The sequence below is a fragment of the Caloenas nicobarica genome, chromosome 4 (genome assembly GCF_036013445.1).
Source record: "Caloenas nicobarica isolate bCalNic1 chromosome 4, bCalNic1.hap1, whole genome shotgun sequence".
In the NCBI taxonomy this organism is placed as follows: Eukaryota; Metazoa; Chordata; class Aves; order Columbiformes; family Columbidae; genus Caloenas; species Caloenas nicobarica.
Window position 1 is genome coordinate 4,629,440 of NC_088248.1, and position 286,764 is coordinate 4,916,203.

At 41.0% G+C, this 286,764-nt stretch overlaps 6 protein-coding genes and 1 long non-coding RNA gene across 17 annotated transcripts; 2 read left to right on the forward strand and 5 right to left on the reverse strand.

The window, feature by feature from the left end:
- The first annotated feature begins 6,172 nt into the window (after nucleotides 1-6,172).
- RAP1GDS1 (Rap1 GTPase-GDP dissociation stimulator 1) lies at nucleotides 6,173-101,362 on the forward strand. 9 transcript variants are annotated; one of them, XM_065633473.1, is made up of 15 exons: nucleotides 6,173-6,382; nucleotides 38,784-38,894; nucleotides 55,975-56,097; nucleotides 60,172-60,297; nucleotides 75,754-75,900; nucleotides 84,025-84,153; nucleotides 86,584-86,709; nucleotides 89,344-89,487; nucleotides 89,758-89,889; nucleotides 90,296-90,430; nucleotides 91,997-92,122; nucleotides 93,081-93,220; nucleotides 95,972-96,098; nucleotides 97,422-97,550; nucleotides 100,707-101,362. In XM_065633473.1, exons 1-15 carry the CDS (start codon nucleotides 6,379-6,381, stop codon nucleotides 100,832-100,834), a joined length of 1,827 nt encoding a protein of 608 aa, XP_065489545.1. In that variant the 5' UTR covers nucleotides 6,173-6,378; the 3' UTR covers nucleotides 100,835-101,362. The 9 variants fall into 9 exon arrangements, with proteins under 9 accessions (XP_065489545.1, XP_065489546.1, XP_065489548.1 ...); XM_065633474.1 differs by having other exon boundaries at nucleotides 38,787-38,894; XM_065633476.1 differs by lacking the exon at nucleotides 91,997-92,122.
- A 3,129-nt stretch (nucleotides 101,363-104,491) lies between these two features.
- On the reverse strand, nucleotides 104,492-183,633 carry TSPAN5 (tetraspanin 5). Of its 2 annotated transcripts, XR_010606176.1 has the most exons (9): nucleotides 183,220-183,633; nucleotides 127,575-127,625; nucleotides 116,787-116,933; nucleotides 114,870-115,040; nucleotides 113,260-113,385; nucleotides 110,379-110,426; nucleotides 110,130-110,246; nucleotides 109,396-109,588; nucleotides 104,492-109,281 (listed from the first exon to the last, which is right to left on the reverse strand). XR_010606176.1 is itself a non-coding variant. In XM_065634655.1 (8 exons), the coding sequence occupies exons 1-8, from the start codon at nucleotides 183,298-183,300 to the stop codon at nucleotides 109,523-109,525; spliced, it is 807 nt and encodes a 268-aa protein (XP_065490727.1). In that variant the 5' UTR covers nucleotides 183,301-183,633; the 3' UTR covers nucleotides 104,492-109,522. The 2 variants fall into 2 exon arrangements, 1 of the variants encoding a protein (XP_065490727.1); XM_065634655.1 differs by having other exon boundaries at nucleotides 104,492-109,588.
- Nucleotides 183,634-207,253: 23,620 nt separating this feature from the next.
- EIF4E (eukaryotic translation initiation factor 4E) lies at nucleotides 207,254-231,297 on the reverse strand. The gene is made up of 7 exons (XM_065634081.1): nucleotides 231,231-231,297; nucleotides 222,122-222,228; nucleotides 220,556-220,651; nucleotides 218,465-218,528; nucleotides 216,460-216,573; nucleotides 213,815-213,954; nucleotides 207,254-212,345 (listed from the first exon to the last, which is right to left on the reverse strand). The coding sequence occupies exons 1-7, from the start codon at nucleotides 231,246-231,248 to the stop codon at nucleotides 212,231-212,233; spliced, it is 654 nt and encodes a 217-aa protein (XP_065490153.1). The 5' UTR covers nucleotides 231,249-231,297; the 3' UTR covers nucleotides 207,254-212,230.
- Nucleotides 231,298-237,431: 6,134 nt separating this feature from the next.
- Nucleotides 237,432-238,193, reverse strand: LOC135988705 (uncharacterized). Its single transcript, XR_010606182.1, has 2 exons — nucleotides 238,101-238,193; nucleotides 237,432-237,979 (listed from the first exon to the last, which is right to left on the reverse strand). It is a non-coding gene; the product is annotated as an uncharacterized LOC135988705 (long non-coding RNA).
- A 135-nt stretch (nucleotides 238,194-238,328) lies between these two features.
- Nucleotides 238,329-265,091, forward strand: METAP1 (methionyl aminopeptidase 1). The gene is made up of 11 exons (XM_065634820.1): nucleotides 238,329-238,488; nucleotides 247,797-247,848; nucleotides 249,828-249,940; nucleotides 251,146-251,206; nucleotides 252,368-252,459; nucleotides 253,121-253,204; nucleotides 254,708-254,846; nucleotides 256,360-256,491; nucleotides 257,820-257,963; nucleotides 261,942-262,007; nucleotides 262,174-265,091. Exons 1-11 carry the CDS (start codon nucleotides 238,375-238,377, stop codon nucleotides 262,332-262,334), a joined length of 1,158 nt encoding a protein of 385 aa, XP_065490892.1. The 5' UTR covers nucleotides 238,329-238,374; the 3' UTR covers nucleotides 262,335-265,091.
- A 1,075-nt stretch (nucleotides 265,092-266,166) lies between these two features.
- On the reverse strand, nucleotides 266,167-275,547 carry LOC135988123 (alcohol dehydrogenase class-3). Its single transcript, XM_065633803.1, has 9 exons — nucleotides 275,507-275,547; nucleotides 272,812-272,913; nucleotides 272,026-272,167; nucleotides 271,812-271,899; nucleotides 270,791-271,010; nucleotides 269,980-270,240; nucleotides 269,082-269,217; nucleotides 268,164-268,302; nucleotides 266,167-266,466 (listed from the first exon to the last, which is right to left on the reverse strand). The coding sequence occupies exons 1-9, from the start codon at nucleotides 275,516-275,518 to the stop codon at nucleotides 266,442-266,444; spliced, it is 1,125 nt and encodes a 374-aa protein (XP_065489875.1). The 5' UTR covers nucleotides 275,519-275,547; the 3' UTR covers nucleotides 266,167-266,441.
- A 4,753-nt stretch (nucleotides 275,548-280,300) lies between these two features.
- On the reverse strand, nucleotides 280,301-285,036 carry LOC135987917 (alcohol dehydrogenase 1-like). Of its 2 annotated transcripts, XM_065633259.1 has the most exons (9): nucleotides 284,877-285,036; nucleotides 284,042-284,143; nucleotides 283,707-283,848; nucleotides 283,278-283,365; nucleotides 282,943-283,162; nucleotides 282,566-282,826; nucleotides 282,119-282,254; nucleotides 281,463-281,601; nucleotides 280,877-280,991 (listed from the first exon to the last, which is right to left on the reverse strand). In XM_065633259.1, the coding sequence occupies exons 1-9, from the start codon at nucleotides 284,892-284,894 to the stop codon at nucleotides 280,967-280,969; spliced, it is 1,131 nt and encodes a 376-aa protein (XP_065489331.1). In that variant the 5' UTR covers nucleotides 284,895-285,036; the 3' UTR covers nucleotides 280,877-280,966. The 2 variants fall into 2 exon arrangements, with proteins under 2 accessions (XP_065489330.1, XP_065489331.1); XM_065633258.1 differs by lacking the exons at nucleotides 281,463-281,601; nucleotides 282,119-282,254 and having other exon boundaries at nucleotides 280,301-280,991.
- Nucleotides 285,037-286,764: the final 1,728 nt, after the last annotated feature.

Sequence of the window (286,764 nt, forward strand, 5' to 3'; positions counted from 1 at the left end):
GACACATACATATTAAATCTATGTGAAGATATAGATATGTACACATTTAGTGAAAGTTCTGTTTCTGAAATTCAGTGAAACCTGAAGGCAGTTTCACAGTTATGGAACTGCAAACCACACTAGAAGACTTTTGCTACCTTAAGACATAGCCCGAATTCCTGCACTAAAGCAGCAAAAATTGAATAAGCTACAGAGTTCATATTTCATCTGCCTGAACTAAAGACAGTCTTTAAAATGACACAGTCCAGACAGCTGGATATTCCCTTCTCCAGCTTCACATAACACTCGCATGTTGTGAGCAATAATGCGGCAAGACGCTGCCTCAGAGCTGCGAATTCCTCTGTAGATGGTCATCTAGATAACACGTTATTCATTTGTTAACTTCAGTCAGAACCAGTTCACTTGTCAAGAGTGGCAAAATTATTTCCTGACATGGATGAAGCAAATGGAGTCAAAATAGAGAAAGAGAAAGAGTTCTGGGGAAGCACAAGCTCACTGGATCGCAAGGTTAAAAAAGGGCAGAAAGACTGAAACAAGAAAGGCTGGCATACACACCTCTGTAAGATCTTATTTAAATCTTGAGAGCTTACTGATGTTACTAAAGCACTGCAGCATTGAACATGGCACTGAGGGATATACTATGTGCTAAGGAAACACAGAGTTTTTCTTGGATTTTTCCTCTTTGATTCTGTCAGAATACATACAACAGATGGATTCTTATCCATCTTATCTTGCTGAAAGGCTATCCTCATGGACATATAATCACAAACCAAAGTAACATGCCTATACCACATAGGAAATATAAAAGGTGGGATTTAAAACCAGATCTTTGTTGTAACTGTCCCCTAAAATGTCCTTTTCCTTGCATTGTAATGTTCTGGTTTATGCATCACTAACAGCCGAGTCCGGTGGCCTTACTTAGCTACAGCTTCGCTCTCACAATTATTTTTGCTTAGGTAGAATCCAAATTATCTCTACTAGTTCCATCAAGTCGGAAACTGTTTTTACAAATTAGAAGCTACTTATGAGGTTTAGTTTTATTTGCACCAAAGTAGAGAAATTGATGGAAGCAAAGAAATAAGTAGGACATAGTTGTACCACTAGAAGAGTAACATTATTTAAAAGGTAATACGTTATATTTTAGTATAAAATACTTCATGACACTTAAATAAAACACACTGTAGCAAACTCTGCCATAGATGCAGGTACTTCACTGGGTTAAGTCCAAAACTACGTGACTTGCACAATTAAGATATATTAAAGGTATACAATTGATAATAAAGAGCACTGCATAATTGCTTTGTACAGCTAAAAACTCCAAAATGAACCTTTACCCAGGAGCATAAATGTGTATTAGCACTTGCTCAGAAATAGTGGTATGAATCTATGAAAAGGGGTTTTTTTCCCCACTATATTTCACATTCCTTTAACTTAAGCAAGAAAATGACTAAAATCAGGTGATGATAGACAGTCAGTATTAGGAAGAATATACTTACAGAACAGCTGGAGATATCTGCAGACAAAATCCCTTTTTGGTGAATCTTTCAACCTCTTTTATTTTATGGCATCTAAACCAGCTGAGGAAAGTTAACTTCTCACTTGCCTTTAAGGGATATAAGCCAGAAAGTTAGTTCATCCTTTTCTACTTTTTTCTCCCAGCCCTGTCAGCTCTCTTGAATCGCTTCCTTAAGCATAATGCCAACAGGGGCCATCAGGTCACCTCTGTATCCCAGGCCAATAAATTTAACCTAGATGTTCCATAGATTAGTCTGATTTTACTCACCTGAACCCTAATGGAATTTAATGAAACGGCAAACCACCTCCCATAGTGAAGGGAGAGACAAATGTAGCCAAGGCTCTACCAATGTCACCTGGAAGCAAAGACTTTCCTAAGCCCAGATCTTGTGACTAGGTCATCCAAGTAGATCTTATACACACAAAATAATCCTGGAACAATTTTCCCCTCCAATTAATCTCCTCTCTCTTCTTGAGGGCTGTAGGAAAGCCATAATAAATAAAAAACCTAGCAAGCAAACAAAAAAAATAGTACAACAGCCCCATTACATCTGAAGGGAATAAGGCAGAAATTTCCTTCCTGACTATGCACAAAACCTCTGTCAGCTCTAAAATGTAAGACTAGGCTATAGCTACTGTCTTCATGTGTTATGACCGTATCAAGCATCATATACCATTTTCCCTCTCCCCGATACCCAGAAAGTAGGACATACTGATCATTCATAAAGTCCCATATTTCCAGGCCAGGAAAGGCTCCCGCAATCTTTTAGCATAACACACAATGCATATGCACTCACGCATAGCGCACACAGATTTTTCCTTCGGCCAGATTAAAATTTTCCTTTTTGAAAGCCTGAGATTGAGAGATACAAAAAAGCCACGAGTTTCTCACATTTCGCTTTCCCACATCAGCCATTCTGGTATTTAAATTGCTCTCACAGTCAGAAAGTTGTACCTTATGTCAAGGTTGGAGTTTTCTGATTTCAGCTTCCAGCACTTACCAGAAAGGCTTTATCATGAACACTTACACACTGGTTATGAGAACATGAATGAGTTATCATGGGACAAGGTCAGATGTTCACTTCTGTATTAATAACTGCTCTTATCCCATGGAAAATGTGAGGCAGCTTACTCTCCGGGAGAAGAACATCAAGTAATTCCTGGCAACACTCTTTCTCCATGCACACTTTGTTGCTTCCCATCCACATATCACAGGAAGTTCTCAAGAAGTAGCTTGTCCCGTTTTCCATGTGCAAGTTCACAGACAGCCCTGCACCATCTACACCTCTAGTTTTACAAGAAATTAAGTTTCTGAAGATGTCAGGACTCAAAATGGTGTCTCTGCCTCTAAGAGGAAGCAAGGGGTAAAGCCCTACCCACACTTGTGCTTTCTCTGCTTACAGAACAAGCTGTGCTAGCCAGTGCCCATCAGATGATCCAAATTCTACTAAACCCCAGTACCATATCATATAATATTTCCCTCTGCGTTCAGGCATCCCAACATCCTCTTGTTCCTCATGTAGGTTTCTAACATCAGTACAGAGGCAATGAAAAATATATTCCTTACATGTGCCTTTGTGCCAAATTAAATTATGTCATATCATATGTACAGGAAGACTCTCGAGGAGTTGCAATGTCAGGGGTGAGGAGACGTGCTGAGAATTTGAAATTGATGCAAGATATGAAAAAGAAAATTCATGAGGTAGTAGGCACTGGGAAGTCCATTTTCTTGCTGGACAAGAGACACAGCATTTGGGAGCATAGAGATGGTGCTTGTTAATAACTCCATAATTTCTGTGGTCTATAACTGAATTTTCACAGCTGCACTCCAAGTGCAGAAACAAGCAGTGATCTCGTAAGCTGTTCTAAAGGATATTTTAATGAAAGAATCTTTCATTCTCTTCCCTGCTGCTGAAATTAAACATCCCCTGAAATCCACGGAATGTTCTTGCCCAGGTTTCTCCCCAATGTCTCCTGCAAACCTCACTGGTAACTTAATATATTGCTTCTAGTTCCCAGTTTTCTTCAAAAATACTTGTTCTTTAATTAATTTTTTCTTTGATGAATACATCAAGAACATCATCGTTTCATTGTTTTTAAATGAGAAATTCTCACAGGCATCACCACACCACACTTCACAGGTGCTAATCACTTCAAAAAAATCCAGCATGCTGATTTTGTGTATTACCCTCTCTAGATACGGTATCTGAAGCCTGATGGCTCTTCCATACAGACTCTTGGAGATGGAAATTCCTCTCATGAAGACTCCTCGCCCTTTTGCACTAAGTAGCCATACATACAGGATCTTGCATTTAACTACAAGAATGACAGAGCTTTATTTGGAGTTTTTTTACAACAGCCCCTTTGTTCTGTTGTAAACTTGTACATAATGGATGGATTGACAAAAATCAAGTTCTCACTCCTCTCTCCTACAACTAGTAAGTACTCTGTCAAAAAATCAGAAAGTTTCCCTAGTTTTGCACAGGTCTTTTGGATCCACTAAAAACAATTACAATCAAAGACATTCGGCTGTGCCAGGCCTCTTTCTGGCAATTTTTTTTGAAAACAGAACTCTTTAGAAGACATTGTCCTCAAAATCCTTTCTTGGAGCAAGCAATAGTCTCACCTTTCTGGGTCCGGCGAAGATATATGTGTGCATTTCAATTAGGACATGCAAGTAAACTTGTGAAACCCATGCATTTTAGAGATTGCTCTGCCTCATCTCAAGCATTCAAGTGGGAAATAATATGGAATAATACGTGGAATATCTCCCCCACGATCCCTCAGAGACAGATCAGCAAGAATAGAATTTCACTGCCTTTTTCCCCAGACAAGTAGAAGAAACATTTGGGACACAGTTATAAAGCCAAAGCAAAATTTATTGCTGAGCAAAAGAAATAAAGAGGCAAAACCATAGAACAAAGATTAATTTCAAGCAAGAGCTGAAGATACATGAAAGCAGAAAAATACAACTTTTCACCACTTAGACTCATTTAAGAATCTCTGTATTTTACTAGGTACTGAATTAGACAAACCCTGCAGTTAAAAACCAACATATTCTGGCTTGAATTTTCTGCAGCCACGGTCCAATGAAAACAGTAACAAAATGTTTTAGGTGTCTAGCCATTGTAAAAACATACTAATTTTCAATATCAGCTGATCATAAAATTACATGTTTTTAGTGTCCAGTCCTGCATACCGAGACAGTGGTTAACCCCGCTGAAGTCAACTGCAAAACTGTGCTGATGTCCTAAGGAAAGAGCTGGTGAATCACAGGGCTAAACCCAAAGTAAATGGACAATCCCCAACATGTTCAGCCTGTACCCCGCAGAAGGACTGATGAATTATTGTTTGCTTGTCACATCACACTGCCCTTTTACAGACATGAAAGCTCCCGGGACCTCTTCCAGAGTGGAAACCCCTGGCAGCTGCTGACCGCTGGTGAAAAGGACTTACTGGCCTCACTTGTGGAGCCACCGTGGCGACTGCCTCATCCACAGCTTCTTTTTGCTTCACTCATCTGAGCTGTCCCTGGTTTATACATTTCTACAGAGCAAGCAAGACCCTGTATCATAGGCTTTGGTCCTACTCTGTTTAACCATACTTTAAGATTTACTAAGGTAAATCTGTATATATATAAGTGTGGAAAGACTTGGAAAAGGTGAAAACGCTACAGGAGCTACTCAATGTCAGCTCACCCCCAAATGGTACCCAGTGGAAGCTGTAATGAGAGGACGGGAAAGGCAAACATTCCTCATTGTTCCTTGCGTTATACATGCAACATGCATATATATAAATATATGTATATTTTCATACATAAAGCGCCTGTCACCATATCAATAAACATTCTTTGGAGCCACTCTGAGTATCCCATGACAGAAATGAAAAGGGAACACTGAACATAAATTCATTTTCATGTTAAAAATGCCTTCCGCACATAACTACCTTGTGCAGAAGCCTTTCAGGTTTGCGTTGAAAACTCGTAATGTCGGTTCAGCAAAATACACAGCGATTGGACTTCACCTGGTGGTTTCCTCTACCGATTCTTTTCCTCACACGGCCCACTTAAAACCTGCCTTCCCATCCACCTTTCTTACAAAACGCTCCTCCCTGAGCCCATACTTGTGAGGGTGAATTTAAACGCCGCGCTCCCCGTTTGTAACCCACCCCAGCTCCTCGCGGTGCGGCCGGTTTGCGGCGGGGCTGCGGGGAGGCGGGCTCGGCGGGGCCCGAGGGGCGGCTGGCCGGGCGCGGCCCTGCCGGCGCGGCACCCACCGCGCTTTGCAGCCGCGCTCCGCTCCACCAGCCGCAGCCGCTTAGGGATGGGCAGCACCACCGCGGGAAAACCCCTCCGCCCCTTCTCCCCGGAGGACCTGGGCAGGTGCGGGCTGCGGCACAACCGAGCAGCCGCCTCAGCCGCCCGCGGGCTGCGGGAGTGTGCGAGCGGTGCCCCCCGCAGCCGCTACTAACGGTGCGAGCGGTGCCCCCCGCTCCCCCCGGGCAGCCGCACCCCGGCCCCGCTAACAAAGCAGGCGTGCGGCGGGGGGCACGGTGCCCGCGGGGACCCGCCCCTCAGCGCTCCCCTTCCCAGCCGGGGGCGTTGCTGCCCGCGCCGCTCCGCCTCCTTCTCCCTCCGTCCCTCCGTGGCTGCCCGCCCTTCCCCGGCGGCGGCAGCGGCGGCAGGGTGCCGCCGGGCGGGCGGGGTGTCGCCCAGGCGGCCTTGCCCGGATGTGCTGCCCTGACTCATAGCCGCCCCGCACGCAGGCTCCGCTCCGCGCCCGCCCGCCCCGCTCCGCGCACACGCCTCCCGCGCCAGCAGCAGCAGCAGCAGGGGAAGGAGGAGGCCGAGGCTGCGGCGGCACCATGGGTAAGTCGCCCCAGCTCCGCGCCGTGCAGCCCCTGCCGCCGCCCCTCTGCCCCCGGCGGGCGGGTAGAGGCGACTGGTGCGAGTTCCTCATCGGCCGCCTCCTTCCCCTCCGTGCCGTAGCCTGGCAGGAGGGTTGGGGCTCCGCCGATTCCCCCTCCCCCGGCGCTGCCGGGGCCGCCGCTGGGCCCCTGCGGCGCAAAGTTTCCGCGGCTCCTGCGCTGGTACTGGGCGGCCCCTCCCGCCGGCTCTGCCCGGCCCGCCCGGCTGCTCAGCCCCGCACGGCACTCGCGGTCCTGAGGCTGAATTCAAGTGGGTTAAGAGGAAAGCTAAATTTCCCCGAGTGCGAAGGGGGGGTTCAAGAGCAAGGAGTTATATAAAGCACCCCCAGGACGCTTTCCCAGTTACGGTTTGCATAACGGAGACGGTTGGGGTAATGCGTTTAGGAGATTATTTTACAATCTCAGTTCATTGTTTGTGGAAGACACACGGATCCCCGTGTTTCTCTGGCTTTTAGAAAGAGCATTACTCATGCCTACAAATGCAGCCATATTACCTCTGCCTTTCTTATCTTAAGATTGTGAATTAAGTAGTTTCACGTTGATCACCACTTGCACAGAGCTTCCAACAGATGCCATGTGAATCTAGGAAGTACAGCATCTGATTTTTCTTTACGGAGTGCTCAGTCCACCTTGTCCTCTTGCACAAGCTACAGCGTTCCCAGTATTAAACTGCCACCATAAGGCGGATTTTGCAGAAATCTGTCCGTAACGTGGATCCCAGGGACGGGTTAGGAGTCCCATGTTGAGCTGCCAAAGACCCAGCCAGCCTGTCAAAGGCGATGGTGCGATCAAGGCTGCAGATCCCGAGGGCAAAGAGCCGTGGTTCACAGCCGGGTAAAGGAGGTGGCGGTTCCTGAGTTCGGCTCAGGGGTTTGACATCAGCACTTCCTGTGGCCTTAGGTAAATCAGTAGTTTCTTTGCAGATCACATGTATCTTTCACTTTTAACTAGAAGTTTCCATGGAAAGAAGCAATTGCAGTGCCTCAGTTTTTCTGGTTGTGAAACGAGTATATATACTTATTTAACTCCTTTAATGCAATGGAGAACCGTTGGGGAATGGTTCAAATTAGAAGCTACCAGGGTCAGGTATGAGGAATAACTGTAATATTTTTTCAGAATGAGGTGGAACTGTAACAATGTAGTGATGGTCTCTCTTTTCATGTGGCTTGAAAGAACAAGACACCAGGATTTAGTTTGCCGATGTTTCCCGTCTCCATTCTCAAAGTAGGACTATTAATGTCATCATCCTGGTCAAAGTCTAGTTGTAGCTAACTCTGTTTTGGCTTCCAAAAATAAAAACTTCAGGGCATCAGCTAAAACCTGTTCAGAAAAGCTGGTGCAGAATGAGCACAGCGCTCCTTTTTAGATGACACTACGCTTCAGTTTGTAAACAGCTTGAGAATCTGCTACAGCTTGCTGCAGAAGTAAGAGTAGTTATAATTATTTTCAGGAAGACTGAAATACTTTTCCTGTAGAATCTATCAGCGCCCTTCCATAGTTGCCCGGAGAGATTGCATCTTCACATATCAGGGCCTCATTCCACTGTCTTTAAAATGAAGGCAAACCCGTAAGTAGCCCCTGCAGCAGATCTTACTGCGAGTGGCAAAGACTGAAATCTGTTTCACCTCAGCTGGCAACTAACAAGGACTTTCCATGTTTAAGCTCATATCATCAATGCACTGGCTTCCCTCATTCGGCGTATAGTATTTTTTTTGGTAACACATAGCATAAAAGCTGAAAATCCTTAGATTTAAATCAAGGATGAATTTATTCTTCCCATAGCCTTTATATCTTTCTGTAAATCATGTTGAACAAACAGGCATTTGTAGCAGAGTGCAGTAATGTCTTAAGGTTAAATATATGGTCTATTCTGTATTTATGAAGGTTGGTATGGTATTAGCTGGTTTGTATGCTAATGATATAAAATGGAAGCCCAAGCAGGTATATTCTAACTCCAGTCAAAAGACTTCTGTTATTAAAAATACTTGTTATGTATATATGGTTCTGCATTATCTTTACTGTATAGAAAAATCTCTGCTGCCACTCTGGTTCCAAATGTGTGCTCCTCTCTCTGAAGACATTATCATGGCAGTTGTTTCCTCCTAAAGGATAGTGATTTTCCCCTCACTAATATCAGTTCTTTCCAAAGCTATCATTTTTATTGCTTGCATGTATAATTTTTAAAGTTGTGTCTAATTACAGTTTAAACAATATTCAACTCTTGGCTTTGAGTGGAAAGTTGCCTTAAGTACTCCTGGCATTAGAGCACTTTGAATACTTGAGCTGACATGTGCACCACCAGTACTTCTGTTTTTATAGGAGCAATTACAGGTTTTTACTTTCCAGTTACTGCTGCAGTTTCACAATGAATGGCCTGTTTCCCCAGTCAATTCTTGTTTTTAACCTCAAAAAATAACAACTGGTATACCCATGCAAACACACTGTGTCAAAATCTATTTTAGAGCATTGGCCTGGGGAGGTTATTGTAAGCAGATGGCAGTTATTCCACAGATGTAGATCAATAACGTTAAAATCAGGAACTCGGTTACATGTTGACCACTCGACAATAATCCATTGGCCCCAAAAGATGGAGCAATACCATGTATGACAGTTTGTATGCAGAATACAAATACAGATAACTTTTTTTTTTTTTAATGCCATGCATCAGTTTGTTTGAAGTGTTGATGTTATGGTCTGTAATAGTGAAAGCTCATAAAAATATTCTTCTATTTTAAGACTCCTGGTTTTGTTGGCAGGAAATAGGAGGCAGCCTCTGCTCTGGTGAAGCTTAATACATACTTAGGTGCTTAGTCGGGCAACTAACTGCAAAAGCAACATGCCAAAGTCTTTTTACAATACCTACCAGTAATAGCACAATGACAAGAAATACAAGGTGCACAGGCTATAATATAGACGGATTTATTTAAGTACTGTCCATTTAGCTACACTGTTGTCAAAACAAAGATACATATTGCTCCTCTCCTCCCAATAGACTCAATTTTCTCTCCCAGTTTCCATGAAGAATTACTGTGTGCAACTATGTAGCAAGTTTTGCGGTCAGTTGTCAAACTCCAAATCTTAAAACAACCGCAGATGAGGGTCTCACAAGTCACTGCCTGTCTTCAGGACATTGGTTCACAAAATCAAGAAGGCAGGAGGGTGTGAAGCCTCAGGCATGGCTGTGTGCAATATTGCTTTTGGGGAAAATAGGGATAAACTTGCCTGCTTTTTATTAAAAAATGTAATCAGTAGCCTCAGACATGAGAGGAATGAAAGCTAATGAAAAAAAGTCTTCCATCTTGAGAGCTATTTTACTAGTTTTCCCACAAGAGATGCAAGGCAGCCTAATAAACTGCTTGGAAAAGAGATACATCAATTGCACAAAAAGATAATTTTTAATTAAAGTTTTTGCTAAAGCAATGAGACTTCTCACAACACCAGCGCATTGATTCCAGCCAGCCAAAGCACATCAATTTAAGCCAGTATAAAATGTTGTATTAGCATTTCCTAAAAAAGAGACTGATTTTGGCAGAAGTCTTGTCCTTAAAACACAGAAGAAAACTGCTTTTACATGGCATCTCTTTTGCTTCGGTGATGTTACTCCAAGTGTGCTCCTAAAGCAGGCAGAGAGATGTTTGTTCTGACCGACCTTCCTTAATGAACAACTGTTCCTGTGTTCAGGCCAATATTTGCGATCTTTTTGTTATTATGTGAGACTGAAACCAACCAATTTTGTCTTTAGCTTTGGGTTAAAGGCTTCATTGACAAGTGTGTTTCCTGAGAACACAATATTCCGAGGTAGTTTCAGAAGTCTGTGAGGAACATCTGGCTTTCTGTAGCATCAAAATAAAAGTGGAAAGAGAAAAGGCAAAAGAACAGCTGAAACCTGAAGGGAAACAAAGCTGTCATGATGGAAATGAGAAAGCTACCAAGACAAGAGACAAGAGTAGAAGGGAACAAAAATCTCTTAAGGGAAATGCATGAAGGGAGAGAAATACTAGAAGCAGAGGAAAGATGGGGGTGATAAATGCATGAATGGAACAACGGAGGACAGAAATAGGAGAGGAAAATTAGAAGCTCTACACTGTTCCCTCCCCCCCCCCAAGGAAAAAAAAAACGTAAATAGTTGGGGTATAAATGCAAATAAAATCAGATAATTTTTACTTTTTTTTTTTAAGTACCGTTTAGCTGCTGCTGACAGTCTGTGACAAGATGCATGCTAATTTTCTATCTTATTCAAATAAAGCTGATTTATTTCTGGAAGTTCTGAGAATTTACTTATTTATAAATATGAAAAAAAAAATGAACATGAACTAGCATTTGCTCAATAAAGGGGAAGACAATGTCATCACTGTTTGACAGGAGAGAACGCTGTGGAGATTCATCTTTGGCATCTGTCAAGGAGGTTGGTTGTTATCCCTTCTTAACTCTGTCACAGGATGCAGTTTACGTCCTAGGATGACAAAGGGACATTAAACAGTGACCCAGTTACTTACATAAGACAAAAATCCCTTTCCACTGTTGACTAGTCCACCTGGGTCTGTTCACATGCTGTGTGTTCAAGAAAACGAGCATCCCTGCTGTCTCGATGCTGTTGCAGGCATTACATTTAAGATTCTGGTTTGTTTCCAGATTAAAATAGATTAGGAATTACATCTAAATTTCTGGAAATTAGGAGTCTTAAAATGTTGATGTGTGTTCTCTAGCTAATGGAGAAACTTTTTTAATGACAGTTTCGATTTTAATTAGACAAGGAGCTTTTCCTAGTAAGGGATTTTATAAGTAGCAGCTTTCACTGCAAGGATGGTCTCCCATGGCCTCTTTTTGTTAAATACTGTCTAGCAAAATGTTGCTGTTTACAAATTTTAGTATAATGGCAACAAACAAAATTTGTTTTGGTAGAATAAAATGATTGTTAAAAGCCACGAACTACTGAATGTTGAAGTTCCTTTTAGTGAAAAAAAAAAAATAGCTGACGTATATTAGAATTTATGTGCACTCCAGATATGCCTAATAGAATTTGTAACTCTGTGAAACAAATGGCTGTGGTTCAAGGAGCCTCAAAGCTGCGCACAGCCTGGTGACACTTGTTCAGCTTGAGAGTCGCTCAGTCCTAGTTTAGGGAGCTTTTTGCAGCTGTGCAGAAACCCTGGTGATCTCCTACCATTCTGAAGCTGTCGTTCAAGTAGATTACAAAGTCAGCAGACGCTCAGAAGAATTTGTCAAGTCTATAAAGCAGATAACTGCTGTGCATTTAACTCCAAGTAGAGTCTAGACTTTAGTGCAGGGTGCTTTGGGACCTGCAAATAAATACAGTATTAACTGTACAAGTGTGTGCTGGCAAGGCACGTGTCTTAGAAATATCCCTGACTTGAAGCACCTTCAGATACACGTTCACAAATTCTGATACGAAATGTCAGGGAATAAATATGTGAATGGCTGGAGTAGTTGGAGTTCAAAATATGCATAAATTGAGACAACGCAGATGCCTGTACAAAGCCTTGATGGTCTGTAGGTCTCTCTGGCAGCTGGGAACTCCTGTTGGGAGCATATTTAGAAATGCTTCCTGTCTTTGACGTTGGACATGACAGTCCAGTGACTTAAATTAATGGGACTATTTTAGCATTTCTAGCTTTAAATGCAACCTTACACGTACATGTCACTTTACAGGGCCAGTAGTGTACCTGTTCCCTTCTCTAGCCTTGCTAAGTTCATTCCCATATCCATGCTTGATGGAGAAATCCCATCGTGCTTGCAGTTGACAGCACCCAGTACCCTGAAGGAATAACTTGGGTTCAGTACTGCCAAATAGCAGGTTATGATACATGAAGGCTTTGGAACAATTTCCTTAAATCAAAATGCTGTTTTATCTTGACAGCAGGAACAAAGCATGGGAAGAGAGAAGGATTTTAAAACCAAAGCAGGATTGTACACATCTTTCTTATCTAAATCTTCCCCGTCCACAGAATGTTTAACTTGCCTCTCTAGGGCCCCTGGAGGAACTGACTGAAGTCAGTCTTCCTAGTCCAGTGTACTTAGTAATAGCATCTTTGTATCTATGGCCCCTTCCTCAAGCAATCTCCTGATGTGCACACTGGAAGTCACTGGATTGCTGGTCCTGTTAGGACCCTGTTGTACAAATACGTGAGACATCCCTCCTGAACTACAGTGAGCGGTCCACAGGGAGTGAACGTGACTATCAAGAGAAGTCGCAGCAGCAATGGACAGTTATGAAGTATTTCTACACTTACCTTTCTCTCTTTCTTTTTTTCTCTCTTCCCTGAGTAACTAGTAGCCATTATTTTTCCTCCTTCTCCTGTGCTTATGTGTTGAACTGAATTTTAGGATCAGAGTCTTGTTCTATTGGGGGGGGTGGAAAAAGCCCAACCACAACAGAATACTGCTCTGTAAACACATTAATTGTAATACTCTCTGATATGATTACGTGAATTTAGAAATCCATTAATAGGCTTGATACAAGTACGTTTTTTCTCATCCTGCAAAACCCTCTTGGACAGTCCACTTTCTTACCTGGTTCTCCACGAAGATCAGGGAGTATATACAGATGTGCTGTCTCCTGCCATATGGAATTAGGGAAAAAAGAGGGAAATGTTGGTGATTGAGGGAAAGAGGTGGAACATGTACGTAAAGGATTGCTGACAGGAACCAAGCCCATTCAGAGTGGGTTTGGTTTGTTATACCCATCACAATAAATGTTCCATCACCCATTTACAGCAAGATAGTGCTTCAGCCCAATCAAAGATAATAATGAATACGTTTATGTGCAGCAGTGCCCAAAATACAGTGTGCACTTTCCAGGCAAAAACCACATTTCTCTATCTGATGTAATATTGTACTTATTTTCTTTAAGTCTTTTCTATTTTACCTAAGAATCCTGTCTTATTCTTTGCACTCTCTTCCACAGCCATGCTACTCCTTCAGGCTTCTCTATTCCATCGTCTGGTTTTCTATAATATTTTCCTTGTCTCTACCTCCTCCAGTTATCTGTTCTTTTCTGTCTTTCCTCCCATTTCCCACTCTCTCTTCTCCTGTGGTTCTATCTTTATTAATTAAATACCTGACAGCTTCTTCCATCATTTACCCATACCACTATCTTTGTTAGGGAAAGAACTGGAAAACTAGTGCTCCACTTCGTAATTTCAGGAGCTGAAGTGATTTTTTTTCTTCTCTTCAGTTAAATATCAGTAATTTACAACCAGTTTAAAATCATGCATCTGTTTTGCCTAGTGTACTTGTACAATAAGTGAGAATATATGAAAAAAATGTATCTCGTAGGAAAGAGATTGCACATAATTGGGCCCTATTCATTTAAGTGCTATTTATACAGCATCCTTGTACCCACACAAAGCCCACACTGAGAACCGCTGAAGTTGTTGGGATTCTGCTTTTCTAACTCAGCTGTAGTAGAGCTTAAACTGTCCTGTTGTGGTGAAACCATGTAAAATGGCATGCATTGCCCCAGCCTTTCAAGACACAGTAATATTTGTTCTCCAGTCTAGACAGTTGTGGGAAAAATGGCAGACATTGGACCAATTTTGACCATCAGAACCACTGTTAAAATGGCTTTTATACAAGGTATGATGCTATACTAACACATAGCATCTGAAGGAACTTGCCAAATGAAGAAAGAGCTGTATCCTATGATAAAGAAAATGATTTGGTGAACTTCATTTTTCTTAAAAATTGATGAATTATATAGTTTATGTAATTTGTTATCTCAAAGAAGAAATGAGTTTAACATGGAGGTAATCATATTAGAACATCCTCCTGTAAAAGGAATAGTAAGCACGGTGTCATAAGCTATTAATATACATACAGTGACCTTTGTTCTATCTTGTAGCAACATAAGGAAAAAGAAAGCTATGTTTTCAGAAACTCACTTTGTAGTCATTAGGTGATGGCATTCAATGCTTTCTGATATTCCCAGAAAATGTTAGGAATCCCTCTTTGCAGGACTGCCACATGTTGGGCTTCTGATGACACATAAATGAGGCCGCATCTGGAATATTGCATCCAGTTCTCCCCAGTTTAAGAAGGACAAGGAATTACTGGAGGGAGTCCAGCAGAGAGACACAGAGATGCTGAGGGATCTGGAGCATCTTTCTTACAAGGAGACACTAAGAGTGCTGGGGCTGTTCAGCTGGAGAAGAGAAGCCGAGAAGGGGATCTCATCAATGTTTGTAAATATCTCCATTCCTGTGCGATCTGCTCTGGTGAACCTGCTCTAGCAGGTGGGTTGGACTGGATGATCTCCAGAGGTCCCTTCCAACCCCAACCAGTCTGTGATTCTGTGGACGCTTAATACTTCGCAGGCAAGAATGGTGGAGAGAAACAAAAAGCAACTGAGTACACTTCTTCAGAATGCATCTTCATCCCAGAGATGATCTGAAGTGCTCGTTTATCTTTATGAAGGCCATAACTTCTCCCTTTATGAGGAGGGTGAAGGCATCACAGTTCTTTTTTTGGCTGTTGAGAACAAGGTAGAATTTAAGACTCTGGAAGAGACTGGAAGAGTTCTCCTGTGAACATAAAATTTGAGTTCAGTGCATGTACCCAGTCCAAAACAGATGGCTGGAGAGAGAAATGCCCTAGATAATACAGCACTTAATGTTAGCAAGGAGTTGCCTGTTTTACTTTTTCTTGTTTTCTTTAAATTGATATTAAATAGGCTTTCTGATAAAAAGCCACAGCTGTGGACTACTGGATTGTGTTGACCCTACTTAGCTCTTCCAATTCTGAATAATTTTCTGTACTTCAGTGATCACAACAGCAAGGTGTCACTTGGAAGGCAGCATACTTAGCAACTATTCAAATTAAACTGCTTGCTTTTCTAAAATCAGAAATGGTCATCAACAAAACAGCATTTTTGGCTGTACATAAAGAACTCGCTGGGTTTTTTGAAAGCTGGCTAATAGGTACATTTTACAAAATGACTTAATGTTTGGCAGGTTTTTTGAAACATGGGCTTTTCTGTCTGACCCTTTTTGTGTCTTAAAAAGTGAATAGATGAGCCTCTTAATTTTTTTCCCATTACCAGAAATTTAGTTCTTGCAATCAGAAATATGCACAGGAGCCTGCCTGTGGATTAAGATTAGACTCTGTTTGGGCAGAGATGTAACTCTGAGATCAAGGACTGTATGTCAAACTTGAAAATTCAGGAGTTCTTACAAACTCCTGATTATTTTCCTTCTTTCTTCTCTCCAGATTCATGTACTTCTTGCAAAAGTAGCTGTTGTAACAAAACAGGCCTCTTCTGATTTTGTTCACAATTTGTAATTTATATATATATACACATATATAGATTTTTAACAATTTTTGTTTTACCCCTTAATTGTTGGCCTCTCAAAGAACAATCAGAATAGGTTTTTGATGGCTGCCATGGTTATCGTATTTATATAACAGTAGAAGATTCTGTATTTCTTGGGCTTTGATCAAGTAGCCTGTGTTGGACTTTGGTGTTATTTTCTAACATTTTCAGAGGCTCAGTGCAAGTTTAAAAGCCAAATCCTGTGTGTTTACGTGAGCTTACTATTCCGCTCTGTATTTGTGGGGTGATTTTGTCCCCAGAATTCAGCATATCACTTGAATCTTTTCATTCTAGAGGTTTCTGCTGCCTCATCTAATGCACTCTAGGGGTAATGAAAGCCATCAGACAAGAAAGTCTGGTTGCTTTGACACGAAAGATCTGCATGCTCAACACAGAGCTTATAAAGAGGCATTAATTTAATGAAAGCAAAACTTTTTATTCGGTGTTGAGACACGACTTCTTTAAATTGAGTACAGCAAATTCAATCGAATGACAGGTTAAAGTGTACGTTGTCGTTTTAAATGACTCTGTATTGCAATGCTTTAAGTGACCTGGTTGCATAGCATTTAGAAAAGGTAATCTGTTGAAACCAGCTTTGCTGCAGAAGCCTCTGTAGTCAGATTATGACCTCAGTTCCCCATTGCCCTGTATTATGCATAAAGTGACTGCAAATTTGATTTAAGATGGTAATTGGGCCCAAATTGTTGCTTTTATATTCTGCCTGGGCATAAATGACCATAGAATAATGGGTAATAAAGTGATGGGTAATAAAATGATGCCTTCGTATTTGAGATGACTTGAAGAAGTCTCGTTTTGAAATACTCATCATGGTTTAGTAGAATAAATGGTTTGAAGATCTGCATATGGTTTTGAGGCTGTGGTGACTCACAGCTGTGGGACCCAGGAAAAGCTGCAGATGTTTAGTGCACTGGACAATTTGTGGCACAAGGGAATTAGGAGTTGTATTCTCAAAAGACTAGTCAGTTCAGTGTATCATGATGTTGGACACAGATGAGGAAATCGAGACTTTTCATGCATCACAGAGAAAAGGTAGATGGGCTGGCCATGGGTTACAAACAGTTACTGATAAAGTAAGAGCACTGAGCTCTAGCATTAAAAAAAAATCCTCTTCAGAGGGATCTATAAACATTAATTCATCTAAATAGCCTTCTAAGTGAGAGAGTTAAGATAATATTATGTTTAACTACACAAAAAGTGAAGCAGGGAAATAAAACCAAACTCAGTTTTAGGCCTCTCCCCCAAATCAGTTCCTTTAAAAAAGTGAAAACGACAATAAGCCAGTAGATGGTAAAAGGGCGACTTCTTCTCTACTCCCATCCCCATGCAGGATTTAAAGTAAATGTACTATAGTAGGCTGCTATTGACCCAGATACAGATATAGGAAATAAGTGAAAACTAGATTTTTACCTTGAACTCTGAAACAGACAGCCTAACAAATGAAAGGCACACTGTGCAAAATAAATATTGGTTTCATCTATGTGAAAACATTTGCTCTTAAACTGTGGTTTTCTGGTGTGACACTGCCTCATTAAAAAAGAGACCGAGTTGCAAAATGTGTCACAATGACGGCTAGAATTAAAAAAAAACCATATTCAAAGGCCTGTGTTCAAATGGCAACTCTTCATTCACCTCAAAATGTAAAGTTTCTGAGTATTTTGATAATAATTTCATTATATACATACAACCTCCTAACAATTAATATGCTGGGAAGTTCCTATCCACTTGTTTTAATTAGGAGTGTGGAGAGTTAATACACTTTTGTAGTTCTACTACCCCGTTTCCCTGAAAATAAGACAGGATCTTATACCATTTTTGCTGCAAAAGATGCTTACTTTTTTACATGTATAGCTGCCTGGACACGATTTAAATCGACTTTTTAAATGAACTGTAACTAGGGCTTATGTTTGTAGTAGGGCTTATATTCCCAGTATCCTGAAAAATCATGGTAGGTCTTATTCTCGGGGAAACAGGGTAGTAAAGAGTTCACAAAATCGCCTCTGTGGTACTTAATGTTCCATTTGTGTCATGTACACTGTCATCTCAAAAAATTTGAGATTTTTTTTAACCAGAAGTCACATTTTTAGTATTTTTTTAAATTTTCAGCGGTAGAGATGATTAATAGCCTTTCCTCAGTATTAAAATACTTCTACAGAAAGCAAGCGTCATTCAAGCTCTTTTTGTTTGCCGTTATAACTGAAGACCACGATGAAAGGGAGTCCATTTTATCTGTTCTTCATGTTCTACTCAGATCCTTTTGGAATAATATGAAGGAATTACCAAATCAAGATAACTTTGTATGATACTCAACAAGTTGCTTTTTCCCAATAACAAGACTTAGCCTAGATGGTATTTTACAGTCACGTATGTGGGAATTCAAGCAATAGCAAAAATACGTATACTATTGGGTAAACACAAGACAAGGATCTCACAATAAAAATTAACAGTAAGGTAATAATTTTATACATACAAATAAGTTCTCTCTTACCTGTGTCTGAGGATTTTTCTTCTTGAGCCCCAACCTGCGACGTTTCGTAGAACAAAAGGGTGTTCCTTACCTGTTTGGAAAGAAAAGGAAAAGATCTGTTATGTAAGAGTTAGATAGCTGGATTAGTCAGATCAGGATTTTTCCAATCTGCGCTCTGTTGACTTTTAGTAGGACCAAGCAGTTACATTTCTATCACACAGAAAGACTTGGACGTACCTGTAATAAACATGTCCTACTTGGAGGCACTGTAATAAGCCCTGTGGTAGAAACAGTGAAGGTGTTTTGAGCTGAAATCATGGAAGAAACACAGAATTGTCGTTGGAAAGGATTTTGAAGTAGGACTGTTGCCAGCACTAGAGTCGGGTCAACTATGACTTTGCATAGCTACTACTTGAAGTCTCCGTAGTGTTTGTAACATCCCTTCAGGTCGCTGCAGGGCCCCCATAGCCTCCTCTTTGCCAGACTAAAGGAGCCTCCCCTGCCTTTACATGTCATGTGTTGTGGGTACATGCCCATTTTGGTAGCCTTGTCCACTTTGGTTTTTCAGTATCCTTTTTGACCTGGGACACCCAGAACCAGGCAAAGAATGGTGGGACACACAAATCCTTGCCAGGCATCAAGCAGAGCCTTGATCTGCTGGCCATAATCCTAATGTAGACAATATACAGTTTGCTTTATTTACCTTGAGAGCACGCTGCTGCCTTATGTTTGACTTGGCATCCACTGTAGCCCCCAGGTCTTTTCAGCAGTTTGTTCCCAGCCTGCATTGATGCTTGGGGCAATTCTCATCGTGCCTAGCTGCCTGTTTCAATGGGACACGAGAAAGCAGAGACACTTCTTTTATCTTGTGCTTATAGCCGAAACATTAGCAATTCTCCTGATAAATATTGCTTTAAGGATCAATTGCTGGCTGTATTAATTAATATTACCTCAATAACATTCCATATGAGGTTTTTTGTCTGTTAATAAAATGGAGATGAAGGATATTAAACCTGATAATGCTTTTTTATATTTTTATTCTTATATCCGTCTTCTGGAAGTAAAGGGAATGTGGCCAGCAATAAAGCTGCGCTGATCTATGCCTGCTGATACAACAGCATCCTGGTCTTTCTCATTTCATTAAAACTTCAGCACATCAACAGTAGTTAAAACTGGCAGCAGCTTTTGGCTTGTGCGTAATCCACACATTTACTCTATGAAATGTGTCTATAAGCTTTCCCCCCATAGCGTGTGACAACTTCTGAACTATTCTCCACTTCCCCGTCCACTTTCAAGGGATCAATTATAATGGAGAAAATAAAGTTTCAGAAAAGCATAACTGAAAAACTGAACAGGAGGGATTCTTTCCTCAGCTGTGGTCCCTTTGTGGCGAGCATCTGTGGGAGTTATATATGCTGACTGAGAGGAATTTCCTTGGCACAAACGCTATAAACATACAATACAGCGAGCACTGTGCTTTTCCTTAATGTTGGTGCAAGATTCCTAGTGGAGGATGGGCTAGGGCACATTGTTGGAGTTTTGCAGACTATGGACAGACTGTTGCAAAGATTCTTAGTGTCTCTTGACTGTCAAGCAAGTCCATAAATAACTCCTCAGGGCACTCAGTTGTGCTAAAGGCTGCAGCGTCCTTGTTACACGCAGGAGCTGATTGAGAAATCACCTCTGAGAAAATCATGGTGGGCTTTGCGTTCTGTTCTCTGTGTCTCTGCCTTCTGACGTATCACTGCATCTTTCAGCCCTGATGACAAACGGACTGGCAGGCGATCAGTAGCTCAGTCCTCTCCGAGTCTGTCCGTGTTGGGTAGTTTACTGCCATTAAAGTCCAGTATAACGGCACAACTGCAGTTAACAGTGATAGAGTTCTCTGAGACAATGACTGACTGTGGCATAAAATAAATAACATTAATATCCTGAAATACTGACTGCAGAAGTTTCTCTGTAGACACATGTTTGGGAAAGACTGCATTACACGTATGCTCTGGATTTTAGGTGCTGGTTCCCAGTGTTGCATTCAGAAATCTGAGCCAGGAGTTTGGGCTCTCAAACAGTGCCTGGAGAGTTCAGAGGAGGATAACTAGTGAGCTCAGCAGGAAACCACCCATCGTTAATATGCATACCATTTTCTGATCAGCACAATTTCTGCCTTGAGCCCGGGGCCTGCACCTTTTCTATGAAAGTCTCAACCTTCATTCCTCCTTCTTTTCCAATGTGAATGGAGGGAGAGGCACAAGTGGGTTACTACATTCACCTGTTTTTTAAAAGACGGAAGTGTTTAGTGCCAGCACTTCTTCCCATGACTGTTCATTTGTTGTATGCAATCACTGCTTAATATAAAATATATCTCAATAGAAGAGGTAGAAGGTGTTTCAGTCCTCACGCGAAAAATACAAAGATCTGATTTGAGTATGTTCCTGGGAAATTGTGTTTAAATCCTTTCAGGCAGAGGATAGCATTTAGTTTATTTTCATGTTTAGGCTAAAGTGCCAACACTTTGACTTTTTTTGTCATCTGCTTTCTGTTGGACACTTGTGCTTTTCTCCAAGTCTTCCTATGTTGCCTGTGTGTACTGGGCACCTTTGAAGAGAGGCTAAAAAGAGCCACTGCCTCAGAGATCCCAATAAGGCTAATACATGAATTTGGTTATTAAGCTGCCTGAGAGGACTAGGAGAGTTCTGGATTTGGGCTTGAGCTGAATGCAAGTGGAATTTTCAAAGGAAAAAAGGTGAAATTTCTCCAGAACTTGGTGACAGGTGAGTGGGAGGTAGGCTTCCTAGAGTTAACGCCATGTATAAACCTGACTTTTTTTTTCTCTTGTGATTTAAGGGGTCAGTCAAGAGCTGCTTGATCATCAGAGGGATAAATGTATTTGGGAGTACAGTGGACATTCTTGATTTGGGGGCCATAACATTTGCAGCTGTATCCAGTTGTCACAGAACGTCGCATCCCTTGTGAAACCATCCCAAGGACTTGTTTGTCTTTCCCAATCTGCTATTAGCTCTGCCCTTCATTCTTGAGACCTGCAGATTGTATGCAGAGCCTGACTCCTTGCAGATTCTGTCAATATGACTCTTTACTTAGTCTGAGAGATGGTTATTAAGCAGTGAAAGCACCGCTTTCCTCCACTTTGCAACACACTCAGGTCCTGCCTGTGGGGGAAACAAATGACTTGCAATTTAGTGTCACAAGTGGCATTTTGCAAATGTTTTTTGTCTTTTAAACGTATGTCTTATTGAAAAAAAAAACCTCTTGGTTGCCTTTTTATTGAGCTTGCTACAAATACTTGTGCTTTGGAGCATTTCACTTGTTTTGGGGAGGTTGTCCAAACACAGCTGATTGGAGAATGGGGCATTAATTGACATTTAAGACATATAAAGTAACCTTTTCTTTTGAAGAATTTTTTTTCCCTGGATTTGCACTGTCAGACTTTCTCTCTCCAAAACCATATTTTCAGTGGATGCATATTGCATCTTCTCACTCATTCAAGTGTTATCGTAGTGGTTTGAAGTAATACTTGAGGCCGATAACATTTGAATTCTGATTTACTCAGCTGTACGTACATACTGTAATGTGCTGTCTCAGAACACCAGCAGCATGTTTACTGCATTGTCGCTTTTGTATAATTTTTACTTAATAAAGCTCTTAAATGCTGTGCAGAGGTTAACGATCACTTATAACTGCAGCAGTCATGCAGAATGCTAGTGGTAGTTTTGTGGAAATCTTTCTCTAAAATAGGGTTATATTAAGCATTTTGTGCACCATTTTAGCTTTGCCGTCTGATTATGCAGTTTTATGTCAGTCTTACATGAAAACTCAGTCGAATCCTTTTCCTCTAGAGAGCATCTGAGCTGATCCGATCACTGCAGTGTTTTTATTGATGCTCTACATCTTATGCATTCCTAAGTGAGACCAAGTAACTGCATTAATAGGTAAATATTTATCACTAGAGGGATTAACCACAGATGTCTACTGATCTTAGTAACACCAGGTTTAAGGCAGTACATGATACCTCTAAAAACAAACTCTAGAGTACATTTTGGCCCTGAAAGCCTATAGACGAATGATGCTGACAACCCAGTCTTCAATTTAGAATATGCTCCAAGGCATGAGGAGACTGTCATACTCCTATCAGCACTTCTGTGGTTAAAGGAAATTTTTGAATTACAGGTTTTAACGATTGTGTTTTCAGGAGGAAAGGCACATTCTTATGTGATAGTCTTTCCCTCCCTTCCTTAGGACAAAAATGTTTTGCTGACAGTAACTTTAGTAGGATAATACAGGCAAACAAGTACTTGCCACCACATGCATTTTTACTTGTAAGACATTTGTAAATAAAGGGGTTTAAATTCGCAACTGATCTAACAGACTTTCACTGAAAACCAAAAAATAGTACAAATGGCAGGTCACTTCTATTATGAACTTGTTTGCACATACTCCTCACCTTCAAACAGTATATTTTCAGGGCTGAAAGCTTTCCTGCATAGTTTGCAATTATCATATAGCTTGTAATTAAAAGTAGTGATTTTTTTTTTGTCATTTTGGGGAAAATTCTAGACGATTTACAAGCAAATTCTAAAAGAACAGCACAGACCACTGTTGAGAATTAAAATCTAAGGAATACGTGCCTTTTGGGACATCATTGTGAAGTCCGTCAGTCTGACAAGATGCAGAAGCTGCAACTCCCAGCCTTCTGCTGGGACAGAGAATTGGGTTAAACCACAGTTTGCATGGAAAGAACTGTGGGGACAAGCATAGTACAGCAGCTGGTTTAGGATATTTATCTTCTTGTCAAGAAGGAAGATGAAACTTGCATGTGTGTTATTGTATAACAATGTTTTATGGCTTTTTCATTAGGAACAGCTAAGCTAATTTCATTTATAACTTTTTAAAATCTGTTTTTAATGCTAAGGGAACTGTATCAGCACAGGACACCATGGGAGCAGCTGCCATGGAGAAACTAAAGTCCGTAGCTGGCCCAGGAGAAAATGGGTTGCCAGAGTGCTCTGATCAACCTTGAGCTTAGAACGAGCTGCTTGTGGATCCAGAAAACAATTTCTTAGCTTGGAAAAGGACTGGGGAATTCAAGTCTCTGTATTTTAAGAGTTTTTAAAGGGCTTACCATTCAGAAAGATGCTCGAGGTCCAGATTTCCTTCTAGAATGGGATGCATTTGCAGGCAGCTACGGCAGTTTATATCCCATAATCACATGCAAACAGACAGTAGCAAAACAAAGAAATGTTATTAAAGTATAAAAATATAAGATTTCAGACCAGGAGTACAAAAGAAGATTACATAAATTGTTAATTTTCAATGACAACTTCATTTAACATGCTGATACCTTTGAAAATGTAGCACTACATAATAACAGAACACGTATAGAAACATTGTTGTGTTCTGTTTCTAGGTCTTCTATAGCCTTTTCTTAAAGCTTCGCAGCTTTTGCTAGATTAATCTCTATTTTTCCACCGCTCAGGCCTGTTTTATTTTCTGTAGTAGATCGCTCTTTGGATCCTAATCATGTATGTTATGGCTTTGAAGACTGGAGTAGCTGGTTTTAATTAAGTCCATAACCAAGAGCTGAAAGAGACTGTCAAAGCGAAGATCTTTCTATTCAAATCCTTTCCAAAACTCCATTTAGTTGAATTGCCCACAAATTATTTAAAACAACAATCAATATATTCTATATTTTTACAGTTTTATTCCCTTTAGTATGTTACTACATGTCAGGACCTCCAAGCTTTTATGCACATGTGGAAGACTACGTACAAAAGTACTCCAGTAAGAATGAAAAAGTTACTCACAAAGAAGCAGTGACAGAATCAGGCCCTTATCCATCGTCTGAGTGCTTATCCTGCAGACATTTAAGATATAAATTAATCCCATTGATTTGCAGGTTTTATACTCGATTCAGCTGAAAGGTGTTGAGGGATAGGACCAAGGAAGGAGTGTTATTAAACCACTTCTTAGAACTGAAGTAGCATTTTTGTCTCACTGTCTAATTCTCGCAACCCAGACAATTGATCGTCTAGCTGGGAGCATTCGGTGGAGCATTCGGTATTGTTTTACCTGCGGCTTTTAACTCAATATCGCGCAGAAGTGGATCACCTAGATTAGCTCTGCCAGCCTTGCGATGTTTGGAATCCTCTGTGATGATGTGGCTATGACTATGACTCTTTTAGTATCTGCTTTGCATTGAAGGCTATAGACCGGGCCATGCAATGTAGTGCTCTATGGTTATGATGTATACAACCTTGCCAGATAGATGCCCGAGTTCACACAAAAAATGAAGTCATTAAGGACATCAGAGATCACCTAATACAGCCTCCTGTGCCAAGCTGGGCTGACTTGGAAGCTAGATCAGGTCGCTCAGAATGTTTTTTTTTCTAATTGGAGGAGGGGGTTTTTTTTGGCAAACCAATTTGGGTTTTCCAAGGCAAATTTGAATATAAATTACAGTGTAGAATTTATTTTTATCTATTAAATGCACATATTTTAGCACAGTAACTAGAGAATAAATCTATAACTGATTTTGGCACTAAAAGGTATATACTTAATATATACTGAGCGTAGTACCCATCTGTTGCTGAAATCTCATTGCTCAGAGTGGTTCTTGAGATTTGTTTCCCCTGTGAAGATTTTTGTCACTAAACATTTCTTTAATGTGTCTACTGTGACTTTAACTCCCTATACCTACTCCCATTGCCTTGTCTCTGAGCTCATTCTTACTATCTTTGCAGTTTTAGAACAATTAGGCACTAGGTTTTCACTTTGTATTTGCCTAATAAGGAACTCGGAGCAGCAGTAGACTGAACAACCCTAAATGTTAGAAAAAATGTATAAACCCAAGCAACAACCCAAAGCAAAACCTCAGCACTTGACTTTCAAGGTTAGTTCCAAGTTTACATGCAAGTAAACTTGTTAGAACCCAGCCATCTGTGTACTATTAGGTGCATATTTGACAACAACCACAAAAAAGGTAAATAAAAAAGCTGTCGAATGACTCTTGAACATTCAAATGGCTCAAAGAATCTTTGTGTGGTAATGTTGGCACAGCTCCTATGTGACCAGATGGAATTTTATTAACACTCAACAGGACAAGGGCTGAGATTTTGTTTCTTAACTTACTATATTTGAAACACTTGTAGAGAATGTGTCAGAAAGCTTGATATTTTTTCCTACTACACAAAATTACACATATACCTTCCTTTAACGCAAAGATGTCGACTGCTTCAGAGCTTGGCATTTCTGTAAGGTGGGTAAGAAAAGAGAGATGAGATGTGTGGTAATTCAAATATCACAACTTCTAGTGAATTTTAAGAAGGTGTTTATATATACACAATTAGTGGTCATATTAAAAACAGAATTTAGAAACAGTCTTTTTAATAAACAGACAAAGCTGGTATTTTTATAAGAGAGAACAGAAAATATCTAAGTATTAAAATAACCTTGATTTCTGACAACAACCACCCCTGGCAGTAGTGATGTCAGATTTCCATTTAAGGACTCTGGCAAACATAAAAACCATGTGAATTTATGTGAATCCTTTTCTGGCATCGTCATGGGTTTATTGTCAGTAAGACATATCTGAAAGCTGAAAATCCCCATTGTCTCTGGTAAATTGCAGGACGACCTTCAAACCAGACAGTAAGTAGCAAAGAAACACAGTCTGTAACACACCGTGGACTCAGTGTTTGCCCTCTGACTTTTAAGTCCTTCCTTTCCGTATTCAAGGTTTTCAGGGAACTCCTGATAGCTGGAAGTGTGCTGTGTTACTCATTCGTATTTCATAACACCCGACTTAGCTGAGGCTTCACCAAGAACACTGGTGTGACATACAGTTGGAGTTAGCGGTACTAATTTTAAGCCTGGGTATCTTATTCAGGCAAAATTCTGGTGAAAGATGAGCCTGAGGGCTTTGTACAGAATCACATCCCATCTTTATTCCGTAATTCAAACTGATAGTGTAAGTATAGTTTTGACAGATATTGTACTGTGGACTTATATTGTATAATTTATATGTACTTGGGTAGTGTAGGCCAAGGACCAGATCCAGACCTTGTTGAAGTCAATGAGAGTTTTTCTCAGCTTCTTCCTCAGTACTGTTGCCCGTCCTGGAACTTTGTATCTTCAGCCTTGTATTTTCTGATTTTAGTTAATTCATTTATTTATTTTATTTTTACTAAAGCCCCAGCTCTGTTTATACCTTTCCTGTAGGAGAAGATGATAGGTCCTGTATTGTTACGAGAGGAAAAAGTAATTTTAACTTGTTCGTTGAGAAAGCCAACAGTAGATTCACCTTGTTATATAGATTAGGAATGTCTGCTTCAAATCTAAATCATTGTCCTGCATTACAGAATCCTGTAAATGTCCATTCGGACTAACTTCTGTTATTACATACGTGTTATTTTGTTGCTTAACAAGCCATATTTTGTGGAGACTTGGAAAAAGTATAGAGAATTGGGAGCCCTATTAAATTACACAAGAAAAAAAAGTCAGTGGTTAATATTGTAATATCTATCTATTAAATCTGTATTTGTTCTAATATAGTAAGGGAAATAATTTAAAGGAAAATTCAAAAACGTTTTAGGAAGGTATTTTCCTCTCACTTGTTTGTATAAGGTCTAGATTAGCATTTGCTATCTGTAGTCAGTTGAATCGCATTAGGATCAAGACTTTCAAAGTACGTATGATCTATACAGTAGCATAGGCAAAGATCATCCCACAGAAAAGCTCAAGCTGAAAGAGCTAACAGTTTTAAATGTGCTGTTTCTGGACTGTACTATTTCTGTAGATTAATTTTCTTCTGTTTTTTTTTCCATCACCTCTTCTCTGTTCTTGCTATCTTGACTTGACAAAGTGTCTCCTGCTCGCTAGATTAAAATGCCTCAGGCAGAAAGCATCCGGAGGGGCAGAAGAGGAAGGGGAAGATAGAAAACAGAAGAACATAATAAAATAGCAAACACAAATGAAAAAGAGAGCCAGTGAAGAGATGCAAGCCCTGCTAGTTGTATGTGTGTGTAAATGTGTGCGTATACCCATAGCTTTGCTTTTCTATAGGGAACGATAGCATTGATTATTGTTAAGGTTACCCCTTTATTTACAAGATCCTGTTTTGGTCATTTACTGGCTCTTCATTCTATGCCAAGTGTTTACTTCAGGCTGTCCATTTTCATTTGCGTGGTGGGGGTTTTGTTTTAGCATTAGCAAGAAACAGGTTTGGACTATCGTCTGAACTATCAGTAGTCATTTAAGAGACTATTTTGGTCCTGCTGTTTTTCCTCACAAAACTGTTTTCATTCTGTGCATAGGATGGGCGGTGATCCAGGATAATCTGGTGACAGAGACCTTCTCTTTTGCCTCAAGGACCCTGCCTCTGATTTTGCAGTACTTGGAAGCCATGCCAGAAATTAAGGAGGAGTGGGCATGTGTAGAGAAGAATTGCTCTGACAGTTAATAGTTGAATGTTCCCACAAAGACCTGGATCCTCCTCTCCCCACTGACACACAGTTTCTATAGGAAAATATGGTAGGCAGTGTTTTATTAATAAACCAAATATATTCCTGGTAATCTCTTATCATATCTCATGCTTTCTTGATACCTACCCATGGTGTGTTGCAGTTTGCTTTATAGAAGTGCTGAGGATAATTCATATCTGCATCTGAAGACTCCAAAGGAATCTAGAATCTCTGGAACCTGAAAATCAGGAGCTATCTCATGCTGGAACCCCCAAACTCCCATACAAATACTTCTGACCTTAAATTTTCCAAGTTTCAGTTCTCCCATTCACTCACGTAGTATATTGGCTCCATCTTACCTTATAAATACCCTGTGAAAACAAGCACATTCATATCTTTGAAACACTGTGACATAAAGTAATGATACTAACTTTATAATTGCCAATGAGAAAGGAAGTAATCCTTCAGAACACAATTTTTTAATAGTATCTGGTAAATAAGACTAGAACCACATGCCAAGAAGGAGGATAAGGAAAGACATTAAGTAGCTGTTCTTTGACAGAACGTTTGTCCTGAAAGAGATAAGGGTCCCTTGGAAAAAACAATATTCATCATGTGTATATCTTGGCATGCACTGTACTGTATGGCAAATATTTTATACAGTCAAATATGTGTGGGTTGATTGAATTCTGGAACTTTCTATGCTTTTAATACCTGACTATGCAACCTAATATCGCTCCAACAATTTTTGGTTTGCAGTAGTGTATGTATATTCTATGTGTGTGTGTTTATACATACCTATCTCTAAGATAATGGAATTATGGAGACCTTATGACATGGAATACATGCAACTTTTGCACAGATACATATTTTATTTGCTTGGGGAATACATAAGTAATAGTATTTGTTTAAATCTAACTAACTTAGGGAAACCACGACAAGTATGTGCATAACTGTGGAAAAAAAATGGAACTTGAAAAAGCTGAATGATGAGCAAAATATTCAAAAAAATCATTGAGATTGTCTTAAAAAGTCATTATTTTGTAAAGGATAAGCCTTTGGGTTGTTTCTGTTTACTCTTGTAATAGCTAGTTTATATTTTCGAGTTTGTTTGTATATTGAGAAATGCAACCTGATATTGTCAGGTATTTGAGACTCACTGCGAGTCGTGCCTTTGGAGAAATACCAGCTAGCACGTGATAATATCGTGACAGTTGACAACCTGGGAATTGCATAATTTTAACTGTGACTGGGAGCTGGTGTGGGAGGCCACCAAACCAAACACTTAATTCCCATAGTTTGGGCTAAATTCATATACACCACGATGCACAGGTGTTTGTCTCCTGCATTAGCTATATTCTTAGGATATAAAAAACGTGAGCCTTAACAGGACTCACTATTTGAAGGCTTAGATTGTGATACACATTTTATAATTTTCTTTTGGTTTTGCATCTATCTATACCTAAGCTGTTATGGCTGATGATGGTGTGATCTCCTCACCAGGGAGATGAGTTGGTACTTTTTTCATGTGAATACAGTAGGAACGTTAGAAATATTGCTATTTCTGTACTACATTACCTGCACAGATTTCCTTGGAAGAGATTTAGACACTACACATAACCTAAGGATGCAGAAAAGAACTACACAAACTCCCAAGATGCTAAAGTTAGGCTTTTGACTATCTTGCAGCTTTTTTTTCTGTGTTATTGCTGACAGTAACTGAAATATCAAAGGACATTTCTGGTTTGTAAGGACACAGGGCAGATGCCCTGCCCTGCATTAGCTTTTTTTCCCCAGATGGGAAAATTGCTACAATAAACTTTGATTTTCCTCTGTATTCAAAATTCTGCTGCTACTTTCCAGAAATGCAAGTACGCTGAGTGGTAATCTGGAGAGATAAATCAGTTTAGAAAGCTTTTTAAAGACAATGTTTAAAAGTAAGGGAAAAGGGTAAAATCTATCCAGTAGGATGAATCTGAAGAAATCAACTGATGTGCATGGATTTCTGCAATTAATATACTCATAAAAAGAGCCATATGAACATGTAAGAATTAAACCAGAGGACACAGAGGAAAATTATGTGTTACTTAGGGTAGAGACAATAAGACATTTTTATTGCATTCAGCACCCAAACGATTTTTTTCTGAAATGTGACTGATCTTGATACAGCACATCACTTAGGATAAAATAGGCCTCTTACCTTCTTTATTATCAATTTTATAATGGAGCGTTGAATAAAGCCGGTGAGTGGATTGATTTGGATTGCAGGCGATGTCGTGTTTTTCTTGCTTACTAAGGATCCAGTGAGAATTTAAAAGGCTTTTGTCTATCGGAAGTCCCAATTAATATTTTCTGTTGTGCTCTGCATGTCTCCTGGGTTTTCGTAATGTGGCTCAGTGAATATCAGGTACCTGAAGAAAAGAAACTAGATGAAAATAAAATGTGTAGTTATCTGTCAGTTAAATGTAAACCTTTACAAATTGGTAGCCATCTTGCATGTGATTTTATCTACTACTCTAGTAATACAATACCATAAAAGGTCTTGCCATAAACTGAGAACTACATGTCGTCATCTTTAGTTGAAATAATTATAATAATACTTCTATCATTAGCTGATTTTTAGGTGAAATTCATCCAATGCAGATTCTCTTTATCAAACAATGTATTTCTTTTCTATTTCTGAAAAAGATCTATTTCATCCTTCTTTTAGGACCTGTTTTAAGCAAGACCTTTTAGGGCTTTTTGTAAATCAGTAAAAGTTGTTACGTCGATTTCACTGAATTTTGTTCAGTTCCCTTGAACCTTAAGATAATTCCAGATCTCCAGTGTTTACTTATGAAATATAAAGATACCTAAATCTGTACCACATTTTCCTAGAGAAGAGACAAAAATCTTTCAAGATTCTGCAAAATCTTCTGAAATGTCATTCTTTTAGTCCGGCCTTTGCAACTCAGGATTTAAGTAATAGAGAAAGGATCATTAGCATGCAGAAACCAATTACAACAGCTACAGATTAACATACCTTGCAATAGTGGAAATATGTTTGTATTAATATGTATTGTTTGCCTGTGACTACAGTAAAAATGATACACAAAATTATTTTCAAAGGTTTCCAGTTTCCTCCAAGGTAAAAAACAAAATCAAACCGGACACAAACAAACCAACCACCAGATTGAGACAGAAAACAAGGAAAAATAATTTTAGCTAATATCTGTTTATCTTTAAGGTTGATCTTCTTAATTCTACTTATGGACATGTTGTTGAGGGAGTTTAGAATTAGTAAAAACCAAAGAAATAAAGCCCCCCCTCCCCCAATAACCACCACCACCAAACCCAAAAAAACTCCATACCATTTTTTCTGCTTAAAATTAACCAGAATTCTACAGCAAAATGAAAATTTGGCATTGGCAAGAGATTTCAAGCGAACTGAATGCTGGCTGGTGCTGCTTTATTTAGGTTTCTATCCTGATTTTAAATACAAACTGACTAAATAGTTGTTAGCATGTATAGACTGATCTGATAATTACCAAAAATAATTAGGTAGCTTACAGCTCAGGTGGCAATGAGTCACAGTGCATCAGTATTTTCAGGTAACAAAAATGAAGCAACATGAGAGATCGAGGTGTCAGAAGAACAGATGCTGAAGCAAATGGGTAAGTGAAAGAGTAACAAGTGTCTAAGAGCAGATGGTATATATCTAAGATTCAAAAAGTGTTTAAGAATGAAGCAGCTGAACAGTGGACAAAAATAGGCACTTTCATTAAAATTAGTTACTATGCTAGAAAAGTAGAGCAAATGTACCTAAGTTAAAACCAGGTTGCAGCAGAAGCCCTGAAGTTAATGATCTAGAAAGTATTTCTGTAGAACTAGTAAAATCAGCTGGGGAAAAAAAAACCCAAAAGTTAACCCACCTCAATGAACATGGCAAGACAGAAAAAAACAAGCAGGATTTCTGTTAAAAACAAACAAACCAAACCGATGTCTGGATTCATGGATTTAAGTGATAATGTGGTTTGGGGCCAGGATCAGCCTCAGGACCTGTTCAGCACCAAAGGTGCAGCTGATAACACAGGAATTACTTCACTGGCTGTGGAGAAACCACAGAACCCCAAATCTTTTCCAGCTTGCTGGGCAGGGACAGGAGCTGGGCCAGTGCAGGGTGGTGTTCTCCCAGCTTCCAGTTATCTGACATTTAGGAACTTCCTAATCCAGAAATTTTATGCATATCGTGGTATTACTAGCCATGCATGGACTTTAGTCTCCTCATATTTTTTTTCTAATTGAATAAATTAAATAAATCTGTTTATAGTTTCAGCTTCTTAACAGTTTCAGAGTTTAATTCCATGTGGTGTATATATAATATACATATATAACACATGGTTCTCCCTAAGTTTGTTGCTTGATAATTTCATTTCGATATTCTAGTTGCTGTGTTAGGAGAAACAGTAAATATTAGCTTTCTTTTCATTACTTTAGTCCTATTCATGATGCCAAACACCTAGATCATTTTTTACCCTCCATCGTCTTTTTTTCAGAATAGAGTCCTTGCCTATTTAATTTCTTGAGGAACAGTTGTTCCTTACCTTTGCTCAGCCTTATCTGTGCCTTTTTTAGTCCTGCAGCATGAGGTTCCTAGGGTTGTATGCAACATTAACAATGTGGGTGCATAGTAATAATCTAAGTAACAAATTAGTTTTCTATTTCGCGTCCATTTCCCAACAGAGCCGTTGATCTTTGGGTTGTCACAGACCATTTGGCCTGGTCTGTCCCGACTAGGTCTCCTAGTTGTGCATCCTCAGGCCGTTCAGGTGACCTCCTGTCAGTCAGCTTTCAGAGAGGCGTTTCTCTGTCCCTGGAGAACCTTCTCTGACATTGCCGACTGAACACCACCTGCAGAACAGAGTCTGTAATTCTCGGGTGGCCTAAGTTTCCACAGCTTCCAGGCACAAGAGGGCCTGGTAAGGAAAAAGGGCAATTACTTTGATAGTCGGCACCTCTGTCTCACAAAGCCGTTGCGTAGCAGAGGAGCAAGATGGAGCACAGGCTCACGTAGCCAGGCCGTTTCTAATCCAGTCTGTGAGTACGTCAGCTGTGCTTCACATCAGGGCTGTCCCGGCTGTGTAAAATACCACATTTGCAGGGATCCGCTCTCAGCCAGGCCCATCTGTTTGCCACGCCTGAGAAAAGCAAAATGCTGTAGGAATCCCTTGAGTCACACTGGACTTTCCCTGCTGTTAGAGGAGCACTGTAACGCCTGTTGTTTTTAGGAGACAATAGCCAGCCACGTTTCTCCTGGCGTTACCTATCAAAAATGAATTATTTACCGCTGGCCTCTGACAGTATATATCTACCACCTGATCAGATGCTAAGTTTCAAAATTTCCTGGCTGGGCTAAGAACAGAGTGTTGTTTTTAGTGGCAGGTTTGGGTGGTTTGACAGAAACACTTGAGGGCAGCTGCTGCAAAGAAAAGAGGGAAGGGAGTATATTTTGGCAATGGCCTAAGCATGAGGATGAAGTTCTTCTGTCCTCAATAAATTGTGTATATTTTGTATATTTTTCATGTCTAGTTAGCTAAACTGTTGTATGGGACTAGGTATTTTCTGACAAGGTACCCAAGGAGAAACATCTTAGCTTTTCCTTATGTAGATTCAAGATCCCGTGCATTCCTACCAGCCTATTCGATGTCCTGGAAACTAATGGGCTCTGATAATTTTGGGCCAATGTTCTCTACTTTCTTTGGGAAAGGGGCATCTGCGGACATTAAAGACCAAAGGCATGCTACGGATCTCACCAGTTGCTGGGCTTCCTGCTGCAAAAAAAGTAATTCAGGCCAAATATGCCTGCGGTTCAGGCAGCCAGCTTCAGGAGCAACAAACCACCACCACCCCTGCATCCCCATCACCTGGGCGAGGTTGGGGCAATGACTCACAAGGAGGGGGTTATAAACCACAAGGCTCCTCGGGCACCACTGAATATGGTTGTGCCTTAGAGCAGGAGCTCAGATGGTATTGGAAGGAAAGTGAAGAGCATGGAGTAAGGATGGCTTGGGAGCAGGAGGCTGGCCTAAGCGGATTATGTGTCTGAACTTTGTGTCACTTCCAAGGTTCTCAAATAATATAATCTCAGAACACACTATTAGTCAAAGACAACTGTGGTGGGTCAGCGGTGGATTTTCCATATACGTTAGTTCGTACTGAAATTCCAGGAAGTTAAAGCCCATACAAGAAAATTAAGTAATTTCTGAAGTCTAGTCCATGTAGATGTACACACTTAAATTTTTAAGGCATTTATACCATTATAACACAAGGAGACTCATAAAATGGCATAATCCCTTCTGCTCAGTTTGGTGTTTTACTGTTTCCTGAGATGCAGCAACATAGACGCAAAAGGCTCTAAGGCGAATACAACCACCATTCCTGTAACACCAGAACTGCTTGAACTGCTCAGCCTGTTTCAGTACATCCCATTTCAATATCTATCAATTTTGAATTCCTTATCTGTTAAGTTGCATGTATAATGTAATAGTCCCTGTAATAACAACAGTATACCAGGTGTCAATCAAAGATATGGGAAACGTTAATATGTTCAAAGTATTGTTTTTTAAAGAAAAATATCTATACTGGAAAAAAAATCACAAAATATATAAGAATAAATTATATATAAGAATAAACTTTCCAGACAAAAGCTATCCATCTAAATATTCAGCTAAAACATTCCAAATATTTTTTTTAAAGGTCAGTCTTAGAAGATGGCTTTTTTGTGTACTTTGACTTTTTCTGGGGTTTGAAGATGCTGTGAACTCAAGGCGAAATTAGCAAGTTGATTCTTGTCCACAGAAACTACATCCCTAGATACACTTTTGGGTACCGTGTAAAACTTTTTGCAGCCTAACCAGCATTCCTGTGGCCCTGACCCTAAACAAGGTTGATCAACTACCAAGTTCTAGTGAGATGAAAGAACAGTTCTGTATAAAAAAAGAATTAGTGATTGAAAATAGGAATGAGTCACAGAAAAGCTCTCAGAAAAAAAAGGGTACGGTGAAATGAAATTGAGTGTTTAAGCATTCACTTATGCTAGTTTTTGACTATTTTTCTCTGTAAAAATGCCACATAAGAGATAGCAGAAGTTTGCAAGAGATAGTAGCAATGCTGTGCCACCACAAGCAACACAGGCTGCTGTAGTATTTAAATCACCACATTTTGATGAGTGTTTGTGCAGGAGCAGTTATCAGGAGAAACCAAAATACAACAGTAGGTGGAATGGGCGAGACAGGTCTGACAATTCCTGATTTATCAGTTTGTATCATTAGGATATACGAGATTGAGTTCTGTGGGATTCACGGCTTTTTGTCCTGATAAGAGAACTAATTCTTCTGAAAGCAATCCGGTAAGCCAGGTCTAAGTATGATCGACTCTCTGTGCTTGGGGTTGTCAACAAAATAGTTCATACTTCTGTTAAACCTGTGATTTGATGCCTCACAAACTCATGACCTGATACCAGATTGCCGAGCAACTGTGCCTTAGGGAACATTACTAGCCTTATTTTTACCTTTACCATCCTGATCTTGCCCTCTTTGATCTTCCCAGCTCTTGTGAACTTCCACATGACCTTGCATATTGACAAAATCTACTTATTCACATTTTCTTGACACTCGACATTCCTTGTATTGTTTTTATCCAGTGCGTTTTTATCTCTGAGGATCTGATCAGCCTATGCAGTAACACGCCTACTGGAGACAGCTTCTATAGAAAGAGAGGAAGAGACAGAAAGATAAGCAGGAGATGATCACAAGAAAACAACGGGGGCTTTGTACATGGAAGGCAAGCATCTGCAGCTTCTTCCCTAAATGACAGTTCAGGGCAGCTGTGAAACTGCAGAAGTCAGGACGCCTCGTGTGATTTTATAGTGAAAGGCTGCTGGAACACTACAGCCCTTCCTCTCTGCATATCCCTCTCTGTGTCATCTCAAACTGTAGTGTTTTGTTCTTTTCAGAACAGCAAAAGAAAGCAAACAACAACAAACCAACAAACCCTCTGAATCTGTTTAAGATGTATTTGCATACGTCCAAGATCCTCAGGTTTCAGAAGTAAATGTATCTTTCAAGGTATTGACACTGTTTAGAACAGAGACCGACTTTGACAGAAAGAATCAAAGTGGGCAAATAAAGTCTTTCCTGAAGGATTTTTTTGCCTCTGCGGCCTGTTGTTTCCACAGTATTCCTACGTATGTTTTCTTCATTTGCACAGAAGGAGTAACTCTCAAGCTGCAATAATTTTAGAGTTGTAGGCTTGTTAGAAAATCAAGGATTATTGTAATTATTTTAGAAACACACTTTATGCATATGGTTTCTAATTTAATTTCTTTTATTATTTTTAAATTTCTTACAGTATCCAATCACATCTGGTGAAATGGCAAATTGGGACATATTGCAACATAATTTCATAAGACATTTTAAAAGTATCATGTCACACCATTAGTTGTGTGTCTAGAATTGAAGTTAAATGCCCAGGTGGGTCAGTGGCCTGGGCACATGCTCAGTACCATGAAAAATTGAGTTGTTTGTCCTAGGGAATGAAATATTTGGATAGTTACATTTTAAAAATTTCCACAAAATGTATCATTCTGTATATTGTATGTCACTGTATCGTATTTAAATAGTGGCCTTTCCCCAGAAAAATTTAACATGGCATTGAGCAGAAAGGGGAGGTAGGAAAAAAGACTAGGGGGACCTTGCTAAGTCTATTGCAGGTTCTGATGTCGCATGGAGTAGAAGAAATTACAAGTATTTGAGGTAAAGCACTCATCTCTTTGCACAGTAAAGTGAAATAATAATAATAAGTGGGAACTTGTGATTTATTTGGCACATGCAAGGCAGAAGAGGCTATAAGAGAGAAATAGAGTCTGGATGTGCTCTCAGCCTCCCTCCATAGCCTGCAAAATGTGATACGAAGGCGGATTTTTTACCTATGCATTTTCTTCTTCCCCAGATTTTGGGAACCCCTGTTTTATATATAGATTTAGTCCTCGCACTATAAATCGTTGCCACAGCTTCAAAGCTAAGTGTGTGAGTATACAGGGAGAATGAGATGCCTGTAGAATGGAAGAGAATTAGTGCTATATTAGCAGAAAAACAAAGAGAGTAATATGAGCAGGAGGTGGGTGAGGAAAGTATAAGAGGAGGTGAGACGTGGAATGTTAAATTATAGTACTGGGGCTGGTCATTGGGTACCCTGCACTTGTGTCTTTTGACAAATACCAGTTGTATTTCCTAGAAGAATTTATTTAAGCAATGAGACTTTGCAGTGCATGTCCAGCTCTACCGTTCATTAAGTGTCATTTAATATACGTGCTGCAGTAAGCCCGCTAGACAGTAGCATCAGTCAGTACAAGCGAATATGATAAATCTGTTTTTTTTTTTTCTCAGTAGCTTTTTCCAGGTGGTGTCAGTTTAGCATAGAGAGATGCTAGGGAGGTAGGTTTGAGATCTCAAGGAGCACAACCAAGTCCAGCTGCCCCAAAAGCTTTTTGAGAGCTGCCGGCACGCTGCTGGCTCTGCCTTGAGGAGTAATGAGATTCCTGGCTATGCTGTAGATAAGAACATGTTCCTTACTAAACAGACAAATTAACTGCCCGATAAACTATTTCATGATCAATTTCATACTTAAATACTGAGCACTTCAGAAATCAAGCATCTTCTCCTTATCTGTATGGGATAGCGGGCTACAAAAGCATATGCTACAAAAAGTGGAGGTGGGACAAAAGCCACAGCTTTGGTTGGGTAGCAGAGCAGCTCCAAGAGGACTGAGATTCCACCCTCTTCACAGGCTGCCTGCTGTGTCCCTACAGGGTGGCCAGTGCCTCCAAGACAAATAAAGGGCAATTCTTGCCATCCCTCCTGTCCTTCGCACCATCCCATATGTGGGCAAGTGGAAAGGAGGCAAAGCACAGCAGCTGCAAGGTCGCTATGGAGGGGGTTCCTGCATCGGTGTGAAGCTCTGAGGCTCAGAGGTTACCATTGATGCACTGCAAAGGAACCGTACGTACGGTTCTCTCGGGCTTGGGTCAAGGCTTTTTGATTAGTCACCGGGGAACAAGAGACAGCTAGACACCATTTAACAGTATTTGTTTTGAGTAACACTTTCTGCTTACTGACAGAGTTGGCATGGAAACTAAATCAGCACTTGTTTTTTAAGAGGATGGTCCATTCAGAGTGAGGTTAGTCAGCAGCACGCAACCCAAAGAGACTCGGGCTGCAGCTGCCAACACTTATACCTTGCTCGTGAACAGACAGAACACTCAAAATGTTAACAGTCATATTTACCCCAACTTTTATGGGAAGAAATGTGCATCTGTTGAGAGTTATGTGATTTGGGTGTTGGGGTTTTTTTTTAAATTTTCATTTTAGAGAGCGAAGAGTGATTTGATTATCTGAAATCTACATCAGAACTTTCGTATTTCTAGAAGACACCTTATGGTTTTTATGGATCAGTTGAATTTCAAGAGTTAACACAGTTCATATAAACAATGGCGCTTGTAACTTTGTGGTGGAAAATGGCATAATACTTAAAAGGCTGTAATCTTAGCACTAGGGATCTGTGAATGTACAGCCAAGACGGAAGCCTACACAGCATGCAGAAAATGACATTTTCAATTATTTTCCCTTTATTGATGAAAAAATTCAAGATGTACTTATTTCCATCGCATTTTTTCCCACAAACAAGGATAGAAGCAAAGAAATGGCTGCTGGTTTTCTGCACCAACTAGGCTGAGAAAACATTGATGGCTAAATTGCTGTTCAGTGACATTTCATAAGGTGCCTGCTAGCATCCTGTTCTCAGATGCAGAATGATAAATATCTATTTAAATTTGACGAGTTTAATTTCATCTCTAACCTATGACTCCTGTTTTTTTGTATCCTCAGAATACAGACCATACATGCCTGTTTCGTTGATACAGGATCTTGTTTATTTTACAGTAACTATTTACGTTCAAGGCTATAATGCTGTTAGCAACTTGATGAGGACACTGATTTCTCTTTTCTTTGTGTTTACCAAGCAGATAATCTAAGTGATGCCCTGAAAAAGCTGAAGATAACAACCACTGACAGCACAGCAGATAGCTTGGAGGGCTGCTTGGACTGTCTGCTTCAAGCCCTGGCACAAAACAGTAAGTTGTACGGACCTTTCAAATTTTAAATCGTATAATGAGAGCAGCGGATTGAAATGGGCATAGTAAAATGTGACAGGACTGACTCAAGCAGTAGACTGCTGGATCGGCTGTTCTGGGTTTCATTTTTTTTAACCCATATATCTGTAACAGTCAGGTAGCATTGAAGAAAGTGACAGCAAATTCCTGAATATTCTAGACCTTTTTCCAATATGATGAAGTAGCACAATTACTTTTCCACTTGATCACTAAAGAAACAAAGAACATGGATGGACAAACAAGCCTGATAAGATGGGGAGAGGGATATTGGAGCAGCTTCCTAATTCTTGTTAAAAGAGCATAGTTTCCTATTTGTTATGTATATTTCCTCAAACTTCTGATCTCATATTTCTTATTTCCAGTAGTTTCAGTTAGCAGAAATAGACTGGATATCCAAAGATGCTCCAAATTTGAGATGTGGTATGATAACAAAAATGACTTAAGAATAGAATAAGATGTCTTTTTCACCTAAAACTGTAGAATGTGTGTCCCCACTCTCAGTGGCAGAAAGGTATGGGAAATGAACATGACAGCTTATAAGACTTTTCCAAGTTTAACTTTCTTAGCGCTTCAGATGGTGGTAGAAGAAAAATCTGCGTACAAATTCAGGTCGAAAAACTTGTCAGGATAGATACAAGCCATGATTAGAAATTCCTCATCTAAAAAAGAAAAAGAACTTAGTTCTTTGTAAATATCAATACACTCAAAAGTACATACTATTAATAAGTCCTGTTTCTTTCCTATGATGGCATTCTATAAATCACAGCCTTTTGGCTTAGTTGGTGTGAAAAACTCCATGATTTTTTCAGAGTAGAATATAAGCACCATCCATATCAAATTAAATATGGATTAAAACAGTCTCTGCATTTCATGGTAGTGGGGTTTTAATTCTGATTATTTTGCAAGGAGATGTCAGCAAGGAAATAAAAAAATATTTGGGGTGCAGATCAACCCATTTTTTCAAGATGTGGAATCATTTTTCTTATGGGTTTATTTATAAGGTATATCTAATACTTTAATCCAACTTTCAATTGGATTTGGTATTTCCAGTACTTTTAAGTGTAAAACTTAATCGTAAGTACTAAAAAGGGGATGGTATGAAAAATGACAAAGTACTTAGTGTAAATAAGAGAGTTGACCATTGTGCCTATGAAGGTCACATAGCTATTTCACAAAACAAGTTTGGCAGATGCAAAATAATTTTGACTAACATAGAGCAAACTTAGCAATGATTACTTGCAACCAGATTACTTTCTTCCATTTCAGTCTGGGCTTTGCTCTTCCTTCCAAAATATTTTCTCTTCTAGTCTCACGGCTGCCAGATCAGACAAGCAGATTATTAGGATTTTGACTTTTCTCTTTTGGGTAGTTTTTAAAAAATATCTGTAATCCCTCCACCATTTACCATGTTCTTTGTGTGTAAGTCAGTAACACGAATATAAACCTGCTGAGCTGCCATGGGATATATGTCTTGACATATTTTCAGTTGCCCAAGATTGAGGCCAACTAAGATGACTCACTGAAAATGAGATGGGTTAGAAAGGGCAGTTTCTCTAACAGCTTGCTGCTGGTTTAGGAGCTTGTATATCAATTCCCTTTCAAGTGAATTAGACACTTGGATACCTAAGTCTAGTTCTCAAGATAGTCTGATGATTTGGAAAAAAACATCCCTATAGAAGATAGGTTTCTGTTTTGAAATAAATTTGTGAGAACTGCATTTAAAAGACTTAAGAGATTATGAGGTAAATTGCATGTTAATTGATTCAATAAAAGTTACAGATTCACCTTTCTAAACACTGCAGACTCTGAGTTGTTATTGGGCTACCAATATATTGTGACTGTCCTTCCTTTGACCAAAAAACCAATGAATGTCTGTTCTCATCCATCCACTTAACATCTTAATATAGATTTTATTGATTGACTGACTGACTTTTAGTTACAGTGTGTATCATCACATATTTATGATATCATATAGGTATGGGATACACACTGTACCTCTGTGTGTGTATAAATTATTAGATAACAATAATTAGAAATCAGATTGCTTATATAAAACATGTTAATTGTAACACAGAACTAATGTAAATATGATTTCCCAAATAATTATTCTGCTCTCCTTTAGCATACTCCCATGTGTATGATTATATTAATGAAGTATACGTTCTGATTATAGTTCAGTAATTCATCATATTAGAGCAACACTAGAAAAATGAGCCATGCAAGGAATAGAGTTTGTTAAGATAATTTTGTAGCACTGTGATTTCATTGGGAATTCATGGTGGTATTGCAAGTCACAGAACTTAAAAGTTTTATTCCCTCATTAAGCCTTGAAGAGAAAAATATTTTATCTTTTCTAAAATTTAGTATATTACTAATACACTAATGCAACCCAATCCCATCTCCTGTCAGCCAAAAATAGCAGTTAATCCCAGTGTTAATACAACATTGAGATTTTTAACAAAGGAAAGAATCATTTCCACAACTTCAATTAGGACGTATTGCATGTACATATTAATGTTTCAGAGAGCATTACAGTGCTCTTAATTGCTAGCTGCATGCATGCAGCGTAGGGTTGTGGTTGCTGCGGAAACATAAGTTAAATTCCTTAGTCTCTAACAGTATAGTGGTAATTATAGTTCCATTTACTTTGCATACAATCTTTTAACTTTTCCTTATGTTAAAACATTGCAAACTACTTTCTTCTGATATTATCTACCATATAGAAAGGGATGGCAAAATTATGATGAATATTGTAGCTTTTAATTTCTTTTTATGTAATCTGCTGCTTTTTCTTTTGTTTTTCACACTCCTCCTGACAACTGATGTTTTGATAATCCCAGACAGGCTGTAGTGCCCTGGAATGTGCCACCTCCTGTCTGGCTTTATGAGCTATTCTGCCATTTGTCACAGCAATCAAATCAAGGTGGCTGCGCACACACATGCTGTACTACACTGAGTGAATGTGATAACTGCTGGTAAATATTTGGCAAACCAAATTCAGATGGTTTTAGCTGGTATTTGTCTAGGGAGATAGTTGTATAGCAGTTTGCATCTGAGACCCGGGTCTGAAAATCCTGCACAGCTGATTTCTTTAGGAGACATTTTTTGGGGAGACAAATATTCCTATTTAGGCAGATATTTCAGTTCTTATCTGTCACCAGCACTTCTGGCTGAGGCTAGTCCTGTATGGACTAACTTGAGGCACTAGTGAAAACTGAGGACTTTTGGACGAAAGAAGCACCAATGACAGAAGGAGGTAAGCATGCGTTAGAAATGCTTTAGAATAGTAAGAACATACCGCGTTTTGTGTGGACTTCCTTCAGCGTTCCCAATGAAGTCAACTGCCGTAGTACAGGGCTCGCAGTAATGAAGACGAGCGGTACTATTAGTCTGGATTCCCAGCTAACGTAAGTCGGTGCAGTTCCTTTCACCGCTGTGGATCTACCGCATTCACGTAAGCCGAGATTCCGTCCATGTTATTTCTGAAAGGAAAACACAAATGCTTGACCTCTCTCCACCTGCCAGTGTTCACCATCTCTAGGTTGCCTAAACTTTTCCAGTATTTTTAAAGGAAGGCTGTGGTGCGTGATCCATAAGCAATGTTAGCAAAGAAATAGAGTCAGCCATGAGCTGAATGAAATACCAACTTCTGCTGAATCAGGAGGTGAAATTCATATATGGCGTGCATTTTGTTTTAAAAAACATATCTTAAACCAAATGACTCTATTGTCTGCTCCGGATAATTTGGATTCTTTCTATTTAGATATCGTTTGATGTGTTACTGTCAAGAAAGAATTTTGCTGATCTGGAAGCAGACTGTTTACAGTAATATGAAGCACAGAATGATCACAACAATCAGAAAAGGCAAAAAACAAGGAGTTACTTTGTCAGAGGATATGATTCTGAGGTTCTGCAGCTTTTTTTTTTTTATTCAGCTTCAAAAAAAACCCAAACTACTCTGAGATTAACTGTGCCTTGCAAAATGAAATTTAATTTTGTGTTTAATATGTCAGAATTCCTTTGAGACTTTTTGCAAACAGTGGTCATTTTCTCCCACCCGCCTCACCCACTCCCCCCGCCCCCAAACAGGCTAAAGTAAAGAACAGCTTAACTTGTAGCTGCCTTATAACAATGCGTGTAAAGAAGAAAAGGATTGAATTCTGCAGAAAAACGCACAGGAGGAGGTTGGGGGAAGGAGAGCTCTGGCAGGTGAATCTGGATGCGTTTTTCTCAGAGCAGCGCAGTTGTGTCACCTCGCTGTGCTCACTGCAGGATGAGCCATTTCCCTCCCGTGGGGCTTCAGGCTGCCTCTGACCAGCACACAGATCATAGAATCACAGAATCATTTCAATTGGAAGAGACCCTCAGGATCATCAAGTCCAACCATAACCCAACCCAACCCCGGCACTAAACCATGTCCCTGAGAACCTCGTCTAAACGCCTTTTAAACCCCTCCGGGGATGGTGACTCCACCACTGCCCTGGGCAGCCTGTTCCAATGCCCGACAACCCTTTCCAAGAAGAATTTTTTCCTCATATCCAATCTGAACCTCCCCTGGCGCAACTTGAGGCCATTTCTTCTTGTCCCATCACTTGGTGCTTGGGAGAAGAGCCCAAGCCCCTCCGTGCTCCCACCTCCTTTCAGGCAGTTGCAGACTTGTCTGCAACCCACAGCCATCTAGCTCGAGGTCTTAGCTTTAGTTGTGAAAGCTGCATATTTGCCCTGGTATTTTTGCTAAGTTTCTGTAATATTTAGCAACTTCAGAATTCAAGGGTTTTTAGTGAGGTTTTTTTCTATGACAAATTATAGAGGAACATTCTCTGAAATCTCATTCTTGCCCTGCATGCAAGCGGTACTGAAAGTTACCGAAAGATGAAAGGGAGACATATTTGTGAAAAAGAAAATAATCGTTGGTTTCAGGAGTTTTGTTCTAAAAGCACAACGTTACATATTTTACTATCACAATTCAAAGAACATAGTAGTTAGAACTTAACTAGTTATATGTAGAAAAACATCTGAGACACAATGGATACAACTTCATCCATTTATGATTTTATCGGCTCAGGTATTTTCAATTTAAGCCTTAATCAATGGTAGGCTAAACTAAAAGAGAAAAATATGATAGCTTAATATATGCTTTGCAGCTTGGTTATCTATTAAAAAGAACAACAAAATTGTCAAAAGAATGAGTAAGGCACTTAGGCACTGGAGAAGAGTATTTTGAAATATCGTACACTTAAGTTTCTGGAAAGAACTTTATTTTTTATCTCATACCCAAAGAAAAATTGTGGGTATGTACCATTGGATTTTGGGAACAATAGGTTAATTGTATTGTATAGGGAAATACAACAGAAAACAATATTGGCCATCATTTTATATCAACATATACAGATTTATACCTTTTAAGAGCCACCTCGTAAATATTGTGCCTATCAAAAAAGTGCAGCTATCCTCAGATCTTCAAATAGAGGACCAAGAGAAAGAACTGCCAGAGAAAAAGAAACCAATAGGGAAACAGAGGTTTTCTTCTAAACCACAGACCTCCTGCAACGTAATTATTGCAGGGAAAAAAATAAAAAAAGTTATTGCTAGTCCAGACATGCTGCATTTCAGATCCGAGAGGTTATAGCAGACGTAAATAACCCAGTTTTGACAGACGAGAAACCTGAAGATCTACTGAGAACATTATTTTTGGCTCTGATATTGTAAGAGGCTGAAAATGCCCACTAATCCCAGCCCTCAGCACCTGGCTCTGAAAAATTTCTGACACGTAATTGAGGCGCAAAGGCCAGCATATGCATTTGAAGCATTTTTTTTTTACATATGCTTTTTGGGAGGCTAAGATTATGAGTTTACAAGTTCGCGTGTACATATGATTAAGCAAAATCACACCAATGAAGATAAGCATAAGAGAGGGCAGGGCTCCAATTTTGAAAGGGATTTACAAATTTTGGAAAGCTCTTACGGTTCAAAGAAGGTTTAGAATAACGCACTTTACCTTGAAGATGTGGTTGACTAAGATGCCCTGTTTTCTATTTGTTGAGCTACACTGATACCTGGTAACTCAAAGAACCAACAAGTGACACTTGAAAATTTTAAACTAATGTTTGAAACAGGAAATTTCAGCATTATTCTAAGGCTTCTTTGGCATGTCATTTTTCTTCCCCTAATGAATGCAGTTGCTTTACGATATTTCGTTTTGCCTCAAAATATAGTTCGGCTGTGTACCGTAGCCATGTTTTCTTTTGTTTTGAATATACTCACTGAGTTGTATTAGAGAAAATACCTCGATGTTTCCAAGCTCCTGGGCAGCTGCTTAGCAAGCCTTGGCCATCATCTCCTGCTGCTTCGGCTCTGTGGTGTTGAGATCGTGAGCTCAGTCCTCCTACCTAAAGCTTCTGTTCAGGTTTTCTCCTGAAAGTCACCAGTGGGTTTTCTGAAACGCGTTGGTTCCCGTTTGATGGATGTGTGAGCATCTGGAAGGCTTAGGAGAATGTTGCATTTCTGCAGAGACTGCAGATTTCTCACATTCCTTCATCAGTGGTGAAACTTCCCATCCGATGCCCTGAATCTTCTCTAGGCACTTGCTTTCAAAGGCGTCTAGTTCCCTGTCTTTAACGTTCTGGTGGATTTCCAGTTCTCACAACCGTATGTTAACACAGAGGTTATATTTGAATTGGAATTCTTCATTTTATTCTGTTCTTTATAGCTGTGGCTTCCATATGTTCTTGAATTTAGGTAGTACTCACGCTCTTCCTATACTTGATGTTCCTTTTTCTGATCTTCACTGGCCACAGAAGATGGAAAACCTCCTCTACTGGAGCAGAAAAATAATGGAGAATTTAGAGATAATATTTTGTTATTGTTAAATTCAGGGCTCAACTGGAAAACAAAATCTGCTTCTCTGACATTTTTAAATGTATTATTGTCTCTATTAACACCTTTTATTTATTAAAAGAAGGAGAGCTTTACCTGTTTTTATCTGTTTCCTTTTTGGACATTTTTGACAGTTCATTGTGCATACTTGCATTTATTCATTGCAGAGTCAGGGAGTGGCTGTCTGCCTAACTTTTAGCACATGAGAGCGCCATCTGTTTTCAGTGAAATCTTGTAACTCTTTAGTACGCACAGGATTAAGCAACAGTCATTTCACCTTTTGTTTCTGTGATGTTTTCACACGTATGAAAGTAAAAGATGTGCTACCCTCCCACCCCAAACACAGGAAAAATTAAGTTGTAGAACCTTTTGTCCTAGCAGAGTTATTCTAAGGTATAAACATCACCTGAAATCACTTTCATTTTTTTCCCATTGGCTGGGCATTTTAAGTTTACTTCTTTCCCTTTCTGAAGCACGGAGAAAAAACTCCGCGTTTCACACCTTGCTCAAGCAACCTGTCCTAAAACATCAGCAAACTGACCTTTCTCTGTTTTGAAGAGACTGTGTGAGCAGAATAAGAGTAAAATGAGGTGACAATCATTTCACGTGAATTGTGACCAAATAACGATGCTTTCATGCCTGTGAATGCTTGCACAGTGTAGCAGCTTAAAACAAAATAGTAACTGTCTATAGGCCCTGTTCTGGCCCTGACATGTAGGATTAGCTTTTGGCTACTGTTATTTCATATAAATAAAAAGGAACACTCAGATCCCCACGTTACTAACAAGTAAGCTCTAACAACACAAGCCAGTGTGCAAGCACATCAAGGTAGCACAGCACAAACAGGTGAGTAGGCAATGGTACCAATTGGGTTAGCGGCCTATTAACTCATAACTAGTAGAATTAAGTGCAATGACAAATAGCATTTTCCTGCTCTCTTGTTCCACTTCGCTCTTTAGCATCATCCTTTCTTTTTGGCAGCAGCCTCTCTTCCAGGTGGATTTTTGATCCTCCCCAGGTCTGCCCTCCAATGATCTCTCACATAAATGTCACCCACCTGTGATCTGGGAAGGGGGAGGCCAACCACGGATGTATCCTCAGACACATCTGCATGGTAGTCCTGATATGGAAGTGTCCCAGCCTGAACATGTAAACAAGCAACAGATACTTATGTTGTATATCCATGGAAAGGAAATATGCAGATGAAAGCTAGATCTTCCTCCTCCAAAAAGACAAAACCAAAACAGTATTATTGCTAATTGTCTACTGAAATCTATAGTTATCTGCTGAGATTAAAAAAATTCTTTAATAAGATGGTGGCCAAAGCCCATGACAAAGATTTTACTACTTTATTATTCCTGGTTTGCCTTGGAAACTACAAAAAATATTAAGAGTAGCACTGAGCTACTCATAGTACAACTTGTTTTCTTTGCATACTGAAGACATGAACCGGTGTCTGTTTAGCAGCTGCTAAATCTTTATCCAGCTTCTTTGGACTTCACTGGTGCAGGCATTTATTTAATGTCTACTCAAGCCAAGGGAGGGAGAAGGAATAGAAATTTAAAAGAAGAAATGAAATGAAGTGGATGAGTAACAAGGAACAAAGTAGTGTATAAGATTTTTTTAGAGGAAGGAGAGAAATGGGAGAAGGGAGGAACAGATTCAAAGATAAAATTTTTGAAAGGAAACAATAAGCTAAATGCAGGTACCTAAGTGGTGAGGGATACCATATCTTTGTAATTGCCACTGCCTTCCATAACAGCTGCTTACGCTCAGAATCTCTCTTGACTTTGCTCAGCATGTTACTGCAGCATGTTTAGAGCACAGGGTAAACTTAGTAAAAGGAATATAAAGAAAGGTCCCGATTCCACCAACGTTTATGTGTATTCTTACCTTTAAGGACATAGATTCTTAAGTTCTGGTAGTCCCGGTGAGGTCAAGAGGTGCCTTTGTATGTATAAAGCTATACACATGGCAAAGCATTTGTGTGTTCAGAGCCGAAGTATGAACAGCCTCTTTTAGCAATTCCTTTGTTTTGGGTCACCATCAGTCTTGATTCTTGTATGACAGTAGGTGTCAAGGACAGTGTTTTTCCTTCAAAGGTGTATTTCCAGTTTATTTCTTAGTATACTGTCTTTGCTGAGTGTCGTATAGACCCGTTTTCTTGATGGGGAGTATAAAGCTAAAAAATTAAAGGAAAAAGCGTGACAAGCATTTGGCTTTTGCCATCGAATGATGTTTTACAACATCTATATTAGTAGAAATTAATATGACATTTAACATAATTGGGAGTATTTTGCATGACCAAAAACCATTTTGATTGGCTTGTACGCCTACAATCAAGTCTTACGTTCACATAAATGCTGATAATGGATTACAGAGGAAAAAAAATTTGACAGGAGCATTTTCATATAGAGAGATAGTTTTGCTGAGAAAATGAAGACGGTACATAAAACCCTGAGGAAGGTTTTATATTCAGCTTCCAGGGAAGGCTTAGGCCTGTTCTTGCACCTGTGAGGATGGAAACCAGCTTAGTACAGATGCAGTTTCTTCTGGCTAAAACGTTCCTTTGCTACAATACCTTACACCACATCCCTCAGAAAGTGACGTCACCAACAAAACAGGCTTTTATGATTTTTGTAGCTTTTGGCAGTATAGCTACATCAGCAGTAAGGGTTTGCTGGGAGGAAGCAGTCAAGCCCAAATCCCACATCTTAGACCAGTGTACTCATACAAGGAAGAATTTCTAGTCTGCCTCTGATGCAAATAATCTATTGGAGCCAAATTGCATTGGGCCAGCTCAGACAATTAAGATCATTGCAGTCCATTAAGTTTACCTGAGAATATTTCTAGTCTAATGCCTTTCTGAAAGTTGAGGATCCTGATGAATATTTTGAAACAGGGAATTTTGGCTCAAATACTGTTATAAAGCATTCCTTCTTTTTGCTGGAGAAGGATGTTTGTTGCATCTTAGCTGATGAAATTGTTGCCTTTTCATAGCACTGAATACACATAATCCAGGAATGCTTCATCTTAAGTGCTGTATGTAATATATTATTACAGTTTACCTATATAATTGGAACATGCTAAATCAAGGTGACTGCTTTTTATTGCACTGTCTCCCAGTAAACTGGCATATCCTAATGATACTGAATGGTAATCGCTTCTGCTTAGTGGGATTATATTTTACATAAATTCCTCTTAATAGTGATGTATTTAGTTAGTGCCAGATAGTGAAATGATGTTTATCCAAGTGTTAAATTCCAAGTATTATTCATTGAACACACAATGTGCCAAATAAATATTAAATATTATATATTTTTTCTTCATAGAAGACATCAGTTAATAGCAGTTCCAGATAATAGAATTGACACATTTTTTATATTACATTTTTGAAATGCAATACAGAAGCAAATGAAAAGGCCTGCAATATAGAAGCAATGGAAAAGGCCTGCTTAAAAAAAAATAAATAAAAAAATTGTTTATTTGTTTTGTTTGTGGTTTGTTTTGGTTTTGTTATTTGTTGTTTGTTTGGTGGTGGTCTGGTTTTGTTGTATGATCACATAATTGGCAATTTCAGCTCTGAAATTTCATTCTTGGTTTTGTCCCAGTCCTGTATGACTTACAAACATGATCTTCTTTAGATTAGCTTTTCCTTAATCTGTTTTGGCAACAAAACTTTTTAAAAACATCAGTAGCTAAAAAATTCCATTTTATGTAGACGTAGTCTTCCGATAAGCACTGGGCAGAATTTTATAGCAGGCATTTTAGCTTGCTTGAGAGCACTTTTAAGAGCTTGCTTAAAAAGAATATGAAGCATTTCCTGCATATATAATGCACAGCTTTCAAATCTGATTTGATTTTTAAACTAAATCAGATTTGGAAAAAGGATTTTACAGTATGGGCCTAGTATTTCTGTTACAGAGATTGAAAAACGAAAGCAGGGAGATTCTTAAGGCTTTACTCAGGGTCCTGTAATATGTCCGGTTAGTATAAGTAACAGAGGAGGCAGATTAAAATGTCCACCCAGGCTGAATAGAAAACATGACGATACCAGAGGGTGACACCTGTACTAAGATGCCAGACAATGAATGTGGCAGCTGAGGCGCTAATATCAAACTCTTTCAGCAACTGTGCTACCAAAGTTCCCTCCTGCGGGGGTGAGTCAGAAAAGGGGAGCCAGGGAACAGCTCAGATAAATCCAAACTCTGTGTCGGGGCTCTGAACGTCCATCCAGTTCAGGAGCTCAGGGGTTCTGAGTTACCCAACTTTAACATTCTGCCTCGTGCTGTGACATATCCGTGGAAGTATTGCTCTACATATTTCTTCATTGAAGGCAAAGCCGGCATGTATTTTTATTAAATTGCTTCATTGGTACCTTCAAGCGGCTATTCAAGGGGCGGGCCCTACCCTGAAACTCACTTTTATTCTTTGGGTATGGCTTTTGGAGAATTTAATTGGCGGGAATCATGCAGCTAGTTGGCTGGTGAATCTGTCTCTCCATCTGTCCTTCCTTCCTTGTTAGAGCTGAGATTTTAATTACAAACATCTGTGCACTATCTCTGTTTCTTCATGAAAAATAGGAATTGAAGTTGCCCTGTTGCTGCTGGCAGGGACAGAACAGAGCGAACCCTGTGATGGAAACATTTGCACAGCGAAGGGAGAATCTCCCCTCCCTGCCTCCCAGGGCTCCAGTTTGAAGGATAACTGAGCAGGCAGATTGTAGTTGTGGGGCTTTCCCCATGTGAGGAGGAGCATGCCAAAAGGAAGTTCTATTTCTACATTTATTTCTATATAAAAATTATCATTAGAGGATTTTTTTTTTCTGTAAAAGCAATTCTTTGATAATGGGAATGGTCTTTTTGGCTAAGTTATGTTAAGCAAAAGCCTCCTTATCAGTGCTGCATTCTTTGTTGCATGGCAGCACATCATTCGTTTCATCGAGGTTCTTTACAACCCACTTTTTGTGCTTTTGTAGTCAGGCTAAAATCTCCATTTTGTGGTTTGGAAAATAGAGTAGGAGGCTGTGGAGAGTGAGACAGTGGTTCTTGAGGGAGGCCCTATATGGAGAGAGCATCAATACTTGCTCTTCGTCACATGAACGTTTTTTTACTGTCGTGGCTCGGAGGATGTGTCAGTTAGAAAGATATCCCTTGCTCCCTTCATTCGCCTCCCTTCTGCCTTCTGAAAGAGCAGATGGAACGTTCCTTTCATGAGGTACGTGGCTCATCATTATTTATTCATGTGTTCATCTTTCTCTTTCTGATGAGAGTACATGTAAGAGGGACATTATAAAGCCAAGGCAATTTTCTGCAGTAGTTTCAGGAGGTTTATAAAACATCTTTGCAGGTAGAAATACACACATTTTTCAGAAGAGTACATTGCAAACACAGTTGGCTCAGTAAAGGGGACGCTCACGGAATAGCTCATTTACAATTCTGTGACGTGCCTCATTTCTCATGTAAAGCTCCACAGCATGGAAATTATTGCAGTGCTGGCCTTCACTACTGTTAGGTTACATCTAATAGTGTAACTTAAAGGAATGGTGAACCTATAGTTTTCTTCTGCTAGCAAGGGCAAAGCAGCAGTACCTCTGACAGGTACGCCTTTCCCTTCCCCCTCCCTGCCTTTTCTTTCACTTGGAGGTGGATGAAATGATGCAGAGAAGAGAAAAGAGTGAAAGAGAGAAGAGTGAAATTTCACAGGAAATAGAGCTGAGAGGGGAGAATTTAATTTGAGGCACTCATTGGATTTTTTTTCCTGTAGTGATTTCTGCTACTTAATTAAGCAGTCTGATAGGCACGGTGCTCAGCTCTCCAGCTCTGATCTATGGCATTAAATAATTTCCTGCCCATACCCTTAATTATTCTGACCTTAGGCACTGCAAAAACCATGAAAAGCAAAGATATTGACGTTTTAATCACCCAGCTATGACATTAATAAGATTTTGGCACTATGTGATCTAACATACCCTTTGTCTTGATATCTAGTGATATAAAGAGACATCTAAAGCTGCAGGTTTAACCTTAGAGGTTTTTTCCCCCAATTACGCTGCCGTGACACATCACTGTATTACACTGTGTGCAAAAGGGCTGTTTCTAAAGCGTCATTACAGCCCTACAGTTTCTTTGCTTTAAGATAGGGGGCAGCGGGTGCTCTGCTGGTGGGTTAGTGTATGCAGACTGAAAAAATCAGGCTTTAAAAGCAAGCATTTGAAATGTAGACATCACATATAGCAAAAGGATTTTGAGGTGTGGGCCCCTAATGTCAGGCTACCTAGATTGTTAGGTTTCCTTAAGAGACAAAGGGAACAGATTTGAAAGGGGATGCAGTTCTGCTAAAGGAGGTAAAATGGCAAGCATTAGCCAGCTATTTAAAATGTGATTAACGTTGGCTATAATTTCCTTTTCCTCCATTATGGAAAGCACAGGAGGAGACTACGTGCTGAAGGTTTTGCCTAGATCTTTCTTGCTCCTAGAAAAACATTTGGCTTTACTTGCTCCAAAACCACTTGACAATACATTGAAATGACAATTCAAAAGACAACAACTGAAGTAAGTTTTCAAAATAGGAAGCCCTGAGTGAAACGAGCATGCAGCAGATTCAAAACCTTCACAAATAATACCTCTTGGGTGCAGTCACAGGCAGAAGGAAGCCAGGCGGGCCTTCTCCATCCAGCCTGTGAAGAGAGCGAATAAAGGCAAGAATTGAGGATTGCCTCACCCGAAGCCTTTAGCAATTTCTAATTGTCAACAAACCCCAAACTATTTCTCCTCGGCCCAGGCAGTGGCATGGGTGCCAGCCCTTCGGCAACGTTACTGTGTGATCTTCCCATCTTAGGTTCTGCAGAAGGAAAACCAAATTGTGTTTCTTACAATCACAGTGAATATACTGCTACATAAACGTGACCCTTCATCGTCCTCTCCAAAAGAATAATGCCACATACACTTTTTCCTTCATTTCTGTCCCTATGTCCTTTTTTTTTTTTATTTAGGGCAGTTATTTGCTTTTCAGTGCTATCTGTAGCTGCAGTCCTTTACTACCACAGCTATACCTTCAGTGCATCCTGCACAACAGGGTCCAGAACTGCACACATACATGTGCACAGAGTCACACACAAGACTCTTAGCTCATGGTTTTCAAGTAGCCATGAAGTAATTGTCCCATTTGGGAACAGCCAAACTGCTTATATACCTATAGCTGTGCAACTTGGGATTTCCTTCTACAGCCGTGTACTTCAACACTTATTACCTGAGCTGAGTGTACAACTGGCTCCTCAGACAAGTGAAGGGTGGCTGAAGATCTTCTTTTGGACTTGCCAATTTCCACAGGGCAGCCCTGTGCATCATTTGCCTGGTCAGCCCTCCTCCTTAAACAGAATTTTAAAAATACAGAGCAAAACTGCTAGATTTAAGAAGGTTTATATAAAAGACATCTTCTTGCAATTAAAATACCCTTCCTCGTGTAAGCATTTCAAAAGCCCACCAAAAAGACTTGTTTTCTATAGCTGCCTGCCAATTACATATGTCTTAAGAAATTAATTTGTATATTTCAGTACGTTCTTTTTTTTCCCGTCTTCTTTATTAGAACACTAACGTGATGAACACAGAATCATTGAAAAAAAATGGATTTACTCTGCAGACACAAAATGGGACAATTTAATGTTCACAAGGATATAACAGTAATTTTGTAGGCACATTCCCTTACGATGCATTATGTGGAGGATGTACCGTAAACTACCTCCATGTAGCAGGCAGCTTTATGTCTTTGTCATACTGTCATATCTATTTTGACACTGGATTAATTTGTATATTACACCAAGTGTAAACTGTCAGTGTTCTGCAGAGGAAGAGCAGGGCTTAGGTGGACTTGGAGCAGACATTCTTGAGGTGCCCCATGGCATTTTTTTACACGCAAGGCAATTACTGGCAAAAAATGGGCTGCATAGTTAGCAGCTGTCCTGCAGCATGATGCTAGAGTAATGTGCTTTTCCCCTCAAAAGTTTGACATTGGTGCTCAGCCTTGGTAACAAGAATCAGCAGGATGGTTTTTATCTATGTGATCCCAGCTGGCCGATTTCCCAATGCCCGACAGGTCTGTTACGCCCTGTGCTTTTATTGGTGCTCACTTGCTTATCTTAATAAAATAAATCAGTGCATATCTGCCACACACAACTGGCCCAGAGAAGCATTTAATTGTATTTTCCCGCTTCTTGCAGGATATATTTTGTTCTATTTATTTAATTTATGCTTTGCACAGTAATAAGTCCATTAAACTAGAAATCATAAAAACAAGACTGAATACTCTGTATCTCAGCAGTGTGGCAGGAGAAAATGTATATAATGGCTCCTGCCCACTAATGCAGGTTCATGTTTATCTACACTTTCAATTTTGAATTCTGTACTTTCGGTTTTGAACTGAAGGAAGAAGAAGAATCTCTTCTCTAATAGATAGCTAAGATGGCTGGATCAGTCTTTAGTCCTGACATGATTTTATCTGAATTCAACCCGTTCTTTCATCTATATATATCCATGGCAGAATAGTATATTCTGTATGTCAGAACTTATAGAAGCCTCCAAATAAGCCATAAGGTCCTTTACATTATAGCTTCTGAGGTGGTTTCTCAGTGCATTTCAAAAATTCCAGTTAAGTAGATTGCAAACAGGTTAATAATAATTAGCACTTAATGCATGACATGTTGAAATTAATCCATCTTCAGTTTATACCTAATCTGTTTGTAATCAGATGTCATCACTGACATATTGTAGGTGAGTAATCCTAGCCAAAGACCAGCAAAGGGAGGAGGAGGACGTGGTGAGCCCAGGGACATGTCAATACCGATTCACAGGTGAACCACAGCTCGAGAGTGGTTGCGAACTTGCCCTAGAAGACTACCTGGCTGTGGTGCACAAAATACGCACTTACTGGTTTAGGGGGAAAACAAAGAACGTTGTACAGAAAAGCTATTGGATTAGTTTAAGGCTCCTCTCCTTTGCTGTTCAAGAGTATATAATACCCCTCCCTTTTCTCCCAGATTTGAAAGATACTATATAAAACCAAAATCTATTGATTACTGTTCTTGCTGCCTGGCCTGACTGTCTTGATAACTCTCACACCACTCTGAAATATCTGCATCTGTTTCTCACCATTACTGGCAAGCTCTAGTGGTTTTTTTTTAATTTTAACTGGCACTTACTGTAAAGCTTTTATTTTAAGTGATGTGAGGGGGTTTGTACATGTTGTAGGGCTTAAAAATGCCCCGTAAGATGGGGTTGTCGAACAACAGACTTGCATTCAGATGGATTTGGTTTGCTTTGTCAATTAGAGCATCTCGCAGCCGTCTTTGGAGAACATAAGTAACTTCCATTATGAATGGCGTAAGGAGTCATGCTGCTTTCTAAAGCAATAGCTGCCATCTCATTGTATTTTATGTCGCACTAACATTCACCTCAAGTATGCTGTTATTTGAAAGCATTAGCAAAGTATGTTTTAGCATCTAGTACCTTTAATTGCAGTTGAATCAATGTTAATTTTCAGTTTGTTACAGAGCTGTTGGCCTCTCTACTACAGGCAGAAAGAAGAAAAGTTTTGGCCCAAATCCTTGATCTCTACTACTAGAAACTCAGTGTTATTTTTCCCCTTCCCTTCTACTGAGAGTGTCCTGGAGCTACTGTAGCTTAGCAGAGTAACATAGAGGTATTAAAGCTCCAGTTCTGACTCCTTCACTGCATTAAGCTGTGCCCTCAGCTCCAAGGACTTCACCCCATGAGTCCTTGAACATTTCCAATAATTTGTTGCTTCGGAGTACCGTTCCTTGACTTTTTTACATTGTTTTAAGATGCTGCATATCACTCCATGACCTTTAGTCTTTCTACCAGGCTCTCCGGTAGTTTCCCTATGTATACATGAGTATTTATCTGTATTTACTTATATAATACAGTTAACTTAGAAAGATCAATTGATTAGGAATGGCAAAGTATTAAGTTCTATAAGCACATCATATAAAAGAAATATGATCACTGAAATAGCAGTTGGCTTCTTATACGGAAAAATAAGTACTTTAATAATTACCTTGGAGAAGACTTAACTTCTCTTCTGCTTTTCTTTCTTTTCTTCCCGCAAGCAAGCTGATGCACGAGTCATTTTTGTGTGATGTGTTTTTCAGATATGGAGACAAGTGAAAAAATCCAGAAAAGTGGAGTTCTTCAGGTGTTCGCGAGTCTGTTGATGCCACAATCTTCCTGCACAGCAAAAGTAGCTAACATCATAGCAGAAGTAGCCAGAAATGGTGAGGTTTTCTACAAGAACTTTTCTGCTGGAACATCTTCAGTTTTTCACCTCACTTGTCAGTATGTTTTACTTCATTTATGTTTTCATTTTGTAGATTAGACACCTTTCATATCCCTCCCTTTCACTCTTTCTGGTTTTGTTTTGTCAAATTTTGCTTCTCTGCTTTCTAATACAATCAAAACGGCATTTTGCTGCTGGAATTTTTTTAGTCCCTACTTCCGTGCTATTTAGTTTTTAAGACCATCAATAGTATAATTTATTGGGCAGAAGCAGCATGCCACTGGCTTTATGAAATGCGTATAGAAAAAAAAAAAAGATGCGCATCCTTTGTACTTCCAGTTAACACACAATGCATGTAGTTACAACAGTAGTATGTATACACGTGGTTAAGGGTTAGTAGATTGTTTCTTCGGTCTGAGATTTGTGATAACATTATTACCATTGTGAGGCCCTTGATACCACACCAAAACCAATTACTCCTACCTGAACAGCATTGTATGGTTTAGAGTAAGAGCCCAAGATCCCAGATGAGAATCAAGGGTCCATTTTAGTATGTATTATATACATACAGTCATATCATGTAGGAGATAATCTAAAACTATTTAATTTTTTTTCTTTAGAAATAATTATCTTAAAGCTCACCCAATGATACCCTGACTATTTCAACATTCCCTTTCCACCTTCGTTTTGGAATCACAATACTACAGCTTCTTACTGATAACTCCTGTGTGACCTCCTCCACCCAATCCACTGATTTTGTGACAATGCTATATAGAGATATTCGGAAACAACATTAACAAGAAAAGATGATACATTACTCCCTTGTTAGTTTTTAAGTTTTAAAATTATTTAGGTAAACAGTAAAAAATGTAACCGTAGAAATTTAAAGTTAGAAATGTTTCAGAATGATAGATGCATGCAACCATATCACGTGCTTTTTTCTGTGCTTAATAAGTACATAACAAATATATTTAGAATATTGCAGTCAACTGTGTGTACTCACAGTCAGTCCTTTTAGCTCCTACCTCAGAAGGGGGCAAGTTAAGAATAAAAACAATGTTCACAATATCTGCACTGATTACTATGCATTGTTTCCTGCAAGATTCTCTTACAGAGCATTTAGTCAGTATCTTTCAAATTTGAATTAATACACGAAATCTCTGAATAGTTTCTAATGTATCCTTTTCCTTGCCAGCTTTTAAATTGCTGTGATGAGTACACTTTTCAGAAGAGCTGGCATTTTACCTGGTTTGTCATACAAAATAGCTGTTGTCTTTTTCTTGGAGTTATTAGCAGGTGTAACTGGGACCTCTGGCAGCCAAACCTGAAGCAAAGGTGTTCAGGAATTATTTAAGGTGCCCAGTGCTTTCAAGACTGAGATGAGCTGGGTGTTTCTCTTTGGATTCTAACTCCGTTGAAGTAGTTGCTTAAGCAAGATAGCAGGGAACACCTCATTTGAATTCTGTTGTTTTCTTTGTCCTCTTACGTAAGAATGCAAGAGTTTCGTTCTCATATTGCACCTTTTTTGAACAAGCTTCAGGGCACTTTGAGAAATTTGTGTTATCAACCTCCTACAGATAGTAGGCATTAAATCCAGACAACAGCACTGATTTCCCTGTGGTCACACCATGCAGCACCGGCAGGATGGGGAGTGGTGCCTCTGAATCTGGGCATTACTGATAAAAGAGCATCTTTTTCATCCCCAGTTCTTGTTTTCCTTTCCCGTTCCCCTCATTTGGTCCTACACACACACACATCTGGTCACATCAGATCCCTCTGCTTGCCCCAGCAGTTCTGTCACCTCTTTTTCACCTCTTTGTGCTCTCGCTCCGTTTCACCTCTCCAGCTCGCCTGACTCTTCCTCCTCCCTCCATGAGCTCGTGTTAGTCTCTCCCATTTTAAATATCCAAACGCACAAAACTCCCTTTAGTGACTCTTGTGTCTCCATTTACGGCCATTTCTCTTCCAGCTGTGAGCATACTGAAAGCTCAAGTGCACTTGCTACACGGAGTTTCCCCACTGTGGACCTTTTAAACCCTCTTCTGAGGTCTTTAGTCTCCTCTTCTTTGCCAGGTGTAGCAATAAGAACATCATCTTCACAATCTGTCATAGTATAACAGAATTACATTTCTCCTTTGAAATCTTGTCCTCTTTTGGTTTGTTACTCTGTCCTCAGTGTGTCTCCTCCAAACTTCTTAAGCAATTCTTCCCTGTTCCCTTCAAAGGATCTGCTTCATTTCCCCACCAGGTTAGTGGAAACCTAAATGACTCTGTTCTTGATTACCTTCTCTTTCTTCCATTACTTCTGTGTAGTATCACCTGCAAATATACTTGTAGTTACCACATCTTTGTTGCTGTCCCACAGGTCTATTTTGATATATATGGCACCATTTCTTTTACTTCTTGCCTTTACATGACCTTGATCCATACAAGGTTGCTCAGCCAATTGCCCAATTATTTTGTTGTTCAATGGGAGACTGGAAGCTTCTGCTCAATCCAAATGGAGGGGAAAAGGAGGGTTTCTTTCTCCTTTTTACCACATGAGCAAGAACCTAAACATACAACAGAACAGCCCGCCACCTCTCGATCTTTTAGGAGAGAAGTTCCATTTCCTATGACAGCTTAGAGTGGGGAAAAAAATCTGACTTTGATGATGTAGAGACTATGGTAAATTAGTGAGTGTAAAAGAAAGCGATGCAGGGAGAAGCTGAGAAACAGAGAAGAGATTTTATAGGCAATTAGGAGAGGAAGAGGCTGAGAGGACAGAGAAGACAGAGGCAGGAACATAATACATTAAGTAAATAAACATTGAGATGAAGCCGAAAGTGGGTGATAAAGAAGCAGATAAAAAGTTACAAGGGCGTGGAAAGACCAATTTTAAAGAACAGATTTTTCTGATATTTGCTCTATTCATTACAAGGGCTACCATCACCATTTATCACAGTATAGCATCTGTCTACAGTTTTAAAATGTTACAATATCTTAGGAAGTTTGGCCTGTTGTGCTGACTACTATCTGCTGTTGCACCTGTGCAAGGGTATAGATGTTGCTGATTCTTCTTCATCTGCTGGCCGATACATCAACGTTTACCATCACATGAGAATTGCATGCCTCTATGACAATTATTTATTTAGCTAAAATAATACTGCCAGATTAACTACGAAAGATACAAGATTTTGTAGTTACAGAAACATCAAAGAACATTGTAATAGGATCAGAAAGAGACATAATTTGCAATTCACAACAAATCAAAAACTAATTAACCTTTGCCCAGTACAGTGATACATTCTGACAGGTGCTCTGTAGAAAACTATTCAGGAACACTATTGGTGTGTCAGGTGGTTGCTTCTGTGAACTTCTCTTGTAAAATACGCAGCACAGTGCCTGCCTGACTGTAGCTCCTCTGGACACCAGTCCTTTGTCTCTCTGACACCACAATAATTCTCTGGGACTTGCACAGGTGTGAAATGACACTTTGGTTCTCTGTGACTGGATCCTCTAGCTGTCCTCTCATGGTTGGCATCTCTTGTATTTCTCATTCTTTTCTTTTTCCCCCCCTTTCCTTCCAAATAAAGAGCCTGTTACTTAGCTTTGATTCCTTTTAAAAATTTTTTTTAAAGCAGAAGTTTTTCAGGAGTTCCAATTAAGGGAATAGAGAGTAAAAATGCCGCTCATTTTAGAGTATGAATACTAGTTGTAAGTCACCTTTTGTGTTATTTAGGAATTTTAATTTATGTTGAATTTGTTGGGGTGGAAAAAAAACGTGAATTCATTGTTCTTTTCTGCACTTCTTTATGAGGCTAAAAACATGCTCAGTCTGAGCTATGTTAAATTAGTTTCCATGGAAGTCAATTAAATACTCTTAATTCCTCCTAAGTGAACAAATAATGGAAAGAACACAAGCCCAAATCCTGACCTGGGCTTATTCTCTAGAAACTTGCACGAGACCTTACATTGCTTGTCTGTTCATACATTTATTCTCACAAAAGGCCCAGCTGCAGTGCCGGTGTAACTAGAAGAGACGAAGCTGAAACCAGCCGGTTTGCTTTAACAGGCTTTGCATTATTTGCAGAATTTATGCGGAACCCGTGTGTGGATGCTGGGTTGGTCCCTCCTTTGGTGCAGCTGTTAAACTGCAAAGACCAGGAAATTTTGCTTCAAACAGGACGTGCCCTGGGCAATATATGCTACGATAGCCGTGAGTGTTGAAATATGCCATATTTTGTAGATGCTCCTGTAGGAAGGAGGGGAATGTTTTGATGTTCTGTACATAGTGTACTGGGGGGGGTCATTTTTCACTTCTCTTGATTTTTATTTACCACATAACTCTTCTGATTGTATGGGACAATTGAGTGTCACACTTGCATTATTCTTTTGTGACAGAAAGATGAAAAAAAAAAACTATTTCAATATCGTGATACAACTGGATAGAAGAATATAAAAGATTTGTGACTCCGGGTTTGTTTTTTTCAAACATAATGAGTTAGGTTTTCAAAGACTGGGTGCTACATACACAGAGGTCTGATTTTTACAGTTAATTTTTCCTCAAACAGAACATCTCAGAAAGGAATAGACAGAGTCAGAAGGGAATATTCACATTCTACCAGTCTCAAAGCTGTGCAGAGCTACATATATGTTTGAAATGATGCCTGAGCTATGTTGCTGGTTGTCAGAATTCTTATGTGGCCAATCAGTTTCTCCAAGATTGCACACTGGCATTTTTGGTAGTCAGGGGTTACGGGGCAGGAGGGAGATTGGTGAGGTTTTTTAGCTTTTTGTGGGCACAGGAAATTTTGCACTGCCAAGCAATTGAGTTTTGAAATGCAATTGTGAGTCCATGTGCTGACCACATGCATGGATGTGCCAATTGCAAAACCAAACCAGTGGTTGCAGTGTTTTGGAAATGCAGCCTCATTACCCCTTCCTTTAAATATTTTGATAAAAGACAGCACACGATAAATATGATACAGAATCAGAGATGCGAGGAACATCTTTCTATGCACATGAAGGAATTAGAAGCCTACGGATGTCTGCAGATGGGAAGTGAGATGAAATTGTAAAAGCATTTCATTATCTTGAGATTTAGTGCCTTATTTCATACGACAAGAAATTTTCTTTGTATTATATGTTACATTTAGTAAAAGACAACTTGCTGTTCTGAATACTGTCTGTTGCAAAACCTGAATTATTACTACCCTTTCTCCTTGCTACTTTTTTATCCTAGTTTGGAAATTTACAGTTTATATTGTTTTAAATTACTTTGCCTTTGACCTGACGAAGTTAATCAGATTTTCCATGCTGGCATTTCCATTTATAGACAGCTACTGCTTGTCAATGCTAATGAATACTTCTTTTGTTCAGGATTTTCTTTAAGGTGACCAATCAACTGAACAGCTGCTTCCCCATGGAAACTTCAAGTAGAAGCTGTTGGGCTTTCTATAACATAATTTATTTACTATATTTTATTTCAGGGTCATATGTGACATCAAGCTCACTCCCAGGTGGCACTGGTTTATTTCATATAAGTAAAATCTACATAACTATTCATGTCATTGTTTGTCAACCCACATTTTTTCATGAAATACAATAAGGACACATGAAAATAGTTTTGTAGTATCAGATATTGTGGGCTACAGCTGGCTTTTAGGGTACAGGATTTATCCAGTACAGAAAAGCTGTATTACATACCTCGTGTTGACTTCTGTGGAGCAAGGCTGGCACTGATAAATGTACCGGAGGCAGTGGTGTGTTCTGTACGCCGTGTGTTGCTGTGCCCCTGTGGGAGGACAGTCACTACCTTCCCTGGGTATTTGAGGAAGATTAATGAATGAAGTGTAACAAAATGTCACAAAAATCAAGATTAGCATCTTGGATTTGAATGGAAGAGGTCATTTACAGTGCTTATTTATCACATCTACCCTATCTGACTTTATTTTCTATGTTACCTTAACATGTAATGATTATGTGGTTACGTACCCTATCCTAAATTCTTATTTAGGACAAATATTTTCAATATGCTTATTACTATAAAATTTGTTTTCATTTATGACTATTATTTTTCCCTAACAAAGATCTTTAAAGTATAACAAAGACAAAGTTTAGAGGCCAACACTTCTAATCAAAAATGTTATGTATTGTTAGTAGTTTTCTTTTCAATTGAGAAAAAGCAGCTGTTATGTTTCTGATAATTGGGACTCATATAGGAACTTGAAATACGTCATTAACTATATTTTACTATATATAAGAGCGTTTTTTTCACTTCTACTGCCCATGTAAATATAACATGCAGTAGTAAGGAAGGTCTTGAAGTCCTACATAAATGCTTGGCTGAAATGATGAAATCGAGCCCATACTGAATGGCTCATAGCAACATTTCCATTTACTGAAAGCCCCGATTACCCTGTATTTCGTGCCAGCAGGCATGCGTCGCTTTGTTTAGCAACAGTTTGTGTGAAAAAGAGTTAATCAGGTCTGTATTTTTGCGAGAAGTCTGCATGGTGCAGAATGAAAGTTGTGGGACAACTGGCTTACCCTCCAGGGCAGGCCCCTTGAAAGTGGCCTTGCAGAGAAGGATTGCCTGTGGTTTTTCTTGATTACATGAAATGGTAGCGGTTTCTCAGAGTTCGCACATCCCAGAGTTGCTGCACAAAGGCAAGACCACTTCCAAGTAAGTGCAGGAGGGGGCTGGAAGAGGTTTAGTACATTCCACAGGGTACAAGGGGAATGAATTAGACGCTTGCTGGCCAGAGACCTTACTGACCAGATCCATCTCCTCACAGAAAATACAAAATTAAAACCTGTTGACTTACCGACAGATTTTCTTCTCCTATTAAGTTTCAGGTACACATGCAGAGTGTTATTGTCCGGGTGCTCGCCAGTGTTAGCCCCCTAAAATAATACTGAATCACCTATTGGAGCATGAAAGAAAATACACAGAATTAAATGCATCTCGTAAAAAGTTGAAGAGGAAAAAATAGGTCAAATTTATCCCAAGCAGCCTTGAGAGCATCCTTTTTCATGTATTTATGTTGTGAAGAGATCTGCTTTATGTGAGTCTCTGAACATCAAGAATACAGGCACATATATAATAATTGCAAGGCAGAGTAGAAGGAAGGTTTGTTAGTACTGATGAGGCCTGTGGTCTCCCACACTTCTTCTTGAATGCAGAGATGAAAGAAATAATTGAGGCAGCCAAAAAGATTTTAAGTCAGAAGCAATGATTATAACTAATCAGAGTGTGCAGACTGTTCAGTGCTGTCCTACAATTTAAGAACAGATACATTACTTCATGTTCCTGTACAGCCTGTAATTGTTCTACATGATTTATCTAGTAAATGCTACATACACCTCAGCCCCCAAATTTTCATCAAAGCAGAAAGTGCAAAGCAAAGCAATGGAGATGTGATCTCTCCTCCTCTCCCTCCTGCTTTCTCTCCCACTGTATCCACAGCCTGTGCCGAGTACAGCTGCTTTTATTTCCGTGTCCCCAGCCGGCAGATTCCCCAGCCTCACTCACAGACAGAGATTTGTCTGGACTATACTACTAGATGCGACGCTCCTAGCTCACTCATTCCTTTTAACCACCAGTTATGGGGGGCTTTTTGCTTATAATCAAAGTTAAATTCATAGACATTGTCCAGTCGGAGCGTAAGACTTACCATTCTAGCTGCCTCCCCACCCTTTTCCATGACTCAAACTGTAGCTGCTTTCCTCCTGTCTTTCTTTCCAGCCCCCTGTGCCATTCTCCCCAGTGCTGTTGCTTTAGTACATTCGTCCATTTAGGGCCATTACAGATGTACAGACATTGCAGACTAACAGCACACACCTCCAAAACCCTTTTAAGTTCCCCCTGCACCTTGGTTCCACATGCAACACGAAGATCTCGTCTCCATTCTGTGTTTAACATAACATGGTTCTTGCTACAAAAAACAATGTCTTAAGTCAGAGCAGATTCAAGAACTTTAATGGAAAATGATGCTATATTGAAAAAGTAGTGTTTTCTTAGCAGATCATAGCCTCGCAATATTTTTAATCGTTAAGTTTGCGATGCACATGCTATCTTAATCTCAGTAATTTTTCCACAGGTAGTTTGCTACACACGTCAGTTTTGAACTGATTGACAAACTGTTTTCCTGTGTTTTTATATAGCACAAAGCACACTGTAGAAGCTACCATAATTTTACTGTAAAAGTGCTAATTATAAAAGGAAGTGAAAGGCTATTTAGAGCCTGATTCAGTAGCCATACAGACTAGAGGGAGTCTTGCTGATTGACTTCGATTGAGATTAGACTCTTACCCGTTAGAAAATAATTCCTTCTTGCTGGTTAAAGCATCCACATATTCTGAAAGCTATCAAAGAGAAATAATCTCGCCATATACCTTGTAAGGGAAATGAAAAATTGCCCGTTCTGCCCTTCCATAATATTCGTATTAATGGTAGTGCTTAGAGATCTCCTTGGAGAATCTGAAAGTTATTGCTTTTTGTGCCCATCCACAACCTGGTTCCTTCATGAAACCACCAGCCTGGGTACGTTTCCTCACCAACCATACTTCATGATATAAACAGGAAAGAAAGAAAGAAACTAAAACCGTCAGTTCCTCTGACAGCTGCTTATCTACCTTTCTCTGCAGGAAATTTACTGAATCCTTTTCTCATTTCCCAAGCTGTACATTTCTTTGTTACCTACCCAGTCTTCCTTGTATTGTTGGCAAGGCTCCTCGCTGAATTTTCAGTGATGTGGCCTTTCACATAGACCTAGATCTTTCTTGATCCCAGCCTGAACATTATACCACTTCTGGTTAAAAATATCTTACGTGTGCTATAAATTCTTTATACCCAGCTGCCCTTCCTATAAGGATGTACAGACCTCTTGCAGAGATCTGCTAAGAAAGGCTTAGTACGAAAATAAGAAAATACTCAATTGTACGATTACATACATCTCCATCTCAGGAGATGAGGTTAATTTCAGGATCTAAAGCAGAAAAACAGACGCTTAAGAATTTAACATACTGGAAAGAAGTCAAATTCAATTTTCTTCAAAAAAATGGCATAACCTTTTTCAGTACCATATGGAAAGCCAGCAGAATCCTTGCACACAACTGGTGTTGGTAATGGCACACTGCTGGCTAATCAATTTTTTGAAGGTCACCCTGATTCATGCAGCATCTTACCACAGTCTTTCACTTTTCATTGTACTGTCCTACCAAATGCAAATCCCCCCTACTGGGCTGGTTCCCGAGCAATATCATGAAATTCAGACCAGAGGCTTTAACTTGGTGCTTGAAAACTGATTGTTTAGAACAGCTTACAGAGAATTAAAATTCTAGTTTTTAATTGTACAATAATACAGTTTTACCTTAAGATCTGCCGTCTCTAAGGAATGACAGAGACTTAGAAAACGATAGCATTTTTAAGTTAGAAGTCCTTGATAATGCAGCATTTTTTCCAAGCCTCTGCAGCACAAGTATTGCATCAGCTAGAAACGGAGCATACCATATGCATGCCAACACATACTTTCACAGGAATATTTAGTACTTATCAGCAATTAATCATGAATGTTCTTAGGAAGCTGTTAAACCATATTATTCTAATTTACTTATTTTATAGCTGGCCTAAATGGAATCAGAATGAGGAAATCTTCCTAGAGCATCAGAAAGAACCATTCAAGACGTGATATGAAAAACATGAATTCTCATTCTCAGACTATTACTCTTTCTAAATTTTACATTCTAAACATTAACGCTACTGAAAGAAGTGGAAAAATTCTCGTGACTTAAGCCAAAGATTTACGGAAGCCCACATGGGGGGCAGGGGGAGGAAATTTCCAAGGTTTTGCAATTTTTCCTTGCTTTGAGATGAATGAACGAGGCCTGATTTTCTGTTTGTTTTAAAGAGTATAGGTATGATAGGTCCTGCTTATTTTCTGCAGTGCAAGTGTTCTTCCTCTTTTGTTTTCTTTTCCTAGTAAAATTATTTGAATAAGCAAAATAAGTAGATCAGAATTCTGTCAGTACAGGTACCAAAAAACCCCTATGAAACAAAGCCAATTTTTTCTGATTCCTTCCTTTCCCTCCAGCACTTCATTCCCAGTCTGTGAAGTGTGTGTATTGCTCAGAAACACCTGCTTAATTTACAGTCAAAACAGAAGCTACAGGCAACAAGGAAATTAAAATAAATAAATAAGAGGTGGGAGGTGTTTCCAGGGTCTTAAAGAGGGTCGTGAGCAGACTTTGAAAGAAATCCTGCTTTATTTACTAGATCTTGCCGCCACTCCAAAAGCTGGTTAAGGATTCAAATTTTGGTTAAGGACTGAGCTATTTCATCACACCTCAAAGCTAGACAAAGCAGGAAAGGCAAAAACTTGGCATTCCCCTGGTATTTATGAAGACTAAAAAAATTCCTTGTCAGGAAGAAAAGCTTTTAGCATTTCAGTAACAATAAGTGAACAACACAAGATATGTAACTCTTTTCCTTTCAAATTCAACCTCCCTTTTCATGTCTTTTTTCACTTTGCTTTTAAAGACATTTGAAATTGTTCGTATTTTTAGATAACAGCACAGTTACATGTTGTTGCTTTCAAGCCACTCAGAAAACAAAGCTTGTTAGTCAAGGGTCTAGACATGGCCAAAGCTTATTCTACTTTATTTAGAAAAGCAGGCGTTATGTGACTAGAAATATCAACTGTCACTAAATCAGCAATGGTAGAGAACATCAACTGAATTACATTGGAAAAGAGAAGAAAGAATGTTAGCATCTTGCTAAGCATTGCTTATATATAATTGGGAAGTGTTTATGAATTTTTTTTGTTAATCTTGCAGCCATCATTCTTCTCCTTTTAACTTTGTGTTTTAATACCGTCTAATTATATAATCATAGCTTCTTAAATAATAATGTAGAATAGAATGTTGTTGTACTCTCAGATTCATTTCTGCAGATTTTTGCAACGCTGTGTGCACCATACATATAGTGCACGGGCCAAGCTTTTTAGTTGTTTATGTGATAGCTACACAGGCATCTGCTTTAATATAGCATTGCATACAGTGCAATAGCAGCATGGAGTTAGTGTACGACATGCAAACCACCTAAATTCGGTTACTTTTGTTGCGTTCATATCTAAGGAATACTGGACAACTCTCAGAAACACAAATTGGACGTTACTGGCAAAGAACTATGTTAGTAAAATCTGTTCCTTGTTACAGTGAAGCTCTTGAATGTCTCGGCCAGGGGACCAGGAGTCTGTTTAGTCAGAGGGGTTTTATGATACTCTTTGTGCACTAATATGATCAAGAGACCGTGCACACCAGAGGAAGTTGCAGGCTAAGTATTTGATAAAAGACGGCGAGGAAAGAGTTAAGTAAAGCACTTACCTGAGACAATGTCCAGTTTATCAACCACATCTTGTCCCCACCTGGTCCCTTGGGCACGAGTTGGGTCGCGCTGCATTGCTGGGTGCTCTGCAGTCAAATGGGTGGGTTCCCTTCTGCTAGGGAGGTCAAATATTTCCCGAAACAAAACACTTTGCTGGTCTTTCTCAGGCTGTATCCTGCGACCTTTCAGATACAAGAGTCTCCTACAGGTCAGCTCCTCCATGCAGGCCGCACGCTGACCAGCTTGGGGTTGCTTGGAAGGCCAAGTCCTCTTACTCCATCTGTTAATAGCACGAGATGCTATAAATACCTATTTACCAGTGTAGAAAAGCTGCCCGATGTTTTCCTGTGTAATTGGATTCCATAATTTCTTTCATGCTGTATGAAATAACGAGCACAGGCTGGCTTCAGCTCTGACTTATGCTCGCATAACCCTAGAGTAATTTGTTTGACTGCAATGGAATTACTAAGGAGTTGCAGAGAGAGATAAAATCAACTGATGAATCTGCTATAATCATATCGCACATGAAAAGGAAGGCAGAGGGAAGTGCTACATTCAACTTTGAAGGCTTTTACTTGACTTTTATATATCTAGTAAAACTTTTTCGTTGGTTTATTTTCAAATAGAATTCAGTAGTGGAAATTCTTACACCTTAAAACTAAGATCTCCTTGGAATCCAGAACAAATCACCTACCAATACTTCGACTAGTAGTATTTTGTGTCTTGTTCCTAATAAAAACATTTCTGCCTTTATGTTGAAATCTCAGGTTCCCTAGTAGAGTTTGACTGGAAGTGAAGTATTAAAAGTCTTGGACAATCAACTCATCACTATTCTTTAGTCTGAAATCAGAAACACATGATTTTTCTCTTATTTATCCGACATAAAAGGAATATGAAAAATAAGCAAATTTTCTTTGAATTAAATTGTGGAGTTGAATCTGGCTCGCATTTGACTGCTGCCTCAGCATAACATTAGGGAGATTGCGATACTGGCACATTTACCCATCCCTTCAAACATTACACCAAAGTCCTGACTGGAGATAAAAGAAATTCCACAATACTCATAAGTGAGATTAGGGCTTGTTGGCATTGATAACCTATGGTCCACGCATTGGACATATTATAAGGATTCTACCAAAAATATCTCTAGATCTCAATTTGGATACATTTTAAAATTGTATTTGTTAGAATAAACCAGTTGCATGAGAGGACCAGCTCGCTGCTGCATCAGCTGTCATTAGCCAGCAAACACACCGGCAACAGTTTTATCCAAAAACATCAATGGTACCTATTTTCAGTCCTTGAAGGCACTACATTAAAAGACAGCATTCTGTTAGCGTTTCTAGTTTACTCTTTACATATTTACTATTTTAGCAATACTTTCTAAAAGAATAACTTCTGAGACAGTACCCTCAGTGCAGCCGGAGTTCAGGCTAAGGAGAGTTGCCAGCAATTTAAGATGAACTGATGACAAGACTGTTCTGTTTATCTGTGAAGCAAGCATGACTAATTCAAGATTATTTTTCCGCATAAAACAAAAACTTTGAGGCTATATTGATTGATTTTAAACAATAAGCAAATAAAACTGTACTTCTGGTAATCAGAGTCTTGTAATTCCCAAAGGAATCAAAAAAGGGAAAGGAAATTTCACTTCAAGACAGAGCAATCCCAAAAAACATCTTTCAAATTATTAAAATGTGAATCTCAAAATACAGTATTGCTGTGTCCTGTCCCTTGCAGGCAAGTGCACAGAAGACATGGAAAACACAGCAAACAATAACAGTGCAATATAATTACATGAAGCTTTCTTTCCTTGAAAATAAAATTAATGTGATGCTGCTCTCTGTTGTGCAACAGGGTTGTAGTCTGTAGTCTTGCAGAACTGACAGGGTGCAGAATCCGGTGATTTAAAAGCACACACAAACGGATTCAAGATAAAAAGTAGAGTCAAGTATTAAAACAGAATGACAGCATTGCATTTAATTTTCATCCTTACATTTTTCAGACAGGAAAAAAAAAAAGGTAAACTCCCAGTTTATATAAGTGGCAATGTTTTTCCTAATGTCTACATAGATAATGTGGTTTACACTAGGTAAGGGTTTGCCCCTGCCATTTAATAGTGGTTTTTAATATTTTCTCTTTCTATTTTCTTTAAATGATTTGATCATTACACCCAATTGCAGAGTATAAGAATTTTAAAAGAAATACTATATTTTTTCCATGTCACCAAAAGCTGCTGTCTTGGCAGCTTGGCTTACGCAAATCAAAGACCTTGATCGTGCAAATCATTCTTTCCTTCACTGCTGCACCATTCATACCAGTACATTTAGTTACATCAATAAACTTTTGTAGAACATGAATTGGAGAAAGAAAAATTCTGGTTTCCATTTGCAAGACAAACCCATAACATTTCAAAGCACAAATCTGAAATTAGAAGCCCAAAAGGTCGTTCTTAAGCAATGCTGTCAAATAGTTTTCTAGCTGATTTTCTGAGAAATTGGTGTATTTTTAAAGCCTACATAGATCATAAACATTACAATAACAGGTAACTTGTGATTTCTGGTGCTTTTTAATGGTTAGATCTATTTTCTGCATTTTGAGTCTGCAAACCAGCACAGGACCTCTACCATGAAATATCATTACTTATGAAATTGTATTGGGAAACACAAAATTCACATTTCAGAATGAAGATACAGTAACAAAAACTTCTTAAAGAACTGTTTGGAAAGCAGTGGCACTGTGCCCATCATGATGTAAAGATATGACAGGCAAAGGTAATACACAGTGTTCATACCTTCCCTTTTTTGTGAGAAAAATGGACAGGCTTTCAAACAGCCATCACTATTTGAACATAATTTTCTATGCTTTTACTTAGTCATTATTTAACTAGTTATGATGCTATCATCACCAGAATCATAGACACCTACCTTATTTTTATCAGCCTATGGGTTTACTCACCATATACACACTAAAATAACAACGTGCATCTTTGCAGGACCACGACCATTTCTGAAGTACAAATTATTTCTAAACTGTGGTTTAAATATTAGAGATGACAAAGTGAAAATTTTGAAATCATGGAGGAACTGGACCAGTATATTTTAAAGCTTAATTAGAAATCGGGTAAAACATGAGTTTTTACAACTGTCTGAAACTGTGCTGTTTTTTTCCTTGTGAAGACACAGGTCTATATCCTAATAGAACATCAATAAGAAATGTTTTTGTCCCCATCTGTATGAGATGCATCTGCTTCTTTAAATGTCACTTGGATTGGCAGAGCTTAAATTTTATATTAAGAAGGGGTCCAGCATGAAAACAACAAAGCTAATATAAGGTTTACATTGAAGATCACTGGGTGAGCTATTTGCAAAGATGTTTTATCGTATCTGCCTATACTACAGCACAGCCCTTTGCCTGATGTAACTACATGTCCAGGAATAATAACCTTACCATGGTGGCAAAAATCAAAGTATTGGTGCATGTGTTTTAGAAATAACTCATTGACTGTGTATAGCTTATGTTTTACATTGGTTGTATACTTTAAACGGCCACTTTAATTGTTTTTTTCCTGTTAACCTTTTGTGCCCAAGTGGTTTATTTTAGGGTTTAGTAAACTGGGGAAGAAAACTGAAGGGAAAATTATGCAGACACATCTTGGGAAGAGCAAATTGAAACTACTCTAAATACTGCGTTTAAAGACCTTCCAACCACATGCACTAAAAAAACGTTTGTCTCTGACTTGGGCGTCCATTGGAGCAGCCATGGCTGAGCCACCGGAGGTTTGACAACACTCTGTTCATAGGAGTGGTGCGGATGGAATTTTTTTTTTTTTTTTACACAGCTTTGATTTAGCAGCAATCTAGGATTTATTAATACTTTGGGGTAAATTACAAGGTTAGGTTGTATAATTACTAATAGCACTTAATCAGCAGCCAATTTAATAGAGTGATTCAATGAAATTCATTGTAATCAATCAAAATAGCAACTTATTTAAAGGTTCGTAAATGTCAAGGTTCCTGCTAAACTTACAGCAAGGTTTTCTTAACTAAAACAGCAAAAAAGGGTAAATTAAAATACACATGTACACAAACAGACAAAAAAAACCCCCACAGTTCTAAAATCAAATTGCACACACACACAGATGGAGGTTAACCTACGATTAACATTCCCCTTTCATGATCTTTATAAATTACTCACTTTTATGTGTTGACATTCATCAGCAGACAAACATCAAAACTGTGCAGAATTAGGCCTTTGGATCTTTATGACTTCGTCAGCAGATGATCGTTGAATCCTTATGAAATTGGCCCCGAAGGTGTCGCAGTCAGGGAGATCCTGGGTCACAGCTCCTGCGATCCAGCAGAGCTCACAGGGTCTCACTTGAGAATCACTATTTATAGGGTCACGAGATCATTGACTTTGGTCAGTATTTGCCCACAACTCACCTCAGGCTCACCTGGTACTTCCCAGATTGGGCAACGACCCAGTTGGGAAGAGTTGAGGTGCAATCGGGGGGCACCTGATTGTCCCAACTCACTCTCCGATCAAGACAAGAACAATGTTGGGCTGCCTTGTGGTCACCAAGCAAGGAGTGCTTCGCTGTCCCAATTCACCGCACCCTTCAGTCAAGACGAGAACGTTTGTCCCCTAGGCAGGAACATACTGCTGGCCTGTCTAATGGTCACCAGGTGAGGGACACCAGTTCATTTCTACTCACTGCACTTGTGGTCAAAGCCAGAACACTTGAGAACGTGACGTCGGCTTGTCTTGAGATCACCAGGTGGCCCTGGGGAGGGGTGTCTGTACCACCATAAGGGGGAATGTGACCAGTCACGGTCATTTGATAATCCACAAGAAAATCAATTTTTGCGTTGAACTCCTGTAAGCAACTCAGGATAGAAAAAGAGGCTATACTAATTCTTAGAGATGGTTATGTTGCATTGGGCTAAAGAACATTGTGGAAGTAACAACTCATTCTGTAATAAATCTTACTGTACATTTTGTAGAAAAAAAACACCACCACCCTCTGGTCTTTTGGGTTGTTGTAATTCTGGCATCTTTAAACAGTATTGCGTGTACTTTAAAAAGAAGCTATACAACAGCATTGCCCTTTGTGAGCTGCAGGGAAGCATTTTTAAGCAGAAATGTGAATGCTCTCATTAAACTGTTCAATCACTGATCTCTTAGGAATAGCAAATGTTTGTTTAAAAAGGTCACAGGAAAAAATTTCAACACAGCGTCTGGGAGGCTGGAAGCACGCGAAGTGTGGGAGTTCATAGAGCTGCTGAACTGCAAGGTAATAGTTGGATTGAGAACAAGACACAGCAACATGCTGCGGTCTTGTTTTGACTGTAAATGATTCGGAGTTTGGTGAGTATTCTTGTGTGCAAAATCTGTTTCTTAGCGACAGAGCAGGGAGAAGCGAGTGGGTAATAAGTACACGGAGCATTCTGAGTCACAAATATGCGTTTTGCTTGGGGATGCAAGGAAGTGTCACAGCCTGAGCTTGGATTGGGTAGTCAGGACCTTCAGAATTTGCCTCCTACATCTGGTGCGGGATTCTTTGTGGCCCTGAACTAATGAGCTGAGTTAATCCTCTTGGGGATAAGAAGGCAGCACCATGAGATCCTAATTATAGCACGAGCCCAGGTCTGTTCACCCTGCTGCTGAGGGCTGAGAAGCAGCTACGCGGGGTGAGCTCTAGCATGGGAAAGAGGTGAGCAGCAAACTCAGCTAAGGCATCTCCTTTACAAATCTACCAGCCTTTGTAGTCACATCAAAGTCTGGCACGTACAGCCTGCCACCCGCCTGGGGGGATCCTGAAGTCCATTTTACCCTAACGTTTTGAGTATCCTATGGAGCCAGACCATTTCTTGGAGTAAGACTTGTTTCTGAATCTCTCTCTGCCTTACTTTTGCCGTCTGCACACCAGCAGCAGATTATCTATGCACCTAATAAAATATTCTATGGATAAGAATTTTGCCATGTATTTGAAGTGAGAGATTATTACGTACTTAAGGATACAGCAGGTTTTGATGTGTAACTTCTTTGATGAACCAGAGAGAATGGAAGTAAAAAAAAAATATGTGTTAGGTTTTCATTTGTTGCAACGTGTTATCACATCATTATTTTCAGTGGAGTTGTGCCAAATTCCGTCCAGGTAAGGAACTTGGCTTGTAAGTGTTTTTTGGTTTTTTAACTCTTGCTTCCAAACCCTCACCCAACTCCACGTTAATAATATTCTTGTCTTATGTATTTTATATGCTGTTCCATATATAAAGACACAGGAACAAGCTTGACACCTGATTCTTATGTCAAGCTTAATTTTATCACAGTTTTAGTTTGTTGATTTCAATTGCATTATAATAATTTGAGGATCACACTCACATCTGATCCAGAATAAGTGGTTCAGTTTCATTTTGCACACAAAAACTTTTTGACTCACAAAACAGGTGTCAAATACGGAATCATGTACTTGCGTAGCTTTGGTAATAAAAAATACCAGAAGAGGATACATAAAACAGGATGCTGGAATATTCCGGCCAAGTTTGCATATTTTCTCTGCCAATTTGATGAAACATATGCACAGAATCTGAACACGTGACTATGTTGTCTCGCTATATTTTGGTGTAGGACTTCCTTTCATTTCAGCATTATGCCTACGTTTGCCATTGCATCAAGGATGTGAGAGATTTATTTCTTTTGTATTTCTCCTTTTTTATGGTTCTTCCATGACACAAAATCTTATCTTGAATTTGTTTGACTGCAAACACATTCCAGTTTCCTGTTTTTCCAAATGGAATATACGTACCTGCAGTGACACAGTCCCCTGATATCCTGATCGTGTCCACGGTGGAGCCAGCGATGGCAGTGATACTTTTTCCTCTGTTGCACGTATCTCAATTATCCTGCAAAACACTTATTACTTTGGTAATAAATATAGTAGTTAAGATTCACCAAGAATTACCCTTCCTCTTTCAGCTTCACTCAGCAAACTATCTCAAGTCCCTATATATACCCTACATATATGTATATGTATGTTTATATTTATAAATATATATGGTGTAGTTCTATATACAATACTTATAACCCTTTTATATAGAGTATGTAAGGGGTATGTTAATACATGCCTCATAAATAGTATTAACAAGAATTGGAAGATTTAGAAACTTCTTTTTCCAGAGCTCTGTAACACTTTATAGGGGAAGATCGTATTATAAATGTGGACAACCTTGGTTTTCATATGGAATATGTTGCAGAATAAGGAAAACTTGGTGGCTTGACATCCAAGAATGATGAGAAGAGAGAGGAGTGATGGCAGTGGTGAATAAAAAGGGAAAGAGGAGATTTCCTTTGGAGCCATTAAGAAATTGAGGAGAGTACAGGGGTTTTATTCTTATTTTGCAAGACTTTAGTGATTTTCACACCAAGGTTTTGTTTTCATCCAGATTGTAGTTGATTCCAACTGTAACTCACTCGGAAATTTCTCCTTTTGGAAGCCCTGGAATTTAGGTTATTGACTGTTGCTGATTGCCAGGCAATTACTGTAACAGAAGGCCAATTTTTCCTTTATACCTACACTGATGCAACAAATCCAATTTGTTATACAGAAGGAGCTCCATACAAAGGTCACGATGTGTTATTTACAAAACCTCAGAACATTGGAGTCTATTATAGATGCAGAGTGATTTTTTTTTTCTTTTAGCCATACAAAAAGAATGTGATAGTGGTATTAAATTTCAGGTCTAGAAGTACAAAGAACATGCTGCGTGGCAGAGTGAGTGCATGAGCTGAGTTTGTGACTGCAAACTAGTACCTCTATCTGCTGTGTCCATTTTATTCCCCGTTTTATTTTTAAGTAACCTAAGCAATTTATCTTCTGTCTTTAAATTTCTCAATCTATGCAAAAGCAAGAGTAATTCACCTAATCCACGAGGGTGTATGGATTAGGCTTTGTAAAGTGCTCAGAACCTCCTTCTGGCAAAACCCAATGTAACTTCCAAATATTATTTATTGGCTCCAGCAGCTCTGCCTCAAACACTGAACTTCTTTACAAAGGTGTTAGTGCCGGGTGGTTAATCCCTTTTGTTGTAGGTGTTTTCCCTTTCCCAGCTCTGTCGCTCTCAAAGCTGGCCCTCAAGCATCTCTCTTTAGATGAATTTGACAACACTGGAGGAATGATTTTACGCTGTTTAAAACCTTTGTTTTGTATGATTATTGTTATGCTCGGGACTCTACCGTGGGGTTTGGTTTCATTTTTTTTTAATGCAACTCTTTGTTTTACAGATGAGGGCAGGAATGCAGTTGACCATGCAGGTGGTGCACATATTGTAGTAGACCACATAAGGTCACTGTGCAGTAAAACAGATCCAGCCAGTGAGAAGCTCTTGACTGTCTTTTGTGGCATGCTGATGAACTATAGCAATGAGAATGGTAAACAACACTGACAATTTGCTTTATGTCTACCAGGAGAACAACCTCATCAAAAAAGAAAAGAGAGAAAAGTTAAAGTCAACTGTAGGTTTACATTGTGGATACTAACACTAAGTTATTCTGAAAAGATGAAGTACCTCAGTTCGCATATACAATTTTCTGTTTCAGTAAAATTATGTTGCCAAAAAATTAGATAACTTCCTGATGAAATTCCATCTAGCATGTTATATGAAGCTTTAAACTCAACATCTAGAACTTAATTCTTTGTCTAAAAGCAACACATGGAGATGTATCGTATACCTTAGAGAAAACCAGATTTACAGAAGTAAACTAGAAGGCTACATGAAGTCCTCTCTTTTTCCTTTAGTATCAAACAACTCCATGAGACTAATTTGTTGCAGGCATGCAGTGTTGTCCTGTTGATGATTTGGAGGGATAGATGTCAAACAGTTTCCCTTGATCATTTTTCTCCATGTGAAATGTATATAAAACCACGTTAACTTTCCTCTAAGATAAATAGGGAATAATTTATGTGTATGTTCAACACTGTTCTGTGTCTACAAATTATAAGTTTATGTTCTTTATCCCATTAAATGGAGATGTTATGGGGCTGGGACAAAAACAAAAGATAGTATATTAAATGAGAAATCCTTGACCAGGGAGGGTAAAAAAAAATAGTGTTCTCCGTTAGTTGTACAAACATACTGCTATTTTAGTAGCTAGCTTGCTTCTGCACGCAAGCGTGGTAATGTGCCAAAGCAGATTATACAGCGTTCACACATTTCCAAGTTTTTCAAAATTTGAATCTCTAAGAAAATTGGGATAAATGAGAAAAGCTAAATAGAGGCCATCCTTTTGACTCGTAATGGCACAGACTGCAGATGTAGTTTGCTAATCACACTGTTTCTTCAATCGCACCCATTTCCTGAATTGTAGCGTTTTATCTTAGGAAGAAATAGCTTATTAGCTGTTCACCATTTCCTTCAAGTTATCACTTTCTGTAACTCACTTTCCACACCCATGTCCCCAAAACTCTTCTGCTTTTCAGCATGGTCCGTGGGCTTTATTTTTCTTCTTTTCTTTTTCTTTCCTCTTTACTGTATAAATTTTCAACCTGCTTCATCATCTCTTCTCGTATAGTTTCCTCGTGTGTTTTCTGGAGCTCTCAGCTCTTAGTGTTACTTATTCACCTCCAAATATCACTGTTTTATGTCTCATCTCTTTCTCTTGTTCTTACATTCTTTTTTTTCTCCTCCTTTCCTGGTATTATCTAGGAACACTTGTTTACAGTACTACTTTCTTCTCTAAATAGCAACTTTCTAGTTCCTTTATTTCATATAGTTTTCCGGAACTGTTTTGCTCGATGTCTGCATGAATGTCACATTTTATTACATTTCATGGTGTTAACTCCGTACTTTCTTCATTTGTTAAAATATTTGGAGCAAACAGATATTCTTACCTCTAAGCTACCAGAATTCTCTGAATTAATTAAGACTAATGAGCATGCAGGATACTGGGTAGCTGAAGACAGGCCAGTCCCAAAGCACCGTGTGGAGATACCTTGTCAGTTTTACTTCAGTGCCCAAGCTCCCAGCAGCTTTTTCTCAGGAAAACTAATTATGAGATCAATCTCCCAAACAAGCAGCTTCTGAACCGTTTAACTGTTATGAACATTGAATAAATGACTCATTCCATCTAGTAAGATAGCTTATTCTGATGCAATCAATAAAGCAGTTGTGTGGTTCAGTGACAGCAAGGGGGGTTCGCTGGCTGCTCTCTCCCCTGCCAGATGACATCTTTCATCTTGCACAAACTCACAAACTGATGCAATCGTCACAGGAGCCACTGAAGCAGTGTCAGAAGTGAGGAATACCGGAGTGTTCGCAGCTCCTGGGTCTGGGTGCAAACCACCACGTCCAGGAGCAATGCTGGGGGTCACCAGACCCCCACCTTACCCACCTGCTTGATGGTCTCCATAAGAACAGACCTTTTGGCTCTTTTTGTCCCAGGGTCCACGGGTGTGCTGTGTAAGACTTGTGTCGTGTGGTTCCATTGGGAATTTGCTCAGTGTCTGAGGCAACCACTGAATTAAACCCCAGATAATCTGCCAAATTTTTAGAAGAAAACTCCGTGACTGTTCCTGCAGCATGTGAGTGGAGAGACGGGTAGTTTACCTGTCTTGCCAGTTTTGTTTTAAGAGCCACAGGTACAATTTGATCATAGTTGTGAACTGCTCTAAAGATATCACCCGCGGACCATCGTAAATTTTCAGGACAACGGCCAATGTCAAATGTGAGCCCAAGACGAACACTTCCAAGCATTGCAGCATCAGCTGGACAATATTCTGAGTAAATGCGGTTTTTGCTGACCTGCTAAACATGAAAACTCAGATCAGATAGTTCTGCTCAGAGATTAGCAGATACCATTTTGAGGATTTCCTTGCAAAGGCTTGGTCCCATGTTACTTACGGAGAAAATAAACACTGCATTGGTTTTGCTGAAGGATGAGGAGTATGGGATTGCAGCCTCCAGTTCCAGATTGCTTCGTCTGTAGTTATGGAAACTAACTGGACAACGATAAAAGGAAAAAATATTGGAAATGTAAGAAGCAAGTGTTTCAGTCTTTGAAATAGCACTTCTACCTCCTATTTCTTGTTTCTGTAATCTTTTCCTGCTTAGCATGCTATGTTACAAAACTACAGGTGGGGACTTTGAAGATTTCTTTACGGCTTTTAATGACTCGCACTCAATTTTAAGTTGCGCTAGCTATCCAGATAAGGACGATTACAGCACTCTTTGTCCTTATTTGCGTCTAATTATCTGTGAACACCCCAATATTTTCTAATCCTTAGCACTTCATGGGCAAACAGTATATAAATTTTTGTTTGATTCTAAACAGTTTGTGATTCCCAGTCAACTAATTGCCTCCTTTTTCCAATAGCTACCACTGTATTTTTAATAGCTATCAACTACCTTATTTTTTTTAACATGAGAGACTCATTCTTGAGTACTTTAAGTTTTTGAATTAGCATTGGGATTTATCACACACGAGTTTTACAAAAGTGGCAACTAAAGAGCAGCTACAGGTAATATTTTCTCCTCCTAAACAGAGCAAATTAATGGAGCATTCTTGTATCTCGTCCTGATTCTGGACATTCAGCTTGCAATTGTATCTGCACTCCTAACACTGTTGTCTAAGCTTTAAAACTGAGATTCCCTTTACAAGGTTCTTGTGCCATCTGCTTGTGTTCAGGAATTATTTTTGCCTGCTGGCTCTCAATTCTCCCTTTGCCTCCTTGGTATCTTATCATCTCATTAGTCGCTACAATGTTACAGAGCAAACTTCCCTTCGGCATCTCTTGCAGTTCTTTTAAGCTTATTTTTTTAAAGCGGCCATTTTTTGTTGTGTTGCTAGAAATCAGAGGGTTTTCCTGATGGGGCACATCCCTTTGCCTACAGCCCAGATTATCATGACCCTCTCTGTCATAATTATATTTTACCACCCAAATTCAGTCAGACGCAAATAGCTCACCCCTGCTTTCCATTACTAGTTCTTAAAATGCAAAGTTGCAGGTAATGCTAGGAATTAAACAAACGTGTCGCCCACGTTTGTTAATGTTTTTGCTCATAGCTTAATCCCCAAAGAAGCAAGTCTTGACGAAAAACGATAATAATTCTTTCTTTGTCAAGCTATGCAAACTATATTTGGGATACAGAGCACCTGTGCTTAAAGCTGCTATTTGGGCACCTTTCAGTGGGTTCCGTATGTTGTTGTGCTTCTCCCATCTGAAGGCTTATTACATACAGTCTCTGTGTAGCGATGAATCTGCTCAAAAGCAAGAGGCAAAGCAGGCTTGGATAAAGAGTAAAAAACTAATAACTAATCTAATAAAATTAATAATCATATGCAAACACTCAGATAAAAGAGTTAGTGACATGAGTAGTTATTCTGCAGATCTCATAATCCTGGGAGCTGAATCTATTTACAGGTTAATGGGATCAGTCGATTTGGTAGCTAATTGTCTCCTGAGATTTATAAAACAAATCATGAAAGCATTTTTAAAGAAATGCAGAAATTATGGAAGAGCTAGGCCATTTGGCTTATAAGGTAGTCAAATTGGAGAAGCTAACTGGACACAGTATGCATGTGTGGAAGTACCCATTTTTATATACGGGCATATATACATAGACCAAAATAATTATGTTTATAAATTCCGTCCTCATCTCATTTCATATTAAACTTCAGTCTGTCAAGGTTGTCTTTCCTTCAATGCCTTTGTAAAATGTAACATTCTGATGTTGAATCATACAACCGCCAAGGCTTTCTAATTCTCACAAAACTCCTAGCGACTGGAATGAATGCTGGGGACTGATTTGCACTGTTTACCATCTGCAGAAGCTATGTAAATACACAAGAAATGAAAGGGAGATTTATGGCCATTTATGATGGTCTAACAGCAATATTTCAGTAATGCCTCCTCCTAGGACTTACCTTTGCTAATTTTCATGCTTGCCATGGTTTTTGTTTCATTTACATCACAGCTAAAGATGTCTAGCCTGCTTTCAAGACCTAAATATACTTAAATGCAGAGTAATTTAAAGCATGTAGAAGAAGATAAAAAGCATATTTCCTATGATAGTAAGATAGTTAATACCATCACTTTATGTTAAATCATCATATAACATATGATGTGGGGATTGCAAGCAGGTTTCTCTAGGGTATGAAATTATGCCACCGATTCGTACAAAACAAATTTTCCATTAGTGTTATTATCACAGTTATTGATGAAACACAACATGACTAGTTGGTTCCTGAAATTCTGTCCAAAATAATGAACTAGCCTAAATCAGCATTTTAAACTCAAATGCCCCAAATAAAGTTCTCAATTTGGGATATTCTCCCCAGATCTTACTCTTTGGAGTTTCCATGTGTGTCACCGAAGGACATGGAGCCATTGAAATTCAAGTTTTAGGTAGGTGATTCTTTGTGCTGGCGCATGTATTGATTGCCTTTTAATCTACCTTTATATGCATCTGTACAGCATCACTGTCAGTGCTTTTCACCCCAAGAGAACACAGGGGCATCCTCACTAGCGCAACACCTGATAGCGGTGCAAAATTTCAGTTTCTTTTGTGGCTTTAGGTCATAAATTCAGAAGAAACATTTAGTTTTTCATGCTTCCTGCTCACTGTGCATAAAGTTCTGCTTAGGGAGCTGACAGAAAAAGCTGTTTCATCCCGAGACACGATGTTGCCTGGCTTTGTGGCTCACTTCAGTCCCGTGTCAGGCAACCGCTTGGAGGATGGATGCCCGTGTCCCCTGGATTTGCATCCTGCAAGGAAAGGCTGCACACACAGTTATTCCCAGTTACCCAGGCCACAGTCTTTCATCAGAGAGCCTGGGAACTGCTGGCAGTCCCTTCAGCTAAGACCGAACCGCTTAAAAATTCTTAATTTCTCTGAATTAAAAAGTGCTGTAGGTCTCTGTGTCAGCGAGAAGCCTAATACTCTCTTAAACTTCTTAATAGACTTTGCTCTTCTATTTACTAGAAAAAGAGCCTCTTGTTGGTGGTAACGACAGATGTAAATGACGACTTCAGAATTGGTATGGCAAGCTCAGGCTGAAGTATAAACACAGCAAATAGCTGCTGGCAGCCTTTTATTTTCAAAGGTTTTGCCTCCTATGCAGCTTTGTGACTTACAGGGTTGTCCTGTCATTGGCAGAGGAGAAAATTTATCCCTTTTCTTACTGCAGTTAAGGCATCAATATTTACCTTATTGGCAATTCTTGTTATCCCATTCGTACCACTGGACACCATTCCTGTGCTCAGGTGCCATCCTTCTGCTCCAGGGAAATGAGATTGTTATGGAGTCAGGTATAATACCTGACTTTTGACTCAGTACAATTGTTCTTTCTTGGTCTATTTTCTTTTTCCTATTTTCCTACTTGGAAATTCTAGAGGCCCTTTAATCACTGCACTCCACGCTCTCTTGAACAACAAAATAGATCCTTCTATCTGGCTTTTAAGATTCCTGTTGACTTTAAAAGATGGAAGCGGTTTCCCCTTTTTCCACTCATTTTCTCCTCTGCACTTTTTATATCTATTGTATTCAGAAAAAGACAGCAGAAGGGAAAAAACCACAAAAACGAACAACAACCACCAAACCCCTGAACCCAAACCTGCTCCAAACAGAGACTTTATGTTTCTGATGTCAGAACGCTTTGCCAAATGAAGCCCATAGAGATTAATTGTGTCTTTGTCCATTACAGTTGGATAAAGTGATTTTAGAGCGACTAGAGGCAGTCTAGACAAAAAAAAGCAATTTCTTTCCACATAATTTTCTATGGCATTTGTGGTTTGTGTCTTTGTTCTCCTACTCTCCATGACTACCATTTTTCCTTCACAATTGTCTGCAGGGGACAATCACAAACCAAGGACAAAACCAGATTATTTACCAGTAACTTGAGTTCTCCTACAGGCTCATTTCCTCCCCAGAACCATTCCAGCTCCCTCCTCCCTATTCAGAGGTAGATTTTTCCAGTCAGTTGGGAGTGAGTAGGAGGGCCCAGCAGAGACTCACACCTGCCAGAGGTAAAACGGCATTCAATTCATGCGCTAGTGCGGGCCGCACTTACCTGAAATTTGACAACTTCAACAGCTCTTTGATGGCAATCTCATAAATCTCTCTAAAGACCACAAATCTGTGGAAGAGGCAACACACACCCCACCCCCCAAAAAAAAAAAAAAAAAAGAAAAAGAAATTCAGTTACTGGTAAGTAATACAGTTTGATGAATGGTGTCAAGCCATAAGGATTCCTGCTCATCCCCAATAACCTGTAATAACCACGCCATTTACTTATTTAGCGTGCCAAATCGATAATTATTATAAAAGTATTTTACACTGAATCTAAATGAACTAAACATTCCAGAATCTTTTCATAATTTATATTCTGTGAGAATTTCAAACACACTTTGCAAAACCTTGAAGACGAAGATTTTTCTGAGAGCATGAGATGATACTAAATTTGCTAGACTTAGGATGTAATATGTTTTTATCTCCCTGTAAAAATCTGCAATTTTTATGGCTCTGATTCCATGCACATAAAAAAACTCCAACTGATTTCAGTTGCTCAGAATGAATTCCTTAAAAAAAATTACCTAATTCCCCCACAGGGCTTGACCCAAAGCTAAATGAAGTAATACAAATCTTTTTAATTCACTGGGCTTTGGATCATTGTCTTTTGAGTCTGTAACATTTAAACATAATCAAAGTGCTTAGAAACAAAGGAAAAAAGATGCTTAGGAAAATTACTAAACAACATCTGGTGTGTTCACGTCTTTCTTGTATTCAACTGTGAAACAATGTTTTTCTTCTTTACTATGTTATAGGTAAAATGTGTAAGAGAAAATATCATTATAAATAATTCTTTAAAACAATCATGTTTCTGCCTAACCATCAAAGCATCTTTCTATTTGCAGACATCTAGGAGCAATAACTTTCTTACTCGTAAATACTATAAACTTTCATCCTATGCAAGAAATTATCAGAATGGCTTCTAAGGACTTTTCTTAAACCTTCCAAGTTTTTTGTCTTTATTAAACTTTCTTTTTTTCTCAAGCTCCTCATAATCTACATTGTGACTTCCTGTGTTTATAAAACTTTTCATGTTTATTTCAGTGCCAGTTTATATTCATTCTAATTTTAATTTTCCTGTTTTGATCTTTAAGGGAAAGCAGTATATAGGAACATGTTCTCAGATAAGTAATTATTTCACTGACGTAGTTTTGTTTGATTTCAGTCAGCTCGTCTCAGTGAGCTCAGAATCAAACCCAACATGTATTAGTAACCTGATAACCACACAATTATCAGTAGCTGCATAAATCAATACACCCTATGATGAGATCAGGAGGGAACATTTCTGGGAATATGTCCCATTGCCAGGGAGAACGATGAGTCCATATCTCAAGTCTGGAGCAGATACTAGTGTAGAAGAGTAGAGGAGACAGATGATTTAATGCTGCTTAGCCTAGAAGTTGCTTTGTGTGAAAAATGCTTTTTTGCTCTAAAGAACAGTACTACAAACAGGAATGTTAACTCACTGTTGCACTTTCTTTCTACGTAGATACCCTGCAGTCGCAGCTTATCAATATGGGTGTTATTCCTACACTAGTGAAATTGTTGGGCATTCATTGCCAAAACGCAGCTCTGACAGAGATGTGCCTTGTTGCATTTGGCAATTTAGCGGAACTTGGTAAGTCCACCGTATTAATCTCAAATTTACATCCAGTTTTCATGAAGTTAAATCTTAAGACTAACAGAAGCCTTGCACTGACGCTTGTTCCATTCCTTTTGGTACATTCGATATTTACAGGAAGCAGTTTCTGCTTATCATCTCTAAAATCTATAGTTGTCTCTTTTTTTTCCCCTTCAGTAACTGAAATTTACTTAGATACTTAGTACAACCTTATGTTTTATGTTAAAGTTCATTCAGGCACATTTTAAATCACCTAAACAGTACTTCCTGAGTGCTGCTACTTACTGTGAATTATTTATTAATAATATAATTAATGTATCCTGGTGTAGCTCCACAAAGTTACATCGGGATTAAATTTGGCTCATGGAAATCACTGAATGAAACTGAGACAGGCTCAGTTCATAAATCTGCCTATACAATATTCCTTTAGGTGTAGGGCTTTAACATGTTCCAGACTAAACACTCGCATGTATAAATCATTAGAACTACTAAGCTGTAGATGTTATTTTTCCTAAGTTTAGTTAAGACTTCGTTTAAATTGAAGTTTGTGGTCCTGCTTTGATCCAATGTCTTTGCAAGGGAATTAGTTTTCATTGGAATTCCACAAGGTGTAAATCAAAAGGTTGTTAGGGCCCATGTTTTATTATCACTCGTGTTTTACGTTGCAGTTCTTCTTTTGCTAAACTATTCTGTGAAATTTGGCCTTATGAGGTTTTCTGCACTGGAGTACAATAATACAGCAGTTGTGATATCATCCAGTATTTTTAAGAGGATTTGGCAGTTCAAAATATGAAAAAAAAAAACCCATCTGTGAATCTGTACTATTTGGTGGCCTGAAGTTATTCACACCTGTCCTAAGTTCATAGATTTCAAGGCCAGAGAGAATATCACGTTGTCTAGTGTAGTCTGACCACACACATAATACCTTCCCTTATAGCAGACAAGTCTACTCAACAAAACAACATCAGAAAGAGCCGTGAAAATCGCACTAAAGAAATGAACAGACCAGAGGTCTTCAAGATGGGCACTATGTATGGTGTCTGCACAGCAGAAAGTACAATATGAGTCATACTCTGGAAATTCTAGTGCTAAAATGCAGCTAAAACCGTAAGGATGTTAAATATAACAAATGGTATCTTCACTGTGAACTACATTCCCCGTCCTTTTTGGAAAGATCCAGCTCTGTCCAGTTGAGAAATAAGCAGCACGGGAAGGAAGCCCAACAGCAGCCACTTCCCTTCCCGTCCTGTCCGCTGGAAAGATGCTCGTCCTTTAAGACTGGCACAAAATTAATTTAGCTTGTAATACTTTAATCTCCCTTAAGCAATAGCTTAGTCAATCACATTGTAACTGTAATAGTTTATTTTTGCCTTGTAACTTCAGGGAATTTTATTGTCAGGTTATCATTTTTCATCACTTCAGAGACAACTGCATTGCATAAATCCCTTGAGAAGCATTATATGAAACTCTTATTCTGTGTCAAAGCAGGGCAAAAACCAAAAAAAAAAAAAAAGCGAGTGATGGTTCTGCTTTTAAAAATACGGGAACGGTTAAAAATCCACTTTGAATCTGCTATGCAGTTGTGCATATTGAGAGAAAACAATAATGGAGTGTGCACAAAAGGGTCTGGGTCTGCAGTTCATGCTTCTCCCCAGTCCTTGGGGTCAATCCTACATTAAAATCATCCCTAACCCTCCACTGGAGCAGTAGCAAATCTTCTGGAAGGTTTTCCTAACTACAGATGGCTCTCAGGAGGTGGCAACTGGAGAATGCAGAACACCAGCCCCACCACCTGCATCCCCTGTAATGCTGCCAGCGAGGGGGAATAAGATACAGGCAATGCAGTAAGAGATGCTTCTGTTTAATCTATATTTGAAGAACCATTATCTCCTGGCCAGCCTCCTGGTATCAAGGGAGCCCATCTGTAAAGGTGTTTTATGCTGTCTGTGCGGTATGAAATGGCTCCGCAACAGCAACACACAGATTGCAAAGCAAATGCCACCGTCATGCAACCATGTCAATATTAAAGCGTTCAGTGTGACCCTTCATCTCTCCCATAGAAAATGCAGTATATAACCTGTTAGTCTGCCTGTTAAGCTGAGGGGAATCAAAGACTTTATCTATACTTTTTGTAATGTTACTGTTTCTATAGCTACCTTTACATTCTGTTGGGCAGAAACAGCCCCAACAGCCTTGATCATAGATTTTTAACAGCCTTAATCGTAATTAATTCAGGTCAGTACATTTATCATAAGGTGTTAGACATTTTTCTTTTCATTCAGTGACAAGCATGAGTCTATTGTTCTTGTCTGTGAAGAGCACTTAGTCATCTTACTGAACAAATCTAGTGATAAAGAGAAAAAAAATAGTCCTACCTTTTGATGTGGCTTGTTTACTTGATACCGAATTTTTCCTTTTGCTTCGCAGAGTCAAGTAAAGAGCAGTTTGCCTACACAAACATTGCTGAAGAGCTTGTGAAACTGTTCAAGAAGCAAATAGAACATGATAAAAAAGAAATGATTTTTGAAGTTTTGGCTCCCCTGGCAGAAAATGGTGAGAATTTTTTTCTTCTTACACTTTTTTTTTTTAATTCATTCCCTTATATGTATTTTGGTGCCTTTTACAGGGACTAAATGCAAAGTAACCGGCTGCCTCGTTCAGCCATGGTTGATGGTTGCGGTGACAGTTTCATATGACATGAATAGGTCTTAATTGTCTGAGCATCTGACAGGAGCCGACAAACTGTTAATGCCAATTCCACCTCGGATTCACTCTGTATATGATTAGGTTATATTTTATTTCCCTGTACCTGCAGTGGGAATATCAACAGGCGCGATACGTGCAGGATCCCCCTGCCGGGACGTTCCTCCCAAAGGAGCTCTGGGTGGTTTGTATAATCTACTGTCTGCCCTTAAAGGAAACAGAAATGAGTTACCTGGTAGAACTGGACTGGAGTGGGGGCCATTCTGAATGTGGAATACATCACAGTCTATAGATGGCTCTATAGCCTTGGTTTAATCGCCTCAGCACTAAAGCTTTTTTGAGTGTGATAAAGTATGAGATAGAATTGTGGACTCTTAGGTTTCATCCTACTCTGTTGTACACACACACTGTATCTGTTTTACACAGTATAAATCAGGATAAATTTTTACTTCAATTTAAGTTATTTTGTCTTTTATTTTAAGCGGTATGTGAAAATAGGATTCCTTTTTTGAGTTCTAAAAACGCACATTTTGTTAAAATAAATTAATTTGCTATATAACAACAACTAGCAAGTTGCTCTAAGATAGTCCCCATACTTGGAGACTGACACAGAATTGGGTCCAACCTTTTGCAAGTTTGACTTAGTTCAAATGCTTACTTTTTCTTAGACTATGTTGTATAGTCGCAATAAAATTTGTTAAGTTTACTGCTGCTGAATGTAACTCAGGTGCTTGCATGTAATGAGACATTCAGCTGAACTCTTCCACTGTGGATCCAAGGCACACTTAACTGAGTTCTCTGTGCTGGTACCGTTCAGGTGCTTTTGATTGTAGACAGTCAACGATAGGTCAAGAGGCAAAAATATCTAAATGAAGTATTTGCAGTCTGGATTTCGGTGGTTGGGGTTTTTTAGGGTTTTTTTGTTTTGTTGTTGCTTCAGGACACTGGTATAGTGATTTCTATTTCACAGCACAGCACACCTGCAACCCAGTATTCTATAACTAAAGGAACTCTCTATCTTTTTAAAGTACTTCAGTAAAAAAATACTTATTTAAAAAATCCCAACTGGATGCTTTGCATTCCCTAACAAAGTTCACAAGAAGGTCAGTTGCTCTTGGAGGAACAATGAATTTCACTCAGGCAAAAAACCTGGTGACAACAGGAAATTGAGAGTCAGACACATCCTTCACCAGAGGTAGAAAACTTTTCCTCACCCAATTTTCACTTATAAACTAGATGAAAAAGATATTTCCAAAGCTTTGGCCTCTCAAAATATTTTCATTTGGGTTAAACTCCTTATTGTTTAAACACCATTTCACGCAGAAAGCTAAAAGAAATCCATTGTTCGCACTTTTGTGCTGAGGTTTGTGACTGTGCTTTCTAAAACTCAGCATGCGAAACCTTCCAGAATGCCTTTCACCCAGCAGAAAGACATAACAGCATGAGCCGACCTGCCATTCCCGCTTAACAGAAAGGGAGATTTGGCATGTAAAGGAGATTCCCAGCTTCAATTCACAGGGAAAAATCTGTTAAAGATTGTGTTGTAGAAACAAGAGAAAAAATATTGTTCCCAAGTCCTATTTCACCACCTGAAAAACATTGACCACCTTCTCTGTTGAGTCTTGTTCCCAATAAAAACTACAATGAGTTCGCCTCGGCAGTTTCCAGTTTTTCTTCAGTCACAACAAGCTTCTCTCCCAGCCCAGCCTTTTGGATTTGGCCTCACTGTACTCCTGGAGTCCTTGCGATGAATGCCACAAATCTTGGCCCAGCTAAAAGAAGTGGGTGACTACTTGCTCTGAGATTTCATCCAAAAGTTCTACGTTTTGTGCTTGCATGTCTCAGTCAAGTCAGTAGCTCTTGTGTACTTAAACAGAATAAGAAACCCTAAGTTTGTTCTGCACCACAGTCCAGAGTCTTTGAAAAGCCCAAAGAGTCCTTCTGAGCCTGCTGCGTGATGACTGAGATGCCGCAAGTTTGCTGTAGAGAAATATCCTCATTTTTGAGAAGCGAAGAGCAGCTCCATACAGCTTCAGTGTGTAGTTGTACTGGAAAGGCAGTCCAGAGCTGGGGGAGACAAATAATAACAGAAGTTGGCCCTGAGAATGTAAAATTTAAGTTACAATTTTATCTACACAAGGTGTCAGTGACACCATTGGCATCACTGCTTCTTTTCGTAGAATCATAGAATCATTTCAGTTGGAAGAGACCCTCAGGATCATTGAGTCCAACCACAACCCAGCCGAGCTCCAGCACTAAACCATGTCCCTGAGAACCTCATCTAAACGCCTTTTAAACCCCTCCGGGGATGGTGACGCCACCACTGCCCTGGGCAGCCTGTTCCAATGCCCGACAGCCCTTTTTGGGAAGAATTTTTTCCTAATATCCAATCTAAATCTCCCTTGGCGGTCTGCCCTGCCTACATGTACAACAGATACACTTAAAATCGTGATTCTGACTCCTCTTACCCATGCTGTTCTTCAGATGTCATTAAGCTGCAGCTGGTTGAAGCAGGCTTGGTCGAGTGCTTACTTGAGATCGTTCAGAAGACTGTGGACAGTGACAGAGAGGATGATATCGCAGAGCTTAAAACAGCTTCTGATCTTATGGTTTTATTATTGCTTGGAGGTAAGTACGGTGTGTCACCACCTTCTGCAAAGCAACAACAGGTACCTGTAATGCCATTTGGCTGCTGAATTTTACTATTTAATTTTCTAAATAACCTAGAGGACCTGCTACCTACCAGTTAACATTCAGTGAGTCAGATTTTGTCTCTCATCCCATTGCAGGACTGGATTAATTGTTGCGAAGCCAGCAGAGCTTCACGGACATAAAGAGAAGAATTTTCCCTAACAAACACTTCTTTGGCGTGCTGACTGTCTGTGCTTTTTACCCCAGATGAATCCATGCAGAAGTTATTTGAAGGAGGAAAAGGCAGCGTGTTCCAAAGAGTACTTTCATGGATTCCTTCCAACAGCCATCAGCTACAGCTTGCAGGAGCACTGGCTATTGCAAATTTTGCCAGAAATGGTAAGAATATGCCATAATAGCTTATGTTAATTTATTTGCGTCCTTCTATAATGCTGTGTCTGAACAGCTACAAACAAAAGCTGTACGACATGGTAAAGCTGTTCTTACGCTATATAGCAACATCAGCAGTTTTATATTTTGCAGTCCTGAAAAGCGTTAAGCCTACTTTAAAAATACTGTTTCCCATTTGTAGAGATGTATAGGTGATTTCTGCCTTCTTCAGTGTTTCTTATATCACTCCTGAATTTGTCATGAGCACTGCAACTCCCATTGACAATGGTGGTCAAATTCTCAACAATAAAATCGAGAAAGGGGCAAGGAAATAACCCTTCTATTCTTAAAAAGCTCTTGTAAAAATCTTTGCAATAACCTTCCATTCACAAGTGACTTCTCTCATCTCGCACAGACGGAAACTGCATCCATATGGTGGATAATGGCATAGTTCAAATTCTGATGGATCTGCTAGACAGACATGTGGAGGACGGAAATGTAACTGTGCAACACGCCGCACTGAGCGCTCTCAGAAACCTGGCTATTCCTGGTAAGCCTCACTTTGCATGGCTAATTACCCAAAGGTGAACTTCTGTTTTGTCACTGCACCCCGCGGGGGACGGGCGTGGGAGAACTGACAGTGCTGGAGGCAGCTCAGACTGCTGCTTTTCATTCAGGCCTGTCATTGCTTTTATGTCTTTTGCACAGCAGTTGCGACCAGCAGTTTTAAATATATCGCAGGCATATTGACCGGCCTTTGCCACTTCGACCGCACAGTATCATCCTCAACTAAGGAAGGGGCAGCTCTGTAACAGGCAGGGAGCTGAGGAGGCCCCGAGGATGATTTCTCCATCCTTTCTGGCCAGAGCACACAGCCTTGGTGTTGCTGTCGTTTGATCCGGGGCCTCTCTCACAGCTGAGGGTCCCCGCCAGACATCCGCGCGCACGTGGTTGAAACACTGAGTCATGCTGTAATTTCCTCAGGCTTTGACAATTCCCAAACTAGAACTGGAGGAAGACTGTTAGAATAGCCAGCCTATTGCAATTAGTTACTGCTTGTAGGCAATGAACTGAACACTAATTTTGTCATTTTTAATAACTTAGTTTGCATGAGTTTTGATTACCCAAGCGTAGAAGGCAGAGTACATGCACATAAAAACAAAGCAAGTCTGTAATACTTGTCTATGCCTTCTCATGCCGAGCCAAAAATAAAGTCTTTCATCCATTTAACCTTGTTTTACTATTTTCAGTTTTGACAAACAATAACTTTTAAAAAATGATCATGCGTACGTAACTAAACCCGTGCAGCTTTAGAGGTTTGCCATTTGCTTACCCTTCTCAGGTGAGTAATGCTGTTAACTTCATCAGTCAGCAAGCTTCCCTGTCGCCTGTGCTCAAGGGCGTCTGCCAGAGACCTACGGAAGATTTAATGTATATCGTTACAGAAAAACGAGCAAGTAATAACTGGCCTCAGTGGTGAACTGCTTGTTAAACACTACTCTCAATACGAAATAAGTACTTTTTTTCTAAGTATCATATTAGACCAAGTTTGCACCTTACATACATCGCAGAGGTTCGTGAAAGTAGGTAACGTAGACTAGTGGAGGGGATGAAAGAGTCTGAAGCAGCTACAGGCTCAGACATGTCAGGCCACGGCGTTGTTTGTATAAAGCATTGGAACCGGGTAAGAAGTTACTCTGCTAATTTGATGCTTTAGTTCCTTTGCCTGTGTGAAACAGAAGTTGTTGTTGGGAATCAGAGAAGTTTCCTCGGATTTGGGAGTTCAAGTACTAGCCTGAGCTTCTGCTTCATGCATTTTGTAGAAAGCTCCTTCCTTAGACTAAAGGGGCAAAGTCTAGTCTTCAGTTTACATTCAGGCTGAACACTGGAAATTAGATGTACATGGTAGGAAAAAGCAGTTCATTTCACACCTGTGTCGTAGCAACCATGACGTTTTTCAACAACTCAGTGTTACCAGTGCACACTCATGTTCCTGAAGTCTGTGTTCACAAGCTGGTTTTCAAACTGTCTGAAAACTTGCTTCAAGACCGTTTTAGAAATAAACTGCATCTTCCAGAAACGTTCTTGAGATCATTCCTGTTCTTTATTCATGCAGTTGTAAATAAGGCTAAGATGCTCTCAGCTGGTGTTGCAGAAACTGTATTGAAATTTCTCAGATCGGAGATGCCCCCTGTTCAATTCAAGCTGCTGGGAACATTAAGAATGTTAATAGATGCACAAGGTAAAAATAAACTGTTCTCTATGTTAAGTGATTCTCTTTGGTTCAGTCTGTGATATGCTGCCAAAATTCTTACAAGAGGGAAGCAGAGGGTTTTAAAAAAAAAAAATCATTCTTGAAGTCTTGGAATAAATCTAATATATATGTAAAGGGAGAGGAATGTGGGTTGATTTTTTTTTCAGAACTCCTAAATTAACTACCAGGGACCAATAAAATAGGCGTCAAATGCTTATTTACTTTTGTACTTAAGAACGCTCCTACTGTCACATTACGAGTATGTAATGGAGGCGTGTTTTACGCTACCTCTCCTGTTTTGCTGTTCACTTACTGCATTTCCTGACTGTACCTGGAGCAGATTAATGCACTTGTTAATTAATTAACTGCAATTCCAAAAAGGAACAAGCACCTTTTAGTTCATCGCCTTGTTCCAGGACAAGAATTTATAAAATCAGAAGTCTGCTAAAAACCAAAAGTAGTTAATGAGATAGATAAATTACCCAAGTATTTATTTTTGACCCAGTCCCGCAGAAGATCCATTCTAGTTCTAGCAAAGCTATTGGACGTGAAATAGAAATTCACTGAAGAAACTTATGTGACTTAGAGCCTATAAAAGCCAATAACTGGCCACAGTGCTCCCTTCTGCACTTAAATTTTCGATCTAGCTCACCTGGGATGCGACACCACCTGTGTTTTCCCTGCTGTTAACCAATGCACAAACCTTATTAACTGGGCTGATAAGTTGTTTTCAAAAACTGATTTATGAATGTTTTTCTGCATTTTATTTCCATTTTGACTGGCTTTACTTGCTTCCACGCAGCCTAGACTTTTCCCACTGCTAGTGCAAGCTAGCGAAGCTCTATTTAACAAACTCCTAGTTAGTAACTTTCAGCTTATTTTTCTAGCACTTGCTTAAGAAAAGTGACAACTTTTTTGTTGTGTTGTTGGCTCCGGCATCATGTAGCAGAAGCAGCTGAACAGCTGGGCAAAAACATCAAACTGGTGGAACGGTTGGTGGAGTGGTGTGAAGCCAAGGATCACGCAGGTGTGATGGGAGAGTCCAACAGACTACTTTCCGCACTTATAAGACACAGCAAGTCAAAAGTAAGTTAGTAGTAAAAAAGGTGAGCTTGTAAGAACTAAGAGTTACCTCTGCACTTGGTGCTGGTAGGTATGTGATCCCTCCAGAGAGCCAGGCTGGTTAATTCATGGGTTACATCCCCTCTGCCTCTGCGACCTGCCAGTCAGACACAAGTGCCAGGTTTAAAGGCTCACTGGAACTATATGGTTAAAAAAAATTTTAAAATTGAAACAAAGCAAAACAATTTCAGAGTTGGAGGCTGGTCGAAGGAACCCTGTTCAGATTCATGTGACCTAATCTCGACTCATTTTTGTTTGTATTGTATCCTCTAGAAGTTCAGCATGCTGCATTTTGTACATTTTAAGGATGCTATACATGAAGAATCATTGTGCTCAGTTGTTATGATGTTGCTATATATTTATATAAAATTGAGATCCAGAAATAGTCTGTCCCCCTGCTCTTCATATTGCATATTCCAGAGTTTTAAGATCCTAATGGATCGTTAGAAGTTATCATTTATTCCACATTCTAGGAGAAGCTTGCTTGTACATGATAAAAGGCATGACATTAAGAGAAACTGTGGGACAAATAGTTCTGTCCCCCCACCCAACCCCATCACCTTCGCATCAACTAAATTTGCAAAGTGAAAAACGTATCATGGACTTCATCTATACTGCACGTCTCTGAAAACAAATCAAGAGACCTTAGAGATTTAAATCTTTGCTGATTTCTAATATTACTGTCTCTCTCTAATGCTCATTCTCCATGTTACGTTCAGCCTCTAAAACTGATCAGATTTCATTTTTTCCAGGTTCTCAGTTTTCCTACACCCCCCAGCCCAGTCCACAAGATGCACACATAGATGGCATACACCACCACAGATGTGCATTTTTATCAATATTATCTACAGGAAAACAGTTCTAAATACAGAGACGCTATTGATGGCACCAAGGGAAAATTAATATGGGAGTTAACAGAATGATCACAGATGAACTTTTGTGTGGTTTATGTACTCATAGAGGAAACGTGACTGGAAGAGAACAGAGCTGGGTTTTTAATGCTTTTACTGCCCTCTAGGTTTGAATATGAGTACAACTTTACGGTTCTTTACAGCACATCCGATTTGAATTCCGTTTTTAATTTGAAAGGATTTTGGCTAATATTTGCACAGGCGAGAGTGGTTTAGAAAACTTCTGTCTCATTCTAAAAAATGGAGTAGGTGCTTGTGAGTTAAGACACATGAGCCCCAAACCTGAACTGCTGCCATCCCTGCTGGCTATTTGGTACTGCCTCTTAGAGGGCAACGTTCACCCACAAAATTAAAAAATGTTGTTGTCAATGGTGCTGATTGATTCCCAAGGCTTATAGGGCCAAAATTCCACACCTATTCAAATAGAAATTAGCAGTTCCCAGATTACTCCATGAAGTCTCAAAACTACTTTGGAGATCCACCAGAAAAATCGGAAATAACAAAATGCATCATTACAAGTAAGGAAAAATATAAAAGTACTTACATGTTTGCGTACATTATGTCATTCAGAAAAAACAGGTTTTAAACATGAAATTCTTGAACAATTAGGCTATGGCTTGTGCCACTAGCATCTTCAATCTGGTTATCTAAAAATATTTCAGTTTTCAAGGATTATGATCACATTGTGTCTGTTTCCTTGCATAAAGAATGTTACTGCACAGTCTGTGCAAGCACTGGAGCATAAATCGTTCTAAACGCATGTACCAGTTAATGAGTTTTGACTTGTGGCTGGAGTTAGAACAGGATGTGTGCTTCAAATGGAAATTCAACACATTGATTAAAAATCTAAATCCAAAACTTTTTCAAGAAATAACTACTATTTCAAAACTTCGTGTACCCACAGAACAAATCTAATAAAAACTAAACCACATTTCCTTGAACCATTTCCCTTTGGCATGCCAAGGTACCTGATTTTCAGGCACTTTGCAAGTATTTTTGGGACATATCATGGTGAAAACATTAGGTGCAATCTCACTTTTTAAATGACAATTAACAAGTAATCAAAGACCTGTAGACACCAGAAATCTTTATTCATCCTTTGTCACATATTATGTAAGTTGGATCAAATTTTGGACTTGAAAACAGAATCCCAGCTGCATATGGTTCTCCCAGAAGCATCCTTCCCTAACCTGCTTTGTACTTGAAAGAAAAGCAAATGCTGCTCCTTTTCCCACCCATTTCTGACAATCTTCTCTCAAGTACACCATTTCTATTACATAGTCAGGTGTAATATTTGTGATCTCACCTCTCTGAACATGTCGAAAAAACTCTGAAGATTCATTGAGATAAAGTATTTGATAGCTGTATTAAAATTATATTCTTGTGCCTCCTTATCCCAAATATAAGGTTGGTTTGGTGCTTTTGATAAGCTGCTCTGAACGTTACAACATAAGGAAGGGAAAACTGATCATCTTTGAACATCAGCTGAGTACAAGGATAGCAGGTGATGAGTGGCACACCGTACGGACTTGACTTACGCAGTATAACCTGGAAAAGAGTTACGTGTGTCTTAACTTAATCATGTGGTTAACTGGCTTGGTTTAACAGGTTGTATCGTATAGTTGCAGAGTAATAGCAGAAAGTTTACAGACATGCATGTACATTGACATATAAAGCGATGATACGTGCATAAAGCCAATGAGTATCCTTACCCAAAGATCACACGGCATCCATGACAGTTCTGTTATTTAATACAGTTTGGATGCAATGCAGAATTTTTTCATTCCAATGTCCTTTATTTTAGGATGTAATAAGGACCATCGTACAGAGCGGTGGCATCAAGCATTTAGTAACCATGGCAACCAGTGAACACGTAATAATGCAAAATGAAGCTCTCGTTGCGCTGGCACTAATAGCGGCTTTAGAGTTAGGTGAGTATCCCAGCAGTCAACTCTACCTGTTTGCTTTCTGGTCTGTGCCCAAGAGAAGTCGTAGAGGGAGAGTTGTGCGAGTTTCTTTCCAGTGCAGAGCAGCCTCCTCCTTCCACCTGCCGTCAGCAGCACAGAAATACACAGCAGCTCATGCAGACATAGGCAGGCAATACAGCTACGCAGAAAACTGGACTTTCCTGCTTAGACAGTGGCTGGTCCACCATTCTGGTAGGTGACTGCATGATCTAGAAAGGCTCTCGGAACATTCAGGTTGTGGCTAAAACCCAAAAGGCTGACAGTAACAAAAAAAAAAATCATGATTTAGTGCTGATATGACCCAACTACAGTGCTACGCTGGAATGGTTAATCCCCTTTTGAGAGGGCTTATCAAAGTAAAGCTTTCACTTACCTAATTAGGGAGAGCTAGAGAATACACACAGAGCTGGGTGACGCCCCTGAAATGTCTTTATTAAGTTGCACAAAAGTTGATGCAAGAGTTGCCCCATGAAGGTAGAGCTGATAACATCTTGACCTGCCTTTATAGTACCTCAGCTTACAAAACAAAAAGGTAAATGCTCAACAGAGGTTTTGTTGTCCTATTTGATTATTAAGATAATGAACTAAACAAGCAATATTACATATCTTTGCTCTTTATTTCATCTCTTGCCATCGTTGAACTACAGGAGTGCTATAGTGCTTCCAAATCATTGCCAATGCATTAGGAAATTGTTTTAATTTTAAAAAAAAAGTTCCTGTTCACATGGATCATCTAACCATTCTCTGGCTTGTCTTCAGATATTTAAAGGTTTGGGGCCTGAATTCAATATATAATGTTTCTTAGAAAACTAGAGAAAATAACTTGCACTCTGATCTTCAGAAGTTTGTCACGGGCTTTATAATGGACCCTGAGCTCCCTCTACCACAGAATGAAGAATTGCACCATCTCTATTTACTCACAAAATTTCCAAAAGCAAATTCAGGCCATGGAAGTCCTGAAAGCTGAAACATTCCAGGTGTTGGCCTACGTAGCTAGAAACTCTGGTGGATTTTCTATCAGCTCACTGCACATTTAAGATTGGACTTTATAATTAAACTCTGTGATCGTCCTTTCAAGCAGTGAGGCTATTGCACATTTTCCTAGCAAGAGCTGCGATTCCTATTGTCATACCGTCTAATGTGTGCTTCGGTTTTATGCCAATGAGCCACAGATCACAGCACCGCTTTCACTACAGTGAGAGATCCACATTTAAATAAATGGCCAACACACAGAAGAATCAAAGTAAGCCACACTTCCAGATTTACAAATTTTCACTTGCATTTCAGTCACTGCTGAAAAGGATCTTGAAAATGCTCAGCTTGTTCAGATTCTACACAGACTGCTCTCGGATGACAGGAGTGCTCCAGAAATAAAGTACAACTCCATGGTGCTGATCTGCGCCCTTATAGGATCCGGTGAGTATTTAGGAGGGGCTGCTTTCCTAAGAAAGAGATTTATGTTTTTACACTTAGTTCTGTCTTACAGCCTCAACATTGAACACGTGTGAACACACTCTGAGACTGGTTCTCTGTTCACAGTAAATGTACACAGAAGGCTTCAATTTACAATGACACTTTATTTATAGTGTTAATTTATAGTGTCAAGAAAGGGGCTGTTAACTCAGTTTTGGAAATTAACTGCAGAAATTGGACTCTGGCTTCTGCAGGATGCAGCTAGCTCTAACTTCAGCTGACAGGAGAAAAGCGAAAGGCATTTAAAACTGCACAGTATCAGGCTCTCTTTGCACATATGCACATAACAAGAACTTTATTTTCACCTTTAGCTGCAAGTTCCCCATAATTGATGTGTGATGGCTCTTTTGTATTGGTAAACTTAGTCAAGTAACATCTGGTGGAAGAGAAGTTTGCAAGGAGCCACCTCACTTGTAGTCTGAAATTCCTACAAGAATGGTAGGAAACAATAAAGATACAGGTAATCTTTGCAAGGACACACGTGCACACAAAGGAGTACTTGGTAGAGGCTCTCATCCTGCTTTAAGGGGATCCTCAAACTCACCTCATTGGGAAAGAGCCCTTCCCTCAACTGTTGGCGGTTGCACTGGAAGACGAGCAGGACGTGCTCTAACACGTGGCAGTGCTGGGCACTGTCAAAAGTCTGATCTTGCTGAGCTAACCCTCAGCTAAGGGTCAGACTGTTTTGGGGACAGTGTAGCAGGCTGTGGTTTGATACTCCAACTTCCCACCTGTGTGCGGGCAAACAAAAAAAAAAAAGTAAGGTATAGTTGGGAAATTCAGTTTCCAGCTGAGGTTTCAAGAAGTGGCTACATTTCTTTCATTAATTTCTCTAAGAAGTGTTTACTCTGTGGAAGGAGAGCAAGTTTAGAAAGGTTTCAGAAATTTACAGACAACTAAGATGACAAAGAACTGGATTAAATACAAAAAGATGGAAACTCAGAGCCCATCTGCGCACAACTTGGCAAGTGTGGAACATCTGAAGGTTCTCCAGAGATGAGTTTACAGCAATTCAATGGAACTGATTAAAAGTTATCATAGCAGAGTGTGTGCTGCCTCTGTAAACAAAGCTGCTTTTTGTTTTCTTACACGGAGCTCGCCATGCCTACTGGAAGTGTAGCTCTGCTGAGCTGTACATCCATGCAAGGGAATGCTGTATTGCTGCCGTCTTAAAGCAACAAATATTTGTTTTTAAAGCAGTATATACATCTCAACGTTCAAAGGTCATGCTCGAAATTTTCTAGCAAGCCTCAGCTCCCAGTAAGCATTCACTTTAATGTTAAGACATGTAATTTAGTTGTTACAGCCTTCTGGAGCTGTTTTGTGCTTGGGATTATCCATGCAATTTTACAGCAATTCTTTTTTTTTTTTTAAACTATTTTAACCTAGAAGTGAGGATCAAAGAGCAAAATCTGCTCTTTACACATGTGAAAATACTATAATACATCTCCCTTCCAGCTCTGTTGCCTCCAACTTACTTTCTCCTGTCTCCACACAGTGAGCATTTATATTTACATGTTTCCATATTCTACTGTAAACAGATCTGTGTAACCATTTAAATGTAATTGACCCCAGTATAGTTCCATAAAGATTAGAATTGGTTGCACTGTTTTAATTATTGGTAAGTTTAATTCTCCAGTGGCTTCTGTTCTTACTATTTTTTGTTACAGGGTATCTGGCATCACATTTAACACATATTGCCAACGGCTGTGTGTTAAGCAGTAAATGTATGTATTTATACGTGATTTTTGCCATCTGGAAGCTGCTCTTGCAACTGGGTGAATGGGTGGAAAGAGGGAAAAGTTAGGACAGTGGAAAATGGAAACATGTAACACAAAGAATCGGCAAAACCAGAGCATTCATAGACAGAACAGCACAGTCTCCGCTGTGTGAGGGTCTCCAGGCTCACAGGAGTCTGGACATTACACAGAACTATTCAGCCACTGTAAAGCACAGTAAATTCCTGAAATTCAGTTCAGTAACACCTGCTTAACCATGATGGTATCTCAGAAGCTGAAAGGGAGCACGAAGTGCTCACCCAGCGCATCCACCCCAGCGGCTTCACCGACACCGCTCGGCACGTACCGGTTCCCAGTGCACAGCAGTGCCAGAGTTCCCAGCTCTTACACGGCAGGGGTTAAACTGCACAAAAACTGAAAACATGAACAAGAGAGTAGGTAGGAAGGGAAACAAACGTCAAAGTTTGCTATACAAGAAGTAAATATGCATAGCGCACAGCATAGCTAGTCTGAAACAGGTGGCTGGGAAGCTCAGAGATTAGGCCCTCAGCAGCACCTGGGAAGGAGAAAAATACATGTAGGTGTTTGTTGCTGAGCAGGAGTTCACTAGAATGGCCTGAACTGGGCATGAAACCAAACCAACTGCTTTGGATCTCAGCTGTGAGATGTCTCAAATACAAGGCTTTCAGCATTTTTTTTTAAATTTATTTAATGAGTTTTCTCAATTTCATGGGTTGTTCCAAACCTTTCCTATAGTGCAATCCAGGATCAGAATTGTAAAAGCGGCTCACAGTTTCGAGTAAAACATAAGGGCTGTATACATGTGCACAGCACTGGTGGTTGTATTAAATTCAGAGCTGAACTGTAAATGGACAGCTATCAGTGACCGAGTGGTGACACATCCATTAAAGAACCATTTCACCCACTTCACACCCCCCCACACAACCAACCACAGCTGATTTAATACAGACAAGTGACACAGTGAATCTTTCAAGGCAAGCTCACTTCAACTAGTTTGAGGAATAAAGCACAAAAATATTTTCATTAAATTACTTCCTAAGCATCTGTTTTGGAAGGCAGTCCAGGTGGATTTTCTTGACTGCTACACAGCAGCTTCATCATTCATCTCTACCTGAAACCCATGGAGTCTGTGTGTGCCCCAGGCCCTGCAGTTCTCTCTTCATCCTCAAAACACGATTCAGAAAAGCAAATAAAAGGATTACATGTACACACGCATTTGCGTGCTTATGTGTGTGCAGAGTACAGCTCAGTAGAAAAGTTTCCCACACTCGCCAACCTTTTCTGTTCTTTTGCCAGTCTCATACAAAGCACCGTTTCTTTTACTATTTCTTTTTTCCAGAACCTCTTCAAAAGGAAGTGCAGAGCATGGCGTTTCTAGAAGTCGTATCAAAACTCCGCAGCCATGAGAATAAAACTGTTGCCCAGCAGGCCTCGCTAACAGAGCAGAGACTTGCTGTAGAAAGCTGAGGAAGGTCTTGTTTCCAGTGCATCCCATCACAGGTTTCAACTTTGTCCTTTGTCCTGTTGCCGCTCCCGCTATGTTTTCCACTGTATCACTCGTGCATGCGTGTAATGTTCCCACACAAATTGATGAACTGCTGTAGGTACCCGTCCAAAAAAGGTTTCTACAAATTCATAGGTGGTGTTAACATGAACCTGTCTCCACCCGTAACTGTTCTACTTGTATTCTTGTTGCTTGGGCCACATAGTAGAATGTGCATGTTGTAGTCCTACGATGATGTAGAAGTGGTACTACACAATGACTCTTCCCTCACGCCCCCTAACTGCATAACAACGTACTACTAAATTAGGGACGATACGAGATGCAGCGAGTCCAGGCTAGAGTGCTGACTATAGGATTAAGAAGTAAATCTAGCTCCATTTTTGGTGCTTTGGAGATTCAGGTTTGAATGCAATGTACTGCTGCTCATTCACTGGTCTTGCCTATTAATGTCAAACTCGTGGTACCTAGAGGTAACAAATAAAAATTTCAGTGCTCACACTTTATCCTGTGGTTTGTCCTTTTCTGTATTCACACACAGAAGCCGCGACCGCACCACCACGCACTGGTGAGGAGCCCTTTTCGTTCCTGGCTCTGGCCCTGATGCAATCACTGCCTTTCAGCTGAGTGAATACAAGGGCAACAATTGCAGCCACTTTGACTGTGTGTGCTCACACAGAGGCGCTGTGTGGTTTAACAATTGCGTGTTTGAACTGCAATACACTACACAATCCTTATCTCATAAAGCCGTGTGGGCATGAGCACTCTCAGGCTTGCTTGGGACTGGGTTTTTGTTTGTTGGGGTTTTCTTGTAGAAGGATTTTTAAAGTCCTCTCCTGCAGCAACTTTTCAACTGAACCCTATCAAGTGAGAAATGCAGCAACCAAGTCTTCCTTTTTCTCCTTTCCGGGCTAAAGGAGGTGGGAAATTGCCAGTTTAATCATCTTATTTCAGAGCACCTCTTTTGTGGGTTTTATAACACGCCAGTGCGCAAACCAGCAGACGATTCTTGGGCAAAACAGAGAGCAGTTGGGACAGCAGTTCCCAGCAGGCCAGCACACGTCAGACTGTGCAATACCATTGTCTAGCTCGATCAAGCCCACAACGCACAAAGGTGATAGGATCTATAACTTTCAAAGTGAATTCAGCACTCCAAGTGCTCAAGTGCCGGCCTCAGAAGTTTCAGGCTCCTTGTTTATCAGCAGAAGAGGCAAACCCAGAGGCCCAGCACCCATGCGATCCCAGACCGCCTGGTTTCAAAAACACTGCTTTTGACCTTCCCAAATTCACTTCCCAGCTCAGTGAAACCCCTGGCTATCCCACCGACACTGTGATGGGAAGATGCTGGTCATGCTGGGGAAGGGCTTATGCACACAAGCTGGGTGTGAAAAGAAACTTGATTCAAATAGTCAGTTTAAGCTCCGAGACTGTACTAAAACCCAGCAGATGCTACAGGAGTATCCACGCAGCAGAGATTCCGCATCCATTTAATCCAATACCAGAAACACACAGAAAAAGCCTCTAACACTAAACTGTACAACGGCCTCTTGTTTAAAAAAAAAAAATTCAACAGACATTTGCTAGTAATAAATGCAATAAAGACACTGACAGAGCATAGAGCTGCGAACGCAGCCCAGGACCCCACGACATCAGGCTCCAAACACCACAGAACCTCTGCACTGCTGAACATAACCAGCATGTTTACAATTAGTGGACCCACACAAGCCTGGTTTTTCTCAGGCACGGAAATAATTTCCATTTATTTAAACAGACCCCAAAACACATTTGAAGGACCAGTTACCAATGACTTACCTGATTCTAGAAAGAGACTATTCCTTTTGAAATTGGTATAAACTGCAAGTGCTCACACTAGCTGATCATAACCAAAGCAGCTGTGACACTGACAAAATTCCCACTCGCCTGGTTGTCTAACTGGACCTCAGGTTAAGCATCAGCCTTATCCTTATCGCCAAATTTTTATTAGGGACGCCACCATCACAGCAAGCACAAACAAAGGCCAACACTGATAACCTTCTACTTTCAGATGGTTTCCTGGATGGAATATCAAGTGACTTACATTTCTAGATAAAATCCTATATACAGAAGGAAAGCCTGCAAGATGGGTGTATGTCGCAGTAGGAGGTAACTGTAGACACTGCATCTATCCAGACAAATGCTGCGCTGTTCGGGGACACGCTGCAGCCCGCAGGTCATTTCGGTGTAGCTGGTAAATCACCTACCCTCCGAGCTGCTTTTGAGAAACGGGATCTAAGGACATTACTGTCATGTGCATCGCACTACTTGACTGAAGTCAACTGAATTGAAATCACCGACAATAGTTCCCATTAGACGTTTAGTAGATAGATTACACGTAAGCAAAGCGTGCGAGGTGCTGCTACACTAATGACAGCGATGCCAGATATTGGGCCCTTTCCTTTGCCTGCTGCCACAGCAAACAAAGCTGAAATGATGGCTGCTGCCACACTACACAGACCACAAGACCTGGTGAAGGATAATTTGTTTCAAAAGTCCTAGGAATGGTAACAGCCACAACTTCAATAAACAGTATGCAAGTCTGTTAAGAGTCCAACAGAATGCAGGCAGCCACTCCTCGCCTCCCCCTCCATCATGCAAATGGCTTATGTCACACCTACTGCATGTTATTAAGATTTAGGCAAGGCGATCGACTTTACTTCTTTTTGGTTAATTTTTATTCTTCTCTCCCCACCAAGGCCTCCACATTTGCATCCTTATTTTGCCAAGTCATTTCCATACATTCAGATAAATGTATATGCCTGAAATATGCAAAAGACTTTGCACTTTGATTTGGATATAGAGACATGCTTTTAAGTTAGTCATGGTGGTGGTTTGTGGTTGGAGATATTGGATTAGCTTGCTCTGCAGTTTTGGAAATCCTAAAGATCTATGCTTCTTCCTCCTCTGTCTAAACAAGCGTAAGATGACATTACCCATTTTTACCTGCACAATAAAACATGCCAGCTCTCACGGCTTTTGTGTAAGGACACGTTGCACTTGGAAAAGTGGAATTCCCACCACCCTTTACAAAAGTTTAATTAAGTCACAACAAATCCCCTTTGTGCTGCTCCCTGCAAAGCAGCAACTTCCCAACACTTGCGGGTCACTGGAATGGTTATGGGGAGGGCTCCAACCCCGAGCAGCAGCCACAGCAGCCTGGGGAACACCAGCAACCTGTCAGAAAGAAGCAGAGCACGTTCATTAGCCAGGGACTTCAGCAACAGGTGACAGCACACACGGGACGTCCTCATGTGGGATATGCTTTTCACGTATTAGCTTATTATCCATTTAAGGGCAGCCGCTGGCAGCGTGATAATGTGTTTTGAGACTTAATTAGAAGACAATATTCTACACTGCGTATGAGAGATTTGGGGATTTACCTCCCCTGTTAGTTTAGGGGAGGGCAGGCAGGGGGTCTTCTCCTGGAGGAATTTTGCATCAATGTTTCTTTGCACCGTTTATGTTAAGTGCTGCATCAAGAGTACACATCACAACATTGTATTTCACGCAATTTTATTTATAAAACTGTAATTATCTAACAAATTGCATATAAAATGATTTACTTCAAGTAAATACAGAATACTGCACAACTATTAAAACTATTGTATTGTCCATCATAAGTGTATTAAAACATTCCTAAAAAATGCCTCTATTAAAAACCAAAAACCCAAGAACACAAGTAGCATGATCAAGACCACTTTCAATAGCTTAAAATGAATTACCAGGAAGTTGCATTAACTCCCTAAGTAGACTCCAGTTACATCCATTGAGATCAGCATGTGATACAATACCACAGTCTAATGCTAAAGATGACAAGGAATGCATTCTGCACCTGATCTATGCTTTTCTCCTAGACTCAAGATAACCAGTCAGAAATCAGAAAACTAAAGCTCCAGTCAAACTCTACCAGGCATGCAGTTCTGTGATAGCAATACTTTCAATCGATAAGTGTACTTGGCTTTTACAATCAATTTTACAACTGATAAAAAAAGGAACAATACATTCGTATAAAAAGGAATGATACACAAAGGGTAAATATCAACACCTTGCCATCCGCCCCATGATGAACCAGAGATTCAGTTGGAACTAATCTGGAATATGTGCATCAGAGATGGGTCTGAGTCACAAAACCCAAATCCCAGTCTCCCCAGAGATCAAGGTCATATCAAGTCCATCTCTGCTATGTACACAGCATGAACACATACAGATGGAGCTTTTTATTAACACATTTATATTGCCCAGACACAAAAGGGAGCTACAGCAGTGCTGCCTGGTGCACACTAGCAGTCACAATGCTTATTTTTATACTGCATGTTAAGGGAGAGAGATTTTTTTTTTTTCCTTTTCTTCAAGTGGCAAAATTTGGTAGCTAATGGATCCATAAGGGCAGTTTTATTTTGTTTGCTTTAGACTGTTTCCTGACCAATTACTGATATCTGAAGGGAGGGACTGGAACAGGAGATGGGGAACTGGAACCTTCAGCAGTGCTCGACACCAGTTGAGATCTAATCTCCTTCCTAGGTATTTACAGAACTGCCGTTTCAATGCACCCAAAAAAGCACACACAGCAAGAAGGGAAACAGAATCGAAAATTCACAGGACAGTTTCTCTTGTAACCAACATTGTTAATCAGAATCAATTTTACCAAGGGCATCTCTAAAGTAGTAAAAACACAGACTAACGTCCAGGACAGTTCTTATAGCACCATGTTGAATCCTGCCGCAAGTGATGGCAACCTCCCGTAGCTGGCAGGGGGTGCTGACTCCGACCCTGTGTTTTACAGCCTGACGCTGCTGTAACGCCAAGCAGCAAAGGGAAGAGGCGAGGGAGGTCCTGCTGCCGCCAGAGCCCCAGGGGCTGCCCAGGGTCTCTCTCCCCTCAGCGCCCCCGGATGCCAGCACTCCCACCTCACCTGCAGCGCCAGGCAACGCCTGAGCCACCGCTCGGCTTCCCGCAGCAAACTCTCACGGTGGACACCTTCCACATCTATAATAAACACTTTCAGGGTGAAAAGCAGCCATGTGCAAGAATGGGCTAATCTGCATGCTACTATTTACATTTCAAACACTATTTACACACCAGAACTACAATGAGCATCTCTCTCAAAGGGGAGAGAAGGCGGCTTTCAGGACAGAGTACACTTGAGCTAGCATCTCCACAGCTTCAAACTCTAAGGGGCACAATCAAAATTATGGATTTTGAAGCAAAGAGATCCTACTGCTACTGAAACAGACACACAGAGACAAATCAAACATCTGTCCGTTAGGCTATTAATTAAAAAAAAAGGTTTGAACAAAGGCCCGTGAATATGGAGAGTATCTAAAAACCAGAGGAGCAAGGACTCCGATATCCTTTGGCAGGGCTCAGTGGAGAACCAGTAAATGGCTTTAAAGCCGGGGCTACTGCTGAAGCTACCAGACCTCTCATTAGCAATGCCACCATCCTGTTTCACGCTCCGCAAGGGCCATAAGCCTGACAACAAATTTCTGAACAACTACTGCACATTCATTAGGCCACCCTCTGAACTCGTACCTGCTCCACCACCACACCAGCCAGGCTCGAAATTGCCAACAAGTTATATCACCTACCACATCTTATTGCTTTAGAAAATGAGCCCAGGTATAGCCAGCAGTTGTGCTCTAGTTGCAGCTCACCTGAAGTTACTTACAAAGCTTTCTGGAAGAAAGCTTGCTTGCATTTGGCAGGCTCTGACAATAATAGATTACTTCCAGGGCCTCCCACAAGCTTTCCAAACCGGACACCTATGCTGCTGAGTAGCTGCTGATGGGGTGGGTATTTCTAGGACATCTTGCCTGATCTGTAGACAACAACAAAAAAAAAAAGTGGGATTTAAATGTGCAATATAGACAGCTAATCCTGAACATTCAGTATGTATCCATCAAACAACTGCAAAAACGAGGAAAATAAGAGCATCTCTCGAGAGTGGGGATGGATCAGCATCTGCAGCAATTAAGACAAGCTCTAGAAAAATAAGTTATTTAGTGGTTTTTATAAGAACGGTCAGTCATTCTGGGACTCAGAAGCGTTGCACATTGTGCACACACGTGCGAGCAGCGCTCACCTCGGAGCGTTCACCCTCCTCCCAGTCTGCCGCTGCCAACAGCACGTCCCGCACCCTGGAACTGGGAGAGCAGCGTGACGAACAGAAGGCCAATACAGTACAACTGCGGAAATTCAAGTAGAAGAATGAAGTTGTCTTCAGAAGCCCACAGCAGCGACAGGAGTATTTAAGATCAGTGGCAACGAGGAATGTGTCTGTAATGTAGGCTTTTTTTTTTTTTCTTTTTCTCCAAACCAAAGCACTGGGTCACAATTCGGGCTCTTGGGTGGAGCGGTTACCTCCTCGACTACGCTTCCCTGATTTTTCCACACATCATTTTGTCTCAGTGTAGCAACACTGATGTTGACGATCTGTCTGTCCTGCTGCTATTGGGCAAAACGGTGCGTCCCTTTGGGAGGAAACAAACACCAGTAACTCCTCACACTGAGGAGTGGCTAAGAAAAACGTAACACTGTGGTGAGGTGGAACTAGCTTTATTAAGGACAGCGAATTGTAATTGCTTTCAAAGGCTCTAAAAGGAAATTACTCTGAGTCACGGCTGGCCTTTAACAGCAGATACCAGAGGATAGGGAAGCTGCCTGATTCAGAGCCAGTCTGTGGGAGTGAACCAGAAGAGGATGAGGTAATGCTCAGAGAGAGGAGGACAACGGGGCTGCCTGCAGCATCCATGGAGCACCGGTGTGCCTACCACCAGCCTTCAGAGGGGAAAAAAACACCGCCAGCTAAAGCACAGAAAGGCAAAATGTGCATGGGTACGTATACTCACATGTTGAAGAGTCACAGGACCAGAAAGGACCTTAATAGGTCAGACCTGCCTTCTAGCCATCCCGCAGAACAAGGAAGCTTGGGCAGCAATGCATTCACCTCTCCTACCCCACACGCCTCATTTTAGGAAACTCACCTCAGAAAGATGCTAAGCTCTTACAAAGAGGTGCTACACACCCTTTGCCACTCTCTGAGCCAAGTAGGAGACGAGAGCTCACAGCTTTCAGGACTGGTTCTGCAGATACCGAGAAGGGTTATACAACACAGGAAATTTATACAAAGTGCAATAAAACTACCCAAGCCATGGTCAGGTTTTAAGTTCACTATTATTGGTGAAGAACAACGAATCAAAAACTCTGTGCTGGATGGAGTCCGATCTAAGTCTTCTTCCATTATTTGTGCTTTATTCCAAATTCTACTCTCTTTTGTCCGATTCAAAAGAGTCTGTCTTGGCTGATCCTAATACTTCATCCCATTGCTTCAAGAAAGCTTTTTGTTGCATTTAGAGCAACAAAGGGAGACATCTCCATAGCAAGGATTTGTTCACTGGAGGTAAGCATTTCCTCTGGCAAAAGCTGTTCTCTCCAACTTCCAAGGGGATGGAATATGATCTTTCCATTATCACATGCATTTACCAATAAATAAGTTTGAATTAGACTGTATTAAAACATATGCACAGATTTAAAGCACTGGAGTGTCACAGATTCTTACTCCACAGCTCATGCAAGTGAAAAAGAAAAAAAAAAAAGGACCAAAGCCTCAGCTAGGAACAGACCAAGGAATTACCTTAAAAGAAGTTTTGCACAAGTATATCAAAGCACTAATATTAGTGAGATCCCTAAATACATTAGGTTACACTAAATTCCAGAGAAACAAAATATTTAGCCGCAGATACATGTTTTGATTTTTTTTTAATTTAATATATAATTCATTCTTTAAATAATATTATTCACTTGGACCCAACATCCACACTGCTTTCATACATTTATACAGTTATATCCCATCCTTGCCTTAATAGACTGATGTCCTAAGGAATGGCAGCAACCAAAGGCTCTACAACCCTAGTTTGTCAAATATAAAACTCCTTTCCCTTCATAAAAGGGTGAAGAAAGATATTGATAAAATTAGGCAATTCGCCTGGCGAGCTTGCTGACTCCAACCTCGAAGTCCTACATGGAGATGGCTGGAAGCTTGCGTAAAAAAAAAAATAGTTCACTTGTTTTAAAAACAATTTCTTCTACTGTACAATAGATGCATAGAAAGTTGCTTCCTGCTTGACGGGTTTCAGCCTGTAGCTATGTTTAGCTGTGAAAACAAGGAGATTGTTCCTTTAAAGAGTGGTGAGGAGAGAGACCATCTCAGGAATATTTGGCAGCTATCGAAGAGCTCATGACACGAAGAACAAACAGCATATCCACAGACTACAACGATGCAACTCTGTCCCACTGAATACACCAATTTTAAAAAAGTGTCCACTTGTTACTCAGGATCAAGAATACAGTAGAGGTTCACGGCTCAACAGCTTTCAAACTGGTGATTTAAAACAAAAAAAAATAGCCAGTGAGCAGCAGATTTTAAATAGCCCACTCTTCACTCCCCCACCCCAAAGAAACATGAGTTCACTGCAATATCAGGAACTTATACTTGAGAGTACTTGGGAGAGAAGGCTTCCCTGGCACCCATGTCCATAAAGCTTGGTGTCGGAGCAACACACTGGAGGTTTCAGAGGGTTTCGGTTGTCCAGTGTCTTGTCGTGGTTACTTCAGCAGTTTTACCAGCTGGCTCTGACAGCCTCAATGTCACTAACCAAATTCTGGGCTAAGCATATCCCAAATATCTGGAAGAGACAACAGTTTATTCATTTGGAGCACTGGACAACTCTTTTCACACAGGCAGACTCCCTAGGTTATACAGAACTTTGACAGGAAAACAAGCAACAGAAAGTCAGAAATCACGCTAAGTGTTGGAAGAACATAAAAAAACTTCTGTAACCCCAGAATTTTTATAGTGCCACTGGTTTCCAGGAAATTGAACAGTTCTAGACTTGCTTCACAAAAGCAACTTCAAAGGCTTTTGCTGCTCCTTTAAGCACCATCAGGAACAGTAAGTTGTCTGTACAAACCGCCCCCTAATCTTTATCTAACACAGAGTGTTAGTTTTGACCTGCAGGCAGTTGAAAGGAAAAAAATGCATCCTTACAAATACAAATTAAATACTCCTTAACACAAAGAAAGCCTCACGCATTTGGCTCCCCTCACTAAAACCCAAGGATGTTATGCTTCTAAGTGCAACTGGCACTGTATACAGTTCCCCCCTCATATATTCTATTCTATCTGTTGTTCTTTTGTGTAACTCATTACAGGGAACGTAATGTTTACCTGCAGTAATGCTATCCCAATGAATATACCAGCGACTATGGTAAGATTGTCCTGCAACCATTTCTCAAACTGAGGGACACAGCCTTTAGTGTAGATAACAATCTGCTGATCGACTTCCTGCCAAGGAAAAGAGAGAAGAAAACAGAGATAATTACATTCAACTACTCCACCAGTAGAATAACCTGTTCTTGCAAGAGGGATTCAGATCCTAAAGATACCACATTAAAAAAAAAAAAAAAATATGCTTACTGGTTTTTGCCTTGCATCATAGCCACACTGAGTATTAATAACATCTTCCTAGGAAAGACAGAAGAGAGGCAATCAGTGAAGTGTCTCCCAAACACCCTCTCCCAGCTTCCCAAAGTTGGTCCTATATGTAAATAAGGCAATAGCCCTAACCTTGGTCACCATTTTGCTTTTTAAAAACCTCTTACTCTTCCATTCAGTGCTATTAATTATTTGCAACAAACAAAAGCACACAGTCGAAAATTATTTCCAGCTCTCACGGCAGCAAGCTGGGAAAACCAGCCCTCCACCTGGGTGAACTCCATGTTCCAGATGCGAGCATTCAGAAGTCAAAGTAAAGAGATTAGAGACCATCTCTTTTAAGTACAAGAACCTTCTGCTGAAAAGGTTTTGTCTATAGTGCAAAATATGCCAAGACTACTGTTAATATTTTCAGGATTCAGTCTGCAGCGTCAAGAGTTGAGAAGGGGCAGTTCTGTCACAGAAGCTGCAAGTTCTTACTGAGGGTGTCTGCAGAAATACACACAGTACCTGGTTGCTTTCCAAAAACTACGGAGAAAAAATAAGAGATGGGATAATGTGTTCTTACTGCCTGTTCTTTCTTACAGCAGCTCGATAGTAATGGGAAAGGAGATTATTTTCCTATTGCCTCTGCTTTAGTACTCCCAAAGCACAGGTAATGAAATGAGCTACGCCAGACTTTTCCTGCTGAACAAGTGCCACCCACTGGAAGCTGAAGCTGCCTTTACTCTGTATACAGAGTTATTTCACGGCAATAAAATGAAGCAACTACTTTGGTGACAGCCACAATGGCAGCAAAATAGTAAGTTACTGACTTGTATAACAACAGCGAGCAGAAGGAGGAACTACTCAAGGAAGTGGAAAAAAAAAAAAAAATCAGCCGATCTTAGCCAGGTGTAATGAACAGCAAAATTTAATCAAATTGTGGGAAGTGAGAAAGGCAGCAGGCAGAGAAATAGATTTTAAATGGCAAACTGCAAAAGGTATCTCCTCCTATCAGCAGTTAAAGTTTCTTTCTCTATATGTTTCCTCACTTGGAGCAGGTACATCAACAGGTCACATCCCACCAGTTGCCCAAGTTGGATTCCCTCAATGGACCTTTAAGATTTGAGCAATATGTATCTTTTAATGAGATAAATGCTTCTGTTCCAGGATCTAAAATATAACAGTGCCACGCACTTCAAGGCTGTAGGACCAGATCCGATTCCAACAGAGGGATTTTAAGCTTTCCTCTTTGTACTGAATGCCTACTTGCTTTATCATCAGTGTCTTTTGCCTTTAGCCTTGGAATTTGTTAACCAAAAGAAAGCATGAAGAATGAAATGTAAACAAATCAAATTTTCTAGGCCTTCCCTGTACAGGAATTTGAAACGTTTCAACCTGCTAAACTACAGCAAAATAAACTATAGTCATCTAAACTTGTTTTAAAAGAGAATTATTTTGGTCTACCTCTTAGCACTTCCTGATTCAAGCTAAACTAAAGGCTAAACTAAAACTAAGTCCTGTTCAATAAAGCATTCACATAACCTCCTGCATCACTCCAACACAGCATCCTAATTCCAAAAGCAACGAATTTGCTCTCTCACAGAATAAATGTGTGTTTATCACCGCAACTGAACCAGTCACAGCTTGGTTACAATTATATCCATCTAATATTTTTAGAAATATTGTTAATTTTAGTATTTATTTTAAAGACAATTAAGCATGCTGCTTCCCTACAATGAATGAGGCTTATCTTCAAATTTCTGGTTACTGCATCACCCCCTAAGAAACTGCATAAACATATACATACAGAGGGAGAGAGAACTTTAGCGTGGATTATGTATTTACAGGATTACCGTGTACTGCTGGTGTTGGTTCGGTTTTATAACAACTATATTTTTAAAACTGGGTTGTGATGACCTCTTTGTGTAGGTGGGTGGGCAGATAAGCAAACAGTAGGGGGCACGCTAACCATAATGTAATGCTTGAGCATTTCCGTTTTGTTTTAACATTTTATTAAAACATTTTTTTAAGCTCCGTGGAAGTCACGTATGCAGTGTTAGCCACCTAACAGCTTCCATGCGCACACCCATCCCTATTCCAAGCCTTTCACTGTCAGTGAACTGCTTCGCTACACTTCTCCCTTCATTCTTGATCATGTCTGTACCTGTAATACATAGCTCCAACATTTTATGCTTGATGATCCAGACTATAACTATTTTAAAAGATATGAAAATTTACAAAAAAGCTGTTCCCTCAAACAACTTCTGAACTTTCAAGTCCGATCTCAGGTGACTGTAGGACAAGCAGTAATTTTAAAAGGAAAAAAGAGCATGTAAATATGTCCATACCCAACTCGAGATTCTAACAGTTCTTCAGGCACAGACTCACTCACTACTGTACCAAGCACAAACTGGGTCAAACTGGCTGCAACCTGTGGGCACTGCAGCAAATAATGAGTAAAATACCTGCTTTATAGCGTCTGATCTCAGAGCTGCTGGTTTTTAAGGCAGAGAATGTAATATCCTGATGATGTTCAATTGAAAGCTTCAACTTCACTCAACTTCACCTTCAACTCACTAAGGGCTTCTGCTTTTTATACTTGCTAAAATTAATATGTATGTTCAGCCAAGTCCACAGTTCTTTCATTCTAATGAAAAGCAGCAAACAGCATAGAACGAAGACTTAAGTTAGCTCAGGCTTTTTCCAACTGCAGAAAATTTAGTGGTTAAGATGAGCTGCAAGTACAAAAAACCACAGGTTGGTGAGAAGGTAATGATCACGCATGACTTCCAGGGGAAAAAAAAAAAAAAAAATCTGATATAGAGTGATTTCAAATTGGAACACCAGACCCATCCTATCCCTCTTGACTGTCACTTACGGCAGGGTCTTTAGTGCAGCAAGAGAACGGCACGCCACAGCGCTCTCGACTCGCATTGGAATCTGTGCAATTGAAGTAAATATTAAGGTTCCAGTCATCAGCTCCAAAAGCCCCACAGCACTGCCACTAGAACAAAGAAAGAGAGATGCTTGACTATCAGAAGAAACAAATCTCAGCATTAGTAACATGCATTATCATTGCCAGTCTCCTTCTAGCTTTCAAAATGAAATCTGAGATTCCCTCTGGTTTCATTGAAGCTGGCTTGGTTTGGGGTTTTTGGTTGGTTGGTTTGGTTTGTTTGTATTTGTTTTCGTTTAAGACCATTCCAGACTAAGTTTTTCCAAACTAAGTTGTTCCAAACTTATCACGTGATTAAATTTGTCTTCACACCCTGCAATGCTGCTCTCTGGAGAGAAACCCATGGAGTGAGCTGATAAGCCTACACAACACCACAGAGTTGCACAAGCCTAACAAGTTCAGACCCCAGGGATACTATAGAGTAGCTTGCTCTCCAGACTCACGCTGTCCCTGACTTATCTGCTAAGGCTGCTAATCCAGCTAGGAGGGCAAGTTTTACGCAGTGCCTGCAAAACCGGACTGTAGCTTTTGGTTGCATCCAAGTGGCCCACTGCTTTCAGACTGTGCTGATCTCTGGCCTTCTCCCAACTGGACAAGATTAAAACTAGTGCAAGGATCCACATCCTGTTCCCTACTCAATTGTCTTTTTTTCCCCCCAAGGCATATAGAAGCAAGTGAAACATTAAATGGCATTATTTTAATTGCAGAATGTATGAAAAGTAATAAACATTATTTCAACCAACACTTAAGCCTGCACAGGGCCAAATTCAAAGAGGAGTTCGTCTACACAGGACGGAGTGCTGGAAAAATAACTTGTGTGCAAAAGTCAGTGCAAGACTCTCTCATACACACTGAACAAGTGTGTGCAGCTCTGGCTTCACCCTTTCCTCCAAAGTGCAGATGTAGCGTCACTTAGAGATTTCCTGTGAGAACTCCGAGTTGCCCACTTCATTAGGCTAATTGCATTAAACCTACTTAAAAAGAAAGAACCCTGTTTCACTCAGACAAGCTAAACATCTCGGCCACACTGCAGTGTGGTGTAGTACCTCTAAAACTACACCAACATTCATCTCAGAACCAAATTAAGCTTTGAAAAGGATTTTTTTAAAAACACACGTGATAGCTCCTGCAATAAATGATTTTGAACATCCCTCCCCCCAGGAACCCTAAAATATCTTCATACACATACAGAATACGCTCCACAAAACCCCAGAACTGAGCATAAGACACTGAGAGTTCACTCGCAGATTTGACACACTATCTCAAAGTCTTCAAGAATAAGTCTCCACAACTCTCCACCTTGGTTTGCTCAGTAACACATCAACAAGCGGGCCAGTTTTCACAGGTGATGTGTGTTTATATAAGTTCTGTAAAGAGAAATATCCATATATATATACGCACATACATATTCGAAATTATTATATGCTAGGATATTTCTGTTGTTCCTTGAAGAAACCAAACAGATAGGAAGTAAAGAGTAGGTATTTCTCTAAAGTAAGCTTTACAAAAAAATAAACGTAGTCCAAACTTACATATTCCTGTGTGAAGTCTATGAGGTTTTGCAAATCAATGTCATCTCGGTATGCTCTGATGTTGTTGTTTATAAAGAAATACAGCTGGTCCTTTATCCAGTCTTTGAAAACAAATGCTAAAACACCAGCAGTGAGCTCCAAGAAGAAAATAATTCCAAGAAACACAGAAAACTATGAAGAAAAAGGTTAAAGTTATTTTGCTTTATAACCACTTATTTTTCAAGGCTCACAATTATGTCCACTGTGAGGGCTTTATCTGTCTTAGTGCAAGTTCAAGCTATTCCAGCACACAGGAAATTTTAAATTAAAAATATGCCATTTTTAATTAGAGCTGTAGTACAGGAATCTTAATTCTATTCTAACAATAAAAATGCCAATGAATTCAAACTTGGGACATTCCACTGGGACCTTCAAAGAGGTCCAAGAGAATTGACTGTAAATTTCAACTGAGTTCACTATTCACCACCTGCAGGGCCCCCTGAAAACTCATCTTAAATTTCTATGTAGGCACTTCTATTTTCAAAAGCATAAACAATCAATAGTGCCAGCGAAACGCTTTTTAAGTGACTTTTTCTTTAGATACCCTCACTGGTAAAGCTTTGCCTAAGCAGACAAAGCAAAAATTGGTAACAGCAGAAATTAATTAATGACTGAGTCAGAGCAGAATGTCTATGGAATGACTCACATCCACATTAAAACCAAATGAGGCTGCTATGATTAATGCAAATGCAATGGATGCCAAAGGCATTACTAATGATCTGCCACTTTCTCTAAGCATCTCCACCGAGCCTACACTTTTAAACCGCACAGGGGTCCTCATACACTGGAAGTCCATCCCTTTTGCAACTGTGCCTTTGAGTTTCATTTTAATATGCTCTCTGTGTTTGTTCAGATGCATTTTTAATTTCTCCTGCAGCTGCTGTATAGGAAGCTATTTCTGGTACAGCAGATGGGTTCATTTTAGGCAAGCTAAGAGAAGCATGGAAGAGGAGAAAAAAGTGTTACAATAGCTGCCCTGCCTCTTTTTTTCTTTTTAAGCAAGACAAGAAAGAACAAGCTACAACTATTCCAAGCTGCTTTTTAAATGCCTCAAGAACTGTAACTCTCAACTGCCTCCTCCCCTTATACAACATGTCTGGGAGAGCCAAATAATGTCACTTGAAGGCAGTTGTTTCACTGGAAGCCTTTTCATGTATACATTAAAAGTTATAGTTATGAAGACACTACTACTACCCAGGCTGTGCCCACCTCTGGAAGCTGGGGGGTGGAGGAAAGAATCTTGAATTCTTATTATAATTTTTGAATTTATTTAAAACCGACATTATACTGTTACCCATACCTTCAAAGCTCACAGGAGGAAGGCTTTCAAAAAACAGAACCAGGCTACTCAGCTAAAGGAGTTTTGAATACTGGGGTATGTTTGTCCCGGGCACATTCTTCTCCCTTTCTCCCTCTCAGGCCCCAACGCTGACATGAAGCAATGAAGCCCTTTCAAATTAGCTAAACAGTCCAGAACTGAGGGTTATCAGCAAACAACCCCTCCTAACAGTCCTATCTCCTCTGTACCATGAGGGGCATTTGCACAGCAGAAATCACACGGGTCACATTCAGCCGTGTATCTACATTACTCCTATCTCGTGGGCAGCTTGTTAGGACTTAAAAGTGCAATATGCAGATTTTTAGCAAAAATTTCTCTCTTTGCATGACAGCAAAGAAAAATGTTAGGCTATATCCATACAAAAAGCAACAGTTCCATGTTATGATTCTTACCGTCAATAGTTTAAAACCAGAAAAAAGAAAACAAACAAACAAACAACCAACCACAGAACAAAGCAGTAAGCACTAGAGACTGGAGAACTGTAAAGTGTTAACAGTTCAGCAAAAGTGTTTCACAGAACACTTGCAATGGCTACTTACAAATTTGAGAAGAAAGGTATTTTCTCGCAGAGCTCCAATGCATCCTGCAAATCCCAAAATGAACATAACTCCTCCTACCACTAGGAAGAGCCAAACTGGATCAAAGCCTCCCAGGTCGGTGATGGAGGAGATATTGGACAGCACTCCCTGGGAAGAAACAATGCCAAGGGATGACAAGTTTATTCAGCTTTAAGTTGTAAAAATTCTGCTTGCATTTTTCTTTTCTAAAAAGGTAGGAGACTACAGCAAATAAATGTTCTACAGCACAGCAAGAAAACACAATTAAGAAAATCTTGGCATTCAAAAAGAGATAAAAATGGCAATTATGTACAAAATTTCTGAATCAATATGTGGAATGAACAACAAAATGTGCTTCTAGAGTCCTCTATGAGAAACCCACAGGGCATTTTGCTGTTTCTATAGCTCTGAGAATTAGTCTGCCGGAAAGTCAGAATCGATATTTTAACAGAACCTAATCGTATCACCACGCCAAGATGCATTTTAGGTATCATATACATTGTTTATGTAAGCACACAGTTACACATCTTATGATAGAAAAAGCAGTCAATAGCAAGATCATCACCTTGAATTTAGCGCTTGTGCTCAGTATTTACAACAACTGACAGAAATTAGAAGTGAGCTCCTAGATTGCAGCATCTTACAACAGTCAATTTTACACATAATTTTGACAAACTAGATACCCGGCCAATTCAACTTCAGCCATCTACAGTGCCAAAACCTCATTACACAAAGTATAGCTACTGGCTAATCAGTCAGCTGGAAAAATTTGAAAATAACGTTAAGTCTCTTAGCAGGACATAAGACAGTTTAAGGGCTTGTCTTGGGAGACTGTTTCCACTACCAGGTTAGAATTCTCATACGGTAAACCACACAGCATGACAGTCAGCACAGTCTGCTTGTAAACCATTGCCCCCTTAGAAGCAGAGCTTGGGTTGCAATGCCAGCAATCCTGAGAAACTATTTTATTTTTTTTGAACACATTTTAACCAGAGTTTGGCTGATGTCGAACAGATGGAACCTATCAAGAAGCAAGTACGAAGTCTTCCTTATTCCAGTGCATTTGCACAGGAACAGTTACAGTTTCCTAAAGCCTTCTGGCAACAAAAAAGCTGAAGTATCACTATTTCTTCCTTCACCTCCCCAGCGCTGTAAGTCAACACAAAGGACACTGCTCGAGCTGACATTTCGCTGTGAGTATCCTCAAAGAATCCTGAACCGGGCTGAGTGCACTGGACTCCTGCTTTCCCTAACAACTCCCGAATGAAGGTGCGGCTTGAAGAGCTACAACATAGACCTTTACCTCGACAGCTCCTTACTTGCAAATTTATTAACTTCTTCATCCTTTTCCTTTTCCCTGTTCACATCCCCTTTGCTTCTATGAAATAGTCCCAAAACAACAATAATTTTGAAGTTATCATAATTTCCAAAAGTTGTCAGTAATGACTGTTCACAACTGTGGCTTAAGACCTGTGATTGTTTCGGGGTTTTTTTTCATTCTCACTTTGGACCACCCAGAACACAAGAATAGTCACGTAACCAATATCACTAATACAGTACCCCACACAGTCTGCAACCACTTCCAGTTTCCCAAGTACAACTGGCACTGAGCGAGTAGTAAACAAAGACTCTATTCAAAGCTTTTCAATTCTGCACACAACAACAGACCAGATAAAATGCACACATGAATTTCTCCAACGCACACAGCAAGGTGCCTTAGAAAAGGCCAGCATGCTAAAAGCAAAAGTAAAACCTGACTACAACCCAGTTCTAAAGTACGAACAAGAAACCAACAGCGTGGATTACATTCTTAAACCAGATTCCTCTCCCTCCTACTACAGGAGGCTATTGTCTGACAGAGAGGGATGACTAAATAAATCATATTTAGTCCTTTCCTCCTACGTTACATATAGTACTAGTATTGTTGTCATTCATTAAGACAACAAAAATAGATGTAAGGCACGATATAACAGAATGCTGTTCAGGCCAGTATTGCTATTCTATCACAGCAGACCAGTTGGTACATCCCTTTTCCTAACCAAGTAGTGACGACATGGTACAAGCTGGGCTGAAATGATCACTTATCTGTCACTAACACTTTAATCACCTGGCGTGAAAGCCTCCCGCTACTTTGGCTTCATTACATTTGCCATAGAAAAGAAATCAAAGCCATAACATTCTAGCTAAGAGTAACACGCCAAATAAACTGTATAATCCAATAACACTCGGACCTTTGAAAAAGTCATGGCCTCGGCCATACACAAGTCAGGAAACATGAGCTCTCCTTCAAGAGAAAAAGACCGCTACAATAACTCATTCACAAAGTTCAAGTTCTTTCTGCATTTCCCCTCTGTGCCTGTATGGTTACCATAAGATGAGGAGAAATCCTGCCTTAAAGCAAACACTATTCATTTCTTTTAACATTAGCTGATTTTGGAATTCATGGTCTGTAGTGTAGTAGAGTGAGTAAACAGTCACCAGAGAAAGGATGTTGCCTTTGTATTACAATTATTTTACTTCAAAAAAAATCCAAGAAGGATGAACAGTCATTAAGTCTCTCTTCATAAGGCAATTTATCCTCCTTTAAAACAAAACACACACAGCAAGTTACTATGTTTAATCAAGTTCTTCCATATGAAAGTAACAAAATTCAAACGAAAGAAGAAACTCAACTGAAATTCAGCTCACTTTGTGGACAGTGCTCTTAGAGAATCTAGTTACATTATAAAGAACTGTTCGTCAGGAGAAATATACCACTTTGCATTTTGTCACACTCCCATTAAAGTCAATAACCATAAGATTTAGTGAATCGGTTGCATATTGTCTTTCTGATCGTGTCCTTTCCCACCTCACTTGATTTTCTCAGCACCCCGGCATGCCGCACGTTGGCCAGTCACCCAGCAAAAGTCACTCATCTCATCTCTGGTCTCCTCCTGGCTCCAGTTCCCCAGGGTTGCCATGATCTGACCTGTACTGAATTAGACCAACACGGGCTTTATCTGCCATTGCTTGCCATCCTTGGAAAGCACCTTTATGTGCATCTTTTACCAGTCTACATATGGCAATCATAAGCCTAGCTTGGATAAACCCCAAATAATACATCCTGACAGCGCAAAGCACATACTGTGTCATTCTCGTTTGTACTCTGTGCGCCCTCTGCATATGAATCCCGAGTTATCAGTATTCTGGAGAGACATCTCAGGATACACAATTTTGAGAGAGGCTTTGACAACAAACCAACAGCTAGCAGCAGGAATGACAAATAGAGACAATGTGCTCTGGTTACAGCCAGAGAGGCACTGAGGTATCCGACAGAAGATTGCTGCTTGCTGCTGAAACATGGTTTTCCAGTCTTGTTTTTTTCAGGACACTTATAAATAAGCTCTCCAAAGACACAGCAAGGCAATATTTTAAAGAAAAGCATATTTTGCTTCTAGCAGCAGGGCAATGACTGGGGAATATTATCTCGCTTTGTGGTGCTAAGAAGAACTAAGCATACAGTCCTATAGGCATACACTTTTCCTATCCACCACAGCATTTAGTAATTTTGGCTGTAATGGCCACTTCTGGCTAAAGTTTGGCAGAGATGTACAAATGCCTGGCAGCGAACAGTTCCATCTTCATCCCGTCTTTACCCAAAAGCAGAAGGGAATGTTTCCAGAGGTGCTTGTGCAGAGGATCAGGAATCTCATTCTAACACTGCATCCTCCAGTGACACACTCCAAATCGTCAAGCTGACCAGTCAGACACAGAACAGACAGTGACTGTTTGTCAACTGATCTCTTGCATCAACACCAGACCTAAACAAACCACCTGTAAACCCTTTAAAGTCAGGCTTTCTACAAATTTTTCTCAGCAACACTACTGCAGTAGTCCACTCCAATCTTTATTGTCAAATAGTTGCAAGTACTTCCGATGCTTTAGCATCCAAAAGGAGGAAAAGAGGAAAATTTTTTTCCCCTAAACCCATGTTCTCATTTGGGAAGTATGGTTCTTTTTCTGGGATACATACACATCACTTCCTTTGTAGTTTAGGCATGCGCGTAATCTTTATTTGGCAGTAAATACTTTGTGCAAAGCTACGTACTCTAATACTTTTCTTCTCACGATGGCATAAATCCAGGGTTGTGCTGTAGTCCCACAAGGAGAGCCAGTAGGACATGTTCCCTGGCTGATCTCCAGCTCATCTGTTTGCTCTGTTCCCCCACCCTCAATTGCCTGCTGTACATTACTGCGTCCAGGATATTTAAATTTTTAATCCACCACGAGTCAGAACTTGTTTGGGGCAGTGAAGCAACACAAGTATCAGCCATAATTGAAATAAAATCAATAATGGTGAAGTTACAAAAAAAGTTCCTTTATTTGTGAAGTGTACTTCACTTCAGTCACTAGGATACAATGAGGTAGGCATGGAACAGGAAAGACTGACCTCGTATTCCTACCCCACCCTAAATTCAGGAGAATATGTCAAGTGAAACAGTAGGGTCTGCTCTTTTCTCCAACAAAAGGGTGGAGGGGAAGAGCACTGGTGGTGCCTTCCATCACACCAAGGAACATGAGACAACCAAGCCAGGCCTGCCAGAAGCTCATGCAGGACTGGAACCTCCTCCTTACGGTATGTGAGGCAGCAAAACAGTCTGAGAGATGCCCGAATCCAGTGACAGACCATCTGTTGTCACGCTGTTTTCTTCCCATGGCCAGAGCCCTCCAGTCTACAACCTGGATCTCATGCATAGCTCAAGAGGGAACAAGGCAAAGGAAAAACGCTGGTCTTGCAGAGAGTAACTCGAGAAAGCCCCTCCTGATGCTATAGCTGCACGACTGTTTGCCTTTATCCCATCAATAAAGAATAAGGAAGCAACAGTCACTCAGAAAAGCAATTAGGGCGCACCCCTCACCCCTTCTCCACCATGTAACTCTTGAAGAGCACTAGGACAACTTGTACTGTTTCCAGAAAGCGCACTCTGACTGCAGCTCCCACCTTTGGTGCACGCCTACGTTAGCATTTCGGGTCAAATCCCGGAGTCCATTTAAAGGCGTCACGCACAACTTCGGTTCACACCAGGGAACAGTTCCAGAGCACACAGACTAGATTACTTACAAATGAAGATGTGCCTCTGGAACATAACTCATACTCCAACGACTAGCAGGTAATTCAGTCCATAAGACCACACTAAAAGCACACTGAAGAGAACTTAAACCTTTCAAAACCTGTAGAATGGGTTTTCAACACCTGCTCTCCTATTGGTCCACACTATCTGCATTTAGCAAACAGCATTTGCATGCTGAACCCATAAAGTGACTTTATTGTCCCAGAATGTGTAGATGCCAGCACAGACACCTTGGTTGGAGCAGCGCCTCGGTGCTGGCACATCTATACAATCTGATAGTGTTCCTGGTTCCCAATGGGGCCAAACAGATGGGCGGCACAAGCGCATTAACAAACTAGCGAGATTTCCGGACCATCTGTGGTTGCGGTTAGCGTAGAGAATCCACTGCCATGCTCAAGTCCCAGAAACGTTCCCAGAAGTTTGCTAGATAGTTGCTTCTCTCTCAAACAGCTGATTTCACAGGCACAGTAGCACATGCAGGGCCAGAGAGAACAGCTCCAAGAGAAAACACTCAAGGCAGCAGCAATTTTGAAAAGCTGATGCAGTAACGAAAAGTCATCTTGAGTCAGAGACAACTTAGGAGAATCATCATCCTAGTGAACAAAGAGGTGATACACTGTCAAAGTATATGGAATTTGGCCCATGGGAGTGGATGTAAAAGAAGAGGACTCAACACAACAGTCCCCACGACAAACAACGTTCCTGAGCGCCATTAAAAAGTAAAAAGAAACAACCAACACCAGGAGGATGGGGAAAGAAAAAAAAAAAAAAAATCAGCTACTTTTTTTTTCCCCCCATTTCCTCCAGCACAGGAAAAAAACCGCTGCAGAATCCCATTACTGAGGGGACAAAAAAAGCAGACGGTCAGAAAAATATTCAGCAATACAAGATCTTCTGAAACATTTATTTTTTGCAAACAGAGGATTAGCCTTTCACCAAGCTCATCTGCAGGACTTAGAATCACTGGCAACCGGGAACACATGAGGGTGATGGGAAGTAAAAGTATTTCCAAATGCAGGATTTTAAAATGGAAAAGTGTCTTTCTACTTTGTTAGTCATAAAATCCATGCAGTTTCTCCACGCTGTGCATCTGAATGAGCATTGGGAACAGAACAATAGTCATTGAAACATGCCAAATTAATTCCACTCCAGAATTTTGTCTCTGCTAGCAAGAAACTAGGTGGGGGATGTTTACAAATCTTACTTCATTTTTGTTGAGTTTGCATTTTCCACAGCAAACGGCAATAGCAGCAGAACTTCATTTTTCAAGGGTCTAGTGAAGAACCGGTCTGGTTTTATTTTCACGACAAAGCAGTGTTCAATAAGTGAATAACCGGTATAAATACAGGCAAGATACCGATTTTTACATTTTTCAGGATTAATAGTCACAAGGTGTTGGAACACTAGTGTCCTGGTTTCGGCTGGAACAGAGTTTTACCTTTTTTCTGATTCTCTGCCCCATCCCACTGAGGGCGAATGAACAAACAGCTGCATGGTGTTTAGCTGCCTATGGCGTTAAAGCACAACAACTAGAAAAAAGATCTTTAGATAATCTTTACATACTGAGATTTAAATTCAATGTAATAGTGAATATTAGTATCCATTTCTCTCCTCTACAGTCCTGTAAAATCCACACACAGAGTCCCGGCTTAGAAGCAAGACCTACACTTCGGGTATCCCTCGGTCAATAAGGACCCGCACGGTTTCCTTGTCAGCAATTGTTTTTAAAATAACTGTGTGATAGACATGTGTGCACAGCAATTATGTACTGGTGTATCACTCCCTCTTGATGTCTGCCACTCACTGGGACAGTAAAAGAAGCGAGAATTTTTTCCTGAAAACAACTGCAGTTTTCATTTCAGGTCAAGGAGAGACGGACTTGGTCTAACAAATTGTGACAGTTTCTGTGCAGGGAGTTTAGCTTGTCCCAGAACACCAAAGCAGGCCTAAATCACCTTACATCAGTATGTAAAAGTCCAGCTCAGAACTTGAGATCAAGATTTAAAGCTCATGTTAGCCAAGAATACTGTGCTGGCACACAGAGGTACCATACGGGTACTCCAAACTGCGCACAACTTGACTTCTGAGCTGGAGTGTCTTCTAGTGACACTGATTTAAGAAGAAAGCCTAGAAACCAAACTTATGCACATAATCAACCTCTTCCACTTCTCCTTATACATGACAGTCGACCTTATACACTAAGTCTAATTGACAAATTTCGCAAGGATCTGCAGAATTTTTTTCCCCACTTTAGTATCTCTGTCTTTGCTACCTCCTACTTAAAGGATACCCCAAAACCACAGTTCTTTCCTTCTAAAAACTCCCTCTCCGTGGACAGTCTTACAAGGTCTCAGAAGACATAAGAGCAATTCATCACTCAGTCTCATTACTCTTTAATATAAATCTTCTGGAGACAGTGAAAGAATCAGGACGCTCACTTTCCAAGTCCCTACTGGCATCATACCATAAACACTCCCAATGAGCCTTAAGACCACATTATCTAATATATAGAACCAAGGAGGGAAACAGACATTTTGTACAAGTCTAGTTTATTTTTTAAAAGTCAACAGAAGAAATTACTTGAAGTGGTTAAAAAAATAGCCAGTGAAATATAAACATTTTCCCTCTGCTGCTGAGCAAAGGTCATATAAGTTGCTTGGGCTTGGTAGACTCTTTATACATTAACAATGTTCACGCCGTTGTTGGGGCAGGGAGGAGCTGTGTGAAAATCAGCTGCCATGGATGAACTTTTTAATGGTATGAGCCCAAGTCTAGCATGCCTGAAAACACTGCGAGATTGTGAGCTATATCATGCATCCATGTATAGATAGCTTTATTCATCCTCCGAGCTTACTGCACCCACCCCGCACCCCAGCTCTCTTCCAGGTTCATGACTCAGAATGCTAATTGCTCAGTTGTTGTTTAGGGCTGGCTGACTGGCTGTCAAGCCAATTCTATTGCCTATTTGACAAATGAGCTCTTTTGCCCCCTGCAAAGGCCGTAAAGAAGGTCACAAGTCTGTATACTGTGCTTTTTTTCTTCTTTACAACAAAGTTGAAAGGGAAGAATTCAAGCCAATTTAGGGAAAAAAAAAAAAAAAAAGAGAGAGAAACTAGCCACCAAACCCACAAATCTACCCCAAAGTGGTTTTTAGCCAGCAGCTAACTGCACTCCTGTAAAATCTGGATTATTTCTTTACATCCAGCATTTTTAATGTGACCTAGCGCGTTATCCTTTTATCTTAAAAACATTCTGTGAAGCAGTAAAAGTATACACAAGTTGATGGCCAGGTTATAAAAATTACACAGCTGGATATAAAGCCCCACAACTCAAGGCAGAAGTAAATCAAAATCCTCCCCACCACCAAATCAGTTTACAGTAGAGGAGTCCTTCGGAAGACCCAATCCTGGGGGAAAAAAAAAAAAACATTCAAACTTCTGTTCACACCTTATGCAATTGCAGCACCAAGTTCAGCTTTGACAAAGACTTAGTTCATTGGGACAGCAAGAGTCTTCGAAGAACGGCTGAGGTTCGAAGGGGCCTCAGAGGTCACTTGGTCACCTAGACCTGGCTGCCTGGGGCCACGTCCACACTGCTTTTGAATATCCATAAAGAAGGAGACTCCACATCTTCTCTAGGCAAACCGTACCAGTGCTCAGTCACCTTCACACGTTAAAAAAAAAAGTTTCCAGATGTTCAGAGAAAGGTCTCAACCAGGCTTGACACGTGGCCATTTTTCCATAATTCCTGCTACAAAAATCAGGTCTGTCTGTGCTCAAGAGCTCTGCAGTTCAGCTATACCTATACGGCATGAACTGAAACAGTCCACACTAAGCACCACAGGATACAACACTTAGAAAAGCTGGGGAGAGATGCTCATTTTCAAGGAAAGACCTGTGCTTTAAAACAAGAAATAGGGGTTTTTTTTAAATTTCTATAGAAAAACCTACTACATACGAAGCCTGAGCTAATGCATATTAAACTGCTCTAGGTGGTTTTATTTGCTTGTCTTAACAACATGGTATTTTCTTCCACTTTCAGGATCTGATGACAAATGGTTTAAGATGACTTGATAACGGATGTCCAAACCTCAAGTAAAAACACGAGCTTTGGCTTCCAGCTATTAGCAATTCTGAATTGAATACATTTTTCCTAGGAAGGTTCCCTCCCAAACAGAAAATAGGCAGAGCCTAACAAACCATTATTCTGCCAGAACACCCTCTAGCTGTAAGACTGGTATATTTTAGACTTCAAAAACGAGACTATAGCTGTTTTCCCTTCACCTGCTCATTCCTTCTAAAGAGGAAGCATTTGTATTACCTACTGAAATGATACAAAAATGTTAAAATCTCTTCTAGAAAGCCATTCCAAAATAAAGTTCTTCTCTGGGGCTTAGACATAGGTATAAGCTCTGTGAGTATGCTAAGAGTGTTAAATAAAACTCATTTTTACATTTTTATGAAGGAAAAAAAAAAAATCACAGCAACTCTTCCCAAGTCTATTCAAGCCATCCAACATGAGTATCATGAGGAATGTAAACATACGATCATATAGGGGTGTACACAGTGTGAGTTAATTAATATCGCATTACTATTTGTAATTATCTACATTCAAGGTACATGCAAAGAGCAATTAGAATCTAAGTTACCAAATCACTTCTGCAAAGCAAAATTTGTCCTGAATTTTTAAGTGGCAAAACTCCAGTGCTTCCAATGTGTTATTTGTTCTGCTGCAACTGCCAGTTATTATGCCTTAAGTGAACATCTATTTGTAACTTACCCAGTGTTTTCTATTAAAAGGAAAAATATTATGTAACTGAATATCATAGTACGATCACTATCAGCGGGTTTTATTATGTTCAATCTTTCAAACAAAGAAGAAAAGCAAACTCTGGCTTTAGTGTTAGCTTTTGTCTTTTAGCAAGTCAAACCCTTCATCCAGTAACCCAACACATACTGACTTGTTTTGTATATTATGTCTCGATATTTCATTGTCTGTCAACTTTTGCAGCAAAACAAACTAAAAATTAGGCTCTGGTTCACCATGTTTTCTCTTTCCCTGCCCTCCTTTCTTCCCATTTCCAAGTTGATTTTACAGCCTTGCAACAGAGAGCGTTCCAGTAGACAGTTTTATTTGCACAAGAAAAACAGTTATTCTACCTCAGGTTTGGCTCAGATTTTGGGGTTCATTTTGGTTTGGGTTTGGTTCTTGGTTGCGGTTTTTGTTGTTGTTGTTTAAGAAGAAGAGCAATTAGCACGTTATATGAAGGCAAAGCCAAGGAGGCTTATTTTGAGCAAGCTGGCTCTCTGACACTTGCGGGCTCCCGCTCCATTCCTGGGACACGTGCGGCAGAGACGCACGGCAAATACTGCCTTCAGTTCTAGTATCTAAGCTGCAGTTGGAGCGCGCATGGATTTGAATGGTTATTTTATGGATAAGTGTCAGCTGTGACTTCTTGCCAACGTACTCTTGGGAAAGATGCCAAGGATCTTCCTCCAGGTGAGCTGAGCCAAGGTTTTATTTGGGAGAGAAGCCTGATTTTGTTTCAGCAGAAACTGTGTGTGGACACAAAATGTGCAGCATATTCTTTTTCTGACAAAATATTGGAATAATACAGAGAAAGAGGAAAACATGGAGCTTGGTGCTATGTTCAACTTACCTTTTCATTCCATGCCCACAATCCAATCCCAAGAAATGCTATGCCAAGGAACTAAAAGAAAAAAAATAAAAATATATCAGAGCAGGAACAATAAATTTATAGATTTTTTTAAAAAAAACCCCCACACATATTGACTCGTCCTCTCTGTTGCGTAATCAATTTTATCAGGACTGTGGGGGCTTACTGAGATTTTTTAAATATATATGTGGTGGTTTATTTTACAACTCAACCATTGTAACTGGAAGAATATAAAACCTGTGCAGCTCATTCAGGGATATTCCACATAGGAATAGTAGGTGCAAAAACCATCACTTTCTCAGCATCAAGCAAGGAAGGTTCTTTTTGAGTTTGTCAGACTCAAAGCAAACTCTACAGTCAAGCAACACGTTATTTTACTGTGGTAATATTACCACCTGCACAAACAGCTGTCCTCACAGCTCTCTCCCAGTGCGAGAAAGTCATTAAAACAAAGTCCCAAACACACATGTACTATCAGTTTTAGCAACGTTGTCCACAGAAACACAGAAAGCTGTTTAAATATAATAGAACCCATTATTTCGGGGTGGGGGAAGTAAAAATAATATTGGTTTTAAGAATAAGAATTTTTTACAATCCTGAAGACAACATTTTATAACCTTTGCAATACTGAATGTTTCTGGATTTTGTAAAGGAAGTTACAGTCCCTTTCTCCTCCAAAGGACTCAAAAGCACCAAACTTGAAAGACAATATCTTTCCACCATGATGGAAAAGGGAATAACATCTGTGATTTTGTTATATCCCTATATTCTCCATTCCACTGAATAAGTTAGTGTGTCACTTCCCTTCAAACACTACAGGGTTTCCATAGAAAATCCACACTAAGGATCAGTGAAACGAGCAGAACAAGCAGAACAAGCACTATGCCTCCCAAAATCACCACTGCGTATTTGGCATGACACAGTACCAATCACGTAGAATGTTTGAAAACATAGTAGGTGTCCTAGCACATCTCTAAATGTCTATTTGTTCAGCTTTCATCTCTGGTTTTTAAAACCTAAGTGCTGGCTAAAAAGGAAACTATATTCACTCTAGTTTTGAGGCATGTAATAGAATGTTGCTTAAACATCAAACTCTGGTTTTCTTTGTGGTTTCTCCACACTGCAGTGTACAGATTTATTTTGGCACACAGAACGCTTTCTCTTAAGATTTGTGTAAACAGTTAAGTATCCTAATGATTTTTCTTTTGCAAAACAGAAGTGGTTTTCTGTTGAGAAGTTATTTTAACAGCTTCAAAGCAAGATTTCTTCTTCCTTAGACATACTTTTAAGAGGCATTTTTAGCTTTATACTAGAATATCTGTAAAAGATAGTTGAATATCAAGCTGAATATGATCACAGCAATATCGTGAAGTTCCCTAACACCCCCTGTACCTGTGACCTTCTCGTCCACGTGTGCTTTGCTGGCTGACCAAAGGACCATGCATACTATGCCCAGCCAGCTCACCCAGAAGCTCACCTAAACTAATTGGAAATAAAACTTGCCTTTTCGACTTGAAGAGTCATGACTGTATATTTAAACAATACTACGAGCCAATATTCTTCAAAGGGAAGAATCACAGGCTTGGCTTTATTTTAATACAAGATAAATTGAAATTTTTCCTAGATGGAAAAACAGAAGTACTGGTCATGAAAGTCTGTTATTTCATCAGCCTTAATTGTCTACAAAGTACAAGAGATGGATTTGAGAATGTCGGTACAGCCTGCTGTGATACACCACTTGAGTCAAAACAGGTCATCCTACCTGTATCAAGACTGCTCTTTTTCTATGGTTATAAAGCTTGCCAGAAGAGTGTGTGTAGTCCTCCTGACTGCAGTGATTATTTGAAACTTGAGATAAAGCTGTAGAAGTTTCCAAATCACTTTCAGATAAGTGCAGTTAAGTTCTTTTTTGCAGTAACAGGCTCCTCTGCTTCTTTCTTACACAGCCAAAGGCACCAAGATTCAAAGAATAGAAACGAGGCAAAAAAAAAAAGCTATGTTATTATAGAAATCCATAAGCTGAATTTGGAAGTGGCAAATTGTTATTTGTAGAGAGGTACAAAGCATATTATGCTATTATAGTAGCTTAATATGGTTTTTCAACAGAATAAGCACAGAAAACAAGAATGAAAGAATTTGATCAGCGCCTATGAATGTAACTTAAGAGCCATGCACATCAGCTGCAAGTCTGGCTCAGATCCACTAGCTTTATTAAATGTAATCCAGCCAAGCGTCCTGATCCTTCCCCAGAAGTTGAGACTTAAGGGTAAGATTACCTCATGGATTGCAAAAGGTGACTTACAGTAGACAAAACAGGTCTCAAGCCAGGCCAAGCTCGTCTCAATTCATGGATTGGGTAATGAGACACTAACTACACTAAACTGAAGCATCTCAAAAACTGAGATTGTCAAAGCTTCTGGCAAACCTGTCAAGAAAAAACAGGAAACTGAGTTCTCAGAGTTTTCAAGAGGACCAAAGAATTACATGCTGCTCAGTCCTCTCCATATCCCAAAACGGAAATTTGTCCCGTTGCCTTTTGAGCAGCTGATGAAACAGGAACAATAGAAAAGACCCATTAGGAGAAAGGTTCAGGACGGAATCATGAAATCAAAAGCTTAATGGCATTAAAAAAAAAAAATAGATCAATTAATGGAGAATCCATAGCTATTGAAAAGTTATTTTGATGCAGCTTCTCGCTCAGGAAGTTTTTACACTTGCTCACCGAGAGATTATAATCGGGCAAAGATCGGTGCATGCATGCTTTATTCCTGAAATGCCTCTTCCCTTGGGCAAACTCTACTTGCATTACTCAAGACAAAATACTGAGCTGGGCAGCCTGCTGACTTAACCCTCTACAATCATGCCCTAGAACACCCACCCTTGCGCACACAGCCTGCTGTGGGGATGAGGAACACAGGAATGCTCTCGGTAATCTCCACTGGCAAAAAACAGATTTACACCTCTCACCAGGATTAACCTTGGATTTTCTTGACAAATATGAAAGAAACTCCTGCATAGCCTAAAAGGAGTTGAAAGCGCTTAGCAAAAATCCCTCTGTATTTTTGCTGTTGGAACCAGAAGTAAAACAGAACACGTAACCCGTTTATCTTGCAGCCCTTCTGCCGATGCCTCCAAGACATTCTTGTCCCCCTTGCTTGTAACCAGAAAGAAAATCTCTTCACATCTGAAGCACATGGGGAGAGGGTGAGATGGCATACACATCTCAGTTAAGCCTGGAAAATTTCATTTACATCCATTAAATTATGCCAATAAAAAGGTGGAAGGTTGCCTCATTATCTACAAAACACTCTACAGAGAAAAAACACCTCAATTCTCCAGAGACATCCAGTAGGACCATTTAGCTTGACTATAAATGGTCACCAGATCTGGGGCAAAGCTTATAAAATCTTGATACTTTTTTTTAAACAACAATTTGCAGGAGAATATTAGAACATTCCTCCAGAGCATTACAACCTTACAAGAAAACTTGCACTTTCTCAGCCATAGGTTTTCTATGCACAAACATGAAACAAATGTGTTTAAATTTCTTTTCTATGAAGAGACGTTACTCTACATACTGAATTTTTCACCTCAGCTGACATTCTTGAATAACTCAGCACCAGTTTTCAACCAAAAGTACAACCACCACAGACCAAGCAGTAAAAGGTTGGTTAATGTGCCACATGCATGAACCAGCATATGTCCACGTGTGGATGCATTAAAGGCTTGTGAGAGAGCAAACTATAGTGCAGCCACCTCATTTCACCTTCACGGCCACAATAGAAATGCACTAGCAGAAGACTGTCAAAATTGTCAGGGTTCAGAACCAAAGCTTCCTTGCAAGAGCTGGTTTGGGGTATTATCGAGCCCTGTATTTACGCAGTGTGAAAACCTCCTACCCGCCCTTGCTTTGAGCTGCCGCAAGACTCTGCACGCAGAGTTAGCAAGGAGACTGCCAGCATCCCTATGGGTGCTCCGGAGCTTCTTCTGTGGTAATACACTGTAGGTTATTCACAAAGCGAGATTGCCTTCTGTGCAATTCAAGCCAGCACAGCACATGAACGCAAGGTACAGTATTTTACTGACAAGCGCAGCAGTGATCAGGACTACGTGAAGTGTAATATTTCACATCCTGAAATAAAAATCAGGAAAACGTCCCCACTGACTCGAAAACCCCAGATGAACAATTTTTCCCTAAGCACTTCTTCTGCAGCACTCTGTCCTCAGACTCACTCACAGGTATTTCAAAGGCAGAATACTCACTGCTTTCCTTAAAGTATTTTACACCAAATCAGTCTTTTTGCTTTCTAAGTCAGGGGAAAAAAAAAAAAAACAAACAACACCACACACATAAAAAAGAAAACCACCACACAAAAAAACAAAAACCAAAAAAACAAAACAAAAAACCCTACCACCACCACCAAAAACCCCACAACTTAATGTTTGTGTCAAGAGCACAAAAAGAATTGTTGTTTTTGTTGTTTATTTGTTTTTAAACAGCCCTGACAGAGAAGCTGCACCAAAACAGAAATTAAAATGAAGTTTCATGCAGTTTTTTTCTTCTTTACTTCATGCCACCGATGTGTACTCCGCATTAAATATGTCGATTAGCATTCTTTCCAACAAAACAAATAGGACATCCTCTCCACTCTCCACCTTCTGCCTGTCCCAGAATCACAGGAAAGGAAGGTACCAGAAGTCTGCTCTGCTCCTCCTGCCATTTACTCCAGTTCCCATAACTTTTCCATTCTCAACACAAACTGTTATAGCAGTTCATTTTCGTGTGGCTAAACATACATGGTAAGCATGGGAAAGGAAAACTGCTCAAAGCATACATACGCATTTACAAAGAGTATGTTCTCCTAAAGCCCATTTCTTGTTTGTCTTGAGACATTACCAGCAGGAAAACTATGTACCACAGTCTGTGAATGAAGATGCTGCGTAGGTGACTTAGTTGCCATTTTGGTTCACAGCAACATTCAGATATAGACTGAATATAGACTAAAAGATGTCAAATCTAATTCCATTTTCTGTGCAGCTTTTAAAAAACACTACATCTTTCACAGATAAATGTCTCAGTAATACCTTTTGCCTCCCTATACAAAACACACACAAGTGGAAGAAAAAAGATCCCAGTTTCCACACATTTTGCTCAGCTGAACCAGAGAGACACTGATTTTATAGATTTTATAGAATCATCCAAGCAGACCCAAGAACACAAGGAAAAAAGCTGCCTGCTCCGTCATGCAGGACTCTTAACATGATGCTTCCTAATGAAAAATTAAGCACATACGACCCAATTTTTCAAAGCAAGGTACTGTGGCTGTTAATGTAGCTTTCATTTTCAGCAGTATGGAGTTTTCTGGTTTATCTGACAAGTAAGCAAAATATCTATAGTCCCTCCCCCTTCAAATGCACAGTCAGTTGCCATTATTTCCTTATTGCCTTCTCTGGTTCTTTAATTACAAAAGCAGGACATCTGCTTTCTGTTAACATTGCTCTATGTATTTATTTTATTGCTTTCTGGTGCTGCAACTGTAATCACTGCCAATCAGCTTGGAGCAAGAGTCCCTAAAGACTTAAGTCCCTCTCCTCTTGTCCACAGAAATTGATATACTGGGAAACAGAAAAGGGAGGATGAATTGGACCCTATTTCCCCTGCTCCAACTTTTGAACAACAACTCCCCTCAAGCCTAGATAAATTTAATTTAACTCTTTCCAAGTTCACAATGAGACTCTCTAAAACTCAGGTCCTGCTGTCTAAAGAAAATACTTTATTTGTAGTCGGTTTTTTTAAAAGCACACAAAACTTACACATAGCAGTCACTTTGTAAAATTCTTCAGTAAAAGCCTCTGGGAGATTAAAGTTTTTGTTTATATGAGATCTAGCTGATTTCCTAAAACTAGTACCTTTTCCCCCCATTAAAAAAAAAAAAAAGACCTTTAAGGTAAATACCCCATCACTACCACTCAAACATTTAAAGAGCCTACAGAGTTGAAGTACCAAGACATCTCCATTCCCTGTCACTTTGGTACACTTACCTCACATAGATCTTTCCCTTCTCTTCTACTCCTCTTTACACTCTCTATTGGTCTTTGTTTCACCGTCCTCTCTTTCTCCGCTCTCGGAGCCCAAAAGACTATGCGGGAAGACTGAGAACTTCTGCTGCACACACCTCTCCATGGGCCTCTTCCCTGCCTTTGCTTCTGAGCTACCTTAAGTTCTCCATGTCCCTCTGCTTTTCCTATCCCATCTCATTCTCTTCATCAATGCCATTCCACCTCTGGCTCAATCCTCTCCGCTGCAGCTTCTCTGCCTCAAGTCAGCTTCTATTTTTAAAACCACCCAAAAATTATGTAAGAGGTGCTGTAGCAGTGTATGAAAACAGTATGGGCTTAAAACACAACGATAAGCAGCAGCAAAGTGAAAGATGAAAAACCAAATTCCACACATCCTATATCACTATGCTAATTGTTTCTCTTAGCCAACTTGACAACGCAACGACATCAGTCTCATTCTGGCCTGCAACTAAGAACAAGTATGAAGGCAAAGCAAGCATATCCTGCTTCAAGCTGGGGTGAAGCAAAGTGTCTGGAAGCGGCATTGCAAAGGAGTCATTCTCCAGGTCTGCCTTGCTACCCAGGGCCAGCAGCTTCCTACCCCAGAGGCCAGCAAGACCTCCTCCGCTCATCTCATTCATCACAAACCGCCCTACCTGAGCCTCAGGCTATTTAGATGCAGCCCCACCATGACTCTTCTTCATGTTCTACTTCTGAAGTTTTTGTTCCATTGAAAGCAGAAGTTAAAAAAAAAAAAAGTTACGCACCCAAAAAAAAACCCCATCACAAAACATTATGCAACTGATACACAAATGCTCACTTATTCCAGCTGCAAGCAGTGAAGTTATCGAATACCTGAATTATATTTTACACAGCAAACAGAAAGGATCTGAGCTGGTGGTCTTCCATAGTAACAAACAGGCAACTACATTGCGTACACAATTGATTTAAGTAGCTGAGAATATAAAGGGTGCATAGCCAGGAAACACAAGCAGGTAGGCTTGTCTAACACAGCACCATACTCTGAATGTTCAGCATTTCCTCTTGGGAAAGCAGCTTCAGCTCCTACCTGAGCTTGTACACTACAGCAGAGGAGTCCCAAAATCTTCTATCCCAGCTACACAAGCTGCCATGTCACATTAAGTGACCACCACCAGCTTTACAGATGAACTGAGACAAAACAGTTTAATCTGGCTCTCCTCCTACTTAAAAATACAGTACAGAAAAAGAGAACGGACACAGAGCAAACTGAACACAAACCCAACCTGCAAGTGCGCACACAACTTTTTTCAGCAAATTCTACAATAGCTTTATTGCCTCTTGCCTTCGCCAAATGCTTATTCCTGGATCTTTTTTAGGGATCCCCCACGGTAAGATGTTCAAAGCCATTTACGAGTGTCTAGCTCAGGTATCCAAAATCCTGACCCTGATATGATGTGACTGCCTAGCCTATCACATCCCTCCCCAGATCAAATCTAACTCAGAACTATGAACTCTGTAATGGCAAACGCACATATATATGGCATATGTTAATACATGAAATAAGTCAACTTCTAATTGTCACACACACACTACCACCGTGCACAGAGAACTGGATTTGGTTCGACTTTCTGCAGTCACCCATCATTTTAACTTGGTCCACAAACTACAACTCCTCCTTACATAGGAAAAGTATTTTTTTACTTTCTGCTCACAGCCCCAGAAGGGTTTGAAGACAAAAGGTATATGAGCAGCACAAAGCAGCCATTTAATCACAAAAATATGAATACTGGGTAGGCTTCCATGCCCAGCTGGACATTGTTATAAAAGAGAAAAGAAAGCACTTAGCTTTTACTATTGAGTGCCAGAAGTAAAACTGATTTAAACAACTTTAGCTGTTTCCCATGGAACAGTCACCCTACACAGCATCTCAAAAGGGACCCATACAATGCACAGACCCTCAACTCCAGTTTCCCAGGCAAAACCCACTACATTTGGCTTGATCAGCTGGAAGAGAACGTGACTATGGAAAATGCCATCTTTAGGAGTCCCACAAGACCTTGTTGGAACAGTGTTCGGACACAAACTGAATAAAGCAGAGCTCCGTCAGGCTGAGGGGCTCCGAAAGGCACCTGACCACCCCGATAGCAGATTTCTCATCGCTAATATTAAAGTCAAGGACAGAAGGAGATGAAGAAATATGTGTTCTAACAAACCTGTGATGGAAACAAAGGCAAAAGCACAAAAAAGAAATTTCCTCAGCACTGCTTAAAAGGCTTCATCTTCTAAAGGATTAATTCCACACTACACATAACGGTTTATTCTAATGACGTATTTATACAGCAAAGAAGGTGCATCTCAGCTGCTAATCAGAGATGAATAATTCCTGCTAAAAACATCAATGTAAAGATGGTAGAGCGGGCGTAAAAACTTTAATCTAAGTGTAAAGGAGAACACTTGCAGCATCAAACTGCTAAACCAAGTTCAACACCTCCCTGCCTGCACTGCAATTTGAATCCAAGCTAGCAGAGAGAATAAACATTTTGCAGAAGAGACGTGTAAGCATAACACTACACAGAAAAAAACCCAATTTATCTGAAAAACAATACTTATTTTTCTCCCCTCATCTGAAAAACATTGCTTAAGTTTCACCCAAGGGCAACCACCAACTGTGACAAACACAGAGGCAACAGGAGAGGAGACAACTTGGAAGGCAACGGCATGCTTGCCCAGAGAAGGATTTGGAAAAGAAACTACTCTTAACATAGCTGCTCCAGCTTTCAGCCCTGCTTTTGTCTAAAAGCAAGTATATTTTGTAAGCCACTTCCAAACTATCAAGTAGTGAATGAAAAAACAAACAAAAAAACCAACAACAACAACGCAAGAAAAAGCAGTATCAAGCTTTTTAAACATTTTTTCTCAATATTTCCACCTACTGAACTCTTTTTGCAACAACTGAAGTTATTTGTATCTCAACTAACATGCCCAGGAAAATCCAGAATGCTCTGCTTGCCTTCTCTTCTATTTCGTAACACTTCAGCCTGGGAAATTTCCCCATTAGATCATCCACTACAAGGATGTAAGAAACCTTTTAGAACACAAATTGTTTTCTTTCAGTTGTATTTGTGTACTTTTAGATATTTCTTCATTTAAGCTGAAACATCAGGAGCCAGGAAGAGACCTTTAAATTTGGTCCTCCCTTGCTGCAAAAAAACCCACTGCAATTAATCTTACTCCGGGCTACCCAGAGTGACAGAACGGGTCTTCAGCACCACACAGCTGTGCAAACTGCCACCGTGACTGTGGAGCTATCGCCAAGAATCCTTCACTACTAGCTCATGTCCTTTCCTTCACATAGTGAAGAAAGGTGACCACAAACAAACGGGAACAGTGGGAGGGCTGAACATATGGGCCATACAGATGGAATGGAATTTAACAGTCCAAACAGTATCATGTACTTAAGGACTCAGAAAATATCTGCTAGAAGCTGAAAATGTATTCACTGGAAACACAGAGAAGACAGCCTTGGAATTGTATGCAGTCTGTGAGCTCACAAGTTGATGGAATATACAGAAAGGCAAAATAAGATTTTGTGACACTTAATAAAACATTCTCAGAAAGAATGTAATTGCTTTCTCTAAGTTTCCCTCAATTTCCTATCTCTACAAAGGTCTAAAATGACCAGCACCACCAGTACGGCTGTAGCCTGCAGGCTCCTCTTTCACATGTCACCTCAACCACTAGCAGTGTCCAACTGTCCAAGTTATAGCACGCATTACCACTCCTGTTTGAGACCTCGCTGTGCCCCTCCAATACTCAGCAACGAGTAAACTCAGGATCTTTGTAAATCAACCCATAACACTCAGGATATAGCTGGGGCTGTTAGCATAAAGCTGCAGGTTCATTAACTATATTCCAGCAAAGCCAGGGAGATGAGGAATCCCAGTGAATATACACTTAAATGCAAACACGCAAACAGGAGCACATGAGATGACACCCCTGCCTCTTTAGGGTGCCAGGTTTTTTTTATTAGGGAACATGTCAACAGCTCCTTGTGTTAAACTTGGGTCTCCCTGGTAGATGACCCAGTTTGTGTCATACAAATGGCAGGTACAGGGTTTTCTAGGATCAGGCCCATAACCGCTTAGCCCCAAAGTCACTCTCACCAACATACTTTCATTCGAACCTGCGTTCAACCATCCACAGTCAGCCCTTCCCACCTGCCCAGAAAGCACAACATGCTGTGTTTCCAGGTAGGGTTCCTAAGTGTGCGCCACTTGGATCCATCTCCATAAAAGTCACAAATTCACCCCATGACATTTGGTACAGCGCTGCCCCCTGCTCACATAGAGGGCAGGAAAGGAGCCCGGTGTGATGTTGGTGAGTTCCCAGCACCGCCGCGCTGTTCTGGCTGTACTCACACGACCTCTGCTCGCTTTCTGTCACTGCCAAACGGGCAGAGAACAAACAAGTGCTGGGTGGCACGTCAGATCCTCTCTTTCCATGCACCAAATCAAGCAATTATACTCTACAGCAGTCACCCTCAGGGCATTAGAAAGAGAGAGAATGGGGAACAGTGTACAGTGCGCATAAAGACCAAGTGATTTTTCTCTCTCCTTATTACAGTAATTAGCACTACTAGCTCTTGCCTCAGGAAAAACCATGCACGTGTTGAAGTGATACACCGCAAATTAAGGAAAGGGCTTGCCTCCCTGCCCTGCCATGTCAGGCAATATAGATGATGTTTATATAACAGTGCAGGACAACAGATCTATCCCATAGCTTTCTCCATTGTCAGTGTAGTCTATCACCAACTTGTTCGGTGCTCCTACTCCTGCCTCTCCTACACAACTCCTGACAAGACACACATCTCCGAGGATGTGCTACAGGAACTTACAAGCCCCATTTGGTAAAATGAGCCCCTGCGATCTCAACCAACATAATCTCATATATGCACAAAGAGCTTCTGATCAGCCAGGAGCCGTGTGGAGGCTGGAGCTGTGACAGCAGCAGCAGCAGGAGAAAACCCACACTCCACAATGGTTCCAGTGACTAAGAGAGATTGGTTTTGGCTGCTGGCTGAGCCAACTGTCTGTCCCCATAAGATACTGCATCTATTAATATTATCGATCTAGATATATAAAATAGAACTAAAGATATAATTTTTTTTAATGTTAGAAAAAAATTAGAAATCATTAGTTCCCCAGGAATACAGAACAATTGGGATATATGAACACAAACTGTGGCACAATTCTCTCTTGACTTCCCTTTTGACTTTAACAGTAGCTGACAACTACTGGAAGCTTTTGAAAATTCTCCCCATAATTACTGCTAACATCCATAGTACCTGACTTAAGAGAACCAATTTATTACCATACATGTAGCTAAACTGAGAAGTGGAAAAAACGCCACAATGGTAAACTGGTGAGCTTTCCTTAATTCAGATGCCATCCATTCATATTACAGAATCAGTAGGCTAAAAATTGCACCACTGTATGTGAAGCCACCTGCTACGTTGCATCTCCTCTTTAAAAACAATTTTTATTTTACAAAGCCCAATTTTAATGAGAATACCTACCAGCCTTACTAGACCTTCTGCTCTGTCATTTTGAAATGCAAGCAATCAAGTTTGCAACTGAAAACGTTTCACCTTTCCACCTGAGAATAGCTACCTGTATCTTGTGTTCCCTCATGTAATGCATCAGTCCAATTTACTTTTTTAAATGGTCATCTCCCTTGCAAAATTAAGGCATCTTACAGATCACAGTTTTCCTGGTGAAAAGGAAGTATGGTGTATACAGATTCCCTCTTCATCGGTTCAAGGATTCCCTCAGTTCTTGGCTCCCAGTAAATAAGAAATAATTAGATCCAATTTGAGTAATAAGAAAATACTCATATATACTTACTAAATACATCCATTTTTTTCCCTCAACAACTTCACTGGTCAAGGTAACATACTTAAACAGATCCTAGTGTTCTTCCTACTTCTGCTGTATCAATCAGCAGTAAGTGTGGGAGCAAAACCAAAGACCCTAAGCTCCCCGACAGCATGTCCTATACACTGGAGCAAACAACAAAGAGGGGGTTTTTTGTGCTACTTCACTATATTTGCTATACAGCCTTTCCATAACTGGGGGCTGAAAACACTGGAAGTTTGTACTAAAGTAAGACGACAGCTACTCCATGGGTAAATTTCAACTGACAGAAGCAATATAATTAAGAGCTCAGCTTAAGCTCTGGCATATACTTTCTACTTAATTCACTCTTCCAAATCCCGTCACCAAGGGCTTTCCAAGTAATCCAGCCATCCCATTATTCCAGCTATATACAAGGCAATAATATAGATGCTAAAATAATCATGCACATATATATGTGTATATACAGATCACATGCATGCACTTAAATCTTTGTACAAAAGTTCTCACCAATACACAGTCTTCTAAGTTAATGAGAGATATTAATAAGTGCAAAATCAGAACTTTGGTACATTTTTGTAGGAATAAGATTTTTTTCATATTGATCAGAACATTTCTCGGGCTCTAAAAGATAAAATATAATCAGACACTAATAAAAATACCTCCTGGACCTCAGACTCTTCTATCCCTCCCTTCCCTTTTTTTTTGTTTTGGTTTGGCAGGGTTTTTTTGGGGTTTTTTTCTTTGTTTGTAGAGTGTGTAGCTCCAAGGTCTTCCTAATATTTACACTGCAGTTAAACTCACAAATTGGGATATTCCTTCCTGTGTTCAACAACCATAAGAGTTGCCCATCTGAAGAAGTCCCCTTGGAATTACACTAAACTACTGTTATTTTTAGCATATACAACACGCAGCATGGTAAGCTGCACGATAAGCATCCAGGTGAGTTCTCATGAGCAAGATGCCTCATTTCATAATGAAAGTTAACATACCAAATATGCAATTAAAAATACCACTGAAAAACACAGTATCTGTTTGCAGACCAGGTGAGCTGTGCTCAATGAGCGACTTCCACACCGAGCAAGACTCTGAGCTTGGCCCTGCTCCTCAAGAAATGATGTGCTGCTGGTTTTCCACACCTATGGTAAGACTGCCAATGTGTGGGCACCTGTGCCACAATTTTCACTTTTAGATTTTTACTCTGAATTTGCACGTTAGAAACTTCTTTCATTATTAAAAGAATAGAAATCCAGTAACTTCGTCATGCTGTCAAACCTGATGCAGTTTAACCAGTAGTCCCTCATCTATCCCTTCCACACCTTTAAGAAAGGGCACTGAGGAACACCTTATAACAAAACTATATAAATTGTTAGTCTTCAAAGTGTAGAAAGACAGCTATTTTTAATACTTTGGAATAAGTCTACTGCTATCCATTTTGCATAGAAAAAATTCCTTATGAAAGTAATTTTTTTCACCCCAACAGCACACATCAACTGGATTCTTCTACTGAAAAGGAAGCGCCAAGAAAATGTTTATATAGAAGCAAACTCACATCACCATCACCTCTCCATTTACACAAGAGCAAGAGTTTTGCCAGAAGCACGTGTACAAGCTCAAAGTCGCCACCACTTTTACACAAGACAAATTATGCCTGACTCACTTCTCGGTGACTACTCTTTGAACAAACTGTGTCGTGAAGCGCAGATGAACAATTGCTAGTAAATGTCAACGGAATTGAGTTTAATTCCACCCCACAAAAGGAAGGCTGCGACTTGGACAATAATTACAAGGATCAAGAAGTGTTTCTTGAATTAGCAAGGGGAATTCTTCACTGAATTATTACCGAGTGAATAGAGTACATCCTTACATCAAATCACAATAAAACAGGATATACTTCAGTGAAACCGTATAGTTTTTTTGGGTTTTTGTTGTCATTGTTTTGTTGGGGTTTTTTGTTGGCTGTTGGGGTTTTGTTTGTTTTGGTTTTTTTATCCCACAGATTTTCCACAAAAAGGGATTAGGAGCAATAGGTTGGTGCCATTATAGAGGGGGGGAAAAAAAGCGCTTATGGTAATCAGATGATCTACTATATTTTAGAAGTCATAGAAAAACACCTAAAAAGTGTAATATTTCTCCTGACCAGTTGCTTGAAGTGTAACACCTAACACTTAATATATATTTCATTGCTTTAGTCTATCACTGAAATTAATAATTCTGACAAGCCTTCTTAGAAAGTTACAGCTGAGGTTCTGGTAAAACTGATGTTAGAGACGAGACCACTATAAGATAACGAGTACAATATCTAATCGAATTGTGTTTGCCTGATTGAAGAACAGAACTAAAAAATAAGCCCATTTCGTATTCCCATGTTCCATTTAACATTCAGAATGCTTCACACAATATTCAAAAGTATTACCTATTGGTATTAATTGGTAACCATTTTCATTATTAAAATTTTATCCATCTACCAAATTCAGCTAACTGGGGATTAGGCCAGTAAATTGTAAACATAATTCCCTTCAAAGTAAGAGTAGCACAGGCAACTCAGGACTTGTAACAAGTTTAAACAACATGAGAAAAAAAAAAAAAATAAACTTCCAACTATTATTAATTTCTTCTTCTGTAAATCATGGGTTGTGTATCACAGCCCCCCTCAGTCCCAAAGCACTGAGCTTGAGGGGGAACAGCTGTTCTTAAGGAAGAGCTCTGAAGTTTCTCCAGTTTAGATGCTCTCATGCTCTTCATCGGTAGAAGGCTGACAAGCAAAACGCATTTTGTTTTGATGTATAGACGAGGATTCTTTAAGACCATCTTACACGTTACAAAGTGAGAGGTACTCAGTTTTACACATGCAAATATGCATGGAGTTAAACTGCAGCTTCTGTATGGTCCCTATACTGTACATAAACAAAACCCCTAAGAGTTCATTACCACTAAACAAAAAAAAATGCTTAACACACTCGTACTGTTTAAATCCTTACCATGTCAAAGGAACTTGGAACAACTCAGGAAGGTGAAATCACCAACAAAAGGATTACCATACAGGGAAACTGTCGCATGCTTAGCAAAGTTGAATATTGGCAGCAGTGCAATGCTACACTTGATGATAAAAAGCCTTGGCCCTGAATTACAAGGTACTGTTTTCTTCGCCTTTCACTGACCTCACAATAAAAACAACGGCAAAAACATATATAAACCTTTTTTCTCTTTCAGCAGTAGTAACTTGAATCAGGAACTTTTACTAGTGTTTCCTAACGTCATGAACTTTTATTGCTATACTAGACTATTTGCCATGTACTATCAATCTGCTGATTAAAGGTCTCTCAAGTCCTACAGACACGACAGACCATGCCAGGTTAATGATCCGCTTACAGTAATTTGGTGTAAGATACTTCTACAAATTAGCATTTTGTCATTCCACATTAGTCTTCATATTTATGAAGAAGTTTAGAAACAAGACCAAAAGACCTGAAGCTACACATTAGATGATGAACTGAAAGAATAGAAATGACAGGCCTGTCTCCAAGCTGATGGTTGAATACAATACCATCCCTGTTGTATAGGCAAAAAAAAAAAAAAAAAAAAAAAAAAAAAGAGTAGTTTCTCAGGCTCAGCAAGGGCAAAAGTGTTGATGAAACACTCGTTTCTTATTTTTCAATTTAACGAGAATGGATTTGAGGTTTTACAACAGATTCTTGCTGGTTCACTTCCACTTTAACATACTGAATGTGCAAGAAAGAAAATAGCACGTGAAAAAGCATTTTGTAAACGTTTTATTTTAGCAATACTACTAATGCTCATTTGCTTTTAGCCATACGTGATTACAAGGGATTGGTAGATTTTAAGAAGTCTAGAAGACAATACTGAAGGAGGGAAAAGAGAGAGAAATGCAGCTGTAATGGAGTGACACTTGTCATATGATAAAAATACGGAGGAAAAACCCAGAGGAGATGCAAGAGAAGTACCGAGGGCCATCTCTTCTAGTGGCCTATCTTAAATGCAACTAGAAAATAAACCTAACAGCAACCTTATCAACCATTCACACCTGACAAACTTTTATCAGCATCGGGACATTAAAGGTTGTTTTGACATCTCTTAGTCACAGCAGACAGCTATACTTTAAAAGATGCAATTACCCTGTCTGACAAAGGTAATTTGTCAGACCAGACATGGCTTTTTTTCTTTATAAAAACCTGAGAGTCAAAGGACAGAGAAAAGAAGAATAAAGCCAAGACCATAAAAAGCAAGATAGAGATGGTTCACGTGACTTGTGCTGTTTAGTTCCTTTTCTCCTTGCTTGTCCTAATTAGAGTGCGTTTGGGATCAGCACAATTAAGTCTAATAATGCCACAGAGGATTCTAAGAGAGCACAGGCACTAAGCTTTGACCTTGCCTGAGTAATCTGAAGCGCTGACTAGGCCAAGAACTGCCCCTTGTGATATTTTTGCCACCTTCAGACATCACAAATAAAAATCAGGGAACTCTAGGCTGGTAGGAGTTGAGATCACAGATGGAAGCCAGACAAGACAATGAAAAGATACTAGCAACAATGTGAAAAGAAAGGAAAACTCAAAAATTGTGCAGAAGCTTCTGTTAACATTCATCTCTGTGGCCATACTAACTACCCGTTATCTTGTCTGTTCCAGACTTCCTCATCTGTTTTTGTATGTCCACCCAGTTCTCAGAAGAGGAGAAATTCCACTATGAAATGAGGCTCGGAACAAAATCCCTGCCCTGGGACAGCAGTTTTCTTCCATTTCATTTCCACTGCAGATTGCATTCACTGTATCAGATTATTTTAGAAACAAACCAACCGCACAACAAACAAGAACAGAAACTTGTTCCAATGTGCCTCTAGGCAGCAACCAGCTTTAATCAGCCCCGCCAGAGAAACCAAAAAATCCACTTAATGACCATCCCACACCCTGCAACATGACATCCTATGAATTACTGTTCAGTGACAAAATGTTCATTCTTTAATGTTCTCTAACAATCGTATTGGCAAGGGAGACTGCAAAACAGGTCTACCTACATTTTTCCATATGAATTATCAGTTTTAAGCAGCTACTAATAACCTCGTATCATTTTAACTAAATATTTGCTGTGCAGCCCCCATGATTACTGTCCTTAAAGGGTAATTTCAAATCAGAATGTTCTTGGCCTCTTTAGGTTGAGGGCTGAGTTTTTGTTTGGGTAGGCATTTTGTTTTATTTATTAAGAAAAAAAAGTTAACACTTACAAATAGAAGGATTTTTAGAATTTTCACTTTTCCTTCCAAAACATTGACTCTGTTCATTCAAATACTTTATTGGCTTCCTATAGGTTGCCAGTAATCACAAATAGCAAAGTAAGTTTTATATCAAAATTGGCAGGGTGGTTAAAGCATATCAGATACATGAAATAACACTCAATTTTGTAAAGTTTGAAAGCTTCAGAAGGAAGCGTCTCCTTAGATATTCTTACTTTCTTTTTTATTTAGAGTCCTTTAAGGCATTTTTGAGAAACAGCAGGAAACAAGAAAGGGAGAAAAAAAAATATTTTAGGCTCCTGCTGCTTTTTCAGCTTAGACAGTAGACAAGAATCAAAACACAGGCTCACGATAACCAACTCTATCATGTTTGTCATGTATCAATGCAAACTTCCGCCAAGTCTCGTCCCACTTGAAAAAGCAAGAGTATCCATTAATTCAGATATTTATCAAATGTCCAAAAATCAATAATGGCTCTGAAGCACATCAAATAATGAATAGTAGCTGCTTCTCCTCCTTTCAGATGAGGACAAATATAACTAGCAAAAAAAGAGACATAAATCTGACAGCTCCCTTTGTATTCTTTATAAAACAAAACCTGATGGATGTTAGAAAGACTATTCCTACTATTTCATGCCCCAAGACTGCACTTCCATCGCACATTTTAGGTGTTCTTACAAAACACTCACTGCATTTTGATCAAAAAAGTTTCCCTGAGGACACAGACACTGTAGCTGTGCAATTTGCAGTTGCAACTATTTTGATTAATGTCAACATACAAAGTAAAAAATCCTATTCTTACAGCAATATCCACCCACAAGTTCTCTTGCACCTGTTCTGAGCCCTATTATCTCCCCATTAACTAGTCTGGAGCATTTTGCAGGAATTTGACTTAAGAGACTCTTAGAACCAAGTTTGGGGAAAGCCGTTCTAGTGAACCTAGTAGGATGACAGTAGGAATGAAGAGAAAAAGCTAATTAAGCAAGTAATTACTAATGCCTCACTAATGGAAGGACATGACAAGTAAGTTTCCAGGTGTCTGTCCTGTGTCTAGTATCATTCGATATTTTTGTTAAAAACCAGGATAAAGGAAAACAGCACATTTACTAAGCTTTCCTATAGCAGTTAGAATGAGATGTCAAGTTTATTTTAACGAAGTACAGAGATCTAGACAGAATGAACTCATCCATTCAGTGGAGACAACACACAAGGAGCCACTCGAAAGCTCACACAGTCAAGTGCAGAAGTGCAAAGAACAGCATCGAGCACGTGGCAATTCCTCACAGAAAACGGTCTAATACAGGATTACTCAGATGGTTCATGCTTGTTTAGAATCTCAGTGCAAGTAAATCCTGCCCAAACTTCAAGGTCCCAGATATATACACATATACAGCACTTAAACATTTCTCAGGAGGATCTCCCCACTTCCCATGGCTTTCCTCACTCCCGGAATTACAAAATAATTACAAAATTACAAAAAATAAAGATTAAAAATAATAACACACGTTTCAAAGACCTGGGGTAAATTTTAAGTTGGATGAGTCAACAATAAAAAGCTACCACACAGAAACTACAAGCTTCACACTGGAGCATAAAAATGAAGCAGTATAATCTGCAAAATACAGAGAGTAATCCTTACGCTATATTTAGTCCCTTTAAGGCTTTAGCCTTAGCTAGCTCTAGGCACTTCTACAAAGACATGGATCTTTCAGAGTCTATAAGAAAGCAAATAATTGATTGATTGCTGGCCCTAAAAGAACAAACAAGCTTAGGATCTTTATTTACAAACACAAAGGACAGCAAACTGGTAATAGGCTTTAACGACTGCATAAAGAAAAAGGAATAACCTGTAGCCTGTGGTTCACAACACGGGCAGCAATAGGCTGATATTTAATCAAGGAAGACTCAGGCATGATATCATGACAAGCTTTCTAATAGGACTACAGTAAAACATTGCAGCTCCTCTGAGTCCCTGTCCTATTGTTTTCCTGAGGCCAAAAACCCAACAAATACTTCAGCCTCCCCTGTATGACCCGTTATTAAGTTGCCTCTCTATTCAGCAACAGACCCGTGTCTTCACTGAACTTTCTTTTGCTACTGCTATACTTGCAGAGGCCCTTCTCGTTAACCCGTATGTCCCTAGCAAGTTTGTACTGTGGCTGGGCTTTGGTCTTCTTGACAGCATCCCCAGTGCCCAAAGGATGCTTTTACACACCTTCTGTCTTGCCTGTCCTTGTTTCTATTTCTTCTACACTTTCTTTTTACAGTGGAGTTCATTAAAACTCCTCGCTTAGCTAAACATCCCTTCCCCTAAATTCTTAGTCACTCTCCACTGTGAGATGATTTGTTCCCGACCTCTCAATAAGTTTTCTTTAAAGACCTCAATCAAATCAGACTACTAGTAGTTTTCTGTTATCAAGTATCTAAAAAAAAAAAAAACACAACAAGAGAAGTTGATCTGGCTTTGAAATATTTTTGCATCTGAGATTCAATTGACAAGTTACAAGATGGGGTTAAAAATTCTAGAAAGGCAAACACTGCAAAAATAGCTGTAAAAATAGATTATAACTGAAGCTACTATGGACCAACTTACAAGCTGTCACTGTAATTATTTTACCATCTCTCACCCCATCACCCACGCCTTAAATGAATATGCATTCTTTGCTTTTGAGCTGAAAGCTTCTTTTCTTGTGGCAAGAACAAGTTTAATGTATTGAAAGGGTTTGTGAGCAAGACAAAACAGTGCTAACGTAACACCTCAAATTTAGCAGTATACACTAAGGATAATAATGCTTTACACCTCACTCTTCAGTATTATTGCTTAAGGTTGCATACTTTTTTCCCCGCACTATAAAATACTAATTTTTACCATGCTGCAAATGATCACTTTAAGAAATCTGACAATCCTGCTTTTGTCCCCAGGTTGGAAAGGGAGCTAGTTTACTCCTCCAAAATAGCATCTTCCTGACAATGTAAGTGCCTCTGTCCTCCAACTGTGACAGATAATAGATTCCCTTAAGGATCACGGACACTAAAGGCCTAAAATTATTAAACAGATTTCCATGGTGTGTAAATCACATCCCACCTACCTGCTGCTTGTAAGATTTTTCTCATGAACCCTGTGCCTTCCACACGACAATGGTCTAGAATAGAAGAAATATTAGTGCGGTTTGCCGTTTAGTAGTGGAGGCCATCATGTGGTTTTTTGTTTTGGTTTGGGTTGTGTGGTTTTTCTTTTAAATCATCTGACTCCTACTGCTAAAAAGATGCAAAGAAGCTGCACCAATTGGAGAAATCTGAGAGCACTTGCTATTGCAAAACGCTGGCAACTTTCACACTCAGCACCATAACATCAGAGCAAATTCTAACTCTCTTCAGCCATTCCCCAAAAAGGATCAACGAAATATAGTTTCAATTTTTAAGGAGTACAAGATACACAAATACTACCATCAAATTTTATTTGCACCATATCACTGCTTTATTCCCCATTTCCTTTCTTTTGTATGCAGTCCCCACTTCCTTTAGGAAAGTTACAGTACCAAAAGTCACATTTAAATTACCAGAAAGAAAATATAACTCACAAACAATACAGGTGCCCGCTACAGTTACATTTCTAACAGAATGATTAGGAATTTTCCCTCACCTGAACGAAAAAGACAATTTATAAAGAAAAAAAAAAATTCATGGACTGTTTGAAGGGCAAAGCAAAACAGACTGAAAAAAATGCAAGAAGTCTTGAGGAATTTCTGTGATGCAAAGCAATCAAAAAATCTGTGTATATGTGTATATAAATACACATAGTGATACATGCATTATTCTAGCATAGGCCAGGTTATTCCAACATTTATTAATGAGAATTTGCAACAGTCTCTGAATAGTGGGAATAACAACAGCACCTTTCCAGACGTGGTTAAATGCTCAATAACCTTTTAAGAGGAAGAGGAGTGTCATCTTCCCAGACTACTCCAGAAAAGAAAAGAGAAACTTCTGTCAGTTTGCACTTTATCTGACTCCTGTTCTTCACACAAGAAACAAATGCATCTCCACCTGCTCGGCAGGAATGTCTGTGGGGTTCCCTACCAACTGGTGTTCTGTTCCCTCAAGTCACCACCACGCAACTCCTTTCGATTAACAAGCAGCAATACTACTTGAAGCCTTAAAGACCTTCCTCCAGCCTCAGTACCAGAAAATGGAAATCCTCAAAGTAGAGAGGCATCAACTCTTGACAGTGTTTTATAGGCCTCATAATAATTAGATTTTCCCACAAAGCTCTAGCTACCCATTATTGTTAGCTCTAGCTCTAGCTATTCATTACTTGAGAGTCTCAGTTTTGCTTGGCCCATTAGTTTTCATAGGCAAAAAATAAAAATTAGTAGTCCAAAATTATCATTATATTAGCATAAATTACGACTAAAAATCAAGTCTCATATCTTGAAGCCTTGGTATTTTTCAAGGGTTGCACTGGTAATGTCAGAAATCACCTTGCTGTGACTATTTTATCACTCCATCTTACTGGGTAACTGATGTTTTTATTAACAGATAAGAAAGCAATCTCGTTACATCTAAGAGATCAATCTTGAACTTGTACAGCACATCGTAGGAAGTGCAAACAATTCTCAGCATAAGTATTGCCTATCTCGGCATCACAAAGCTCTTTAAAGGACATGTACAATAACTAAATAAGCATGTAATTAGTATGTGTAACATGTTAAGCAACAAGGGAAGACGTGCAATTTCCATTTTGTATTAAAATGTCTTTGACACGAAAGATGTTAACAGTAGAAAGCTCAGGTCAGTTCCTGGTTGCTAGATCTCCAGTGATCCTGTTGCACTCCTAGGTCTTGCAACAAGATCTGTAAACTAACTCAGATGAGCTAACAATAATTCCTGCTGATCAGCAGAGTCCTACACCCAGCCACAGGTCTCTCAGAGCACATAATACAAGCTACAACACATGACACTAAAACACTGAACAGGAAAATAATCCAACACTAATTCAGGAATTCTTCAGGGTGAAAAACCAGCAAGTATTCTCACTGTTCTCAGAAACAAACAAGTCAACAAGCATTTATGTACTCTCACAAACGTAAACTATGTGCCTTTGCCACTTGATTTATATACAAACAGTACTTAAGCAAGTTACAGAATGACAAACTGACCAAATGCAGAACAAAATATATCACATTCCTAAACGGGCTTCATATAAGATGCACACACAAAAAAGAAAAGGACTACAAGATTTTAATACAAGATTTGGGTACTCATTTGTCCAAGCATGAGCCAGATCTCCATATAAAAGAAGGACAAGACTGAGAACACTGGAGTCATTTTAATAGGCTGAAATAAAGTAGGACATGGAAAAAAGGTCAGGAGTAGCTCTCCATTATGAAAGGAATGCAGTTATTTGATCTATTGATTTACAAATATTGATTTTGATCACCTTGGAATACTACTGAACAGATCTTCAATAAAAAAAAACATCAATCCTGACAAAATGTGGAGGAAAAAACGGCATACAAAGTCATACTGGAATAACAAGAAGTGTAAGGGAATGCTTTGCCCTAAATAAAAGATAAAAATTAGACACTTTCTTGGTAAACCTTATTAATAAAGAAATGCTGATTTGTTAGATTCTCAGCTGGTCAACCCCAGAAAGGGAAATTTTCTTTAATTTGTTATTATTGAAATGGTTTTGTTTGGTAACCTACAAAGGTTACCAAAGAGCCTCTTCCCCCACTCCTTCCCCCTCGCCCCAAAACCACAGAATATTTCCCTATCTGTGCTTTCACAGGTGGATGCACAGTTTCCAGGATCCTTGCCTGGACAGATACAGCCCCGGCAAGAAGCCGCCTTTGATCTGCTTCCAGCTGACTGCTCCAGGGGATTTGTTCAGGGCTCACGCTGTTGTAGAACAGCATGGAAGTAAGTTACTCTGTGCACAGGGTCACATGCTAGTCACTCGTTTTCAAACAGGAATGACCTGGCTAACACACAGTCCCTCTACTACTTTGCAGTCCTGAGCTGTTCTTGCTATGAGGAACTTTCTTGGACCTTACTCAAGCAAAATTGTGAAGGGCCAGACTGACTCATCTACCCCTGAGAGTCAAGTGTGGTGTCCCACAGGAACTCAATATTAGTACTTCTCCAGCTGAGAAACTATAGTGGCATTTGCTGCAGTACTTTTGCTGCTGTATTTCCTATAATTACTTCTTTAAACCCTAATCTGTTTGGATTGGTATAGGTCCATGGCTAGCAAGGAAGCTATCAATGCTTCCTTGGGGGAAAGCAGGGATACAGCTTCACACAAAGAGGCCTTGAAATAAGCAGCACACTTCACAGACAAGTTGGCTGCTGCTCAATATATGCTTCTATTTTTGGTTAGCATCACTTAAAATATTGTGTTAGTAGAATTTGTTCCCTCTCCACTTTAATATCTCCTTAATCTTGGCCAGCCTACTTAACATCGCCTGTATCCGAATCCCTGCCCGGCATATTACCTTCACTAGAAAAAGCAGAAATCAGCACGAGCATGATGGAAGTAACAAGCTAGGAAAAAAGCTTCTCTCTGTCCTTTCTCCCTAAGATCATGTCAGTCAAGGAGTAACCTGTGGCTTGCATGGAGCTGGCAAATTGCCCTTTGGACACAGAAAGCAGATGGGTTTTGAGCTACTGGATACTGAAAGGCTTAGACAGAGAGGGAAGAAAGGGCATCGTTTGTTAAATCCAACCCTGAAAATCCTCAACAAAAGGCAACTGTCCTTGCTAGCAGGCAGTTCATCTTGATGTCAGATCAATCAGGGCCACTGGTGGTTCAAAGGCTGCTACACTGATGCCTCAGTAGTAGTTGTCCAGCTCACTCCCAGTCCTAAAAATTCTTCCAGCAATCTGCACAACTTCCCAGTCCACTCAAGTCATGCAATAAACAGCCAAGAGGACAGCTGAAGAAATGGAGATAAGATCTTGGACGAGAGCCAGCAGTTCCCAGAAAACAGATCTTAATTCTGTACTCCATTCCTCCAAGGCAGACTACAGGGCAACATGCAGTAAGCAATTTCTTAGGGGAATGTTAATCCCTTCTGACAGAGATTGGGAGGAGAGAAACACAGGGAATCCGTGAAGGCAAAGAAAATAACCCTGAAAGAGGCAGATGTAAGAGAGAGGTGACATTTTCAGCTTTATTTCACTTGATTGCACAGAAGCACACAGTTGGGCCTCTTGTCAAGAACAAGGGAAGACTAGAGATGACAAGCCAAGTGAAAAAAATAACCTAAAGAACAAATTCACCCAAGAGTTCACGTGAGGCTAAACTAGGTCCCTGTACTATTTATGAAACAGACAAAGACTTAAATGACTGGCTACTTATAAGTAATTATTACAGCTATTATGAAAAGATTTGTTAAGAGAATTTTTGGCTGTTATATAATTATCCTACGGGTCACCATCTGCCTTTAAGTCTTCATAAAATTAAACATATGTTGTTTTCACCAACTGCTGTAGTAGACTCTCATTCTCATCCTGCTTACATCCTGCTACCTAAGAAGTCTATTCATATCACAGGGAATATGTCAGAGCCAAATATCAAGTAGTGCTCTGCTAGCAGTTCCTCTTGAAAGCCGGGCCACTTCTCCCATGTTCGACTAATAACTCGCGGGTGTAGACCTCTCGCTAACTCATCATACGTAGCTTTGCCCATTGCTTTCCTTTGACAACAGAGTTACGATCTGAAGTATTAAGGGATGCTTCGGTTACTCTTAGCTTTTTTTTCATTTCCCCTCAAGTTCTGGAAGAGGATGACTCAGAGCTTTAACTGCTCAGAAAGCTTTTGTCTGTGAAACGAGATCCTCTGCGGCAGGTTCCTACTCCATCCCTTTGGGCAAGGTGTTACTAGTGAGAACTCCCAACACTGCTTATAGTTAGAGGCGTATATTCATTTTCCTCCCAATAAATATTGCAGATGTGCAACAAAGGGTTTAAGAATTATTAGAGGAGAAAGGAGGAGAGGATTACACATTTAGCACCTTCTCTCCTCTGTATTCTTGCCAGCAGGTCAGCAAGTTTGAAGATTACTGTTTGCACGGTGGTACAGGAATTGTCACACAGAAATGCCATCTTTCAGCCCACTGTGGGGGATGGTACAGGACCAAGATTTTGCACAATTCAATATATCCCTCCTCACTGCCCCCCAAAAAAACAAAACAGTTTTAAGTAGTCACAAATTATTCTGGCCGTTTACATATGCCTTGCTATTTTGGGATACCAGTGTAAAATTAACAACTCAAAACAAAATTAATGGTTGAAATGAGGAACTGCATGGAAGAGCTGGCTGAATTCTCCAGAGGCAAGATCATGTACAAAATATAAACCAGAATCCTTTACCCATATACACACGTAGTTTTCAACTCAAGAGCCCTCAGAAACACACTACGCATTAAAACATCAAGCTAACCGTGCTGCTGACGAAAAGTTAAGAGTTCAAACCAAACCACATGTTATTAAATAAAGCCAGACCTTTGCATCAAGTCTGTGTTTATATTTCATTTTTTTCTCGTAAGTGTAGGAGAGTTGACACAATTTGTCACAGCCACCAGGAGAGTTACAACACAATTAGCTGGAGTGGGCTGTCCCTCTTCCCAAGTGCTCACAGAAGGAGCAATAACCTCAGAAATTGTACAGCCGAAGTACTCAGATTTCATTTTAAAAACATGCAGAATGACCATTTTTTTAAAGTGATGACTGATATTTTTAAAAACTGCCACATATAAAATAATCTTAATTAAAAATGGAATAAACTGTTGATTGGGCACTATACTTGAATCATTAACATGTTAGAACTGATGACAAGTCCTCCAAATTTAAGCCTCACATAGAAAATTGGCTACAAGCCTTTAAACAAAAATGTGCAACGCAATGCATAAGCGCTATATAAATGAGAAGAAAGAGCAGCAACTTGATTGTGACACTGGACTGTTTAGGCAAGAGTGACAAAATGTGTCATACATAGCAACACACGCTAACCAGCACTGGGGAAAATTATCTTCACAAGCCACCAGCTTCAGGTCTGAGGATTACACAGCACGCACTTTGCGTAACTACATACACGATTAAGAAGTATTTTAAAAGTAGCATTCCACTCCATTGAGAAGGAAGGACTAGGTTTGTGTGTGGCACCAGCACCCAGCCTGGTGGGGTTTGTTCCTTTGGTTTGGGGGTTTTTGTGGGGTTTTTTTGTTTGGTTGGTTTTTTTTGGGGGGTGGTTGCTGCTGCTACATTGGTTTGTTTGGTTTTTTCTGCAGGAACAAAAGGAAACGACAAGTGCACAACCCAAGTATGGAGCAGGAGCTGTCTGGGAGCTGAGCCTGCAGCAGGAGGGCGAGCAAGGCACACTCAGGCTACCCGCAGTGCTTTCCATCCCACACTGATCAACTCAAAACACTATCGTTTCTGTTCCTGGCACCAGGTGACATAACACCACCCAGCACTCACCTCACCTCTCCTGCTGCAGTCCAACAAGTCTTGCTGCGTCAAACACAGAGATGGGTGGAAAAGGGAGCTCCAGAGTGGCTCTTTTATCCTCCGCTGCCTCCAAGCTGTGGAGATGTGCTGCTCCATGGAAATCCCCGGACATCAACCCAGGCTCGGCACTGGGACACTTGGCCCCAAGAGACTCTTTACTTTATGGCTTAGGGAGCACGGAAAGGACCAACTGATCCGTCTGCTATCAGAGCTGCTTCTGGCAACTCTCCATGAATTCTTTCTCTCCCCCCAGGTCCAAATAAGCTTGTAATTGTTTTGCTTTCCATCACTCAAAGAGTGTGTGAAGAAGGCAGGAGTTGTGGTAGAAGTGTTTCAAATCCTCTCCAACCTCCAGCATCCCCTGGTTAGAACTCTTCAATATCTAACAGCAAAGCAACCAGGCAGGCTTCCATCAGCCAAACTGATTGTGTATTGAGTGGTTATGGTTTATCAATAGTACTGTGGCTGGGGGGCAGCAGGAATGGCTGTACATCCAGTGCACCCAGCAAACTGCTTCACAGTGTTACATCTTAACTCAGATACAAAGCAGACATTAACAATACTGTAATCTAATGGGCTAAAATAATTCCACTTGTCAGTGAGCTGCCTGCTTACAAGGCAAAAAAACCCTAAACTTCCAGAACCCCAGAGACAAGATCATCTGCAAACTGACACACTTTTTTCAAATACCTTTGCATTAATAATGCTAAGTTTCCCCATGTTAAACCCTTTCTGAAAATGCATCATTTCCAAGATATTTTAAGTTAACTTTCCCTTTGGTTAATAGCCAAATTAAAAACCACAGCAGCAGATGCACCAACCAGAGCAATAGCCATCTCTATTTAGGATATGATGTGCAGCATAAAGCCATTAGAAAAAGGTTTTCAATTCATGAATGATCTTCACAGACTCGCTGAACTTCAGTTTTTCAAATCACAGTCCTTATAGGCTTCATTCTCAGTTACAATCACACTGAATTCCCATAAAGCAAAGCCTCTGGAACAGAAACTGTTGTGTGAGGAGGGGAATTCAGGGAAGCTTATTCCCAGGCCTGCTGCTGCAGTATATAATGCAACATATAATGGCACCGACAGCTTGGGGCAGCTCCCCTCACAGTGAGAAGGAAATGAAGGAAATGGATGCTGCACGACCTTTGTACAAAAAGCTCCATCTTCAGAGCCGATACATACGCTCCGACTTGATCAATATGCACAGGCCTGGAGCACAGCAATATTTACAATGTATGAATAAAATCATCTCAAGTAAACGAATACTAGGGAACAATACTTAGATTCAGCAAGAAAACCATTGTTAGAAAAATATTATTTCTTTATCACTAGCTGCTATAAATGTATTTTGATCAGCACCTGTTTGTCAGTCTTCAAATTGCTTTGCTCTCCCTACGGATGATCCAAAGAGGGTGGAAAACAATTTCTTTGAAATGCAACCCATTAAAAAAATACAGCATTGAATCTCAGCTCTTGTGAAAGGCTTTAAAAGCATTCACCCATATTTGCTGTTATGCTGTCACATAAAATAGGCTTTCAATAGCCTCAATGCCAGTACATCTCCCACAATAAAGCAACTTCTAGCAAGCTCAAAAGTACAGCTTCTGGGAGAAGATATCAAGATAAGGTGGTCTGACTCCAGCTGATCAGAACAACCCATTCACTATAAAAGCAAGAGTACTGGCCTTTCCACATGCAGGTAGATCTGCTGCTCTTGTATATGAAAAACAGGTTCCACCACATCACTCCTCCCAGCAGCGCTGCTTTCCTTGAAGTCTGCCAAAAGCATGAGCAGCCAAGCTAACAAGGGTGATAGAAGAGATTTGCACATAAAGCCCACCTAGCCATATGTGAAGAGAAACTCAAGATCATGGATGAACCAGCAACATAAGAACCTTTGCAACAAGAAGTTTTCCATCTGCTGCTTCAAGAGCATAAGGTCCCATTTCACTCCAAGTCCTTGCAGGAAGAGAACATCCCTGAGAACAGTGCAGGAACACAGTGTTTGAAGCTAATCAAGGAAGCACTGGAAGGGAGTGACCCATGAATAAGCACAGACAAACATCAACCACCCTACACTCAAAATGCAGGCAGAACACAAAGTTCGTGCATCATTATCACCCAAATGGGTGCCCCTGTCCCAAAGAGCTAAAAGTTAAAGGGTTGCTCACCAGCTCTGTCGAGTTTCTCTTGGCAATGTTCATGCATTTAATTAATTTACTACATACTTTATCAGAAGAGGTGATGAGGTAAACATTGGTATTGCTCAAGAACCAGCATCAACCTTCCAAGTTACTAGCAGACTACCACATTGCCACACTTAGCTATCAAAAACTGTGCCAGCTAAACACCGTATGGATGCATCTAGACCTCCAAACCCATCTCCTATTTGTTCTTTCAGGGTGTGTGATCTCTCATTTTGCATGAGAATGCAGGGCAGGTTATTCCTGACTACTACAAACACTTCTTTCTTACTATTACAAAGCTATCATTCATCATTAAGGGTAATGAGACACTGGAACAGATTGCCCAGAGAAGCTCTGGATGCCCCATCATCAGAAGATGTCCTTGCTCATGGCAGCATGGGATTGGACTAGATGATCTTTAAAGGTCTCTTCCAATTCAAACTATTCTATGATTCCATGATTATGACTACATGACAATAATGTCATCGACACCACAGTAAATTCAAAACATTAATTCTCTCTTCTCTGCAAAGCTGCTAAGGATAATCTAGCATAGAGATAGGAAGACCTTCCTGCCCTATCCTATTCGGTATATATGCACTAATCACCGTGCAAGCAAAAGAAAAAACAAAAACCAAGCAGTAAGTAAATCATAAAAAATATCCCCCAGAAATTTCAAGTCAAAATAACCCAAACCACACGTTATTCTGAGAGTAAATCACTCAACTCTATTTCTAACATATAAAGTAAAAATGCAGGTCACAATTTTTAAAAGTTCAAAGGTTGCAAAAGGTTGCAGAGATTTACATGCTACAGAGAACTGCTCATCTACTAAAAAGAAACAAAATGAAAGCAACAAAATGAAAGTTCATTGCATAATTATACATATATACAGCAACTTAAGAGAAAAAAGGATTATGTAGCCTGGCAATGAGCAACTTGCATTAAATGGAGAGAAAAAAAAAACCACACAAACTGAGGACAAGCAGGTAGTTAAAAAGCAACTGAAGCAAAATAGATTTCATACTCCCATTAAAAACCACAGTCTTCAATTAGCTTCTCAAACATCCACCAATTATCACATCTGCACGCAAAAGAAGCCTTTTTAAGTTTCTACCATTTCAAATTCACTACCCCATTGCATTTAGCTTGCAAGCAGAAAACTGTGACAACACAGAGCAGCTTCACTATGTTCTCTTTCAGCTGATGCTGATTTTCCTTTCAAAGGTCACATGAGTGCACATAATGATGTCCTCTCTGGGCAGGGTTTGGTCTGTGGTTATGCAAATAATTTTTCATCAGCAACAGATCTTAAGACTCAGATCTTCCCTCCACTATTCCTGTTCCACCCTGGGACAGAAGCTTCTTCCTCAAGGCACTAGCATTAGTCTTTCTTTAGCTGTTCTCTAAACTGGGGCTATGAATCATGTAGTCTTTAAAAGAAACAAAATAAGACACAAAACCAAAAAAGCTTTATGCATGTTTGCAACCTATATTACTTCAACATTTCAGTTTAGAGAGCTGTTAAACCAAAATTTATGCCAGTACAATTAGCAGACACCTACCGGCAGATGGTGAATCGCCACTAAGACAGCCTGTCACTTCATATTACACCTAGCTGAAAGTCACTGAAATTTTTCTGAAAGTATGGATGCTCCTCAAAACAAACTAAGCATCATTGAGGGGGACACAATTTTCTATTTTTCTCTGCAAGGAGTTACTGAATGTAACTGGAAGCACTGGAAAAAACAGTATTACTATACAACGATTTGCAACTTAAGAGTCCTAATAACGAAGTACTTTGAATTAAAGCAGCAGACATGTTATTCACACCTCATTGCTTTCTTGCAGATCTGTTCTGCAAGGACCAAAACATATTTGACAATGATCAAGATGCAACACTTAAGCATTTATTTTGCACACACAGCACTTTGGAAAACTAAAGTTTTAATCTACAGATCAGTGTTGAAGAAAACAAAGAGAACCAGCACACTTGAGAAGAGTCCTTATTTTCTGCTTCTCATACCACCATGTCTCAAAGCCCTTCAACATCCTAGAGGGAACCCCAAGTAAGGAAAGTAAACTTTTCCAGTAGGCACCGCTACACACAAGTCACTCCGTGTCATGGGACCCCAGTAACACTACAGCTATGATAAGAATACGTTCCCATATCATCAGTGCCAGTTTCCATCAACCTGGGACACCAGCAGCCACGGCTTGACACTGCTCTTCTGGGCGGCCACCAGTTTCATTTCCTCAGAGCAGCTAGTTTCCAAAACCTTAGAGAAAAGCTAATTTTAGCAGTGCTGAGAAATCTTGAAAGGTTTCAGCAACTGTTCCCAGCAGCAGCCCAGCACCACAGATTCATGGCTTTACGATCCAAGAAGGCCTCCACTGGCCAGGTGGATGTGCTTCTAGACTGTTGGAGATGTACTTTGGTTAGGTTTTCACTCTGCTTCACTCTCCCTTTATCCCCAAGTTCTTGCACTGAAGGCATAGTCTTCCTTCCAAAACTTCACATTTTTATTTGAAAAACAAACAAAAGAAAGCCCCACACATCAGATTTTCAGAGTCTTACATGTGCCTTCACTGCAGTTTATTATGAAAAGCTGTTTAGCCTTTTGAAAGTCATAATCCTTCGGGAAGGCAGTAAGCATGCATTATATCAATATTACTGGCAAATATGGACAAAGCATTAGCTCTGCTGGATTCCAAACCCAAAAGCAACAACAAAGGAACCAAGCTCCATTGCCTAGCACGTCCCCTTATCTTTCTCACCTTTCTAGAAGGCTCATGATCACACGCTGCTACTTTTAACCGCCTGTCCCTCAGGAAGGGGCTGGATAAAGTGATGCAAAATAAAGCTCTGGCAGGGAAACGTGGAGACTTCTCTCATCCTGCCAATATTCCCTTCCCAATGCATTGTGGAGTAAGTACAAAAGGAAAATGATCAGAAGAACAGTTATCAAGACCTGGAACAGCAAGAAAGAAACAAGCTGTCAAACCGTGAAGATGCAAACAAGCAATTCTTCTCCTTAAGCACAACTCAGGCATCAGTGATCTATGTACTCAAGAGACTGACACCATGTGCTACATGCTCAATTCGAGCAGCTCAGAAACAACAGAGTAAGTCACAAATTACAAGAGATACAACTTTAAGTTTCCTGCACCATCAGTTATTGGTCCCTACATTGTAGTTTTTGAAGCCAGTGAAGAAAAACCAAAGTGGAATGGCACAGCACTTTCGAAGCTAAGAACTCATCCCCCAGTCACGCACTACCAAAAGCTCACAGATCCCCCTCTTTCTTACCCTCCAATTTGACCTGTATTCTCAAAACTCAACATCACTCCCCGCACCACTCTCATTAGTTAACCGGCCAGTTCAACCACTGAGCCAGTTCCTGTTGAATTTTCTTTCACCACTCAGCAAGATTCAGCATTACCAACCCCAAAACCATTCCCACCACCACAGCTTCAAAATTAACACTGCAACAATCACACCTATTTCTTTTAATGTTGTGACAATAAGCATTGGGCTAAAAACCCAAAACAGCAAAGCAGCACGACAAACTGAAGATAATTTTTATATTTAAAAAAGCTTTCCCAGCCCTCTCCTGACTTACTCCACTAAGAAAAATACCATTTCCTGAAGTTCACTCTAACCCCAAAATCTGCATTATTGTTTCCATTCCAGGTAATTTAAAATAAAACACTTTTAGAAATATTCATCTGCATGGCGCTCAGCAAGAATGGCAGAAACAACCATTTATTAGTCACTCATTCAGCTGCTTGTAGTATCCCTTGAATGGGAGCAGATACACTAGTTGTACTAGGTAACACCATTACACCACAGACACTTCTACCGAAGAAAATATAAACACATTGACAAGTTGCACAGCAGCATGAAAAACACCTTTGTGCTATTTTGGTTAATAAGGATGTTTTTGAAAACTCTAGCTCTTTCCCCTTTCAAGCCTTCCACCTACAAAAGAACAATGTTTAAGACAGGCAGCAGTCTCCATACAATAACTGTTCTCTCCTATACCAGTGCATGTTTCCTAGGAAACAAGCAAAAAAAAAAAAAAGGACAAAAAGTATCTAGTACATTAAGTACACAAATAAACTAGGTCACACCAGTCATATTTCACTTAATGGAGCAAAGAATCCACAACTCATATTTTGGAGTACAGGATTAGTTTTTCTGTGCTGCTCAAAACTAAATGATCTTTATTTTTCAACAAGCACCTCTCAAGTACACTGCTTTTTAGTAACAAATGCAAGATCAGCAAGGAAGAGCTTTACTTAGAGCATGAAAATACATGTTGTTTTAACAGAAAAAAAATGGCAATGCAAGTGTATTCTAACCAGTCAGCTATCTGCTTAGCCTACCAAATTCTGAGCAAAGCATTGCCAACAGCATGTCACACCAAACCAAAGCCTATTATTCCTGTCCAAAACCTTACCAAATTCTAGGCAAGTTTCCACTGTGCTTGTCTATAGTCCTAAGAGAGATCCCATCTTAGAGTAATTGGCTTCTTAACACACAGACCAGGCCAAGCCTCTCTGCAGCAGGAAGCAGAGGAAACAGAACAGAGCGAACTACTCTTCTAAGCAACACTTTTCAATGTCCTGAAGGTAATATATCAGCAGTTGTTTCCCAAGGTGCCATGAAAAAATGGAGAGGGTCCAGGGAAACATGAGCACTTCAGTCTCAACAGCAACAAAAGAAAAACCCCCACACAAGAGCAAAACCGCAAGTCGCATGCCTCATTCTTCCTTAAAAAGCCCCCCAGTTCCCACTGGCTTCCAGGGAATTCTTATTTCAGAGAAGAAAACCAAGCCACAGAAGCACAGAATATTGTTAGTAACTTGCTCTTCATTATTTCACTTGGAATGACATTTCAAGAATATGCTGGGTCAGAAGGAGAAGTACAATTATTTATATTCTACAGCACCTGCACTAGTACCCACAGGAAACATGGGCTAGTGCAGTCTACCAAACCAAATGTCACAAACCTCAAAATCTCATGATCAGCCTGTTTGAAAGCATGGCATTCACCTAGAGCAGTATTAAATGAACAAAGGGACTTACATTGTGAAAGGGCCACACCAGCAAGCTTAAAAACTGTCAGCTGAATCATACCAGCATCAGTTCACAGAATAATGTATTCTACACTGTAGCTATACGCTCCCTCTCTGACACCGAGCTACTGCTAAGAGTCTCTTCAACTCATATTAGATAGGGAGCTGTAATAAAAGTGCACTGGTCATAACTGTGAGCGGAACGAATATCGCCTGAAAGAAAAAAAAACACCACCAATGCTATTTATATTGCCTCTACAGTCTTTACAAATCACAGCGTGACAGTAGGCAATTACAATTGACCAAGTACTTCAAGGTACTGTTTCTGTTTGCTGATTTTCCAGCTTGCAGAAGAGACCAGCATGAACAAAGGCGCCCTCATGAACTCTTGCCATTTGTTCTTCTAGTTATGGTATTAAATAGGAAGAGGATGCAGATATGCTGCTCAGTCCTCTTCCTCACCTTTAAAGGATAACACAAAGACAAAGGTCTGCCAAAAGTTCAGGGAAATGTTATTTATTTAATCAGCCACAGAAGGACAGGGAGAAGCTTTACACAAAAGCCGATCTTCTGAATCCACAATAAAGTCAAGCAACAGCAGCTCACAAAAACATTCTCATCCTCTCCACAGAGAAGGTTTACTGTTTAAAAGAGTTACAAAAACAACTGTCCAGAAGAGCAGCTAACAAAATCAGGTTACTCAATCCAAGCACTAGTTGGCAAGTTCACACAGACCTGCTATGGTTTGTACCAGTTGGGGTGGGCTTACCGGGAAGGAGCTGCTAATGGCTGCAGAAGCACCTGCCACTGCTCCTCAGCAAGGATGCTGCATGGACACTTGCTTTCCCACTCATCCCGCTGTTTGTGACACAAAAATATAGGACGCCAACTTACAGGACTACTCATCTGGCACCTGCTAATAGCACGAAATTTACTGAAGAAAAAAAAGCATACTTTTTTTACCATGTGTGCATTTGCTTTCACGTAACGGTTTACTTGTACTGTGTTCCCTCTTGCCCCATCACTAGGGTAGCTTTTGCTTGCCTCATCAGCACGATAAAAGGAGCAGCATGAGCAAGTCTCTGTCCTGCCACTACACTCTCTCCCAAACTATAAATTCAATTATCTAAATCAAGACATTTTAATGTAACACAACTATGGATAAAAAGGTTCCAAGTTTAGGCATGTTTTGGTTTCAGGTTTTCACAATGCAGAATATTATTAAGCATGACAAAATGTGATAATCTATGTATTCATTCAGGAGAGTTATTTGAATTACCGCTGGCATTTTTCATTGCTTCCAGATTTGGGGAATTAGACAAAAAAACCACAGTAACAGCTTGATCCTGAACACCATTCAGATGCCTCCAGCGAAGCCTCCCACTCTCCCTGTGCGCAAGGAGGCACCAGTCCCATCATAGTCCTCCTCACCTAACCTAATAGCGCGATAATTATATACTGACCAATTGTTATTGAATAAGTGAAACCTGCTGTGAGAATAATTCATCTGTTAAAAATTAAAGGCTGAAGAAGGTACTGTGGAAGAAACTTTTTATCAGGTAGGCTTTTATTTTCTAATTAGTAAAACAGTTCACCCAAGGTGAGGGGTGGGAGGGACATTTTTCCCACTGGTCTTAGAAAAGTGTTCACCTGAGTGTCAAGTTTGAAGAAGGGGACCCTTCGATGCTGTCTGTCTGCCATTACAAACACCACGCACGGAAAATGTGATTAAAGATGTGGGGACATTAACCCTGCTCCTCTTGCATCTCATTACTGCATAATCTGCATTAGGCATTACTGAAAATGTTGCAGGTACCGAATATACAGGGAGGAAAGGCAGCTATGCCCTTAGCAGGCAGCCCGGCAAGGCCACTGTTTGATTAAACAGCAAGGAAGCAGTTAAAGCACTCAGCAGTTGATTCCAGAGGCATTTCATTCAACGATATTAAAATAAATCTGATTATGAAGGTAGTAATGGAATTTTGTTCTTGTTAAGTCCAATTGGTAGGCAGAACAGCAGTTCTGTGGTTGGTCCCATGATTATTTCCAAACATTACTATATGCTTATTTAATTTCCATAATTACTATCATACTCTCAAGGAAGAAATTAAAAACAGGGCAAGTTTTCAGAGAACACCTACATGATTTAGAAACTTCTGATTAACATTCAACATGGACTTCACTTTACTGTATTAGCAATGAGAAATTCCTATCAGCCTCCATCAGTCTGAAGCCACTTTTGATGACAGTCACAGCTTACACTGCTTTTCAAAGTTTTATGCAATTCTTTTTCCTCTAAACTATGCCTTTGCAAATTAGGACCCTTTTTCAGCAGTATACAAAGGCAGTGCCACTCATTTCAAGTAAGACTCCCCAAGTGCTTGAAGTTTATCTATGTCCAGCCTAAATAACTCTCTATAAGAAAAAAAAAAAAGGTAATTTGATGGCTACGCTTAACTTCATTAAAGAGCTCTGGAAAAACATTGTTGAGACTGTTCCCTCCAGAACCCACTCAGAAGATGCAGACAATCAGACCAATACTTCTATTAAATGCCCCAAGTGGCCCAGTCAGAACTTAAAGCTCACAACTACATGCCAGCAGGGGATGCAGGGGGAGAGGGGCAGGAATCCACTCAACTTGAAAAAGACTTCAGTTTTGAAGAAAGAAAATGAACTGGAAAAGCCTTCATGGCTTAACATGGTCTCCCGAAACTTAAAAGAGGATGTGAAATTCACATACAGATGTATCAATACATTTACACCCAAATTACGTTTTTTAAACTATTTTCCAAGAGGCAATCTGATTAAATCAGAAAGATGGTTGCATTGCTGTGGAGGCTTGCTTTGAAGCCAAAACATATCTAGATTGAAGAGAAACCACTGAGTCATTGCACAAATCATGCCGAACCTCCATATCCATAATCTAGAGAACCAGATGAGTAGAGGACCAGACTAATCCCGCACTGAGGACTACCTGACAAGTACATACAAGGAAATACAAAGGAACAGTTTCTCATGTCTTACATGATGAACCCTTCACTGAAATGCTTTTTCTGAGGCCTGCCTTCCAATTCTACAATGCCCTGAAGAGAAATCCATCATGACAGAAGCAACAACACAAGGGGATGCAAGTTTAACCAGGATTTTTCCACTCCATGGGGGGTGGGGGAAGAAGTAGTTTGAAAGAGGATTAAAAACAAACCAACAAAAACTCAAACAAAATATTTGTCAAGTTGTTTGGTTTTTGTTGGTTTTGTTTGGTTTTTGGTTTTTTGGTTTTTTTTAAACAGAGATATTGGAATCCAGGCTCTGGCTTAAATAAATAAGATAAATAATAGGGATAGCAAAAAAGGGAGCAGTCACCCTTACAGAAGAACATTCGACACCATTGGCATGAGCCAAATGTTGGTGCCCAGTATAAGCCAACCAGCCTGTGGGGCCCAGCGCTGGAAAATGCAAAGAAGAGGTGGGCATAGTTACTTGAATAAAAAGATTATTATTAATCATTGTCACCTCTGGTATGTCAGAGAAACGCAGGGTAAAAACCAAAACAAACCCCCAAAAAGCACACACACAGTTAGTTCAGGATATCTACATAGCAAATTCTGTGACACTCCATCCCGCCACCAAATAGCTCCCTCTGTGCCCCCTATGAGTTAAAGGCCCTCTATATGAACAGCGTAAGAGACCAGTCTTCAAGAAAATCAAAACCCATGGGAGAAAACACTCCACTCCCTGCTGTGCCCTCAGTCACACACACAATGGTCCTGCTGTTTCTAACACTCTGCCTGCCTTCACAGGGAAACAAGCAGGAGTTACCCTGGATCTTCAGCAGCCATAAAAAGCACAAAAATAGTCCATCTTCTCCAGGCAGTATAAAAAGGAAAAAAACTTGAGCTTCTGAAGAAACTCACATTGCTAATTCTTTTCTCCACAAACTGCTCCAGTCACTCAAGTACATAAAACATTTGGAGTGACTGAATTGCTGCTCCTATTCAGCCCAGTGGTAAAAGACTGTGACTGATACAAACGCAGAGGAAATTCTTGAGAAAAAGAAGAAAGTCAAGTGAAAACGATGTAGGAAGGCCTGATCTGCCATTGCAGTGTCAGCCAAGAGTGGCCACAGGAGACCTTTGTATTTTAATTTATGCTCTCTCAGTCAGGCTGAGCAGCAGCAGCTGCTGCAGGAGAGCAGAGAACGCGCGGCTGTCAGCAGAGCAGACAGGAGGGCAGTCCTGATGGCTGCTACCCTGCCGAGAGAAGGAAGATAGGAAAAGATTTCCCCAGCAGGGACCCCTCACTGCAAAACCAGATTCTGGCTAGCAAGAGCAAAAGCTGTCCTCTTCAACTTGCCTCGGCAATACTGGTGTAGAGCAGAAGTGGAAAAACAGAACCAGGGGAAAAAAAGATATATACACACACAAACGCCTCTAAATATATTAAAAAAAATAAACATCCTAATGTCCACTGCTTACACTGGATTTTATTAATGCTAGTAGGAACCACATTTTCTGGGAATTACACCTTTGGGATCATACCTAGTCTAAAGCATTAAATGCAGGTTGCAAGATGGGTTTGTTTCTCACGCAGTAGAAGCTCCATATCAAAGATCGGGGCATGATGCAGAACACAGCTATACAGCAAGCACCAAGGTGGGGCAGAGAAGGAACAACTCTTTGCTGCTGCCAAGAGAACATGAATTAATCCAATTACTTCACATATATATAACAAAAATAACACCCACCCATCCCCACTCCCCTCCCCCCCAAAAAAGCACACCCTCAAAAACTTAAGAAAACCAAAACTATCAACCAAACAAGACACCTTTAAATGCTAAGCCATAAATTGGTTTTTTCCATTGTTCAAGTTTTCATTGAAGTACTTCTAAAATAGACCCGCATGCAGCAAATAAAAGAGATTTCAGGATGAACAGCTAGCAAACTGTTTTCTCAGGCCTTTTTTTAAAAAAAAAAAAAAAAAAGTTTTCCTATAGCAACAGGAATTTAGGCTCAAAAGTTGTTTACCTGGCAGTCCAATCCCCAATGGGATCAGATCATGGACATGGGCCCTGGGAACAAGGACTTTCAAAGGCATTCAGAAGCACTTGTTTATTTCTTTAGGAAAACAAAAAGTCTTAGAACTCTGTAAGCTTGTAGGGTTTTTCTTCCCCCAAGCCAAGTAAACTAGCTTAAATCTGAAGCATACCTTCTGCCTCTGCACAGTCGGCTAGCTTTAAAGGATCTGCTATTTTTTGGCCAGAATCATACCACCCAGCTATGTTGCTATCTTGCCTATCTCGTCTTCTCTTTGTCAGTCAGTAAATGGCAGTCATCCGTGCCACTTACGTTCTTCCTTCCTTTCTTGCCATGACTATTCTGCAAGTAAACAAGAAAAGTTTCACATTTTATCTATCAGATGTCAAATGCCATAGTATAATGCACTTCTATACATTTGTATTGATTAAAGAATTTGCTTGGACTACAATACAACCTTAAAGACTTAGGGATGTCATGCTTATACAGCACTAATGACTCGCTCCCCTGTACCATCTGAATGCTGACTTACCTTATGCAACCCCTCAAGATCGTACTCTTAGCACAACATTGGTGTCTCCTTCAGAAACAGCCTAGGCAGCACTCCCCAAAAGCCACAGATTTGCTTATGGACCCTTCTCAGGACCTAGACGAGCAAGGAACTTTCCACCTTTCCTTCCAAAAGGATGGATAATGCTAAATTTGAGCTTTTATGTTCAAGTTAACTACTAGAGTATTCCAAAACAGTAATCAAAGGCTAGATTAGGAATAGTCTGGCACCTGCCTTAGAACACTCTTTAGATTCACCTGCCCATCACAGAATACACTATTTTATTACTGAATAAGGATCCACTATATCCAATGGCAGAATTAAGTAAGAATTTTTGGGGTGTAGGCTTGCTTGTTGCTTCCTTTTGGGAGGCAAGCGGAAGAGAGGATGAAAAAGGACAGAACTGTGGGTAATTGCAATCCTACTTAAACTGACACATCTTGCTGTCAAACATGGCCTGGGCTGAAAATGTTTAATTCATTATAATTGGAGGAGCTGTGTAAAGATCCAAGTAGGTCACCATCTGGAAACTTACAGCTTCTCTTCTCAGCAGCAAGTTCTTTTGCCCGTGACATCCAGCTGTACTCGCCTTGGACTGGTTCACTTACTTGACTTTACACACCTCCAACACTTGGAACTCGACCATCTCAATCACGGAAAAGGAAGGTATTCAAAATTTGTTTCTAAATAGTATTGTGTGGAAAAGTCAGGGACAGGGTATGGCAGGGAGCAGAGAAAAAGTGTTTCAAACTACATTCTTCAGATGCAGGATTTTCATTGTGGTTTCACAGAAGCTACGCAGATGAACACGCAAGCTGCAGAATGCTTGATTACATGTCTGTTGGAACTCCACCTCTCCCCAAAAGTAAGCCAAAACTAACAGGGAAAAGGTATAACTAACAATCCGATGTCACGTCCTTCAAAAAGTTAGAGATTCAAGGACCAACCAGACAAATTCAGAAAGAAAAATCCATCTAGGGATACTATGTACAAAGCCCCTAATTCTGTCTCTGAAGGCTGAGCATTCAGAGCATATCCCCTAAGAATCACCATTATCTGTCCTCCTTGTTCTTACACTTTTCACCGGCTGTCTACCACTGGCCACTGTTATAAGGATATTTGCCTTAAATGGACCTCTGTCTGGTCCAGTACAATCACTGGTATGTTCCTTTTGTTGCATTTCTGAAAAGGTTCTTTGAGAACTGTTTTGACAGTGCTGCCTTATTTTAGTTCATTTCTATATCAGGAAATGCTTCAATCCAAATATAATATTAGATGTCAGGGAGAGAAGAAAGGGAGCTCGACGAGAACACCTCACATCACCCATAAAAGCTTCAAAACAACTTTCTGTCTGGCCCTGTGCAAGTTTTCATTCTTGCATTGTATCCAAATCCAAGAATGCACCCTTTTATTTTAAATGCAAAATGTTCCTTATTAAAGGCAAAACGCTGATTTATAAGTGTAACTGTATCTGAATTTAAATCTCTTCATTCTTCCATATAAACTTATTAACAGAATTTCTTGAAAATTTCAGAGTCACCTTTAATAAAACTCACAAAATTACTTCTAATACTCACTCTGAAACTTTGAGTATTACTCCTTTTGCTCCCAGTTTCTTTACCTATTATTATAGCTCCTTATGAATATTTCACAAACAACAGTTTCACAACCTTACCCTATTCTCATTCTGAACACTGAGAACTCATTTTGAAATTTCCTAACAGTTTACAGAGACTATGAAGTCCAAACTGCTGGCATCATCTCAGGTCAAGTCAGAAAGAAGAGTATTCATTAGACACTTACACATTCACCCCAAAGCTCAAGGGAGAAAGAAGAGAGCACACCTTTACCACCCTTCAATAAAATACAGCAGAAATACCATTCCAGGTAAACTCATCCTAGGTCATACCAGACATCTTTATCTATATTAATGGTTTCGTTTCTATAACTTCTGTAGTAACTGTAGCTCTGCAGATTTCAACATACCTTTCACTACTCGGGCTTTCCTAATTCAGCTTGGGCTTGATCAAAGGTATTAGACCTTGAAAACAACAGGGAAACAACAACACATCCACAGACTTAAGAGCTAATTAAGATTAAATATTTCCAAGGGACAATACATGGTCCGGTCTACAGTGGTTTTTTTCCAGATTTGGTCTGTCCATATAAACTACTAATTATGCCAAATACTAGTTGCAGCGTTGGTGTTTGACATGGACAGCACTCACACACACAGCTTTAAGTCAAGGCAGTTAAACCAGTTAGGTGTTTCAGCAGCAAAATGGTCTACTGAGTTCCTCCGGTCACATCCTCACCTGAGTGGAGTCGCTTTCTTCCCACGACACTCTTCACCAGCCCCTCAGTTGGTTTATGAAGCCATATCTTATACTGCACACTGGCACACAAACTGTTTTAAGCTGCTCTTGCTGGCAAATATACCATCTTAAAATGCTCTCTTAGACAAGACCATCAAACCTCCCAGCTACCTTTGAATTGCATGAGACCCTAGCTGGAAACTAAAGAATATCCAGAAAGATGCCTTCTTATCACATCTTTCACACCATACAGAACACGGCCCAGTACTATTTTAAAATAAGTGTTCTAGGTGCCTAGAAGTTGTCAACACGCACAAAGTTACCAGAAATCAAGACTACACAATCTTCGAAGAAACATTTTTTTCAATTACCACGAAAACTTACCTTCAACTTGTTTAATAGAGTTGTAGGTGCATTGCTATATTATTTCTTCACACACTAGAGAAAAAAAGAGCAAGATTCTTTCCCTTAGGTAACAGCCTTGCACTGAATCTAGTCAAAAGCCAAGGCTCAGCACATCTCCAAAACCTGGAGCAATTTTTGGCTCTGTAGGTTAATGTTGCATTTGAATGTACATGACCATCTAGCGGATTAAAGATTCACTGCAATAGCTCAAAGAACTTCTTCATCTCCCTTGGTGGTATGATGAGTCTAAAAGCAGGGAATGTTAATCTTGTCCTTTTCTTTTTTTTTTTTTTTTTTTTTACAGCCATCAATAAGAATTGGTTTTACATTTCTTTAGAACCCTCCTTAAACACAAAAGGAAAGGTGATTTTTGCTGTTTACTTTTAATAGTATTGAAACATTTGGTATTAGCACAGACTATAACATCTACTGATATTACGCTACCACAAACTGCTGAAACAATTTAACAGCAGAAAATAAATGCAATATTCATCAAGTTTTGCATTTAGACAGACTGTTTCTACCTTTTCTCTATCAATCACCAAAGCATAAACAAAACTAGTCCAAGATATTCAGTTTCCATTCAGCTATAAACTGATTTCCAGGCTTGATTTATATACATAGCTTCTTCTATGCTTTGTTTACAGAAATTCTTCATCTGCCACACTAGTTTACTCAATAAGACACCATTAGCAGTAGTGGAACGTATGTCATGCAGAAGCCATTATTTTCAGCCTAAGATGTTGTTAAAGTTCAGAAGCCATTAATAAAACGTGGTGATTTCTTATGTGGCTAATGGCAGACCACAGAAGTACTGGTACTTAACAGATGAGCATTAGTAGCTCCATCAGACAAAGACCTATCATTACGTTGCTGCTATTATGTACGTGCCTGGCAAAAGCAGGACTCCGAACTCAATACCATACTGTGCATCACTAGTTATAAAAAACAAGTGGTGACCAGCTTGCTGTCCAGACCAGTGGCAAGGCACATAGCCTGCAGAAGCCACTGTTAAGTGATATTTCAGCACATATAAAGCTATTTCATACAAGCACACCATTACTCCACAACTAGAGAGACCACAGTCACAATTGCCTGCTGTGGATGAACTAACCCTGTGTCCTTCAACAGCTAAATTCTCTCAATGCTACAAGTATTAGAGTCACATATAGCCCCTATTATTGAGGGGAAGTTTTCATTTAAAGCATCAAAATGGTCAGACAGGATGCTTACTCTGAGACACAAACTAGCAGAAAAACTGCCTGATAGGCTCCACTGTTCTCTGCCAGAGTTTTTTGGATAGACTAGTGTATCACTCTTTTTGTCAGCTCTTAGCTACTTAGGCAATGAGGTAATTGCTCTAGCTCTTTTGAAAGTCTTTTCAGGGTTTTGTTTGGAGGACCTCTTTGGGCTTCCCCACATCCCCCTTTAAAGAAAAAAAAAAAAAAAGACATTGCTTGAAAACCAATTACTGCTGCCACCAAGCGATTCTCATTGAAGTCAACAGGAGCTGCTCTTACGCCAAGGTCTGTAATAAGGGCCCAAGAAATTACAGTGCTGAAAGCCTTTGTGCTCTATACCCTAAGCAGATGAAGGCAAGCTATGCAGGGGGCTCATTCAAAATTAATACTATATCAGGAACTGCATAAGAGAGAGGGAAGGTACTTAATAATTGATCCACAGTTTGTTTTCTGTGAATTCTGAAATGTCTTTATGTACATGTCTGGTTTGGTTTGCCTTATTGTGGTGGTGTTCTTTTTTTCAAGCTAGAGCATTTTTAAACGAGTGAAGTTCTATTAACAAAACAGAGTGAAATAATGACAAGAAAGCTCCCAAAGTGGCACTCTGATGACAATAACTGCAGAAAAATATCTACCCAGAAGGTAACATGGAGATGGAATAGAAAATAAGGCAGGTTTTATTCAGGCAAAATACGACTACCTTCTCACTTTTAGAAGATCACATTCTCAAAGTTAAATACCTTCTGTTTTATGAGAAAGTGGTGTATTCCACTCCTACCCTTTCTGTGAAAAGTTACAGGTTTCTCTTGTCTCCACCATTTATCCAGAAGTCCAACCCCACCTCGCGATGCAAAGCCCATCCTTCTAACTTATAAAGGCCTTCAGACTCCTCAAGCTAAGAGTCTAATCCTGCTCACATGAACAATTTTGACAAAATTGTTCTACCTTGGTCTGTAAATGCCATCTGCAGTCATTTCAGGGACATGTTCCAGTGGCATACTAGGACAATGTAGCCTTCTAGAGTAAATGAAAATCTGACCCTAGTACACTAAGGAGATAGTGTAATATAGCAGTAATCACTGAAGTTCTGATAGGTCTCCAAAGACACAAAAAAGGAGTCCCACCAACCTAAAATACTTAGGACTTTACAGTATGCTTCTAATTAGTACAGCAGGAACGACAACCACCAGCCTCTTTTGATTTTGTGCCTGTACTCCAGCCTCAAGTAACACTTGAGACCCTGTGCTGCAAGGGCAACAAGACTTCCATGGGATTCAAACAGGAGAACTCAGCACATCCCTCCAATCTTTGCTGACCATGCCAGACTCTACCATGGTCACCTAGTTCTATAAGGCTCAGTCCTGCAACAATTGTTTATAGAGCTAAAACGTGAAATTCTTTACAGAGCTTGAGTTGTGTGTACAGTTTCGATATTCACCAGCCTTATAGTCTGACACATCAACTAAAGAAGGATTATCTCTGCAGGTGGTATTTGGGAGGTCTCGCACCAACACTGAGGCTTGCTGTTTCAAAAGGAGATGCTTGCATACTACACTGAAAAAAAAGGGCACATGTTTATGGAAAAGAAGTTGTTTGTCAAGTAGGAACAAATGTCTTATAAAATGGTACCAAAAAAGCCAGTGCTGTTTTCTTTGCTTCTCCTTTCCACTTTCCTCTGGACTGGTGGCTGGACTGCAGGAACAGAGCCAGCAAATTTCTCCGCTAGAAAGTCTTCTCAAAGCATGGCAGTGACTACGCAGGGGCTCCTATGGACTAAGAGCACAGAACCCAGCCGAGCTTTCAGTTCCAGGTGACAGGAGTAAGAACAGGCACAGACACATAACGAGACACAAAAAGGACTACCTTGGAGAACAGAACACAGAGAACAGCCCCTGCAAGCTGGAGTAGAGCACAAACTGAAAGGAGGGCAAAACCAAGGAGAATCGTGTATTTACAAGAGGCATGGCAATTTATCCAGGCAGTAATCAGCTGCTATTGACAAGAAAACCACAAGTAACAGCGGAGTTCATTATGGAGCTGTCATTTATTAGATATGACATTTAAAATAACACATGAAATACTGGATGATAGCAAGACCACTGGAAATCCTAACCACACACAGAGTTCTGGGATGGAGAAAGTTGAAGGCAGAAGCTACTGCTGCCCAGAGCTGTTCTTTTGCCTCTGTCAGAGGTGAGCGGCCCTGCAGCTCATAGGGTCATGAACCTAGGGGACATAGGAGACTACCTCCAATGGAAGACAAAAACCAGCCAGATCGGAGCCACAACTCATTCACCTGCTACCGTGGCAAGAACCCTTCAGTATCAGTTGCATCAAGATGGGTATTGGTTTTCTTTAATACGCAAAGCTATTAACTGCATCTGCTCAGGGGCTACTTCCTCTCCCACAGGTATGAGAGTGGCTTAGCAAAAATGAACAACAGCAAAGGCCAGAAAGGATGTAAAACACATAAAAATGTAATTTCTTTGTGCTCCTGAGTCAAACACACCAGTTACTTGCACAGAAGAGATCCTGCAGAATAAAGCACCGATTCAGATGCCACCACAAACCTTTTGACTAGCCAAGCAGCAGTTTCGCCATCTTCAAAATAACAGGACATCTTGCAAGAAGGAGACTGCTTACATGTAAAAGCAAGCACCGTTTTTAAACCACCCTCAGCCCTGTATAGCCAAAGTGGGAACACTACTGGTGAGCATGCCAGAGCTCCCATCAGCAGAACAGCAGAATACAGCCAGAGGAAGATCAGTGCAAAAAGGCCTTTTTTTTTACATGTAATAGGAGTTGGATGGTTTTCCAGTCCCTTCAAGTCCTGCTTTTAAGTCAATGAACTTCTGCTCTAGCAAGTCAGGAAATAACTTTTTTTTTTAAAATATAGCATTATTCTAGATACATCTATATAACTACGTATGCATATATACAAAATACATCGATGTATTTCCAACATTAAACACATACTAACCTTCTGTTTGCAACAAAGCCATCAAAAAGCATACTACTTGGGAATGGATAATCGTTATGAACTCTCTTCAGAGACATCATTTGCCATCCCTCCCAGTAGGCCACTCCAATGAAGCAGCTTATTAAGGGAGCGGAATGGTGTTTGGAATAACGTTTATGGAAAGGAAAAGAAACCAGAGAGGTAGATGACGGAGCTGCCCACTTAAATCCAAATTAAGTTCACATTAAAATAAACCTGGTAGACTAGCACTACTCTTTCTTTCTCCAACATCACCGAGCAATCAGGAGAAAATAGGTAACAACCATAGATCTTACTAAAATAGAGAAGACCAAAGTGTACTGGAGGAGCATCCCAAGCAGAATATGTCTACATAACAGTCGTGTCTGATGCCTGCGTACTCCACAGTCCAAACCCACTTTACCTAGAGTTGAAACAGGCCATACTTGTACAGTCATTGTACAATTCTGAGAAAAGTGCAACTGACATCATCTGCCTTCTATCAGTCCACTGAAGCTGTACTAACACACTTGGTTCTGCAGCCCCGTGCCAGCCTCAGCCGTTTGCAGCCTCCTGCTCTCATTTCGACCCCAGAATGTGCACGGCAGCCCCAAAGCCAGGCATGAAACCACTGCCGTAACCAAGGCAGGAAGCGGCCCCGCTACAGAAACAGGTCCTCCCAGTCATTCGGAGAGCAAAAGAAATTGATTCAGACTGTTAGGAAAGCGGCAAGACCTCATATCCCCCTGGATGCCCACAGAAAGAGAAAGAAACAAGGGGATCTTTGTGATATCAAGCAATACTGATTAAAAACTAGATCTTAGTTATTCATTAACTGCAGTCATACATATTTTATATTTGTGTATACATATTTATATAGCCTTCACATAAATCATATGGCTGAATTTTCATCTAGAAATTAATTACAACACTTCTTAGAAAACAGGGCTTCTAATTTCAATTTTTTTTCCTCTTCTTTTTTAATTACTTTAATTCACACTTAGACCTTTAGACATGTACCCACATAAACTGACAGTCAGGAAGACAACTTCTATAAAATGCTATTTTTTACCCACATGGAAAACAGAACCCTTCTGTTTTTATATTCCAGTGGCAAAAACTAAAATTAGAAAATCTGAAATCCTTGATTTGTGCATCAAAGAACATGCCAGTGTACTCCCAGCTGAGAGTGGCCCAGGATACTTGCTGACCCTCTTTCTCATTAGCTGGGAGCTAACGTTTTGAATTGTCACCTTTTCCAAATTCTGTTCTCCAGCCTGAAACCACATGGCACTGCAAAGGCAAACTTAAGAGAGCTCGTCCACAAGGTGACATGGTTAATTGAAGCATGGCGTGAAATAACAAAACCTTTGCCATATATTATCTGTTAACTTTTGCTCTCAGTGTGCCTGCTTCTATATATAAACCATTTACGGCACATAGAGGGAACCCCCTTCGAGCTCTTTTTTAATCACGGCTGGTGGGAAAACAGAATGCAGCAGAAGAGGTGCAGTGAAAGGTAAATATACACCCTCTGCATGGGTACATAAAGCAAAGGTGTCCAACAGGGAGAACCCGTGATGCAGGCTCTGACAAAATGACAGATATCAGGTGGATCTGCTAGGGGTGACACCCCACACATGGTGCTGCAGCATCTTTGCTTGGGGCACCAGAGCTCTGTGGCAAGAGTCTGCCCTCTTGGCACACAGAAAGAAAGTAATGTTCCACACCATGGAAGATTTACCCCTAAATCAAAGTAAATTAAGCTGAACTCTCATTAAATGTAAACTACTAGTGCTAGGAAACACCCAGTAAGCTGAATTATGGCAAGCATCCTTGCAGTCTCATTTATATCATACTCCTTACCCTATAAAAGTAGCCTACTGGAGCTACCAGAGTAGACATACTCAGGTTTTAATTCATTAACACTATATGCAGTAAAACACTTCATAGATCTAAAGGCATCTAGTCTTCTTTTAATTCTTTCTTTGAATACATTACTACAAAGCACCACCAAACACTTTTAGAAATAATTTTACTTGACTATTGAGGAGAAAGAGAACATATTTAGGCAGAAGTTCCTACAACTCTTTGATTTTTCCATAAGAAATTTTGCTGTTGAGAAAACCAGATGGCAGCAGGTACAGAATAGGTATACATACTGTTTTCATAATACGTATTTGCCTTGTTGAAAAAAAAAAAAAATCTTGCATCACTGCACATCATGAACTTTGCTTGAAATGATTTTCAATATGACTTGATGTAATGGAGCCTTCACTAGGAGCAGAGGGATTTTCAAAGCCTGGAAGAGGCATATTGATTTTTCCCAGTTCTGTGGGAAATTGACAGTTCATTCATAAGATCCTCTGTGTGCACTGAAATACTTATTCTAAATGCTGTCCTGAGGAAAGTGACTGGAAGGTTGAAACATTAGCTGAAGAATTTGACGTGGAGATTGATGTGTATTTAAATAAATAAATACTGCTACTGCCATTTGCCTCGTTTATTTTATCCAGCTAAAGGAGCAGGATCTGAGTGTGTTTAGCATCCCCACAAGACAGGCCATCTGGAGGTTTTATGAGATCACACTGAGTCAGTTTGACACCAAACCAAGCACCCCTGAGTGCACGGCTCGGTGTGTTAGCGACCTCTTGAAACGCCAGCACAAGGGGAAGGCTGGACCGCTCCACGTCTTCGTGTACATGACACAAGCAGCTACACAGAGCACTGTGCCAACACTGACATCCACCCCTACCAACCCTTATACCTGTAACGAAGTCCTGCTGAATTCAGTGGAAATCTATATCCACCGAGATGCACGAGGGAGGATAATTTTTGACAGTATCAGCAGCACAATCACAATAAATGGGATGTTCTCCAAACTCACGCAATAGTACAATGGAAAGGGAACAAATTAGGCCTCAAACCAGTAAAGAATAATCTGTGTTTTCCTGGATTTTGCACTGTAAAACTGTAGTGGAATGCAACTCAGTACATTGGTAAAAATGGATAAGCTTTTGTTGTTGTTAATTCTTTATTGCATTGCAACAGTATTTGCTTATTTTTAAATGGGAAAAAGATGAAAACCAGTACAAAGTCACTCTGAAATGCCTGCTAATTAAAAAGTCAGATATTTAGAAGAGATTAAAAAATTACCACTCTGGAAGGCACTTTTATGGTTAATGCTGACAGTGACTTCTGGGTCATCACTAACTGAGCTGAGTTACTCCATCAGCTGTTCAGCTCCTTGCTCCTGTCTACATCAATAAAACAATTACAGTCCTGTTGACAGGCTACTAGTCATGCATTTGAGAAACAGGCTGCGTATTTTGGGCAAAGCAAAATATGAAGGCTGATTCCATCCTACAGCATTATGTTTTAAGAATGGAATTCCCTAACTGGCAGAATTAGGTCAGGAGATTTCTTTGAGTCAAAAATATTGTCTCTCACCCCCAGTTTTAATTGGAAGCAAACCACTATATTATAAATGCTTATAGCAAATCTTTACAGGTTAGTGCCCTCAGTTAATGAAATATTAACGGTACACAGACTGAGCATTTAACGAAATATCAGCTTCCTTCTCCAAATGTAAAACTTGTAGTAGCCCTGGTGCCAAAAAAAGTTCATAATGCATTTTCAACAAGTATATTTGTAGGAATGGGGCTCAGAAGAAAAAGAAGTGTTGTTCACTAAGTCTAAGCCCAAGTTTCTTATCCTCTACTAACCATTAACTATTGCGTCTTACAGAGTTTAACGAATAAAGTTTGCTAAGAAGTACTTTGGGATTATTGCAATCTATGGAACCAGGTTTTAGAGAGTGTTCTTTAAGAACAGATTACACGCATAGTTTCAAACTCCTGTCCACTGGAGAGGACAGAGAAGTTTCTTACATTTTTCTTCTTTCCGGTCCCCGGCCACCAAAAAAAAAAAAAAATCACTACACACAACACACACTAAACCAGCTTCTCCCTCACGTTTTCCTTTTGAAAATTGCCCTACATCTATTGCACTACCTCAGTAATTTCTTTTTCAAAAACATGTTTTCTGGGTTCCTATTTGGGAAAACAAACAAACAACTTTCTTCCCCAGTATAGCTCATGTTTGCTTTCCCTGTGTGCCTATTACATCATTTACTGTAGCTAGATATGTACCTAAAGATACACCAAAGAGTTTATCAGGAAAAGACTGTCTTACTGACTTAAAGTAGCATGCTTACTTCAAATTCAGTGTTACAGAACATGGATCTGTTGCCTTTATTAAGAAACCATTACCAACATGCAACAAGGGGGATGGGACTAGGACCAAGGATAACTTGGTTTTGCACATACAAATATTCATAAAACGTTTCACTTGCAGAAGTATTATTATGTTGGGGCTGCCTCTACTCTGGATGCCATTTACATGCATTGGCTTTTCTCCGATTGGGAAACTAAAGATTCAAAATTAACTCTTCACTCTTTGAGATAGATGTCCCACCACATAAAACTTACTATGACAATTCAATCAAGGTGGGACACTGGTAAACACATTTACTAAATGCATCTTTAACACAGAAGAAAGCACATAAGCTACATTTGATAGTTCAAATAATATTCACTTGAAGTATGTTGACATCAAACATGAGAAGTCTCGCAATTAGTTTTTTCTAGTTCATGTGCCCTTATGCTTTGTCAATCTTTTATAAACTAGAAACATGAAACAACTTAATAATATATTTACAAACACCTAGTTTTGGCAAAACAAATACAGAGGAGAAAGGAAACTGCTTCATCCATGTTCCTCATCTATTTCTTTTTGTATAACCAATGGATACAGCCTGCCACAACATTATGACGGAAGGCAGGGCAAGGAAAATTTTTATTCCAAGGATGACCTCTAGAAATCTGAAGCAAGTCCCCTGGAGCCAGCAGAGTTACTATATTTTTATGTGCATTTAAAAGACTGGGGCTACATCTGCTGAAAGAGACACTGAGGAATTCAGGAATCACAAGCTCACAACAATGCATCTATTTCATCAATATGTACATCATCGCCTTGCGCTCTTACAAAACACTTTGTCTTTTCCCAGAAGAATTTATGTTCTGGTCATTGTTCTGTTTCTGGCAAGACCACTTGCTAAATGCTAAGTTATCTGTGCTACTTAGAAGTGAAAAAAAAAAAAATACAATTGATTGTAAAAGGTGGGGAGGGGAGTGAACAGAATGCTTCCACTTCCACTGCAAGAGCATCTTCCCAATGCAATTTTTTAAAGATCAAATGCCACAGAATGCATTTGAAAGTTGCATGGAACAAGCTTCACATTGATTTTTTTAACCACCGTGAGAAGGTAAAATGACATAACCAGAACTTCCTTGTGGATACCTGAAAACCAGCTGACAACAGAAAATGATCTTTTGCCCCTTTGAAAACAAACTATTAACGATGTACAAAATTTAATAAACTGTCTGTTGTCCCTTAAAGGTCAGTGCACTTTTCCAACACTTCCCATCACACACTCATATAACCTTACTCAGTTTTCTTTCCAGTATCTTCCTGTAATTCAGAAGTCTATTTGGACTCCCATATGGTTGCCATCAAATGCCAAGCAAATTAAAACACAAATTATGACTTGTAATATGCTGATGTATCATAATTGTAGCATTTACACATTAAATCTCACAATTTACAGTGAATCATCAGATAAAGCAAAGGTTTCTGTCTGAGGTGTCAATGCTTTCCATATGTCTTTCTGATCACACTAGGGCCAGTAGAATAAAGTGTAGACTGAAATTCAGAGTTAAACAATAGTATACATCCGCAGTTCCCATCAAGTATAATAATGCAGAGAGAGCAATTTAAAACAGTTCTTGGAACTAAAAGCTTAAAACTGTCTTGCAAAGGCAGAGGGGGAAAGAAGGGGAAATGGTTCTTGCCTTTTGGGAAGCAGGGTGGCCTACTTTTACTTTTTGTATTTTACCTTTGACATCATTCTACCTGGTAGTCTAAGGGAAAAGGCAGGCAGGAGGCATTGTTTGCCTGCTTTCTTTAACTGCAGAAAAAGGTTTTATGTTACCTCATATTATGGCTGCAGTCCTCATCTAAATCTTTTCCACAAGGGCTTTTTGATCTCATAAAATAAGTTTTTCTGAACAAACACTTCCAGCGCATTTACCAGCTTTAATACTGAACTACCTAGAACATTAGTTATATATTAAAAAAATATATTACATTAATTATACCAGGTACTTTAATTATGCACAGACTCAGTGGACAATATTCTCTTCTGCAACAGTATGAAACACACAGACAGACAAGAACATGTTACCTGGGGTGGTGCAAGACTCAGAACTATCTCCTGAAGGAAAGAAATAACAGACCAGCACAAAACAAGAAAAAATTACAAAAAAGTCAGATAATTTATTTTGTCCATATTCTGTGGCATATAAAGCTTCCGATTTTTTGTAATATCTTCAGCTTACGTAGCATGTATGATCATTCCCCGCATAACTTCAGCAGACCTATAATATTCCTCTGTTCAAGGCACAATTTTCTTGTCAAAACCACTGTTCTCCCAACTCAGTTCTCTATTTTTAGTCCATTGTTTTATCATGCAGAATATTTTGCCATTTGTTTACATTAAAAATTTAGAAGTTTGTGTTAAAACCACTACATCATAATCCTCATGCAAAAGTTTTAACAAAGGGGTTCTACATATCTCCATGTTCGCAAGATCCCTGGAGAGTGTCACAGGCTTAATACGATGACCTTTTCGTCATTTCAATCCGTTTACAATGACTACATTAGTGGCTAATTTTTATTATCACTTTCTGTGAACAGCCAATTTAACTTGCAATTTTCATTTACAGCTTTTCTGGCCCAGTTTCATGATAGCCTATTGAAAGGTTTGCCATTAATTCAGTATAAACAACATTAAAATGTATTCTACAAGAGTAACTGCCTATGTTTTCACTCCAAATCATAAGAGACATGGTAATAAATGCAGGCTCTCTCATAAAGAGATTACAACATTCTGAAGAAATTACTAAACTCTTATAAAGTGTTTTGTCTCTGTGGATTTCAAGAAGTTTAGCCAAGGACACAAATGAGACCATTAGCATTTTGCAAAAGGGGAGATACATAAGCAAGGGCCACAAATCGAGCAAATGGCAGAGTGGGTGGATACACTCAGGTCTTCAGATTAGCATCCAGCAGTATAAAGCCTCGTGGCCCGGCGAGATACCCTTTAACCCATTCAGTTACAGCAGAGGAATATCTGCCGCCATGCAAAAGCTACACTCCAGGAATAAGAAAAAAACCTAGCAACAAAACACTTAAAATATACCACTTCCCCACTAGCGCCATCTGCACATTAACCTTCAGAGAATAAGATGAAGGAAATTACAGGGTATATAGCTTCCTATAGACTGACAGTGCCTGAAGGAGCAAGATAACACCTTTATGTATATTTCACCATAATCTCCTTCCTTTAGTCCAAGGACATGGCACACAAGTGTTCCTCACACTACCCTGTTCCCTGCTGAAAAACATCTGTGTGCACAGCAACATATGCCCAGGGGAATCAAAACGGAAAAACAGACAAGTGAAAAGAACCACAGCAAACTCAAAACACTAAAACCTAAGCAAATAGTACACTAAAAACAGCTACCATAGGGTCAGAATACTAGAAAGTTTTGGCTGGTCTTGGGCCAAGTAAACATTGACATAAAACCACGGTCGACTTCACTCTAGCAGCTTACATTCTTGAGTAAGGTATTTCAGTACAAAAGTTTAATTAATCAAAAATCCCACCCTTCCAAAACATCCTCTTCGAGCATCTTTAGCTTCCAGGAACACAGACATGAAGTTAGCTGTGAATACCCACTAGCCACATAACCACCCTCCTCCATTCTCACCAAGGTGGCAACCACATGCGCAGTATTGGTTAGAAGGTTTCTCTCCTGTGCTCTTCCCCACCTTCATCCATGAAACTTGAAGGTGTTGGTTTTTTCACAGTTCACCTTTCTAGCTCGAAGACGCCACTATACCAGGTATGTATTCATCTTCAAAGCCCCTCAAAAACACAGTCGCCCTACCTGGGTTATCTCATGGAATAACTCATGAAGCAAGGGCGGTTGTACACATAAGAGACTTCGCCCAACTTCAACGTTCTATTCACTGACAAAATCTCATTTATGTGCGTATGAGAACGCTCACCCCTTCCCTCTGTGGTTATGAAATTTGGTAGATACATCCCAAACCAGCTGCTTCTCTTTCAAACCCAACACACGGAGAAGATGCTAGAAGTACTATTATATGCAGGTTACATTTCGCTACACAGTTCTGGCTACTCTAAAGCCAGTGCCAGAATGGTGCAACAAGACATTGTGCAGTCAGGAGATCAAGCAGCACAGCCAGAAATCCCTGCAAATGCCCAACCAAGCCTCCCCTGGGCTTACACTTTAGGGATGGCTGGGAATTCTGTTTCCTCCCTCCTATTATTGCTAGTTCTAGTACATGGTAATAGCTAATCATAACAAACACAACCTCGGCATTGTGCAATCACAACACCGCTCAGAGAACTCGAGCTGCGATTTTTTTTTTTAATCATTTTTTATTTAGCAGGGATATCAGCATGAGAACAGGCAGATCAATCCGTCCTCCAGGCCTGGGTGCCTAGAGGCTCCCTCTCCCACCACAAAGCAGACGGATGGAAAGGAAGGAGGGGAAAACAAAACAAACAAAAAAAAAAAGGAAAAGAAGAAGAGGTGAGAAAGCCTCTTAGCACCTACAACAAAAGCGATTAGGAGGGGAAGAGGTGCAGGAATGCAGCACGCCGGCCTGCCCGGGGCAGCGCTCCCCGAGCCGGCTGCAGGATGTGTGTGTGTGGGGGGGGAGACGGCGGCACCCCGGGCCGCGCGCGCCGCCGAAAGCCCCATTCGAACGCCCAACCGCCACGCGCGAGCCCAACCGCCACGCGCGAGCCCAACCGCCACGCGCGAGCCCGGGCTCCGCTCTCACAACGTCCCTCGGTTTTCACCTCTGGCCGTTCCCAGCCGGCGGCGGTTGTGGGGGGTGGTGGTGGAATGAGAGAGGGAGAAGGTGGCAGAGAAAGACACGGTGCGAAGGGAACACTTACCCAGAAAATGACATTGAAACCGAAGATGAAATATTTGATGCAACAACTGACTTCAGGCCCCTTGTAGTGCTTCCCGGACATCCTCTGCGCTCATCAAGACGCTCACTCGCAGCCAGGGTGAGAACCGAAGCGGGGAAAAATGAAGAAAAAAGCCGAGGGGGGCTGTGGGGAGGAGGACGGGGGCGGCGCGGCGGGCAGAGCTCAGCGCCGGCTGCGCGCCGCGGGGAGATGCGGCAGGAGCGGCGCGGCGGCGGGTCGGCTCCCACTTGCCGGGCGCCGGGGATGGCCGGCGAGCAGCTCCCACCTCCTCCTCCTCTTCTCCCGCATGGAGGACGCCCCGGCTACTCGCAGCGGGAGCGGGGAAGCGAGCAGGAGAGGGGCGGCCGCCGGGGAAGGAGCCGCCCGGGCAGACGCGCGGGGCTCGGCCAGCGCTGCGCTCCCCGCGCCGCCCCCGCCGCTGCGACCGCCGCCGCGCGCGCCGCCCCGCGATGGGCGGAGGGGGCGGGGAAAGGCGCGCCCACCGCTCGGCCCGGCGGCGTGATTGACGTGGCGCCCCGCCAATCCCACTGCGCAGCCGCCGCGCCGCGGCGCTCTGGGGGCGCCCGTTCCGCTGCATCCCCCGCGGCGTGCCCGGGTGGCGGGTTCGCGGCCCGGCCGGGGGGACTGGGGCAAGGGGCTGCGGTGGGGCGGTTCATAGAGGGGTTGGTGGCAGCGGGGCTGTGCCCGCCGGGCTTTGTCTGCGGCGGTGAGGGCGGGGGCGGCCGCCTCGGTTGCGTAACGGGGCTGGCGGGCCTGGGGGTGCCCGTTGGGGCAGAGCGGGTGTCAGGGGCCGCACCTGTCAGTGCGGTCAATGCAGTTCGGTTTGTGTTGAAGAAACAACAGCAGGGTCAACGATGCTGTTAAGCGGCATTCTTTATTTTGTCAACACTGGGGATCATCCACCATAAGTGCTCCAAAGACTGGATGCTCTTGCGTTGCTTATATTCACATAATATATTCACATAATTATTTTATATATATATATATATATATTACAGTTTTTGAAAAATTTGACATACGAGACACTTATTCTAAGAAATAACTGATGTTAGTTATAATTATTTAGTTTCTTGCTTACAAACATCTATTAATTATTAGTTAAATATAAACTAAGCGCTCTGCTTTAAACAATTTATTACTCAATCTTCTGTCTCCCTCTTGCCATGCAGATGGATCTAAAACTTGAAAAATATCCCCTCGTTTTGCAGGTGGTCAGAAAGCATTTATCCTGTCAACTGGTTAATGATGGATATGTCTTCTGTAACTTAATCACAGTGTACATTAATTTAGCACCTTCTCTTCAGTGTTAGGTGCCCGTGAGGGGTAACTGTATCCGACAAGCCCATCTCTTGGTATAAGTCAAAGTCGAGGCTTTTTTCATTCTTCCTGCGACACCTTCCTCGGCAGGTGCACAAAACCCAGAACTGTTGGGCCAGGGGGCTTCGTCCTTCCCTCCAACAGCTGGGGGATGACACAGGCCGTCCGGTGCCGAGACAGCGAGGAATAACAGACTGGCTGGTGTGAGGGCACAGGACAGTGCTCCATAGCATGCGCAAAGCCAGGACATCAGTGTGGTTCTAGGTTGGCTGCCGTAATGAGAAGGAGCAAGACCATAATTGTACTGTGGCATTTGTTTTGAATGGGTGCCCTCAAATCACCTCCCACGCAAATTCGTATGCACTACACACACAGGAACACATGAAGAACTATTTTGCAATGTTTTCTAGAGTTTGTATTTCAACATATTCTGAATTTATATTGAACCTGCCAACTGCAAAGTTAGGAGGCTTAGCTTTATTCATACGCTGGGATTCAGAGTCCACGCAGTCTGGCATTAACAGCATAATTAACAGCGTTTCTGTGCTGAAGAATATCATCATTTCAGTGTTTCAAGTCTTCAGAGTTTCCTGGTCCAGCTATAAATGCAATACTTTTAATTCAAAAGATGGAAGACTTCTTTGTAATAAATCACATTTCCCATCTCTACAAGTTTGCAAAGATAACACACTTCAAAAGTATGACATTGTTAGAACAACAAAAGGTAGTTTTGGTTCAAGATCACTTCATGTTGGTTATGAGGCCTTGGTTGTGTGTCATTTTGACAGAGAAGGGAAACATTTGTCTGTCAGGTCTAGTAGATGTTGAGAAGAAAAACCATCTGCTGAAATGGATCCATGAAAATAAGCAATGTTATTGGTAAATAAGAAATTAATGCAACACATCTACACAATTCAGCTATGACTCTGTAGTTTACCACGTGAATGTTATCCCTGTGTCTGTTGTTAATGTATCATTAACACTGTCTTTGCAAGACCATCCATAGGAAAACGGTAGAAAATGGTGAGTAATTAGTAATGCGTAGGTTCTGTACCAACAAGTAAAAGCACATCAATACTTACACTAGAGTATGGTAATAAGGTATTACATTAAGGTGCTGTTTTTACAAGTGACTTCAAATACTGGTGACAACCTGTACAAACATTTATAATATCACTGTCATAACACCCAGCTAACACCACGTGTTGGCACCCTGTAGTATTTTAATGCTTCACAGGCAACAGGAAAATATTGCAGATGCAGACTAATATTTATTGGGATAAATTCAATTACAATCTCAGATGGTTTACCTATTAATCCATTCATTCCCAATCAATAACTTGAAAAGTGCAAACTACATCAATTGTAGCATCATATTATGTTACCTCATTTGCTTTCTCAATCAAGAATAATATTATCATTGCCAAGTGTCATTTAAAGTCAAAAGCATTTCACATTGTCCCATAATCTGATGAGCTTCAGGAGAATTTAGGATGTCTGGTGTTAACTTGAAGAGGGTGTTGAACACAGAAGTCTGCTCTTTTTATTATAATTGACTTTGTGTGTATGGTTCCTGTGCAGCCACAGAAATGAGCAACCAGTCAGCAAAGGCAGCAGAACAGCTTTGGTGTAGGTAATTGATCTTTCAGCATGCCAGCTGGAACAGAGTCCTCTGCACCTGCAGCAGCCGCTCTGGTTTACAAACACATTTTGTCCCCTGTCCTAAACAAACAGTGATTATAAAACACCATCCTTTGGCTTTGTGCCATCTCTCGTGGATGACTTCGTACATGCTTTGGCCACCTAGGTCTGAAAGCTGAGCAAGACAACTGTGGCACTTTAAATTCACTGTCAGTTACCAGTCAACACTGAGTTCCAGTGTGATGTCTTGGCACAAAAGCCTGAGGCAATACTAAGCAGGAGCGATATTTAACCTTTCTTTGCAGTATGGAAAGAGAGTTATTCAAATTCTGTTAGTTTATAATTCATCTGACTAGTCACAAGAGTACTAATGGACAGTATTTCAATGGCAAAGCAGTGTTTCTAGTAGCACAGCGCCTTGTGACACTAGGCAATGCTTTGATTTACTACTGACATCAGAGAAAAAGTCCCATCCGAATGATTACATCTACTTCCTATCCGTAAGATGTAGATATCAACACACTTCTCCTGACCAAAGACTGGCCAAATCTAATGCTACTAAGTGCAGGAAGTTTGAGAAGTACATTTCTTGAAAGGACTATAGTTGCAGGCTCTGAAATTCTTACTTCCCACCAAGTGAAGCGCTCGCATCCTGATTCCCCAATTCAATAATTTCTTAGATCCAGCACCTCTGTCTTTGTGTCAGCTCCTGGTTTTTGATCTATGAATTCTTTGACATTTTCCATGGAAAAAGAAATGCAAGCCTGAGTGACTCGAGATGAGAAATGGCTAAGCAGCACATTGAAGACTCCAGTTCTACGAGTTATCGCACTGCTAATCTCATCACGTGCCACGTTTAGTGAGATACAGAGTTGTGGTCTAAGAAAAGTTCAATGCCTGTGTCCCTGAGCCTAGTTATTTCCTAGACACTTCATTTTAGTTGAAATTCATAGGATAGCAGTATTTTTCCATGGGGAAGCCATAGACCTTTCTGACATTCAACAAGATTTATAGAGTCAGAGGTATTACCTCAGAATATTTTTCAATCTAAATATCGTACTAGCTCGTAACGCCATTTGTGTTCATTTGTTAGTTTTGCAACCATGAAAACATTTTGTTTTCTGCTTAGGAAATGAGCAACCATTGATGAGGGGTCATGTTTTAGGTTTAAAGGGAGTTCTGGGAGAAGAATTTAATAGGACCAAACTCAAGTGGTGATACAAGTTGTATTGGCCTGGGTGGAATTGCATGCCATGTCCCAGCTGTGAATATGACTTCAGCTTCCCACAAGAATAACACACATCTTTTCAATTAATTCACAAGTGCAAGCACTGACTAATTACAGCTATGGCTAACACTGGTTAGTGGCTTTCTGGTGAGGATTGAGCTGCTTTGTCAGTATGAAATTTAGCTCTCAGTTCTGGGTGATAATATCCTCTTGCAGCACCTACCTAACATTGTAATCTGATAACAACATTGTTGTTAGAATCATTCACAAAGCATTAAGGATGTCTATGCATCTACAAAGTTAGAGGCCAGAATCTGAAGCTAAGGCATACCAAATAATAGCTGATAACCAACTGCATTATGTCTGATTTCACTTTCTCAAGAGAATGTGTATCTGAGCCTTAATTTTCTTTCTCCAAATGCTGTACTTTTGGTGTAAGGATCTGTTATTTCATGTGTTCTCAAAGTAAGAATAAATATATAGAGAAACTGCAAGTTGTATTCACTCCAGTTCTCACCAGCATTTGGCAGGTTTTGGAACAAAAATGATGAGAGCAACTAACCAAGATGCAAATTGCTTAAAGAGAACTGCAAAGTATCAGCAATAATGGTCACAAAGTCTACTCAGCCAAGCTCTGCTCCCATGCAGTCTGCAAGCCGGTTTGTTCAAGATGAGCCCAGACGAGTCTTGCAGCAGTCTAAGCAGATAGACCTGAAGATGCAGCCTTAAGAGTCCCTTTGGAGCAAACATGCGAAGTGAGATAAATGAGATAAAACATATGCATTATTCTACAAAAGTGACACAGATTTGCAGTCCTGAATTAGGGGTGGCTACAATCAGAATATGCGCAGTCACCTCCCTTTTCATCACTGGTGCTACAGGACCGCGGTTGTTAATATGGGTATAAACTCAGATTTCAGTAAGTGCCATATTTATCCTTTTTATTGCTAAAGGCACTGGACAAACTCTGCAAATTTGGAAACTGTTCCCTTCCCAAACACAGCCTATTGCTTGTGTATACCTGAAGGATCTGGTGTTATTCTTGACGATGCTCTGTCCAAAAGGGCAACCAGTGTTTGTCCTGTGATGGAGCACCATATGATTTTCTTAAGGTCCATGAGGTTATTCAAGGCCCACTGAGTTGCCCTCAGCCATTCTTCAACAAATAATACAGGACACCCTCACTTTACTGTTCAGAGGTTTAACATACAGTGTTTGCTCTGTAATAACACTCAGGAGTGTGAGGATTTCCTCTGAGTATGTTTTTAATGGTGATTTTCTGCAAATCCACCATTTTAAATAATCTCTGAGTATGATTTCCTTCAAGAGTTCCCTTTACTCAGCCTTAAGCCACCTGGGCCTCCCCATCCCTCCTCCTGTGTAGATTTTTGTTTTTCCTAGGAGCCTGGATCAGAGTTGTCCATGCGAACAAGCCCTCAGGAATCAGTCTGGCATCTCTTTCCAGGCAGATCTGTGAACCTGTCAGAGGTCGGAGAGTGGAAGCAGGAGGTAGGATGAGAGAGCGCAAGATCGCAAATCTGGTTGTTGCAGTCTTTAAATGCAAGTTGCAGTCTGGTGGGAGGGGAGGCTAGCAGACCGATTAATCTCAGAGCCCAGCTTTTAGAAAAGCTTTCAGCCATAGCCTGGCCAAGAGTTGAGCTAAAAGGTGTTGGAGTGGATGTTTGGCCAGCTTGGTCAGCCATTCAGCCACCAGACCTCTGTGCAGGCAGGGCCTTAAATCATCTGGCTGAGAACAGAATAAGAAAAGCCAACTATGCAACAAGCTCACATTTTAAATATAAGCAACACTTTTTTCACTGTTTCTTTGATTCAAATGGCTGTAGAGATGCTGTGATCTGAAGGGACTCTATGTCATCACCTTCACAGCAGAGAGTTGATCCAAAACCCCCTTGGGAGAGTGATGAAAGTGCTCACGGGAGTCAGCGCCTGCTGGAGGGAGCCCCAGATGTGCAGTGCAGTCCGGCTGCAGGGAGCCCCAGATGTGCAATGCAGTCCGGCTGCAGGGAGCCCCAGATGTGCAATGCAGTCCAGCTGCAGGGAGCCCCAGATATGCAGTGCAGTCCAGCTGCAGAGAGTCCCCTCCTGACCTCTGCCAGGAACATGCTTGCTCATCTCACCTATAGCAATAGGAGTGGCAAAAGGGCTGCCATCTGTGCTGTGTAATCAGGGCCTCTAACAGTTTATTAGGACTGTACAAGTGTTCTGCAAGCGAGCTGATAGTCCCAAATTAAGGTGGTTGATATGTTTAACCCAATGTCTGCTTCTTTGTACACACCTTCCCTGTTCGTATCTGACAACAGTTACCACGTAGCAGGATCAAAGATACCAGAGTTTCCGTTACCTTTGCTATTGACACTTTTGATTTCTCAGATGTTACGCAAAGACAGCTGCCATAGCAAACGTATCACATTTAATAGCACCAGTGAGCAGGTATTTCACAGCAATATTCTGTATAGTTTATACTGGTGGACCTGCTTAGGAACAAGGTAAATAAAGTACATTTTTGTAAACATTCTCAAAAGGCATAAAATAGCGGTACTAGAGTAATTACAAAACCGTGCTGTGTTGTTAGGGCTTTTTTCTTCTCACAGCATCATGGGAGGAATACACACCACCTGTGGCAATGCTGCATCTTCAGCAGATAGCCGTCTGTGCTCAGCGATAGCGTGCCGTTTGTGACAGCATCCAGTAGCAGAAGATAAGACTCAAGCGAGCCACATGATTCCTCTACTTCCTTGGGAACTCCATTATTTTGAAGAATTCAAAGAGCAAGTAAACTGGGTCCAGACTTGATTTCTGGACTACTTCCAAGTGCAAGGTCACACTTCATAAATAACCTGCATGTATTACCCTTCAGGCACCTTTAAAAGGAAGGCACTTCAGAAAAATATACAATTTACTTGTTTGCAAGTCCAGTAAGTGGAAATTTCCAAGCATTTCTTACTCTCTCCTGTTATATCAAGAAAACCAGGAACCTTCCTGCAGGTGAGAATAGAATAGCCACCAATGTTCTTATTGGGTGGAACCTTTGAAGTCTGTTTTTTCAGAGGCTTGTCATTTGTTCTGTGCTTCACTAACTGTGTTTCTCTGTGAGTCTGGATGGGTGGAGTTCATTTTAATTTCCTGCTCTTCTTCTACCAGTCTAATTATGCCGTCAGCGTTTTTTGCTGTCATAGTGCTTTAAGAAAATTGAACTGTGAGTGGCTGATACCTGAGACAATATTTGGAAAATAAAAGAAATCCCACCCCAGACCTATTTCTAGATTCATCTCTGTCTTACCATGCCACGTATCACCATCTTTACACTCATCTTCAGCCTCTCACAAAGCTGTTAAAGTGCTCCAAGATTTCCAGGTCTGATATTTTAGATTATACTACCTTGGAGGCAAGGACTATGTCTCCTCCATGTTCCTGCAAGTCGCAAATACAAAATGCTGGTGTTGCAACAGCAAAACAGCGGAAGTTATTTTAATTTTAAAATGTACCTCTCCACTGTTTTGAAGTCAAGGATACAGATATGTCTATAAACACACAAGGTGGACCCATAAATACAAATAATGGATCTCCAAATATGAAGAAGAGACTGAAACAGAAAAAAAAAAAGTGGTGTCTTTGAGAAACAGATACAGACTTTGTCCATTCCTCTTGTCTGCTTTCAGGTGGGAGAACATCTCTCTTCTGGAGTAGGTCTCCTTGTTCTGTATAATGTATCAGGCTGCAGTCACCAGGAGAGTTGATGTGTTTCACCCAGAAGTATTAACCTTTTTGAAGAGACTGATCGTGAGCAAAATAATTCTTCTTAAAGGAAAGCTAAGTCTGCTCAGGACAGACATTTCCATCCCAAATCACAGTAACATAAACATCAGCACCTGAAAGTTTTACAAATTTTACATCACCAAATTCACCAGAGCAAAATATGTGGCTGCTATATTACAACTTCTCAGGACTTTAATATGCAATATCCCAGTCTGAGTGATGAACTGTTACATGTGTCATGCTTATGCTGACACCTATGAAATAAAAGACTCAATGAAAATTGTAGTAGGAATGGAATGGAATGGAATGGAATGGAATGGAAAAAAAGAACAGGAGTAGGGAGCCTTTTCTTTTTGTCTTGCTAAACATCTATCATTTTCTTAGATATTACCACAGCTCTTTCAGTATGTTTGAAAAGTTTGAACTATTCATCATAAAGGTAGATTCGCTAAAAGCATCAGCTGTTTTAAAATGTTAAGCCACAAAGGGGGTGGGCAGAGAGCTTACAAATCCATTGTTCTGCTCTGAGCCCAGCAGCAAAACCAAGAGCTGGACAAAGAGCAGGTCCAGCCATCTAGTGGTAAATTTTGCTGGTGTGCAAACTTGCACTCTCCACCCTGCCTGCACCTGGACAGCAGTATTCAGGGTAAATTTTGGGCAGTTTACCATAGTCACATAGCAGAGAACAGCATGTCCAGAGGATGTGCACACCAGAATGGTACAACACACTCAGGTCCCGCTCCACACAATGAAAAGAGAGGCAGGTGTAAGCCAATTTGTCACAAATGAAACTAGAATGATCCAATCAGCTACACAAAGAAAACCGTATGCTTAGTCTAAGCTAGAATAAAACACCTACCAAATTTATTGAGAGCTAACTGGTTTGTATTTTCTATATGGTTACAAATAGAAAAAGCTTAATTTTGGCAAGGCCTGAAGAAGTGTCAAAATAGTAAACCATGAAATACTTCAAGGAAAGAATGAAAAACATAGAATGAGAGAAGAGGCATCCAGTGGAATTGCCTAAGCAGTCTGGACATTAAACGACCATTAGTTTCAATGTGACCTGAACCTCAGTAAAAACATAAAGCCAATTATCTGTTTACCCAAATATAGATGTGCTTTACTTAAAACAACCCAGATTTAAGATACTGCCTCACTTACATAGATGGAAGTAAATTGCTTGTCACTATGTTTGTTAACTTATGGAGTAACAGCATGAAATTAAATTCCCTATTGCTACATTTTACTCCAAGCTGTTTTGACTGCTACTGAACTCTTTTGAAATACCAAATCTTGTCCAAAGCACATCCCTTTCTTGGCTTACATACACATGAAACTGCAGGGCAGGTTATACTCGCCTACAAAACACTGGCCAAAGTGCAGTCACGGTTATACCAGGCATAGCCAGGTAAATATAGAATAATTTTGCAAAACTCCAAATCGTTACTTTGTGCTGTGAGAATTTTTGTCACTGAAAACAAAGTTTCACTCCGAGTAGTTACTGCAGCGTGAACGGATTTTAGCAGACACATTTGTTGTTTATCAGAAAACATAGTACTGGAGGGAGTACAGAGGATAATGCCTCCCTTGTCAGCTCAGTCAGCGTTACTTGCTGACAGCCCCTGGTGTAGAAGAGAAATACAGCTGTTTCCTACTAGAGCGATATCAGCTACTATATCTCAAACTCTCAGTTCTAGTTGTGTAATGTTTCTGTTACCTACAGTGGACAGCTAAAAAAGCAGGGGGCCGTACCTGGTTCGTCCTTTGAAGTGGTATTTGCCATTAATTATCCTACCAAAAACCGGAAAGCAGATAAGGATGCGAATTGTTCATGAATGTTTTATCAGAGTTCTGGTCAAAAGGGTGTTTGGCCGTGGAGAGATTGTGTTGAATCCTATACCACAACACTTAGGAAACTGTCTGAAACCACAGACTTTAGACAGAAGACAAGCAGAAAATCTGTGCTTTTTTACTTCTCTGTTTCACCTACTGGAAAGCTGAGGCAACAGATGAGCTGTAATGGACTTTCTTACAGCACCTCAGTAAATCCGTGGTCGGGTTTGCTGCCCGTTCCTGAACTCAGCAGTAAGACACTAGGGCAGAACACTAAATGTGAGAATCCTGCCTCAAAATCTCTCAGTCTGCTTTTCCTTTCCTCCAGGTGAACAGGGCCTCATCTTTGGGATGGAGTAGTATCCAAATCTGCATTCCTCTGCCATACGTTTTGGATATTCACTGAAAGCGTTATTTTTTTAAAAGACTTCTAACTGGAATTTAAAAGAAAAAGGAGCCAGGAAGGAGTGCAACAGAGATCAGTGTTCTTGGGCAGAAAATATGGAAATAGCACCTCCCTCAATTTGTAAAACACGCGCTGGGGTCAGGGTGGGGTGGTCTGGCGATGAGTACAGATGTACAGAGTCCTGCAGCACTTGGGGCTGTCTGCGCTCAGAGCACCACTGCTGCCTGGCTTTCTGCAGGCTGCCTGCTGGGCTCTGCAAACAAACTCCCCTCCTGTGGTTATTTTTGAAGCAGCTCCTTAAAACATATGTCTTCATATGTGTCACTTCCCCGCTACGTAAATAACAGTTTGCCTCATGCTCCTGCCATCCTTTTGAATTTTTTTTAAAAAAAAAGAGGGGAAAAGAAAAGTATCCCTTCCCACTGGTGATATCTGTTTTAGCTTTCACAGCACTGTCACTCTCGGGCATGTGTTGCTTTCATGCCCTTCTTAGAGCAAAGGTTTTTTTCTTTGACTTTCTTGCCCTTCCTAAGATTCTTCCTTCTTAGGCCCTTTCCAGCTCTCTTCCACATCTCCTCCCCTGACTTCTGGAAGGCACTGCAAACACCACGACTCTCATAGAAACTACCTCTTGAGTCATACTACCAAGGAAGGATCCACACATACCAGTACAATTGCATGGCCTTCCTGGAGCTAGCAGTACCATTGCTTGCCACCCATGCGTGCCTGTTTTGGACATCCCAGACTCTTCTCTTGAAAGGAATCTTTCTTCTTAATCACTTTGTCCTTCACTTCTCTCGGCAATACTAACATCGGTATATTCCTAAAGAAGCTAATTGAATGTGTGCAAGAATGAGTTGGCTTGAGATGCACGGATGCTGACGTGTTCCTGTGAACCTGATAGAACCAAGCCAGTAACACCAACAAGAACCAATTGATGGCATCGCTGGAAGGAGCTGAACCAAACTACCATGCTCCCTCTTGGTCTGTCTTTACAAACCAAGCCCTGCACATCATTGCCGGCTCTCAGAGGATCGCCCTGCTCTCCCACAAAGGAGCAAACCCCAGCTTGGACTTCTGGCTTCCAAAGAAGAAAGCAGTCCTAGCTCCAAGATTATGTAACTTTTAAACATTTATTTTAGGGCATTGAATCTAGGGGAATCAGCCAAGCAATCAATCAGTCTGTCCTTTCCAATGATTAAAATATGTGCTGACTTGTGGAAAAACATATGAAGATATCCTTGATAGAATATTTGTCCTAAATATCATTATCTGGTACCTTTTATGCACACAGGGACCGATTCTGCTAGCCTTGCTCACAGAGTAGCCAGGAAGTATCCTTACCGGTTTGAAGAGATCTGATCAATAAGGTGCTTTTCATAAGCAGAGGGAGCCAGCACAATCGGGCAGAGGAATTACATAGGCCCACGAACGTTGAGTCCAGATGTGAAATCCCAGCTGCAAGCAAATTAATAGGAGTTTTGTGATTTTGGCTGAGGGCGAAGAGGTTTTACCACACAGCTTATTGGGAAACATTCCTACCAAAGTATGAAGTAAAACCAACCTGCAGAGCCAAGGGCTTAGAACAAGAGAAGAATATTTTCCTCTGTAGTCAAGGCCCTGCATACAATCAGCAATTACCCCACTGGAAGCTAAAATGAGAGGGGATAGCCTATAAAACACAACATCTCAGAGACAGTCCTGGGGGTGTAATAGCATCCCTGGATGGCTGTTGTAGCTTTGATGCCAACAAGGCCTCTGGAATGCCAGACAAGGTTTCAACAATTGCTAATGCTACTCAGTTATATTTGCTTCTTTCAAGGTAACTGAAAAATTATAGGGCTGTCCATTTCCACTCCTCCTCTTTGCCTGATGTCTCTGAGACCAAGGTCCTACAATCTTGGGTATCTGCAGAAGCTTTGTTACTGGCAGCAAGGGGGTTATAAACAGACCATAGTGTAGGGGCAGGGTTTAAACTGGACTCATAAGGTTTGGAACTTGTTTTTCTGTTTGTATCTTGGTTATTTTTACCATGCAGTCTCTTTTTCTTAGCAGCTGTGCTCCCCCTAATGCTAGGAAACGAAAATAGTCTTCTGCTATTCAGTGCTGTCTAAGAGGAGATTTGAAGGTACTTCACATGGCCCAACTGTTCAATAGTGGGAAAGCAAAAACTTTAGCTGCTGCTCTGCCGAAAGAAAAAAATAAAGGAAAAAAATAAAATAAACTAAATTCAAACCCAGCGTAATGCGAGCCTGATGAAGATACACACTACTAAAGTTACACTACAGACTTCCAGATGGTAGGTGTGTTAAAAAACACCCTCACCCCCCCACACTCAAACAGAAAACCAAAACAGAACAATTTAATTGAAAGAGACGAAGTAAGATCAAACGTCGTCAGCCCCCCAGGGGAGCTGTGTTGAGGCACACTCAGGCTCCAGACTCCTTTTGCTGGCACACAGAGCCCATGGGCGGTGATAGGGACATGGTCACAAACAGCTGAAAGGACATGCTGACGAAGGGTCAGGTCATGCAGCAAGAATATGCTTCCTTTTCAAGGGTAAGGGCGAGATCAGCATCAGCTTTGGCAGGACCCAGAAACACTCAGTCTGGCTGTGGTACAGCATCCTCTGTCAGAACATTGAAGCTCTTAACACATTAGCAGGACAGTGAAGGAAATTAAGGCAGTGAAATCCTCTCAGTGTTCTTAACCACTGCAACAGGCAGGGATTTACAATCCGCAATGTACCCATTTCAATTACAACTCAAAATAAATAGCTCCCTGTCAGCGCAGTACAGGAGAGGAGAGCACCTACATGACATTTCTTCAGGGGCACTGGTTGAGGGTGGTGGGCAGAATTGCTGGCCCTCCAGCAGCTCCAGGCCAGGGAAACCCATCCAGAGTGGACATGACACCGTGGCTCTGGCGATGGAGAGAACCTGCTGCAGGCCAGTTCCCTCTTCGCCTGCCACAAAAGCCTGAGCAAGCTCCTTCAGACACCTCCTGAGCCCTACTGCCACAAGCTGAGAGGAAAAAAAAACAAACCAACAAACAAACTAGTGCTCTTTTAGTTAATTTTAAACCAGTGAAAGCTGATTATTCCTTAGTAAGCCTAATCCGTGCCTGTGCTCTAAATATAAAGGAAAAGTATGTGTGTTTTCCTTTCTATAGCAAAGAAAGAAGAGTAGACTAGGACAAGAATCTCTAGGAATTTTGAATCAGAGGACAAGAGCTATCTAGTTTGATTCTGTTTCTTTCAAACTACCACTGCAGCCACAAGCTGAAATTCTGCTGCACCAAAGCTCTCAGCACAGCATGGTCAGCTGTGTGCTATCCACACTCCCATCCTGCCAGCTCACACATATAAATAAAATTCCTGCATGTCAAAAGCAGTAAATTTCAAAAGCAGCAGCCAACAAAAAGTTGTGGACGTTTAGGTGCTCATGACAGCAGGAACAAAGGTTTAGCAATACATGCCACGCTGACTGCATCAAACCACGGGCAACAGATGTACTTTGACACCAAATCCTCTTTCTTCCCATTTAGGTGTATTAACAGTTTGAGGAAGGGCTTCCTCCCACACACCCATTTTCTGTCTCCCTTAATGCGTGGCATTCTGCCACCCAGAGAGCAAAGCACATTCACCACCTTCTTCAGGTCACAGAACAACTCCAGCCACGCTTGAAGCTAAACAGCCTCCCAGCTGCTGCCGCTTGAGCCTCACATCTGCCGAAGGTGATTTAAAGGCAGCAGACATGGAAGTCACGTCAAGCAAAACTGATCCATTCCTGCTGCAAAAATTACACAGGGAAAGGCAAGGGCAGGCAGTAACAGTCCACAGATCTTCTAAAAGAATTTGGCGTGAGAAGCAGAGGTGTACAGAAATGAAAGCAATGCAAGGAGGCTGCAAGGTTGTCCACATCCCCTGGAGACAGGGGAAGGTAGCAGCTGTGTCTGCGACCATTACCTATCTTGGCTTTCTGGCAATAGAGGCAGAGAGGAAAGAGCAATGCCTGTACTCTGATTTCCCTTCTCTCGTTCTGCAGATGGTGAATACTCAAGTTTTCCGGCTGCTTTTATGCCTTCCCGTGCTTCATCAAGCAAATATTTGTAGGACACTCAGTGCTTCTGTTTGACCTGTTCTGAGCTGCCTCCTCCTTAGAGCCAGATCTTCCTTTCAGCCTCTTCTGCTTTGTAGTCTTTGCTTTTCTAGTTGCATGGTTTGCTGGGAGGATGTAGGTGTTGCACTCCGTACTTCTCTGCAGTGGTGAAACCTGACAGATTTAACCTAAAGCCATAGCTTCTCTATTGCTGTCATTGTAATGAAAAAACAGGGCTCTGCTCTTCTTCTCAGGGTTTTCATTATAGATGCATACCAGATAAACTCGACTGTCGCGTACAAGTTTGAATGATAGTCTTAAAATACTTGAGTCCCTTCGAATTTGATCTACAGTACAACTTCTACATAGTATGAGTACCAGCAAAATGGCACCAGCATGACTTCATAGGTCTATATAATCCCTAAATGAAAAAGCTTATATTAATCCTGCGAGGCTTAAAAATCAGTTTCTGATACAGATTGAACAGAGTTAATAGAACAAGCAGCTCCATGGATCCAGCTGCACTCAGTCCTGATGCCTTGCACAGGCAAGACCTAAATGAGTAACCCTTTGATAAGCATCACCCAGACTGGTCTGGAAGGAGCTTGGTATCATTAAGAGATAGGCCAAGAGCCTTGGAGAGTTTCTTGCAGGCTTGCAAACCACAGCAGTGATTCTGATGAGGATGAAATAATGAGCATCTGGGCTTGATGACACACAGTGACAGCGGAAGAACTGCAGATGGGTGCCATCATCAGTAAAAAGATGCTATAAATGTTCATAAGTTTGCAAGCGCTTTTCTTTAATGGTAGTTATATGCCAGAGCTGTTCTAGTCTGCCACTGAGAGCCTTGCTCCCCTACAGACATCAGCATCTCCTAATCGTCTTCAGTGCAGTTGCTTTATCGTTACCAGCAGGGCCCACAAAATAGTTTGCAGAGCAGCAGGCTGGTTGGGTTATCTGGTGGCCTTAAACCTGTCTCCTTCTGACAAATACCACATGTTCTGCTCTAGCAAGGGGGCCAACCCTTACTTGGAACAGTAAAACAAACCTGGTGGTAAATAAAGCTAAAAATCAGATCCAACTAATATATCTAAAGGGAAGGCTGATGGCATCAGGCAGCCAGGCAAGTTTGAAACCTGGACTTCCACAAATTAATACTGACAGCGGCTGCAGATCAGACCCATTATCCGCTGTACAGACTGGCAGGAACCACATGCCCTGTGAAAGTGGCCTTGTCTTTGGTTGTGAGAAAAGGTGTGACCTTAGTTTATATAATCTAAGGCAAGATAACTAATGCAAGGCAGGTGAGAGAGCAAGCCAGCTGCATTTTTAACAAAAACTAACAGGATGAAACAACTGATTGGCACCATGCAGTGCTTAGTCCAGTGTGACTCAGACCAAAATTGCAAACAGCTCTGTCCTTGATGGGATGTGAACTGTCACACTAATAACATCTTTTTCCCCTCACCAAATGTGTATCCACGAAGTCAGAGAACAGGAAGCACATCCTTCCCGCTTCAGGTAAACCCACCTAAAGACATGGAACACCCGTTGCTATGTAACTTTTTTATGAAGCCATTTCCTGTGGCAGATGTACATTTGCAGGAGTCCATCCTGTGACAGACACCACAAACCATTTCTTGGGGGAAAACCACACTTTTGTCTTGTGATTTCATGTCTCTTTTCCATTGACTTTTCACGAGCACGACTGAATTTTAACCTGACTGGTCGCAAGAAGAAAATAAGCTCATCCATTCACAGTACACTCACATTTAAGTAGTATATTATGTGTTCTCAGAGTCCCTTAGCAGCAATGGCAGGAGTCGGCAGCGGCCACATCCAGTTTTCACATTTAGGTTTTGAATCTCACAGTTTACCGCTACATTACAGGTCTCTCTTAAGAAATTACATCTGAGATAAAGACACTTAACGCAGCCTATGCATTATCTATCTGGGTCCATAACACAAATAGTTACTACAATTAAATTTGAGGACTGAAACAAAATGCAAACTTGGTGTATCCATAAATCTTACAATCTTTCCCCTCCACTCTTTTCTCAAGGCAAAGTAGATTATAGCTGGAATTTTTTGTTATTTGAGCTTGTCTTCTATCACTTCTTGAAAGATTTGTATACCCTTACCCTTGGAATGTAAAAAAAATGTATATTAAAGAAGCTGTTAAGTGGAATGGTTGGTATTTTTGTAAGCCTCAGAGGAGTTTTACTGATAGATTACAGTAAAGATGTGTGAAGGTTAATTTTATGGAGGCAAGATGGAAGATATTCATTAAACTTCCCTTATTGGGCAAACCTGTGGACAAATAAACCACAATTGGTTTTGAAAGTATTTCTATCCTCAACTAAATTTTTCTAGGAAGGAGTTAAGCTTTTCAGGAGGCAACACAATACATGAAAGTCTGATAAGACATTTCTTTGGCAGAGAAAAATTATCGGTTCTACATAGGAAAATTGTAGCAATTACACCAGGATGAGGCTTTTACTCCTTTGCAGACACAGACTCCCAAACAAGGAAACGGTGCGCAACTGAAATTCAGGCTCCAGCAACAGGCCAGATTCCCTAAAAAAGTAAGAATACCTCTGAGAAAATGAGGGGTTTGGACATATTACTATTTATCACTAGCAGTAGTTCCTTCCTTTTTGCAAGCTTCACTATGAATTAGTTTATACTAGAACAATCAAAGAAAAGAAAAAAGGACCCTTCCCTTCAAGCAGATCCAATTTTTACTCTTGTGAATTCACACTTGCGCTACATTTCCAGGTCTGCTATTCTGTCATCCAGGACAGACAAGATCTTAATTGGTAAAGAGCAAGCAGAAAAGAAAAAAGAAAATCAGGACATCCTCAAACATCTCTCTCACTTCAGCTTTTCTTCATATAGTACAAAGCAGACAAACTAGGATCCAGCTGACAGCATTTATTCCTTTGAAGGTCAGCTTTAAAACAAAGAGCTACTGTAGCTGCCTCAAAAGCTACAGAAGCTGGAGAGCAGCTCTGTGGTGAGGGATCTGGGGGTTCTGGTTGATGGCGAGTTGACCATGAGCCACCAGTGTCCCTGGAGCCAAGAGGGACGCGTGTCCTGGTGCATCCAGCACAGCCGGCCGGGCAGGGAGGGGATCGTCCTGCTCTGCCCTGGTGCAGCCTCACCTGGAGCGTTCACTGTGTGCAGGGCTGGGGACACAGGAGAAAAAAAAGATATTAAGCTACTAGAGAGTGTCCAGAAGAGGCTACGAAGTTGGTGAAGTGTTTGGAGGGGAAGCTGTATGAGGAGCGGCTGAAGTGACTTGGTTTGTTCAGCCTGGAGAAGAGGAGACTGAGGGGAGAGCTCATGGTGGCTACAGCTTCATCACAAGGGGAGCAGGAGGGGCAGGCACCGAGCTCTTCTCTGCAGTGACCAACGACAGAACCCGAGGGAATGGCAGGGAGATGTGCCAGGGGAGGGTCAGTTGAACATTAGGAAAAGGTTCTTCCCCCAGAGGGTGCTGGACACTGGAACAGGCTCCCCAGGGAGGTGTCCCGGCCCCAACCTGACAGTGTTCAAGAAGAGACTGGACAACGTCCTCAGACACACGGTGTGACCTGTGGGGTTGTCACATGCAGAGACAGCAGTTGGACTCGATGATCCTTGTGAGTCCCTCCCAACTCAGGACATTCTATGATTCTCTGGAAGCCAGTGAAGCATATTTTTTGTGGAAGAGGGAGCCTGAGCTCTGGAAGAAGGTGGCACAAAGACACAGGCGTGTGCTCACCCGGAGAGCCGCCCACGTGGAAACGTTCCTCACGCTTCCAAGCGAAGCTGCCCTGCACCCGGGCCCCGCCAGTCAGGCTGGGGCAGTGCCTGGTCCGCAGAACCCAGAGAGAGGGGATCATCTGCAGCTGCCTTGCCCTGACAAGGAAAGATGAGTTTATACGATGAATCACCCCTCTCCCGGTACCTCTTCTGTTTGACAACAGAGTTGAGCCAGCCAGCGCTGGCTTGCCGTGGCAAAATGCCTGACGTGGAGAAATTAAGCTGGCTTTGTTTATGGCTGTTTCATTTGTTATGTCACAAGGTTCCCGAAGTAATCAAGAACCCACAGGGCTGTTTGAAAATAGCTAACACATGCGGGAGAGAAAAGGCTCCTTTGCAAGTATACACCATTTAAATTTGCTTGTTTTTAACAGAAAGAGGCCTTAACAGCGGCAGAAAAGTGAAGAGCACACAGTAACTACGGACGGCTCTGCCAAGTGAAATCTGGACTTAATGATCCAACTATTACCAGGGACAAAAACCCAAGGCTTGCATTTGAAACAAACCTGGTCCTCTTTATGAGGTGAGGTGGACTTGGAGGGGGGCAGCTGGCACTGTTTTGGGAAAGTGCTGCTAATCGGAGTGTTGCTGCTTCTAATTCAAAATCAGCTTTTCTGCTTCTGTAATTCCATTCTTTTTAAGGCACAGTCTTCTAAATTGCAAGACTTTTATTTACACACTGCAACTGCGTGGTTTCCATTGCCCTAGGTGGAAGAAATTAAGTTGTTAACTGGATTTCCAGTACTCAGCAACTGAACAACCCAACAGAAGGGGAAAAGCAAACTAAGCTGTAAACAGGATTGGTAGAGAGAACATAGCTGGAAAAAAAAAAATCTAAAGCAAAGATGAGTATTAACATCTCCACCTTCGTTTGTTCAGTGGTAGCTCTGGCGTGTCTGTCACCAGGCTGAATTAGAAGCGGAGGCTCAGACTGAGACAGGTTTGTTTGTGGGAAGCTACTACAGAGGATGATACAGATGGAACCGCCTTCCCGCAATGCATCGCTACGCTGGAAATTCAATTGCTGTGAGAACATCTAAGACCAACACTATAAATTCATTCAGAAACAGTCTCACCAGATTCACGGAGACAGATCAATCAGTAGCTATTAAACACAACAGTCTAGGTGCAGGTTTCTTTGCCAAAAGTTGACAAGGTGTCCCAGGGGAAAGATCACATTATAGATCTTTCCTTTCTTAAGCAGTTTTCTCATCATCTGTCATTAGCCGCTGTTGGAAACAGTGCACAACGTTAAGTTAATATTTTAACCAAGCCTGTAGATAGGAGGACACCTTTTCTGTCAACCCCAAGTTTAAAATACGCATGTCAAGAATACAGTACGTGCCAAAGGAAGACAAGAGCAGAGCTCCTGGCTCCCAAGTGAGCCAGAAAAGCAATTTTCTGTATGGAACACTCTTAAGTAATAAAGTATCTTTTTGCAACTCTACTAGCAGTAATGAAACCCTTGTGTTTGGGGGATTTTTTCTTTTTTAAACTGTCTCCAAAGAATAAACAGGCCCTGAATTTCACCACAGGGAAAAAAGTAAAGCATATCCCCTTTTTAGTGACATTTAAGTCTACAGAACATGAGTTTAATGAGAGAAAATTCCTGTCACCCCAGTGTTACTGTTACACATAATTCATTTTTCCTACTTATACCACAGCCCATAGTAATAGATAACAGTTAACCATATGAACAAAAATATCACAGTTTTGACCTCTTGAACTGAATAGAGACCAACAATCACATCAAACTGAATGCTGAAAAGCAACATCAATGCTTTCAAAAGCATCTACTGCGGTTTAAGAGCTACCTTTCTAATCAGGACAGCTACAGAGAACTGCTGTAACTATGGCATTTCTTGCTGCTTTGGACTGTGGCAAGGCACAAGAACATTTTCTGTAACAGATATTTTCCTCTTGTACGTCTCACGCCACTGGATAAAAGAAACAAGCTCTCCGAAGGGCTCAGTGCAGAAGTCGCCTCAGAGCACATCCCCCTGCAGCTGAAGTCTATTGATTTTTCCAAATGTGTTGTGTTTAAGTCCCTCTTGCTGGGGCACATATCAACAGCTGTACAGGAAAACACAGCGAAGGTTTTATGTGATCCTAAACACGCGACAGACAAACACAACAGCAGCTGTGGGGGACAGGCGAGGCGCTGTTGGTTTCTGCTTTGCTTTGCCTGTGCTTTTTAGCAGAGTTCCATTTGAGACACACCACCTACTGCCCTCGTGCAAAACATCTACCGCCATGTGTTTACCACCTGGAATTTTCTACGTTAATATTTTATCACTGCTTGCAGGCAGATGATAGCTAGAGGTCAGCACCTGGAAAACGTGCTCCTGCAAGTATTTGAATTAGGATCCAATCATTTCAGCCAGGAAGGAGCTGGGAACAGGCCAAGCTCTTAAGCCTTTCCAGAGCATATCTGGGAACGATACAGGCACCTGGTGAAGCTCTCAAACACTCCTTTGCGTGTGACCCACAGCCCGCTGCAGGGAAATACGCGTCCACGTTCCTTCAGCAGCTCAACTCTGCTCTGTGCATGGAGGGGAGGATGCGCAAAAGCCAGGGAAGGCACTGGAGCTGGAGAGGAATGCTCTGGCACACCATGTCCCTGAGGGAGCACAGCATCCTGCTGCATCTTCCTAATACCTGCCAGTTTTGTGCCACTGAGGGGATTCTTTATCCGGGCAAAATTCTTAATCCGCACACTCCTATCCCTGTCCTTTTCTATAGCCTCTACGGCGGAATCTAAATCACAGACTGTCCCCGTGTTGCTAAATGACAAAGCACAAAAGAAACTTTGCTGAAAGGAAAAAAACCAACAGACTAAGATTTTTAAGCTGTCGATTACTATTTTCCGCATGGGTAACAATGTGGTAAAAACAGAACAGACTGAGTGAATTTGAAACCACGGGGCTGGAATTACTGGAAAACAAGGACTCAGTTGTCTGTGTTCACTGATATTTGCCAAAAAAAAATCACTAGGTCTCACTAAGTGACCAAAACAGGAGGTTTAAGTAGCAGCTTATCTGAATTGTTTCCCCTTCTATAAGATCTCAGATGAATTCTCCATCTGTGAAATATCACAAGGATACTGATAGAAAACAGGTAGGGAAGCCCATGGATGGCATTTTCTACCCCAGCACTCCCCACACAGACCTGAAGGCCTGGGTGGACTTGGGCAGGAGTCCCAGAAGCTTGTTTTAATCTGCCTTTTCCTACTTGGATGTGACCCGAGAGCCATCTGCTGACACCTGAGGAGCACATTGCATTAATGCCAGGGCAAGCTCTGTCAGGAGAGCAAAAGCCTCTTCTGGCTGAGCACGATGGTTCCACAGGGACTTTGCACGGAACTGCGAGCTCGTTCCCACCATTTAGTGTCCTGCCTGTTCAAAGGCCTTCACAGTCAGTTGTCTCAAGCTCAAGGGAGGGCTCAGATCACGACCTGGAAAATATGAACTGCCCTGTCCAACAAAACCATTTCACAAACCGATTTCTGCCTGCTTTAGGAAGGGGCCAGCATGGGGTGAATCAGAAAAACCCGAAACGTTGCATTAAGGTAAGCAACTGATAAAACTGTTATGTGCACAATAGTTACCTCACCGAGCAGCTGCCGTATCAAAAGGATTTCATGCTGAGGACGAGCTGTAAAACTTGTTCCATCTCTATCATGTCCAGTTCCAGGTTCAGCACCTGCCCAAGGCCCAGGGAGATGCTTTGGCTCAGCTGCCTTCAATTGGTCTTCATCACCATCATTAATACGTTTCCTCACTGGAATGAACGTTTGGATGATGCTGAATACTCTGGCACAAAAGCTACTGAGTGAACAGCTCACACATGCTCTGCTTCCGAGCTGGTTTCAAACTTTATGTCCAGTAAAGGACTTTTTATCGCTTACAGCCCAGCAGCTGCATTTTAACTAAGCAAAGACTACCTGAAAGGAAAGTGCACAGCAAAAGCCTATACTAGACTCCGAAACATGCAGAGCAAGACTTGAAATGTTTCCTTGAAAGGCTGACATTTTGAGGTGTTTAGGCTCAGACCTACAGAAAGGAGGAATTATAATGTTTAGGGCAAAACCTACAGATTTTTAATAGTATTTTGGGTTGATGTCTTAGATCAGCAGGAGCTGCTCCATCACTGCTGAGTAGTGGTTTCACTGTCCTGTGGCACAGTCCTGGGAGCCTTTGCTCTCCCTCTACCTGCTGCTGGCCACCCCTCCCCAAGAAGATATTAATGGGCACAACCGAATCATAGAATGTTTTGGGTTGGAAGAGACGTTAAAGATCATCTAGTTCCAAGCCCATGCCATGGGCAGAAACACCTTCCTCTAGACCAGGTTGCTCAAAGCCCCGTCCAACCTGGTCTTGAAGACTTCCAGGGATGGGGCATCCACAGCTTCTCTGTACAGCCTGTCCCAGTGTCCACTGCCCTCACGGTGAAGTGGGTGCTGAGGTTTTCTTGCAGAAAGCGGCTGTAAGGTCTCCTCAGAGCCTTCTCCTCTCCAGGCTGAACCACCCCAACCCTCTCAGCCTGTCTTCAGCAGGAGAGGTGTTCCATCCTCTGATCATCTTCAAAAGGCGATCATAACTATGTGCATTCTCCATTTTAATGTCACCGCTCAGTTTTGGAGAAAACCAACCAAACAAACAACCTAAACAGATGCACCAGGCAGGTAGGAATCTCTTCTCTCTTCCCCTCCAGGCTAGCAAAGCCCAGCCTGCATGCAGGTGCGTTAAGCAGCACACCGTTCCACAACTACTCAAAATTTTAGTGCTCCAGCGTTGGCAACGCAATTTTCACTGAGCACAGCTCAACAATACTGGGGAAATCCTTAGAAACTGTTACAAAATAGGCAAAAATAAAGCCTCTTAAGGAACAGGACAGCCAGCAAAAGATTTCACCGCAAACAGCTCACACAGCCCCCGTGTTCTGTTCCCTTCCTATAAAAAAGATGAGTAGGACTGAGTTGCCTCAAGGTAATTTTACCAAAGATGACCCTAAACCGTACACTTCAGATGGAGCCTCAAGAGCATAAATGAGGGAATATTGTTTGAGCTGTGTTCAATTCAGAATTTATCATGTTTTGGCAGAGCACCTAGAATGTCACATGAACGCTCACCCTGGATTGTATCACGTTAAAATCCGTGTCCCAGGGTTAGTGCAATGACATCTGCTGCTTAAGGAGTCATCTACATTTTTTTGCAATACATTCCCAAAACAGTTCCCTAGTCTGCACCACTATTACCAATCTCTAAAACGTAGTTAAATCCCATTTAATGAAAGTAAAGGAAGACAGATCTGTATGTCCTAAAGTCATTCACCAACTTTATAGAACATTAGAGAATTCGGTGTCACTTTTGCAATAGTTTAAGGAATACCAGTTCCTTGCAACAAAGGTAATTGACCTTAGAAAAGTACATTGCTTTTCAGCTAAACCTGCTGTTGCTTGAAGCTCATCTTCAATTTTTATTTCTCCACAAAATAACCTTTGAACAACCCTCATGGCCTGAGAAAATAAAACCTTAGTTCTGCCCTTTATCCCCAGCTCATCCTCACCCCCCAGCTTGTGCACAGGGAAGATTCACCTCTACTGATGAATTAAGACAGACCTAAGAGGCCTCTTAAGCTTTTTATGTTTTACCCAACCAATCTGGAATGCATGTGCCCCCAGACAGCAGCCTGCAGACAATTCTCCCTTGCCTTCACGGACTAACTCGAGGATTAATTTTCCAGGTCCAGGGAAACTTCGAAACAAACTCCAAACTGAAGACCGAACGCATCTTGAAGCAGTACCGCACTCATTTACCTTGGATTTGCACTTCTCTACATCCCGTACAGAGTCAAGAAGCTGAGACGTTCAGTTCCTCAGAAGCTTTATTTTCATTCAAGCTACAGAAATCAAGTAGTACCTTCCAATTTCCCGTTATACTTGCTGCGCATTTGTACGGCTCAGGGTGAGGTGCACTAGGATAACTACCCTGCACGTACAGAGGAAGATAAGGCTCAAAAACTAGCTTTACTTCAAAGAAAGCCAAGCCTCACCTATGAGACTGGCTCCAATTCCTCAATAACATCAATAGGCACAACAAAGAGAAAAAAAAATCTAAACTACCTATTGGAAGCAAAAATCCAACAATTCATTACAGAAAGTCATCCAAAGAAACCTTTTTAGAAATAACAAGTTTTCTAGTTTGAAAAAAATAGAAAAAATAGATGAGTCATTTTTGCTTTTATATATGATATATTCACACACATACTTTCAAGTATCATTTTTCACTATTATCATACTTACATGGCTAGAGATTAAAAAAAGTGAAAATCCCATAAGCAGATTATTAGGAGTCACACACAGCCTTTATCTGGGTTCAGCTACACCTGGAATTCTCCCCGGTATCATCATGACCAAAAAAGCAGTGACTAGACTCAGTGTCATTTTTCCCTTTATTAAACATGTTTTAATAAGGCCTGAAAAGTATCAGGATTTTTAAAAGTGGAGATAGGAAACGCACAGGCAGTCATAAACCCCACAAATTCACAGCTAAGCTTGTCACAGGCTCGGGGGGGGGGAATTACAAAAAAAAAAAAAAGAGTTACATTTGGTTAGCAGGCAAACTTGATACCAACAGACTGAATTCAGCTAGGATGTTTTTATATTTAAGGCATCACACAAAATAACAAGTTAATGCTGGGAAGCATAACAATCATCATGTGCTCAGCCGCAATTCACAATGAGCTCTGGACATCAGAACCTGCTTTATTTCCAAATAGCAAGGCTGGAAGGGCATCCATAGGCCTTTTGGGCAAGTGCCAGGCAACCACCAGGCAAGAGCAGGTGGTTTTTATCCCAGGGGAAGGAATTTAAGTGCTTATTAAAGGCTTTGCTGCAGTGCCAGAGCTGGAGACCTGAAGACAGATTCTGACAGAATACAAAATGAGTTCAAGGCAGAAAGTCTGTTCAAGCAGCTACAGTGACTAGTGTCCTGCAAAGAGATCAAAACTGAAAAAGATTTAACAGCTTCTGGAACTTTGAAATAATGGAGAGGTCCAGCAGGTGCGTTCAGCAGCCAGGACCAGGACCAGTTCCTTCCTGCTGCTCTCCTAGTCTAGTGTGGATAGACAGGTGGGAAACACCTCCGAGTGAAACAGGTAGAAACTGTTTCCTTGCCCAATATGAAAAGGCACAAATTGTGCATAAAAACATCGTGACAAAGACCTACCTAAAACCTACTCACACAAAAATTGCAGAAACCAATCGACAGTTCTTAGGAGGGCAAAGTCATCTAAAAGTTAAGTGCTAGGCAGTCTGAAAGCTCTATGGGTTCAGCTATTAAGCTCAACAATTTGGTTTAGTACTTCAGTGCAGGATGTTCTTAAGTTCTAGTTTTAAAACCAACAGGCCCGGACTCAAGAGTAAAGCTTCTTGGAAACAAGGGAGGTCACATATATCAAACGGAAGATCCATGTTGCTTTACCAGGCAGAAATGCAATTCTTTTTTCATTTAGTAAGGGTCCCATGGAGTCCAGAATATTTTTTTTTCTAAGCATTTCTGTAGGAAAAAAATTCATTAGGTGGAAGTTTGGAGCTCAGTCCAAGCTTTGCTAAAAGCTACTAATCCAAGTTCACAGAATTTGGGTAACATTAAGTTTCCTGAGCTAAAGACATCCTGAAACACAAGACAGTGACAGTGCAGCAGGACAAACAAAGTGACAATGGAAAGCATTGCCCAGCCCCAGGCATGCAGCACCCCCAGAAGTCGATAATTTAGAAATTTTCCTCATCTTTTACCCCTTCTTCCCAGGCTATATTTTGGTTCTTACACCTCCCTGAACACAGCAGGTTTTTGCTTTCTTTCTGTGCTCTGCTGCTTTTGTAGCATATAAACCCACTTCTGAAGAGATGCTTCAGGCATTTATTGTTTAGTCTTCTCAGGCTGACTAAAACCACACATTGACAATAGCTACCCATTCAGCTGGAAGATTAATGACACTGAATATTTTGCACCAAAACTAGATACTAAAATTTAAATGTTGACTCCTTTTTCCTTTTATGAGCCTGTGACTGTTTTTATTAATACGCAGAATGGAGAGCTCGCATCCTTCTCCTATAGTATAATCATACAAACTACACCAGTATAATTAGAACATTAGTAAGCACAAAGTAATTTACAAGTTGAAGAAAACTAGGTTCATGGTCACTTGCTTCTTCTAGCAATGAATTAAAGGCATAGATAATATATGATAAAGCAAGTTATGTAATTTCATTTTTCACTCAAGTATTCTAGAAACACAGCAGCTGTTACTGGAGCAGTGAAGAGCCTAAATCAACCTACTGGAAGTTTTCACATTACAGTGCAAGTCAGTTGGCTGCTTAAATAGGCTCAGAAACCTGAGACCATAAAAAAAAACCTCCTTATCAATCACCTTTCTACATGAACATGCTGCTACCCTGAACAATAGTCAGTCCTGTAGTGAAATTAAACCAAACCCATGCTATATTCTCACAACAGCACTCAGTTTAATCCCAACACTTTCCAGAAGGGCAGCACCACCTGTTTCTGATCTACACTCAGCCTTGCCCCAGCACTCCCAAATTACACACACAGAGACAACCCAATGTCACCCCTCAGGTAACCAACTCATCTTCACCTTCCCATGCGCACAAGCATCATGTGTTCATTCAGAAATATCAAAGCCTTTACAAACACTACTCAGCTTGAGGCTGATGATACAGAACAGAAATAGTTTATTTAGTTCTAAAAGCGTACTTTAATTGCCAAGATGATTACCTGAAGCTGTAAGGTAGAAAACAGGCAGGGACTGCTATATTCTACTATGAACAGTCCTATTAAACCAAACTTGCTTTGCACACCTGCAGAATCGGGGCAACCAGTTCCGGCAGCATCCGCAGAAGCCAGCACACGAACAGCCCAACAGCTCCACATCAACATCTGTTCTAGTTAACGACCAACACTGACAGCACAGACCATTAGACAGCCATGCCTACTGTGTTTCTATTAAACAGACATAAGAATGATCCAGAATTTAATGTAATACCTTTGTAGTATAGTCTGACGTGCTATTTACAACGCACATTTCTTATAAATGTGCAAGTAAGTGTTCAAGTCTATCTTAGCTCATAGAAACACTTCAGTGCCTTAACCGGGCAGATTTAAAAGCCTGATTCGACTGAAGCTTCACTGCTACAGTGACTAAACTTGCTTTAAGGAGTTAGCACGAAGATCAAAACCCCAATAAACATCTGCCTTTAACTGAAGGCTATACAGCCCTAACAAGATCTTAAAGAACATCACATGCTGAAAACCAAGAACTTAGCAGTAAGTCTCTCACATTGTGCTCAAAACAAGCAGCTAACTCGGTGGCCTTCAAAATTTTTCCCATCATGCAAGTCACACAACCTTAGAGCTCCCACAGCAACTTTCATTTCACTGTAAGACCTACATAACAGCAGACTAACTAGACCCTCAGATACTTTTATTTTGTAGCCATGTCTCTAGAGTGCTTTACTTGTCCCTCATATAGGAATTATATACTTAGAGTCACTCACTCCAGCACTTCTAGTGTAGTTCCTATCTGAAACTAGACAGATTTCTACATACCTTCAAATTTCTTGGCTGGCATAAACCAAACTCAAAAGATAAACAACGCAAACCATGATCAATTAGTCCAACCACTAAGAAAAAAAACAGTAGCCACATCAATATAATGTCACTTTGATTTAGGGTGCTATCTAATAGATTTATTAGAAGTTTCAACAGACTGTATCTCCAGACTTTATCTTTCTTGGAAGACACTACAATAGGAGCCACAGCAGAGACTGCCTTGTCAAAAGAAGTACAAATACTTGCTGTATAGATGGAGAAATAAAAGGACAAATCTAGTTGTCTAAAAGACAATTCACTGTACACATTTTATTTACAGTTTTGTACACTGCCTTAATATGAATGGGACCGCTTTTCTACTTGAGCCATTTTAACCAAAGCAAAATAACCTAAGTAATACAAAGTGTTAAAATACAGCATAAGATACAAAAACATACTATTTCTAGTAAGGAATGTAAATTATGGTGTTACATTAAAAAAATCCACAATTATGTTTAGGAAATCACACAAACAGATCACTGATTTGACTGAAATGCATAAATTTGTAGCAAAGCTTGGATGTTACAAAAAACCAAAAAATTACCAAAGAATGCACAAAATTAATGTTTATTCCACCTTTGTCATATTCCCAGATCCTTCACCAAATGTTACATGAGCAAAAACAACTGAAATCAAAATATCACTAATGTTATCAAATAGGGAAAACAAATAAATTAATCTAGCAGCCATCAGCATAGGTTACAGCAAAGATGATGCTGTATAAAAAAAATTGCTAGAAAACTGTATGCACCATACTCTTTTCCAAACCAGCAAAATGTTACTGCATACAATGCAAATGTAAAACAGAATAATTTCCTGCAGGTATAGAAATGCAACTTCTTTTCTGAATACTGTGGATAAACAAATGTGGGGTTTGGTTTTTTTTTGTAATAGTAATGTTTCTACCAAGCTATTACAGAGTGGGCTAGGAAAACATTTATGGATTCAGGGGGTGAAGTGTACTAAAAATTCTGATCGGTAATGGTTACTTCAGCCAAAATAGAAAAAATTGAACACAGAAGTACAAGACAAAGGCAAATGAGACTTCTCACAAATCTTAGCAACACTTAGATGGAAATCAAATTTAAACGTAGTCCACTCTGCTTCTGAAGAGGCTTTGGTTCAGCTCCCAAATCTCGATTGCTTGACGCAGTCTCCTATGAAAGAATACTCAGAAGGTGTCTTCTTAAACAACAAACCTATTTTTAGTGGTGGAGCCGCTCTTGGTAGCTGTGTCTGCATGGGACTGATAACCAATCACTATCTTTGGAGGAAGTCCTAATCTTTCTTTGTATACTCTCCTGGAGAAAAGAAACAGAACAACAGTTTAAGCAAAGCCCCTAGGAATGAATTAGTAACAGGACACCTGCTTTTAAGATCTGCGGACATCTTCATGAAAAACAGCTGTGTATGAGTGAGATGCAAGCCATTAATGGCACTAGGCTGGAAGCTCTGACTAAACCAGTGAACAAGCCTGTTCAACTGAAGACTTAACAAAACTACATAAAAGTTGTTTGTTGGGTTTGGTTTTTTTTAACTTACCCTAATCATAATGGAGCAGTTTACAGGACCACAGCTTACCTGAATTTTAACTGTTAAATAAAAGCTTAATATATTGTCTTTGGAGTTATGGAAACATGATAGCAGGTAGTAAACAACTTACCTTAGCCATTGTGTCAGTCAGTTTGCAAAATCTTAACTTGTTTACAATTAGTTCTGTAATGGAGTTATCTTAGCTCCTTAGTTAATGTTAAAACCATTTTAAAAATGCACTCTGATGCCTGCTAGGTTTGATGGAAAGTTATTCTCTACTAGCAGAAGATGCATACCACAGTTCTGTTTGTCTATCATTAAACATCTTTCAAGTCTGGACAGGATAGTACAGTAAAATTGTTAGTATAAGGCAGACCCCACCAGATTCACAAAGGCCCAGATGAGGAATGTGTCAAGAGTGCCACCCAATGAGTCAAAAGTGGTAGCAAGCTACTATGTCTGACAGTTAAAATTTGGCCTAAAACAGATGTGCTAAGATGGGAAGATAATCTATGCAAACCAATGAAAATACTGAAGCAGCCTACAATGACCAAACTGAACAGCATGCAATTTTGAAGCATCAATACTACAGCATAAGGAATCCACTCGCTTTAGCAATACTTGCCACATTAGCAGAGCACAACGTGCATTTTCCGTAGTACAGATGAGTGATAATCCAAGATGACTAATGTTGCTTACTGGAATGAAGACTATAACATGCTATTACACATGTCAAATACTCCATGAAACTCAGCATTACTTTGTTTGATTTGCACTTAGAGAAGAATGTAGGAAAACATCTGTAGAGTTTCACAACACATCACTGTAGACTTTTTTTCAAATATAAGGACATCCTTGGGAGCTTCAGATTTACACTGCCTTTCTTCTCACCTTTTCCTTCTCACCTTCACAAACTGGCATGCTGCAACAGAACCTACACTATCTACAGGTACTGATTACAAGGCCTCATTGTGAAATGAAAAACTTCTGTCAAGATCTGTGTTCAATTCTTCATTATTTCTAAACTACAAAGGTAGTGCAGTAGTACAAAGAGGTTACTAGCATAAGCTCAGACAAAAAACTACACAGGAACACAAATAATTTGGCACTGAGTTACTTGAACTTGGGATAGAGGTCTGCACAGGCTACATTTCCCTGAAGTGCATTCTCATCTCAAGTTAGCTGGCTTTAAATGCATTATTACACTTCATATATTCAAGACAATTCTATTACTTACCCTATATGCGTAACAGCATCCCTGTTTTCACATTCAGTTGTCCATATTGCTATTTTATCACCCTTAGTTCTAACATTAACAACAGCACCACATACATCATCACTGTAGTCATCAAACGACTCCCCAATAAGGCACAGCAGCTACAAAACAAAGATCAACCATTAAAAGTGCAGTTAAAGTCCGAATCCTGCTCCACAGGCAAACACACAGTGTACACAAAGGACTTGGAAGAATACTACATTTTACTGCTTATAGTCACTTGCTGTACAGCAATCATTTTCTGTTTATTGCAGTGTCTTCTTGAAGTTCCAAATGTTACAAGTGAATGCAAAGTCAGTTGGAGCAAGGTATCTTCCTCCCGTGTTGAGTTTTCCATCTCTCCTCCTGACCCAGCAGCTGCAAGTTCTGACACAGCTGATTATTCACATACTGTCATCTCCCACCCCATCCTCCCAATCCAAAACCAGGTAAGAATTAAAGGAATTTATTCTTCTTTCTAAAGCATGTTTAACACGGGTAGACAAATCTGAAATTTTAAGTTTTTACATTCATTTTCTAGGAAGAATCTGTGAAGAACTATGTCGGCAACATGTCAGCTATGGAAGGTGCAACTTTGGTTCTGAAGTACGTCAGAGGTAAATCAGTCTGCAACTTGGATGAAATGTGCTATCTGGAGTAGCATTACTACCTACCAGCACACTCCAGAAGTTTCAGAGCTCCCACAGACTCTAAAGTGGGAATCAGTCATTCCAAACAGTGTGAAACGCAAGTGCAACAATCCAAACGCACAAGTAACACAAGATTCTCTCCCACCAATTTCTAATGGAGAAGCTTGGAATTGGCAAAGGCGGCATGGCTCAGAAACAGCAGCCTCAGTTCGGTCACATCCCTGTACCATTTGCTAACTGGGAAAGTGATATGTAAAAGCTTCCCCTTGCAACTTGTAAAACAAGCCATTTTCAGATATTCAAAATTGAGAATTTCTAGTGGGGAAGACAGATTCAGACAGTCTATGCTGAATTAAAAATCCTTGTGTACACTGAAGTATTAGTCTCTAAATGGATCCTGGTTTACTCCACTTGCACAGTACATTAAATACACTGCCATTATATTAATTTTCCATAATCACTTATAATATTTGAAAATTCAACACTTGCAGCTTTTTGAACAAAGTAGGTCTTCCAGTACCCATCCAATTGCAGGATATACATATTCATTGAGTAATGAGAGCCATAAATGTTGAAATTTAAACCACGCACATTCAAAATATTGATCAACCACCTCAGTGTATATACAAGCAAGATGACTACATGTTCAATAAACACTACAGTCCAGTACATTCTTCATGAACACTGCACAACAGGGGGACGAAAAAATCTTCTCAACTGAAGTTTAATTTGCACTTAAGAATGGTAAAGACCATTTGATTATATTAAAATCTATTCCAAAGGGGAGTGACAAAGGAAGAGGTTTTGAATTTTATTTTTATTGGAGAAAGTCGGTTCCAAATAATTACTGGAATTAGAAGTGACATGGTTGTTTTAGAGCACATGTCCCAGTCACCTGGGTATTTGGGCTCTGTGCCATCGCTTTCTGCTAAACAAAAAAGCAGAAGCCTCTGGTCTTTAGTCTACATGGACTATCTACATGTTTCCAACCCCCATGCAGTGGTTATTAAGAGTCAGAAGGACTCATATAGGCATTTAGGGGGAGAGGCCAAACACACACAGCAAGACATTTACTCATGTGCAGTCATATCGCCTAGCAGTAAAACGCACCTCATCCTTTCTTCAAGTCACTGCTACAGTGACCGGAAAGATTCTAATAGCTCTGGTATTTTGGACACGGACACTTTGACCCCAAAGGCCATTTCTCCCTTTCAAAAGGGTGCAATCCTTCTCACCTCTCACACGAGCAGGAAGAAGGATCAGAGATTTGATAAGATCAGTTTGCATTGTACTGCCTGCACTCCACGTCCCTAAAACCTAGATCACATCAGACTTTTTCAGGCTGTTCTGAGCCAGTTCCTAGACAGTTCAGTTGCATCCTTTTCTACAAGACACTTGCTGCAACCCACAATCTCTATTTACCATTAAAAAAAAAAAATCTATTCCCAAAAAGGTAACAGCAATGGAAAAAGTATTTTATAATGCACAGGAAGACTGTGCTATTACTTGCCTATCCTAGTGTTAAGTGCAGAAATAAAAACAAATCTGAAACTCCCTGTTTCAGCAAGACCAAAACCTGAAAACTGTTCACTTGTATTTGTATTTGTAAATATTTGTAAAAGAAATCATTACATTTAAGCAGCTACATTTGGGAGTTGCATTCAAGACAAAGTATTATTTTCCCAGTAGCTCAACTGCTATTCTGTACATTCCACATGAAAAGGTTAACCTGTGCTGTAGAATTACTTCTACTGCTGCCCATTATAAGAAAGTATTCAACAGAATACAACTACATGGAGCATCACTATAAAAAGACCAAACATCATGTTTCAAATATAGCCTCTCAAAAACTTACAGGACACCGTGCTGCCAGGAAGTTGGAAGTCTAGTGTGGCACACAGAAAGAACAAACCAGTGAAAATATTAAATACAAATGCAAGATTCTTCATTTGCAATTTGTAAGGCCATAGTGCTTACTGTCTCTAGCCAGAAGCGATCAAGGTCACTTCGTCTCTGCTGTTTGTTTAGTGTAATTAGCCATCGTCCTCCTCGCTTGTTTTTTTCATCTTCCCACATGGGCTCAATCCCATCCTGCAAAAAACAGTCAGAAGTTAAATCAGACTTGATCTGTATTTTCCCTAAAGAATAACCAAAAGGCCAGCGACAACTGAAATAGCAACTTAACAAAACAGTGTATAGTTTAAGATGCACACCTGTCCAGAAATACTGTCTCACACCAATACTGAAATTCTAAACCAGCTTAAAAAAGTGCACTCTCTCTAATGAACTTTATTTATTTCTACAGAAGAATCACAGCCCTGGCAAAAGTCTTGGCTACACAACATCATATAAAAAACTGTAGGAACAGGCGAAATCAAACATCCACTTTGCTCCATAGGAAACCAGATAAAATTAGCAGCTACATTCTAGCGTCCTTATTTTAAGTCTTGGACTCAGTGCAACATCGGCCAAGTACTTTTCTTATGCATAAAGATTACTTCACTGAAATAGACACCCTTGGCAGTCTGGCTCAATGACTTCCTGCACACACAAGGTGAGAATAAGAGGCTTTTAATTGCCAGGCCCACAAAATCCAACAAGCCATTTAGAAGCAAGTTGCATTTTGATTCATGCTTTACCAGTTGCCCTCCACTGGATTAAATGACTCTGGACACACTGATCCAAAGCCACCAGCTGCCACTCCCATAACCACCAGCTCCACTGCACTTCAGTGAAGTCAATCAAAATAGCACGTAACTGTCTAGACAGAGAAATTTGGTTAAGAAATGTCTACTAAGACAGCCACACTACAAAACTTTGGCTGAAAACTAAGTGTTCAACGTGCAGGATGGAGTGGTGTCAGCTCACTTTAAATTTAACACCCTCACTGGCAGCTGCAGAGCTCAAACTACTTCATCACCTTTAAGAGGAACTCTTAGGAGGTCACGATTGAAGGGCAACAGCAAGAGATTGCTCAGAAGCCTGCAACAGTCGCCAGTTCTGTACCTGCTCCATGCATTTGAAAAATTAAATTATTGGTGATTGATGATATGCAAACACAGAATAGATACACAAATTTGGGATTCATGCAAAAACACAAGCACGATCCACAGGTATCCTAACCTCTGTAAGGCTTACAGCTTCTCAAAGTTTATTAGGAAGGTTTCTCGGTCACCTAAAATATTGTTACCTTCCCAACCCCAAGCATAACCACCTAAAGCTGTCGAGGTTTACAAACTCCGTACACAGCCTACTGAGGGGTCCCAGCCAGTAGCCAGGTTTTATAAGCAAAGGAGGAACCAGGCAGCAGTACTTAAGGGATTATTTAGGTATTTGAATCCAGAAATGAAGCTGTATGTTAGAAGCACTTCATAGAAGTTAGGATTTAATTTAGAGCTCCAGCTGAGGCAGGATTCATGTGCACTTTCATCAGCATTTCTTACTCAATAGTCTGAACGCTTCCTCAGTGTGTTTGAAGTGTCAGTGTTGGGCACAATTTTCTATTTCATATGTAAGTAACACAGCACATAACCGGTGGTGTAAAAATTAGTCATAGAAGCACTACGCATTGGCCAGCAGTGCTCATAAATAATAACAGAACATCGCAGCCTCCCACAGAACAAGACATTTTAGTAATTTCATGTCACAACAAGTGACAGAGCTGAAAAATCTTTCATATTGTAAAAATCATTGAGACTTTATTTGCACAAGCATGTCAAACAGAATGAAGACAAATATAGCAACGGATTAAAATGTATTGGCTCTGAAGTATGTTAGAGCAGGTATTTGCACTTTCAGAAATAGTGACAGCTTGATTTTCAGAGGGCATGTGTTTGGGACTTCCTAAAAAAAATTAACACCTTTAGGACATTCCCAACCACGTTCCTAAATATCTGAAGTGAAATATTTGGACAGTGTCTTGCTTAGTCAGGAAACCATCCATCAAAATCCGTAACTGAAGAAAAAAGATTAGCACGCATACCTTAAAGAGCGAGTAGTCACAACCAGGCATTAAATTACTAGAGAGCTGGATATGGTTGTATAAACTATTGGAGGAAAAAAAAGCAGGATTAAAAACTAAACATTATTCTCTTAAGAATTTCGTACCTTAAAATAAGACATATGACAGAATAAAACACAAAAATTAATAAGCATTTAAGTTATTTCAGAAGCAACCCTATTTCCTAAGTATTTTTCAGCAGTATAAAATCATTAGCTTTAAGATGTTCTTGGCTTAAAGAAGCAGAACGGAAACTGGTTCATGAACACCTGCTGGATTCCCATACAACAGTATTTTCTAGAAATACCAATGCTGCTTTTAAACCTAGTTCTAACAAAGCTGTTAGAAACATAATTCACTGAACTTTCATGGCAAAAAGGTCTGTGTGCATGTGTATTCTGTACATATACATACCTGGAATAAGGGTAATTGTTTATATTTCTAAGGCTACTCTCTCTGCGGAGAGTGGTTTCAGGAGAAATATTCAATGTTGTTATTTAACACAATACTCTAGGGATGAAGGCTGTAGGCCTGATATTAAAATTGAAATACAGGCTCAAAAGGAAAGAGCAGATCACTGAAACAACAAAATATAAAATATATATTCCAAATTAAACATAAAACCCTGCAATCCACAGGAAAAAGTACATACTGTCTCCTCTAACAAGACAGATGCCTTTTTTCCTGCACTGTTAAGGTCAGACTTCAGAAAAAGGTCTGCACATACCACAACAAACTGTAGGCCCAGACTAACTAACATTCAAGCATGGTCCAGCACTGAAAAGGAAATTAATTACTGTGATGTTCTAACAATTAAAAAATCAGGTATAGGAATTACAAAGCCACTTATCGATTGACCAACTTCCTTCCTTCAAGTTTACCTTAACATTTTCTCCCCAGAACTTCACACCTATTTCCCACTCTGACCACAATGGAGGCACAACTTCTCAATTGCTTGTGACCGATTCTGTACTTTGACTGCTGATGTCTACATTCAGCACTTCTTTTGATTAGACTATATTGGTTATAGGAACTCAAAAAAAACTTAACCAACTTTATAGTGAGTTTCGAACCATTTAGCCTCATATCACATACCCCAAGGCTGCAAACTACTGTTCACTCAACCAGTCATCCCATAGTAGGAACGGGAAGATGGTTACAAGCACAGAATCCTATTGCCTTCCCTGACAACTGCACTGATAAGCACTTAAATTTTCAGTATCTTTATTTCTTCCCTGTTGGTGCTAACGGGTCACTCACTGATAGGTCTTACTATTCCAAAGACACATCCTCTCCCTTACTGGTCATATCCAGAAGAACCCTACCAATCGATGGAGCACAAAACACTAGGAAAGATCAAATATATAATGCATTTTTTGACCACTCGTTTCATGCCACTTGCATTTTCTTCACATTTCATCATTATGGCAAGCAAAATCTTCCAAGCCAGCCACCTGAATCTGACTGAAGCCAGTGTTTGGAAAGCACAGGCCTACTTTCAAAGGCTTTGTTCTTGCTGTCTGAGCCCAACTGCTTTTGCAGAGCTTCAATTTAGAATGAAGGCATTTTCTTCTCTTACCTCTAACGAACTTATTTAAAGGATGCCACTAATCGGCACCAATCTCCCAAGTACTATGCTCCAGAATAAGGTACCCCTGAACATCTGAAGGTGAGCCAGCTGTCTGAGTGTTTAGTCAACTAGCAAAATTTGGGGCCAAGGAAGGAACAAACAGTTGGCTACAAGAATTTACAGATGTGTTACTATGAAATAGCTACTGGACAAACAAATTTCTACATGTATGTCACGTACATATGACTAAGAGCAGTGTTGCAGTAATAACAGCAAGACTATGTGCATTAAAGTATGAGAAACTTCTTCAATCACGTTCTCTCTGAATTCTACCATTGTGAAGAATGAGGTAGACCTCACCACCTTCAATTTCGCAAACATTTCACATTACACTCAAAAAAGCTGCAGTTAATGGAGTGTTGCTTCATGGTTTTTTTTTTTTACTTTGGCATAAACATTGCAAACATACACCAGGATTACTACGCAGAAAAATTGTTACTTACGCCCAAAAATCTTCAACAGTATCAAACTTTGAGATAAGACGAAGATTTGCTTGCCAGGTTTTGCTCTTGTCATTTTTAAAAAACCAGAGTGCCCATCTAAAGGAAAACAAAATAAAATAATAGCATCTAGAAATGTAAGTATATTTTAAATAATTTATTTGTATTGTTACAACAAAACTGACTGCAAACCTTAAGATACTATCAGCACAGAAGTCAGTTTTCATCAATAAGCTACATAAGCAATTCAATTCTCAAATCCAACTCTTTGCAGATCAACAACATTTGTGTTCCTTTGACAAGAATCATGGCAGACTTGATCAATCCATTTAGGTAAATATTTTAAATAGTTTTGGAACATTTCTAAGACTCTAGAGCTGTAAGCCTTGTTTGTTTCTCCTTGCTGCCACAGCTAAATTGCAATGCCCCACTGCAAATACCTGATTATGGTCTACAACACCACCAACTACTCCAACTAAGAGCACAGCTCCCTTTCCAGTCATTTCCTTGTCCAGGTTACAAAAGCTAATTATACAACTCCAAAGCTAAACACGACATGAAAGTTTCTCAAGTACTCACATACTAGGAGCGCATAAATTTTAAAAGAGAAGCTGCATGAAGCTTACTAATGGCAACAATCTTTCTTAAAAACAAAACAAAGGCAAAAACAAAAACACAACAGACAAAACCCCCAACCAAACAAAAAACCACTACAGCAACTTGAACTGTTTCAGGTTTTTAAATCCACATATATAAAGAGAAGACTAAATGAAAAAAATCCCACCCATTTTTCTTCATTATCTCCACTGGGTACAAATCTCACCACAGTAAAAATTGAACCTTTCACACAAACACGCTCTTTCTGGACCCAAAAAGGATCATTTAAAATGCTAGAACAGGAGACCTGATGAGGCACTTAACAAAACAGCCTTATTTTTCATTCTGATAGTTTCAGTTGTTTTGAAATTACTCAGGTTAGCACAAGAGTATATTTATCTTCTCACACTGGAGTACTTTAAGTCACCAGGTGTTAATGTATTGTTCTGAGACCTTTCCGCACATTTCAAACTTTGTTTTAAAAGTTTCCTCTTTTCCAGTAATGCCACTTGTAAAGGCGCGTCAGCACCCATTTAATCGAAGTGTTTAGAGGGAAAAAAAGGAGGGATGAAAACTGAGAGAAAGACATGGGACAATGGGATGCACAAAGCCCAGCACTAAAGCACACGCAGTGGTTTTCCACACTTGCTCATAACTTCCAAAAGAATAAGGTATCACCTGGTAAAAGGTTTAACTTTGGGGCAGCACCTACCTACCAACGTTAAATACTGAGCGCATTGTGAAAATTTGCAAAGATTTTCAGCTTCTGCAAAAGCACTATGTGAAAAGGCTCTAAATTACAACAGGAACAGATTATTTTTCCTCCGCAATCTCACTGCAAAAAAATCTTAAAAAAAAAAAGAGAGAACTCTCAAAATGCTGCTGGAAAACAAAAGGTAAACAAGAGCTGTAAAAAACACAGGCATTCTTCTACCTTTGGCAAACTTACAATAATGCTTCTGTACTATTTACCTGTTTTGTAGTGGATGCTTAACGTACTGCTCAGGGCTGGCAACCTCCTGACTGGGTGCTGACTCGGTTTTCTCCTCTTCTGAAGGCTGAGTGTTGGGAGTGGTTTCCTGTTTGAAGAAAGGAGTTGTTAATACATTCCTTCTCTATTTTTTGTGAAGTAATTCAGTTCTTTGAAGTAACTTTAAGAAGGTTGAAGCTAAGAGTTCCTCTAATTCATCTTGGATTAGGGGCCCAAATAACATCACGGAAGCACAATCTGCATCCCTTCATTCTTAAATAGGACCCACAATAAATACTAACTGTAGGAATTCACATTCTGCTGTTCAGCAATTCGCTTCTTGTGCCATTTGTTTCCAGAATGGTTTACTTAACATAACTTGTCTTACTTTGAAAGAGTTCCGAGTTATTTCAGAAATACACAATATGGTATGTTACCTAGAATATGCACATCTAAAAATAAATTTCCAGAATAATAATTTCAGAAGGAAAATTATTTTTAAAATCACTTTGAGAGAGCATCATTGGGAAGAGACATACAGGCCTTGTTTATTTAGAAAAATCTGTTATTACAAGTCAGAGACATGCTTACAATTCTCAGGTCTGAAATCAGCTATGACAAACAACTCGAAACCAAATCAGTACCTAAGTCTTTGTGTTTGAAACATCACTACTAACAAAGCTTCAGCCACCAAACAGCAGAATTTAAACACTTACCCGTTCTCAAGTTTCAAACTGACATAAATGTCATTACACATTTACCACAGATTAGACTGATTCCAAGTATTTTTTTTTGAAATCTCTAGAGACAGTGCTAGAGATGTCCAATATACTCTAACACAAAGAAGTGAAATAATATATTCCCTTTGCATGCAAATCCCATTGAGCTTGTCATTCAGTTCAAGAAGCCACTGTGTCAGGTTTGAAATTCCAATGCCATTGCTTCAAAGCAGGGAACACGAAGCTTGATTGTGAGGCCAAGTGTCCCCACCAGTTACCACCATCTCTTTCTGATGTGCAATTTCTGCTAGAATATTACAGGCAAGGACTGAGGATGAGAGCTCATTCCCTACAGCTAACACAAAAATGCCTGGACAGCTGACCCTGTGCATGAAAAAGCACTTCAGTAATATTAAACAAATACTAACTACAGCATACTCTAGACATTCCTAAACATAGCAATACAGAAGTAGTACTTAAAATTAATATAAACTTTGTGGTTGTAATAGCAAAAAGTAACACAGGATTAAGTAATGGTAAGTTACCTAATTAATGGAACAGTTTACTCCAGATATCTGTGCTACTCAGTTTATCATCACCAAAACTGCTGAAAAGTGGAATGGATTTGAAGTGATAGCAAACTAACACTGTTTAACCTTCACAATCCCAGCTGGCAAACTTGTCTGGTAACACCTAAAGATCTGTCTTAATACAGATTTTCTTTATCAATATATTTAGCATTATTAAGCATATTATGTTTTACTTCGGAGAAATTATACCTTCACGCTTGAAAATAATCAAGTATGCTTTAGTTAATAGCTTACCTAGAAAAAAACACATCAGTTTAAAAGCCAACTTACATCCCATTTCAGAATGCTTTCACGTGCTCCCAGTTCACAGTGAAAAGACTGAAATGCAAAGGCCTAAGGGTGGCAGCGAAGAAGACAGTGCTTTGATTTACACAGCACAAGGGGCCAGCGGCACAATTTCCTGCCTCTTAATAAAACTAAACGCTTTCTGAAGATTCCTGAATGGGCAACACTGACAATACCACAGTGTTGAACAATCTGTCGAATCTCCTTCACTGTAATACTATAAAAAGCTAAACAGATCTTTGAAACACTTAGTGCTTCAAATTCTATCCAGAATAAAATTTCTAGTGTTAGCCCCACTCATTGGCAAGTGGATGGGATCAAATATACATCTTTTCCTTTAATCACACCCAAAAACCCCACAAAACAAATTAAGATCAATGCACAAAGGCTGTAAAATACACCAAAGCAGCATTTCAATATTTCCTCCAAGTTACCATTTGTATTATCCTGCAAAAAGCCAAGCACAGACAACTACAATTTGAGTGTTGCCCCTTCAAGGGCTTCTAACCAGAGGAGTTACACATACTACATGTGCAAATACAATGAGCGCACAAGGAAAATCTTGTTGAATGTTTGGAATAAAGCACTATGTTTTGCGATAAAGCTTGGTTTCGTACACAATACTCTGCAGTCGTGACATATAATATTTACAAAAGATTTACAAATGCTATTATACTAAAGATTTTTACGTCGAATAGACTCTCTATTGACAAATGCAGAGTATTTTCCAAAAATCATTTCAGTTGAGAATCTCATTCATGTTTGCTCAGCAAATAGCTTCCAATATACAAAGAGATAATCCTAAAGTCTCCCTGGTCTGTCTTTCAGAAGTACCATAAATACATCAAGCAGGAGAATCAACACAAAACTACTAAGCACATGCAGGGTTATGCCACTTCATATCTTCTAATACAAGACAACATCATAAAGGATTCAGGTAGCACCTCTAGACAATTAAAAAAATGCAATGAGCATCAATATCTGCCCAGTACACAGATCACCCTTCACTTAACTAACATCCAAGTCCATTTCTGGATAAATAGAAGCCATCTGACTCAGCACAAATGTTTTAGTTAAGTCATCACAAGTCCCTTAAGATATTTTGAAAGCTACCTGGCATTAATGAAATCAGACTTGACTATTATTTCAAGCTCCTGTCCAAAAAGTACAGGTCAACTCACTTCCAAGGCCTGGCTGTGCCCCTGACCCAAGATTACACCACCCCACTGAAAAACTAACCCAGCCACAAGAGGGGTTTTATTTCCAGCACCAGGCTGCCCATCAAGGACAGGTACAGCTGCACACACCAGAATGAACCTGCAAAAAGGTGTAAAGTTGGAAGGAGAGCTTTCTACCACAAAACAGTTTTCTGGCTGCTCTAAGCCAGAAGCAGCTTGTTTTCACTACTTTTTAATTCCCACTGCCATCAAGGAAAACAGAAGGAGGATCATTTTCATTTTTGGCTGGTTAATCATATCAGCTCCCATTCCCTTTCATCACCTTTATCTCACTATTCTGACCACAAAGCTAAAGTATTTGTATAGCAAAGCATTTTCATTTATTAGTCAAATACAAAGCATGTAAGTTCACTAAATGGCATTCAAAGTCCATTCTCTGTATCCAGCCTCTTTCCAGCCACTGAAATTCTACTCCAAACCACAAGCATGCAGGCTTGAAGATTCTATAAATACAACATGAATTAAAGTGATATTATACACATTCCACCAATTCACACCTTGAAATTGCTACACTATTAACTTGAAGTCAGACTGTCTCCATGAGCAGTTTCTGCACTACTGAATTTCAAATCCTTCATAGTACTGTTGCTCGTAACGAATGCATTCTTTAACCTAAAATTGACTTTGCATCTACTATTAAACGAATGCTGCTTTTAAAATAGTTGTAATAAAATAGGGTAGTATTACCAGATCGACTGGAAAGCTTCATACGGCCAATCCTACTCCTCGTACACAAGATAGCACATAATTAAAAGTGACATTTATTCATTAGCCACTTTTTTTTGATGTAGGAATCAGCATGCAGAAGTCCATGAAACATTTGCCTGCTCAGCATTTAATGACTGTGCATATCTGCACGTTACTTGGATTCTGACACTTGCAGATTTAATTGGCGTTATTATTCTTTCCCCAGAGCACGTAATGACCAACATTAGGTGTGCGTGTCACTGGGACAGGAAGCAAACAGCACTTACAGTAAAAACTGCTTCTTCAGGTTTGTCTATTGCAGAGAACAACAAGCTCAACCAGGTTTCACCGAGTGTTTTCAGGTGCTGCCCAGACCATATTCATGTCATCTAATTGTCTACAGAAGCTGTTCGGGAAGCCCAGTTGAGAGAGCACGACATTTGCATCCCACAAGGACGTAACCGAGCGCTACTATGCATTCTTGGTGAAAGTTAGGAGAATCAATTAGTGGAAAAGGCTTCCAAAATTTTCTTGCATTAAACTAAGTTACATTTGAGAGTTTCCACCTTCCTGTTTAGCGTTTCCAACAGAATGAGAAAACCTAGTTATGAGGTGTCTAGGGAAAAAGCACATCAACCACCTGCTGGTCCTCACACTTCTTGCAGATTACTACTACTACACTACAGTTAGGATAACAACTCACAAGTCACAAAATCAGGAGTGATTTATGTCAAAATAGTCTGGATAAAAACACGATTTACACCCACCCACAAGCAAGTATTATGTGCTGTAAGAAAAAACAAATTATGATCTGATATGCAATTCTGAGGAATGAATACGCAGAGGTAAAAATCACAGGTAGTATGTGTAATACCAACTGGTACCAGCAGTCACTTGTTACCAATTAAACAGTGTTAAACAGCTTTCCAGACACCAGGACAGAAAAATTTTCTAGGCATGACATAAAGCCTAATACAGAACAACTATCCTAACTACATATATTATTACTTAGACCACCACAGCTTTTCAGAAAGGCATTCACTATTAGAACACAACTATGGAACATTATTTTAACTGAGTGACAACCCACCAAATTAGAACAGAAATGCAACACATGCACGGGACAGGCGCAAAAGGCTGAAGGAGGAGTCCCACGTTTCCTCCAGGGTCAGGTTTATCTACAGCCCTTTTGACTACTGAAAAAAATGGGTTACATATGCTTGAAAGTACCCATCAGATTTTCAACATTTAACTTGCAAACTTGTGACTAGAACTAGCAAACAAGTTAAAGGTATATCAAAAATACGTCACTATCTTTGTGTTTTTTCTAGCAGCCTAAGCAGGCTGCCCTCGTGCTACCACTTCTCACTCCCATCCGCTGCTGCCTTTGCTACTGGAACACGACATCGACACACAGATGAGATGACCCCACATGTAATGTTCTGCTAGTTCTAAGGCATTCAGGCAAGAAAGCAAAAACTTCCCCAGACTGCCGAGAAGCGTTCAAAGGATTTAAGGGACAAGAGCCATCTGTAACACCTCAAATCTCCCCACGCACTTCTACACAATAGACACAAAACCACCCCAAATGACTGCGAGTATATTGAGCCACTCAGTGTAGAGTTTTACATCAGCTGAAAAGTTAAGACACATTCTTCAGAAAAGACTTGAAAACAAAATTGTGTAATGTACAGACGCTCAAGAGGTCAGTCTTCAATCAAAAAATAAAGTCCTGGACATACCATTGGTATGCTCAATTATTGTAAAGCAAGTAATGTACACAAACTACTTTGATAAATAGCACTGCACATGCTAAAAACTGACCACTGTTTAACAGATTATTCATAAATGAAACAACTGTTCTGCACACTTAGAAAAAAAACCTTTTCAACAGTTAAAATATTTCTGCCTTACATCCACTATATAAGAATCAAGGACAACTGCCACTTTCAGGCAGTGAACAGAACATCTGTACTACTCAGGACACATCTGTACATCACACATGCAACACCTTCATAACATGAAGGTTTTAGAAATGAACAGGTTTTAGGACTTTAAGAAGTGACTTACTGCTTTACATTCTGGGCTAAAAATAGTACCAAACTTAAGTTTAACCTTGACTTTAGAGTATTTCGAAAGTGAAAATTATTTGAGGGGAAAAAAAAAAAACCAACACATTAATTCACTTCTAAAATCTGCATCTCTCTACCAACACCCTTCATTTGATTCTTTCCCTCTACCCCCTGAAAATTCACACAGATCTTCACGAAGCTGCCCAAATGGTCACATTTTCTCATCAAAATTTACCATGTACCTCCACACCTGCAGGTGCTATCAATAAATGAAACACAACTCAGTCTCACATGCTATTTTATGCATTACCTTGAAACAAGGTTGACATTTGATAGGCTGTGTGAAATGTAATTTTTTCAAACTGCTTTCAGAAAAACGTTTATCCTCCAAAAATTCACAAGTTGTCCAACAACTTCCTCCTCTTCGAGGTAGCTTTGTATTCAGTCAGAAAGGTTATTTACAATTAGAACAACAGTTTGATAGACACTCTCGATCACTAACCAGCATACAAGATGCATTTATCATGCATCATTTCAGAAAAATGCAATGAGCAAGCAACTATGTTCACAACATTACAGCTGAGTAGTACACTGATTTGGACCATAGCAAGTCCATGACTATGTTATAGCAGAAATACCAAGTAATAAGAGTTAGTCTAAAGTTGAACGTGGCCTGCACTTAATTTACATGCTACCCCTCTGCCAATAATACAAAAGAAATACCTTTCACCCTGCCTTGAATTTCTGGAGTCATTTTAAACTTTCCAGAATTTCAATGCCCTATACCATTCTGTTCACAACCCCTTAGTGCTAATAACTGTCTCATTTAAAGAAAGTTTTGAGTCCTGCCTATTGATGATCAGCTGTTTAAACAAGCATTTTCAAATTATACATAAACGAAGTTTCACCGATGTCCCTTAAAATGCAGAGTTAAATTCACAAGAATTGCATTTGCACAAGTGTAAAGATAACTCTCATCAAGCAAAAAAAGAACCATGATGCCCATTTCCAATTTGAACTGTGAGGGATCAGATGCTCACGTGTAAGTTACTTCCACATGATCTATACACACCTAGAAATTACAGGCTTCATGTGGTTACATTTAAAAGTCACCTTTGGTAAACTACTGTTTACTAAAGCATTACTACTGGTTTTGTTGTTGACTTTGTGGACTTTCGCACAGTATTATCTGATGACATTTAGTCCTCAAAGGCTACAATATGAGCACACTCTAATAGGATGCACTTCTGCATATTCTCGCAAATTAATCTAGAATAGTCTTTAAAAAGAAACAATCTAGATAGCACAAGAAAAACAGATTTAGCCTGTCAGGGTTGCAGAGGTTTAAGTTTTCCCTGCAGTGGAGAATTAAGCCACTGTGCAACAGGTCTGTATTTACTTAGAATAACATTGCTTTTCTTAGCAACTTTCACAGGACTCTCTACTCTAAACTCAACTTCCAATATTCCTAAACACTTTCAAACAGTTTTTCCAGTCTCTTAACAAGACTTAAAATCTATGTTACATTTAAGAGCATGGAAATACTAAAACATCACTGATTTTAGTAGGAGCTGAGATTAAAAAAAAAGACATAGTAGTATTTTCCATCTCCTGAGACATTTTCACACCAGGGACGTGTCACAGATGACATCTCTAGAAACATAGCTCCAGATTTTGAAGGTCAGTGACAGAAACGCTTTCCTACTATGAAGAGGCAATCCAATCCCTAACCACACATACAATTAAATTGTTCAATTAAAAAGCACGTAGTATTTCCGCAACATTAAGCATCTATGACCTCAGTCACTACGTAAGTCTAACTTTAAGCTTCAGCAGAAGTGTGAGCCACCTAAAAGGACGATAAACAAATTTCATTATTTAAATCCATTTTAAAATAATCAAGCATAGCTGGTATTTGTTTCCTGAAACCAAATGTACATCGACTATGGCAGAACATTCAACAGCAGCACTACTTAAAGCTGTTGTGAGCATTGTTCTATCTTCCTCTCTTATGGGCTCAGCACAACCACATGTCACCGCATGGTGAACTGGATCTGGGAAACTGCACAGCAAAATAAGTTTTTTATTTTTGCCTAAATTAGGCCCCAGATCTAGCTCAACAGGCAACGTCACACTTATGCAAGAACGATGGAGAGAATGGTGCAGAGACAGGCCTACAGCAGCATCACAGCCAATGAAGCCACAAAACCATGTCTTTAGAGTCATTCCAATCTCCAACAGCCATCAGTATTACAAATTATTTACCACAGCCCCTGCTAAGGTCATCACAAAACACTGGAAGCTCTCATCTTCAGGTATGTGGACTACAGCTCACAATGATCAGCTTTGGGACGAGAAAACAAGTGTTTAACACTGTGGCTGGAGAACATGGGAAGGTGCTGCTGGTGGTCCATGTCACTGCTTCAACAAGGGACATTCTTCCTGTTCAGAACTGCTAGTCAAGCAATTTATAAATGCTGACCAATTTCAATCTCTTCCTTGTAAGTAAAGGTGGAGCTGGTTTTGGTGGGTTTTTTTGAAAAAATCGTAAGAGAAAGATCAATGTCTCTTATGCAAATGGTTAGAATTGATCTTTATTTAAAAACAATGAGGTGAATTTCAACCTTCAATGCTTTTTGTCTAAATGTTCCAAAGCTTCTCTAAAGTACACGCTAGCTATTTATTCATAGTTGGTAAATAGCAGCAAGAAACTAGGCTTCCTTAAGTTTCTGTTTTTCTTGAAACCCTAACACAGAGTCGTCTGCTGCCCATGACACACGAGCATGCAGGGATTAGAACAACAACTACACTTGGACCACCTCCAGCTGCTTCAGTTCTTTATGGACGTACAGGCTAGGACAGTGTTTATAAAATAGAGCATAAACATAGCTTAATACCTGGAAAAAGAAAAAAATATTTAATTACCGTGAAAACTATAAAAAAGGCTTGGATAAAAATATAGTTCGAATCCAGAAAGATGACATAACCGGAAAAAGCCAATTTGGTTCGCAACACGCCTCAAGCCTCACCAGCCCCGCTGTTTTCTCGTTTCAGCCGCCCCTGCTCTGCCCCCGACCCGGACCTCCCCCGCCCGCCCGCCGAGGAGGCGCCGAACCCCCCGGGCGGAAAGCAACATGGCCACCCGCCCCGCGCCACACGCGCCCGCCGGCCGGGCCCGCCGACCCCGGCGTCCCCTCCCGCCGCAGCACAATGGGCGCCGCCGGCCCCAGGCCCCGCGCCCGCCCGCCGGGCCGCGCCCCCGCCGCGCTCCCCCGCAGCCGCGCGGCGCTGCCGGCGCCTCAGGCCGCCGCCTCCCCCTCAGCGCGGGCTGGCGCCTCCCGCTCCCCTCCCCCGCCCCGGCCCCTGCGTGCGTGCGCTCCCCGCCGGCCTCGCCCCGCCGCCCCCGCCGCTCCGCCGGGCGCCCGCCGGCCCCTCGCCCGGGAGAGCTGCGGCTCGAGGAGGAGACGGCGGCGGCGGGAGGGTGAGGGCGGCGGGCGGGAGAAGGGAATGAAACACTCACCGGTTCCACCGTCGCCATCTTAGATCGATGCGCTCGCAGAAGCGCCGCGGGGAGGGGAAGGGGCGGGTAAAGGACGCAGGCTCGGACCCGGTTGGCCGCCCGGCGGTCACGTGAGCCCGGCGGCCGTTAGGGAGCGGGGGAGGGGAAGGCGCCGGCGGTGCATGCCGGGAGATGTAGTCGCCGAGCGCGGGGGAGGCCGGGAACCCCTGTCCCCGCGAGGCGCCGTCACGTGGGGAGGAAGAGGCAGGCAGCCGCGGAGCGGGGCGGGGCTGTGCGCATGGCACGTGCGTGGAGCGTACGGCGCGTGCGCGCCGCTCTACGCGCCGGTGTGCGGGCCGCGTGCTCCCCCGCGCGCCGGGCCGTTCCGTTAGTGCGCGCGCGGCGGGGGCGGCTCGAGAGCGGCGGTTTAACCGCCCGTTCCCCGGGCGCACGTGTAAACGCGTCACTGGCCGCGGGCGGGCCCGGCGGGTCACATCGCGCACCTCGGTTCCTTCGTTTAGAATCACAGAGTCATTTCGGTTGGAAGAGGCACTCAGGGTCATCGAGTCCAACCACAACCCAGCCGAGCTCCAGCACTAACCCATGTCCCTGAGAACCTCGTCTAAACACCTTTTAAACCCCTCCAGGGATGGTGACTCCACCACTGCCCTGGGCAGCCTGTTCCAATGCCCGACAACCCTTTCCGGGAAGAATTTTTTCCTCATATCCAATCTAAACCTCCCCTGGCGCAACTTGGGGCCGTTTCCTCTTGTCCCATCACTTGTCACTCGGGAGAAGAGCCCAAGCCCCTCCGTGCTCCCAGCTCCTTTCAGGCAGTTGCAGACAGCGACAAGCTCTCCCCTCAGCTCCTGTTCTCCAGGCTGAACAGCCCCAGCTCCCTCAGCCGCTCCTCATCACACTTGTGCTCCAGCCCCTCACCAGCTCCGCTCCCTCCTCTGCCCTCTCTCCAGCACCTCAATGTCCTTCTCGTGATGAGGGGCCCAAAATGACCCCAGGATTCAAGGTTTGGCCTCACCAGCGCTGAGTACAGTGGCACAATCGCTTCTCCAGTTCTGCTGGCCACACTATTCCTGATACAAGCCAGGATGCTGGTGGCCTTCTTGGCCACCTGGGCACACGCTGGCGCATGTTCAGCTGGCTGTCAATCAACACCCCCAGATCCCTCTGCCGGGCACTTTCCAGCCGCTCTTCCCCGAGCCTGTAGCGCTGCCTGGGGTTGTTGTGACCCAAGTGCAGGACCCATGTGTGTGCACTCTTTGACTGCCTCTTTTAATCCTGCCTTTAAGTCTCTTTAACATAAATAAACATAATCCGTCCAGAATCCTCTTCCTCTCTGATCATTTTATCGTCAGCTTCTGCATTTAACTTTGTATTTTTATTCTCAATGAACCAAGTGTACAGACTTCCGTTTTATAGCTTGGAATGACATTTTACTGAGAACTGTGAATGGGTGTCAACCATCAAATGATACTGAATGTCATATAGCATTTGGCTGTGTCATTTTTCTTATGCAAAACAAGGATAACCATATAAAGTCCTCTGTAAGACACGTATGCTTACTAATGATGTTTAATAAGATAGATGAATATAGTACATCTGAGCTCAGAAAATGGCCTACCTTATTACCAGGCAAATAAGAAGCAAGCATGTGTTGTGATTTGGCATGTTTTGCTTTGATTTGTTGAGTTACAGAGGCACAAAGCCTCTAAAGACAACGTCAGAAGTTATCCTGCAACTTAGAAAAGCAATGAGAGGATTATGAGCTACTGTAATCTTTGCTTCTAGTCACCGATGTACAAAAGCAAGATCATCAGCAGTGACGTAGCTGCCTTGCAAGTGACATAATCTTCAAACTAAGAGGAAAATCAAGATAGAAAGCAAAGAGGTACCATGGAAATCGAGCACATCACTCACATCAGCGATATCATGCTTTTAGAATAGCAGTTGTGCTTTATGTGGTTAAGAATCTGATCATCTTAGTTCGATTTTGAAAATAAAAAGAATTTTTAATGTCTCATAGTATTGTCCATGATATCTGAGGTGGAAACAAACCACTGTTAGTATTTTACTACTATTACGTCTATTTTTTATGGCCCTGACTTTGATGACAAAATCTGGGTTGAGATCAGTTGAGATCAGTAACATTCCCATTGAATTCATTGGGGCAGAACTTCACTCCATTACTTTTATTGTGTTTCCATAGTAAAGAATAAAAACTTTATCACCTCTAGACACATTCATGGATTCTTTCAAATATTAAAAGCAACGGAGATTCTCTCCAACTTAATTGGTTAAACAGGAATGCTCTTTATAAAACAGCACTTTGCTTAAAAAGATGTAGCTTATTTTCCTTTGTTCTTGTCCCACGACAAACAGCCAGCTTCTTACGCATTTACCGGAAAATGCTAAGATTCTTGGATACCAGAATAGCATTGCTGAATTCAGAGAGAAACCTTCTTAAATCATAGCAGGAATTTTGATCCACTATATTAATACATATGCTGCAAGAGGCAGTGCGGCTTGAACAAGCAAAACAAAACAAAAGAACTGGGGCTGTACTGGGCCTTTTGGTCATTTAGTTTGCATCTTCACCAATGGAAGGTAATAAGAGCGTTGCAGAGGCTTACAATATATTGCAACCTCTTTTGCCTTGCAGAATTAGACAGACTTTGAAATCCCACATAATTTTTCTTTAAAGAAGAAAAATTGAGGTGGGTATTTCTTTAGTGCAACTCTGTTCATTTTCAAAGGACGTTTTCTAAAGTCTTGGTTTTTTTCTCTGGCCATAGTAAGACTATTTTGCTTTGACCACAGGTTCGTCTCTTCTTCTGGGTACTCTTTTCTACAAGGGCTCTCTTTCACTCCTATTTTTTAAGATCATGCTACTTTTTTTTTTTTTTGTGGCCATCTTTGGGACATTTGTCTTTGTGTACACTTCTGATGGTTGTGCAGTTTCTCTTTTTCACATGCACACACACACACAACCTACATAACTGTTGCATTGGGTGCGAGAATCTCCGTGGCTGTACCATCTGGCCAGGCCACAATAGCGCACATTTGCATGTGGTCTAGCTCCTGGGTGGTATTTTTGCATTGTTTCAGCTCTTGCTAAACAAAGAGGCATTTAATTGTGTCTTCAATGAGCCTGAACAGAAGACAGCTCCTATACCCAAGAGCTTCACTGGGAAAGTGCAATTGCCCAGCCCCCACTGCTGCAGCGTACAGAGGCAAAGCGAGGAGGGGGAATATGAGCTGTGGCACTCTCGTAATTAAGTAATGTCAAATTCAGTGGCCATTTTCTTCCCAACCAGCAGCTGTCTCAGCTGCCAGATGCTCTAGGTATTTTTCAACAGCTCTCTGACCCACAAGACACCGCTGACCTCTCCTCCTGCCCTCATTTGCCAACCTCACGCGCTCCCATCCTCGCGTCGCTTCGGAGGAGTCGGGAGGACAGCAGGAACACAGCGTTGACATCAATCAAGGATCGTGAACGGGCTATAAAATCTGTGACTCACGCGGCTCCGTGTGCGTTTCTCTGCGACAGAGGGGGACAGGCAGCCAGACAGTGCTGTGAAAAGCCTGACGGAGAAAAAGAGCTCTGCTCAGGGGAGGTCACAGCAGAGGCCAGTGAACTTCCCTGGTGAGGATGAGGGTGCCACCAGATAATGGGAAACGGCAGTGGATGGACCTCCAGGAGGCGGGAACCACTTCACTCATCAATTCAGGAAATCAAGGCCGAACTGGAAAACAAAAGCCTTGAAATATCACAGAATCCACATAACTTTTTACTATGGGGATGACAATATAGGGCTGTTCAAAACTGAAAACCATCACAACGACGACAAAAAAAAAAAGTCTTAAGTCAAATCTTTCACAGTTAGTTATTCTAGGTTGATCTAGGTCTGTGTTCTTTCCAAACAAGGAGGACAAGTAAGCAAGTTTGTTAATTCCTCAATTAAGAGGTTCGCTGTTCTTTAAATTACATATATTTTAAAATTGTTTAATTAATATACACATCCTTGGCTTCTCCAAGTAAGCAGGGGAACAGCATGTTTTTATTTTGCCTTTCAGAAATGCAGCAAATAAATAAAACTGAGTAACAGAGGGAACCCTGTCTACTCGTTAGGAGTCCTCTTCTTTTTTTCTACCCTGCATCATTGTCAGCTACCACAAAATGAGCACACACATATACCAACATTGTCCTAGTAAGGATATTAAGACACAAATATGAATAAATTGTAAAGTTAGACATGAAATTACATGTGAACTAAATACCCACAACATTTAGTAAATATCCTAAATTATTAATGATGATTATACCGAAATATCGTCAAGCAGCAGGTGATGACATTTGAGCAGAAGACAGTGGACTAGATCAGCCAGTATGCTTCAGCTTTCTTATATCATGTCAGTGACACAAAGTATTCGTGAGTGCTGCTTAACCAGGTAAATGATGTCCACAACTCCTTAGACTTCTTTAAATGGCACAAAGTGGCAGTTAAAGTGTGTGAAGGTACCTGTCCTGCATTGCTTGACAGCTTCACTTGTTGGTTACTTGGAAAAGGATCACTGATTTTCCATGGGCTGTACACAATACATTACCTGCTAGCAACATGGATCATTTACAAGTGATTCTGCTTGTTCAGTAACATTTTGCTTTAAGAAGGTTAAACTAAGCCTTTAATAATGACTTGGATTTGGACTATGTAAAATCACAGTCTGAATGTGTCCTTTAAATATATTTCAAGATGTTGGTTGGCAATTCATTGCCTGTCTTAAAAATTTGGATGTAAATGCTGTTGCGGCATGAGCTGCATGAATCGATATGTAGCTGTTTTCACTCAAAGAAAATAATACTTGTAATCTTTGTATTTTACAAGCATCCTAGAAATGTATCCTAATTCACTCTCACACTATTCTCTTTCTACGAACAGCAGGCAGACACATGAATTATCAATACTATAGAAATGAAGCTGAGAACTGTCAGAAACAGTAATAGTATGGCATCAAACTCCTTTGGTTGTTTGACCACGCTAGTGAAAGTGTTTACCACACAACAAACCAGGATGAGACACTTTGTTATCTGTCACCTTGGTCCCCTAATCAGCTAGGCTACTTAGCCACTTTTTACCAATTACATTGTCATGAGATAGGAAGTATTTTTATACGAATACACTTATTCTGACAAAAGAATCAGCTGTATGCTTCTCTGTTCTGGAGCGAGTAAATGGAAATTTTCACTTAACCTCTAAGCCTAGGAGATAAATTATTTATTTTTAATTAAAGGTGAGGCCAGAAGACCACACAGAATAGAACACAACGGGAGAAAATGCTGAAGATTATAGTTTGGATTTTGAATCACACTTTCTGGGGAGTTATCTGGGTGCCAGGAAGCGAGGATAATATTTTGTGTACTAAGCTCAGAAGAAGGATTGGTGTCATTTCATTGAAGTCAATGACACTGAAGCAGGAAGACAGAATTCGATCCTGCAAAGTTGTGACTGAAATCACAGGCTGTGCCTGCCAGCTAGAGGGAAGACAACAGAGATTTAAACAAGGAGACAGATCCCAGCACTAAGGTTGAATATAGCAAATATGTGCTCTGAAGACTTTTGCAGCTATTCTCCAACTCAATAGGTATCTCTCCACCTTCTTTTGAAAAGCAGCTTCCTCTTGACATGAACCAGCAAAAAGTGTCTTGCATTGTTACGGAGTTAAAGATGTTTCAGTACATATTGACAATAGCTTTGACATCAATACTCAGAGAACATAAGCACAATTAGCTTTATAAGCGCAGGTAGTACCTTTTTCGCCATCAACCCATGGAAATGGAAGCAATATAATGTATGTATGAGTCACACTTATTTTTATGACAGACCATTGGTATCTGATCTTCCTCTTTCCAGGAAGAGAACCAGTATCCCTCCTGTGACAATGCCACAGCCTATTTTTCTCATTTTAGTTACTGCCTTACTGAATATTGAATTGGTGACAGTTTAGGTTTTTTTCTCCCCTTCCAAATGAGAGATAAAAACAGAGTGAAAGGATTATTACAAACTACATAGACAGCCCCACTGACCAACAGTGCACTCCATAATAAAGAGGAGAAGACTGAAAAATTTGGAATATAGCCTCACTGATGAAAAAGATGAGAAGTTGAAAACAACTGAAACAAAGAAATGAACTTAACAGCAGAGTCAATTATACTATTAAGCGGCATTCTTTATTTTATCAACACTGGGGATCATCCTCCATCAGTGCTCCAAAGACTGGATGCTCTTGTGTTGCTTATATTCACGTAATTGTTACGTATGCATTACAATTTTTGAAAATTTTGACATAAATCTATACTAAGAAATATGTATATGATTATGATAGTGTATGTATATGATTATGTTAGTCATAATTGTTTCATTTCTTACTTACAAACATCTATTAATGATTAGTTAAATATAAACTAAGCGCTCTGCTTCTGAGCAATGTGTGACTCAATCTTCTGCCTCCCTCTTGCCATGCAGAAGGACCCAAAACTTGAAAAATATCCCCTCGCTTTGCAGGTGGTTGAAAGCATTTATCATGTCAACTGGTTAACGATGGGTACGTCTTTTGTAACTTAGTCACAGTGTACATTAATTTAGCAGCTTCTCTTCACAACGACCTTCCTCATGGGGATGGAACCGTGTGCGGGTAACTCTGGTGCACATTTCAAGCGAAACCACACAAAACAACACGCGTAAATTCGGATTTTGCTGAGTAACGGCAACGGGAAAGGAAAAAAAAAAAAAAGATTTTAACCGCCTTTTACAAATTAATTGACCGTCGGCTTGACGCCAGGAGATGGGGAATGAGGAGTTTGGCTTCTCCTCTTACCGGGCTATCCCGCCGCCGGGCCGCCCCCTGTGAGAATCTCCTGGCTGCGGATTTTCGGGTCCTGAGGGGAACCGGCGGCTCCCGCCATGGCGCCCCGGCGGCTGCGTGAGGCGAGGGCGGGCAGAGCAGGGGAGGAGCGGCAGGGAGCGGCCCTCAGGGCCTCCCCCCCCGCGTCTCCTGTCGTCTCCCCGCCCGCTCCAGCCGGCGGCACCTCCGGGCGGCGGCTCCTCCCTCGCTCCCTCCCTGCCTGCCTCGCCTGTGGCCGCCCGGCAGCATGGCGGCGGTGGAGCCGCGCGTCTGCGAGACGGCGGGTTGCAGCAGCGAGGCCAAGCTGCAGTGCCCGACCTGCCTCAAGCTGGGTATCCAGGGCTCCTACTTCTGCTCTCAGGTGAGCCAACCCCCGTTCTGTCCCGTCCCGTCCCGTCCCCACGCTGCGGGCCGGGTTTTTCCCTCCGGGGAAGCGCTCGCCTTTCTGAGGGGAAATACCAGGGAGGGGGCGACCATGGTGAGATTTCCAGTCAGCGAATGGGACCGGGCTGCGGGAGGACGAAGCGGCTGCTCTCGCCTGCCGCCCGGCCGCCCGGGCCCGGCGCTTCGTGGGCCGTTTTGCCTCCAGGTTCCGCCGTTTGTTGCTCCGTGTGGCTGAGGGGAGCGGGCCGGGAGCCCCCCGGCTGCTCTCGGCCACGCAGCCCCGCGTTACCCCCGAACGGGGGTAACGCGGGGCTGCGTGGCCGAGAGCAGCCGGAGCGTTCGTGAGAGGCTGCACGTTTTATTCTGCCGGGTGGTCCTGTCCTCCCCCTCTTAAAAATAAGGGTTTAAGGGGGACGGAATGAGGCGCGCTCATCAAATCCCAGCCTGTGCCTGCAGCAGCTCCCGAGTTGCTCGGCGAGGTTAACGCCGGGAAACTTGTTGCTCAGAAAAACAGGTTTTTTCCCGTTTCCTTCAACTAAATAAAAGCTTTGGGGAAAATTATTTGGGATCTGGTGGTCTACTCTTTCTTTTTCCCTTTTTTTTTTTTTTTTAATATCTTTACTTTGGATCATTTACAGGGGGATTCAGGTTAGGCCAGTTGTCATACAGCCGTCAACTCCTGTTAAACATACTCTAGGCCTCAACTATCCTCACTTATTACTGCAGCGATAATGTAGTTTGGTCCTTAATTTAAATAGCAAAGCCTGGCCGGTGAGTGGGGTTTGTTTTGTTTTTTTTTTTTAAATAACTTTAAAATACATAGCCTAATACTTTGAGCTTTTTGTACGTGTAGTTTCTGTCAACATCAGCGAGGAAGTACGTGTTTAATTCAAAGATTAATGGCGAACTTCCTTGTCAAAATCGTAATTCAAGCTAAAATCATTGAAGTTTTGTAGATAAACTTAACAAATCCATTCAATCACATCAGCTAGATTAAATTACTGATTGGACAATTTTTTCTGAGGCAGGACGTAAAGTGATAGTTGCGGTTTGCGTAGGACTAGGGGAAAACTTCCCATGTGCGGGTCACACACCCACCGCCTGGTTTCTGGTACCTTCCCCGGAGTCTCTGGTGCCAGACGCTGAGAGTCAATGCTCAGTGAGATTGACGGCAACTCAAAATTGTTCCGACAATCCTGTATCTGTACTTCACACGTGGTGCTTGTAGTTGGTTTGTAGGATTCACTCTGCGTTTTACTACCTGTTTTGACATGTCTGGTGCAAAGCTCATCATAAATGCGTCTTCAGTGTATACAAGTGTGTGTTGGTGATGAAAAAAAAAAATTGTTAACAGACCAAACAAGCATATGCGAGAAGTTCTGGTGACATCTTCACTCCCCTCTGTCCCATCCCCAACTCAACTAATTTTATATAGGATGCAAAGGTTCTTATTATATATCTATTAGGTTTCATTCTTCTGCAATTTCCGCTACTGTTGTGAGGTAAAAGGGGAATTACCAGAAATATTTATTAGCTTGTTAAAATAGGCTGCTGGATAACTGACTACATGCTTGTAAGGCTGAACTGCCTAAAAAATAAAATACTGAACTGAGAATCCCAGGCGTCTTGCTTCTGAATGACCTCGGGTGTGTTGTTCTGCTTGCTGTGTCCTGCTCAGTAAAGCAGGGTTATCCTCTCTATGAAAGGTGCCTTGAAGGTTTTGGGGCGACGTGTATTACAGTAGAAGGGAATTAATGGCAGCCTGTTCTCTGAACTTCCAGCAAGTTTCAGCGGACAACGCTGGACTGGTTAGCATTTATGAAACTTTTCCGAAGTTCTCTCGTTGGGGGTTTTCTTTCCATTGTGGTATGACATGCATTAATAACCATTAGATAAGATAATAAGTGGACCTGGGATGGCATTAATAGCTGGCGCAGTCCTATTCCCTCCCTCTGAGGATGAAGGTTTCTACCCCTTCCATTAAACTGGCCCTGGTTCTTTGGTGAGCCACATCTGGGGGTTTTAGTGTTTTCCTTTTAATGGAGAAAAAGCAGTTGCATTAAATTTTCTGCTAGTTTAGCTCCCCAAAGCTGCACACTGCAGGATCAGAGAACACCAGTGCTTCAAGAAGATGCTGCTGAAAACACTTGCCTGTTGTGGCCCCGCTTGACACACCTGTAAAGTCAACCCATCCTCACGGAACGCAGTGGTTTTACCTGCGGGTGTGCGGGCGCTTACTCTGGGCTGAGGGCAGGATGGGAGCGACAAGCTACCCGGCATCTCTTTGAGGGGTAAGAGCATCTGTACTGACATGCACACTGGGCTAATTAATTCATTTGGCAGCCTACAGTGACTTTTTCATACAGACAAAACTCCAGTCAGAGCTAAAACCAAATTTGTAGGAGTTTATTTTCTCCAGCGCTAAGAATAAGCGATAGAAAAGTGTGAACTGCTGTAGAAAGGTAATCAGTATGGATTCACGTGTTTGGATTATAAATAGTAACATATAATTTGTTAAGAAAAACTAATGCAGGCAGTATAGGATTGGGAATTTCAGTGTAATGAGGAGATTGATTAAATATTATTTTTTGCCACTGCACGTAGAGAATTGAACTTTTCGAGTAGATTTGTATGAAGATAGTGATTTCCCCAGTGGATTTATTGTTTGCGTTTCTCCTTTCATTGAGAAAGGGCATTATTCTGGTCATGGCTTTCTCCCCTTTCTGCATCAAAAAGAGTACGTCTCAACAACATGCCCTGAAAATGCTTACTCTGAACTAATTTGACATCCTTTGAAATTCCTTTGAGCCAACAGTGTTTCATCTTTGGGTGTTGTGCACCTTGGAAACTGGGGACAGCTGCTGAATAACAGTTGTGCTTGTGGGTCATGGCGGGAGAGGGGACCAAGGCAGCCACATTCTGGCCTAGCAGGGAGGTTTGGAATTGGTGATGGGGACGGGGTGAAGATGGTTTTTAGCAGCCGAGGAACTCTGAGGTGGTGCGTTGAACCCCAGTGTTGTTGTTATTTTTTTTACTTTCACTCCGAGGTGTAACGAGAGGGAATACTCTGCTGAGGGATTCTGTCTGCTGTTAACCTTTAATAATACCTTCATTTAGACTAGTAAATCAGGAACTCTCACTGCCAGCTTCCTTCTTTCACTGTTTTGTGTTCTCTTTTGTAGAGACTTCTACAGCATTGTATGTGTTTATCATCTTAGATTGAATTACTGTCTCTTCTGAATGTGGAAATAACACGGGATGCCCAGCATGACATCTCAAGCATGTTGTTCCTCTTACTAAGATGAATTTGCTATTGTAAAATCTGCATTTATAGATACACATGTCACTTGTGTGCAAATTATATGTAGTATGCATAAATTGTGTTTAAATACACAAACAATTTACATTTCTTGTGTGTCTTCTACAAGCTGCTGAATGATAAAGAGAGGGAAAGTAGTAACTGCTCTTGAGATCTCCAGTTACCACTTTTATATGAGCCTTCTAATTGTAAATTGATCTCTTTATTAATAATTTTGCGTCGCCTTCATGAAAACTTCCTCTCTCATACTATTTATATCTGTGTGTCTCGGACGAAACAGAGTAGTCTGAGGTTTTTTTGTGGTGTGGACTGGATGCTGGTGTGGCAGGGATTTCCCCAGCCATATTCACAAATATCTATTTCTAGCCACATACTGGAAACATTTGCCTTTTATAAAGTCAGTGGCCTGTGCTGCATTTTTTTTCTCCGAGATGTGGGGGCTGTGGATTGCTGTCAGAACAGGAGTCCTGGCTTGGTCACAGTAATTTGTGAAAAATTGTGGTCCTGAAGAGAAGAGAGGTGCTGTCCCATCCCCCCCTTTGCTGTTTCATTTCACCTCCAGTGTGTTCAGCGTGGGGGGCAGTGGAGCCGGATGAAACTATTTTTTGTCCTCTCTCCTGTCAGACCATAGGACATAAGTGCCGTATTTCATTCTTGGTTTGCTGTTCTTTGCTGTGCCTAAAATAGTCGAGAACCTGCTGCTTGGATCCAACTGTAACACATATGGGTTTCTTTTGGTATAAGTGGCACTCTGCAGATACTGTCTTCTAGATGATCTTTTGACAGATGAAGCTGACGTTTTTCATTGCCTATAAATCACCATAAGTACCTGTGTCCGCGGTGCCTGGTTATTTCTGAGGCACAAATGCTGAACCATCATAACTTTCTGAAAGTAAAACTTCAGACTCCTATGGGCAGATAAACTGAAAGGATGGTCCAGTTTGAATTCCTCTGGTCTGCTGTTCCTTTGCTCCTCTCAAAAATCACTTGTACACCCCTGCAAATCTGCAGAGGTGCAAAACACGGCCCCTTATTCAAAGGACGGGCTCTGCCACGTGGGACCCAAGAGTCTCTGGGTGAGATCAGGCTTTAGCCAAAGCAGAAAACCAGCCTTGCTGATACCAAGGTGCTGCATGGAGGTGCTTCCCTTGGATCTGAATCTGAAAATGCATATTCGGCTTCTCTGAAAAACTGACTGTTCGTGTATGCTGCTTAGGCCAGTTTGGGAATTTTGTACTGTTTCTTTCAGGCTGTTTCTGTAGGCTTGTACCGCACCGACAAGCATAGTGTGCAGCGTGCTAAAAAGAGGCACCTGTTTTAACATCAAATGTATTAACAATTGCCCTCTCCAACATATTTATGGATACAATGTACAGTTAATCTGTCTTGTAGTAAATATATTTATCACTGGCATCCCAATATTTTTCTTAAGCTAAATGCTGTACTTCAGCTTTTTTGTCATCTGCTCGTCATACCTTCAAGGTAGTTTCATTAAAAATGAGTTCTCATTAGGCAAAACCCAAGACAATTTTACATTCTGAAGAAAATTTTCAAATTATATTAAAAAAATTGCTCAGAATATTTTTAAAGACAGTGTACTGCTTGGCACTGTTTCCTAGATGCCTGCCTGTTATAATTTGAGGTATAATGACATGCAGAGAGACAGCCAGTCTGTCCCCACAGTCTGAATTCCAGCTGTCTTCTTTTTTTTTCTTTTTTTTTTTTTTTTCTGTAGAATTATTTTTGGAAATTCATCACAGTGGCACTAAATGAAGAGCACAGTGGATGGAGAGGGGTAATTTTGTGGAGGCGGGACATGAGCTGAAGCTCTCAGTAACTTGCACAGCAGGGCAGTTTTTGCATTCCTGCTGATAGGTGTATTTACAGTGTAAAATGCGAGGTTGTGTAAAGCAGGAGTACCTGGAGGTGGAGGGAAGCCTGAAGAAGACGGTGTCAGCCCGAAGGCTGGAAATCGCTGACAGAGTTGGCAGAACTAACTCTGAGCTGCTACCTTGCAAAGGCGGTTCAGGAACACAATTGATGGATGTGCCTTGAATTCTGGGTTGTGGTGCCTGCGTAGCTTCCTGAACTTGGGTAGCTTGTTCAAAGCTGGTTTGGTTATGTCTGTGTTGTACAGAGGTTTACAGCGTAGTTATATTCTAACTGTGATGCATTTAGCATCCTTTTCTCCTCTGGAATTTGAAGTTGGCTGTGCTTTTCTGCTTCTTAACCAGTTTGCATGAATACATGAACCAAAAGAATAAGCAGCTCCCTGTTATTACTGTAAAGGTGACAATAATCAGAGGAAAAAAAATGCCTTGCTAAGTAGCTCAATAACTGTTTTAAAGGGTTTCGTTTTATTTTGTTCCTTCAGTGGATGATTAAAAAAAAATCCTAAGGTATTTGGTAGTGATCATTGTGTACATAGTGAAAATGTACTCCACCAAATTCTGCTATGCTGCATGATTCTGTCAATATTTCAACCAGTAAGTAGATATTGGGCTGAATCCATAAGGTGAAAATCATTTACAGAAATAATCTGGCTTCCACAAGGTGATCCAAGAGGAATCTTCCTAGATGGTAATGCTGACTGTGCCTTTAGTTACCTTTTGGTAAATGCACAGGTTCTGGTGATTGCTGGGCTGAGCTTGTCTCAAAGTGCAGGATTAGTGGGACTGGCTTAAGAACGGCTTGAAGCCAGAAGTGTTGTTAAAGATTTAAATATATCAATGGCCTCTAAAAACCACAGTTGTATTTTTCTTGCTGATAGAATAGTCATACCCAAGATTACTCTAAACAAATTGGGGATGACCCCACTGCCTTCTACCTTTTTTTTTGGTCATACATTTGGCCTCTCTTCTTGTATCTTCCAATTCTATCTTGATTGCTACATAAAAAACACGTACAATAAAAAGAAATACGCTTTAGGTGAGAAGGGTGGGGATATTAATACCAGACATACTAATGGATAATGTAATGTTTGAAATGAAATCCAAGAAGTCTTCCAAGAAACTTGAAACCAAGTTCATATTATTCCTGCGTGCTAATTAATGTTTTCAAATATAGCCATGTGAGGTCACGTGTTTGGGGTTTTTTTAACCATATCAGAAAAAAAAATATTTCCCTGGATATTTTTTAACCGGATTTTGTTTATTTTATTATTGAAAATTTTCCATCCTGATCTGTATATGGCATAGGAACATGGAAGAATCATTAGAGGCAGGAATGATGATAGGAAGATTGAAGTGAATGTCTCAGCAGAAGGCTGAGAGGAGAAGGTTCAGCAAAAAGCAGAAAATTCTCCAGAAAGTGGTCCAGACGGAGGCAGGGAGTGGCTTTCTTCCATGGCTTGTCCGGAAGCCTGCTGGATGGAAGGTGAGGGTGTTTGCAATATGCAGCGGCACATCGGTCACGCTTTGTGGCCAGAGCTGTGGATCTCCACCTTTCTGAGATGACAGCTGCCGTATTTCCATCTGGAATCGCCCAGGCAGAGCTCTGCAGGCGTGTGCAACGTAGTGCTTGTGCGGTGGGTTGTTGAATATAAATAGTTTGTGTGTACCCGGTGAGTCCGGTGCTTACAGGGAGCATATGACTGATCCTACACGGAATATATGGCTTGTAGGTGGATGTGCAGCATCTTCTAGAAACGTCAGCCCAAGACAGAGATATTCATTGCTTGCACACTGCACATGTGAGAACCTGTGCCTACAAAAATGCTTTGACCTTACTGTGTGTACTTGTTGGCAGGTGATCGATGTGCATACAGTGAACGTTACGTGTCTGGGATGTCCTGGTGTACGGCAGCTTGTTTGGAGCTGTGCTACAGTAGTTCTGACGGAGCCGCTGTTCCTCTGCGAATAGAGGGCAAGTAAAATCTGGGACATGTGTTTGGGAAAAGTCAGACATGTGGCGGCCTTCTGCAGGATCCTCTTGGGTTGTTTACAGCTGCAGGAAATAAAAAGCCAAAATAGAACCTGTTGGGTTATGGTACTGCCAGCAGCATGGTGTTCGCCTGGTGTTTTCTGGTTGTGGGCCAGCAAATAGGAAAGGCTGTTGGTGTCAGAGAAAGGATTGACATTGGAGAATACACCCCAAAATTTAATGGGGAAGGAGAGAATGAACTAGAACCAGTAATTACCACAACTGATGCATGTCTTCATACCCCAAATGCTCCTTTGTATCCCAAGAAGTGGATTCTACATTTGCAGACTTGGTAGCTGCTCTCGGTCCTTAGTTACGTAATCCTTCTGCTCCAGAACAGGGGCCTGGTGCTTAAAAGAGGATTAAAACCATGCTGGTGCTTTGGGTGTCCTTGAAATAGAGTTTTTAGCTTTTTAGTTTTTTCTTAAAATAGGCCTCAGTTAAAACCCGCTCCTTTTCTCTCCAGTAGAAGACAGATATTGGTGCAGCATAAAGGTCTGTCTGTGCAGTGGGTTATACGAGCATGACAGCAAAACCTTCTGCTGCTTGTTCGAAAAGATGTTCTCTCTGGTAGCCTGAAGTGTTGGTTTCAAAGCCTCTTGTTGCCCAGACCACGACGTGGCCCAATGATGTGTCGAGTGCCGGTCCAGAGAACGTGTTGGTTTCAGGTGGATGGCACAGGAGAAGACAACAGACCTCTGCTTCTGGTAATGAGGGGAACAGCACACACCACCATCTCTTCGAACGTAGGCACCCTTGTGGACCATGTCACCGTGGTCTTGTGGATACAATTTGATAACTACTGGTTGCAAGACTAACTAGAGAATGGGGAGAAGGCGGCTGTACAGGATTAGGCACTGAAGACTGCTCAATAGCAACTGCGAAGCAGGGTAGAATGTTGTACGTTGGGCTTAGTTTACAGATCTTTTTGTTGTTTTGGGCTGGTTGAGTGTCGTATACATTAGGTTGAATCAGTTGTTGGCTCAGGATGGTAGTTCTGTGAGGATGATTCAGCATTAGTATTGTCTTGCCTTATAAAGGAAAACAGTTTGCTTCCTGCCTCTTTTTTCAGAAATTCAGCTGTTATTGTAAATGATGGGAATTAGCTGTTTCCTAATGGTTGTTTTGAGTGCACATAGCCGTTGAATTAGACTTTCTGCTACACAACCAAGTAATTTCCTAATTAGCACCTTAAAGGATCACCTTTAATGCTGCCTTCTGCAGCTTTTTGACTTAAATCTCTCTTTTTTTTCCATGTCTGTCCTTCATCTTACTCTTTCTTTATTCTCCTCCAGCTGTCAGCCATTTCCATCTGCCCCTTTGCTGATTCATTGTTCATTGCATGAACTGCTCTATTTGTTTTTGGGAAGAAGAGAAAAAGACAAACTTCTTCACACTCTTTTCTTGATTTCCATTTCAACTTTCCCTCTTTTTTTTTTTTTAAATTTTCCTGTTCCCATTCAGTAGCCCTCACTTCTCCCCTCTTTAATCTCTTTAATTTGTTCCCCTGCGATCATGCTGGTTGGTCCCTGTTGCTTTCCTGTGCTGGGGAAGGAGTCAGAAAGGACACAGTTAGCAGGAGATGGCTCCTTGTGGGACCAAGGGAGGACCATCCTGCCCACTGCAATCCTGGAAGGTCTGATACGGAGATAGACCAGAAGAGCTCTTATCTCTGTGTTTCCGTGAACAGCACAGCGTTTCGGCCAACCTGGAGCAACCGTGGTATTTAGTTACTCATTGAAATGATAAGGGGACAATATTTAGCAGATAGGGTTAGATCAGTGGGTTTCACTGTGATGGGTGTGTCTGTTTGTGCTTTCTGTCTCTTCTGGCTCATAATGTATTACCAGAATGTAGTATTTTCTATTGTTAAGACGGGCAGTTACAGTAGCATTTACTGCATGTTGCTACAAAGGTTAATAAAATCTATCTTTTAGTATTCTTTTAAAATATAGTTGCTTCTCTGTTTTGTGGGGATGGCATGTCTGTCCAGGATAATGCTACTTAAAAATATATCATTTTTTTGTTGTTGTTTGCAATTCTAGGAATGCTTTAAGGGAAGCTGGGCCACTCACAAGTTATTACACAAGAAAGCAAGTAAGTACATTTTCTTAAATCCATTTTAATATTGTTTTGAACTTGTTTGTCTTGTGCAGCCGGCTCTAGGTGGCTCTGCTTGAGCAGGGGGTTGGACTAGATGTCCTCCAGACATCCCTTCCAACCTCAACTGTTCTGTGATTTTGTGACTAAGAATGGTATGGATTTTTCCAAGGTATCTAGTACTGGATTCTGCATACCTGAAATTTTGTCCAGTTCCTGGTAATCTACAGATCTATGTAAAATTTCAGAGGCAGCAGTACAGAAATCTCTGTTTCTGTTCTTGTTTCTGTTTGTATGAAGTATTCCTTGAGCCACATTGTATATGAACAGAGAAAGAGGGATGCTGAAATAGAGGGCAAGGAGGATAATAAATCATTATTGTAAGGCACTGCCAGGCTTGTTCCATCATAGCATTTTGATGTTTGATGTTGTAAAAGACAGTAAAGTGGAAAAGGTTCACAGGAGGATGTATCGTAGCTAGGATTTTGCTGAGCTTAGTTGAAGGTAACAAGAGTATCTGTATGCCTTAGTTACAGCTGGTAGCTCTGACACAGAAATACTGGTAGGCTGGTAGAATCTCCCTTACTCCAGTAAAAGTAATCCATGAGTTTAAAACCAACCAGACAAAAAGAGAGAGACCCCAGTTCTGCCCCCTTGCCTCCTGCCCACCTTCATCAATCCCAGCTTAACAGGGAGGTGGGATTAAAAAGTAAGTGGCATGGCAGAAAAGTCAAATCCTCAAGTCATTTACTTCCTCCTTTCCTAAAACCCAATAAAACTCATTTTTCCGTGAGAAATGTTGTGTGGTTAATAGGTTGGAGTAGCACAATTACAAATGTTTTCCTTCTTTCTGCCTTCCCAGTGTAAGGGGTCTGATAGTTTACATTCGGATTCTGTATCCTATTACTTTGTCCCTGCATGATGTGAAACTGTCTTTGTTAGTAGTGCTAGAAATTCTCTGATGCAATCTTCTAATGCTGTTGTTTATCTGACAGCAGTTTGGCTTATGATTCCACTAAATCCATGATCTTATTGGCTTCTTGGATAACTGCTGAGGCAGCTTGGTTCTGGTAGCCCGCAAGACCTCGACGCAACAAACTGCTGAAGCACCTCAATGGAATCCAAAATATCGCTTCGTTAAAACTTTGGATTTTTAAATTATTATTTCTTGGTGGTTCATCTAAACTGAATGCCGTGTGAGCAGATGGCTCAGATGTCAGCCACAGAGGTTCTGAGGAGCTCACGTTAGGGCTTGCTGTGGCAGATCTTTGCCATCTCTCCGTTCTTGCAAGATATAAACAAGAGAAAGCAAACTGAAGTTTTCAGGTGATGAGTTAACAATTAATGCTACTGTGCTCTTTCTTAACCCTTGCCTCCTCTTTCCGAGTAAATATTTTTCCTTTTGGTAACACTCGTGATCTACTTGCTTCGATGTAAACACCTTTGGTCTCTCTGTCAGGTCTGGAGGGGCAGCAGGGTCCATGTGTTGGAACTAACAGTGGGAAACCCTCCTTCCCACCCTTCCTGTCACTGAATGCTAAGAGAAACCACAGAAAAGGAGCATTTACCTGCAGTCCAAGAGCATTAACTGAAGGAATAATGAGTGTTCCTGTAGAAATACACCTTTTCCCAAGAATGAAAACAAGCACAGAATTATGTTTTAGAACCATGTTTTAGAACTACAAATGAAGACCAACTTAAGTAATTACTACACTTATTTTGTGCATTCAGTACCGCTGTCGTGACACTCCCTGGTTTGCTGTTGAAGAAAGAGTTGGCAGGATGTGAGTTTTGAAGGTGAAAAACCTAAGTGCAATACAGAATGATAACTACTACTTACACTTTCATATATCAGTATCTAAAATGCCAGAAAGAGTCAAATCTAGACTTAGGTACTTCTAGGTCACTTTTTGGACCACGCAGTTCTTAGTAGGGCTGATTTGCTGCTGCAATTTTTTCTTTTTTTGTCTTTCCAGAAGATGAAAAAGCCAAGCGTGAAGTCTCCTGCTGGACCCTGGAAGGTGACGTTAACACAAATCCCTGGTCTGGTTATCGATACACTGGTAAACTCAGGCCACACTACCCACTGGTAAGCAATAGGTGCCACTCTGTACTCCGCTGCTACGTTCCGTAGCAACTAATGGACCAGTCCCGACCTGATTACCTCCCACATTTTAGCTGGCAGAGGAGAACTTCTTAAACAATCAGAACCTGACGGCAAGGACGTGTATGATTGTGTCCTTATTGTGGTTATTTTTTTTTTTTAACTTGATTTGTCTTTTGGTGTATTTAAAATGAAGGAAGTGCCTGTAAGGTAATATGCATCAGTAACAGGCGGTCTGGTTAGAAAAAACTCAGGTGAATTATTTAAAATTTAAATAAATGGCCTTATTTTATGTAAATGGTGTGAAATAACCTGGTGAACAGCTCTGTTGAAGGAACAGAGATTATTGTAATCGCCTGGTGAAGAACAACTGAAGTCAGTAACATCTTCAGCTGTGAAAGGTGGTGTTAGAAGACAACCTCAGCATAGCTAGATTTTTAAACGGGTACAAGTTTGTACATGGAATAAGCCAGATTTTTACAGGAATAATGACATTTCATCTACACGTGTCTTTCCTAATTGGCCTGTGCTAGAAATGCTGCCTCTGTGGCACCTTCTCCAGGGTCTTCTCCATCTGTGACAGGCCCATCAGAGAACAGGTTAACAGAGCCTGAGCCCGTGCGCGGGTGTCAGCGTCCCTGGAGAAGGGGTGTTTTCGATCTGTAACTGGCCAAGTAATTTGGTAGTGTTATCACCGAACATTTGCTTTTTTTGTCTTCTGACTGCTGTAGGATTGATGCAAATGAGACTATAATAAAAACTGCTAATGACCAGGGCGATGATCAGAAATAACAGTCTTGCTAACCAGGCACTAATAACCAGAGAGATGAAAGATGTATTTGGAACCACTGCATTTGCAGTCTGGAAAGGAGCAGAATAAACGCTACAGTATAACAGGGATAATAAATTATAAACCAAATTTCATTTTCTTGATCCATAAAAGTTTGATTTTTACAAAGCTGTGAAGTTGGCTGTTAGAGGTTGTATAATATGAAACTAATAAAGATTAACAGGAGAATCATTGAGAAATGAAAACTGGAACTGTTTTGTAGTGTTTATATGCTTCACAACTTTTTCTAAGTGGAATTACCCATATTTCACTGTATTTAAATTTGCTGCATGAGTCTCTGCTTTTGTGACTGCAATAAGTATTCTGGCAACCTAACCACCTTTTACCGTGATTTATTTAGACGCCAACAAGACCTGTGCCAAGTTATATTCAGAGACCAGATTATGCTGATCACCCACTAGGTAACTTGAAACAAATCACAATTATGGAGTGTTATGTTTGCTTTCTATTTTTCTTTTAATTGAAAAAGCCTTTAAAGCACGACGGAGATACTAGAGAATGGAACCTCTTCTTTTATCTGCTCTTCTCGCTCTTACCTCTTCTTCCCCCATATTAACTCACTGATTTTTAAAAAAACAGTAGTTAAAAGTATTTTTTGGAAGTCCAAAGTTTGTAATGCGTTATCTTTTGAAGGTGTTCAGGGAAGAAAGGGGAAAAAAAAAAAAAGTAAGTCCTAGTCCTGTGGTTCGTAACAAACAGCAATAAGTTGGCTGTCACAGGTGATTCCTGCTAAGTCAGTGACATCAGTGTATCTGTTGGAAATGTACCATAAAGTAACAAAAACCCCCAAAAGAAAACTGATGTATTTTTTTTATTTCCAGCTGTTTTTGGGCACAGAGGGAATACATTCAAAATTACTTGCTTGTTGGTTTGTTTTGGTATTTCCCCCTTTTTATATTGGTATTGGTGCTGTGCATTTCAAAAAAAAAAAAAAAAAGCTGCTATAAAGTCTGTTAAGAGTTATTTTAAAATCTCCAGCTGTCCTATGGTTATTCTTTAGAGAATGTAAATATTTAAACAACACAAAATACTGTCTTAGGGACTTGTTCAACTATAAAACTGACTTTGCACAGAACCTGGTACGAAGAATTTCCATGTTTTCATCAGCTGATTATTGCAATAGTATAGCTAGAGATATTCACAAGCTTATATAATCCTTTATGGCTCTTGTAGAATGATATTTATTACTCTTTATTATCTCCAAAGGAGCTAAAAAACAAAACAAGAACAGAAAAAAGAAAACAATACTTTTCTTTGAATAAAATAATTTCTCAGTAAATCTGATTTTTAAGGTTGTGTTTTGACTAACTGGACATGATGATTTTATGCAGTAAGTGAATGGGCATCCTGAGCATGCGTGGGCATTACGATATTGTGTCAGGTGTATGAATTCCAATTAATCTAGATAATGATGATAATTCTCTAACTTGGTGGATTCATTACTTTTGTCTGTGGTGGGAAAGTACATAAATTCTATTGCCATTGGTAAGCTAGGTAAGTTTATTGGTTGGACGTGTAGCAATTGCTTCTCTAAATAACATTTTTTTTCCTCTCTTTTTCAGGAATGTCTGAATCAGAGCAGGCTTTAAAAGGAACCTCTCAAATAAAAATATTGTCATCTGAGGATATAGAAGGGATGCGGGTAGTGTGTAGGGTAAGTGGGGTTTGGGTTTTGTTATGAAGTGCCTTTATTCTTTAAAAATCTGAAGTGATTTTACCAGTTTGTGACAGCACATCTGGGAGTACAAACTTTAAAACCACTTTGGAGCACTGAAAAATAGTTTGGGAAATTTGGTATTTTCTTGCTTTTTCTCTCCTTGTGACTCCAAATTCACAGTGAACTACTTTGCAAGCAGAAAGATGAATTTATCTGTTTTCTGGCTTTGTTGTAACTAGTGAGACAATTTGTGGCTGAAATGTTGTTACTGTTAAGAATATATTTTGTAGTGCATAAAGGAGAACAGAACTTTGTCTTTTCCTGGGTTTAGTACTAAGGGAAAACTAAAAAACAAAGCAAAAAACCCCCACCCTCCCTAACAAATTTTGAAAAAGAGCCTTTCAGTTGTAATCGCTTCCTTGTGCGTAAAGTCAAACATTGAGATGTGTTTTGTTAGTCTGGTTTCAGTTTGTGGTATTCGAGGAAATTGTGCTCCAATACTTAATTGGAGTATTTTCTCATGCCACAGAGGTGGCTCAGTAATACAACCTGTAGACATCTAAGACTCTTTCCAGAGTAGCAGGAGAAAACAGGTTGCTAATCATCTGGGGAGCAGTCCTGGTCTTATTTTGAATCAGTACTTTTGTTCCGTTTGCAGCTTGCTAGAGAAGTGTTGGATGTTGCTGCCATGATGGTGAAAGCAGGTGTAACTACTGAAGAAATCGATCATGCTGTCCATTTAGTAAGGTTATTTTATTGTTCTTCCGGTGTTCATAAGTGCTTTCTTCTATCTCTTTATTTTTGAACGGTGGTTGTGTGGTTTTCTTTTGATGTTGCATGAATTCCTTACCATTTTGAAGCTAGTGGGTAGTGCAGATGTTAGAAATACGTTACAGCTCGATTGTACATTCAGAATGAGTTAGGAACTCCACGGCCTCTCTTTGTATCAGCTCCTTCCATCATTTCCAGTTTCAGATCCTCCAAGTTTCTTCACCTGTTTTCTCAGTTAACATGATATAATCTTCTTTCTTCTAAACCCTTTTTGCTCCAGAGATACCATTATATAATGAACATCATATGTAGGCCATGGACATTTTGTGCTCTGTGTTGTTGGTTAAGATGCACAAAGAAGAAAGTTTAATTATTTATGATTGGGAATCAGAACTGAGGAGCCTGAGAAAGGATTGAAACAAGATGTTTGCAGTCTGGCAAACTAATGCCACAATCTGGTGAAATATTAGAAATACATGTTCAAGTATTTTCCTGGCTTAACTAGTCATAGATACTTCAACTGTGTAATTTTTATTTTTCTTTGCTGTCTTCTCTCTAAGGTGTGTAAACCAATAATGGAGGATTTGTGTGTGCACTGTGGGGAAGGCAACGATTTTGTTATAATTAAGTTTGTCAGAGAACTTTCTGGTTGCTGTTCTGTTTTTCTACATTTGTACCTGTTGAGCCAAGATTGTAAGGAACTTGCTCTGGTTTAATTAGGCCAGAGGTGGTTGTTTAACTGCATCAAACACTAAATTATTTGCTTATGCATGACGTCCAATATGAACAGCTAGTTGTTAAAATGGTGTTATCCCTCCTCAGCAGTTTTTGGAAACTTTTGCATGGCACATTGTTGATACTGACAAATATCCCTAATTGGTACTTTGCAGTTTTCAAAAAGTACCTTTTTTTAAATTAAAAAAAGTTAACAGTAGTATTTTTCCAGAATTGCTTAGTATGTCACATGGTGTGTATATGTATGTATATGTAAGTATATATAAAATGCATGTGTCCGTTTTGCAAAAATCACAAAAAGGTTATTAGAGTGAGTGTGAAAGAAGAAGCTTAAGGTTTTAAAACTCCAGGTGAAAGAGTGGTGCTATATGTTATTTTGTCCAACGTGTGTCTTTTGCAAAAATACTTAGTCTTAGACCAGGTGCTTAAAAAGAATAATTGAAAATGGCTGTTCTTTTACCAAATAAATAGTCATGCCTTGGTTAAAACCTGAATATTTTGGCATTGGTAGATGAACATAAAAATGAATAGAAACAAAACTGAAGTAGCTTTACTTTCTTCCTGGTAAGAAATGCAAAGCATAACAAGATGCTGTATCGCCGAAAAGTGCTTGAAGAATCTTATTATCAAGAGTCATGGTTTTTCCACCTATCATTCTTACTGTAAAACTGTTGTGCGTACGTTTTTTCTTGGTACAAAACTTACTAATGTAAAGTGTAAATTGTATTTTCTAAATTAGGCTTGTATTGCAAGGAACTGCTATCCTTCCCCTCTGAATTATTATAACTTCCCTAAGTCATGCTGTACATCAGTGAATGAAGTCATCTGTCACGGAATTCCTGACAGGAGGCCGTTGCAGGAGGGAGATATCGTTAATGGTAAGTGCTGTCAAAATTAACCTGCAACACTCCTACCTTCTATCCACTTAAACCACGCAGGAAGGTGAGGTTTCACCAGCAGGCGATAATAGTGGAACAGCATATTAAAAAAGGCTTTCGTTCTCATTTACCAATTAACCTCTGCTCTTTACATAATTAAATTAATGAATTTATTTAATAAAGCAATTTCAAAAGTTTGGTCCACTCTAAAAGCTTGAGAATTCTTCTACCACGGTCTGTGTATTAATATAGTCCCTGAGTATCCCACTTGTGGGCCGGGTTCCATTTGTTCCAGACTGTATAAATAGTGAATAAAATGTATATTATTCAAATGGATTAGTTCTGTGTGAATTCTTATTTAGATGGCTCTAGACCTTTGAGATTTTGCTATGGACATGACAATTATATGACTGTAAAGGATCCTGATGGTGAGGCATTGTATAGGTGCATGCTAAAAAACATACCCCTTTTTTTGGCATCTCACAGCCTAACAGTACCAGCTGCTTTTTGTTCTAGGTACTCAAAGGTACTTACACCTTCTTGGGTGGTGAGGGATACTTTTATAAATTCCTTGACCGTTTTTTGTTTTCTCATTCCTTTCTTCTTGGTTTGGCAGTAAAAATTAATGACATTTGTTTTGTACAAACACTTGCACCTTCGTTTATCGCATTGGTTTGCTTCTATCTGTAAACACCCAGTGTATCCTAAGGTTTGGCCTGCCTCTGGAAGCAAGTTGGAATCCTTTTGGATGGTCAGATATTTGATATATATTAACAGGCAATAATAGCTTCTAAGTCTAGAGCTCAGTGCTGCGGGTACCAGCCTTTTCGGAACAAGCCTCACGATTGCTGCCCCTTTCTAGGTCAGGTTTGGTCTGGCTGGTAGCTCTGAGCTGTAGTCTACATGTAACCATTTGGCCCAACCTGCTTTATCTTTTTTTAATTTCAAAGACGATGCCTTTGCACAGCTCTCTATTGTTGTCTCTATGGACTTTGGCATTGGAATTTTCGCAAAGGTCTGGCTTATTATTCTAAACATGCATAGAAGTTACTGAAGTTGAAATATGAGTTAAAACATGATTACACACCTTTTAAAATGTAATTTCCCCTTATTAGTGCTGGAATTAATTCTAAGCAAATACCTTAACCCGGTAAATCACCATGGAGCAAAGAGCTGCTTTTTCCTGTTTTTATATTTACCTAGAAAACAAATCATAAGCTTGCTGTGCCTGTGTTGCTTTGGTGTGATGTTTTTTTCTCTTCCTTTTTTTTAATTAAATCAAACTGTTGACCAGTGAAACACCCTCTTATTAATTAATCCTGTAGAATGTACAGGATAGACATGAGAGAATTGATTCTGCTGGAAAAGTTTACGTCTGCAATTCTTCCTGAGTAACCTTCACAATGACCATACAACATTTTTACATATCACAAAATCTTACATTTCACAAATCAAGAGACAAGCAGTGAGAAATACAGTGCTAATATTACGATGTGTCTGCTATTTGTTGCAGTGGACATTACTGTCTATCGGAATGGCTACCATGGGGATCTGAACGAGACTTTTTACGTTGGAGAAGTCGATGAGGGTGCGAGGAGGCTGGTCCAAACAACTTACGAGTGCCTAATGCAAGCCATCGATGCAGGTAAACCCTCTGGCCAAACACATTCTATGGGTGGTGGTTGCGACTTTCGTTTTTTATTTGAAATGTGGGTTGACAAGGAAAATCTAATTGATGCTGAGCTGATGCACATGTGATGATATTTACACAGAAACAGCCTTTTCAGACTGTTAGTTGCATGAATAAGGCGTTCTTGATCTGAGTAGTTTCGAGAGTGTGAAGAACAAAGTATGGTTTGGAAGACCAAAGTATGGCTTCCTACTTTTGTAATTCGTATGATGTTGTTGCACAATGAACTGATAAAGTAAAAGAAGATCCATATCCTTCAGTACCAACAGAACTTCAATTTCGTTACTTAGATATAACTCAGGACGGCTTCATTGGGACATACAACAAGAGGTAGCTAGAGAATGTCATGTTCAACTTCATTCATAAAGGAATATACTGAGTTCTCTTAGACAAACACAGAAAACAAAACAAAAATCTGCCAAGTCCCTGGAAATATTTGTATTGTCCATATCTTAAATACCCTGTGGCTTCTTAGAATCCCCAATAAAATTTACTCGCTTCGTGGCCTCTACAGGTTGAAGTTTAAGGGGCTATATGTGAAGGCTGTAAACTTGCATTTAATCAAAAGTAAATGGAAAAAAATATAATTAACTTACTTTGGTTAATAATTTGGAGATAGCTAGCCAAGCTGAAAAGGCAAAAATCCATATGAATGATGTCTTGCATATCCATTGTGAGATCAAGAAAATACTGCAGAGTTGAGCTGTGAAGAATATAGATGACCTATTTATGCAGGATTACTATTCTGAAATGACCACCTTGTTTTTCAGAGCTAAAGCAGAATATTGTTTATCTTTGCTGCTGTACTTTATAGCAAATGTTATATATGTTCTATCTTTCATATCCTGGCTTTGATGTATAGTTTATGACAGAAATTCACTTTTGTGTTCATTATAACGAGATTTCAATTCTCAGTGTAACTTTATTAACTTTTTAGGTGCATCTTCATTAGCTGATGGATGAGGTGTTGGTTTTATGGTATTATTACTCCCTTGTCCAAGTGCTCAAAGTGAATTTTTCATACCATTTTAATCTCTTTTAAACTCTGTGACTTCTAAGGCTTCCTAGAAGGGTTGTCAAAAAAGTTAGTCCTGCACGTGAACGTTCTTATTTGTTGTAGCATTGCCACTAAAAATCTTGTCTAGGAGTGAAGATACATCCTAGAACAGATGGCCATACAAGCCACGAGTTTTACAGGGACATCAGCCTGAATGGTGACTGACGGTTAGTTTTGTTGAAAGCAAGCTCCATAAATTTCCATCTGTATCTCTCTCATTTTGCAGTAAAACCTGGTGTTCGGTACCGAGAACTGGGAAACATCATTCAGAAGCACGCTCAAGCGAATGGATTTTCAGTGGTTCGGAGCTACTGCGGGCATGGAATCCATAAACTTTTCCATACGGCTCCTAATGTGCCACATTATGCCAGTGAGTATTTGTTCCCTGCGGGTTGTCCTGGAGGCACGAAGTGGTTTGCAATGAATACACCAAATTTACTTCTTGCTTCTCTAATAAAGCAGCATGTTGCCTGACAGCCATCAAGTTAGCATTTTTGCACTTGTGAAATTTTTTTTTTTCTTCTGAACTCTGGACCATGGCATGCTTATGAAGCTAAATAAGGTGAATATATTATATACTGAGTCAAACTGTGCCTACACTAATGGTTAGTGTTAGCTCTCATCTGTACTGGGTAAGCGCTCAATGTTTTTGTGTGAAGTCACTTAGACGTCCTTGTCTGACACGAATAGGCAAATGTTTTTATCCTTAGAAGGTCTAAGCAAAAACTCACTGCTGTTTCCAGATGTGAATAAGAGGCGTTTTAAATGGTATGGACGGGTGTCGTGCCTGAATCCGGATCCTGTTGTTTCACCTTCCTTCATTTGAGTGTTGTGATCTGGTGTTCCTGGAAACCTCTTTGTAGTGTGTGGCAGAGGAACGACCTTCCCCCACCAGGTTCCCAGCCTTAGTTTTTGGAAATGGCAACGTCCCCATGACAATTTTTGCCAGCAGGACTAAGAAACAGCATTCACAGAGGCAAAGGAGAGAAGCTGAAGAGCCAGCAGACAACTGGCAACATAAATATGAAGCGGTGATAAACAGTTCGCACCCACTTCGGCTGCAAAGCTCCCCTGATAGGACATTTATTTACAAACCGGTGCCCCCGGCCCCACGCCTCCGGGGTTCACGCACCATAGCGCCATAGTGCGGTCTCGAACTCCTGGACTCAAGCGATTCGACGGACTCTACCTCCCGACATAGCTGGGACAACAGGCGCGCGCCACCGCGCCCGGCGCGCAGGAAGTCAAGGAAGGGAGCCAGGAGACCTGCGTGGTTAAACAGGGAACTGCTGGGCAAACTCAAGTGGAAGAGGAGGGTTTACAAATCATGGAAGGAGGGCCTGGCCACTTGGGAAGAATATAAGGCTGTTGTCAGAGGATGTAGGGAGGCAACTAGGAAAGCGAAGGCCTCCTTAGAGTTAAACCTGGCGAGAGGGGTCAAGGACAACAGGAAGAGGTTCTTCAAATACATGGCAGATAAAACTAACACCAGAGGCAATGTAGGCCCACTGATGAACGGGGTGGGTGCCCTGGTGACAGAAGATACAGAGAAGGCAGAATTACTGAATGCCTTCTTTGTCTCTGTCTACTCTGCCGGAGGCTGTCCTGAGGAGCCCCGTACCCCTGAGGCCCCAGAGGAAGGCAGGGCAATGGAGGAGTCTGCCTCAGTTGATGAGGACTGGGTTAGGGAGCAATTAAGCAATCTGGACATCCATAAATCCATGGGTCCAGATGGGATGCACCCACGGGTGCTGAGGGAGCTGGCTGAAGTCATTGCTGGACCGCTCTCCATCATCTTTGCCAAGTCTTGGGAAACAGGAGAGGTGCCTGAGGACTGGAGGAAAGCAAATGTCACTCCGGTCTTCAAAAAGGGCAAGAAGGAGGACCCGGGCAACTATAGACCGGTCAGCCTCACCTCCATCCCTGGGAAAGTGATGGAACACCTTATCCTTGGTGCCATCTTAAGACATATCAAGGATAAGAGGGTCATCAGGGACAGTCAACATGGCTTCACCAAGGGGAAGTCGTGTTTGACCAACCTCATAGCCTTTTATGAAGACGTAACAAGGTGGATTGACGATGGCAGAGCAGTGGATGTGGTCTACCTTGACTTCAGCAAAGCATTTGACACCGTCTCCCACAGCATCCTCACGGCAAAACTGAGGAAGTGTGGACTGGATGATCGGGTAGTGAGGTGGACTGCAAACTGGCTGAAGGAGAGAAGCCAGAGAGTTGTGATCAATGGGGCGGAGTCTGGTTGGAGGCCTGTATCTAGTGGAGTGCCTCAAGGGTCAGTTCTGGGACCAATACTGTTCAATATATTCATCAATGACTTGGATGAGGGAATTGAGTGTACTATCAGTAAGTTTGCTGATGACACCAAGCTGGGAGGAGTGGCTGACACGCCAGAAGGCTGTGCTGCCATCCAGCGAGATCTGGACAGGCTAGAGAGTTGGGCGGGGAAAAATTTAATGAAATATAACAAGGGGAAATGTAGAGTCTTGCATCTGGGCAGGAACAACCCCAGGTTCCAGTACAGGTTGGGGAATGACCTATTAGAGAGCAGTGTAGGGGAAAGGGACCTGGGGGTCCTGGTGGACAGCAGGATGACCATGAGCCAGCACTGTGCCCTTGTGGCCAAGAAGGCCAATGGCATCCTGGGGTGTATTAGAAGGGGGGTGGTTAGTAGGTCCAGAGAGGTTCTCCTTCCCCTCTACTCCGCCCTGGTGAGACCTCATCTGGAATATTGTGTCCAGTTCTGGGCCCCTCAGTTCAAGAAGGACAGGGAACTGCTGGAGAGAGTCCAGCGCAGGGCCACAAAGATGATGAAGGGAGTGGAGCATCTCCCTTATGAGGAAAGGCTGAGGGAGCTGGGTCTCTTTAGCTTGGAGAAGAGGAGACTGAGGGGTGACCTCATTAATGTTTATAAATATATAAAGGGTGGGTGTCACGAGGATGGAGCCAGGCTCTTCTCGGTGACAACCAACAGTAAGACAAGGGGTAATGGGTTCAAGCTGGAACACAAGAGGTTCCACTTAAATGTGAGAAGAAACTTCTTCTCAGTGAGGGTGACAGAACACTGGAACAGGCTGCCCAGGGGGGTTGTGGATTCTCCTTCTCTGGAGACATTCAAAACCCGCCTGGACGCCTTCCTGTGTAACCTCACCTAGGGGTTCCTGCTCTGGCAGGGGGATTGGACTAGATGATCTTTCGAGGTCCCTTCCAATCCCTAACATTCTGTGATTCTGTGATTCTGTGATTTATTTCCTCAGGCCTGACAGATGCCTCAATCTTCTCATCTCCTCATGAGTTTTAACAGGGCTTATAGTTATAGATTATAATCTAGCAATCCCTGACTTTTCACGTCTTCATTTCCTCAAGTTATTTTTTCAGAGAACAGAGAAAATCTGTTAATCACAGGGTAGAATAGTATCAATTTCTGGTAGTTACTTTTTGTCATGTAAAATGAATAAAATCTGGACTCTGTGGAGATGGAGGGCATTTTATACCAATTAAAATGCAATCTCAAAAAAAGGAAATTTCTATTTTTTCCCAGCTGTTGGGAACTTTGAACTTTTTTTAATAATTGAGCCAAGATGTCTGTTCCCAGAAAGGAAGATGCTGTTTTGTTTTTTTTTTTTTTTCCTGGTATTTTAAAACACAGATTCACAGCAAAAGCAAAGTAGAAAGACCTGAGGAACTTAGTCTCTTGCGGGAAAAATAAGTGAAAGCTGCTGCTTATTTCTGCCTTACTATGAAGGGACTTATAAAAACAAAAAGCTCATTTTATAAGCTTTAAATTATTTAACGAAATCATGAAAACTACAAGGAATAAAGGACAAAATTTGTTCAGATGCAGAAGATCAGAAACTTAAATGTAAGTGGTGAGAGTGAGAAATACCAGTAGATGATGGAGACAAAGGCAAGACCCTTTAAGTAAAAGAAAAATGTTCTGGTTGCTGTTTTGTCAGCTTGATGCCTGAGATTTTTAAAGCATCTAGGTGATTTAGACAATTCAATAGATTTGCAGAAATTCCTGTATTACGTTCCTTCAGGTTTTTTTATAGAACTGGAGTTTAACTCCAGTTGTTGGAAAGATAGCAATTAATTTTAAGCTCCTTGAGTAAATATTGCAGGGTCAGAGGAGGGTAGAAGGAAAGAACTATAGGAAATCTTAATATAGAATTAAAACCAGATGGGTGAATGGCTAATTTCTGAAGGGCTTCTCTGACTTTACAGTATTCCTGCTGCATTCTTCCAGGACAAGGATTCATTCATTTACTAAGATTAATTAATTTACTAAGATCTACCCATACTTTTTCTAACTTGAGTGTTTATTTTATTGCAGAAAATAAGGCAGTTGGAGTCATGAAGCCAGGTCACGTATTTACAATTGAACCAATGATCTGTGAAGGTGAGCAATTCAGCAATAGAGTAAAATGGTAACTCTTGTTTACTATTAAGTAGTGATGGAATAAGTTGCTGGTTCTGTTCTGTATAGCTGATAGATGATTTTTTTTTTTCATTTGGGGAACTGATATACTTAAAACCAGTCCAGAAGTCATCATTTATGTTTTCAGGCGGTTGGCAAGATGAAACATGGCCTGATGGTTGGACCGCGGTGACAAGAGATGGAAAGCGATCTGCCCAGTTTGAACACACACTTCTGGTCACCGACACAGGCTGCGAGATCCTGACCCGGCGGCTGGATAGTATTCGTCCCCATTTCATGTCCCAGTGATAGCCCAGACTGAGCAGGTGGATCTGAACGATACATATATATATATAATTTTTTTTCGTCTCTGTACTATGCATTTTTTAAGAGTACAGAATAGAGAGATTTCATAATTTACTTTGTTCTCAGTGATTGTAGATAAGAGGAATATCTTGAAGAACCTGATCCAATGTTTGGAAAAGCAGAGAAGAATTTAAAGAATTTCCTGCTCTCCTCCTACCTGCAACACTCATGCTGTATTTTTCTTTTTTCTTCAGTTATCTCTTTAGCACCTTTCTTCTGTTTAGGCCCACAATTGCTTCTGTTGCTGCCATGATATTAGCTAGAAAAGTGTGGGTAACCTTTCCCACTGGGACTTGATATTTTGGGATCCAGGTTTTTTTCCCCTGTTTCTCATGGTGTGCGAGCAGCACCTGAGATTTTAAGCATTTCTAGTTCCAAAGACTTGCTCCTGCTTCTTCAGATGCTGTTCTAATGGGCTGGGCCTTGTTTTGTTTATCAGTTGAGAAGGGGGCAGAAAGGAGAGAGATGTGCATGTTGCCAGGAACAGGCTTCCCTTACCTTTAATCCTGTCCCCACCTCTCTGCTGGTGGCCTCTGGAGATTGTGACTGTAGGTGACACACTGTTAATGGCAGGACTTGTTTCTCTTGCTGGACATTTGATAGTATGGGCTTCCTACAGGGAAAATTAATACATTCTGTTGTACACGCAGGTCCCTGGAATAAGCTGCTTCTCGGCGAAGCAGCATTTGCAGGCAGCCTCTTGCTCCAAAATCTCAGTGGAGCTGATGTATCAGACTTGCCTAGGGAAAGGAGTGAAACAAGAACCAAAAAGATCCCGCGATTCACGGGATCCCTGCATGTTAACTGTGGGGCGTTTTCTAGAGGTACATCCGCAGTGGCTGTGGGGACTGGATTTGCAAGATTTACAGTGAAATGAGTATATTTCTCCCAAGTCTGAGTGTGAGAAATGGAACACTTTCAATGCTGTATTCATTTTCTTTTAGAAATGTTTGAACAGGTCATTTTTCCCCCTCAGTTAAGTGAATTTCATGCTTTTGGAAAGTCTTTGGGGGGCAGCTGTGAAAACTGATCTTTCTCCCTCAGACTGGGTATAGAGTGGGAAACGTTGGCAAATACAGCCCCTCATTTTCTGTTAATGGGTCGTGATGAGCTGGGAATTGTCATGTAAAGAAGTGTGGACTGAGTAAGCCTCTCTTCTCTCTCCCCTTTCTTTTCCCATGCCCACTTCCTTTCCATCATCCTTGGTCTCTGCTGAGGAAATATATTTTTTCTTCTGAATCGTAATGAAAAATTTTTCAGACGCCATTGCAGACTTAGTCTTACACCACTCTAATGCAAGAAATTGTTAAACCAATGCAGACATTAAATCATACAATCATGGGCATAAAATACACCTTTTCCAAGGTGTCTATAGTGAATTTGTTACCACTTTAGACCCGAGCATATGTGAGGTGCTGCACACCTTTGGCTCCCCTTAGCACTGCAGAATTTAGGTGGGGGAAAGGGGTTAGTGCTTCATGGAACAGGACTCACACGTACCACCAAATACCAAATTTGCCAGGAAACGTCTTCTCTGCCCTGAGTGCCTCAGACCTCTGTTGCTGTATCATTGCAATGTTTTCATGACCTTTATTATTATTTTTAATTATGCAGTAAAGTGACCTGAAATTATGCATCGAGAGGGTGTGTGCGTGCGTATGCATGCGTGTGTGTGCGTATAGATTTTAACAAAACAGACTGTAGTACTTGAGTGGCATTACCTGTGGTGAATGAGACGTTCTGTATTGAGATGACTGCCCTGGAGGTTTGCCCACCATATCATTCATTAAACAACGGTTTTGCCTTTTCTATATTTGTGTGTGTGTGTGTGTATGATGGGGGGTGTGTGGAGGAGACGACTTCATTTTTGGTCTATAAAATAAAAGTTGCAGCTGCTTTTAACAGAAATAACTTTTTTTAAATTATTTTTTTTGTGATCCAAAATGAGACATCGTGTTCTCAATTATATCCAGGTTTGCTTGCACTAGTGCAAGTCCTACTGGTAGATGCAATCAGTTAAAAATCGCCCTTAAACTTGCACACGTGTGACTTGAATACTTCTTTGTTGTTGCACCAGTACAACCAAATTTAACACTGCACATTATTAAAAAAATCTATGATGCGATGCGTTTCTAACTATAAATTGAAATCACGGCATGAAAACTCTTTATACTGAGTTCACACTACTCCAGTATTTTTAAACAAGCAGAAAATTTAGTCAGATCTGCACCAGTTCTTTCAGCATCATATAGCACATCAACCAGGAGGACAAAGCTTATTTAATAAAAATACTGTGAAAGGCTATTTTTTCAACCCATCTAGCTGTAACTTTGCTTGTGCTGACTGGATATTAGAAATTATCTATTTTTTTTTTTTAAATAGAAGTTGCTGTCAAAACCAAACAAACCTCCATCTACTTTCTAATGAAATTTTCAGGAATTGTATGCACTTTTGCCAAAACACAATCCTGCAATTAGTTCTAAATCTCTTATTTTCCCTTTACTATCATGTAAGAGAATATGGAAACGTTCCATGCTGTTTGTGCAAATTGCCATGAATGTTTAAGGAGAGAAGATTTGAGAGCTAACGTTGAATAAAAGTAACATCGTGAGGAGAGGAGCCAAACTGCATCTTTCACATGACAGCCAGCAGACTGCATACACATTTCATGTTGGAAACTTTTTGTAAATGAAAAGTAATAATGTGATGCAGACAACATGATTGTACTGTCTCCATGTGGGCTGTGCAGCCTCGAGGGACAACTGTTATGGTATAAATATTTTAAATATGTTAGAGCCAGTTGGGGGTAGCTTTGCTAAGATGTTGAGCTAATATTCTATTGATACCATCTTGCAGTTATAGAGTACTCTTACTGGAACAACTTCACAGCAACTTTTCTACTGAATTCTCTAATGTTCCACCAGCGTTTCTGGAGCTACAAGGTACCGAGAATCACTTCACCGCTGTGTTGGAGGCCTCACTTTCCTGGTACAAATTCACTTTTTATTTCTTCTAGACGCTCAAAATCGAATTCTTATGACATTCACATGAGTTAATTTTGTTGTTTACTCTGTCTGAAGTGAAGTTAGAAATTCAGCTACCTCAAGTATTTTCAGAATGCTCTTGGGATATCTTTCCAATGACAAATGGAAAAGCTGTGATTGTCCCAATTGTATAACAGTGTCTTGGGGTAAGGTAGTTGTTAGTGCTGAGAGAGAACTTCTAATAAGATTACTGTTTGCATTTAGAGTTTTCTGTAACAGTTGTTCTGACCAGACTCCCTTGAAACATGAAACTTCTTAGTCAGTGTCCTTGGTTCACTGAAAAGCACTTTTAAAGTATAAAATGTTTAACTGGGTAGCATTTCTGCCTCTGCACTGCAGTCTGTTCTCTGCTGTCTCCTGTGTTTTTTCTGGACCTATGGTGCTGTTTCCAGGTTTCAATTCAAAGACATTTCATCCAGTCAGAGCAATTCAACTACAGTTAAAAAACCCTGCAGCCACGCTCTGCTCTATGGTCAGATTCAAGGCAGGTCTGGGTGACCCATCCTCTGTACTCCCCCAGCAGCCTCAGAAGCTCTTGGAGCTCTTGCCCCTCAGTCAGTACAGCTGCAGCGCATCGGTGCGGTGAACCCCACATCATTTGCTATTGACCCTGAAAAATGCTCTTCCTCTGTCGTAGAGCCTTTTACACACCTACTGTAAAATCACTGGAAGAAAACAGTAAGGCGGCAATCACAGTCACAGTCTTAAAGCTCAATAATTCCAATGCTATGTTTAGACGTAAGCTTTTTATTAAGTAGACTGAGTTAGGCATCGTTGAATTTGAAGAACAAGTACAGAAGCAGAAGTTCCACAACCAGTGCTAATTATTTAACACTACTAAGTGGTTACTGGTTTGTTACTTAATATTAAGAATGCTCACCCTAAAAGACGTGGTCTTCCTAATGCCAGTGAGTTTTCATTTGCTTGATTCTACCCTCTATCAGAAATTCCATTATAAAAGGACAGTTACCATGTTGCTGGCCAACTGGAAGGTCCACATTTGGCTCTAAAGATTTAGGACAGTTCGAATGCTTAAAATGGAAAAGAAAAAAGAAAAATTACCAGTAAGTTCATTTTCTCCTCTTCCCTCCTTTTAATTGCTGAGACACACTTTAACTTCTATACCTCAAAAGAATTAAGTTACACTTATGCCTATAATATTTATTAAAAATCTTGTCTAAAAATGTTAGTAATGCTTGTTACCTTCGGGGTTTTTTTTTAAGTCTCTTCCCCAATAAGATACAGTCAAAACCGAAGCTTTTTCAAACTATGTGAAGTCACTTTTCAGTAGCTGGCCAAGAACATTGTTCAGGAACATGAACATTGACCAGCATTCGCTCTCGATTGCTTGGAGAATTTTAAGTCACTTTCATTATTAGTTCCATAGGACATGCTCATGCAGAAATAAAGCATTGAAATGATACCAAAGTTTATAAATGGGAAAGGGGATCAACTGCTGGATGAAATTAACACAGATGAAATGCTTCCAATTGTAAAAGTTACAAATGCAGTTACTGTTAACTGACTTATCCAAAATAGGAATGCACGAGATAAAGCAGATCAAGTTACTATTGAGAAAGTTTTATACAATGCACCGGTAAGGATTGAGATAAAATAAAATAAAAAGATCATGATGGTTTATTGAGATAATGATGCTAACTATTCATCCATGTGCAGATGAACCTTAATATGGATAAACACCGTTGCCTGCATTACTGCAAATAAGCAGGAAGAGATTTTCTTTTACTACACTATCTCTCCATTTTTTTCCTCTTGTCCACCTGCTGATTCTTCCCTTCATTCAAAACATGTTCTTAAAAAATACATGACCTAGACTGCTAATTAGCTGGTTTCTACTCCTAGAGACAGCTATCTCATGAAAAGCCTCTGAATTTCCAAGAGATTGCAGAGCATCTCATTTAAAAGAGGCCCGCTCTTGGAAAAGACACAGCAGGACAAGCTCTAACACACCTCAGGCTACACTATCTAATCCTCTCCCCTTTTCTGTGTTGGATTTTAACCTGCAGATGCAAGTTCTCCCAGTGCTGCTCCCCATTTTCCCCGGAGCACATCCCCGCCTGTATCTGTACAGGGCTTTACGGTGATCAATATCCTCTGATCAGAAAACCTTTAATACAGCTGTGGCCTAAGGCTGCAGTATGAGCAGTCCAAACTGCCACTTCTCTTAATGAAGGCAGAAACTGCTGTACGTTAAGAAATACAAACCCATCATATGAATGTTCTACCCCAGTTCAAACTAGAAAAAAAAAAATTTAAATGTAGCATATTAAAAGATCATTCCAAGTGATTGGTTGTGTTGGTAATCTATCCTAAATAGTTGGAAAATATACTGAAATCTACTGTTTAATTAAAATAGACTAATAGCTTCATGACTTGTAAAAATGTATTAACGTGAACTCCCCTTCAGTCTCTTCATGTTTGTTTTTCTGAGGAAGAATATTTAGTAGTGTTGGAAGCCTAACACTGACTTAAACCTTTTATCAGCTTTACATACTTGTGCATTTCCCTTATACATTGTTGTTTGCTTTTTACTCTCTGCCTGTGTTTTGGCACATGCCTAGAAGTTCAGAGAAAGTCTATTTGTGTGTGTGGTACATATCAGCCTTTATCCTCCTGGTTCAAAACACGACAGCAGGCAGGGAACCTGTATTTTGACAGTGTCTCATCAAGAAATGTCTTCTACACCTTTCGATATTATGAACATTACCTCTTTCCTGCATGCATCAACTCAAAAGCCTCATTAATTTTGTCGAAAGGCAGGGTGTGAGTCACAAATTCATCAACCTTGATCTTTTTGGCCATGTAGTCATTCACCAGCTTCGGTACATTGTCTACGCTCTTCCAGCCTGAAAGACAGAAAGCGTGCGTCTGTTTTTCCCCTTCCCACCCACCCTGCAGAACAGAGAGTAATGAAAAATATACAACCTTTACACAAGGTTTTAACACTCGTGTGCTAAATACGAAAAGCAACCGAGATCAGTGTCCTGTTTGTGAGGAAGGAACATAAGAGCATGTGTCATCCAAACACGTACGTGCACTAACCTTTCACTAGGTGAAAGTCCCTCTATGCATCTTTATAACCCAACTACATTTTGTTTTACAAGGGAAAAAGGCAATATAATAATATCAAGTTTGGATACTTCCATGAACTTCAGCAATTACTGAATCCCCAAGTTCTTGTTAGCTGTACAAGTCTCAACATGTTTTTGGTGTGACAGCAGATGACGTCTATCAAGAACTTGTTGCTTTTTGTTTTCAAGATCTTTACAGCACATTCCTAGCCCCACAATTTGCTTAGTGATTAAGCAACACAAACATGTTTACTTGTGTTCCCATCTCCGCAAAGACCAGGTCCTTTCGCTGGACCAAAGTGAACCAAACCTTCACGTGGCGATAACGCAATCTCTATACCACTCCTTTAGTACTGAGTAGCATATGGGTATATACTGTCTTCAAAATACGCAAGATATCACATCAATGTGCTTATTTGTAGCCTGTCTGTAGGAATATCACCTTTTGAAAGTCTTTATCTTAAAAGGCAACACAAGCAAAAGCAAGGCAGCGTGTTCTACCCAGCTTTAACATGTAGTAAATTATTTTTACCCCCATACTAGAGGAGAGTTACCTCCAAACGCGGTCCCTTTCCACGTCCGCCCAGTTACCAGCTGGAATGGCCGCGTGGAGATCTCCTGACCAGCACCAGCAACTCCGACTATCACGCTGACTCCCCAGCCTTTGTGACAAGCTTCCAAGGCAGCCCTCTTCACACGTGGGTAGGACAAAGCAGAGCGTTTATTGTTAATATTTATGAGGCCTAGACTGGCACAGGTTGCGCTTCCTTTCACCCAGTTAATAAATCCCCACGTGAGTATTTAAGGAACAAAAAATACACTGAAAATTACATTAAATTCTCCATTGGTTCAGACTCCTTATGCTATTAAAGATGCATTTTGCTCTTTCTATACCACATCTGGCTTCCAGAGAAGTCAATCTGACCTTCCACTGGGAGTTGGGATAAACCGCAATCAGAGACGACATAGACCATGTTTGTGACAGCGAGGAAGACTGTTGTAATTCCTGAAAACCTGGCCTTACATCCAGTATTACTTGTGCATTTCCAAAGGTTAAAATCGTTATTTGAGGAAGTAGGGAGATACCTGTGGTCCTTGAGATTTTACTGTTCACTGCACAATATATTTTACGTGGGTTTTGTCAATTTTTCAGCTGTCAAGGTAGGAAAACTCAGGATTTCAAAGAACCCTCATTAAGGAAAAAAGTTTGTAGATTATGAGTGCCATTTTCAACCTAAAAAGTAGGATCTGCTTTCATTACATAATTAGGATTGGATGTCAATTGGTCATTTTAGCTATAACAGTCACCATTTACTGTTTAAAAAAATAAATTCTTTAGTAGGGCGTGTTTTCTGTTTACAAGAAAGCAGCTCATTTTGCTGTTTAGCTAAACGACTATGTGGCAGGTCGCTATCCGCTCCCGTTACATACTATCGTTAGGCAAACACTCACCATGACTCCAACATTCCCAATGCACTCAAACGAGTAGTCGACCCCCCCATCAGTCATCTCCATCAGCACCTCCTGGATGGGCTTCTTGAAGTCTTGAGGGCTGATGCACTCAGCAGCTCCAAACTCCTTGGCTTTGGCAAACTTATCCTTGTTCAGGTCGATGCCAATGATCCGGGCTGCTCCTGCTGTTTTACAGCCCATAATAACTGCCAGCCCAACTGCTCCTAAGCCAAAGACGGCACACGTAGAGCCCGGTTCCACCTAAAAGTAAGAAGAGAGCCATAACACAGAGAACATTTATCCTTCCCTGTGAGTGGGAAGTCAGTAATGACGGAAACATGGAAGCAAATATATATGGCTACAAGACTTTATCACTTGGAAACTATGCAGAAATTTAGTCCAAAAGCTCTTTAGGTACTAAAAGCTTTTCTTTTTGCCCAAAGACTCAACTCCTTTCACCTCCCCATGACTCGTGCACACTCACCCACCAGCTCTGTCTCACCTGAGCTTCAAACTATCAGCACGACTTGCAGCAAGATTAAGTGGGATTGGAAAAGTAATTTATATACAGTTCGCATCAAAAGGGATGCAGAATCTTCTGCCTGGATTTCCTTTAGAGGACATCAGGTTCTTCTAACCTGGTCTGGCCTTTATGGAGAAGTTAGAAATTCTCAGCTAAACTTCATCAGCTGCAGAAGAAACGGAACTTTGGTACATCACGTTTACAGTCCTAACCTAGTCCCTAAGCTGTCTGTGTACTTTGGCTCACATACTGTTGCCGAAAAAAGCCCGAGGCAGCCCCAGCCTTTACCTTGGCGGTGTTTAGGGCAGCTCCGTAGCCAGTTGAGACACCACAGCCCAGCAGACACACTTTATCCAGAGCTGCTGCAGCGTCGATCTTGGCTACTGAGATATCGGCCACCACGGTGTACTCTGAGAAGGTGCTGGTCCCCATGAAGTGGTAAATCTGCTTTCCTTTGCAGGTGAATCTGCTGGTGCCATCAGGCATGAGTCCTTTCCCTTGAGTAATTCTGAAGGCAAAGACAGGAAAGTACAGTCAGAGTCTTAAGCAGTAAATACTCTCACCAGACAGTATCTGTTAAGTAGCGCAGAGATGCAGTTGCATGCTTGCACCGTTATTTGTTAATCATTCCAATAAACGCAGGTGTTCACAGAAATTAGATGCTGAAGTCTTAAAGCTTCGTGCTGTTCGTTCCTCCCCAGCAGCACCGAAAGAAATGGAGATTATCAACACGTTGCCCTTGTTGGGTACCAGCACTAACTGCTCGTGCCACCGCCACAGTCCCATCTTCACCTCCTTCGGGGCATTTCCCTTGCGCAGCACCTGTCGGTTATGTCAGCGGAGGTTTCTGCTTGGTTTTGGGAGACCTTTTTCAGAATGGGAGCTGGAAATCTAGCTGGGAAGGTGTTAAGGAAAAAAGAGCTTTCTGTATAATTCTGTACCACCTGACAGCTTTGGTGTTGAGCCCAAGAGCTAAATTCCCTGAAGTATTTCCCTTCATTATGGATTAAATATGGAGTCCGAGCATTTCTGTTTTCAAAGCTGTGGACACAAGCTAGCAGTTTACACCATCACGTACATGAAAAAAGAGAAACAGATTTATTTAAGGGAAAAAAGAAAATATATTTTAAGGAAGAAATGGGAAGTAGTGCATAACAGACTCCTTAAAACATGTACTTTCCAAATCATTAAATGATGCATGAAGAGATTTATTCTTCAAAGATAACTCTTGTCCATTACTTTTGATAACCAGAACAGGTGTACATTGAACAAATAGTATACTGTCTGTCAAAATAAAAAGCATACAGACCTTATCTTCTGGCACAAATTTGTTTTGGGATTCTTACAGAACTTGCACTCTCCACACTGGGGGATGTACAGAGGGATAACAGTGTCCCCTGAGAAAAAAGACCAAAATATTCTGTGGCTAGTTAACAAGTCAAGCGAGGCATTAGGAAAAAAAAATGAAGTTACTCAATTTTCATGGCTTTTATGTGAGTTTGTGTTCACTTAAAACTTCTTACCCGGCCTTACTTTTGTTACTCCTTCCCCCACACTCTCTACAATTCCTGCTCCTTCGTGACCCAAGATCACAGGGAAACATCCTTCGGGATCAGCTCCACTCAAAGTATAGGCGTCAGTGTGACAGACAGCAGAGGCAACTATCTGTAAAGAAACAGAATAGTAGCACAGATCTACATACCTCCCTTTGGCCAGAAACTCAGAAAAATTGCTGGGACAAATTTGCCAAGCCTGGCAGCACTTGTGGTATGGCCAACATACTTTCACTGGCAAGACGCTATTTTGTACTTTGAAAAAGGAAAGTCATGATAACACACCTTTTCTCATTTCCATCAACTGAATTCTGATGTTGAGACGGGTAGAAGATGACATCTGGTTTCCTAAAGCTAGATGTCAGTACTCTAAACTATCCCAAGGCAGGCTGGCATCCCAGATCTGAAATAAGTTATTCTCTAAAAGGTAAAATGACCAGAGTCCACACAGAACTCTCGGTACTGCGTAAATCCAGATTAAGTCTTAAGCACCACGCAGAGACCCTTTCCACTCGCCTCAACGTACGTTTTCTGGCAGATACGGGCTCCTCAATAAAAAACAATAAACAGAAGATCTAAATAATATCTGAATAAACAGAAGATCTAAACACCATAATTTTCTTTGTAAAGCCGACTGAGATACTAATGAACTGGCGCTATCCATTCAACATTTCTTCTGTTGGTAAACACACTGGTCAGCTTTAATACTCAGTCTCCCAAAAGACAATGCATACAGCTAACGATTGATTTAATTACCTTGATACGAACTTCATGAGCTTTTGGTGGAGCAACCTCCACCTCCTCAAAAGAGAGAGGTTTACCTGCCTCCCAGGCAACTGCAGCCTTGCATTTGATCACCTAAAAGACAACAGCAACAAACAGGACATCGGTTGTATGGTTCTTTTAAAATATTTTTTGTTCAACCAAGTGAGAAAATGAGAGAAACACTACTGGCTCTTGGAAAGAATCCCAGATCTGAAATGCAAAACTTCAACACAAAAGCTTAATTGCCCTACATTTGCTCTCAGGAAGTTAAATGATGAGTGAACCAAGATCTGAAATTCGGGTGTCATTTTCTTATTGAGCAAAATAAGGATAAAATGGGCAGGGTATCAAATAATCTGAGTTTTGCTTTCTGAGCGACAAACCATCTTTCAGCAAATGCGATGTGCAGTAGCTTCCTGCGGGACACTCAGACGAGCTGTGCGATCGAATCCAAGCCCTTATCTACATAAAGCCTGATGGGCAATGCTGTCCCAAACAAGGCTGCTTTGGAACAGAGCCCTTTGCAATCCACTCCAGAATAGCATCCCATGCATTTTGGAATAATTCAGTTATACCAGACGACTTGCACTGATTTCCTTCCATGCAAACAAGACCTAAGCCACAGCCATGACAGCTGGAAACATAAAGCATTTCATAGCATGCACTATGTATCGATATAAGAAAATGACATTTGGGGCATTCATACTAGCTGTGGTGTGCGTGTGGAAGCACTGAAAGGCAATTCATGCAAATTTCCATCTGCCAGCCTTTTAAAAATGTGACTGCCTGGAAGAACTAACAGCACCAAGGCCACTTGCTGAGCTTTGCCAGGTCTGATTCATCACCCATGTGCACAGGAAAATGGGTAGTTTATGACTTTCTGTAGTATTTCTGATGTAAAATAAACAGATTTTAACAGAACCACTTAACTTCGCTGTACCTGAAATAGAACTGCAGACATTTACCTTGGCTTAAACTTACTAACACAACTACTGCCAAACCTAAAGGCCTGAAGCTTTGTAGCAGAAGACAAGCACCCATTCCTACAGCCTGGAACCCTGAATTCCCCTCGCCCTGCTTTTTGTTCCCAGCGTAAACATTATAAAAATGCACTGAATGTTGCACAGTAACTAACTGTGGAGTCACGGCCTGGGCATTGGGCCACAATCGCTAAATGTACCAAAGATTTTGCCAGAAAATCTAAACACAAGGTGCAAGAAGAGCCGTCATTCTGTAAATCGCTTGTTCTCGCACAGGACGCTGCACATTCCTAAAATCTGAGGTTCTACAAGCTTAGTTGAACGCAGGATTAAAGAGGGGAGAAAAGTCTCCTTAAGGGATAAATTCTGATCTTCCTAAAGCTAAGGTTACACATCTGGAAGTCTATTTTGAAGTAATAACTCCTGACTGAGACACTTTTAAAGAAGCTGGCTTGTGAAATCCCAGTCAGCTCGCACAGCCATAAAGGCCCCTGGACTATCGGAAAAGTCCCATCTCCTGACCTTCTGATATTCAAAGCTTTCCACTGGCGCTTTGCTGAAAATCTTGAAGCCAACAGCTGGGAAAAAACCAAACCAAACCAGCTTTCACCAGTTCTTCATTTTCTCTATTAATGCATTACTACAGGAACACAACTGTTGAATTACTACGCACTCGGGAGCCAACACCCTCCCAGCGCTGTGTGCAAAATGATGTCTTTTTCGCTCCCTTCAAGCTTATCAAGTCACATCTATCCAAAGCCCATAGGAAACCCTGCGAGCTCGAGGTCTTCTGCTTGTTCTTCCATCCCAAAGGGGCTGCGCACACAGGCGGAACCCTCGGGTCCAGCAACGCGCCCGGGGCTGGTTACAACACCGGAGTTTTGCTCCTTATCCTGCAAATACTCGGAGCGGGAGCCTCCCGGCGCAAACAGCGGCACTGCCTCCTGCCGCCCCCCTGACACGCGTAGGACGGCGGCGAGGAGGCGCCAGGCCGACCCCCCGCCCCGCCCCCAAATTTCGCTACCGCAGCGCTGGAGCAGCAGAGAAGAAATCGGCGAGGGCCCGCAACCCCCTGGCTCCGGAAAGCGTCCCAGCACGGCCGGTGTGGCTGCAAGGCTGCAAGCACCGTGCAAACAAACAAACGCCGTGCAAACAAACAAACGCCGTGCAAACAAACAAACGCCGTGCAAACGAGCCCCGTGCAAACAAACCAGCACCGTGCAAACGCCGTGCAAACAAACGCCGTGCAAACAAACGCCGTGCAAACAAACGCCGTGCAAACAAACGCCGTGCAAACAAACGCCGTGCAAACAAACGCCGTGCAAACGAGCCCCGTGCAAACAAACGCCGTGCAAACAAACAAACGCCGTGCAAACGAGCCCCGTGCAAACAAACCAGCACCGTGCAAACGCCGTGCAAACAAACGCCGTGCAAACAAACGCCGTGCAAACGAGCCCCGTGCAAACGAGCCCCGTGCAAACAAACAAACGCCGTGCAAACGAGCCCCGTGCAAACAAACCAGCACCGTGCAAACGCCGTGCAAACAAACGCCGTGCAAACAAACGCCGTGCAAACAAACGCCGTGCAAACGAGCCCCGTGCAAACAAACGCCGTGCAAACAAACAAACGCCGTGCAAACGAGCCCCGTGCAAACAAACCAGCACCGTGCAAACCAGCCTCGTGCACACGCGCGCCGGCTGCCTCACCCCGCCGGCCATGGCGCGCGGTCCCGCCGCCCGACGGAAGGGGCGGGGCGAAGGGGAAAAGCGCCCCGCCCACCCCCGCCGCCCGAGCGCATGCGCGGTACCGCCCCCGGCGCGGGCGGGGCGGGGCGGGGCGGCCGTTGGAAGCGGCCGTTGGGGCGGGGGTGAGGGCTGGTGAGGAGGGCGGCAATGGACGAAATGCCTCTTTCTCGGGTAGGCACCGAACCTCTTCTCTTCAGTGACCAACGACAGAACCCGAGGGAATGGCAGGGAGATGTGCCAGGGAGGTTTAGGTTGAACATGAGGAAAAGGTTCTTCATCCAGAGGGTGCTGGACACTGGAACAGGCTCCCCAGGGAGGTGTCCCGGCCCCAACCTGACAGTGTTCAAGAAGAGACTGGACAACGTCCTCAGACACACGGTGTGACCTGTGGGGTTGTCACATGCAGGGACAGCAGCTGGATCGATGATCCTTGTGAGTCCCTCCCAACTCAGGACATTCTATGGTCCTGTGATTCTTGCCCCCGTTCCCCGCCGGGGTGGCGGGGCAGGGGCTCCCGCTGGGGGTTACAAGCCCCTCGTGGCGCTTTTCTCCCTGCAGACCCCAGGGCACGCAAGGGTCTGGCGTTGCGATGTGGCTGGTTTTGTGGCCGCTGAACAGCTGCACCGACGGCTCACAGCGCAGCCCCGTTAGTGTGGCGGGCAGAGTGATGTGACTGTGCCTGTGAGGGAACAGAGCCTTGTCCTGGGCGACGGGTCCAGCCCCCCGACCCTGCCAGCACTGGGCTGCCCAGCATCCCTCCATTGCAATGGGGTGTCCCTGCCCCTTGTGTGCTGCACCCTGAGGGCCGCAGCGTGTGCGTGGAGGTGCGTTCCTCCTTGCAGCCGGTCTGGAGATACTTATCATGGAATCATAGAATGTCCTGAGTTGGAAGGGACCCACAAGGATCATCGAGTCCAACTCCTGCTCCCCTATCTCACCTGGACACAGGTGGGAGCTGCCCTCCTGTCTCCTGTGTGTGTTCTTCGCGCCTCGATCAATGCTTGGCTGGTTAAGCCATTAACGCCAACTTGGGGATAAAATCGATTGCGCAACATAAATAACTGTAGCATTTAACAAGGAACGTAAAAATAACGCAAAATTTAATCACTTATGGAAAATGACGAATCTGTAGGGTCAGGAAAGCTGAAGGTAGTTCAGGCAGTGAAAATCCTATACAGGTGTCACATATGGTGAAAGGTGTTGAGAAGGAGTGAAAGGATGTGTGATCAGGCTGCCTGTCCCATGGCCTTAAGGCTTTCTACTAGTTACTTAGTTTGTGTTCACTGCTGCCACTACAACCTTGCTGTTGAAATCAAAGCAGGGTTTGTCCATTTCCTCGGCTACATTCACCTCTGTCAGCGTCTCCTGTTAATTTCATGCTCTTGGTCACCCCGGGTTTGTCAGTGCTTCCAAAAAGACGCGAGACATTTTATGTTTAACTAAATTCTGCCGTTCTTAACTTTAGTTAGTATCTGACATTCTGGAAACTGCAGGTACTGATTCTGGTAGATAAAAGCATAAATATATAAATCATAATTGTTTCATGCTCATTGTCCAATTTCAGAGATTGAAGTGGTTGTTTTTTTCATTTTTCCTTCCCTTGCAGTTTTGCGATGCCACCTCCAGTGTCGCTGTGTGCTACTGGAAGCCCCTAGACACGGTAAGTGGTTTTGCAACTTTCTTCCTGTTCTTAGTACCGTGCAAGTAAATCCATTTACCACACTGTGCTCTTGAGGGAACCGTCTATGCTTTGTCATGCGTCTTTCAGGTTTATATGGAAAAGTTCTGTAGGTGAGGGCTCCCAGTGCTACCGTGGCTTTTACATTGGGTTGGTTTTGGTGTGTTGTTCTAGAAGGTGTTATGTGCTAATCAGAAACATCAGTTTGGATGGAGAAAACGTTGCCTGGTTTATTTTCCCCAAACAGAAAACAGTATGCAGAGGGTGCAGTGACATGTAACCATCAGGTGGCGCTGCTATAGTGACAGAGCTCGTCGCTATTCAGAAGTGCTTACACAATTTTTGACGTAACGACAGTTAAAAATAATTGTTAAAGTGCAGGTTACGATTGACTTCAGGCAGAGTTATTTTATAGCAGTCAAATTTTGTTTCATCTAGGTATAGATTTTTTCAAAAATGAAAAATGAATGTTTCTGTGAAATTAGCAAAACTTCGAAGTATTGAATGGTGGTGCAGATGGAAGAGGTGGTTTGCTTCTAACACATCGGTGTGGTGGGATTTTTTTTCCCAACCCTGCACAAACCTATTACGTGTTTCTATTTACTACAGAGCTGCTAGGCTAATTCATTACTTTTTTTGAGACTTGTCACTGGAATAAAATTAAGGCTGTGCAGGTGCACATGCAGTATTAGGGAAACATATTGTTTATTGGGAAGAACTTTATTCTAGTATTTTCTTGGTAGGGAAGTGCTAGAACTCAAGACATTTAACGAGTCATTTTGGTGTTATCTCATTACCTGTGGCCTTATTGTTTTATCCTTAAAAAGTAGTTAAGAGAATTATGGGTAACTTTTATAGCAGGGTAAAGTGAGTTCCATGTGCAAAAGTTAGGGTAATTTGGCAGAGAATATGGAATTTGTTAATCCTGGATAACTTATTTGTGTGTTCATGATGTGCTGTGTAATTGCTGTTTGTGCTGAGGGCTTTTCAGAAGTTCAAAGGGCTACGGACTGGGATAAGAGTTGCTCAAAAGAGGCCAAAAGGCATTATAGTGATATGGGTCCAATGTTCAGCAGCAAAAGAAGGGTCCCTTCAGCAGGGTGACCTGCTCACAGTGGCAATTGTGTTCTCTGGGGAAGATTTTGCACAGTTGTAAATATTATGTGGGACTTGGTGCTGGTAATCTATTAAAAGTACCACAGCATTTGCAAGAAGGAAAGCACATCCACGTAACGTGTATAAATGTTACATGATATTATCTACTGCTCGGTATATGCTTCAAATAATATAGTGCTAGCTACTGTCCCTTATTGCCTTTCAATGCAAACCATTCCGTTTTGTGTGAGCCGCACTTTCTTAAATGCATATGTGGCCAGTCACAAGTGGTGAGTCTTCTTTTGATTTTTAGGCTCCTTTACCCCACTTGTTCCTGTGGAAACAATGAAAGTTACGGCAAAATTTTTTCCCTTGTTTAGTGTTTATACCCTTAATTTATTTTTGGAAACTGAGCAGTAGAATTTATTAAAATAGAATGGTAGCTGAAACAGATAAACTAAATAATGGGAACTACTCCAAAGAGCAACGCATCCTTTCCATTGCTACTCTGGAAAGAAATACCACCCGTTAAAATATCGGATGCGCGTGGTCATGTGTAATTTGGCAACCAACTAGAATCACCAGATTTATCATATACTCAACCTTGAGCTGCTGCCGAGGAGAGCCTGTAAAAGGAACAGAAAGATGATAGACAAAGAGGTTAAAAATTGATATGATATGGTTAAATGCCAGTAAAGAAAATGAGTTGTTCCTAGTCGCACATGTGAACTTGACTCTGGCATGTCAGAAATGCCAGAAAGCCAGTTCATCCTTCTGCCAGTCCCACTCCTGGCCCTGCTGTGCAAGATTTCATGGTGTCTGTAACGAAAAAAGTTTCCACGTGCCTAATTTAGCCTTGAGGACCTTCAGGATCCAACCAGCTCTGCTCTTAGATCAGGAACCATTTAGAATGCTACAGTGAGCAGAGCTCAACTCTTTAGCTGTTGAACAAAATGGTAGATGTACTAATAGGAATATTCTTTAAAGATCAGAAAACATCTGCTGAGATGCAAAAAAAGAAATAGTCCTGATCAGAAAAAAAAATGCAGCATTCATGAGTCAGGAAGGCATCTGCTTAGGCCACCCATCTCTACAGGTGATTCACATGGCCTTCATGCCTGTTATCCTGTCAGTTCTCTCGTCAGATTGGGTGCAGCAAAGATGTGGTTCTTCTCCAGGATTAGTTGCTTACATGTGCTTTGCAATCTTCACTCCACGTTGGAAGTGGACTGAAGTTTAAGTACTTAGCTGAAAACAAAAATATTCTTTAAGCTGTTCAGACAGACCCGCTTTACACAGCTTTTGAGCCTTATTTTAGTTGGTTTTGGTTACTATTCAGTTTTCTGCATTGTACAAGGGTTGGAGAGCAATTCCAGAGGAGAAATGCTGTATGACTGATATCCCATGTGGTTGCTAGTCTTTGAAGTTTACAACAACAAATTTTACAGACACTGTGACAGCTAATGTAATCATTCAATTGCTTCCTAGATAATACATGTGGCTTATGTTTTCGTCTCACACATAAGGACATAAATGTGAACAGTGCTACAGGTCCTGGTATTCCATGCCTCTTAGGACGTGTCCACTCTCTGCTGTTGAGCTTATAGTCTACCAAATGGTTGTGAAAAGGTCTCTCAAATGCATAATATTATTTTTCCTTAAGCATCCATGTGTTGCTCTCCTCTGTCAAACCAACACAGATTTCAGAACTGCTGGCTGCCCTGCTCGCAGTCGTGAAGTGCTATGGGGAGCTGGCATCTCTGCAAAACATTTGAAATGTCTGTGAATATTGGGGGGAGTTGATACTGAGATCCTGTTGCTGTGCAGCTTTGTATATACCTTAGGAAAGGATTTTTTTTTCCTTATCTGATTAATAGAGGGAAAATAAAATCCAACTTCTATGTCAGCAGACATGGATTTAATGATTAACTACTTAATGACAGATACTGTGTATCTGCATTCAATGATATTTCATACCCCGACCTGCCGTATGTGTTCATGTGTCAGATAAGTTTTAATAACTGATCCGTTGGGTGAGATGTTTGTACAGTTGGACACAGGCCTCAAGGTCTTGGTCTTTGTCTCGGTAGTCAGAGCTGTGGCCCCTTTGTGGATCGTGTTTGTTTCCTGTCTGCATTCCTGTCAGAAATCGCTTTGTGGAATAGACTCTAAAATGCACTTATGAGGACGAAGTACAAATCTTATCTCATCCCCTGCCTACAGTACTTTAAAGCCTTCAATAATTTTTTATTAAAAGACAAAGGCAGATATTAATGCCTTATTAATGCCTCAGCATTAAATTTTTGTCTTCAGTGTAGCTGGGCACCAGTTTCAGAGACAATCTTTGCATTTCTACTATGAAGAACAAACTAGCTCATATCCTAGCAGCTATGGCTTTGCTCCTCCTGCCCCGTGGGACTGTGTTGATGGAGTGCACTGCATGGGCCGAGTTTGACTGAAGCCCTTTATTGCTAAAAGCGTTTTCTCGGGAGAGGCGTCCTCCTGGGTCTTGGCTGGGCATGGGAGAGCTGGCAGCGGCACCAGTGTTGGCGAGTTCTTCGTTTGCACCCACGCAGTGAGGTGCTGGGTGAGAAGGGAGGTGGTCTGCTGTGCTGGTCCCTCCGCTCGGCCTCCCACGGTTGTGTCCTTCAAAAGAGCAGCACGGTGCGAATACTGAAAAATGGAAAAGAAGGGGGGAGTTACAAGTGCTGTGGCTGGGAGTGTTCAGGAGCAGGCAGCGGGGCAGGCAGGTGTGCCTGAGGACCAGCTGCCCTCTTTCTCATCCAGCGTCGTCCTAACTCTGCTGCATGTGCTGTGCAGCAACCGGGCAGCCTTCAAAACCTGTTGAATGGGACCCCTCGGGAGCTAAGGCACCTTGTCCCTCCCCAAAGTCCTGTGCTGCCGCTGTAAGATACATTCCTCCTTCCTTTGGCTTTTATGCTGTTGTTGCCAAGGATGCCCCTTAGTCCTCGTTCTCCTTTGCCTGTCCTGTGCTTACAAACAGTGGCCCCTGTTACTCAAAAGTCTCGGATGCTTTCTGAGAAGGCAGCATTGTGTGCTCTGCCAGCCAGAGGGGTTGGGCAGTTTGAATTTTGGGTGGAGGTGGTGTTTGCTCTACCTCACTTGTGCTGGTCAGGATCTCACCTTTTTCCTGCACGTAACAGCTCAAATCCCTCGTTCACTTTATCAATTGGCAGCGTGTGTGTGATCAGCAAGTCTGAGTTGAATTTCTTTTCCAGATAGCTGGAAACTAATTTCGGGATACAGTCTTTTATCTTCCAACCTAGAAACAGGAGGAAAAACCTGCAGTGAATAATCAGAGAAATGCTGGTTTGATATGGTAGTGCTTGCTGTGAGAGTCAGGATGGAGTGACCAGTACTGATGCCTTCATCTTGTGAGAAATTTTCCTATGTTAGGATGAGAGTTGGTTAGCGTAGACAGTTGTGTGCGTTGAACTGTATGAAACAGTTATAGGTATATTAGCATGTTTCATTCGCATGTATACAGTGGAAATGCAGCACTCCTGCTTAGTAGTGTCTTTCTGGAAAGCCATCTCAGTGAAGCTTCCTGGGACATTGCCAAGCTGGAAATATTCTTGGTGACCAAGAACTTAGTGAGTAATGACTGTGAAGAAAAGTGTCTTTTGTACTACAGCAGAGAACATTGCTAACATAAGAAAACTAATTTTCAAGGGGAGAGGTATTCACATGCCATGATGGGTACCTGTTCCACAGACGTTTGGGAATTAGCCTGAAAGGAAAAGCCTGAAATCTCTAAAATGTTTTCTTGAGTTTCCTACCTCCAAGCAGGCTCCCCTTCCAGGTACGCCCCGTCAGCAGAAGCTTAGGATCAACAGAAACCACTTCACCAGCAGGCAGTTCCCCAACCATCACGAAGACGCCAGTGTTCATATTGCAGGAGGCCAGGGCAGCAGTCTAATGGGACAGGCAAATTAATTAAAGAACACGCTGATGAGTTTGTCAGAAAAGCGTTCTTTCTGTGCTGCCATCTGCCCCTCTTGGTAATCTGAACACACTGACTCCCTGGCACAGCAGACGTGCAGAGTTCACTGCCTGGTTTAAGACTCGTACATCATTTTCTCCCAAAGCCCGCAGACGGCCTTTCTGAGCAAAGATGTGTCTCGCAGTGCAGGCAGGGCAGGGAACTGCCTGCAGGGCTGAATTGTGCCCTGACGGGAGCCCGTGAATGACATGGGAAAGAGGACAAGTGCTGAAATGCCACCTACCATGGTATCCACACGCCCGATGACCTCAAAGGAGTAGTCCACGCCGTGGCCGGTCATCTCAGTGACCACCTCCTGGATGGGCTTCTTGAAGTCCTGAGGATTGATGCAGTCGGTGGCTCCCAGCTCCTTGGCCTTGGCAAACTTGTCCTTGTTGACATCAATGGCAATGATGCGGGAAGCTCCAGCTGCCTTGCAGCCCATGACAACAGAGAGGCCAACTCCTCCAAGGCCAAAGACGGCGCAGGTGGAGCCTGGTTTCACCTGCACAACAGGGGCCCTGTGAGTCTCCAGCGTGAACAGGAGGTTTCTGTCATACAGGGCTGGGGAGGGTGCGAGGGCAGCCGTGGGGCTGGTGCCCGACATGCCTGAATACCAACCTTGGCAGTGTTGATGGCAGCCCCGTAGCCAGTGGAAAACCCACAGCCGAGCAAGCAGACCTTGTCCAGGGGTGCAGCAGAGTCTATCTTGGTAACGGCGCACTCGGGGGTCACGGTGTATTCTGCAAAGGTGCTGATCCACAGGAAGTGGTGGATCTGTTTCCCTTTGCAAGTGAACCGGCTGGTCTTGTCAGGCATCAGGTTCTGTGGTTCTACAAAGCTGTTGGGAGGCACATGCATTTGTTTTCCATCAAGTAAATCATGCGTGGAAGTGTCAGACTGGTTGAGAGACAGCTGACCCCATTTGAGTAGAGGGGAAGGAGAAGCAGACTCACTGGGACTTCAGGCAGTAGTTGGCTTCGGGGTTCAGGCAGAAGATGCATTCCCCACACTTAGGAACACAGAGGGGGATGACTCTGTCTCCTGCAAGAAAGCAGATCCCTGTTAGGTGCTTCTTGCTCAGCAGGCCCTGAGGTGCTGCCTGTTGGAGCCTCTGCGGAGCTTTCCCATGGCAGCATCCTACCAGGAACCCTCTGCTCTCTCTGTCCTGAGGAAGCGCTCGTGTGCACAGGGAGTAGAGCAGGAATGTGCGTGAGACAGCCCAGTGCAACCAGTGTGCACTCAGGTTTTGAGCCAGTGATGCAAGAGCAGGGCGGCTGAATTTCTGAACTCTGGGCAAAATAATCCGCTTTAAGAGCTGGCTGCTGGTGGGTGGGAGGGTGTGTGTGTGGGTGTGGGGGGGTGTGTGTGTGTGTGTGTTTTACCTGGTTTCACAGAGGTCACTCCTTCTCCAACGCTTTCCACAATCCCAGCTCCTTCGTGGCCTGGGATAACTGGGTAATCCATGTTAGGAAATGCACCTTCCATAATGTGGTCATCTGTGCGACAGATGCCAGCTGCCACAATCTGTTTGAAAAGGAAAGAGCAGTTGAGCTCTAGAAATGGTCTGGCATCTGTTTATCCCAGTTTGTGGAAGGATTTTTCACAGTGCTGCTCTGGACTATTAAGGCCTACGGGGGGACACAGATCCCTGACAGGTATAACCCACAACAAGAGCAATTCTGACAAGATAGAAAAAAAAAATGGAATGCATTTTTACCTTGATACGAACTTCACCTGCCTTTGGAGGTGCAACCTCCACCTCCTCAACAGAGAGGGGTTTTCCCACAGCCCAGGCAACAGCAGCTCTGCATCTGATGACCTGGAAGCCACAGAGAGGGTTATGCTGATGATTTTGTTAGGTGACATAGAGAAGATCCCTGAAGGGAAGAGACTCAAGTATACTGCATAGATTTGACAGCAATGCATGTGCTGCTGTATCTTCAGGCCAGAAGAGCAGCACTTTTAGTACCAAGGGAAATGCCTGTTAAGAGCTTTGCTGTTGGTCTGGTAAGATACTGCACTGAAGGTACCTGAGACAGGTTATGGAATGGTCCCTGTCTGGCCGGCAGCCTGATGATTCTTTCTCTTGCCAAAGGGGTGATTTGTGTATGGCATCTCCCAAACCCCAGAGCCGGTTTGATATCAGAAAATTCAGCTTTCAGCTAGAAAGTGGTTTTGGGAAGGAAACAGTTGAATGCAGGAGTGGAGTGGCTGCAAGACTGCGCCTCTGAAGAGCTGCGTTTCCCTGCCAATGCGGGAACACACAGCGGGGCTGAGCAGGAGGGTGTTTTTCAGGGCGGAACGATTCGGCGTTTTCACTGCTGAGCTGCTGGGCAGAACAGGAGAGGAAGGCACTGCCTAAGGCAGGTACCGACATGTGCAGCTGTATGAAAGCAGAAGGTTGTGTGATTGGAGGAGTTTGGAGGGGTTAGTGGATTAATGTTAGAGGAAAGAGGGCGAGCAGTAGAGATGCACAGGCTGAGCCGTTTGCAGAGCATTTCCCCAAGAACAGCCCCGCTGAGGAAAGAAGAAGGGAGATGCGTTGTCCTTACTTTTCCAGAAGTGGCCATGAGGTCTCTGTTAGCAGAGCTGTTGCTGTTTGTGCAGCAGGCTGGAGGGAAGCTGCCGTCTGTCTGGCCAAAGCCCCGTGTTGCAAAATGTCCCGGCCGTGGAACCGGAGCCCTCCTGGGCAGCCGCAGGGAGCGTGGGGAGTCCTGGTGTGGGACAGTCGCCAGAGAGCGGGGAGCGGTGGTTAATCTGTGTCCGATGCGGGTCGCTGAGGAGCGCAGGGAGTGTTGAGCGGAGGAGCTGGTGGCAGCAGGGAGATGGCAATGGGTTGCAGCCGCTCTCCACGGGTGCGGGCACAAGTCCTCCAGGGAGGCTTTTATTGGTGGCTCTGCCTTTGGGCCGTGCCCTGCCCTCCCTGCTTGGCAGGCACAGAGAGCTCAGCCAGATTTCTCTCCTCTGGTTGCTTCCATCTGGTGTGGAGAGAGTAGATTCAGGGCACCGCTCGGACTTCCTCAAGTCTCTTGTTGCCAGGGGATAGCATGTCACCAGGTAGCAGTTCACCCCAAGATAATTGCAAAAGGACAGGAAATTAAAGCAAGAAAACAAACACAGAGAAGTCATGTTATAGTGGAGAGACCCTCATGCTCTTTGGAGTGAAGCTTAACTGCCTGTGGTATTGCGGCTATTTTCACCTAGGTATTTAGGGGAGAATGTGTGAGGAAGGGTATGCATTTCCAAGGACACATTAGTTTCACACTTGTATAACCACTTTTGCAAGGGGATTCGCTCCCCTGGGCTCCTCTGGTTCTCACAGACCTGTTTCTGCTGAGGCGTGAGGCAAGGTGATCTATAAGAGACTGGATGAGTGGGACCTTGTTGGAGGACCTCGGGTTTACGATCTGCTTCTGCACTTAGAAAGACGTCAGCCCCAGGTTTACGTTTTTCAGGGGGCTGCCTGGAGAGGTTTGTGTTGGCAGCAGCAGCAGCACTTGCTGTTGCCAGTCTGGACCCCCAGCACCCAAACCCCCTGAGCCCATCTCTGACTTCACCGACAGAGACCTGCAATGCTACTGTTCCCCAGCAGCTGGCTGAGCTCTTGTCCGGGCAACGGTGGCCCTGTGGTGTGACAGTGGCTCCAGCTGTGTGGAAGTGCTGCTGGGCAGCCCGTTCCCCAGCCCTGCTGCTCAAGCTCAAGCTCTGTGTGATGATGGCCACGTGCAGGAACACGGGAGCACTCAGCTGTATGCAAAGCCAAGTGAGGGTCGATAAACACTGAGATAGTTGAAGTTCTGAGAAAACAGTATTTGTACTTTGTCAGGTAAAGACTTTGTCTGTTGGGAGATTTTTGGACTTTTCATGGATTTTGTGGATTTTTCATAGCTCTTTATTCCCTAGCTCTATTTTTTGTTCTTCTTCTCCTCTGAAGACTGTTGTTAAATTCTCCACCCTTCATGCAACAGCGAATGCCTTGGCAAATAATTTATCTGGCGTACGAAGGATACTCTACCGCTCTGTACTCCTTTCTGTCTTCACAAGCGTGTTTTAAACAGGCCTTCTTTGGCTTCTGTTTAAGTCATGACATAAATGTACCTTACCTGGTACAGTAAACTAGCTTGGTCTGCACCAAAAACGTTTGGCTAGAATACTCTGAGAATGGAGATATTATTATGCTCTTGTTTCTGCTGAATCCATGCTGCTACAGGTGAGATCAATTAAGTGGAATTAAATTCCCTCAGTTTTGAGTAGTGACCCAGTTCACACTGATGGTTCATACCCAACCTGCCTTGAAAGAGATGAGATCTCTTCAAACAGGTTTCAATTGAAAAGAATTACTTTATGGTCCAGGAAAAATCTTTAGACTTGTCTGCAAAGGTAACCCCACAGAAACAAATGAGTGAAGTTTGGGTCTTAGTTGCTTTGCAAAGTGATTTC

Coding starts and splice junctions, on each gene's coding strand:
- METAP1 (XM_065634820.1), top strand. CDS start 238,375: ATGGCGGCGGTGGAGCCGCGCGTCTGCGAGACGGCGGGTTGCAGCAGC. Junction 249,941..251,145: donor TCAGGCCACACTACCCACTG/GTAAGCAATAGG, acceptor TGATTTATTTAG/ACGCCAACAAGACCTGTGCC. Junction 254,847..256,359: donor GGAGGGAGATATCGTTAATG/GTAAGTGCTGTC, acceptor TATTTGTTGCAG/TGGACATTACTGTCTATCGG.
- EIF4E (XM_065634081.1), bottom strand. Junction 218,529..220,555: donor ACTGTTGAAGATTTTTGGGC/GTAAGTAACAAT, acceptor TTCCTCCAATAG/TTTATACAACCATATCCAGC. Junction 216,574..218,464: donor GTGACTACTCGCTCTTTAAG/GTATGCGTGCTA, acceptor TGTTTTTTGCAG/GATGGGATTGAGCCCATGTG.
- LOC135987917 (XM_065633259.1), bottom strand. Junction 283,849..284,041: donor CAGGTGAAGTTCGTATCAAG/GTAAAAATGCAT, acceptor CTTTTCAAACAG/ATTGTGGCAGCTGGCATCTG. Junction 280,992..281,462: donor CTGTTACGTGCAGGAAAAAG/GTGAGATCCTGA, acceptor TCCATTTTTCAG/TATTCGCACCGTGCTGCTCT.
- LOC135988123 (XM_065633803.1), bottom strand. Junction 270,241..270,790: donor CTGCCCTAAACACCGCCAAG/GTAAAGGCTGGG, acceptor TCTTACTTTTAG/GTGGAACCGGGCTCTACGTG. Junction 269,218..269,979: donor TTGGGAATGTTGGAGTCATG/GTGAGTGTTTGC, acceptor CCACGTGTGAAG/AGGGCTGCCTTGGAAGCTTG.
- TSPAN5 (XM_065634655.1), bottom strand. CDS start 183,300: ATGTCCGGGAAGCACTACAAGGGGCCTGAAGTCAGTTGTTGCATCAAA. Junction 116,934..127,574: donor TGTGGGCATGGAATGAAAAG/GTAAGTTGAACA, acceptor GTTTCTTCCCAG/GGAGTGCTGTCCAATATCTC. Junction 110,427..113,259: donor GCTGCACTAAAGACCCTGCC/GTAAGTGACAGT, acceptor TGTCTTTCCTAG/GAAGATGTTATTAATACTCA.
- RAP1GDS1 (XM_065633473.1), top strand. Junction 38,895..55,974: donor TCAAGCCCTGGCACAAAACA/GTAAGTTGTACG, acceptor TGTGTTTTTCAG/ATATGGAGACAAGTGAAAAA. Junction 86,710..89,343: donor GGCTCCCCTGGCAGAAAATG/GTGAGAATTTTT, acceptor GCTGTTCTTCAG/ATGTCATTAAGCTGCAGCTG.